Below are 285,306 nucleotides of genomic sequence, written 5' to 3'. Positions count from 1 at the left end.
CGATGTTGGAGGTGGCTTATGGTAGAGAAATGAACATTACATTATCTGGCAACAGCTCTGGTGGATATTCCTGCAGTCAGCATTCCAATTGCACGCTCCCTCAAAAGTTGAGACATCTGTGGCATTGTGTTGTGCCAAAATTGCACATTTTAGAGTGGCCTTTTATTGTCCACAGCACAAGGTGTGCCTGGTTTAATGATCATGCTGTTTAATATGCTTCTTGATATGCCACACCTTTCAGGTGGATGGATTATTTTGACAAAGGAGAAATTCTCACTAACAGGGATGTAAAATAATGTGTGTTTAAAATTTGAGCGAAATAAGCTTTTTGTGCGCATGGAACATTTCAGGGATCTTTTGTTTCAGCTCACGAAACATGGGATCAACACTTTACATGTTGAGTTTATATTTTTGTTCCGTGTAGTTTCTTCTGACACCATGTATGGAGCATCTTCAGAGTTCCCTACAAATGGATGTATCGGTGCCTTTCAGGCATTTCAGAGTGTTGATTGAGGACCTCTGCTGAGGAATATGATTGTTTTTCAAGTGGGTTTTTACTTCGGTAATCCCTTCTTATTTTCTGGTGTATTTCCTGTGTAATTTGTTGTGTAATTGTAAGATGCAGGGCTCCCTTGCAAAAGAGATCCATTCAAATGAAAATAAATACATGCAATTCTCACCTGTGGTGTGTGATTCTAAGTTCTGGACAATTCAAGAGAATTATGCCAGTGCCCAACCAAGGTCCCATTGTTTGTGTCCATCTCATCTGTGTGGACTGTGGAGTGAGCTTGTTCCCCAACCACAGGTATAGGACCTCACATGGACAGAGAGTAATTCCATTGTCTGTGGCGTTCCCTTCCACTGCACGTGCAGATGCCGTTTCCAGGCTCCTGGGTGGTCTTATGGCATTGAATAACACTCATAATGCAAAACACAGACATATTGCAGTAATTATTGGTTCATTGAGTACAACTCAAAACAACAATTTAACAAATGGGTTATGACATGTGCAATTCAACAGAGGCCCCAGTAAACACAGGGTAAGGTTCAGTTCACTCAATACAAAAAGTGAATTGCAATTCCCAATGTGAAAAATTGGAACTGGAATTTCAGTTTACTTATTGGATAAACTATGGGAGGAAATACACACTGCACAAACATTAAGAACACCTACTCTTTCCATAAGACTGACCATGTAAACTCTGATCCCTTATTGACGTTACTTGTTAAATCAACTTCAATCAGTGTAGATGAAGAGAAGTCTTAAAAATCCTTCTTAACCTTTGAAAACAACAGAGACATGGATTGTGTGTCATTCTGAGGGTGAATGGGCAAGACAAAAAATGTAAGTACGTTAGAACACGCTCGACAGTTTCCCGTGTATATCAAGAATGGTCTACCACCCAAAGGACATCCAGCCAACTCACATATTCAAGCTTTATGAGGCGTAAATGATACAGGATAGTAGTTCAAGACAAAAGTCCTGTATTCCATTTTCATAGCATACTGTATTGTTCCCCATACATTAGTGTAGGAAGGAGCATTTGAAGAATCACATCCCAATGTGCTTTTAAGGTGATCGCATATTTAATTATCATCAGGATACAGATGAATGAGGATGACAAAACAAAGAACCTGACTCCAAGACATTCTTCACATTACATTAGAGGTTGAGGCATTATTTCATTACTCAGAAAAAAAAATTGATCTGACATAACATATCACTTGAATTTACATTCAGACTAGTTTTAGCCCCAGAACAAGATCAATGGGTAAAATAAACAGTACATGACTAATTACAGGATAAATGAACAGTTTTTTTTAAGTATAAACATTAAGTTGAAAATCAAAAGATAATACATTATATGCATTTAATCTAGCGTTTTCTTTAATCACTCGAAATCAACTTTTCACATTAGAAAACTGTATCAAAAACAAGTTACTGTTTTACAGAACATTTCATATCCAAAAACTAAACATCCCCTTTAGAAGAGGGATAGGCCTTCCCTTTACATTAAAAATATATATAAAAAAATCACAATGACCATATGAAAAAGGAACCACTCACTCCATGGTTTTAAGGCATATGAATGCTTGTTTACATCAAGCATAAATGACAGGCAAACCGAGGGACGGCCTGACACCCGGGTCCTTCCAACTCCTTATGAGCCGTGGTAGAGGAGGATGATGCTGAACAGGGAATGGTTATACTGCTGATGGTAGTACTGCTGCTCTGCCTTCACCGACGTCTGGTGTTCCACCTGGCTGCCTGAGTTACCAGTAGCAACCATGTGCTCCGCTGTATCCCCGTAGACGTGGTGGTGTACGATGTCGGCGGGGGCGATGGTAGAGCCGCTCGACCGGGTCCCCTCACACCCTAAACCTGCTGCTAGAGGGTCACCTGCCATTGGAAATGGGACACCTGGTCAAATAATTTCAATGCTGGTTTTGCCAGTGCGGGGCCAAATCTTCCTGCTCACAGATGAGCAAAGATTTAATAATTGATTTTGCACAACTATTACTGATGGAGATGAACATTTCAGAAACGGAAAACCTGACTACAGATTGCCAAATAGGTTCCAGTAAACCTCACAATCTTGTGTTACATCACTGTACATCCTGGTTACATCGACACACAAACCCTGCTCGCGGCTGCACTAGGGATTTGTTCGTAGATTCATTCTGGAGCTATACGGTTCTGCCCGTTCGTAAATTCAGGGAGTTTTGCTCTCGGAGCGTTCAGAGCGAACAGTCTAAGATCTGGCAGATGAGTAGGGTTGACCCGAGCGTTCTGACTTAACATCTTTAGTTCCAAGCTAACTGGCTAACATCTCAAGCTTCCAAGCTAACTGGCTAATGTTGGCTAGCTACTTTCAGACACAAATGAGAGAACATCTCACTCCATTTTACTCGCACTAGCAGAGCTGGTTAGGCTGTTTCCATGTTATCCAGAGTGTTGGCGACTAACTGTGCTGCTGGCAACAACTTAATTGTGCTTTTTTGCAGACGTTTACTGACACCGGCCATAATCAACGGGTGTTGAGCGTTCGTAAATTCATAAATTATTCTGCACTCTGGCACACTCAGATGATAGTGCTCTGAAATCGGAGTAGATAGCCAGAGTGAATTTACGAACGCACCCCTAGTTCCACCCCCTTCCCGCTCCCATTGGAGCTGTCTATATGACAGCATAATCTTTAGAAATGAGACGGCACAATTGAGGGCCTGCACAGCCTTCTCAATATCACTAGAGGGCACCAAACTACTCAGATATTCAGGTGAACTATAGAAAATATGAAATAATATTGCTTCTGTGTTTTCAGACGATTGTAGATAATTTTGTGTGTGCATGAGAAAGTAACAAATTAAGAGAAAAATCATAGCCCCACCATCATAATTTTATTCAAAATAATTACCTTTTAATGAGTTTAAACCGTACAAAACTACTCCACACTGAGTGTCAGCTCTAATTTGCATCAATCTATGCCATCTACTCATTAACATTTGTGATTCTGTACAGACTGAATAGTACTGCTGAGCGGATTGCTCGACCGAAAAATTGTCATGAAGCAGATGTATGCAGGGAGGGATTTAAAGTTTGTGACCAATAGATTTATGAAGGTTCCTGTTTTTCCTTCTTAAAAAAATGCCTTGGGCAAGAGTAGCTTTGCCTTGCTTTATAAAAATTGTAGCACTACTAATCACGCTCATTTGTCATAGATCAACGTCTACATTTTGTCATTACTGCAGTTAGCAAAGCAATACAACAAAACACAAGCAAAATAAAGCTGCAAAAACTTAGAAAAACAGTCAAAATAAACTCACAATTTTCAACACCAGACACAATAGATAGGCTATACAGAAAAGCGTACAAAGTCCTTTCCTAGAAAAGTAGAATGAGAGAAGATGAGGGCACTAGGAGGGGTTAATCCAACCAAAGTCTCCAGTCTGCTAGCTAATAGGACAGGGTCAGGCCATATAGCACACCTTGGAAATACCTAAAAGCTCACATAATACAGAAAAGTTGCACAGTAAAGATTAACGTAAAGATATGCTTTGGCATAACAAGGGAGTTCTTGTATAAAAAAAATAGCTATGAGACAGAGTCACCACCAGAAATGTCCAAAAAGGTAGATTTTCTCAGGGGGAATAAAAGAAAAAGCAGATAAAACAAAATATGCTTTCCCTTATTTTTACTTTAAGGGCAGGAACATTCTCTAGTAGTCTCTTCATTCTGACATGATGGACAAATTATGTCTTTATCCCCTTATTGGCCAAAGTGGTGCAACAACATTACTACCACTAAATGCAGTACTGGATGTCTTAACTCAGTGGCCACCAAACGATGTTTAACACGCACTTATAAAACGGGACCTGTGGAATGCACATGGAATTTTTACTTTGGCGCACTAGAGTCGGTTATATAATTTGTATCACTTTACTTAGTCTGTGAAAACCATTAAAACAGGAAAGTCTGATTAAATTTAGCCGGAGTCACTGTGCTATAGAAACAAACAGAGCATGGCTTTGTGTCCTTGGTAGCACCTTTATAATGCAGAAACCCGCCTGTTTGTAGCGCAAACCGTTAAAAACTAAAATACATATTTAACCAGTGCTACATTTTGTTATTTCTGGTGCAGATTCGGGGACGCCCTTAAACCGGTAGAGGCCTTCACGGGTCAAAAAAGATGGATCCATTCTAAAATGGACCTGGGGTTTCCCATCCGGACCCGATATGCATAAATAAAATACAACTATATAGAGAGACCTGTTCTGAACAGAACCGAGGACAACTAGACCCGTTCGGTATAGACCTGATCGATACAGACCCGGTCCTGAAGCAACAGACAAGTACATTTTTAAGCTACTTTATTAACCGGAGCTGATAAAGCCCAAGGGAAGAGGTAGAGAGTAATGACGCTATAGCAGGGGCCATGCTGTGTGGTAGGCTACTGTGTGCGTGAATGAGCGACACAGGAACAGTGGCGGGAGAGACCGCAACCAACCAATCCGACTTGAGCTATAGTAGACTAATCGCTGCCATAGCTAGGTTATTTATCATCATATATGATTAAGTACTGGTACCTATATTGACTGCATCAAACCGGGAGAAGCTAGTTAAGAGCGCAAGCTACATTATTTGATGCTGCATACGCTTTCCCGTTCTAGTTACAAACAACTCCCAGAGCTGTAGTGAAGGAAGTTGTCAAGGAAGTCAGTTTGTGTTTATACAGGACCTCCCGCCCTCACCTAGTCAACCAATCAGTCAACGCGGCGCTATACGGAGACCTCCGCATTTGAGTGGCGCACGGCGATGCGGTACAGAGCTCAATTTGGCCTGTGCGTGCCCCCCGAGGCTCCGCAATTGTGTCACACCATCCATATCGTGCCTTGACCACATTTTCGGACCAAGCATACATTGGCTCTTATGATTGGCCAACAACAAGCTACACGTACCACTTTCATGAAAAACAAAGAGCAGCAGCAAAATTTATACAACTTCTCTGTCTCTCTCTACTGCAGCATTCGTGTTCGAATTTATGTGGGTCCTAGCAAGTCAGTTAAAAATTACACATACCCAAGGCAATCATATCAGAGCCGACCCAGACCCTTGATATTATTAAGAATTCTCGATCCGGACACGCTTGCATCCCAGATCTGGTCTCGGGGATTCGTGTACAGCTGGATTCACGAAGACCTCTAGTACACACACACAATGACAATCATGAGTAAGGAACTATTTCAAACAAACCATATTTAATGTATAAAAAACGTGTCACAGAAAATATATTTGCTGTATGGATCAGATAAAATAAAGAGGTCATTACCACTAAATAAATTAATAGTGAAATGCTATCCCATCAAGGTGTGCCACGGTTAAAAAACAGTTGGGAACCACTGGTCTATCTTCGTAAAGGTCAGAATTCCGCCATTGCATATTCATGATGCGGAGGGAAACTTCAGTGCAGCCTCTAGGATTTGAACTAACCAAAGTCTAACCTTCTCCCTATTCTTCTCCGGAAACCAAGTGAGGCTGGTTTCAGTAAGTTGTTCCCAAGGTGTGGGCGTTTCTACATCAAAGGAATGTAGATTAGAATTTTACAACATTATTACAGTTACCATTGGGCAATGTAGGGTGTGGAGGGATAATTGTGCAAAACAGAAGTCACTCATCGTAAGGGGCTTTGCCAAAAACACAAGACTATTTAACAAGAATTGTGTGGATCATTCAAAGAACCTGGTATAACAACAAAACATAAAACTAATGTTTCTCTATCAATTAAGTATGGTAGCAAGGCAATGGATTTCTTAACATGTATGTAGAATACAATAAATTAACTATTTATGCCTTTATTTCTAGAACCCGGGAAATATATCATTATCATGCCAAGAACCCAACAATGGCACTAAAATTAATTCCATCAGTGAGAGAACATGGCCAGAGAGGGCCTGATGGACATTCTACCAAGATACAATGACTAGGAGGGTCAACACTCAACACATGCACTCTAAGGTCTCTACAGGTAGGCATAGGAGTTAGTGCAGCGACAGGGGATCTGCATGGAGGCCACAGTGAAGATCTCCAGCTCCTTAGGGGCCGGTGTGGACACCTCCACTCCCCCCTGGTCCACCAGGCCTGGCACCGGCGCAGACCCATTCATCCCAAATGCCAAGGGTCCTGGCCCACCTGAGCTCACTGCCGGTGGCGCTGACTCCATGCTCTCCATCAGGAACTCTCCGACGCCGCAGACCGACCCATTCAGCATCCCCAGCGGCAGGCCCATACCTAGTTAGAGCAGTGGATGTAGTGGATGAGCATGTTGGGCTACCATCTAGAATACAACTAAATAAGAATACAATGACATACAGGTCAGAATACTCCACAGTCCCAAAGAGGCCATTCCATCATGCACAGGCTGTCTGGGCAGAAGGGGAGACACTGGTATTTAGCATTCTAGAATAATCAACCTTACTCAGCAAGTCCAACGTCCAATTTTAGGCTTTATCATTTAGCAATAAAAATTTTAAAAAATCAGCCACTGCCCCATTTTCTGATTCCCTACAGCCTTTATCAACTTCCTGGCAACAGCTCAAAACTCTGCTACAGAGTCTAATAAAACAAGCAGATGCTTTTACATGTCAACATCAGAGGCCTGGCAAACAGCAAAGGGTAAGTCCCCACCCTTCTTCCTCATACTGCTCGTTCTAACGCTGCACAATTAAGTAAACAATGTATTCTACCAGGTTCTCATATGGGCTAGGCCAGTTTAATCATGGTTTTACAACAGGATTTTAGAATCGGAAAGGTTTTATGACACTCTTTGCTTTATTACGCATAATTAGGTGAGGAGAACATTCAGTCAGGAATAGGGCTGCAAATGGATGCTATACTACGGGAAACTTTCAAAAGTTTACCAACATTTTGGTAACGTAAAGTATTTTATTTTATCAGGTGACATCTAGTGACCTTTTTTGGGTACTTCAGATTACCACAGGTGTCCATCTCTGGCCAACAAACATATATCAAATAAGATGATTTTCAAACAAAAAGGGTATGACAAAGCTGTAATCATTATCCTAAATATAACCCATCAACTTAATGAATACCATTGGTGTTAAATGAGGGCTTCAGCATGATATATCCATAATATACACATCCAGTTAAACGTTTGGACACACCTCTGGTGTGGGTTTTTCAAGGGGTTTTCTTTATTTGTAATATTTTCTACATTGTAGAATAGAGAATACTTTAAAACTATGAAATAACACAAAATGGAATCATGTAGTAACCAAAAAAAGTGTTAAGCTTTGCACACTCTTGGCATTCTCTTAACCAGCTTCACGAGGAACCATTTTCCAAAAGTCTTGGAGTTCCCAAATATGCTGAGCACTTGTTGGCTGCTTTTCCTTCACTCTGCGGTCCAACTCATCCCAAACCATCTCAATTGGGTTAAGGTTGGGTGATAGTGGAAGCCAGGTCATCTGATGCAGCACTCCATCACTCTCCTTGGCAAAATAGCCCTTACACAGCCTGGTGGTGTGTTTTGGGTCATTGTCCTGTTGAAAAACAAATGATAGTCCCACTATGTGCAAACCAGATGGGATGGCGTATCGCTGCAGAATGCTCATGTAGCCATGCTGGTTAAGTGTGCCTTGAATTCTAAATAAATCCCAGACAGTGTCACCAGCAAAGCACCCCCACACCACCTCCATGCTGCACGGTGGGAACCACACATGCAGAGATAATTCGTTCACCTACTCTGCGTCTCACAAAGACACGGAAGTTGGAACAAAAAACATCAAATCTGGACTCCAGATCAAAACGACAGATTTCCACCCGTCTAATGACCATTGATCGTGTCTTCTTATTATTGGTGTCCTTCAGTAGTGGTTTCTTTGCAGCAATTCGACCATGAAAGCCTGATAACAAACCTCCAGATGAGCTTCAATGACATACAACACTCCTTCGTGGCCTCCAACTGCTCTTAAATGCAAGCAAAACTAAATGCATGCTCTTCAACCGATCGTTGCCCGCACCCGCCCGCCCGTCTAGCATCACTATTCTGGACGGTTCTGACTTAAAATATGTGGACAACTACAAATACTGAGGTGTCTGGTTATACTGTAAACTGTCCTTCCAGACTCACATTAAGCATCTCCAATCCAAAATTAAATCTAGAATCGGCTTCTAATTTCGCAACAAAGCATCCTTCACTCATGCTGCCAAACATACCCTCGTAAAACTAACTATCCTACCAATCCCTGACTTCGAAGATGTCATTTACAAAATAGTCTCCAACACTCTACTCAGCAAACTGGATGAAGTCCATCACAGTGCCATCCAATTGTATCACCAAAGCCCCATATACTACCCACCACTGCAACCTGTATGCTCTCGTTGGCTGGCCCTCGCTACATATTCGTCGCCAAACCCACTGGCTCCAGGTCATCTATAAGACTTTGCTAGGTAAAGCCCCGCCTTATCTCAGCTCACTGTTTACCATTGCAGCACCCACCTGTAGCACGCGCTCCAGCGGGTATATTTCACTGGTCACCCCCAAAGCCAACTCCTCCTTTGGCCGCCTTTCCTTGCAGTTCTCTGCTGCCAATGACTGGAATGAATTGCAAAAAAAAAAAAAAAAATCACTGAAGCTGGAGACATATCTCCCTCACTAACTTTAAGCATCAGCTGTCAGAGCAGGTTACCGATCTTTGCATCTGTACATAGCCCATCTGTAAATAGCCCACCCAACTACCTCATCCCCATATTGTTTTTTAATAAAAAAAAATTAATTTGCACCCCAGTATCTCTACTTGCACATTAATCTTCTGCACATCTATCACTCCAGTGTTAATGCTAAATTGTAATTATTTCGCCACTACGGCCTATTTACTGCCTTACCTCCCTAATCTTACTACATTTGCACACACTGTATATCAATTTTTCTATTGTGCTATTAACTGTACGTTTGTTTATCCCTTGTGTAACTCAGTTGTTTGTGTTGCACTGCTTTGCTCTATTTTGGCCAGGTCGCAGTTGTAAATGAGAACTTGTCCTTAACTGGCCTACCTGGTTTAATAAAGGTGAAATAAAAAATAAATAAAAACTGTACACAGTGTCCTCTGAACAGTTGGTGTTTGGTCTGTTACTTGAACTCTGTGAAACATTCATTTGGGCTGCAAATCAGAGGTGCCGTTAACTCTAATGAACTTATCTTCTGCAGCAGAGGTAACTCTGGGTCTTCCTTTCCATTTGGCGGTCCTCATGAGAGCTAGTTTCATCATAGCGATTGATGGTTTTTGCAACTGCACTTGAAGAAACTTTCAAAGTTCTTGAAATGTTACGGATTGACTGACCTTCATGTCTTAAAGTAATGATGAATTGTTGTTTCTCTTTGCTTATTTGAGCTGTTTTTAGCATTAATATGGACTTGGTCTCTTACCAAATAGGGCTATCTTCTGTTTACCACCCCTACCTTGTCACAACACAACTTATTGGCTCAAACGTGTCAAATAAATCAATTCCACAAATGAACTTTTAACAAGGCACACCTGTTAATTGAAATGTATTCCAGGTCACCTCATGAATCTGGTTGAGAGAATACCAAGAGTGTTCAAAGGGTGGCTACATTGAAGAATATCAAATATATTTTGATTTGTTTAAACCTTTTTTGGTTACTACATGATTCTATGTAATTTCATAGTGTTGATGTATTCACTATTATTATACAATGTAGAAAATAGTACAAATTAAGAAAAAACCTTGAATGAGTAGGTGTCCAAACTTTTGACTGGTACTGTATATTTTACACACTTATTTTACTATGTCAATAAGTCTTTGTTGTAAACATTTTGGCTCCAAACTGGTGGTGAAAAAAGTAAATCAGTAGTTTATAGAATAAAACAAAATGTTCATTTTACCCAAACACATACCTATAAATAGTAAAACCAGAGTAACTGATCATGTTGCAGTGGTCTCAATTTTTTCCAGAGTTGAACATGAATACATTTTTTTAAAAGTATAAATTAGCAAAATGACCAGATTGCAGAAGATGCCGGTAACTTTGGTAAATGGCCAGTTCTCTTTGCAACCATAGTCAGGAGATTAATCACCCTAAAACTCTTGCTCATTTAAAAAAAAAAAAAACACTGGAATACGTTAATAATCCCTCGCAAATTGAAGTTATTTTTTACAGAGTATTAAAACTGCAAAAATCTACCGTCAGTTCTGGCCTTCTTGATTTGATTGGCTTCCATGTTATCAAACGATCTCTTTCTATTGGGTGCCCCGTTAAGGAGGCTCCGCCCTAGGATGAGAGGGTGGGAGTGGCCTCCGTTCTGGGTGGTACCGTTCAGACAGAAGCCGTTAAGCTGGGTCTGGGTCAGGTTCTGCTGCAGGTTCTGCGCATTGGAGAGCATCTCAGCACATTCGCGGAACCCCTGGGCATGGGCCAGGTCAGCGGCGGACAGCCCACTAGCGTTCCTCATACTGCGCAATAAGAGAAGAGAGCATTAGAGAAACCTACGCCCGGCCATAGCCAGGGATCTCACACACACACACACACACATACATCCCTGACTGCCTCTATTACACTAACCTTGCACATCTACACTACCATTATCTCTTTGAGGGAGAGATGACAACTGATCCTTTTAGATATTTTTTCCCTGAAATTAAATGCATCTGGAAATAAAAATCTCACATTTTTTTTAAATGAAAATGTAGAGCTGTCCACTGCAAGAGAACATGATAAATAACTATCAATATGCACACATTTAAAAAATGTCTGAATCAGGAGACCAAAGTCATTCCCACATCCCAGAAATGTTGATACATTTCAAAGATGCAAAACATTGAGTGGAAGAAATGCACATCCTTGGAGATAACGGACAAGTTCGTTCTGATTGACGGTGACCTCAAAGAAATATATAATAGTCAAAAAGAGGAAAAGTTACACAAGGTGGTGTTCTGAAAACAGCACTTGATTTTCAGGTACAGAGGTTGAACAGGGTCAAAATCATGGTATCAAGTCATCAAGTCCACCTTGCAGAAAATGTATGTGTGTGTATGAGACGTAAATGAGACGTAAATATGAGTGAGTGGGTGTGTGTGTGTGAAGCTAACAAAGTGTCTCTAAAAAAAAAGCTGAATAATAGTTAAATTCTTGCTAAAGTGAGTAGAGACTGGCAACAGAGGATCAAAGTTCTGCTTATTTGGTCCAAAGGCAGTCCTCAAGACAGGCTTCAGGGTCCTCCAACTCTTTCATCGGTCACAGGGAAAGCTAGTTTTTTTTTCAGTACATCCATGTTCATGATTTGATGCAGATGGAAGAAGAGACAGAAAGAAGACAGGGATAAAAATGGAAAAGCATAAGAGAGAAGAAAAGAGATTCAGCAGAGTAACCTTCAAGGAACAGGGATGATGAAAGGTGTCCTTTCTTCCAGGAGAGAAAAGCAGAAATTAGACAATATGTTGGAGCTCTACAGTGGCACTCACTGTTTAAGAAGAGGGAGAAAAAAGATTGTCTGTTTTCAATGTCAAAGCAGCCTGCATCCAATCAGAAGGAACCAATAAAGGTTATGAAAACAACAACCCTTCATGTTGGTATCACAGCAGACACCAAAAAGACCTATGGTTGATTTGGTCTCAGATTCAGGCGTGTGCATAACAGATAGTCTGTTTAGTCATTTCCTGTTGCCACTATAAACCTGTAATAAACCTACAGTAGGACTTTATGAATGAGCGAACAGCAATGCAGTGAGCATAGTTGATCATGATTTCTGATCACGATTTCCATAATGCTTATAGATATGCTAGAAAAAAGACAAGGATGTCACTGGGTGGGTAACAATTCAGAGCATCAGTGTTTGAGCTGTTTTCTGTGTCTGGACTTCTAAAATCAGTTGGGTAAAAAGTAAAAAAAGTGAGCATCAAAGCAAATTAGTCTAAAAAGATAGGACTACTCTAACCTGGCTACTAAGCCAAAATTGGCCATCTAAAGCGATCAGACAGGGCCAAACCAGTGACCTGCTTCCAAGCAGGTCATAAATAAAAACAGACACCAGGTAGAGAATTGCCTGGTCACTGTTCCTGTCCTGGCATGTGCTGTAGCAGACCAAAAAGATTCCCTTGTAAGAATTGAGGTCTGCTCTGCTCTGCCATGGAAATGGTTCAATTCATTTCCAGGAAGTATCTAAAAAAATACTCTAAGCTAACAGAGGCCCAAAACTTGACTGTTTGGATGCTAATCGCCAAACATTTCTGCTGGCTAATGGGAGAACCATTCTGCACTTGTTGTTCCGAGGCTAAACACCATTGGATTCCATGGCAAAATAATTTCCCAAGCTGAACAACCAGGTCTTTGTAAGGGGAAGAGGGCATTCGAGGCAGGTCCCCCGTATTGATTGAACTTGTTTTGTTGTATTATTTAGAAATGAGAAACACTTGACCTTGTGGGCAGTCTCTGCCTCATATAGATTGCAATGATGCACTAGGCAAATAACCTGCTACTGCAGTGTTGCTGTAAGGGGTTGTAGGACGTTAAAGACGTGTAATATACATACTTTCCAGACGTTGAAGTTGGGTTCAATTTAGGTTCTGTATGAAAGATGAAAATATGTATTTTCCGTATGTTGAAATCAGGCAATTTTTTGGTTCTAAATTAAAGTTGAAAATATGTAATTTATAGATGTCTATGATTGTTTCAGATTTTGGACTTTACAAAAAAAATAAAAAATAAAAAAAGAGACGACCAAAAAGGCATTAGTGTTGGTCCGTGCTTACTGACATATAGCCTACAGTTTTGCCTGAGATTTAAGTTTATGAATGCCCATCTATCTGTGTGGTAAGCCCACCACTTGTAAAACACACAAAAAAAAGACATTTTGTCCAGACAGGAACAAAGAGAGACGTTGGCTCGTGCTTACTGGGGTGTAGCCTGCCATGACAGCCACAATGGAATTGTATGAATGCCCATCAAGTTGTAGGCCCACCATTAGTAAAACAGGCCATTGCATAGGCTTTATTAGTCATAAATGCGCTGACTAATCAATTTGGCAATTTAAGCTCTGAATATCAGATATCCAACTTTATCAGGAGTTAGTGAGCCTATTTGCAATGTGTTTACACTGCGGGAAATGCAGAAGTATTTAATTTTTTGCTATAACCAGCTTGTCAAACATTGACGGATACAAACTTGAAACTACTGATCATGTCAGTGGGGTGAAACTCCTGGACAACAGTTGTACAGCTGTTTTTAGGATTGTTTGTTAACATGATAACGCATATTTTATTTGATTGGGTGTCATTTAGGTTAGGCTATTTGATAGGAGAGACCTGCATGTAAAAACTGTCAGTCTCATTACATTGTCATACATTTTATCTACAGCCTGTAGGCTACAGAAAAGACCATCTAACATATTCTATATTTACTACACGATTTAATTAAGTCAAAAATTGCCGTAATGTTGGTGCAACACCGCAGCGAGGGGTCTCTAGATGAGCACCCTGAAGAGGCACGCTTCAAATATGAGTTTTAAATGTGAATAAAGTGAAAGGTGTAGCAACCCAGTGACATCCATGAAGAAACATATACTCTCCAGTTTAGATACTGCTGTTCACTCATTCATAAACTCAGTGCTTTGTCTTTCTTACGATCCCTAGAACTATCTTAATGTGTACAAAGTCAAAACAATAAATTAAATCAAAATGCACTGTAATTAACGTGCTTAAGATCACATTCCTCTGTTGAATAAAATTTTTAAAAATCACACATGATTAACTTGCATACATATCCCATTCCCCCCATTCTGACTCAGGTTGAAAAAACACAAATTAACGCTTCCAAGAGATCCCACCTTAAAGCAAAAGCTTAGTTTATATAGAATTTGTGAGCATGTACTGTAGACTGACGGGTCTCACTAAGAGGAGTAACAATCCTTCAGGGTGCCAGAGAATCTAATACAACCAGTGTAGGGAACATTATGTGCACAAAGAACATGACACCAAAGTATTCTGCTCTGGCTTCTGAAAAATGGCCTATTTTTGTATTAGTTATCAGGTAACATTTCAACCCAACACTAAGTGAATTTGTTGAAGGGACAAACAAGATATACTGTAGTTTATTATCAACAAAACGTAATTATACTATGCGTATGTCATGTGTATTATATGTCTAAGTAGATCAAAGGCCCCATTGCCAAAAACCCAAACTATCCATTTAAAGTAAAGGGATTTTTTTTTTTTAAGAGAAAAAAAGGATAGCTAGCAACTCCATCTCCTTGAACTAGACTAATTTATTATGGATCAAATTAGACTGACTGAGATCCTTTTAAAAAAGGTTGCTTCTCTTTTTCTTAGAACAAACTGCAAAAGTGTTCTTCATTACAAGAAAAACAATTGGTTAGAAAAGTAGAAAACATGGGCTTGAAGAAGGAATCCTGGAAATAACATCCCGAAAAGATTAATGAAAGTGACTTTTGGTTGAACATAATCACACAGAATGTTTGCTAATTGTATGTTAGCAGATGCTGAAGTAACTGATAGGCTGGAGTGGCGCCCAAAAGTATCAATGTGACAGGTTAGAAGCTATTTTTAAGCCACACAACCACAACACTAATATAGGCTTAACCCATCAGTTTACTGGTTTTAAAGAACTAGAGAACTTAGTCCAATAAGTTAAAAGGACTGAAAATGTAAAAATAATAGCTCAAATATAAGAATTATATAATATTATGAATTACCAGTAGAACCACATGTTCCCATTCACTTAAATAATAAACACTTGTAAAAATCCTAATTATGTTATTACAATCAATTATCTCCATAATAAAGTTAAAGATTTGGATGCAACACATTAGATATAAAGACACAGTAAGAATCAAAATATTATGGATTTGTTTTATGTGGTGCCTTGTTCCTTTGTACACATAGTGCCCCTCATTAGATCTTTCATAGGGCTACAGTTTAAATCAGATTTCTGGCCAGACTTGATGCCAGTGTGTTTATGGTTTAACTCCTCATTTGTCAGTATCATGCCATGTTGTTTGGAATGACAACAACAATGCGAGTTGGATATGGCAGAAACAGACTGGCATCCAGTCTAGCTTCTGGCACCAAACATATGAAAAACTTCCAACATAGGCAATGGAGCCATTGTGAACAACCATTCAAGTAAAGTGTGCTTGAATCATGAACCCTCAAAGTGAATACCAGCATTCCGAAGATTAGTTTATGAAATCCTGCTGGACGATATGCTTTTAACACTACATACATGACCTCTAGCTACTGAAATACAACTGTAGAGACAAACCGAAAATATATCAAATGTCTCTTGAAAATTTGTGTCAATGTAGCAATTCATTATTACACTTGAATGAGTCTGTAGATTACGTTACAATCTTAGCATAATGGCCCTTTGACTCAAGCAGAGTTATGGACAGATGATCCATCCAGACGAAGCGATAATGTCTAAAACGGACCTTTGGAGCCTCAATAAGTTCAGCTGGATCAGATGTTTCATTTTAAATTCACCATTATTAGAGTAGATAAAAATCTTACATGTGTAGTTTTAAGCGTATGAAAATCTATACTATGCATTTCATAACAGAACACATGCTTATTTGTATGTTAACGAGAAATATCTTAAAATATAGGGGGGAAAATAAATAAATCAGCCACAAGAGCATTAGTGAGGTAGGGCACTGATGTTGGGTGATTAGGCAGTCGGCGTAACAATTCATCCCAAAGGTGTTCGATGGGGTTGAGGTCAGGGCTCTGTGCAGGCCAGTCGACTTCTTCCACACAGATCTAGACAAACAATTTCTGTGTGGACCTCGTTGTGCACAAGGGCATTGCCATGCTGAAACAAGAAAGGGCCTTCGCCAAACTTTTGCCACAAAGTTAGAAGCAGAGAATCGTATGGTGTAGCGTTAAGATTTCCCTTCACTGGGGCCATAGCCTGAACCATGAAAAACAGCCCCAGACCACTATTCCTCCTCCACAAAACTTTACATTTGGCACTATGCCGTCTCATTCAGGCAGGTAGCGTTCTCCTGGCATCCGCCAAACCCAGAGTTGTCCGTTGGACTGACAGATTGTGAAGCGTGAGTTTCCACTGCTTCCACTGAGCTTCACACCACTCCTGCCGACTTTTGGCATTGCGCATGGTGATCTTAGGATGGTGTGCGGCTGCTCGGCCATAGAAACCCATTTCATAAGACTCCCGACTAACAGTTCTTCTGCTGACGTTGCTTCAAGAGGCAGTTTTGAACCTTGGTAATGAGTTGCAACCGAGGACAGACGATTTTTACACTCTGCGCGCTTCAGCAATCCCGTTCTGTGAGCTTGTGTGGCCTACCACTTCACGGCTGAGCCGTTGTTGCTCCTAGGTTTCCACTTCACAATAAAAGCACTTTCAGTTGACCGGGGCAGCTCAAGTAGGGCAGAAATTTGACAAACTGACTTGTTGGAAAGGCGCCACATTGAAAGTCACTGAGCTCTTCAGTAAGACCATTCTACTGCCAATGTTTGTCTATGGAAATTGCATGGCGGTGTGCTCAATTTCATACATCTGTTAGCAATGGGTGTGGCTGAAATAGACAAATCCACAAATTTGAAGGGGTGTCCACATGCAAATACTTTTGTACTATATAGTGTAAGGGTCTCCATAGAAAACCCTCTATTTTGGGAACACTGTTCTGAGAGTTCTGTTAAAGCCTGAATGTAGCATTTCCCTTCACAGGATCAGAGCGGCACTGGAGAAACTCTATTTTAGTTGCTCTAACTGCATTTGTCATCTTGGCTTTAAACCGTCAATGGACAAAAGGAAATCCCCCTTCCCCCTGTGAATTATATTTGGAGACAGGTCCCACAATAATGGTAACCTGGTTTCTGGGATGAGTCAAAAACATCCAGTGGCCAAATTGATTAATATACCAACATATGTCAGGACATTTGATTTTGTGCATTTTAGTGGTTTTTCTTAAACTCAGATCTCACATCACGGAATGTTGTAAATGTGCCTACTAACGATGAATGTCCAATTGAAACGTAAAAACATACTCAGTTAAGCTAAGTGGGTTTTTGATCCTGCAGCTCTTATGAAGTTTTCAGCTATGGTTCTTAGTCTCTGGCGTAACTCATCACATAGCTCAGCACGGGAGCCAATCGAATGACGCCAGAGCTGACATGAACAACAATAGACTGATTGCAGTCTTGCTCAGGGCAAATCCCTTAGATAAGGGAGGCCTTGCATTCCCCCCACTCTTCCTGCCCCTGAATTCTAGCCAACTACATTCTATCTCCCACACTCTCCCATTTGGTTCCTGTAGTTACAAAGTGATCCATTTAGATTTTTTGTTTAACTGCAAAGTTTGACATAGTTCAGGTCGAGAAGAGTGGTAAATGAACACCAACTTTATTTGAAACACAATGATATCTACAATCACATTCATGTCCTGTTATTGAGACCCGTCATATGTGTGTGAATGCTAAAGGGTGATACAGTACCTTGAATAATCAGCCTGTTGGATTCTAAATGGTCTATAATTAAGCAATAAGGCCCGAGGTGGTGTGGTATATGGCCAATATACCACAGCTAAAGGCTGTTCTTATGCACAACGCAACGAGGAGTGCTAGAACACAGCCCTTAGCCGTGGTAGATTGGCCATATATCACAAACCCCTGAGGTGCCTTATTGCTATTATGAACTGATATCAACATAATTAGAGGAGTAAGAATAAATGTTGTGTCATACCCATGGTATTCGGTCTGATATACCACGGCTTTCAGCCAATCAGCATTTAGGGCTTGAACCACCCAGTTTATAATACAGGATGACCATGTCCAAAACTGAGTAGTAAGTAAGGAAGCGTTAATTTCTCTTTTAAATGCCTGGTATGCTTTGCTTTTCAGTTGTGAACACACAACCACTGCCTTCTGTTGCTAGCCTATCACCTTCGAGAGAGATCCTAAAACTCATGCTGACCTGTAACTTTACATAGGACTAATTAAAAGATCACTAATCATAAAATGGGTCCTATGGTTAGTTTACAAATAAAATACAGGGACAGGTAATATTAAGCAAAGCATGCAGGTCTAAACATGTCTAAAGAAATCAAACTATTTAAAAGATATTCATAATCATAAATGTCCTAGCATTAAAACCAATCACCGCATGAAATACCTCAACAGTTTGCCAGTTTGTAGATAGGAAGCGATAGTGAGAACACTCAATGCCACAACAGTACGGCTATCCCAGGGAACGGGGCAGACTCTGCAGTGTCTATTCTCCCCCTTTTCTAGGATTACTTGAAAAAATCAAGTCATTTCGAATTCAATGGCTGCAAAACATTGAGATGTGGAGGTTTCTGAGTCTTATTTGTTGACAGTACAAAAAAGAAGAGATCATACGTTTTTCTATTAAGTATTTTTTCTCTCTTCTCATTGCCACTTTCATAAGAGAAAATGTGACAGAATATCAGATAATCAAAACAGATCTTACGGTATATCATAGAAATGGGTTAATATTGAAGGTGACATTCAAAAACAGAACAGGTTCTTTTATACAAGCAAAATATTTATAGCATTATAATGTTAGCATTATATACAGTTAAATAGTATGACCCTGGTGACTGCTCTACTCTGGACTATTCTCTATCCACTACACTACCCAGAGTGATTCTCTATTCACTAATCTACTGAGCTTACCCCCTAGAGTAGCTCATTGTAAAACCCTAAAAGTGCTAGAGGCTCATGACAAGAAATTCAAAAGGAGAATCCAAAAAGTGAAATGAAATAAAGTTTGATGTTTTAGGTTCAAAACGATCTACGCATGTTTCTAGATATTTAAGGTTTTGATTGAGAATTATGCTATTTTTTCCCCACGTCAAAATCAAAATGGATAACTATTTGATTGAGTTTTGATTGAGAATTATGCTATTTTTTCCCCACGTCAAAATCAAAATGGATAACTATTTGAATGAGTTTTGATTGAGAATTATGCTATTTTTTCCCCACGTCAAAATCAAAATGGATAACTATTTGATTGAGTTTTGATTGAGAATTATGCTATTTTTTCCCCACGTCAAAATCAAAATGGATAACTATTTGAATGAAACAAACACTAATTCATATTCATTGCCCTATTATGATGGTGACGTAAAACCATACATTTAGGGTTCTACACCTGTATTGTTAAGCCGTGCTTCTACACCTGCATTGCTTGCTGTTTGGGGTTTTAGGCTGGGTTTCTGTACAGCCCTTTGAGATATCAGCTGATGTAAGAAGGGCTTTATAAATAAATTTGATTTATATATTATATATATTATATTGGAATAAACCAGAACGTTTGGCTTGAAATTCCCTAACAAGGAAGATACCACTTGCTGCTCCATGCATGTATTGTTGAAGAATATCTGTGAATAGTGATACCAAGAGATTTGGTTAATGATCTGGAAAGATCATGTAAACGTTGATGGGAGAAAAAAATAACTGAACCAACAATAGAAGACAACCAAGCTTCTGTGAGTAAGTACGCCAGCTGAAATATTCATGGTTTGTGCAGGATGATTCATCATGATCAGGTCACAAGAAAAGAACCTGTCCAGAATAAATGGGCCAAGGTCCTTGTCAATGTACTGCCACTGACAAACAACAAGAAAATAGGTCATCGTCTTAATACGTTGAACTTGAGTCTTGAGATGCAGAAAACACTATGATAGACGGTTGAACTATCATTTTTTTTATTTGAAAATGATCCTCTTTCAGATAGGCTATTCGAGGTGGTTCAGGGACAAACCCACAAACAAGGACATGCTCCATGGCTTCAGAGATTTCACAAGAAAATGAAAATATTTCATTAAAATCACACATATTGGGTGATAAGATGACGCAGACAGATATGGCAGCTCTGCTTCTAGCTCCTAAGCACAATCATTTTGCTACACCTACAATAACATTTGCTAAAAATGTGTACAGTGGGGCAAAAAAGTATTTAGTCAGCCACCAATTGTGCAAGTTCTCCCACTTAAAAAGAGGAGGCCTGTAATTTTCATCATAGGTACACTTCAACTATGACAGACAAAATGGAAAAAGAAATTCTCCAGAAAATCACATTGTAGGATTTTTTATGAATTTATTTGCAAATTATGGTGGAAAATAAGTATTTGGTCACCTACAAACAAGCAAGATTTCTGGCTCTCACAGACCTGTAACTTCTTCTTTAAGAGGCTCCTCTGTCCTCCACTCGTTACCTGTATTAATGGCACCTGTTTGAACTTGTTATCAGTATAAAAGACACCTGTCCACAACCTCAAACAGTCACACTCCAAACTCCACTATGGCCAAGACCAAAGAGCTGTCAAAGGACACCAGAAACAAAATTGTAGACCTGCACCAGGCTGGGAAGACTGAATCTGCAATAGGTAAGCAGCTTGGTTTGAAGAAATCAACTGTGGGAGCAATTGTTAGGAAATGGAAGACATACAAGACCACTGATAATCTCCCTCGATATGGGGCTCCACGCAAGATCTCACCCCGTGGGGTCAAAATGATCACAAGAACGGTGAGCAAAAATCCCAGAACCACACGGGGGGACCTAGTGAATGACCTGCAGAGAGCTGGGACCAAAGTAACAAAGTCTACCATCAGTAACACACTACACCGCCAGGGACTCAAATCCTGCAGTGACAGACGTGTCCCCCTGCTTTAGCCAGTACATGTCCAGGCCCATCTGAAGTTTGCTAGAGAGCATTTGGATGATCCAGAAGAAAATTGGGAGAATGTCATAAGGTCAGATGAAACCAAAATATAACTTTTTGGTAAAAACTCAACTCGTCGTGTTTGGAGGACAAAGAATGCTGAGTTGCATCCAAAGAACACCATACCTACCGTGAAGCATGGGGGTGGAAACATCATGCTTTGGGGCTGTTTTTCTGCAAAGGGACCAGGACAACTGATCCGTGTAAAGGAAAGAATGAATGGGGCCATGTATCGTGAGATTGAGTGAAAACCTCCTTCCATCAGCAAGGGCATTGAAGATGAAACGTGGCTGGGTCTTTCAGCATGACAATGATCCCAAACACACCACCCGGGCAACGAAGGAGTGGCTTCGTAAGAAGCATTTCAAGGTCCTGGAGTGGCCTAGTCAGTCTCCAGATCTCAACCCCATAGAAAATCTTTGGAGGGAGTTGAAAGTCCGTGTTGCCCAGCAACAGCCCCAAAACATCACTGCTCTAGAGGAGATCTGCATGGAGGAATGGGCCAAAATACCAGCAACAGTGTGTGAAAACCTTGTGAAGACTTACAGAAAACATTTGACCTCTGTCATTGCCAACAAAGGGTATATAACAAAGTATTGAGAACTTTTGTTATTGACCAAATACTTATTTTCCACCATAATTTGCAAATAAATTCATAAGAAAATCCTACAAATGTGATTTTCTGGATTTCTTTTCTCATTTTGTCTGTCATAGTTGAAGTGTACCTATGATGAAAATTACAGGCCTCTCCCATCTTTTTAAGTAGGAGAACTTGCGCAATTGGTGGCTGACTAAATACTTTTTTGCCCCACTGTATGTGACCAATGAAATTATATTTTATTTGATTTATATCAAGGTTATGGTCAACATACTTTGCTCTTTTTTCAGGTGAAGTCATTCTAGCTGCTCTTCATGTTGTGGAGGTTTGAGAAGCCTAATTTGCTTAGCCTCTGAAGAAAATCATGTAGCACATTAATGCAGCGGTACTGGTCAGTTAAATGGTAAAGGTCAGTCTGGGAGGGAGCAATGGGCAGCAGACAGGAGCTCAGATGTCCAAGGAGAAGGTCATTCTAAGTTTAGGTCACAGCGACGACCAGTAGTGACATAAAGCGGGAGGGAAAGAGTACTGGGGCAAAGTGACGAAGCAGAAAAAACCCAGCGCCACAGTCATGATGGCGACTTCTGTGATTGGTAAAGGTTGAAATGTCCTCTTCAGAAGTGAGAAAGAGCTCTGTTTATGACAGTGAGAGATATGATACTAGAACTGTGAATGATGTGTGCAGCAGCAGACACAGGGGGATGAGTTTGACCAAGGAATATCAGATCAAATCAGTTTGATTAAGAACAAAAGCAAGTTTTAGAGTATTTTAGTAATTTTGAAATAAATAGTGTTAGCACAATGACTGGAAGTCTATGGGATCTGGTAGCATTCTGGAGATGCTGTGGCTCAACGATTGTGAATGTCACAGTGAAGGGAAAGAGGATGGGCTGTTCATGTATAGACAAGGGAACATTCTCAGAATGGAATCATCCTTGTGGAACTGTGCCATGTAACACAGTGAGAGTGCCTCGCTAATGGTGGTGGTTGGTACGGGAGGCATCCATTACTAGAGCATCAAAGAATGTGTGTGCGCGCGCGTTTGTCTGACAGTCACACCAGACAGCAGCTTAGACAAAGTATTTTGAGAGTAGGATAACAGGTTTAAAATGGTTGGGTGCATTTAATAGTTCAATATTCTCCCTATTCTACAGAAAATTATTTTAAAAGGTAAACTTATAGTTGGTAACAGTGGGAAATTGCAATATTGCGGCATATGATTCATACAAATATTAATCTGCCTGGCACAGACATAACTTCCAGAATTCAAAGGAAGCAGCTGCGGAAACCTGGCACAAATGGCACCAGTCTGTATTGGAATGTCTGTGTGCAACTAAGAGCTATGTTTACAGTAGCTAGAGCTGGCTGGTCAACTACAGGCCCAGTAACAACCTTATGTTTGTAGAAGCTATTTAAAAGCTGAATGCATTTATGTAGCACTGTCATTTATATACCAGTAAGTAAACATCTGAACATAAAAAAATAAAAATAAGAGATTTAGTAATGTTATATTTCATAAAACCAATATGCACATTTTGTTAAGCCTTCTTTGCATACAACTGGCTGATGCTTCAATTACTATTAGGCTAGATTTACTCAAACTACAGCTGCCTTTAGCAGCATAGAAAACCCCAGTCAAATGTGTTTCCATTGCAGTTTTATCAGCTCCCTCTGGGTACTGAGAGCAGATAGGGAAGCAACCACTAAGCACAGGAGAAAATGGCTCTATTCAAAATAGTTTTTCGAAAGCAAAAAATAAAAGCTGGTTTCATATAGATTAGCCTATATTTTACAACTTGTTTGCTATTGGTCAAAACCTTTGGCCTTTTGAAGCACCATAGGGCAATAGAAGATTGCAGGGAACAAAAAAATGAAGACAACTAACAATAATACTTTTAAAGGCTTTAAATCATTTTAATTTCACCTATAATTTCTTAATACGTCACTGTTTAGAGGGCAATGTTTTTGAATTTGAGAATGTATAGTAAAGAAAAATGAAAATCTGTTGCCATGAGCCTCCTGTCTAGTTTGCCTTTTTCTTCCATACTCTAGAATAGTGGACCATCAGAATCAAACATGAGCTACAGCTGTCAAAGGAAACAACATTGTGACAAACAGTAACTCAAACAGCTGCACAATAGCATTTCTAGGACCTTTAGGGAAAAACAAACAGCTTTCAAAATTGTTCAGAGGCTAGCGACCATATGCACATTTCATCATAATGAATAGAATGAAAATAATCTAGAAGTGATTTTTTTCTCCCCACTGAAATTGTCACCAGTGATTATAAATGCCATAGACCACCAACCCAACCCAATACAAAGCGTTTTCCATTTTTTTACCTGGGTTAACAATATTACCATAACAATATAGTCTAAATCTGTTCTACAATGCTTGTTGGAATTTGGGTTTGTATGACTATAATTTATACTACGTTTGGTTAGGTCGCAACTCTACATGATGAGAATTGAGAATCCTAAAAATTGTCATAGCGCCTGCCAGAAATTAAAATACAATTCACCTCAATGAAGTATGGCATAACTCACGGTGTCAGCTGAAATAAGGAGTAGAGTACCCTATAGTCACCTGAAGATTACATTTCACTAGCTCAGGGATGTAGAACTCAAATTCTCAAGTGCTACAGTGTCATGCTGGTTTTTGTTTCTCCCTGGCAATAAAAGTAGTTTCTTCCTGATCAGAAAGGTTTTTGTAAAAGTTATATAGTAAACCCAGGTAGTGGTAGAAGTTAAAATATAAACATGGCATATAAACTCACTGGTGTTTCTGGTTTAAGGTGTGTGCGTTGGGGTTTTAACGGACAGATGAAAAAGGTATAGGCTACAGGTTGTCCCACAGATGACACGAAGAGGGTACTGTAACTAAAACACCTATTTCTGCCTTAAATGTTGAACTGTCCTTCAGGGTGAATCTTTCCAACACTTGCTAAGAATTTTGGGGAGCAAAAACATTCCCTTGAGTGAATCGGACTATGCGTGTTTGTGAGCAATTTGTCCTTGAGACAGATAAAAGGTATAATCAATTTAAACAGACAATGATTATCATTTAGTAACTAATTTAAAATATGCTGTGAAATAATTTAATCCCTGTTAAATTGAGGCAGTCTCTGCGGTCTGCTGTCAACAATGTGTCTTGCCTATGCTAACAGATGTGTATTTGTCAAAGTTTCAATACTGCTCTTGTAGAAGTTAATGGTTCTAGTATTTCTGTCGACCTAAACACGATGGCACTTGGTCATACAATGAGGAGCACCCTAAAACTGTTGGTAAAGCACTATTTGCAGGGCATGGTGGTGGCCTTGACTAAATGTATGCTCTAACATTCAGTACGTACAGTGCATTCAGACCCCTTGACTACTTCCACATTGTTACATTTAAGCCTTATTCTGAAATTGATTAAATAATTTTTTCCCCCTTATCAATCTACACACAATTTCTCATAATGACAAAGCAAAAACAACTTTAGGGAAAAAAAACGAAAATATTTAGACTCTTTACTCAGTACTTTGTTCAAACACCTTTGGCAGTGATTACAGCCTTGAGTCTTCTTGGGTATGACGCTACAAGCTTGGCACACCCGTCTTTGGGGAGGTTATTCCACTCTCCTTTGCAGATCCTCTCAAGCTCCGTGAGGTTGGATGGGGAGCATCGCTGCACAGCTATTTTCAGGTCTATCCAGAGATGTTTGATCGGGTTCAAGTCCGGGCTCTGGCTGGGCCACTCAAGCACATTCAGAGACTTGTTCTGAAGCCACTCCTGCATTATCTTGGCTGTGTGCTTAGGGTCATTGTCCTGTTGGAAAGTGAACCTTCGCCCCAGTCTGAGTTCCTGAGTGCTTTGGAGCAGGTTTTAATCAAAGATCGCTCTGTACTTTGCTCCGTTCATCTTTCCCTCGATCCTGACCAGTCTCCCAGTCCCTGACGCTGAAAAACATCCCCACAGAATGATGCTACCACCACCAAGCTTCACTGTCAGGATGGTGCCAGATTTCCTCCAGACGTGACGCTTGGCATTCAGGGCAAAGAGTTCTATTGTGTTTCTCATGGTCAGAGTCCTTCAGGTGCCTTTTGAACAAACTCCAAGCGGGCTGTTCCTTTTACTGAGGAGTGGCTTCCGTCTAGCCACTCTACCATAAAGGCCTGATTGGTGAAGTCCTGCAGAGATGGTTGTCCTTCTGGAAGGTTCTCCCATCTCCACAGAGGAAATCTGGAGCTCTGGCAGAGTGACCATCGGGTTCTTGGTCACCTCCCTGACCAAGGCCCTTCTCCCCCAATTGCTCAGTTTTGCTGGGCGGCCAGCTCTAGGAAGAGTCTTGGTGGTCGCAAACATCTTCCATTTAAGAATGATGGAGGCTTTTGCACTGACATGCCCTGTTAACTGTGGGACCTTATATAGACAGGTGTGTGCCTTTCCAAATCCTGTTCAATCAATTGAATTTACCAGAGGTGGACTCCAATCAAGTTGTAGAAACATCAAGGACGACCAATGGAAACCGGATGCACCTGAGCTCAATTGAGTCTCATAGCAAAAGGTCTGAAAACTTAGGTAAATAAGGTATTGTTTTTTTATTTGTAATAAATTAGCAAATTTCTAAAAAATGTTTTTTTTTGCTTTGTCATTATGGGGTATTATTTAGAAAAAGAATGTAACGTAAAAAAATGTGGAAAAAGTGAAGGGGTCTGAATACTTTCCGAATGCACCCAGAACTTCATTGAGCATCTGACCAATTACGCAAGACATTAGTTCTGGGTTAACTGAGATTAGGCAGCGTCTAACCCACAGAAGAGCAAATGTAGGCCTATATTAAAAATCCATCAGTGTTATACCATGCCTTCTAAAATAATCTCTCTCCTCTTTGAGACTGTTCATTTTACATCTGTCATTTGTGGGAAACTGCAGACATAGCCTCTAAAACTTTTGATTGGGCACTTTTGTTTCAGATCACAATATGAACCCATTTACTTGCAAGGAGATAAAGTAGCTGGCACGGAAAGCGTTTTTAGAAGCACATCCACATTATGGCAAGCAGAACTTCATCTGTATCTATTTTAATCATGTCAAACACAGACCTTTCAAGCCCTGCTAGTTGTGGGATTATGCAAGTATTGAGTCATAGTCCAATTCCTCTTAGGTATATCAAATGCACTCAATCAAAACACAAAACAGGACTGGCAGGTTGTATGTTTCTGTATTTGTCCATTTATTAGTCTCTCTGGAAAACATACTGAGGGGGTGAGAGATTAAGAACGGAGGGTGTTAACGATAATTATTTAATGGTTCTTTCTGGAGTTATGCTAACCTAACATATGGCTAAACTAAAAACACAGGACTTGGGTGAGGTGTGTAGTTCACGTCAGGTAAACGACTTATCAGCTTTCTGGAACTTTGGGCACCTGCGCTGAATGGCTGGAGTAGTTTATCTGTGTGTGGTCTGTTATCACCAAACAAGCCTTTTTCAAACGGCAACTTTGTTCGGATCATAGGAGCTGCTGCACAACATATTCTCTATTTCTATTAAGAAAGGTTGCACATTTCTCTTGGATTGTGCATTTAATGTTTCAACCAATCTGCTGACAAGAACAAATGGGGGTAATTAACACTACAGTGTTCATACTTTGTCAGTGTGTCCCTCTCCATATTTCTCGCTCACCATTTACCTGCATGCACTGCACCAGCCCTTTATAGTGATGGGAGACCAGGCTGGCTACATCCTGATATGATAAACAAATTCTCAACTAGATGTTTTTTTATTTATGACAAATGGTCAGAAAGGGACTGGACAGGTGAAACCAGTTTGTTATGTGGCGTTTCTGCCACATTGCCTAAAAGTTTAACCGATCCAATCCTTTCACATGGTTTGGTTCAACGAGGACAGAAACTCAATAAGGGGTTTTGGGACATCATTTGATGTGTTTTCAGTGTCATCTCCAAGCAAGTAAAAAAGATTTTAAAAACACATTTTACCTCCATTTTGTTCAAATCTACCAGGAATTGTCCGTTTCTCCTCTTCAGGTTCGTAATGAGGAAATGTGCATTTGGTCAGGCGCTACAGCTATAAGAAAAACACTTACCAAAGCAAACGTGAACAAAGAGACAGTAATGCTATATTAATTCTACAAATAATAATCTACAGTTTAAACATATCAAAATAATTTGCAGATGGTAAAGCTTATCAACCTGGGTCACATTTGCAGGAAATCTCCACCAAAAACAATAGAGGTATCACAAATATTTTTCTCTGAAAAGACACCGCTCCATGATCAGACTGACTAGTGCAGGAGGGAGAGATTCTCACACACCAGTTTATAGACTAAGGTATTCATCCCTGGCCCGGAAGAGCTACTGCGTATGTAGGCTTTTGTTCCAGCCCTGAACACACACATTCAGTTCAGGTAATCATCGTCCAAACAGAAGACCATGATTAATTGAGTCAGGTGTGTACAGGTCTGGAACAAAAGCCTGCACCTTCCCGTACCTCTCCAGGAATAGAGTTAGAATCCCTTGGAGTAGGGAGTGTTTTGACGTCAGATGGCCCAAATTGAGGAACAGCAGCGGATTGCGGAGCAACATGTTGGGATTCAGCATGAATTTATCAGGAATTGTATTATTGTTCTCCATTTATCTGGAAACATGCATCCTTCCAAAGACATGTTGTTCTGCTTTCCTTGTCTGGTTGCTACAGTAACAGGACTCACACGGAGGAGGAAATCTCAGCAACACATTACTTTTCATAGGCGTAATTTCAGGGTAACTACTAACTAAGGGTATAACTCCTGTAATTACCTTGTAACAAAGTCTAAGTACAGGCAGCTATATTTCTTACCTTTATTAATCTAGTTTTGAAACAAAAAAAATAAGTTCTAAACACAGCATATCTGCACATTAATAACTTGTTACAGGGTAAGAACATGTTATTCCACTGGTAGTCCCTGTGCAGTTATTCTACTTCATTATCTATCCAGAGAACCTAAGAACCATTCCCGAAAAATCCACACCAATTTTCACAGTTTGAACATGGAGCACAGTGTCAACTGTCCTAAAAAAAAAAGCACAGCTTGTTTGGGTTTTGATGGAGTCCTCCTGTAAATGTGTAGGTATAGGAGATTTTGGGTGTTACAGTGAGGGGAAGACAGAGCACACAGGGGGTGCAGTAGCACGACTTACTCAGCTTTCGCCCCCTGAATCAGGAGAGCGTTGACACAGTCCAAACTGCCTGCACGGGCAGCCTTATGGATGGGTGTCTCACCCACATAGTCCTGAGAAAGAGGTTATAGAGAAAGAGAAGGAAAGAAATACATTACACACTGTATTTACACAAACTGAAGCAGTTGCTCACATTGGTTTCTTGTGCTGCAATAATATGCAGCAGGTTAGCCTCCCCCCTCTCATTTCCCTTAGAGCAGTGTCTGGTGAGGTCTGCCAGACACCAGGGTAAAGTTCTCCAGAGGCAGAGTGAACTCTTCACCCCAGCTGCACGGCGGGCCACACGGATGTAGAGTATCACGCATGAGAGAAAGAGAGAAGGCAGTAGAGAGAGAGGGAGAGAGATGTAGAAGGCTGTGGCAAGAGCGAGCATTGTTTTTATAAATAGATCCCTCCTCCATGAGAGAGAAAGTGAGGGAGGAGCTGAAAGAGTGGTAGAGAGAGAGAGAGATTGAGTGTTTTTCCAACATATCCCTCCTCCATACATAACCGCTGTTCTTCACATCCAGAGAATGTAGGCCATTTGACATGCTGTAGTGGTGACCCACCCTGCACCTCATCCCTGGGTGTCTCTATTCATTCCCATACAAGGGAGGGGTTAAAAGAGGGTGATGGGTTTAATGAAGGGGAAACTGTATGGCTATTTTTGAAATGGGTGTTGAATGTTTTAATGTAAGCTGTATTAAAGCTCTATTAGAAACAACAGTAACATTCTGCAGCAAGCCAAGAGTAGAGGTAGGAGTTATGCCATCATGACCTACTATTCAGATGTCTCTGAGTGGTGCAGTGAAGCGTCAGATGGTCAGTGAAAATGTGTGCACACAAGACAGGAGCGTAAACCAAATAACATGTCAGAAGAACAAACACCAATGACATCAAGTCTAAATAAAAACAATAGTCTATTCATATGTAGATAAGCGTACATGTGCACTCACACACACCGACTAGTGGTTTTCTGTCAGTCATTAATAGAACAGCGCGGAGATAAAAGCAGGCTAGCTGGGGCTCGTAACAAACACTGGGTTGAGGAGGTTTTATAGATGTAATAACCATGGCCACAAAACAGAATGGATATCTTTCCTCTTAAAATATACAGTACCAGTCAAAAATTGACACCAACTCCTTCAAGGATTTTTCTTTACTTTTACTTATTTCTACATTGTAGAATAATAGTGAAGACATCAAAACTATGAAATAATACATACGGAATCACGTAGCAACCAAAATAAAATGTATATTTGAGATAGAGGCAAACCCTTTGTCTTGATGACAGCTTGGCACACCCTTGGCATTCTCTCACCCAGCTTCATGGGGTAGTCACCTGCAATACACTTCAACTAACAGGTGTAACCTTGTTAAACATGACATGTGGAATTTCTTTCCTTCTTAATGCGTTTGAGCCAAACAGTTTGTTGTGACATGGGTGGTATACAGAAGATTTGATTAAAGACCAAGTCCATATTATGGCAAGAACAGCTGACATAAGCAAAGAGAAACGACAGTCCATCATTACTTTAAGACATGAAGGTCAGTCAATCCGGAACATTTCTAGAATTTCGAAAATGTCTTCAAGTGCAGTCGCAAAAAACAATCAAGTGCTATGATGGAACTGGCTCTCATAAGGACCGCCACAGAAAATACCCAGTTACCTCTGCTGCAGAGGATAAGTTCCTTAGTTCAGAAATTGCAGCCCAAACAAATGCCTCAGAGTTCAAGTAACAGACAGTCTCCTCTTGAGATGTGAGTCAGGCCTTCCTGGTTGAATTGCTGCAAAGAAACCACTACTGAAGGACACCAATAATAAGAAGAGACTTGCTTGGGCCAAAGAAACCCGAGCAATGGACATTCGACCGGTGGAAATCTGTCCTTTAGTCTGATGTGTCCAAATTTTAGATTTTTGGATTCCAACCGCCGTGTCTTTGTGAGATGCAGAGTAGGTGAACGGATGATCTCTGCATGTGTGGTTCCCACCGTGAAGCATGGAGGAGATGCTTTGCTGGTGACACTGTCTGTGATTTATTTAGAATTCAAGGCACACTTAACCAGCATGGCTATCACAGCATTCTGCAGCGATAAGCCATCCCATCTGGTTTGCACTTAGTGGACTATCATTTTTTCCCCAACAGGACAATGACGCAACATACCTCTAGGCTGTGTAAGGGCTATTTGACCAAGAAGGAGAGTGATGGAGTGCTGCATCAGATGACCTGGCATCCACAATCACCCAACCTCAACCCAATTGAGATGGTTTGGGATGAGCATTGGGGTTGGGACCCACAGAGTGAAGGAAAAACATATGTGGGTACTCATTTAAGACTGTTGGGAAAGCATTCCAGGTGAAGCTGGTTGAGAGAATGCCAAGAGTGTGCAAAGCTGTCATCAAGGCAAAGTGTGGCTACTTTGAAGAATGTCAAATATATTTGGATGTGTTTAACATTTTTATGCTTACTACATGATTCCATGTGTTATTTCATAGTTTTGATGTCTTCACTATTATTCTACAATGTAGAAAATAGTAAAAAATAAAGAAAAACCCTTGAATGAGTAGGTGTGTCCAAACTTTTGACTTGTAATGTACGTTCAATCTAAATGTGTAACTGGTACCAATTCAAATGGGTCAAGGGTCAGGTGGCCCAAAGACAGGATGATCCCTTTGATTGGATCAGTCTGAGCTCAGCCCCTCTCACAAACACTGGCTGCTGTCATTTTTACTAAGTCTGTTCCCCTTTTCCTACTGTGTGTGTGTGTTTTGGTAAGTGTATGCATCCATGTGCACTGTACCTGTCTGTTGATGTCGGCGCCAGCTTGCAGCAGCCACAGCAGGCATTCTGGGTGGCCCCCAAACGCAGCGATGTGAGTGGGTGTCTGAGCAAACCTTGTGGTCACCGCGTTGACCCCACAGCCCACCTGCACCAGACGCATCACACACTCCAACTGAGAAGAGACAGAAATATATAGTTGTACACACACACACACACACACACACACACAGTTGAAGTCGGAAGTTTACATACACCTTAGCCAAATACATTTAAACTCAGTTTTTCACAATTCCTGACATTTAATCCTAGTACAAATTCCCGGTCTTAGGTCAGTTAGGATCACCACTTTATTTTAAGAATGTGAAATGTCAGAATAATAGTAGAGATAATTATTTAATTCAGCTTTTATTTCTTTCATCACATTCCCAGTGGGTCAGAAGTTTACATACACTCAATTAGTATTTGGTAGCATTGCCTTTAAATTGTTTAACTTGGGTCAAATGGTTCAGGTAGCCTTCCACAAGCTTCCCACAATACGTTGGGTGAATTTTGGCCTGTTCCTCCTGACAGAGCTGGTGTAACTGAGTCAGGTTTGTAGGCCTCCTTGCTCGCACAAGCTTTTTCCAATTCTGCCCACAAATATTCTATAGGATTGAGGTCAGGGCTTTGTGATGGCCACTCCAATACCCTGACTGTTGTCCTTAAGCCATTTTGCCACAACTTTGGAAGTATGCTTGGGGTCATTGTCCATTTGGAAAACCCATTTGTGACCAAGCTTTAACTTCCTGACGGATGTCTTGAGATAGTGCTTCAATATATTCAGATAATTTTCCCTCCTCATGATGCCATCTATTTTGTGAAGTGCATCCGTCCCTCCTGCAGCAAAGCACCCCATAACATGATGCTGCCAACCCGTGCTTCACACTTTGGATGGTGTTCTTTGGCTTGCAAGCCTCCCCCTTTTTCCTCCAAACATAACGATGGTCATTATGGCCAAACAGTTCTAATTTTGTTTCATCATACCAGAGGACATTTCTCCAAAAAGCACGATCTACATCCCCATGTGCAGTTGCAAACCATAGTCTGGCTTTTTTAATGGCGGTTTTGGAGCAGTGGCTTCTTTCTTGCTGAGCAGCCTTTCAGGTTGTCAATATAGGACTCGTTTTACTGTGGATGTAGATACATTTGTACCTGTTTCCTCCAGCATCTTCACAAGGTCCTTTGCTGTTGTTCTGAGATTGATTTGCACTTCTCTCACCAAAGTACATTATTCTATAGGAGACAGCACGCGTCTCCTTCCTGAGTGATATGGCGGCTGCGTGGTCCCATGGTGTTTATACTTGCGTACTATTGTTTGTACAGATGAACGTGGTACCTTCATGAGTTCAGAAATTGCTCCCAAGGATGAACCAGACTTGTAAAGGTCTAAAAAAAATAAAAAATGGATGTCTTGGCTGATTTTTTGATTTTCCCATGATGTCAAGCAAAGAGGCACTGAGTTTGAAGGTAGGCCTTGAAATACATCCACAGGTACACCTCCAATTGAGTCAAATGATGTCAATGAGCCTATCAGAAGTTTCTAAAGCCATGACATCATTTTCTAGAATTTTCCAGGCTGTTTAAAGGCACAGTCAACTTAGTGTATGTAAACTTCTGACCCACTGGAATTGTGATACAGTGAATTAGAAGTGAAATAAATCGGTTGGTAAACAATTGTTGGAAAAATGACTTGTGTCATGCACAAAGTAGATGTCCTAACCGACTTGCCAAAACTATAGTTTGTTAACAGGAAATTTGTGGAGTGGTTGAAAAACTAGTTTTAATGACTCCAACATAAGTGTATGTACATTTCCAATGCAGTGTGTCAAAGCCCCCTGCTGTGTCTGTCCTGCTATGAGGAAATCCACAGGCATCAAGCAAAACAGTATAGTGAAGAAATACAAAAGAAAAGGCCTACAGTATCAGTATTTCCTGCAATCAAATACCTCCCTGTGGTTATTTTACAACCGGTACACATCACACTAGGCTGGGGTGGTATCCAGATTGTCATACCGACCTTCAGCCATACATGGATATTTGGTAATACCACCACTGAACACAAGGGACGCTATTTTCAAACACCACTGAGCCTTTTTAATACGAAGGTTAGCAATGCTAACAAGTGCATGCAAGGCTCTTGATCCACGAGGCGATTTTCTGCTGTTACTGGCAAGCGAAGCTTGATTTTCAAAGACGCTAACCACTTAGCTAAATAGCTAACTAGCTACTAATTTAGCACACCAAATGCACAACTGCAGAGAATTTAGAACATTTTAGACAGTTAACTTAATAGTTATAAGAAATCTTAGCTGGCAAACATTTAGTTGTGAATTCCATTCTGTAACTAGATCACCTGGCTCGTGCTGCACAATGAGTCACAAGGCTCCGGTCTCTCATTGTTGTGTGCTTGTAAACAAACACCACGTGAACGGGTACTACCGGTAAGCTTCATAATGAAAAATTATGTGACCGGTGAAATGAAGAAGGCAATCTTCTTTATCTCCGAACATATTGCACAAGTTGGCTGCAGGTATTTACTTAAAAAGTAGCTTCAACATTCAAATGTATATCAAAATGTAAAAAATTGTTAACGGTATTGAAAAACAATTTGTAGTTATTTCCAAATACTCCGGTATATGGTATACCGCCAAAGCCTAAATCAGACCCAGTTAACCACCACCAGGGCAATATAATAATGCATCAATCCAAATAACTATACTATATTTACATTTGTGTAATGCATCTTATCCAGAGTGACTTACAGTACTGAGTACAAACATTTTTGTACTGGTCCCTCGTGGGAATCGAACCCACAACCCTAGTGTTGCAAGCACCATGCTCTACCAACAGCCTCATGGGACCTACCACCTCACTTGGTGTTAAACCAACCTATAAAAGGGTATTTTTAATGGTTTTATTTTTTTTATTCAAACTATTTGACATGTCAAATGCTGATTTCTGCAAGAGTGAGGTGTGATTTAAAGTGCCAATCCAGTCTTCTTTTCACCTCATTTAACACCTGATTTACTCACATCGCAATAGGTGGTGCAGGTAATTCATGGAGCAATTGGGGGGGATTTCCTTACCCCTATGCAAATACAGTCTGACCCTCCGTGGGAGTGGCTTGATCAAACATCTCTTTTTTGCAGCAATAGTAACAGTGCTGTAGCAGGACATTTATTAGACAAGGATGTAACCTGGAAGTTGGCCATGCTCCATTTTGTTTGTATATTGTGTTTGTGCAAGTTAGTTTTTTATGATCAACACAAGTAAGAAAACTATGCTTCTCACAACCACAAACTGCCTTGTGTTCAGTCATCGAGTCAGGCAGAACATGCCTCAGAGCAGGGTTTTACAAATAGCCCAACAGTAACAGGATACAGTAACAGTGTGAATACTAACTCAGTAGCACAGAGGAGAGTCAACAGCTAGCATACTGTCACTAACCAGGCAGGGACAGGGAAATAGAGAGGGCAGAATGTGTTGTTCTCAGTGTGTGCTGAAAATAGATTGACAATTTATACAGTGTAGCTATTGTACTTTCACTTCTCTCAAATCGATCAGCATCCAGTCAGTGATGAGGCTGATTTGTGCAGCAATAAGGCACTGCGTCCCAGTGCCAGAGGCGTCACTACAGACACCCTGGTTCGAATCCAGGCTGTATCACAACCGGCAGTGATTTGGAGTCCCATAGGGCGGCGCACAATTGGCCTAGAGTTGTCCGGGTTTGGGCGGTATTTTAAATAAGAATTTGTGCTTTAACTGACTTAGTTAAATAAATAAAAAACATGGATTTATAATGTTCCTCTTAGTTAAACAATCAGGTAGGCTGGACTGGGGCTCACCCCGTCCTTCGGTTGACTTGTTTACAATGTTTACGTATACACTTACACATGGGAAGGAGTCCTGTGTGCTTACAAACCGCCTTTTGACGCGTTACAGGTTATTGGTTTTCCAACGCAACCAATCGAGCCCGCCACACTGTAACCGGTGCACATATCAAAGAAACCACACTTACCGAGTTAAACTTACACACAGGTGTTCGGAGCATGCTAGATAGCTAATTAGTACAGGTGGTCGGTCACCTCTTGGCTTCCATCTGTTTTCCGTAAACAAGCGCTGTAACGTGGAGATATGCCCGTGTGGGAACACGTTATCAAGGTGTGTATCAAATTGTTATTTCTGGCTGATATGAATGATACGGTCCTTATGCTTCCAACCCCGTACCGCAAGAGACACATGTTAATGTTCAGACCGAACCGTGTCAGGGAGGGACCTTAACAAAACTCCCCCTGAAGACGCCTTCGTCCAATGACTTGTGTAATCTAATGGAACTAAAGAGTAATGATCAAGGGCTAGCTAGCGTTACCTAGATATTTATAATTCAGTCAGTCCGTCTTAAAATGGCAGCTGGAAACCTCGGCCAAAGATGGTTAGAAACTCTGTGCCTCGGCCTTTTCATTTCTTGGTAATAAAAAAAATCCCATTACCTTTCCAAAATGAGCAGCCCAATGTATGGGTGTCCAGCCATAGAAAGAGTCCTCCACGGCTAAATCCGCCGGGTTTGAGGTGCACTGAAGAAGCGAGCACAACGCACCGATATCTCCATCCCTGCACGCCCGGTGGAGTGGGAAGCGAACGTTCAGAACCTCTTCACTTGAAAATCCCGACTGAATGCCCACCGACATTATCAAACTAATATAAAATACTATTTTAGCAAGGTACCGGTAAACGCAGTCGCCTGTTTCCAAATGTAATTATTGTGGTAATGCTTCTTTGAGTGCCTTTTCAGTAAGGCACCGTCACCCTGCTTGCTTGCAACATTGAGCACACAGAGACAGTGATGAGGCTCGAGTTTCTTGTCCAATGCACCGAGAATAAAACTTGAAGCGACTTGCAAATTCAGGAATGGAGTTTTGTACGCATGACTCGGCACTAAATTCACACCTTATTATCTGATACATGTAATAGAAATACGGCCAATCTCTGCCTGTATCCTAGGCTATTATACCTGCAAAACGTCATGCATGGCTCTTTGCAATTAGATTGCACAAAAACATCTGCCTAAATAACTTTTTATTTCAACAATGAAACATAAGATTGGGTTACATACTGTAGTCTACGATTCACAAAATAAGCTCAGATAGTCTACTATTCAGTATGAACATTTTTTAAACAATGGATTGTAAGTAGCCTATATTCAGCTAAGGTAGGTCAAAACATCCACATATACCAGTTGGGCTATTTTGACTGTGATTTCTGTATGTGCATGGCTTATGCATAAATACGTGTAGCACTTCCTGCTAAGGAAAACTTTTATCCTACTTACTATTACTGTGCGAGGGGATAAGCAGTTTTCCTCTTGTCATGTCAGTCATTGCATACATTAGAGAGCTATTTATAACTTCTCAGAAATGTCCAGATCAACTAGCCCATGTCAGCAAACGTTATTTAGCTAGTTTTTTAGCCCATTGATTTTGTTGTAACGCTTGAGTCACTCAAATATAATGAAACATTGGGGGTCACCAGTTTACAAGGACACACGGGTGTCTAATCACGGCCAGATGTTTTCTTTTTTTAATCTTTATTAAACTAGGCAAGTTAAGAACAAATTATTATTTACAATGAAGGCCAAACCCTAACCCGAACGACCCTTGACCAATTGTGCGCCACCCACTCTAGCAGTGCCTTAGACCGCTGCGCCATTCGGGAGCCCACATGAACACATAAGACATGGCAAAATGTCTAGAATTGCAGGAAATTTGCTTTAAAATGGTGAAAAAAAGTATCCATCCTATGGCAAAATGTATTGAATTGCAGAAAATAAGCGTTAAACATGCTAAATGTTATCTCTACCAACGAGGTGTGTGAACAGTTACAAACAGACTTCTGCCCATAGAAGTAGACCTGGCGCGCGCGCAGAAGGGCGGGGCGCGGGATGTTCGCCAATGCTGGAATAGTGGCCTGAGTGAAAACGTTTGGGAACTCCTGGCCTACTACCAAAAATACTGGTGATTAACTATACCCTATTCTATTCAATTCAAGGGGCTTTATTGGCATGGGAAACATATGTTAACATTTCCGAAAGGAAGTATAGTATATGTGCTCATACTCAGTATTGTTGTGGATGAAGTAATGAGATACTGTCTCTCCTCCATATCTGGGGGTTGTATCCCACCCTGTGGTCGATGGTCTAATTGCAACATGTTTCACAGAGCGCAGAACACAAGCACAGTAAAACACACTCTTGTGATATCCGACAGACGTTTTAGATATTAAAAAGTCAATGTATAGGTAGGTGATTTCTATCGTGTTGCATGATTAATAGTTTTTCCACTGTTCTGTCCGCAACTGCGTTCATAAACGCCATGAAACCCTGAATTTCAAACACAGATTCAACCACAAAGATCGGGGAGGTTTTCCAAAGCAAGCTACACTGTGATTAGGGAGGATAGCCCTATTTCGCCTGCCCCCCGCAATTCTGGAAATATATTTCTCAAAACTATGGATCCGTTCTGCGCATGTATTATTTTACGCACACATTTTATTCTACGTAGCTTTTGCTGCTCACGCCACCTCCCTTCACTCACGTCCATCCTTTTCTGAATAATGATGATGTAGCCTATGTCTCTGCCTCATAACTGAACAAAAACTTCGCACAGATGTAGGCTAATCTTTGTAGTTGTTTTGGGCTTTGTTGGTATGCTTTCTAATGTTTGGCTATGTGTAAAATGGAATACACCTTTTTCAATTCAAAGAGTGCTGACCTTCTCTCTACTGATGATTTGAAGTCAATAGGCTACACCAGCTAACCATCTAAAAAATAATACTTTAATGATTCCTTACACAGGTGGTGTGTGTATACTCTAAAAGTTCAACAAAGGTTCTTCTAAAATCCTCAATGTTCTTTGAAGAACTTTAGGGTTCTTGGCACTGAAAATGACCCCCAAAAAGTTATTCCAAGTACACCATAGGAGGTAGGGTTCATAGAGAAACCTGCTTAGTTGGTGTGGGTTCTTGCAGGAACCTAACTGCCCCACTGAAACATGTGGGTTTGGATTTGAAAGGACAGCAGGTGAAGAACACATTTAAATTAATATCAATCAACAGAGGTAAGAGTATGTCAGCTATAAGAATATGTTGCAGGCTAGCTATTTTGGGTGCAGATGACTGAACTTTTCACTGTTGTGTCTGTGCAGGTATACAGACAAGGAGGCGTGCAAAGGTACGTCAATTGGTATGTTATGCAGATCACATTTACCATCCTCAAACCTTACATCTTCAACGAATATCCCATAGGCCTCTACATTATGGACAAGGTATGTGTATGAAAACAATTATCAATTTAAAAAAAAAATTGTTTTATTCACCTTCACCACAAAAACAAATGTATGAATACTGTTGTGTGCATGTTTTCTTCATCTGTATTTTTGGGGGGATTCAGACTTCACCCTCCCTACACCTCTGATTAATATAACAGGAAACCTGTTCAATCACCATGCACTGCAAAATCATTCTGGCTATGGATACGGAGAACATCAACACATTAACATCAACACACCAGAGGATAAACCCATTGTTCTTGGGGCTCTGCTGGGAGTTTACCTCATATTTTGATTTTTATATTCTGCTTTGACACTAAAACCATAATAAACACTGAAAACTAAAAGTGTGTTATTGTTTACCCCAAAAGGTTATGAGGATCCATTAAAAGGGGTTCTTCAAAGGACTTATAGGGGTTCCCCCACATTTTCAATTTGAAGAACCCCTAAAGGATACTCCAGGAATCTTTTATTTTTAGAGTGTATACCTGCAACTGAATTGTAATAGCTATCTACCCTGTTTCAGTCAGAGGTTGCCGTCAAGTCCCCTCACACGCCCGTCCGCAGGGTCAGGAGGGAAGACAGCCAGTATTAGAGAACCCATGCATGGGATACCAGAGAGGATGTACAATGTTATCTTTTGCCTATTTCTGCCAGCAGGAGGTGCCATTGTATAATTATAGAGTAAACAGTTTATACAGTAAACAGTTTGATCAAAGATTTGTATTACTAAATTAAGATTGAACACAGCCTGTCGTTTCCAATGGGAACAAATTAGTCATTGTGGGCAGAACAAGCAATGAGGTGGGCAGAGCCAAGCACGAGCTAGCGAGATACTATTGGCCCGTTCTGACATGCATCTGCATATTTACGTTAGAGACCGCCTACTGTGTGACGTGCGCAATAACTAAATTTGCCTTTGCACTCCTTCTAAACAACACAATTTAAAACAACTTTGCCAAAGGGTAAAAATCCATCACCGTCCATCTTCAACCACTGCCGGCCGCTATCATCCTAACCAACTTGCCCTCTAAATACACCGCTGCTGTTTTCAACCAAGATCTCAGCGATCACTGCCTCATTGCCTGCATCCGTAATGGGTCAGCGGTCAAACGACCTCCACTCATCACTATCAAATGCTCCCTGAAACACTTCAGCGAGCAGGCCTTTCTAATCGACCTGGCCCGGGTATCCTGGAAGGATATCAACCTCATCCTCATCAGGATGCCTGGTTATTTTTTTTAAATGCCTTCCTCACCATCTCAAATAAGCATGCCCCATTCAAGAAATTTAGAACCAGGAACAGATATAGACCTTGGTTCTCTCCACACCTGACTGCCCTTAACCAACACAAAAACATCCTGTGGGGTTCTGCATTAGCATCGAACAGCCCCCGTGAAATGCAACTATTTAGGGAAGTTAGAAACCAATATACACAGGCAGTTAGAAAAGCCAAGGCTAGCTTTTTCAAGCAGAAATTTGCTTCCTGCGACACAAACTCAAAAAAGTTCTGGGACATTGTAAAGTCCATGGAGAATAAGAGCACCGACTCCCAGCTGCCCACTGCACTGAGGATAGGAAACTGTCACCACCGATAAGTCCACTATAATTGAGAATTTCAATGTAAAAATTCTACCGGCTGGCCATGCTTTCCAACTGGCCACCCCTACCCTGGTCAACAGCAACTCGCCCAAGCCTTCCCCATTTCTCCTTCTCCCAAATCCAGTCTGCTGATGTTCTGAAAGAGTTGCAAAATCTGGACCCCCACAAATCAGCCGGGCTAGACAATCTGGACCCGCTCTTTCTAAAATTATCTGCCGAAAATGTTGCAACCCCTATTACTAACCTGTTCAACCTCTTTCGTGTCGTCTGAGATTCCCAAAGATTGGAAAGCAGCTGCGGTCACCCCCCTCTTCAAAGGGGGACACACGCTTGACCCAAACTGCTGCAGACCTATATATATCCCTGCCTTTCTAAGGTCTTCGAAAGCCAAGTTAACAAACAGATCACCAACCATTTCGAATCCCACCGTACCTTCTCCGCTATGCAATCTGGTCATGGGTGCACCTCAGCCACGCTCAAGGTTCTAAACGATATCTTATAACCGCCATCGAAAAGAAACAATACTATTCAGCCGTATTCATTGACCTGGCCAAGACTTTCGACTGTCAATCACCACATTCTCATCGGCAGACTCAACAACCTTGGTTTCTCAAATGATTGCCTCGCTTGGTTCACCAACTAATTCTCCGACAGAGTTCAGTGTGTCAAATCGGAGGACCTGTTGTCCAGGCCTCTGGCAGTCTCTATGGGGGTGCCACAGGGTTCAATTCTTGGGCCTACTCTCTTCTCTGTATATCAATGATGTCGCTCTTGCTGCTGGTGAGTCTCTGATCCACCTTTATGCAGCCAACATCACTCTGTATACTTCTGGCCCTTCTTTGGACACTGTGTTAACAACCCTCCAGATGAGCTTCAATGCCATACAACTCTCCTTACATGGCCTCCAACTGCTCTTAAATACAAGTAATACTAAATGCATTCTCTTCAACCGATCGCTGCCCACACCTGCCCACTCGTCCAGCATCACTACTCTGGACGGTTCTGACTTAGAATATGTGGACAACTACAAATACCTAGGTGTCTGGTTAGACTGTAAACTCTCCTTCCAGACTCACATAAAACATCTCCAATCGAAAGTTAAATCTAGAATTGTCTTCCTATTTCGCAACAAAGCATCCTTCACTCATGCTGCCGAACATACCCTCGTAAAACTGACCATCTTACCAATCCTCGACTTTGGCGATGTCATTTACAAAATAGCCTCCAACACCCTACTCAACAAATTGGATGCAGTCTATCACAGTGCCATCTATTTTGTCACCAAAGCCCCATATACTACCCACCACTGCGACCTGTATGCTCTCGTTGGCTGGCCCTCGCTTCATACTTGTCACCAAACCCACTGGCTCCAGGTCATCTACAAGACCCTGCTAGGTAAAGTCCCGCCTTATCTCTCCTCGCTGGTCACCATAGCTGCATCCACGCGTTCCAGCAGGTATATCTCACTTGTCATCCTCAAAGCCAATTCCTCCTTTGGCCGCCTCTTCTTCCAGTTCTCTGCTGCCAATGACTGGAACGAACTACAAAAATCTCTGAAACTGGAAACACATCTCCCTCACTAGCTTTAAGCACCAGCTGTCAGAGCAGCTCACAGATCACTGCACCTGCACATAGCCCATCTATAAATAGCCCAAACAACTACCTCTTCCCCTACTGTATTTATTTATTTATTTAGCTCCTTTGCACCCCAGTATTTCTACTTTGCACACTCATCTACTGTCAAATCTACCATTCCAGTGTTTTAATTGCTATATTGTAATTACTTTGCCACCATGGCCTATTTATTGCCTTTACCTCCCTTATCTCACCTCATTTGCTCACATTGTATATAGACTTATTTTTCTACTGTATTTTTGTTTGTTTACTCCATGTGTAACTCTGTGTTGTTATATGTGTCGAACTGCTTTGCTTTATCTTGGCCAGGTCGCAGTTGTAAATGAGAACTTGTTTTCAACTTGCCTACCTGGTTAAATAAAGGTGAAATAAAAAATAAATACAAAACTGCCGGCCGCTGAGCTTCCTCTCATTACCATATTTGGATGTTTCACATTTATACATCCGGTGAAATATCTGGTCTCATTGTTCTATCTGTGGTGTTGTCACATTTTATGCTTTAATTCATATGGAATTCAGGATTTGGGTCGTTGTCAATCAAGTATTTGACCCAGCTCTGCTTTGTAGTGTTGCAAATGCTCATAAAGCTGTAAACTAAGGACGCCCTTGGCAGGTAGTGCTAGAGTTAGAATCTTGGCAAGGGGATCTGGGGGGAGTAGTCAGTCAGCAGAGAGACCATCAGACCCTGGAGAGATAGAAAGCATGAGGCACAGATAAATAAGGGAAATGTTAGAATGTCTCCTTGAGAATAAGAACCTGGACACACCTACTCATTCCAGGGTTCTTCTCAATTTTTTACTATTTTCTACATTGTAGAATATTAGTGAAGATATCATCACAATGAATTAACACATATGGAATCATGTATTAACCAAAAAAGTGTTAAACAAATCCAAAAATATTTGATATGAGATTCTTCAAAGTATCCACCCCTAGCCTTTGACAACTTTGCACACGCTTGGCATTCTCTCAACCAGCTTCATGAAGTAGTCACCTGGAATGCATTTCAATTAACAGGTGTGCCTTGTTAAAAGTTACATTTGTGGAATTTCTTTCCTTAATGCATTTGAGCCAATTAGTTGTGTTGTGACAAGGTAGGGGGGTATACAGAATATATCCCTATTTGGAAAAAGACCAAGTCCATATTATGGCAAGAACAGCTCAAATAAGCAAAGAGAAACGACAGTCCGTTACTTTAAGACATGGTCAGTCAATTCGGAACATTTCAAGAACTTTGAAAGTTTCTTCAAGTGCAGTCGCAAAAACCATCAATTGCTATGATGAAACTGGCTCTCATGAGGACCGCCACAGGAAAGGAAGACCCAGACTACATGCTCTCTGCTGCAGAGGAGAAGTTCATTAGAGTTAACTGCACCACAGATTGCAGCCCAAATGAATGCTTCACAGAGTTCAAGTAAAAGACATATCTCAACATCAACTGTTCAGAGAAGACTGTGTGAATCAGGCTGTCATGGTCGAATTGCTGCAAAGAAACCACTACTAAAGAAACACCAATAAGAAGAAGAGTCTTGCTTGGGCCAAGAAGCACAAGCAATGGACATTAAACTGGTGGAAATCTGTCCTCTGGTCTGATGTGTTCAAATTTGAGATTTTTGGTTCCAACCGCCGTGTCTTTGTGTGACGCAGAGTAGGTGAACTAATTATCTCTGCATGTGTGGTTCCCACTGTGCAGCATGGAGGACGTGGCGTGACGGTGCTTTGCTGGTGACACTGTCTGATTTATTTAGAATTTAAGTCACACTTAACCAGCATTGCTACCACAGCATTTTGCAGCGATACGCTATCCCATCTGGTTTGGGTTTAGTGGGACTATCATTTGTTTTTCAACCTGACAACGACCCAAAACACACCTCCAGGCTGTGTAAGGGTTTTTTGACCAAGAAGGAGAGTGGTGGAGTGCTGCATCAGATGACCTCAACTCAATTGAGATGGTTTGGGATGAGTTGGACCGCAGAGTGAAGGAAAAGCAGCCAACAAGTGCTCAGCATATGTGGGAACTCCTTCAAGACTGTTGGAAAAGCATTCAAGGTGAAGCTGGTTGAGAGAATGCCAAGAGTGTGCAAAGCTGTCATCAAGGCAGCGTATTTGTTTATTTAAGCAATATGATATGGAATGGAGTTCCATGCAATAATGGCTCTATAAAATACTGTATGCTTTCTTGAATTTGTTCTGAATTTAGGGACTGTGAAAAGACCCCTGGAGGCATGTCTGGTGGGGTAAGTGTGTGTGTCAGAGCTGTGTGTAAGTTGACTATGCAAACAATTTGGGATTTTCAACACAATGTTTCTTATATATCAGCCCTCTGATTACAATGAAGAGCAAGACATGCCGCTCTGTTCTGGGCCAGATGCAGCTTAACTTGGTCTTTCCTTGCAGCACTGGACCACACGACTGGACAATAATCAAGATTAGACAAAACTAGAGTCTGCAAGCAGAGCATCTCTTTATTACGGACAGACCTCTCCCCATCTTTACAACCATTGAATATACAGTGGGGAGAACAACTATTTGATACACTGCCGATTTTGCAGGTTTTCCTACTTACAAAGCATGTAGAGGTCTGTAATTTGTATCATAGGTACACTTCAACTGTGAGAGACGGAATCTAAAAAAAAATCCCCAAAATCACATTGTATGATTTTTAAGTAATTAATTTGCATTTTATTGCATGACATAATTATTTGATCCATCAGAAAAGCAGAACTTAATATTTGGTACAGAAACCTTTGTTTGCAATTACAGAGATCATACGTTTCCTGTAGTTCTTGACCAGGTTTGCACACACTGCAGCAGGGATTTTGGCCCACTCCTCCATACAGACCTTCTCCAGATCCTTCAGGTTTCGGGGCTGTCGCTGGGCAATACGGACTTTCAGCTCCCTCCAAAGATGTTCTATTGGGTCAGGTCTGGAGACTGGCTAGGCCACTCCAGGACCTTGAGATGGACCTTCTTCTTACGGAGCAACTCCCTGGCTGTGTGTTTTGGGTCGTTGTCATGCTGGAAGACCCAGCCACGACCTATCTTCAATGCTCTTACTGAGGGAAGGAGGTTGTTGGGGCAAGACCTTGCGATACATGGCCCCATCCATCCTCCCCTCAATACGGTGCAGTCGTCCTGTCCCCTTTGCAGAAAAGCATCCCCAAAGAATGATGTTTCCACCTCCATGCTTAACGGTTGGGATGGTGTTCTTGGGGTTGTACTCATCCTTCTTCTTCCTCCAAACACGGAGAGTGGAGTTTAGACCAAAGAGCTCTATTTTTGTCTCATCAGACCACATAACCTTCTCCCATTCCTACTCTGGATCATCCAGATGGTCATTGGCAAACTTCAGACGGGCCTGGACATGCACTGGCTTGAGCAGGGGGACCTTGCGTGCGCTGCAGGATTTTAATCCATGACTGCGTAGTGTGTTACTAACGCTTTTCTTTGAGACTGTGGTCCCAGCTCTCTTCAGGTCATTGACCAGGTCCTGCCGTGTAGGTCTGGGCTGATCCCTCACCCTCCTTATTATCAATTTCTTTCAAACATCAGTAAATTGTGTCAGTGCAGTACACGTTGTGTGTCGTTCTCAATAAGCATGCTAAACGTCTTAATTTGTTTACAGAGAAATAGCATTATATTTGGTCTAACAATTTTTTACACAACAGTTTGCTAAGAGGTGGCAGCAGACTTATAGGTCTGCTGTTAGAACCAGTAAAAGGCTGGTTTACCACTCTTGGGTAGCGGAATTACTTTGGCTTCCCTCCAGACCTAAGGACAAAGACTCTCCTCTAGGCTCAGATTTAAGATATGACAGATAGGGGTGGCTATAGAGTCAGCTACCCCCCTTAGTAGCTTTCCATCTAAGTTGTCAATGCCAGGAGGTTTGTCATTATTGATCAATAACTATTTTTCCACCACTCCCACACTAACTTTACAAAATTCAAACTTGCAATGTTCTTCTTTCATTGTTATTTTTTTATGCTTGAATACGATGGCTCACTGTTCGCTGTTGGCATTTCCTGCCTAAGTTTTCCCACTTTGCCAAAGAAGGAATCATTAAATGGTTTTGTGATGAATAAGCCATCTGATTCGATGAAAGATGGTGTTGAATATGTCTTTCTGCCCATAATTTCCTTTAAAGTACTCAAGTTTTTTCCTATCATTCTTTATATCATTGATCTTGGCTTCATATCAGTTTCTTCTTCTTTTTGATGAGTTTAGTCACATAATGTCTCACATAATGTCTCAATAAGTCAGATGTGTAGCCAGACTTATTAGCCACTCCTTTTGCCCCATCTCATTCAACCAAACTGTTGTTCAATTCCTCAATCAATCCATGGACCCTTAAAAGTTCTAACAGTCAGTTTCTTAACAGGTGCATGTTCATCAATAATTGGAAGATGCAATGTCATAAGTGCAGCGTCTGGATGCTCCTCATTAATCACATCAGACCAACAAATATTTGTAACATCATCCACATAAAAATCACAGCAAAATCTTTTGTATGATCTCTTACACGCTATTTTAGGCCCAGCTGTTGGAACTTTGGCATTCCTGGATATATCCACTATATTGTGATCACTACGTCCGATGGGTATGGATACAGCTTTAGAACGAAGTTCTACAGTATTAGTAAAAATATAAAATCAAATTTTATTTGTCACATACACATGGTTAGCAGATGTTAATGCGAGTGTAGCTAAATGCTTGTGCTTCTAGTTCCGACAATGCAGTAATAACCAACGAGTAATCTAACCTAACAATTTCACAACAGCTACCTTATACACACGCAGTCGTGGGTGAACAGGGAGTACAGGAGAGGGCTCAGAACGCACCCTTGTGGGGCCCCAGTGTTGAGGATCAGCGGGGTGGAGATGTTGTTACCTACCCTCACCACCTTGGGGGCGGCCCGTCAGGAAGTCCAGTACCCAGTTGCACAGGGCGGGGTCGAGACCCAGGGTCTCGAGCTTGAGGACGAGTTTGGAGGGTACTATTGTGTCAAATGCTGAGCTGTAGTCGATGAACAGCATTCTCACATAGGTATTCCTCTTGTCCAGATGGGTTAGGTCAGTGTGCAGTGTGGTTACGATTGCGTCGTCTGTGGACCTATTGGGGCATTTTTTTGAATGGGGCATGCTTATTTAGGATTGCGAGGAAAGCACTTTTAAAGAACAACCAGGCATCCTCTACTGACGGGATATGGTCCATATGCTTCCAGGATACCCGGGCCAGGTCGATTAGAAAGGCCTGCTCGCAGAAGTGTTTTAGGGAGCGTTTGACAGTGATGAGGGGTGGTCGTTTGACCGCGGACCCATTACGGACACAGGCAATGAGACAGTGATCGCTGAGATCCTGGTTGAAAACAGCAGAGGTGTATTTAGAGTGCAAGTTGATCAGGATGATATCTATGATGGTGCCCATGCTTACGAATTTAGGATTGTACCTGGTAGGTTCCTTGAAATTTGTGTGAGATTGAGGGCATCTAGCTAAGATTGTAGGACGGCCGGGGTGTTAAGCATGTCCCGGTTTAGGTCACAAAACAGTACGAACTCTGAAGATAGATGAGGGGCAAACAATTCACATATGGTGTCCAGGGCACAGCTGGGGGCTGAGGGGGTCTATAACAAGTGGCAACGTTGAGAGACTCATTTCTGGAAAGGTGGATTTTTAAAAGTAGAATCTCAAATTGTTGGCACAGATCTGGATAGTATGACAGAACTCTGCAGGCTATCTCTGCAGTAGATTGCAACTCCGCCCCCTTTGGCAGTTCTATCTTGTCGGAAAATGTTGTAGTTGGGGATGGAAACTTCATAATTTTTGGTGGCCTTCTTAAGCCAGGATTCAGACACGGCTAGGACATCAGGGTTGGCGGAGTGTGCTAAAGCAGTGAATAAAACAAACTTAGGGACGAGGCTTCTGATGTTAACATGCGTGAAACCAAGGCTTTTACGGTTACAGAAGTCAACAAATGAGAGCGCCTTGGGAATGGGTGTGGTGCTGGGGGCTACAGGGCCTGGGTTAACCTCTACATTACCAGAGGAACAGAGGAGGAGTAGGACGGCTAAAGGCTATAATAACTGGTCGTCTACTGTAGTGCGTTGGGGACAAAGAATAAAAGGAGAAGATTTCTAGGCGTGGTAGAATAGACTCAGAGCATAATGTACAGACAAGGGTATGGTAGGATGTGAGTATAGTGGAAGAAAACCTAGGCATTGGGTGACGAGGGCTGTCGCGTCTCTTGAGGCACCAGTTCAGCCAGGTGAGGTCTCCGCATGTGTAGAGGGTGTGACAAAATAGCTATCGAAGGCATTTAGGGCGGGGCTTGGGGCTCTACAGTGAAATAAAACAATAATAACCAACCTAAACAGCAGTAGACAAGGCATATTGACATTAGGAAGTGGCATGTGTAGCCGAGTGATCATAGGGTCCAATGAGCAGCAATAGGTGAGTCGGAGCAGTTCGGTAGGTGCTACTACGCTACGCGAGCTGGAGCTAGCGGGCCATGGCCAGCAGATGGGTCTTCGGCGACGTCACAATGGAAAAGCCTGTTGAAACCACCTCGGATGATTACGTCGGCAGACCAGTCGTGATGGATCGGCGGGGCTCCGTGTCGCCAATAAAGGGTACAGGCCAATTGGCATAAGAGGTATTGTAGCCTAGGAATTAGCTGGTAGACCTCTTTGGCTAGCTGGAAAATGGGCCTAGCTCGAGGCTAGCTCAAGGCTAACTGCTGTTTGCTTCGGGACAGAGACAGGAGTAGCCACTCGGATTGCAGCTAGCTAGCTGCGATGATCCGGTGTAATGGTCCAGAGCTTACGCTAGGAATCCGGAGATGTGGTAGAGAAAAAAGCAGTCCGATATGCTCTGGGTTGATATCGCAGGCTGTGCAGACTGGCAGGTATTGACCGAACTGAGGCTGGCTGGTGTCCGAGTTAACTGTGAAGACCGCTAGCAGTGGCTAACTGACTAATGGGCCTAGCTCAAAAGCAAACAGATAGTAACAGATCCATACCATGTTGGGTGAGGCGGGTTGCAGGAGAGTATATTCAGTCCGTAGATGGAAAGTGGGATTAAAATATATACCAAATATATACGGGAGGAAAACTATTATTTACACGGGACAAGACAAAACACACGTCCGACTGCTACGCCATCTTGGGAAAAAATGAGCATGTGTAGGGCTGTGACTTCAATCAAATCAAATGTATTTATAAAGCCCTTCTTACATGTCATAAAGTGCTGTACAGAAACCCAGCCTGAAACCCCAAACAGCAAGCAATGCAGGTGTAGAAGCACAGTGGCTAGGACAAACTAGCCAAAGACTTGAATGGAATATGACTGAAGGAGTGGGATATTTATTTTTCATGTGTCTCTTTTTTAAATTTTGTATATCGTTTTTTCCCCTTTCCAACTATCGATATTTGTTCCATAGTTTACCATCCGTACAGTAGGTGGCGGCATGCATCTCTAACGATTATTTGCGGACCGCCATAATACCATAGAAGAAGAAGGTTATTTCGGTCGAGGAACGTCACCTGCGTCTGTCTGTAAGGTGTTCCGAAGCCAGGGAAGGGATGACCGGCGAGACGGAGGCTGATATACCTGGTAAGAAAACCTGTCAAGTGTCTGTATCTCGCTTTTTTAAGCATATGGCTGTTATTTAGATAGTGTAGCACCAGTAATGTGTGGTGGTGAGCATTCGCTAACCTGTTGCTATTTCTGGCTTGCTGCGACTTAACGTTTAAATAGGTAGCTGACAACCGCTTGGCATTAGGATTTACCTACTCCTGTAACGTTAGCCTAGTGAAATCAGGGTCATTTTAGTACAACCAGACCTTGTAGGCTATATTAGACCTGTTATATTCCTAAACCCCAATGAAATGTCATAGTCTCTCTCCTGTCTGAAGGTAGTTTTTTTTTTTTTTTTTTACCGTAACAGAAACGGGAGCAGTCTTCACCTTTGGGAAGAGCAAGTTTGCTGATAATATGCCCAGTAAATTCTGGCTGAAGAATGACCATCCAGAGGAAATCTCATGTGGGGGGGATCACACTGCTGTCATAACAGGTACTACTCAGTTTGTAGCCAACTCTCTCCCATGGGAGTGGGTGACTTGGAGATGCTGTATAAAACCATAAATTATCTGTCTGTTGTTTATAAAATGACTAAGTTATTATAAATAGTTATTAACAGTTTATTGATGCTATATTGAACCTGTAATTAGTTATTGCGATGAAAAAAGGTTTTATACTTCAAGACGTGTAGTATTTAGGCATTCAAATAAAAATAATGTTTTTACAAAAAATGCATAAAAACAGTGTAATTAAGAGTTTTTTTAATAGCAGTTTATGAAATATAAGTGTAATGCCTTTTCTCCTACCTGTAGGCCATGGCAGGCTGTTCATGTTTGGAAGTAATACCTGGGGTCAGCTAGGACTTGGGTCAGAGATCAATGTCAACATCAACAAGCCCACCGCTGTGAAAGGTCAGTCAGTCCATCATGTACTAGGATTATGTTTGACTCATGTTTTGTCGAAGTTTTGCTACGTTTTGTAATGTTAAAACCTATGTTTTTTCCTTTAGCGTTGAAGTCTGAAAAAGTTAAGTTTGCATCATGTGGGAGAGACCACACAATAGTGTGCACATGTAAGAGAACCATGTTATTTTACTCTGCATTACTTGAGAGGATGTTATGAATGAATATCTGCTGTTATCATTACTTATGAGTCTTTCCCCCATGATTGTCAGGGAGTGGGCGTGTTTATGGTGCTGGCAGTAACCAGGAGGGGCAGCTTGGTTTGGGACACTGTGACGACACAAACACCTTCCACCTGCTTCATCCTTTCTCCGACCATGCACCCATCAAAATGCTTGCTGCTGGCTGCAACACCTCAGCTGCCCTAACAGGTAAGGATGATGACAGATGGGTTGTTTACTGGCATCATCAGTGTAGAGCAGTCCTATCTGTCTATCTGTCTATCTGTCTATCTGTCTATCTGTCTGTCTGTCTGTCTGTCTGTCTGTCTGTCTGTCTGTCTGTCTGTCTGTCTGTCTGTCTATCTGATCTTTCACATGCCGTCTGTGTGCTGTATTGTTAAGAGGACGGCAGGCTGTTCATGTGGGGTGATAACTCTGTGGGCCAGATCGGTCTGGGCACAGAGAGCTACACCTCAGAGCCCAGAGATGTGATGGTGGGACAGCCAGTGGCCTGGGTGTCTTGTGGATACCACCACTCAGCGTTTGTCACAGGTACACTCACACGTGCATGGTTATTTTATATTGGGATCTTAACCTTATGCATACCACATCCTGTTGTTATATAATAACGCGGCTGGGTTATTGTTGTTGGTTTGGGCTTGTTCCAGTGGATGGGGACCTCTACACGTTTGGGGAGAGTGGGAGCGGAAGACTGGGGGTATTCCCAGACCAGCTAGCCAATCACAGAGTCCCTCAACGTGTGGAAAGCATCCAGGACCCGGTCATCCAAGTGTCCTGTGGAGGGGAGCACACAGTGGCACTCACAAGTAAATACCTCTGTGAAAGACTATTACTATTAACCTTTACACATGTGAGTTCCAAATATCTCTAACGGTCGCCCCAGTGTGAGATGTTTTAATGCGCGTGATGTCAGAATGCATCACTGTTCCAAAATATGATTGTTACGCAATAGGACAGTTAACCCGTGCTGCCCTCAAACCAAGGCAGACTGCCTGCTAATCTATAGGCTACGAATTGAGGTCTGTTCCGTCTCCTCGTTAATTCACATAAGAATTAGCCCATTTCACTGTTGCTGACAATTTATGTTTTAGGCTTTACTGAGCCGGACAAACTTCTCTCTTCGACAAGAGCCCAAGCACTTCCCCAGTGTTTCCCCCAAGTAGGCATCTCTAGTCAGAACAGGCCCTGCACAAACTTTTTCCCCCTGGCAAATTTTCTGACTGGCGGCCGCGTTGTATTCATTGTTGTTTTCCTTACAAATAATAACTTTGGACATGTGTGCATTCCTATCCAAGTAAGTGCCTTATTTTCTGTATATTGTGTTGTCATTTCTACTGTAACATATTGTATGTATGTATGGAGCAAAATATATTTACTGTATTCCGATTCTTGCATAGATTGTAATGGACACAAATGATGTGTGTAAAATACTTTTTTGAAGGTTGTACTGATTATGATGAGCTAATGCTAAGCTATTTTCCAGCTATTTGTGGTGCCATGTTTGTTGACACCATACAATGCATTCTGATTGTCACATAAAGATGTCAGACAAATATGCTATAAAAAACAAGGTGAAGGGATAGTTCACTCGACTGACTTATGGTGCTTTGAAGACAACTGAGAACTGAAAAATACGAGGTCAAATCATGATGTCAGTGATCTTTAGGTCGGAAAGAGGCCCGAGTTCCTGAGTTGGAATTCTGAGGTGGATGACCGTTCAAAAATATTTTTCCCAGTCGGAGCTCTTTTTTTCCCGAGTTCCCAGTTGTCTTGAACGAAATGAAGGCGGAAGTCAGAGATATCTAGTTGTTTGAACATCAGATTGTAACTATGGTATATCAGGGTTGCCAACTTAGACCTTTCCAGGGGTTTTATTTTTATTTAACGTATAAACTTCTCCTGTGTTTGCCCCCCATTTATTGATAAATCCCCCCATCGTAGTAATATTTCCTGCATGATATGCCCCCACGATACCTTCCCCCATTTCTTCCGCCCATAGACTTAAACTCCCCACAAATGAAATGAACCCCCGCAACAAACGGTTTCATCCCTGTTTAGCTTTCACACTATGGTTAGGCTAGGCAGTAGGCTTGTATTTGGGGTAATGATCTGTGAGGTGATAACATTTTATTTGCTTTGTGATTTGTCAAAAATGGTAAATTCATGTGCTCTGGTTATTGTATACACTGTAAAAAGTACATCAAAGATTTGTAATATGCTGAAAGTTCATATTTTTCACGCATTGGGCGCAGCCATCTTCGACTTTGACTTTGACTTCAAGCATAAACAAACCTGGCTGCCAGCATAAAGAATTTAGCTGCTGTTAGTTTAGCTCACACGCATCTATTTTCTAAACAATATTACATTTCTCCCTTCTGCTCACCAGATATGTGGTATATTGTAAACAAGTTTAGTTGTTAGGTCGCTAACTTATGTTAATTTTTTTGTCAGCACAACCTGTTATTTAGACTGGTTTATGGAATGAGTTTGGATGTGTTCTGTGTGATGTTTGGATGATGAAGTTTGCATTTATCTTTTACAATAAAAGACGAAATTGAGGAATTAAGTTGTGAAGACCTTTTATTTATCATCAGTACAAAAACATTGTTTAGATGCTTTTCAGACAACAATGCTGTTTAGACACGTTTGTTGCATCATACGTTCTGTTGCCACTGTTCCAATCACATATTTGCGAAGGTACTCTGCAGGGACCACTCAACAATGATCACAAATATGTGATCGTACGTGTCAAAGGGTTAATACTAACTAAAGATACAGTACTGTTAATGAAATAAAATAGTCTGTCTACTGTTCCTAGCTGGTAACTGTCTCATCTTCTTCTACACCTCTTTCTCTTCCTCTCCATGTTCCAGAGGACAATGTGTACGCATTTGGGCGGGGGCAGCATGGGCAGCTAGGCCATGGGACCTTCCTGTTCGAGGTACCTTTGCCAAAAGCACTGGACCACTTCCGGAATGGCAGAGTCAGTCACGTAACCTGTGGAGAGAACCACACTGCAGTGATCACAGGCAATCTTCCATACTATTCTACTAGTATACACTGTTGAATGGATGTTATTCAGAAATTTGAAGCCTGAGCATTTTTCCATTGAGACCTCATTTCTCTCACTCCAGACAGTGGGATTCTATACACCTTTGGGGACGGTCGCCAGGGTAAACTAGGACTGGGGGAAGAGAACTTCACCAACCAGTTCAGACCAACACTGTGCCCACGCTTCCTCAAATACAGTGTCCAGTCAGTAAGTCAAGTAGTGTCTGTGTCTGTGTCTATGTTCGTGCACCTGCTAATACTGTGTATGTGTGTTCAGGTGGCATGTGGCGGCTCTCACATGCTGGTGCTGGCTATGCCCAGACTCCCAGAGGTTGAGGAAGTGGTGATAGAGGAGGATGATGTTACAGAGAGCATTCTGGAGTCTCTGGAGACCTACACCGAGCTGCTCCTGATGGACCCCTCCTTCCTGATGCCCAACTCACAAACCACACCTCCTCTCTGGACCCTGTCTGCTAGGGCCCGCCGCAGGGAGAGGGTGAGTACTGCCAAAACATCTGACAGTTCCAGAAAGGAGATCTGAAGTGTTGATTACAAAGGGTGACGAGTTGTGGTGTTTTGGTTGCCTTCACTGGCGACCAGTGTTGCATCACATTGCTGCACCTCAGTAATGGTCATGTGTAGTAGCCGACTTTATATGAACCAGTCTAAGTAACTACTCTTTAATACTATTATTATGGTCTGAGGGAGCAATTTAGCCCTTATGAAGCCATTATTTAGTAGATGTATCTACTTTTCTGTGTTGTGTGTTTCAGGAGAGTTCTCCAGAGCAGTTTGGCCAGATGTTCCGTAACCTTCCGCCTCTGATGTCAGGCTTCCTCAACACCTCCCTGCCCCTGTCCAGAAATATCCGCATCTCCAGAACACCATCTGAAGACCTCTGCACCTCCTCACTGTCCTCCAATCCCTCCTCAAACGACCCCCCCAGCCCCTCACTCTCCCTTAAATCCAGATCCAAAACCCCATTAACACCGTCACCCAAGTTCATATTCCCAGACCCTCCTAGCCCTTCACTCTCCTCCAAGTTCTCCCCTAAGAAGAGGCTCAGCCCATCAAAATCCCCCAAATATGCATCTAAAGAACACCTCACCCCCCCACAGTCCTTTAAATCCACACATAAACTCATCCCCACCTCCTCAGTGTCCCCTAAACCCTCCTCTGTAAAGCCCACAGATGACAAACAATCCTCCAAAATGCTGTCTGAGGGTCCCACCACACCACAGACAGGTAGCTGAATCCTACAATGCTGTCTTTCCTTTTCACCACAGTACAGTGCCTTCGGAAAGTATTCAGACCACTTGAATACTTTTGTCTTAGAATTAATTTATTTTTTATCCATTCTAGAATAAGGCTTTAACGTAATGTGTAAAAAGTGGTCTGAATAAGGCACTGTATACAGGCATAACTGCTTCCCATATTCTATGACCTATCCAGACCTGGGTTCAAATACATGGATTTCAGTATCTGGTATTTCAAATACTTTTTCTGTGTATTTGTGTATTTTCAACTACACAGCCCAAAACAATCATTCATAAAACTTAAATTAATCGCAGTCTCAAATAGCCACCTATCCCTTTTAATAGCCAGGCAACTGCACACATTTCAGCAAATAACGCCTAATTCAAATAAATACAGGGCCTATGTGAATTTTTTATGAGGTAACCATGAATTACCATGACATTTACAAGGTTTAATATTTGAATTTGGTAAATAAAATAATTCAGTGATGACTTGAAAAAATTGTCAATCATCCGATTTTTATCGCCAGTAAGAAACTGCTAGCCAATGGCTACTAACAGCTGAGAGCTGCAACTAACTGGCAGGCACAAAAACCATCAACATTCTAGGGAGAACAGACCCCCAGAAATTGGCCGATCACATTCTAGTGGAGAAAGTAAAAACTGCCAAAAATGCACAGTCAAGAGGAGAATAATTATTCTGTCAATTAAACGTTTTTATTTTTCGAATAGAGGCATACTAAGACAAAACGTGACACAACGTGTAAATGATAACACATTAGTGCAGGAAATGAAGACATTTATTAAAATGCTGGAAGTGCATGCTGGAATTCAACAATTAACAATGCAAATGAGCAAACGTTGTGTTAATTATGGAAGTAGACGCCTGGCTCAAACAGAAGCCTTTCTCTAATAAACAGCTGTTGTGATCAGTGATTCAAGCAAATAAATGTCTGGGCTATTAATTGAAGTTTTACAGACTTTTATTTGTAAAAACCAAATAGTCTGCCAAATTGTATTTAACAGTATGTTCAAGTACTTATTTCAAATAGTATTTTCAAATACCTGGGTTAAAAGTATTTGAGTGTATTTGAGTCAGTGTATTTTAGTTTTCAAATACTTTCCAAGTGTATTTCCAAATGCATTATAATATTTTTTTAATAAAATACCAGTCAAAAGTTTGCGCTCAACAGTGCATCCCACTTGTAAAGCCATCCGAAACGGTGAATCCCACTTGTAAAGCCATCTTTAAGACTAAACTTTGGCTAGCCTATCCTTCCTCCTAGACTTTAATTGTTGCTTTTATATATTTGATTCTTGCCTTTATTTATTTATACATACACACACACACACACACACACACACACTACCATTTAAAACTTTGGGGTCACCTTGTTTTCCATGAAATATAGTCAAGACGTTGACAAGGTTATAAATAATGATTTTTAATTTAAATAATAATTGTGTCCTTTGCTTTCGTCAAATAATCCTCCATTTGCAGAAATTACAGCCTTGCAGATCTTTGGCATTCTAGTTGTCCATTTTTTTGAGGTAATCTGAAGAGATTTCACCCCATGCTTCCTGAAGCACCTCCCACAAATTGGATTGACTTGATGGGTATTTCTTACGTACCATACGGTCAAGTTGCTCCCACAACAGCTCAATAGGGTTGCGATCCAGTGACTGTGCTGGCTACTCCATTACAGACAGAATACCAGCTGACTGCTTCTTTCCTAAATAGTTATTGCATAGTTTGGAGCTGTGCTTTGGGTCATTGTCCTGTTGTAGGTGGAAATTGGCTTCAATTAAGCTCCGTCCACAGGGTATGACTTGGTGTTGCAAAATGTAGTGATAGTCTTCCTTCTTCAAGATCCCTTTTACCCTGTACAAATCTCCCACTTTACTGCCACCAAAGTACCCCCTGCTTGACAGATGGCGTCAAGCACTCCTCCACATATTTTACTTTTTTCTGCGTCTCACAAATGTTTTTCTTTGTGATCCGACACCTCAAACTTAGATTGGTCTGTCCATAACACTTTTTTACAATCTTTTTCTGTCCAGTGTCTGTGTTATTTTGCCCATCTGAATCTTTTCTTTATATTGGACATTCTGAGATAGGGCTTTTTCTTTGCAAATCGGCCTAGAAGGCCAGCATCCCGGAGTCGCCTCTTCGCTGTTTACGTTGAGACTGGTGTTTTGCGCGTACTATTTAATGAAGCTGCCAGTTAAGGACTTGTGAGGTGCCTGTTTCTCAAACTAGACAGTCTAATGTACTTGTCCTCTTGCTCAGTTGTGCACCGGGGCCTCCCACTCCTCTTTCTATTCTGGTTAGGGCCAGTTTGCGCTGTTCTGTGAAGGGAGTAGCACACAGCATTGTACGCTGTTTCTTGGCAATTTCTCGCATGGAATAGCCTTAATTACTCAGAACAAGAATAGACTGACGAGTTTCAGAAGAAAGTCTTTGTTTCTGGCCTTTTTGAGCCTGTAATCAAACCCACAAATGCTGATGCTCCAGATACGCAACTAGATATGCAACAGATACGCAAAAAACAAGGACATTTCTTAGTGACCCCAAACCTTTTAACGGTAGTGTATATATATATATATATATATATATATATATATATATATATATATATATATATATATATATATATATATACAGTTGAAGTCAGAAGTTTACATACACTTAGGTTAGAGTCATTAAAATTAGTTTTTCAACCACTCCACACATTTCTTGTTAACAAACTATAGTTTTGGCATGTCGGTTAGGACATCTACTTTGTGCATGACACAAGTACTTTTTCCAACAATTGTTTACAGACAGATTATTACACTTATTCACTGTATCACAATTTCAGTGGGTCAGAAGTTTACATACACTAAGTAGACTGTGCCTTTAAACAGCATGACAAAATGATGTCATGGCTTTAGAAGCTTCTAATGGGCTAACTGACATAATTTGAGTCAATTGGAGGTGTACCTGTGGATGTATTTCAAGGCTTACCTTCAAACTCAATGCCTCGTTGCTCGACATCATGGGAAAATCATAAGAAATCAGCCAAGACCTCAGAAAAATATTGTAGTCCTCCACAAGTCTGGTTCATCCTTGGGAGCTATTTCCAAACGCCTGAAGGTACCACGTTCATCTGTACAAACAATATTACACAAGTATAAACACCATGGGACCACGCAGCCATCATACCGCTCAGGAAGGAGATGCATTCTGTCTCCTAGAGATGAACGTACTTTGGTGTGAAAAGTGCAAATCAATCCCAGAACAACAGCAAAGGACCTTGTGAAACTGCTGGAGGAAACAGGTACAAAAGTATCTATATCCACAGTAAAATGAGTCCAATATCGACATAACCTGAAAGGTCGCTCAGCAAGGAAGAAGCCACTGCTCCAAAACCGCCATTAAAAAGCCAGACTACAGTTTGCAACTGCACATGGGGATGTAGATTGTACTTTTTGGAGAAATGTCCTCTGGTCTGATGAAACAAAAATAGAACTGTTTGGCCATACTGACCATCGTTATGTTTGGAGGAAAAAATGGGGGGACTTGCAAGCCGAAGAACGCCATCCCAACCGTGAAGCACGGGGTGGCAGCATCATGTTGTGGGGGTGCAAGGCTGCAGGAGGGACTGATGCAATTCACAAAATGGATGGCTTTATTAGCAAGGAAAATTACATGGATATATTGAAGCAACATCTCAAGACATCAGTCAGGAACTTAAAGCTTGGTTGGAAATGGGTCTTCCAAATGGACAAGCATGTCAACTGTGTGTGTATATATATATATATATATATATATATATAAGAAAACCCTTGAATGAGTAGGTGTGCCCAAATGTTTGACTGGTACTTTATATGTAAGTTTGGACACACCTACTTTGGACTGGTACATATATATTATATGTGTATGTATGTATACAGTCCCAGTCAAAAGTTTGGACACACCTATTCATTCAAGGGTTTTTCTTTATTTTTACTATTTTGTACATTGTAGATTAATAGTGAAGACATCAAATGTGAAATAACACATATGGAATCATCTAGTAACCAAAAAAGTGTTAAACAAATCCAAATCTGTTTTACATTTTAGATTCTTCAAAGTAGCCACTTTGCCTTGATGACAGCTTTGCACACTCTTGGCTTTCTGTCAAACAAGTTCATGAGGAATGCTTTTCCAACTGTTTTGAAGGAGTTGCCACATTACCTGAGCACTTGTTGGCTGATTTTCCTTCACTCTGCGGTCCAACTCATCCCAAACCATCTCAATTGGGTTGAGGTCAGGTGATTGTGGAGGCCAGGTCATCTGATGCAGCACTCCATTACTCTCCTTCTTGGTCAAATGGCCCTAACCCAGCCTGGAGGTATGTTTTTGGGTCATTGTCCTGTTGAAAAACAAATGATAGTCCCACTAAGCGCAAACCAGATGGGATGGCGTATCGCTGCAGAATGCTGTGGTGCCATGCTGGTTAAGTGTTCCTTGAATTCTAAATAAATCATAGACAGTGTCACCAGCGAAACACCCCAACAATATCACACCTCCTCCTCCTCCATGCTGCACGGTGGGAACCACACATGCAGAGATCCTAGCATTCACATACTCTGCGTCTCACAAAGACACGGTGGTGGGAACCAAAAATTTGGACTCATCACACCAAAGGACAGATTTCTACCAGTCTAATGTCCATTGCTCGTGTTTCTTGGCCCAAGCAAGTCTCTTCTTATTATTGGTGTCCTTTAGTAGTGAATTCTTTGCAGCAATTTGACCACGAGGACCGGATTCACGCAGTCTCCTCTGAACAGTTTTTGTTTAGTGTTTGTGTCTTTTACTTGAACTTTGTGAAGCATTTATTTGGGCTGCAATCTGAGATGCCGTTAACTCTAATGAACTTACCTCTGTAGCAGAGGTAACTCTGGATCTTCCTTTCCTGTGGCGGTCCTCATGAGAGCCAGTTTCATCATAGCGCTTGATGGTTTTTGCGACTGCACTTGAAGAAACTTTCAAAGTTCTTGACATTTTCCGGATTGACTGACCTTCATGTCTTAAGATCGGTGTCCCTAAACCGGAACGGTTGTTGTTAATATGCGCTAATGTGACTAGAATGACATTGTAAATAGCAGCCAACTTTCCAGGACATATACAGTAGACATGTCTTATGTGGGCAGAAAGCTTATATTCTTGTTAATCTAACTGCACTGTCCAATTTACAGTCGCTATTAGAGTGAAAAAGACCATGCTATTGTTTAAGGAGAGTACTCAACAACAAAACACTTATCATGGCAACTGGTTTGATATATTCACCTCTGAAGGTAAATAATGTACTTACATTCAGTAATCTTGCTCTGATTTGTCATCCTGTCTTAATGTAATGATGGACTGTCGTTTCTCTTTGCGTATTTGAGCTGTTCTTGCCATAAAATGGACTTGGTCTTTTAACAAATAGCGATATCTTCTGTATACTACCCCTACCTTGTCACAACACAACTGATTGGATCAAACACATTGAGATGGAATGAAATTCCACAAATTAACGTTTAACAAGGCACACCTGTTAATTGAAATTCATTCCAGGTGACTACCTCCTGAATGCCAAGAGTGTGCAACGCTGTCATCAAGGCAAAGGGTGGCTACTTTGAAGAATCTCAAATATATTTTGATTTGTTTAACACTTTTTTGTTACTACATGATTCCATCTGTGTTATTTGATAGTTTTGATGTATTCACTATTATTCTACAATGTAGAACATAGTAAAAAATAAAGAAAAACCATTGAGTAGGTGTGTCTAAACTTTTGACTGGTACTGTATATCTGAATTCTTACATTGAATGTATGTGAAAGTAATTGAGATTTTTGAAATAGTATTTTAACCCAAGTCTGGACCTATCCCAGTGCAGCCATGTTCTCAGTATCTGTATTTACAGAGAGGACCAAGGACACTGTGATAGAAGCAACTGACAACCGGATGCTCATTGAGAATTTGGAGAAGAACATGGATGAAGAGGACAATAAAGACATGTTGCCAGACCTGGTGAGTACATTGGTTTTATTATAGAATATTACAATTTGTAGCATGTGTTATGTGTAGGTAGGTATGCTGTCTTGCTTTCTTCTGAGGTACAGTATGTGGGCTCCATGTCTTTGGCCTGGGATCATAATGATCTCTGTTCCCCTCTACGTTTGTCTGGGTTTTCTGTTCTCCTTTACTTTGGTCTGTGGCCTGGGTGCTCCAAGGCAGGAAACAGTGTTTGCAGGCAGTCTTTGAGTATTCCAGGAAAATGTGCATAGCTCAGCGTGTGTGTGTGTGTGTGTGTGTGTGTGTGTGTGTGTGTGTGTGTGTGTGTGTGTGTGTGTGTGTGTGTGTGTGTGTGTGTGTGTGTGTGTGTGTGTGTGTGTGTGTGTGTGTGTGTGTGTGTGTGTGTGTGTGTGTGAGATAGGGGGGGCATTTTCCATTTGGTGGAACACAGGGGGGAAACCCAAAACCATTCATTTTAATTGTACTTGTTTTGGGATCTCTCCATCTGTTTCTGTATCTGTCTTACGCTCATTTGCTTTTCCAAGAAAACATGTCATAAGTCTCCTCAAGGCAGCTTCAGTGCTACAGATGGCTCCTGCCAATAAACAAATGTGTTTGAGCTTAACCCATGTCCCTGCCACCATCTCTCCCATCACCATACACACACAGAACAAGTATACACATGCACACACACATACAGCACCTCCTTGTGTGTAGCTAATCCATAGTGTTGACTTGGCTGGGATGACGACACACTTCACGTCCATGTTTCCATGACTCCTGCTGAGGGAGACTGTGAGGGAGTCTCCTGTGTTCAGATGAGAAGCGTATTTAGCTACACATAGCCAAACACTGCCACAGAAGCTGGATGCTTTTAGTGATACAAGCACAATGTTTTTACCAACAATATCTTCATCACAGTCTTCATCAGACCATGCTTGTTGCAGCACACAATGACATCCAGCACTGTGAACAACAGACGTGGAGGAGAGAGAGCAGCTAGAGAAACACATGATATTGGGAAGACCAGGCTTTTCTTTTCGTTGTGCTTCCTCTCCCATGCATCTGAGGTCATTCTTTACACAGAGCCATTACAGTGTCTTGCGTGCTATGAGCCTGAGTGTATACTGTACAGGTTTTATCTAGTCCATGAGAGCCTCTGAGGTGTAGTATATGAGAAGTTATGAGATGGATGAGTTTGGCACACATTGATGAAGGTGCATATGTTAATGAATTGTATGGAAAATCTTCTAATAAAGGTTGCCTTGGCAATGAGCACCCTCTCATTATCTTAGATTATCATTTATTTCCAGCAGAGATGGGGAAAAAATAGAGGGATTGAATCGCCATGCGTCTTAGTTCTTCCTACCGGCCTCTAGTTATGTGGTTTGTAGGCTCATGCTTGCCTGCAGGAAAGCTGATTACACACACTTTGTTTACATTCCTGATGGAAAGAAGATTATAGCTTTTGTGTTGTAACCCTTTATAGTGGTTTCATTGTAAGAACTTCTATGTAAGTATTGCCGTATCTCTATATAGTTCAATGAGATGTTGAGTTTGGTTGTGAGACTTGTGTCCCGTTCTCTTTGAGGCAGGCATTACCATCAGGAGGAGATTTTGGCGATGAGACTGGGACTACATCTGCAGAACAGAAGGATAAGGTATGTTATTGTATTTACTGGAAGGGAGAGGAAATAGTCTTTCTCCTTTTGTCCTTTACTACACTCTACCTTTAGCTACTTTATTCTGCTTTACACTTTACTGTCTCCTCTTTATGTTTCAAATCCTTCTCTCTTTTTCTCTACTCTTTGAATATTCTCTCTTTTTGCAAAACCTTATCCTGTTTTCATCTAATTCTTCCTTTGCTCTCTTACTTTTATTTCTCTTTACAACTTTCTCTGTCTTTCTCTTTCTGTCTCCTTCACTCTTTCTCTATCGCTCCAGGAACATAAAAAGGGTCGGGCTCTGAGGAGAGCTGTTAAGGAGGCAGAAATGGAGGTTGAACAAGCCCGGGCCAACAGGAAGCCGCAGCTACTTTCTCATAAGGCCCTTCCCACCGAGCTTCTGAGAGGCTCCAGCTTGAGTTCATTAAAGGCAGAGGGCACGCCCCCAAAGAGCCCCAAATGCTTAATGAACCCTCAGACCCCAGCCAGCGGCAAGGAAAACATTGTCTTGACAGGAGAAAATTCTGGCATCAAAGTGAACACCAGTAAACTGACAGGTAGTAATCTGCAAAGCACAGGTAAAGCAGGGTCTAAACCAATTTCACCAGCAAAGAAACAAAGCAAGTTATCCGTATCGAAACCTAGCACTCCTACACACAGCCAGATCCAGATATCTGTGTCTAAACCCAGCGCTCCAAAACATGGTCAAAACAAACTGTCTGAATCTAAACCCAGCACTCCAAAACATGGTCAAAACAAACCTTCTGAATCTAAACCCAGCACTCCAAAACATGGTCAAAACAAACTGTCTGAATCTAAACCCAGCACTCCAAAACATGGTCAAAACAAACTGTCTGAATCTAAACCCAGCACTCCAAAACATGGTCAAAACAAACTGTCTGAATCTAAACCCAGCACTCCAAAACATGGTCAAAACAAACTGTCTGAATCTAAACCCAGCACTCCAAAACATGGTCAAAACAAACTGTCTGAATCTAAACCCAGCACTCCAAAACATGATCAAAACAAGCTGTCTGAGATGAATAAAGGTACAGAGATGAAAGGTAAAGGCCCTGTAAAAGTTCAAGGTAAAGAGGCTTTCAAAGACAAGAAATCTAAAATTACAGCAGAAGATACTAAAACAATTGAAGTTCAAAATAAACCACTTCAAGAGATCGTGTCCCCTCCAGTCAAAGTTAAAGGTAAACCTGTGGAAAAGGAAACAACTCCAATTAACGCTACTGCTGAAACCATTCCTTTGAAAGTAAAGAGCATTCCCAAGAAGATTGTAGATGATAACAAACCATCTGAATGTAAAGGCACTCCAATAAAAGCAAAAAAGAAGGCAAAAGAGGTGAATGAAGAGAAGATGGAAGAGTCTATTACTTTCAACGAGTCAGGGACAACAGTGGGGAACAAAATGGCAGTTAAAGATAAAGGCAAAGAAAAAGAAAGTGCACCCACCAAAACAAAAAATGTGCCCAAACCAAAAGATGTTGAAGCGAAACTAACTGAGTTAGAGGGAGCCCCAGTGAAACTGAAAAGCAAGCCAACAGAGGTTTCCAGCCAAGCAGTCTTAGTAGAACCTACCTCAAAGGCCAAATCACCAGTCACATCACTCTCATTATCAGATGCACTACCTCAAAATGCTGGAGATAAGAAGTCAACAAAGTCACTTGTTGTCTGTCAGGTCAGGGATAGAGTGGAGGTCCCAGGGGAAGATGCCTTTGATGAATCCCAGGAGGGGAAGCCTAGCTGGGGAGGATTTCTCAGCGATGCAGCCTCTCTCCTTCCAGATGTGGGGATGGCGGGGACAGCCATGGGGGTCCTGAGTGAGGCGGTGACCAGCGTGAGGGGGATTCAGTCGGAGAGTGACACAGACACTTCTATCCCTCCTCGGCGGTCCAGCCGGGTAGAGAGGTTCACCAAACAGAGCGCCATCACCCAGCCTTCCTCCACATCACCCTCTTCTTCAACATCAGATCCAAGCACAGCTGAGCAAAGCAAGAGGACTGACACCCGCATCGGCACCCTCAGGAATTCTGATCGGGAAGTGGGGAGCAGGATTTTTGAGAAGGACCCAGAAACCACAGAGGCTGCTAGCGAGAGGTCAGGAGGTCAGGCCAAGGTCGATTATGATGAGAACTCTAGTAGTCAAAGTTCGGGAGCTGAGGATGATGAAGATAAAGAGTCCACAAAGAGACATGGAGATGGGACAGAAATGGAGAGCACCAAACAAGAGGAAAAAGAGGATTACAGAAGTGTTAAGGGTCTGGAAGATAACAGTGAAGACAGTGATACTGTGGCCAGCGGAGAGGGAGAGGAGGGTAGAGAAGAAAAGAGTGAAGACAGCGAGGGCGCGGAAGAAGAAAAGAGTGAAGAGAGCGAGGGCGCAGAGGCAGAAGAAAAGAGTGAAGACAGCGAGGGCGCGGAAGAAGAAAAGAGTGAAGACAGCGAGGGCGCAGAGGCAGAAGAAAAGAATGAAGACAGCGAGGGCGCGGAAGAAGAAAAGAGTGAAGAGAGTGAGGGCGCGGAAGAAGAAAAGAATGAAGAGAGCGAGGGCGCGGAAGAAGAAAAGAGTGAAGAGGATGCGGAGGCGGAAGAAGAAGAAACGAGTGATAGTGTGGGGACAGGAGGGGGGGAGGAGGAAGACGAGAGGTGTGAGAGTGAGGGGACAGGAGGGGGGGAGGAGGAAGACGAGAGGTGTGAGAGTGAGGGGACAGGAGAGTGGGAACAGGGAGAGAAGAGTGATAGTGATGTGACTATAAAGGGGGAGGAGGAAGAAGAGAAAATTGATGAGGGCACAGTACAGGGGGAGGAGAAAGAAGAGAAGAGTGATAGTGAGGGGACAAGTGATGGGGAGGAGAGCAAAGAGAGTGATTCTGAGGCAAGCCTAGAGGAGGAGGGAGACGAGACGAGTGCACAGAGTGAGGGGGAAGGAGAAGAGGGCGAAAGTGGTTCTGGGACAAGTAGAGAGGAGGAGATGAGTGAAGAAGAGTCCAGTGATGAAGAGAGTGGGGATAAAGAGGAAGAGGAGGAGAGCAATTCGAGTGAGTATGAAAATGAGGAGAGTGGTGATGAATCCAGAAGTGAGGCTGAGAGCAAGAGTGAGGTATCAGCAGAAGAGAAAGAAGATAAACAAGCAGAAAGTAAAGCCACTGAGTCAGCAGAGGAGGAAGGAGAGAACCAAGAAGAGGAAGAGAGTGGAGCAGAGGAGGAAGGAGAGAACCAAGAAGACGAAGAGAGTGGAGCAGAGGAGGTAGGAGAGAACCAAGAAGAGGAAGAGAGTGGAGCAGAGGAGGAAGGAGAGAACCAAGAAGATGAAGAGAGTGGAGCAGAGGAGGAAGGAGAGAACCAAGAAGACGTAGGGAGTGGAGCAGAGGAGGAAGGAGAGAACCAAGAAGATGAAGGGAGTGGAGCAGAGGAGGAAGGAGAGAACCAAGAAGATGAAGAGAGTGGAGCAGAGGAGGAAGGAGAGAACCAAGAAGACGTAGGGAGTGGAGCAGAGGAGGAAGGAGAGAACCAAGAAGATGAAGAGAGTGGAGCAGAGGAGGAAGGAGAGAACCAAGAAGATGAAGAGAGTGGAGCAGAGGAGGAAGGAGAGAACCAAGAAGACGTAGGGAGTGGAGCAGAGGAGGAAGGAGAGAACCAAGAAGATGAAGAGAGTGGAGCAGAGGAGGAAGGAGAGAACCAAGAAGAGGAAGAGAGTGGAGCAGAGGAGGAAGGACAGAACCAAGAAGAGGAAGAGAGTGGAGCAGAGGAGGAAGGAGAGAACCAAGAAGAGGAAGAAAGTGGAGCAGAGGAGGAGGGAGAGGAGAAGGAAAGTAGTGAAAGTAAAGAAAATGAGGAGGAGGCAGGCGTAAGTGAGGAGGAGGGGGAGGAAGATGAAGAAAGTGGAGAAGGTGAGGATGATGCAGGAGAGGGGGAAGCAGTTGAGGGTGAGGATGAAAAGGAAGGTGAAAAGGATGAGAACAACGAAGTTGAAGAGGGTGAGGAGGGACGAGAAGATGATGAGAAAGAAGCCAGGGGAGAGGAAGAGGTTGAAGGTGGAAAAGGTGAGGAGGAGGAGGAAGAAGAAGAAGAAGAAGAAGAAGAAGAAGAGGGAGACAAAGAAGCAGAAGGAGAAAAGGAAGGAGAGGAAGAGGGAGAGGAGGAGGAAGAAGAAAGACAGCAAGGAGAGGGGGAGGATGAAGGAAAGGAAGAGGGTGAAGAAGAAGAGGAAATTAAGAATAGAGAAGATCAAGGAGAAGGAAAGGATGAGGATATGAAAGAAAGAGAAGAGAATAATGAGAAGAAAGGAGAGGATGAGAGTGAAAAGGGGGATGGTGAAAAACAGGAAGAGGAGAAAGAGGAAAGAAGAGTGCATGAAGAGAGAGATGAGGAAGCAAATAAACAAAAAGAGGAAAGGGAGTGGCAAGAGGAGGAAGATGAGGAAGTGAAGGGAAAAAACGGGGAGGGGGAGGAGAAGGGGGGAGGTAAAAAAGAAGGGAAAGAAAATAAGACAAGTGATTTGGAGGTAGAACAAGAGGAGGAAGAAGAGGGCGCATGTGAACAGAAAGGGGAGATGGATGAGGAGGAAACGGGAGAGGAGGAAGGGGAAGGAGAAGAAGAGGAAGAGGAGAAAGATAGTAAAGGAGAGGAAGAGGAGGAAGAGGGAGAGGAAGAAGAAGAGGGAGAGGGGGAGGAAGAAGAAGAGAGAAAATCACAGAAAGGGATAAAGAAAGGGTCACAGAGCGTACCACCTAAAGCAGCTCCCCCCAGCAGGAAAGGGAAGGAAGAGCCCCCAATGGAGAAACCCAAACCACCGGCCCGCACCAAGCTGAGGACCACAGGGGGAAAACAGGCCAATGGAACCCAAGAATCCCAACAGTTCTGGAACAATGTCTTACCCCAGTACCTGGAGCTGAAGTGAAATATACTGGACATCAATGGTTCCCAATTTTATTTGGGTCAGAACCCATAACCTGACTGTTAATAACAGCTGGAATGGGTCTGGACCTCAGAAAACTAAGCCAGGTGCTCAATATACAGCACGACCCTACGTAAACTCCTTGAATTTAATCAATATCTGCATACAATTTACACAATATGCCCACTGTACTGTAAGGTACTGAACTGAGTGTACTCATGCACTATACTGTACTGAATTGTAATATACAGTGCCTTGCGAAAGTATTCGGCCCCCTTGAACTTTGCGACCTTTTGCCACATTTCAGGCTTCAAACATAAAGATATAAAACTGTATTTTTTTGTGAAGAATCAACAACAAGTGGGACACAATCATGAAGTGACATTTATTGGATATTCTGATTTATTGGATCTCTGAATGATCCAATGTTGACCTAAATGACTAATGATGATAAATACAATCCACCTGTGTGTAATCAAGTCTCCGTATAAATGCACCTGCACTGTGATAGTCTCAGAGGTCCGTTAAAAGCGCAGAGAGCATCATGAAGAACAAGGAACACACCAGGCAGGTCCGAGATACTGTTGTGAAGAAGTTTAAAGGCGGATTTGGATACAAAAAGATTTCCCAAGCTTTAAACATCCCAAGGAGCACTGTGCAAGTGATAATATTGAAATGGAAGGAGTATCAGACCACTGCAAATCTACCAAGACCTGGCCGTCCCTCTAAACTTTCAGCTCATACAAGGAGAAGACTGATCAGAGATGCAGCCAAGAGGCCCATGATCACTCTGGATGAACTGCAGAGATCTACAGCTGAGGTGGGAGACTCTGTCCATAGGACAACAATCAGTCGTATATTGCACAAATCTGGCCTTTATGGAAGAGTGGCAAGAAGAAAGCCCTTTCTTAAAGATATCCATAAAAAGTGTTGTTTAAAGTTTGCCACAAGCCACCTGGGAGACACACCAAACATGTGGAAGAAGGTGCTCTGGTCAGATGAAACCAAAATTGAACTTTTTGGCAACAATGCAAAACGTTATGTTTGGCGTAAAAGCAACACAGCTGAACACACCATCCCCACTGTCAAACATGGTGGTGGCAGCATCATGGTTTGGGCCTGCTTTTCTTCAGCAGGGACAGGGAAGATGGTTAAAATTGATGAGAAGATGGATGGAGCCAAATACAGGACCATTCTGGAAGAAAACCTGATGGAGTCTGCAAAAGACCTGAGACTGGGACGGAGATTTGTCTTCCAACAAGACAATGATCCAAAACATAAAGCAAAATCTACAATGGAATGGTTCAAAAATAAACATATCCAGGTGTTAGAATGGCCAAGTCAAAGTCCAGACCTGAATCCAATCGAGAATCTGTGGAAAGAACTGAAAACTGCTGTTCACAAATGCTCTCCATCCAACCTCACTGAGCTCGAGCTGTTTTGCAAGGAGGAATGGGAAAAAAATGTCAGTCTCTCGATGTGCAAAACTGATAGAGACATACCCCAAGCGACTTACAGCTGTAATCGCAGCAAAAGGTGGCGCTACAAAGTATTAACTTAAGGGGGCTGAATAATTTTGCACGCCAAATTTTTCAGTTTTTGATTTGTTAAAAAAGTTTGAAATATCCAATAAATGTCGTTCCACTTCATGATTGTGTCCCACTTGTTGTTGATTCTTCACAAAAAAATACAGTTTTATATCTTTATGTTTGAAGCCTGACATGTGGCAAAAGGTTGCAAAGTTCAAGGGGGCCGAATACTTTCGCAAGGCACTGTACAGATATTTGTATTAAATAAAGAGAAATTGAGAATTTCACAGGACTGTCAGGAGCAAAGACTGTTTTTCTAGTAGATATAGTAAACATAGTTAAAGATGATTGTTCTGTCTCTATACCTAGGCGATAGGGTATCATTAACCCCTAGAGTTCAGTATACTGTAATTATAGATGAATGTACTATGACTGTCTGGAAGGGCACTTGGAGCCAGCAGAAGACATGGGATCCACTTCTAGAATCTAAAACATCCATTTCTGCAGTACATGTAGGAGAAACAAACACGTGCACAGTCACGCGCACACACATGCAGTTTTTTGTGTTTCAGCCTAGTTCAGTCTGGTTTGGTGTTATTGTTATTATAGTTCCTGAGAGGCTACTGCACAGAAGCTCTGTTTGACTCACACTACCCTCTCCTGTTTCCTGTGAAGACAAGGAGCACCTTAACACCTTCATGTGGAGACTCGCTCCTAAAGAGACCAGAGAGGAGAACTGGCAGGCAGGCAGCCAAAGGTGTGTGTGTGTGTGTGTGTGTGTGTGTGTGTGGTGGAGAGTCTTTCATCAGCTGTATACTTTCTCTCACCACTCATGTGCGAGTGTCTGTGTGAGATCTCTTTCTGTGTGTGTGGACGTGAATGGACATGTTTAACTATACTTGTGGGGACCAGAAGAATAGTAAACAAACCACATTTGACTAACTGGGGACATTTGACTAATTTTGTTAGTCCCCACGAGGTCAAATTCTATTTCTAGGGGGTTTAGGGTTAAGGTTAGAATTAGTGTTAGGATTAGATTTAGGGTTAGGATCTAGGGTTAGTTTGGGGGGTTAGGAGCTAGTGTTAGGGTAAGAGTATAGGTTAGGAAAATAGGATTGTGAATGGGACTGAATTGTGTGTGTGTGTGTGTGTGTGTGTGTGTGTGTGTGTGTGTGTGTGTGTGTGTGTGTGTGTGTGTGTGTGTGTGTGTGTGTGTGTCCAGCAATGATGTATCACTTTGGTGTTTGAGATGCCTTTATTTGGTTGTGCTTTTAGATTTTTTTCTTGGGGAATGTATTTCCCCAGCAGCCTTGGCAAGTGGCAACTAGACCTAAATGCGTAAGCTATTGTATGAAAACAAAGTCCCTTTGTTGCAGGTTAAAATGTCTACTATAATTTGTTAGAGTTGTTTGCAGTGTTTAGTTCAGTGTTGCTGCACTTAGCTGTGACGCGCGCGCCGTGGCTCAGGCCAGATTCGATTAGGATCCTGGTGGAGTATCCTCTCGTGTTTCTGGAGCAGGAGGCGGGTCTTTGGAAAGTTGGAATGCCTTGGAAGTTTTCCTGTACTTTACAAAGATGTTGAATATGGACACCTGGCTGGTAGTGTCCCTGTTCGTGTTTGTCCAGCTCTTCTTCAGTTTAGCGTATGAAGGTAAGGAATTGCAAATATTTATCCATCCCGCGGATCAGAGGGATTTAGTTAACCCACTAGTGTCCAAAATGACACCGTCCATTTTAATTTACATTTCTCAAATGTAACGTTTTTAGATATTTGCATAACATAGTTAGTGGTTGTTGCAATTTGTTCTGTTATTACGTATTCATTATCGGTTAGCCTATATCCCACCGCTACTTTTTGAGAGACACATTTTATGTTTACGTGGAGGGGGGTGAGGCTAGGGTAAAAGGGGGAATGCAGTGCGCATCTGGGGGACGTCTCCCGCAGAATTCATGAGAGACACTAAAGCCAGCATTATGTACATGGTGCCTGCTATAGCTTGTAAAAAAAAAACATTTATTAATTAAGTCCTTTGTTCAAGTTATTTTGCCATGCAAAGTAAGGACGCTATCCCACTGGGCACAGACGTCAATTCAACGCAGCTATTCCACGTTGGTTCAACGTAATGTCGTGGAAACAACATTGATTCAACCAGTGTGTCCAGTGGGTAATGAGTTTGACAGTTGTACATTCGTTTAACAAGGGGATATGTACGTTGAACGTGCCAAAATGTAACTAATCTTTACCTAGCTAATGGTCTATGATTTCAGTCAACAGAGTGGCGAATCACATCGAAGTTGTCAATAGCCTAGATAATTCCACGTCCCCAGTAAATATTTCCCGACTACAGTCCACCCCAGTGTGACCGGCATTGGAGCTCCGTGCTCTGCAATCAGAGCCCATAGCTCCGGGATGTCGGAGCCGTCACCGGCCACAAGCCACACAAGGGCTCCTGTGTTCGGACTAACTGCACATTTGCTCGGGCTGCCTCCTCCCATTTCCTAGCTTTCCTAGACCCACAGATCTGTGGAGTCAGTGTCTGTCCAGTGCTGGGTGGTTTTGTTTAATAAGATTGTAGGGTCTCTTTGGAGGGTGACAGGAGGACTGTACCAGTTGAATGGAACCGTCAACAGGCCATACCATTGATTTAAAGGTAGACAGACACCATGATGGGATAGAGAGACCATTATAGTTGTTTTATTTTTTGCTGGTCGATTGATTTGATTCCATGTGGTGTTCTCTCATCTTAGCTTGGTTACACAATAATTTCACACAAAGTCACACACACATATATGCAAGCACTTACACACACACACACACTGAGAGAGAGTTTTCCAGATGGCTGGGTGCCAACAGGGCAGGGACAGTATCCTGCAGAGGAACATTCACTGAAGAGTAATGAGAAGCTGAAATAAGTTCAAGACGAGATGGGACTGTATAATAGTTTGGATGCATGGGTGTATACGTGTGCGTTTATCATGGAGTGTATGTGCATGTGTATGTCTGTATCAAGGTTAGAGATGTAATGTGTGAGAGAGATTGTGTGGGTGTGTGTGCTTGAGGGTGTGTGAGGGTGTTGATTTGGAGATGTATGTGTCTTGTCCAGTGGCGGCGCGGCTCACCACTTCTGTCTGAGAAACAGGCTGAAACATGTGCATACGCTACTGGAGTTAGATTTACACTGACAGGGTAAACACAGCTTGTCAAACTGATGCTTATAGCTGGAGGTCACTGGTGAGTCTGTGTGCTTGTGAGTGTGTGTGTGTGTGTGTGTTTATGGGGGTTGATTTAACAGGGGTCTTTGTATTTATTTGCGGGTTGTTAGACTTTATGTGGCGTAATTTATGTGTGTGTGTGTGTGTGTGTGTGTGTGTTTTAAAGGGGGTTGAGAAGGGTGGATGGTTTGGGTTTTAAGTAGCCTTAGTAACCTTTCTTTGCTTTGGTGTTATAGAATGCATTGAGGTGTCTACTGAGAGACAGGCTGAGTGTTGTTACTTTACATGCATTGAGGTGTCTACTGAGAGACAGGCTGAGTGTTGTTACTTTACATGCATTGAGGTGTCTACTGAGAGACAGGCTGAGTGTTGATGCTACCTCCAGGGCATATGAAGATGGGTGGTAACTGGCAAGGGAAGGGTTTGATGGTTGTTTCTCTCCGGAACTCGGTATGTTTCTGTCTCGGCTGCTGTCTCAAAAAACAAGATGGTTGCCGCTGTCTCCTTTGTCCCGTCTCATTACTATTTTCTCTGTCAGCACAAGCAGACACTCACACAGACACACGTACACACTCAGTGACGCCTTCTCCTTTATTGCTCGCTCAGCATGCATTTCTACTTACAGTGAAACCCAGTCATAATGACTCTATGAATCATTCATATTCTACGAATGGACTGCTGTGCTGTTGGTCTATGGTAGGTGAGTGACCTTGTATGTATAGTTAATTGTCAGAAAGCTCAAACATGCCGTCTTGCCACTGGAGTAGCAGTAATAATGGTTCTTCTCATTTTCCATGGTGAGAGAGAAAGAGAGCATGACGGTAAGCGAGTCAGGGATTGATGCGTTAAGAAAGGTGTTGTGAGCATGTGATGTTGGAGAGAACACGAGTTAAAGTGGTTGGTTGAGGAAGAAATCTATTAAAGGGAAGTTGTGCACAGAGGCAGTGCGAAAAATATGGTCAAATCACTTCACTGTCTTTAGTCTGTGTGTTTCTAATGCCCAGATTAAATAACAGATGCCTGTACTGCCTGTTCAGTTCTCCTCCTGGCATGTTTCTACATTAACCCTGTCATGGATTCCTATTACGCACAGCTCAGCTGAATAAAGCTGACTGGAACCTCAGTTTGTGTTCCCTCTGGCCCTGTTGTTCTCATTGAGCTTGGCAGGAGAGCCTCTCTCTCGCTCTCTCTGTTTTATCAACACCGTGTTCTCTCTGACGTCTTCCCACCCTCTGAGGAGTCATTTTCACTGTGAGAGAGAGGAGAAAAGAAGAGAGAGGCTGTTAGGGATTCTGTCTGATTCCAAACCTCAGTGCACTGACAGAAAGACTGTTGGGACCGGGACCATGTTTATGTGGATGAATGACAACTTGTAGGTTTTCTCTTTCTTTGTTATTGAAAACTCTGGATCTGGCCTTCATTCACACACTGATGTTAAGCAAATAAGAAATAACTTTATACTGCCAAGTTGAGTGTCAACTTCTCAGCATATCAGCTTTTATTCAAGGCTGGCTCAATTTGATGATGTGGATGAGATCGTTTCAAGTTAATCATAGTGTTATTTTATCCCTGGCTGTTCTGGAGACCGCTTTGAGTGGAAAAGGAACAGTACTGCGGTATTCTAAGATCCCTCTAAGATCCCTTAGGAAAGGAGAGAGACAAGTCTATAATAATGTGTTATGCCCTCTGCTGCAGATTGCTGGATGGGATGTGAGTGTCAGTCTAACTGGCTGCCTTTGTCTCTAAGGATGTGTATGTGGAGAAGATGGACTAGCTCTGCATCTGGGAAATATCCCCTGCTATAGGCTATGAGGCTCTCTGCTGGTATGGTGTATGTCAGTAGAGCCCCCTAGGATTCAATTTATTACAGAATAACAAAACCAAAAAATCAGAGCAGAACTTTAGTTGTTGTAGCAGGATAGTAATCTGTAGAACAGTCTCGATAGAGAGAGAAAGGAAGGCCTACGTGTGTGTGTGTGTGTGTTAGATTTACTCTGTTGTCTGTTGTCTATTATGGCTCCATAACAAAGCCCAGTAGAGATGTGTGGTAAGTTCTCCATGTGCACTCTGGTGTTGGGCCATATAGCGGTAGTACTCTGTAGTCATATATAACCTCACTGTAGGCAGTGAATTGACTGCAAGCTTGTTATAGAACTGATCTGAAGCGGCAGCACACACCTGTGATTAGTTTCCCAGATATGTCTGTTTCCCTCTGATAGACTTCCTTGGCTGTGTGCCCGTGAGTTTTCCCCTCAGTCAGCCAAATCAGATTCAGGGTCTGTATAAGGATGTGCTCAGTAGCAGTGTGATCTGACTGCTAAAACCGCAGTGCACGTTAGGCATTTGGCTGACGTGTATGTACGCCCGCCGGGCTGGGAGCGTGTAGCTGTAGCAGGAGTGAAAGACTTCTCTGTCTGTTTTGTCCCTCATGGATCCTGAACAGAGAACACATTCACACTGGGTTGGAGTCCACAACATCCTCCTCTGGTAGCGATTGGGCCTATCTGAGCTCGCTCCTCACTCCTCTCCCATTTCACACCCCTTTCCTTCCCTCACCCATTCTCTCTCCCGCTCCCTTCACTATAATCCTCACCTTTTTCTCTCTCCCTCATGTCACTCCTTTATCTTGTATTGTGAATTGAAAGGTTATGTATCATTTTGAAGCAGAAGGCTCTAGATCATGCAGTAATTTTGCTGTGACAGCGAAGCATTGTCTGCCAGACAAGCAACGTCCCAATACTCATATCTGCTTTCCTTTTGACAACTGATATCAAATATATTGACAGATGAAAGCAATAAGCCAGATTTCTATTGGAAGGGACATTCTTTTTCTAGCTCTCTCACATAGAGGTCGACCGATTAATCGGAATGGCCGATTAATTAGGACCGATTTCAAGTTTTCATAACAATCGGAAATCGTTATTTTTGGCCCCCCGATTTGGCCGAATTCTTCTTTTTTTTGTACACCTTTTTAACTAGGAAAGTCAGTTAAGAACACATTCTTATTTTCAATGACGGCCTAGGAACGGTAGGTTGACTGCCTTGTTCAGGGGATTCAATCTTGCAACCTTACAGTTAACTAGTCCAACGCTCTAACCACCTGCTTTACATTGCACTCCACAAGGAGCCTGCCTGTTACGCGAATGCAGTAAGAAGCTAAGGTAAGTTGCTAGCTAGCATTAAACTTATCTTATAAAAAACAATCAATCAATCATAATCACTAGTTAACTACACATGGTTGATGATATTACTAGTTTATCTACCGTGTCCTGCGTTGTATATAATCGATGCGGTGCGGGAAAAGGACTGCCGTTGCTCCAACGTGTACCTAACCATAAAAATCAATGCCTTTCTTAAAATCAATACACAGAAGTATATATTTTTAAACCTGCATATTTAGCTAAAAGAAATCCAGGTTAGCAGGCAATATTAACCAGGTGAAATTGTCACTTTTTTTGCGTTCATTGCACGCAGAGTCAGGGTATATGCGATAATAATAAACGTTTTGTTTTCGAAATGATAGTTTCCGGATTCGACCATATTAATGACCAAAGGCTCGTATTTCTGTGTTATTATGTTAAGATTAAGTCAATGATTTGATATTTGAAAGAGCAGTCTGACTGAGCAATGGTAGGCAGCAGCAGGCTCGTAAGCATTCATTCAAACAGCACTTTCGTGATTTTGCCAGCAGCTCTTAGTAATGCTTCAAGCATTGCGCTGTTTATGACTTCAAGTTTATCAACTCCCGAGATTAGGCTGGTGTAACCGATGTGAAATGGCTAGCTAGTTAGCGCGCTAATAGCGTTTCAAACGTCACTCGCTTTGAGACTTGGAGTAGTTGTTCCCCTTGTTCTGCAAGGGTTGCGGATTTTGTGCAGCAAAGAGAAATGCTGCTTCAAATGGTGGCTGTTGTCGATGTGTTCCTGGTTCGAGCCCAGGTAGGAGCGAGGAGAGGGACGGAAACTATACTGTTACACTGGCAATACTAAAGTGCCTATAAGAACATCCAATAGTCAAAGTTATATGGAATACAAATGGTAAAGAGAGAAATAGTCCTATAAATATAATATTAACTACAACCTAAAACCTCTTACCTTGGAATATTGAAGTCTCATGTTAAATCTTCTTAGGGCTGCAATCCCGTTAACGGGATCGACATGACAACAGCCAGTGAAAGTGCAGGGTGCCAAATTCAAAACAACAGAAATCTCATAATTACAATTCCTCAAACATGCATGCATCTTATACCATTTTAAAGGTAATCTTGTTGTGAATCCCACCACAGTGTCCGATTTCAAATATGCTTTACAGCAAAAGCAACACAAACGATAATGTTAGGTCACCTCATAGCCACAGAAAAACACAGCCATTTTTCCAGCAAAAGATTTTCCAGCCAGTCACAAGAACCACAAATAGAGATTAATCACTTTGATCATCTTCATAAAATGACACTCATAGGACTTCATGTTACACAATACATGTATGTTTTGTTTGATAAAGTTCATATTTATCAAAATATGAGTTTACATTGGCGCGTTACATTCACTAGTTCCAAAAACATCCAGTGATTTTGCATACCCACATCATTCAACAGAAATACTCATAATAAATGTAGATGATAATACAAATTATACACATGGAATTATAGATATACCTCTCCTTAATGCAACCGCTGTGTCAGATTTCAAAAAAACTTTACGGAAAAAGAAACCCATGCAATAATCAGCGACGGTGCTCAGAAGTAAACGTCATAATAGCCGCAATGATGGCGTCAATATAAACAAGAAATTATATGATAAATATTCCCTTACCTTTGATGATCTACATCAGAAAGCACTCCAGGAATCCCAGGTCCACAATAAATGTTTGTTTTGTTCGATAATGTCCTTTATTTATGTCCAAATACCTTCTTTTGTTAGCGTGTTTGGTATACATAACCAAACGCTCATTCTTGTCAGCGTTACATCGGACAAAAACTTCAAAAAGTTATATTACAGGTCGAAGAAACATTTCAAACTAAGTACAGAATCAATCTTTAGGATGTTTTTAACATATAGCTTCAATAAAGTTCCAACCGGAGCATTCCTTCACGTCTTCATGAGCAATGGAACGCAAGTGAATACCATGAGAAATAAGCGTGATCAGAAAATGGCTGACTGCCAGACATCTGATAGATTCTGCTCTCATTCACTCCCACAACACCGTAGAAGTCTCATTCAAATTTCTATTGATGGTTGACATCTAGAATAACACCTGGAACCCCTAGGCAGTGCAACATCATTAATATCTCAAGGGGATTTCATTGGGGACTCTGGTGAATACATACAAAGCTCAGATTTCTCACTTCCTGTTTTGATTTCTCCTCAGGATTTTGCTTGTCATATGAGTTCTGTTATACTCACAGACATCTTTCAAACTGTGTTTTCTATCCAATACTAATAATAATATGCATATATTAGCAACGCAGACCGTTTACTTTGGGCAACTTATTCATCCAAGCTACTCAATACTGCCCCCCAGCCATAAGAAGTTAATGCAACCGCTGTGTCAGATTTCAAAAAAGCTTTACGGAAAGAGCAAACCATGCAAAAATCTGAGAATGGCGCTCAGAAATTATTATTTTTTATCCGCCATGTTGGAGTCAACAGAAATCAGAAATTACATTATAAATATTCCCTTACCTTTGATGATGTTCATCAGAATGCACTCCCAGAATCCTAGTTCCACAATTAATGTTTGATTTGTTCGATAATGTCCATTATTTATGTCCAAGTAGCTACTTTTGTTAGGGCATTTAGTACTCAAATCCAAACGCTCGTGCAGGTCCAGCCAAACGTCGGACGAAAAGTTCAAAAAGTTATATTACAGGTTGTAGAAACATTTCAATCTAAGTATAGAATCAATCATTAGGATGTTTTTATCATAAATCTTCAATAACGTTCCAACCAGAGAATTCCATTGTCTGTAGAAAAGCCATGGAACTCAGGTCGCTCTCATGTGAAATGCGCTGACCAGGACCAGGCTCTCTGCCAGACCACTGACTCAAAGAGCTCTCATTCAAGCTTCTAAAGACGATTGACATCTAGTCATCCCTAGGAAGTGCAACATGAACCATACCCCACTGTGTATTCGATAGGGCTGTTCAAAAACTACAAACCTCAGATTTCCCACTTCCTGTTTGGATATATTCTCAGGTTTTTGCCTGCCATATGAGTTCTGTTATACTCACAGACACCATTCAAACAGTTTTAGAAACTTCAGAGTGTTTTCTATCCACATGTACTAATAATATGCATATATTTGCAACTGGGACTGAGGAGCAGGCCGTTTACTCTGGGCACCTCTGGACACCTTATTCATCCAAGCTACTCAATACTGCCCCTGCAGCCATAAGAAGTATAAAAAGGAACCACCAGCTTTCATATGTTCTCATGTTCTGAGCAAGGAACTTAAACATTAGCTTTTTTTACATGGCACATATTGCACTTTTACTTTCTTCTCCAACACTTTGTTTTTGCATTATTTCAACCAAATTGAACATGTTTCATTATTTATTTGAGGCTAAATTGATTTTTATATATGTATTATATTAAGTTAAAATAAGTGTTCATTCAGTATTGTTGTAATTGTCATTATTACAAATAAATAAATAAAAAATTGTCCGATTTAATCGGCTTATTTTGGTCATCCAAATTATCGGTATCAGCGTTTGAAAAATCATAATCGGTCGACCTCTACTCTCATAGTGACCAAGAAGGAGAGAAGGAAAGGAAACCAATATTGGAGCACTAGTCACATATCACAGTAAGTATGTTGGTGACCTCACAACAAGACCCTGAGTCACATTTCAGCAAGAACAAGCAGGAGAAAACATTTTGGTATGGAGAAAAGGTTTAGGTAGTTCCTCCTCCGTTCCAAAACGTTTCCTTCAGTTTCATACTTACTGAATGTGACCCCAGTGTGAGGTTGCCATTGCACCACTGGTTTTAGAACAAGGTTGCAGTAAAAGTGATTTATTGTGCCAAAACCAGCTGGGGAGAAAGGCTCCCTTGGGGTTCTTCTTCTCTGCATGTGTTAAAGAGATTTCTCTCATTCCTCTTTGGAGGAATAGTTTAGCAACGTTTTCCAACAGTGATAATCTTGATTTAATAATGACCTCTTGCAAAACACTAGTAAAATCCAACCCAAATCTTTTGTTGAAGGATTAGGCCCACATCATGTTTTGAAACGTTGATAAACCCTTTCAATCAAATGTATTTATAAAGCCCTTTTTACATCAGCAGATGTCACAAAGTGCTATACAGAAACCAATGCAGCCCTACTCTTATCTTGAATGCAGCCTTGCTCTCTCCCTGCCTTGGTCACTAGCTGCTTTCTTCTCCCTCTTACTTTCTCAGGGTCGGGATACTATGGCTATGGAGATGATGAAGATGCATATGCTCGTAGAAACGGAGGTGAATGCTTTGACCAAGCTCTGCTGCCACACGCACGCACGCTTTTTACACACTCTGGCACTCGCTTTCAACACGCAGGAAAGTTTAGGGTTGAAATAAGCCTTTTAAACTCAAAGCATTGACTTCACTTTTTATCAACATTGAAAACATTTATTTTATTTGAAAAGCCAATCAAAGTTAGCTGTGTGTCTTTCACTTCAATGTGATGTACATAACTGTTATTTTCTTCTCCACAAGATAGCGATATGCTTCATCCCATGTTTTACAAACCTACACAATTATGTCAAACTAACTTTCAACTTTTCTTTGAGGTCAGTTAGACATGGAATTTTACCCTCTGGGCCAAACCAAACTCCTGGACTATTTCTCTTCTGTAGAGACTCAAATATAGTATTGTGTTATTTTACTCAATGACAGTGGAGACTGGAGTTACAGCCAACACACACACACAAACTGTCCAGCTCCTGTCCAGCTGGTGTAAGTTTGTGTGTGTGTGTGCGTGCGTGCGTGTTTGCGTGCGTGCGTGCTTACAAGAAAGTGTGTGTTCTGAGCCAGTGGGGAAAAGACTGCAGATTTTATTTCCCTGGAATACAAACCTGCTGGCCCCTCAAACTTGGCATTCCCAAAAGGAATCTTTAGGTAAGCTTTTGAGGGATGGATAGAGCCATCCAACTGGTCGAGGAAAGTTGGAGGCAACTTCAGTGTTCTTCTGACAAATCTTTATCCCTCATGCTGTAAATCAGCTCTAGATCATCATCCACTTCAGCCTCCATTCTGAAGGTTATATTTATTAATAGTTCTATTGATGGGGTTTAGTAGCTCTAATCAACAGTATGATTGAGTGATCCCGTTTAAATCCACTCTCAACCTCTATCTTTTCTTTACTCAAGCAAGTACTTCTTATTGTCAGTATGGATTATGGTAAGTGACAAAGCCATTGTATCATTCTACCTGTGATAAGATGATGGATGGGTTTACACCAGCACTCCAGATTTCATCTCTTTAGTCTGCTGTAAACACTGTGTCCTGTGGTAAATCAGTATGGATTATGTATGTTGCTATGGGAAACTCACTGCCTGACTTACACTCACAGCCTCTCTTCATTTTAGCAGTAAGGTGAGAAAACACATGGATGTCCAAAACACTGGTAAATAACCCCCGGCCCCCAATAGTTAATTTACATTGCGGCACAAACAGACAATGTCTATCTCTATCCTGTATAGGAAGATGTCTGTCCAGCATCTGAACCAGAAGGACATTTATTTCAATCTTTTATGTGAATGCTATAACTCTCCCTCTTATTCCCCACTCAACCCCATTTTTAGGGACCCCTTGGTGCGCGCCCATCAAGGTGAAGCATGGCGACGTGAGTTGTCGGAGTCCTGGGGGGCAGTATTATAAGAACGTGATGGGATCGCGCTGTAAGATCCGCTGTAAGAGGGGTTACGAGATGCAGCAGGGACACCCAGAGGTGGTGTGTATGGCCAGCAAACACTGGTCAGGAAACTACGCCTGCAGGGGTGAGACCACCACACACACACACACACAAACTCGCACACCTGGCCTACTGGCGAGACTCAAAATCACTGGACACCTTTACACCAAACATACAGTACCAGTCTGTACCAGTCAAGTTTGGACACACCTACTCATTCAAGGGTTTTTCTTTTTCTTTATTTGTAAATTTTTTTACATTATAGAAATAACACACGTTATAACCAATCATGTAGTAACCAAACAAGTGTTTTACAAATCTTTTACAAAATCTGGACCCCTACAAATAAACTGGGCTAGACAATCTGGACCCTCTCTTTCTGGACCCTCTCTTTCTGCGGCAATTGTTGCAACCCCTTTTACTAGCCTGTTCAACCTTTCTTCCCTTCTTTAAAGGGGGAGACACTCTAGACCCAAACTCTTATAGACCTATATCCATCCTGCCCTGCCTTGCTAAAGTCTTCGAAAGCCAAGTTAACAAACAGATCACCAACCGTTTTGAATCACACCGTACCTTCTCCGCTATGCAATCTGATTTTCGAGCCTCCTTCACTCATGCTGTCAAACATACCCTCGTAAAACTGACTATCCTACCAATCCTTGACTATGGCGATGTCATTTACAAAATAGCCTCCAACACTCTACTCATCAAATTAGATGTAGTCTATCACAGTGCCATCCGTTTTGTCACCAAAGCCCCATATACTACCCACCACTGCGACCTCTATGTTCTCGTTGACTGTCCCTCGCTTCATGTTTGTCGCCAAACCCACTGGCTCCTTGTCATCTATAAGTCTTTGCTATGTAAAGCCCCGTCTTATCTCAGCTCACTGTTCACCATTGCAACACCCACCTGTAGCTCGCGCTCCAGCAGGTATATTTCACTGGTCATCCCCAAAGCCAACTCCTTATTTGGCCGCCTTTCCTTCCAGTTCTCTGCTGCCAATGACTGGAACGAATTGCAAAAATCACTGAAGCTGGAGACACTCCCTCACTAACTTTAAGCATCAGCTGTCAGAGCAGCTTACCGATCACTGCACCTGCACACAGCCCATCTGTAAATAGCCCACCCAACTACCTCCTCCCCATATTGTTATTTATTTTTGCTCTTTTGCACACCAGCATCTACTTGCGCATCATCATCTGCACATCTATCACTCCAGTGTTAATGCTAAATTGTAATTATTTCGCCACTATGGCCTATTTATTGCCTTACCTCCCTAATCTTACTACATTTGCACACACTGTATATATATATATTTCTATTGTGTTATTGACTGTATGTTTGTTTATCCCATGTGTAACTCTATGTAGTTGTTTTTGTCGCACTGCTTTATCTTGGCCAGGTCGCAGTTGTAAATGAGAACTTGTTCTCAACTGGCCTACCTGGTTAAATACAGGTGAAATAAAATTTTAAAAATCCCAAACCATCTTAATTGGGTTGAGGTCGGGTGATTGTGGAGGCCAGGTCATCTGATGCAGCACCATCACTCTCCTTTTTGGTTAAATAGCCCTTCCACAGTCTGGAGGTGTGTTTTTGGGCCATTGTCCTGTTGAAAAACAAATGATAGTCCCACAAAGCGCAAACCAGATGGGATGGTGTATTGCTGCAGAGTGCTGTGGTAGCCATGCTGGTTCATTGTGCCTTGAATTCTAAATAAATCACTGACAGCGTCATCAGCAAAGCATTCCCACAACATCCCACCTCCTCCTCCATGCTTCACGGTGGGAACCACACATGCGGAGATCAAGCGTTCACCTACTCTGCATCTCACAAAGACATGGCACTCAAATTTGGATTCATCAGACCAAATGACAGATTCCTACAGGTTTAATGTCAATTGCTTGTGTTTCTTGGCCCAAGCAAGTCTCTTCTTTTTATTGCCGTCCTTTAGTAGTGGTTTCTTGCAGCAATTCAACCTTGAAGGCTTGAACAGTTGATGTTGAGATGTCTGTTACTTGAACTCTGTGAAGCATTTATTTGGGCTGCAATTTCTGAGGCTGGTAACTTTAATGAACTTATCCACTGCAGCAGAGGTAACTCTGGGTCTTCCTTTCCTGTGGCGGTTCTCATGAGAGCCAGTTTCATCATAGCGCTTGATGGTTTTAGCGACTGCATTTGAAGAAACTTTCAAAGTTCTTGATGTGTTCGGTATTGACTGACTTCATGTCTTAAGATCGGTGTCCCTAAACTGGAACGGTTGTTGTTAATATGCGCTAATGTGACTAGAATGACATTGTAAGTAACAGCCAACTTTCCAGGACATACAGTAGACATGTCTTATATGCGCAGAAAGCTTAACTTCTTGTTAATCTAACTGCACTGTCCAATTTACAGTAGCTATTACAGTGAAAAAAGACCACGTTATTGTCTGAGGAGAGTGCAAAACAACAACATGCTTTTATCAAGGCAACTGGTTTGATACATTCACCTCAGAAGGTAAATAATGTACTTACATTCAGTAATCTTGCTCTGATTTGTCATCCTGAGGGTCCCAGAGATAAAAGGTAGCATAGTTTTGTTTGATCAAATCCATTTTTATATTCAAATGTAAGAACTGGGTTCTACAGTTTGAACCCCTGCCGTCTCTGGCCCCACACCCACCCTGCCCGGCAATCTAGTTGCGAAAGTTGAAAAAGAGGCTGTGATACTTGCTTATTTAAGCTGTTCTTGCCATAATTTGTGTAAGACTAAGTCCATATTAACTTTTAACAAGGCACACCTGTTAATTTAAATGAATTCCAGGTGACTACCTCATGAAGCTGGTTGAGAGAATGCCAAGAGTGTGCAAAGTTGTCATCAAGGCAAAGAGTGGCTACTTTGAAGAATCTCAAGTATAAAATATATTTTTGATTTTGTTTAACACTTTTTTTGGTTACTACATGATTCCATATGTGTTATTTTATAGTTACGATGTCTTCACTGTTATTCTACAATGTAGAAATGTAGTACAAATAAAGAAAAACCCGTAAAAGAGTAGATGTGTCCAAACTTTTGACTGGTACTGTATGTAACCACTGAAGATACACACAACCAATAGTATCATTGTCAGATTCATCAGCTACCTGCTAATCATACACCCTCTTTGTGAAAATACATGTACATTTTTGGACTTGATTTGTGTTTCCCTGTCAGAGATCCGGTGTCCTAAGCTACAGATGCCTGCTAATGGTGGCTATAAGTGTTCAGATGGATCCTACTTTAACTCCCGCTGTGAGTTCTTCTGCTCCCTTGGATACACTCTGAAGGGGTCCAAGACTGTCACCTGCCAGTACCACAAGACCTGGACCTCAGGGGAGAGTGCCTGCATAGGTGAGTCAGAGAGTGCTTGTGTGGATGTGTGTGCGTGCGTGCGTGTGTGCATTTACCGATGTACAGTATGTGTATGGCGTTTGTGTGTGTGGTGTTTGTCTGTAGCTGTCAAATCAAATTGATTTTTTCAACAGTGAAATGCTTACAAGCCCTTAACCAACAATGCAGTTTTTTTTAAGTGTTTAGAAAATATTTACTAAATAAACTGAAGTAATCCATAAATAAATAAAAAGTAAAAAATAAGAAAATAGAAAAATAGCAATAATGAAAGAGCAACAATAAAATAACTGTAACAAGGCTATATACAGGGGGTACCGGTCCATGTGTGGGGGCACTGGTTAGTCGAGGTAATTGACGTAATATGTACAGTCGTGGCCAAAAGTTTAGAGAATGACACAAATATTAATTTTCACAGTCTGCTGCCTCAGTTTGTGTGATGGCAATTTGCATATACTCCAGAATGTTATGAAGAGTGATCAGATGAATTGCAATTAATTGCAAAGTCCCTCTTTGCCATGTAAATGAACTGAATCCCCCAAAAACATTTCCACTGCATTTCAGCCCTGCCACAAAAGGACCAGCTGACATCATGTCAGTGATTCTCTCGTTAACACAGGTGTGAGTGTTGACGAGGACAAGGCTGGAGATCACTCTGTCATGCTGATTGAGTTCGAATAACTTTTTTTTATTTTTTTATTTTACCTTTATTTAACCAGGCAAGTCAGTTAAGAACAAATTCTTATTTTCAATGACGGCCTGGGAACAGTGGGTTAACTGCCTGTTCAGGGGCAGAACGACAGATTTGTACCTTGTCAGCTCGGGGGTTTGAACTCACAACCTTCCGGTTACTAGTCCAACGCTCTAACCACTAGGCTACCCTGCCCTAACAGACTGGAAGCTTCAAAAGGAGGGTGGTGCTTGGAATCATTGTTCTTCCTCTGTCAACCATGGTTACCTGCAAGGAAACACATGCCATCATCATTGCTTTGCACGAAAAGAGCTTCACAGGCAAGGATATTGCTGCCAGTAAGATTGCACCATAATCAACCATTTATCGGATCATCAACAACTTCAAGGAGAGCGGTTCAATTGTTGTGAAGAAGGCTTCAGGGCCCCAAGAAAGTCCAGCAAGCACCAGGACCGTCTCCTAAAGTTGATTCAGCTGCGGGATCGGGGCACCACTAGCACACAGCTTGCTCAGGAATGGCAGCAGGCAGGTGTGAGTTCATCTGCACGCACAGTGAGGTGAAGACTTTTTGGAGGATGGCCTGGTGTCAAGAAGGGCAGCAAAGAAGCCACTTCTCTCCAGGAAAAACATCAGGGACAGACTGATATTCTGCAAAAGGTACAGGGATTGGACTGCTGTGGACTGGGGTAAAGTCATTTTCTCTGATGGATCCCCTTTCCGATTGTTTGGGGCATCCGGCAAAAAGGTTGTCTGGAGAAGACAAGGTGAGCGCTACCATCAGTCCTGTGTCATGCCGACAGTAAAGCATCCGGAGACCATTCATGTGTGGGGTTGCTTCTCAGCCAAGGGAGTGGACTCAATCACAATTTTACCTAAGAACACAGCCATGAATAAAGAATGGTGCCAACACATCTTCCGAGAGGAACTTCTCCCAACCATCCAGGAACAGTTTGGTGATGAACAATGCCTTTTCCAGCATGATGGAGCACCTTGCCATAAGGCAAAAGTGATAACCTAAGTGGCCATAAGGCAAGGTGGTCCATCAGTGATGGACCTAAGTGGCTTGGGGAACAAAACATCGATATTTTGGGTCCATGGCCAGGAAACTCCCCAGACCGTAATCCCATTGAGAATGTGTGGTCAATCCTCAAGAGGCGGGTGGACTAACAAAAACCTACAAATTCTGACAAACTCCAAGCATTGATTATGCAAGAATGGGCTGCCATCAGTCAGGATGTGGCCCAGAAGTTAATTGACAGCATACCAGGGTGGATTGCAGAGGTCTTGAAAAAGAAGGGTCAACACTGCAAGTATTGACTCTTTGCATCAACTTCATGTAATTGTCAATAAAAGCCTTTGACACTTATGAAATGCTTGTAATTATACTTCAGTATTCCATAGTAACATCTGACAAAAATATCTAAAGACACTGAAGCAGCAAACTTTGTGGAAATTAATATTTAGTGTCATTCTCAACTTTTGGCCACGTCTGTACATGTAGGTAAAAATGGGGGTTCACTGCAAATAGTCCAGGTAGCCATTTGCTTAGTTGTTCAGCAGTCTTATGGCTTGGGGGTAGAAGCTGTTAAGAAGCCTTTTGGACCTAGACTTGGTGCTCTGGTACTGCGGTAGCAGAGAGAAAGGTCTATTACTAGGGTGGCTGGAGTCTTTGGCAATTTTTAGGGCCTTCCTCTTACTGGTATATTTTTGTTTTATTTTTATTTAACCTTTACTTAACTAGGCAAGTCAGTTAAGAACAAATTCTTATTTACAATGACAGCCTAGGAACAGCGGTGTAACTGCCTTGTTCATGGGCAGAACGACATATTTTTTACCTTGTTCTTATTCGATCTAGCAACCTTACGTTTATTGGCCCAATGCTCTAACCACTAGGCTTCCTGCCATCCAGTATAGAGGTCCTGGATGGTAGGAAGCTTGGACCCACTGGTGTACTGGGCTGTACGCACTACCCTCTGTAGTGCCTTGCGGTCGGAGGCTGAGCAGTTGCCATACCAGGAGGTGATGCAACCAGGATGCTCTCAATGGTGCAGCTGTATAACTTTTTGAGGATCTGAGGACCCATGACAAATATTTTCAGTCTCCTGAGAGGGAATAGGCATTTTCGTGCCCTCTTCACGACTGTCATGGTGTGCTTGGACCATGACAATTCGTTGGTGATGTGGACACCAAGGAACTTGAAGCTCCCAACCTGTTCAATGACCTTGACTAACCGGTGCCCCCGCACATTGACTCTGTACCGCTACCCCCCGTATATAGCCTCGCTATTGTTATTTTAATGCTGCTCTATAATTAATTGTTATTTGAATTTTTTACTAAAGACTTATTTTTCTTAACTGCTTTGTTGGTTAACAGCTTGTAAGTTATCATTTCACTGTAAGGTCTACTACACCTGTTGTATTCGGCGCATGTGACAAATACAATTATATTTGATTTGTAAGCAGGAATCAGGAGGATAGAGTTATGGTCAGATTTTCCAAATGGAGGGTGAGCTTTGTATGCATCTCTGTGTGGAGTAAAGGTGGTCTAGAGTTTATTCCCTCTGGTTGCACATGTAACATGCTGAAGAAATGAGGTAAAATGGATTTAAGTTTCCCTACATTAAAGTTCCCGGCCACTGAGAGTGCCGCCTCTGGATGAGCATTTTCTTGTTTGATATGGCCTTATACGGGTCGTTGAGTGCGGTCTTAGTGCCAGCAACGATTTGTGGTGGTAAATAGACAGCTACAAAAAATATAGATAAACTCTCTTGGTAAATAGTGTTGTCTACGTGTTATCATGAGATACTCTACCTCAGGTGAGCAAAACCTTGAGACTTCATTAATATTAGATTTTGTGCACCAGCTGTTATTGACAAATAGACAGACCGCCACCACTTGTCTTACCAAAGGCAGCTGTTCTATCTTGCCGATGCATGGAAAACCCAGCCAGCTGTATGTTATCAATGTCGTCTTTCAGCCACGACTCGGCGAAACAGCACTCCATCACAGCAGCTTCTCTAGTCTAAAATCACCCCAATTACACAGACAGGACATAACATAACACAACATAACATGACAGAACAGAACAGGGAAAATCACATTCTGTTTCTCTCTTCCTGTTTCTCTTCCCTCCACATCTGCTGACCTTTTTAACCACTCTTTCCCCCATCTCCTCTCTCCTTCTCTGGTAGATGTGGATGCCCCAGTAATAAAGTGTCCTAACCTGAAGGACAAGATGGCAGAGCCTGGCAAGCTCACTGCCAGGGTTACCTGGGACACACCGGAGGGCAAGGACACGGCCGATGGCATCCTCACTGAGTCAGTCTGACCCCTGATCCTTAACCCCTAACTCCACTGAACCTTCATTTATAACATCTAGTGGCAGTTAGGCTTGGGCTGTATACCGTGTATTAGAGGTCGACCGATTATGATTTTTCAACACCGGTGCCGATTATTGGATGACCAAAAATGCCGATACCGAATAATCATCCTAGATCTGAATGAATGAAATATTCTTATTAAATACTTTTTTCTTTACATAGTTGAATGTGCTGACAACAAAATCACACAAAAATTATCAATGGAAATTACATTTATCAACCCATGGAGGTCTGGATTTGGAGTCACACTCAAAATGAAGGTGGAAAACCACACTACAGGCTGATCCAACTTTGATGTAATGTCCTTAAAACAAGTCAAAATGAGGCTCAGTAGTGTGTGTGGCCTCCATGTGCCTGTATGATCTCTCTACAACGCCTGGGCATGCTCCTGATGAGGTGGCGGATGGTCTCCTGAGGGATCTCCTCCCAGACCTGGACTAAAGCATCCGCCAACTCCTGGACAGTCTGGTGGTGCAACGTGGCGTTGGTGGATGGAGCGAAACATGATGTCCCAGATGTGCTCAATTGGATTCAGGTCTGGGGAATGGGCGGGCCAGTCCATAGCATCAATGCCTTCCTCTTGCAGGAACTGCTGACACACTCCAACCACATGAGGTCTAGCATTGTCTTGCATTAGGAGGAACCCAGGGCCAACCGCACCAGCATATGGTCTCACAAGGGGTCTGAGGATCTCATCTCAGTACCTAATGGCAGTCAGGCTACCTCTAGAGAGCACATGGAGGGCTGTGCGGCCCCCCAAAGAAATGCCACCCCACACCATGACTGACCCACCGCCAAACCGGTCATGCTGGAGGATGTTGCAGGCAGCAGAACGTTCTCCACAGCGTCTCCAGACTCTGTCACGTCTGTCACATGTGCTCAGTGTGAACCTGCTTTCATCTGTGAAGAGCACAGTGCGCCAGTGGCGAATTTGCCAATCTTGGTGTTCTCTGGCAAATGCCAAACATCCTGCATGGTGTTGGGCTGTAAGCACAACCCCCACCTGTGGACGTCGGGCCCTCATACCACCCTCATGGAATCTGTTTCTGACCGTTTGAGCAGACACATGCACATTTGTGGCCTGCTGGAGGTCATTTTGCAGGGTTCTGGCAATGGTCCTCCTGCTCCTCCTTGCACAAAGGCGGAGGTAGCGGTCCTGCTGCTGGGTTGTTGGCCTCCTCCACGTCTCCTGATGTACTGGCCTTTCTCCTGGTAGCGCCTCCATGCTCTGGACACTGCGCTGACAGACACGGTGTCCAGTCCGGAGCCTCCAGCGATGGTGTCCAGTCCGGAGCCTCCAGCGACGGTGTCCAGTCCGGAGCCTCCAGCGACGGTGTCCAGTCCGGAGCCTCCAGCGACGGTGTCCAGTCCGGAGCCTCCAGCGACGGTGTCCAGTCCGGAGCCTCCAGCGACGGTTTCCAGTCGGGAGCCTCCAGCGACGGTTTCCAGTCCGGAGCCTCCAGCGACGGTTTCTAGTCCGGAGCCTCCAGCGACGGTCCCCAGTCCGGAGCTTCCAGCGACGGTCCCCAGTCCGGAGCTTCCAGCGACGGTCCCCAGTCTGGGGCCTCCGGATGGCCTCCAGCGACGGTCCCCAGTCCGGGGCCTGCGGCGAGGGTCCCCAGTCCGGGGCCTCCGGATGGCCTCTAGCGACGGTCCCCAGTCCGGGGCCTGCGGCGAGGGTCCCCGCACCAGAGGCGCCACAAAAGTGCGTGGAGCCAGAGGTGGAGCGGGGTCTACACACCGAACCGAAGCCGCCGCCGCCAAGGGTAGATGCCCACCTGAACCCTCCCCTATAGGTTCAGGTTTGCGGCCGGGTGTCCACACCTTTGGTGTGGGGGGGGTACTGTCACTCCCTGACCTTGGAGAGACGTTTTATTTCTCTACTTGGTGAGGTCAGGGTGTGATGTGGGGTGGGCATTCTATGTTTTGTATTTCTTTGTGTTTGGCCGAGTGTGGTTCCCAATCAGAGGCAGCTGTCTATCATTGTCTCTGATTGGGAATCATACTTAGGTAGACTTTTTCCCACCTATGTTGTGGGATCTTGTTTTTGTACAGCTCTTGTAGCCTACGGAACGGTACGTTCATTTTGTTTTCACTTTGTTATTTTGGTGCTGGTTCTCATTGAAATAAATATGATGACGACAAATTACGCTGAGCCCTGGTCTCCTTCAAGCAAAGCACAGTCCGTGTAAAATGTACATGCCATGTAAGAAAGCTAACGTTTAAGTTCCTTGCTCAGACCATGAAAACATATGAAAGCTGGTGGTTCATTTTAACATGAGTCTTCAATATTCCCAGTTAAGACGTTTTAGGTTGTAGTTATTATAGGAATTATAGGATTATTTCTCTCTATACCATTTGTTTTTCAAATACCTTTGACTATTGGATGTTCTTATAGGCACTATAATATTGCCAGCCTAATCTCGGGAGTTGATAGGCTTGAAGTCATAAACAGCGCTATGCTTCAAGCTTTGTGAAGAGCTGCTGGCAAACGCAGGAAAGTGCTGTTTGAATGAATGCTTACGAGCCTTCTGCTGCCTACCACCGCTCAGTCAGACTGCTCCATCAAATCATAGACTTAATTATAATATAATAAACACACAGAAATATGAGCCTTAGGTCATTAATATGGTCAAATCCGGAAACGATCATTTCGAAAACAAAACGTTTATCACTGAAATACGGAACTGTTCCGTATTTTATCGAACGGGTGGCAACCCTAAGTCTAAATATTGCTGTTACATTGTACAACCTTCAATGTTATGTCATAATTATGTAAAATTCTGGCAAATTAATTACGGTCTTTGTTAGGAAGAAATGGTCTTCACACAGTTCGCAACGAGCCAGGCGGCCCAAACTGCTGCATATACCCTGACTCTGCTTACACTGAACGCAAGAGAAGTGACACAATTTCCCTAGTTAATATTGCCCGCTAAAATGATTATTTTTAACTAAATATGCAGGTTTTAAAAAATATACTTGTGTATTGATTTTAAGAAAGTCATTGATGTTTATGGTTAGGTACATTGGTGCTACGATTTTGCTTTTTTCGCAAATGCACTTTTGTTAAATCGGCACCCGTTTGGAAAAGTAGATCCCAAGTACTCACAAGTTACAATAGGTACCCTAGTTAGCGAGCTCGGTGAAACTTTAATACATCTTTATATTGTCCACATTGTGTAACATTACCACGGTTTATATTGAACAATTTCCGAGCCACGGACAACATACTTTGCTTGCCGAATGTCAGGCAAAAGAGAACAATAAGGGGGTATGGAAATACAGATAACCCTCGATGGGCCAAACCAAAATATGCAAAACTTTTACAATCACGTGTATGTACAATATAGATATGAAAAAACATTTGTACACCAACAACTAACATTAGCTATGCAGCTGTAATTAAGTTTAAAAAACACACTGAATTATTATTATTATCCCCTCTTGACCTGGCCTATTTTGAATTGGTCCTTGTGTGCAACTTGGTGCATAATCTAGGGGAACAACATGACACTGCTACACTAGCTAGAAACTTACCTTGGCTCCTTGCTGCACTTGCGTAACAGGTGACCAGCCTGCCGTACAGTCTCCTCGTGGATTGCAATGTAATCGGCCATAAACGGCGTACCAAAATGCAGATTACCGATTTGTTATGAAAACGTGAAATTGGCCCAAATTAATCAACCATGCAGATTAATCGGTCGACCTCTACCATGTGTATACCGGGATATTTGGAAATGGCCGCAGGATGTTTTTTCAATATCGTTTAAACTATTTATTTGAAGGTTTTGTATACATTTGAATATTTGTAGTTACTTTTTAAGTAAATACCTGCAGTCAGCTAGTGCAATATGATAGGCAATAAAGAAGATTGCGTTCTTTATTTTACCTGTCACATATTTTTTCTTACCGGTAGTCCTCCTTCACGTGGTGTTTGTTTACAAGCACACAACAACAAGAGACTTGTGAGTCACTCACTGTTGTGCAGCACACATCTAGTTACAGTATGGAATTCACAACAAAATGTTTGCCAGCTAGATATTTTATAGCTATTAATTTAACTGTCTAAAATGTGCTAAATGTTCTGCAGTTGTGTATTTGGTTTGCTAATTTAGTAGCTAGTTCGCTATCTAGCAAAGTGGTTAGCTTGGCTTAGTAACAGTAGAGAATCGCCTCCTGGATCAAGAGCCTTGCTGTCTAGTATTTGTTTTGTGCCTGCAGCAAACTGTTAAGTAGCTTTTTGAGTTACTTGTATAGCTTTATGAGCTGGGACGTTTGTCCTGGAAATAATTTAGATCAGAGGCTGTATAAAATATTTGCAAAGAACTTGTTAGCATTTAGTTTGCATTCTCTATGAGATTTTACATGTACTTGTTAGCATTGCTAACCTTAGGATTACAGAGGCTGTGGATTTAGAAAACAGCTCCCCTTGTGTTCAGTGCCGGCATTACCGAATATCACGGTATAGCACAAGGTTGGTATGAAGGTATTACCATCTGGATACCGCCCAAGTCTAGTGGCAGTAGCAGTAATAGTAGTAGTCATGGTAGCCTTAGTAGTACGGTAAGTCTTTAGTTAAGCTTCAGTACTATTGACACAGTGTAGTATTTGACTGAGGTTGTGTTTACAGTGTGATCCTGAAAGGGAAGCCTCCTGGACACTTCCCCGAGGGGCTCCATAAGATGTCCTACACCGTCTATGACCGCGCCGGGAACAAAGGCAGTTGCCGCTTCTCTGTCAGAGTACGAGGTGATCCCCCAACATTTTTACAGTGTTTCTAGTCAGACAGCAATGTTCTGACAACATTCGAAGGAACAAACACAGAACACTTACACATTTATGCCTGTTAGGCTGCTTTTACACAATCAGACAATTTTTATATTCCACTAATTGGTCTTTTGACCTATCACGTCAGATCTTTTCACATCAGATCTTTTTTAGAGCTGAAATGATTGGTCAAAATACAAAATTAACAAAAACAGTATCAGAATTGGGATGCATGAACACAGCCTTAGAGTGTGTGCCTGAATCTATTTTGTGCCACCAGTGCGTCGCTGCAGCCCCATCACCCCTCCAGAAAATGGCTATATGAAGTGTGACAGTGATGGAGATAACTACGGAGCCACCTGTGATTTCAAATGTACAGGAGGGTATGAACTCCAGGGCAGTGCTGCCAGGGTGTGCCAGTATGGACTCACCTGGTCAGGCACGGAAACCAACTGTGCAGGTACATATCTGTGCACACACACACACACACACACACACACACACACACGTATGTATACACACACACATACACACATATTGTTCACATCACATAAGCACACCTCACAGACACACATACAGTACTTTACACTTCACATAAACCAATAGGGCTGGGATTTGCTAAGGACCTCCCGATACAATATCATCACGATACTTAGGTGTCGATACGATATGTATTGCGATTATCACGAATCTATATGTATTGCGATTCAATACTGTGTTTATATTGCGAATCGATGTTCCAAACATATTGCTCACCATCTGTCTGCTGCAGAGGGACAAGAGAGAGCCATGAGAAAGTGAGTTTTGATCAGACATGGAAATAAAAGTTCTGAAAAACAAATTGGCTCCCTATTTAAAAAGAAGAATGAGAACATGCAGGCACATCAAACCAGCACAATAATGATATTGTGATATTTTCAAAATGATACGATATATCGTCAAAAATAATATCCCGATATGTAACTATTGATTTTTCCCCCATCACTATAAACCACACACACATACAGTTGAAGTCGGAAGTTTACATACACCTTAGTCAAATACATTAAAACTCAGTTTTTCACAATTCCTGACATTTAATCCTAGTAAAAAGTCCCTGTCTTAGTTCAGTTAGGATCACCACTTTATCTTAAGAATGTGAAATGTCAGAATAATAGTAGAGAGAATGATTTATTTCAGCTTTCATTTATTTCATCACATTCCCAGTGGGTCAGAAGTTTACATACACTCAGTTAGTATTTGGTATCATTGCCTTTAAATTGTTTAACTTGGGTCAAATGTTTCAGGTAGCCTTCCACAAGCTTCCCACAATAAGTCAGGTGAATTTTGGCCCATTCCTCCTGACAGAGCTGGTGTAACTGAATCAGGTTTGTAGGCCTCGTTGCTCGTACATGCTTTTTCAGTTCTGTCTACAAATGTTCAATAGGATTGAGGTCAGGGCCTTGTGATGGCCACTCCAATACCTTGACTTGGTTGTCCTTAAGCCATTTTGCCACAACTTTGGAAGTATGCTTGTGGTCATTGTCCATTTGGAAGACCCATTTGCGACCAAGCTTTAACTTCCTGACTGATGCCTTGAGATGTTGCTTCAATATATCCAAATAATTTTCCCATCCTCATGATGCCATCTATTTTGTGAAGTGCACCAGTCCCTCCTGCAGCACAGCACCCCCACAACATGATGCTGCCACCTCCGTGCTTCACTGTTGGGATGGTGTTCTTCGGCTTGCAAGCCTCCCCCTTTTTTTTCTCCAAACATAACTAATGGTCATTATGGCCAAACAGTTCTATTTTTGTTTCATCAGACCAGAGGACATTTGTCCAAAAAGTACGATCTTTGTCCCCATGTGCAGTTGCAAACTGTAGTCTGGCTTTTTTATTGCAGTTTCGGAGCAGTGGCTTCTTCCTTGCTGATCGGCCTTTCAGGTTATGTCGATATAGGACTCGTTTTACTGTGGATATAGATACTTTTGTTCCTGCTTCCTCCAGCATCTTCACAAGGTCCTTTGCAGTTGTTCTGGGATTGATTTGCACTTTTCGCACACCAAAGTACGTTCATCTCTAGGAGACAGAACGTGTCTCCTTCCTGAGCGGTATGATGGCTGCGTGGTCCCATGATGTTTATACTTGCGTACTATTGTTTGTACAGATGAACGTGGTACCTTCAGGCATTTGGAAATTGCTCCCAAGGATGAACCAGAATTGTGGAGGTCTTGGCTGATTTCTTTAGATTTTACTATGATGTTATGCAAAGAGGCACTGAGTTTGAAGGTAGACCTTGAAATACATCCACAGGTACACCTCAAATTGACTCAAATTATGTAAATTAGCCTAATAGAAGCTTCTAAAGCCATGACATATTTTTCTGGAAATTTCCAAGCTGGTTAAAGGCAAAGTCAACTTAGTGTATGTAAACTTCTGACCCACTGGAATTGTGATACAGTGAATTATAAGTGAAATAATCTGTCTGTAAACAATTGTTGGAAAAATTACTTGTCATGCACAAAGTAGATGTCCTAACTGACTTGCCAAAACTATAGTTTGTTAACAAGACATTTGTGGAGTGGTTGAAAAACTAGTTTTATTGACTCCAACATAAGTGTATGTAAACGTTTGACTTCAACTGTACATTACACATCCACCATGCTGTGTGTTTAGCAGCATTGAAGTTGTGATCAGGGGTGCTGAGGGGTTCGCTGGAGGTGAAAACAGGGATGTCTCCCTCGGCCAGGGTGGGCTGTCGATCGATCACAGAGATCCAGCAGATCAATACCGCCTGCTCTGACATCGACCAGCACTGTCTGTGACACATACTTAAGTGGATTATTGTCTAATAGAAGAGACAGTATTATACTGCTATCATATTTTAAAATACAGTGACACTCCATATAGCACTTCTGATATATGCTGTGGAAGGAACAAGTCATAGCAAACTTTATAGCAACAAGACCAGTAAAGACAAGTAAAACAGAGCAATGAAATTAACATTTTGAGTTTTTTTGGGCAATTGCAAATCAAGTTACATTATTTGCTTTCATAGAATGTGATGATGTGATATGTTGCAATGATGTAGTGTTTTATTATGTCATAACATGTTTTGTCACAGCTATGAACATCAACGTGGGGGTGCGTACAGCCTCAGGTCTGCTGGACCAGTTCTATGAGAAACGACGCCTCCTCATCATTTCTGCTCCCACAGCTGCCAATCATTACTACAGGTTCCAAATGACTAATCTACAGGTGAGGGAGTAGGAGGGAAGGATGGAGGGAGGGAGAGGGAGGGGAGAAAGGCAGAGCGTGAGGAAAGAGAGAGACCGAGTGGTGGAGTAGGTCAAGTTGTCTGTGGTTCTGCTGATGGGGTGTGTAGTTTCTGGTAAACAGAGAAAATGTCACCGCGCAGCATAAACAATGCCGGTGTGCTCTGTAAATTCAGGCTATTCTGGGTTTGGATGATTTTCTGCCTGTCAAAAGATATTAAAAGGGAGCAGCCTTTAAAAAGCTTGACCTTTAAAGTGTCAGGAAAGAGGTGACTCTTGTCATACGCGGTGAGTCATTACAACCTCGCCTTTAAAGGTCCAATGCAGCCAATTTCATCTCGTTATCAAATCCTTTATGGGAAACAATTAAGTACCTTACTGTGATTGTTTTCAATTAAAATGGTCTAAAAGAGCAATTTCTAAAGCAAGAATAGTACGAGGACTGTCTGGGAGTGGTCTGAGTGGGGAAGGTAAAACTAGCTGTTAGCGAGAGGTTTGGAACTCTCTCTCTTATTGGTCTATTAACTAATTTACCGCCTGGTGATGTCACCAAAACTCAATCTCACTCAAGTAGGCTGAAATTTCAGGCAGTCTTTTCAAACACCTCTTACACTACAAGGGCATTTTCACAATTTCACAGTATTATTCCAACTTCATAGTGTGGAAATATATATAAAAAAACAGAATGTTTTTTCATGTTTTTTACTGCACTGGGCCTTTAACAGGCCAGGTGATGGATTCTGTGAACTTTGTTGACATTACTTGAATTTGTATGTGAGTGCATTTTCATGTTCTGTGCTTGTGTGTACAATGCTATTTGTGTGTTTTTGGTGTGGTTATAATGTAAATGTGTGTGTATTCCAGCATGCCCAGTGTGGTCTGGATCTCAGGCATGTGACGGTGATTGAGCTGGTCGGGATTTACCCGGCACAGATCGGCCGTATCAGCCACAGACTCATCCCCCCAGGGCTGGCTCTACAACTCCGGTACACACACACATACACACACCGTCATCATCATTCATAACAAACCTATAACTCATTCTTCAGACCTACCATTGTGTGTTCAGCCTTGACCTAATGGAAGTGTTGATGTATATTGCCTAGGTTACTGCTCCAGATCTCCCATAATAACTTCAACATGGTGATGATTGACAAGCAGGGGATGGACAAGGAGCGCTACACATATCCCATCACCTCAGCCCAGATCTTCACCACCATTGACACCTGGCAGGGACGCATGGATGAGATGGTGCTGCAGCAGGAGGCAGGCCACACCTGCCAGTAGTACAACGCCTCAACAACACCCCTCACTAACACCCCCACCCCAACACCATCTCCCCAAAAAAGCCCACCATTCCCAATTGTACTCCTCAACGCACCCTATTTCCTTCACCCTATGGACAGTCCTTCTCACCCCCTCAATATCCCTCCAAGTCAATAATTAAACCCTACCGTTGCTTAATATTACTTCCTGAACCCAACTCCCATCCTCCAGTTCCCCATAGCAGACCACAGCTAGTTAACGTATCCATCAATAAGTCATTGAACCCTCTATTTCCCACCAATGTGATGTCTTTCAGTTGAAGTGCCATTCTAATTGTAAGAAGACAGGGGGTTCAATAGTCACTACTAAGTATGAATCATTAGTATCGGAATGTCTGATTGGAGTTTGGAGCTGTGGAGCATTGGGACCAGGCTAATTAGAATGGAAATATAACTCACTTTCATCACTGCATCCTACAGCAGTTAGAGGTCCTGGGCAGAGTGGGTCATCACAATCATATTGATTCTTGTACTCGTCAGTCTTGTTTTTTGTTTGTTTTTTAAAGCTTGGACACATTTTACTATTATTATGATGTTTTGTATAATAACTATTTTCTTTTTTTTTAAGATATGAAACTGGAAAAATCCTTTAGCTGTTTTATATTTATGTTTCTCAATTCTGGTAGCAGTGTTTTAATTAGGACATTAATAATAAGCACTCGGGAATGTGTGTGTGTGTGTGATGTGACAGCCAGTGATGCTGGTCCATCAGTACACTGCTGTTCGTTCCCTTTGATTTCACACAACCATGATTAAATAGCCCTCTTAAAAAGAGTGACCTCGTCCTTCTGTTGTTACAGTTAGAACCAGAACTATGTTTTACGACAGTCTAGTTTAACGCTCAGGAGAGATGGCTGCTGTGTGAATGCCAACACACACACGTGCACACACACACACACTGACCCGGTCAGACACGCTCAGAAAGTCTGTTCTAAACATAGAGATCTGATCTGTGTGGTTTATTACTTCAAAATATTCTGATAACACATTGCAATCAAAAGAAGAGATGGATTCAGTCACATTCTAAAGTCAAATCAATCTAGTTTTGAAATGAGAGGACATTAAAACAGAGACCGTAACATGCTGTTAGACACGTCTTGTGTTTCTTCAGTAGCAGCAGGGTATTGCGCACAACTCATCTATACAGTAAATGCCATTTTAATAGTATCATTATTATTATGCACTTTTCAATGGTTGTTGAGCATAACAGAAACTTAGACAATGGCGAATGTGCAGACTTGTCATTCCACAGAAAGAATGGCACCACACTAGGATATGACTGTATACAGAGACATAGTCTGCGGTCAAATGGTACCCCATTCCATTTCCATTTATTTTCATTTAGCAGACGCTCTTATCCAGAGTAACTTACAGGAGCAATTAGGGTTAAGTGCCTTGCTCAAGGGGACATCGACAGATTTTTCACCTCAGCGATTCGAACCAGCGACCTTTGATTACTGGCCCATTCTCTTTATAGTGCTCTACAAGTGCACTTTAAAGGGAAAAGGTTACCATTTGGGACGCATGCCAAGACACCGGAACCCTTTACGGGGGGATACTAGAAGTGTTATTACTCATCCAGGGAGGTTACAAGGACCGAGGGGTCACAGTGGCCTGAGTTACAGGGACAGACACTCTGACAGATGTGCTTTATTCAATGAGTCACAGACAGAGGGTGGACTGGACACTGACTCATCGTGGAACATGCAATCCTCCTCCCATCTCCTCAAGGCTCCTGGGGCAAAACATTTCCAGTGTTGCAGATAGAACTGCCCTGACTCTCTATTCCACATTTGACACAATACATTTTGATCAGCAATTTGGTGCTGATAGATCTCTGGTTAGATTTCCGCCTTCATCTGTTTCCACACAAGTTAGGTCCAAAAACGTCTGTTGATGAAGTGAGTATTGTTTGTGCTGTTCTACTCTTAAAATGTGCTTTATCAAGACAACAGTAAAACTATTGGTGCGTTCAAGATCAGTTACAATGCAATTGTGCAACAATTTGAAACAGGTGATTATCAGTTCAGAATGTTGCATAATACAATTATTGCATGAAACATCTCAGTCTTGAACATACCCTAATTGTCATTGTACAGTATTCTATTGGAATGTTTAAATCTCCTCAGCAATGCAACAAACCCAAAGTGCCTTTGGAGTAGTTACCTTATGAGAGTAGGTAGAGGCTATCCTGAACCACTGATACAGGGTCAGATATGTTAACTTCCCACTAATGGTTATAGTTAGGAGCAGGTCAAGACAATCTGATCCTACATCTGGGAATAAGGACAACTTCTAACTCGTGGTCTCATCACAGGGAGAGGAGAGTGTTGTAAATAAACTACAGAGACAAGGACAGGTTCCCCCACACACCCATAATGTATGTGCATAGTGGAAACCAGGAGTCAGATCAGATCATACAATGGCACGTGCTTGTTCATTATGTTACATATATGTCAATGTACAGCGGTATTAGTAGTTGTTGTAGCAGTGCTTGGTCTTGGCTGGATGCTTTGGAGGGCAGGGTGTGTGTGTGTAAGGCATGACTGGTTGTCCACTTAACCAGGTAGAGGGCCACGAACCCCAGTGCAGGATCAGGGTGGCTCAGTGGTTTGGGTTCAAAGTTCAGGAAGTGGGGTGATGTCATCAGCTCTTTATTGCGGGGATAGAGCAAGGCCATGGAGCACTCTCAACCTCTGTCCCTCTCTTTTGTTCATTTTATTTCCCTCTTTCTTAACTTCCACTTTTTCTCCCCTCTCTGATACCTTTCTGTTTCCCCTCTGTCTTTCCAACTGCCTCTCTCCTTTTTCTCCCTCCCGCCATGTCATGTGTTGTGCTTGCACATGCTGGACCTCAGCATCAGTGTGCACTCCTGGGGGACCTCTGGGTTGTCAATCATGCGTTGCCATAGCCGCTGTTCCTCTCCGTATGAGTCCATCCAGTCCACCTGGTTCCCATAGCTCTGGTCTGGAGGGAGACAATAGGTCATCACTATCTGTTCCATACACTCCATATCCCTACAGCATTATGCTGACTGAATATGCTACAAATCACCCTAAACCTCTGAGAGGAGAAAGAGAAAATAATTGAAAAGACAGACAGACCTGTCCCTCCGTTGAGTCGGACTCCCCCCAGGAAGACGTTGCTGGCCAGAGCCTCCTTGTCCCAGACGGTGAGCTCCAGACACACATTGTTCAGGTCTCCGGCCTGTAGGCCACAGTAGGTAAAGGTGTGGTTCCACTGGGGGTTGACCGTGCGACGCAACACCGCCGTCTTGTGCTTGGTGGACTTACTGTTGTCAGGGAGCAGGTACCTGGACAGATGGGGAGACAGGAAACAAGAAATACAAAACTGTCAGAGGAATATTTAACTAGGCAAGTCAGATAAGAACAAATTCTTATTTACAATGACGGCCTACCCCGGCCAAACCTGGACGACGCTGGGCCAATTGTGCGGCGCCCTATGGGACTCCCAATCACAGCTGGTTGCGTTACAGCCTGGAATTTAACCAGGGTCTGTAGTGTACCTCTAGTGCTGAGATGCAGTGCCTTAGACTGCTGCGCCACTCGAGACCCATTGAATAGGAAGAAGGTAGATAGTAGGTCCTAGAAATGTAGGCTGATTGAAATAAATGGGTCTCCACATGAAACTAAATGGGTGCACCCGTCTCACCCTTTCACAAAGGGGTCCGAGGTGCCTCCAGACTTGACAGCGGTCAGGTTCTTGGCCTCCTTGACCAGCAGCTCCACCATTCCTCCTTTGGGCAGCTTGATGCTGGTCTTCTTTCCTTTCAGAAAGCCTTTCTTCACTGAGAGGAGGAGAGGACGAAAGGGTTCCGTTTAGCAACATCTTTAGTCAATTAGTTGAATCAGGTGTGTTAGTGCTGGGCTGGGGGCAGATAAAACAGAGGGGGTAATTGTGGAGTACCTTGGACCTGGTCCAGGGGTAGCATGAGGTTCTTCTCTGCAGGGATGTACTTAAGAACGACGGTTAGCTCCCCTTTATACTGGAGCGTGGAGTCCATTCTACTGTCCAGCTGCACATAGAACAAACATACTGTACTTACAGCATTTATGACTTACATACAGTATAAATCCACACATCTAAACACAGGATACCTTGGGTTGCAGAGAGTACCACTCCTCCATGTTAGTGTCAAACTCCCAGGAGTCAAAGGTCAGCTCCACCTCCCCAAGGAAGCTGTTGTGACCGAAGCGGTCGTGGTGCCACACAGACAGCTGCAATGTCCGCGTCTCCAACTGGGAGTGGCTGATCACATACTACACAGCACAGCACAGGTGAGAGAGACGGATGGAGAGTAGGACTGAGTACCAAAACTAATTTCCTGCCGATGCTCATACAGGAATACAACACGCACACCAGGGCCTTGATGTAGGCTGAAACACTAGGTATGGTGGTGCAGGTTAATGAAAGCTTCATTTCTTTAAATATGAACACCTGCTGCCTGTCACTAGTATTGACACACACTCTTTCTTCAGGCAACGATACACATTCTCATGACCACAAAAACAAACTCATTACATTTTACTGTCTCCCAAGACATACACATTTTCATACGTGCACACAAACACTTCCTTACCCTAAGGTTCTCATTGAACACAGGGTTGATTGTGTTGGTCTTGATGCTGGTCTTCCTCTTGCTCTGGCGAGACTTGTCTGGGAGAAGGTAAGCCTTCACATAGCTGCCAATGGAAGATACAGTCATTCAGCCACACTCCAGAGGAGGACATGCATGCAGGGATCCATATGATCACCCCAGGGCTTCACTAGGGTTACTCTATCATACCATGACTGTCACAGTCATTGTGGGTCATGGTGAGTTCACACTTCAGTCATGGATTGGTTCAAGTTGAGCTGATGGTCAGTGACTGTGATAATGTAGTGTTTGTGTAAGCATACACTCTTTAGAATAAGGTTTCCAAAAGGGTTCTGTGGCTGTCCCCATAGGATAACCTTTTTTGGTACCATGTAAGACTCTTTTTGGCTCTATTTGGTTCTATGTAGAACCATCTGTGGAAAGGAATCTACATGGAACCCAAAAGGGTTCTACTAGGAACCAAAAGGGTTCTACCTGGAACCAAAAAGGGTTCTTTAAAGGGTTCTCCTGTCGGGACAGCCAAAGAACCCTTTTTTGGTTCTAGATAGCACCTTTTCTTCTTAGAGTGTAGGTTCTTCAGTGTGTGTGTGCCCTTACGCGTCTGTGCGTTGCTTCCTCTCATCCCCAGTGGCCAGGTTGCGACACTCCTTCACCAGGACATTGAGAGCGCCTGTCTTATAGCTGTAGCTGATGTTCAACAGCAGCTCCCCACTCACATTGGCGTTGCCATAGTCACCGGTCTCACTGTACATACTCATCATACTGTTCAGACTGCTCTGTGAGGGGAAGAGGAGGGGAGAGGGGGCAAGAGAAGGGGAGAAAGGGTAGATAGAATAGAGAAGATGGGTAGTGAGAGAGCAAGTGAGGGGTACGAGACAGCAAAATTAGTACAATAGTGTAATAGAAGGGGGAAATGGGAGAGGAAAAGAACAGAATGGAGAAAAGAGAAGTAGAGGATTGGGGTAGAGAATCAGAACAGATGAGGGTGAGAGAAGAGGACAGTCAGAGCAGGGGGGAACTTTAAAAAGAAGTAGAGGGAAAAGGAGGAGAGAGTAAGACAGATGTAGGCCTAGATAGCCTTTAGTCTTTCTGAAGGTAAAAATGCAGAATGGACAGATTGCGTCATTTGATGTGAGATGTATCTGGCAGGTGAATGTAATATCCTAATGATGATCTAATTCATGTCATAGAAGGAGCCCGTATGAGTGGCAGCGATTGGAGCAGAGCGGCACAGCTTGGTGGAAATATATTCACAATAAGTGGGACGCACACATGCAAGCATGCACACACAAGGAGGCAAGGACTCACAGTCTCTGCGTCCGAGTCGCCAGGGAGACTGAGGTAGCCCCATTTCCTCTCTGATCCAGGAGTAGAAGACTAGCAGCCAGAAGAAGAATAGACCCAGAGCCAGCAGTGGGACGAGGAGACGGAGAGAGGAGGGAAGAGAGGTGATACATGTGAAAGTGTAAATAGGACAGAGACAAGAGGAAAGACCCTAAGTACAAGAGCAGAAACTCCAGACACCCCATCACCAGATGCTGTGACAAAACAGAATCTAGCAGGGTTGCCATGGTGTTTATCAGATGAAGTAGGAACTGATTTGATCTCCTCCGGGGATAACATGAATAAACAGGGATGGACAAAGCAGGCTGACAACACCAGTAAATATCAAAGGCAACTACAGGTGCTTGGCCCAAAGGAACAGGTCCAGGTAGAGCAGTGGATACAATGAGAAGCAGCCTTTCTGGGCCTCAGTTATGGTTTATTTATTTAACTAGGCAAGTCAGTTAAGAACATATTCTTATTCACAATGACAGCCTACCCCGGACAATACTGTGCCAATTGTGCACGGCCCTATGGGACTCCCAATCACAGCCAGAAGTGATGCAGCCTGGATTTGAACCAGGGACTACAGTGACACCACTTGCACTGAGATGCAGTGCCTTAGACCGCAGCGCCATTTCGGGCACATTATAGAAATAATTGTTGCTGTAGATATCTATTTTGTGTGTGTATGTGTGTGTGTTTCCCTCATCCACCCCGATCTATCCCTAGTACAGCCATCAAACATTGTGTTCTATTCATACATTTTCGAGTAGGGAGATTCACAGAAGCCAGTCACCATTCATCTGAATAATCTCCTTAATCATGGCTCTCCACCTCTGCTGTTATTGAGAGCAGATCCCACTGCCAGAATTAATGCTGTTAACCATGTCTGGGGTGAAATCATAAATGTCAGACAGGCAGGGGATGCGTGTCTCTTGTTAACATAGCAATGTCTCAGAATAACACTGAGGGGGTTTCAGTGGCGTAAATACGTAGATAAGCCAGCAATGACAGTACATAGATAATTGGTTAGTGTAACCTAGTGTTGATTTTTCAGTGTAACATTTATTGTGTTGATTCAGGTGTTAAATGAACTCTGTTATTGTTACATTAACACGTATTGGTGTAAAAGAACCCCAGTGTTGGTGTTAATAAGCAGTGTTAAACCAAATCTGGTTTACTTCAAATATCATCCAGTTTCATGAAAAACATTTTGATTGTGCATGACCTTCAACACTGAAAAGTGTGGACCTGTATAGACACTGGACCAGTGTTAAAAGTGACACTCTCTGTGTTGATCTAACACTGAAGAATTTGCTGTGTATGTCCTTATACTTTAAGTGATGTATATTAAGCCGGTATTGAAAAGAATCAACCAATCGTGTCCTTTATTATCTCGGTGGCAAAATGTGTTATGAGAAAATAAATGTAAATATTGTGAAGCCAGGCATACATACACTACCGGTCCAAAGTTTTAGAACATCTACTCGTTCAAGGGTTTTTATTTTTACGATTTTATACATTGTAGATTAATAATGAAGACATCAAAACTATGAAATAACACATGGAATCATGTAGTGACCAAGCAAGTGTTAAACAAATCAAAATATATTTTCTATTTGAGATTCTTCAAATAGCCACCCTTTGCCTTGATGAGAGCTTTGCAAACTCTTGGCATTCTCTCAAACAGCTTCACCTGGAATGCTTTTCCAACAGTCTTGAAGGAGCACTTGTTGGCTCTATTTCCTTCACTCTGCGGTCCGACTCATCCCAAATCATCTCAATTTGGTTGAGGTCAGGGGATTGTGGAGGCCAGGTCATCTGATGCAGCACTCAATCACTCTTCTTCTTGGTCAAATAGCCCTTACACATCCTGGAGGTGTGTTGGGTCATTGTCCTGATGAAAAACAAATAATAGTCCCACTAAGCCCAAACCAGATGGGATGGTGTATTGCTGAGATAGCCATGCTGGTTGTAACCTTTATTTACCTAGGCAAGTCAGTTAAGAACAAATTCTTATTTACAATGACAGCCTACTGGGGAACAGTGGGTTAACTGCATTGTTCAGGGGCAGAACGACAGATTTGTACCTTGCCAACACTCTAATCAATGGGCTACCTTGAATTCTAAATCAATCACAGCAAAGCACCCCCCACATCATAACACCTCCTCCTCCATGCTTTACAGTGGGAAATACACATGCGGAGATCAACCGTTCAACTATTCTGCGTCTCACAAAGACACATCGGTTGGAACCAAAAATCTCACATTTGGACTCCAGATCAGAGGACAGATTTCCACGAGTCTAATGTCCATTACTCGTGTTTCTTGGCCCAAGCAAGTCTCTTCTTCTCATAGGTGTCTTTTAGTAGTGGTTTCTTTGCAGCAAGTCGACCATGAAGACCTGATTCACACAGTCTCCTCTGAACAGTTGATGTTGAAATGTGTCTGTTACTTGAACTCTGAAGCATTTACTTGGGCTGCAATTTCTGAGGCTGGTAACTAATGAACTTATCCTCTGCAGCAGAGGTAACTCTGGGTCTTCCTTTCCTGTGGTGGTCCTCATGAGAGACAGTTTCATCATAGTGCTTGATGGTTTTTGCGACTGCACTTGAAGAAAATTTCAAAGTTCTTGAAATGTTCCATATTGACTGACCTTCATGTCTTAAAGTAATGATGGACTGTCGTTTCTCTTTGCTTATTTGAGCTGTTCTTGCCATAATATGGACTTGGTCTTTTACGGAATGGGGTGATCTTCTGTATACCCCTTTACCTTGTCACAACACAAGTGATTGGTTAAAATGCATTAAGAAGGAAATAAATTCCACAAATTAACTTTTAAGAAGGCACACCTGTTAATTGAAATACATCATACAAGCTGGTTGAGAGAATGCTAAGAGTGTGCAAAGCTGTCAAATCAAATCAAATTTTATTTGTCACATACACATGGTTAGCAGATGTTAATGCGAGTGTAGCGAAATGCTTGTGCTTCTAGTTCCGACAATGCAGTAATAACCAACAAGTAATCTAGCTAACAATTCCAAAACTACTACCTTATAGACACAAGTGTAAGGGGATAAAGAATATGTACATAAAGATATATGAATGAGTGATGGTACAGAGCGGCATAGGCAAGATACAGTAGATGGTATTGAGTACAGTATATACATATGAGATGAGTATGTAAACAAAGTGGCATAGTTAAAGTGGCTAGTGATACATGTATTACATAAAGATGCAGTAGATGATATAGAGTACAGTATATACGTATACATATGAGATGAGTAATGTAGGGTATGTAAACATTATATTAGGTAGCATTGTTTAAAGTGGCTAGTGATATATTTTACATAATTTCCCATCAATTCCCATTATTAAAGTGGCTGGAGTTGAGTCAGTGTCAGTGTGTTGGCAGCAGCCACTCAATGTTAGTGGTGGCTGTTTAACAGTCTGATGGCCTTGAGATAGAAGCTGTTTTTCAGTCTCTCGGTCCCAGCTTTGATGCACCTGTACTGACCTCGCCTTCTGGATGATAGCGGGGTGAACAGGCAGTGGCTCGGGTGGTTGTTGTTGTCCTTGATGATCTTTATCATCATCAAGGCAAAGGGTGGCTATTTGAGGAATGACTCTCAAATTTGATTTGGTTAACACTTTTTTTGGTTACTACATGATTCCACATGTGTTATTTCATAGTTTTGTATTCACTATTATTGTACAATGTAGAAAAGAGTCAAAATAAAGAAAAACCCTTGAATGAGTAGGTGTTCTAAAACGTTCGGCCGGTAGTGTACATATGCTATATATACAGTATATAACAAAAAACCTGTGAGTTCAGACTAATGGGCCTGGCTCCAACAAGTGCTGTGTCTTTATGTGAGCTCTGCTGTGAAGTGTGTTTGTGACACTGCTCTGCTGTTCCTCAGCCCACTGGCCCTTTGACACTGTTCACACTCATCCCTCTTCTTGGGCCCTTTCTGTGTGTGTGTGTGTGTGTGTGTGTGTGTGTGTGTGTGTGTGTGTGTGTGTGTGTGTGTGCCAGAGAAGGACAGAGTAATTGTTTTGAGTGTTGTGTGTTAATGATACCGCAGGGTATTACCGTGGACATAGCGTTGCTCACGCGTCGGCTGGTGGCCTTGCTGTGTGCCGACATCAGAGTATCGATGTCCTCGTCTTTCTCAGCATTATTCAACTCCTGTGGAACACATAAACTATCAGAGGAGACATCAGCCCATTAAATCTCCATGTACATTCTCAGTAAGGAGGCCACACAGTGTCAACCTATCGTATCAGTCTGTTTCCAGTGGCAACTTTAAATTCAATCAGACAGGTCAGGACAGAGTATGTTAATTAGATGACCCACTCATCGCACATGCTGTCTTTGAGATCTTTGCAAGTGTCCGTGCACGTGTGTGAGTGTGTGTACTCACACGTGTAAACAGATCAGACTGTTTATTCAAATGCACACTTACAGTAAATACAGAGGAGTAGTGACCCTAAGCCAGTGGTTAAAATCTTTACCTGCTTCACCACACAGCCTTCAGCCCTGCTCCCCAGCCCTGCTACTGAGCAGGTGTTGATGTGAGCCTACACTCACTAATTAACTCCTAATTGGGATCCTTATTGAAGCTCATATCTCATTCATACAGTTGTGTTAATCAGACCAGACTTGATATGGATAGGATGTATAGATTAGAGCAGGGTTTCCCAAACCCCCCTAGGTGCACGTTTTGGTTTTTGCACTAGCAAAATAACAAACTCATCGTCAAGATTTGATTATTGTAATCAGCTGTGTAGCACTAGGGCAAAACCCAAAATGTGCACCCAGGGGGGAGGGGGGGGGGCAAGACCGAGTTTGGGAGACCCTGGATTAGAGGACGTCCACTGTACTGTGCTGTGCACTTTCTGTATGGAGCAAATTCTCCAGTGTTAAATCAACACTGTGAGGGTTAAATTTTGTGTTTTTCAGTGTTTTTTCAGTGTTTATACGGGTCCACACCTTTGAGTGTTAAATTACCACTGTGCTTAGTGCTGACACTGTTACACTTTGTCAGTGTTAGGGAATTAACACTTTCAGTGTTATGCGATAGCACCTCATATAGTATTTTAACACTAGGAAGTGTGTACAGTTTGCACCAATGGTGTTATTGCATAACACTGAATATGTTAATTCCCTAACACTGACAAATTATAACAGCGTCAGCAATAAGCACAGTGTTAATTTAACCCTCAAACGTGTGGGCATGTATAGACACTGACCCAGTGTTACATTTAACACTGTCAGAGTCAAAAATAAAATATTCCCAGTTTAGAGCGTTCTTGATTAATTCTTACTTTTTTTCCCCTATGTTTACTGAAACCGGTCATATTCAGCGAGTGTTGCGCTTTCCTAAATTCATCAGTTATTCTGCACTCTGGCACACAGACGAGAGTGCTCTGAAATCAGAGTAGACAGCCAGAGTGAATTTGCGAACGCAAGAGATATGCTAACTGGACCAAAGTCGTTCAAGTTCTTGCTAGCTAACCAAAAACAACTTTATAAGAGATTTTATTAAAATAGGTTACATTTGACTCAACATTCTGGCGGAACAGACTGATGCACTTCAGTGCATGATTAACATAATTCACCAATACATTTCTTGGTAGTTAAAAAAATATTGCTTCTAGGTGGTAAATAACAGCTGGCCTGGGACATTGTTTTCTGCCTCCATTCAGGATGCACTGTTTCAGTTTCAATGATTCAATATTTTGGACAAAAACGGACGAATGTAACTAAGGCTGGCAATGTCAACACAATCAAACTAGCAAGGGCAATGATCACAAATCAGCCATAACACGGCTCATAGGCTAGCGTATCTATTTATGTATCAAGCTAAAAACACGGAGCCTAATTTGAGCTAGATAGCTAGCTAGCTGCTAGGAGGATGTCATGTCATTGGAGAAGTGGGTGAAGGACTGACTTTTCCCCCTCATATTGTTTTTCGGTGGCTATATACAGCTTGAGATGCAGGTCTCATTTGGTTAGCTTGAATGACTTTTGTCCAGTTAGCATATCTCTTGCATTCACAAATTCACTCTGGCAAAATAACAGATTCATTTAGGAACGTGCAACACCTGCTGAATATGACCGGATTCAATAAATGTAGGTAAAGAAAGTAATAGTTCATCACGAACGCTTTAGATAACATGTAACAGCCTAACCAGCTCTGATAGGGGGACTCTAAAATGGTCAGAGTGAGGTGTTCTCTCATTTGTGTCTGGAAGCACACTGCATGGCTAAAAGTATGTGACAATTGCTCGTCGAACATCTCATTCCAAAATCTTGCTTCCATTCAGCCACAGGAGCATTAGTGAGGTTGGGCACTGATGTTGGGCGATTAGGCCTGGCTCGCAGTCAGCGTTCCAATTCATCCCAAAGGTGTTCGATGGGGTTGAGGTCAGGGCTCTGTGCAGGCCAGTCATGTTCTTCCACACCAATCTTGACAATCCATTTCTGTATGGACCTCACTTTGTGCACGGCGGCATTGTCATGTTGAAACAGGAAAGGGCCGTCCCCAAACTGTTGGCACAAAGTTGGAAGCACAGAATCGTCTAGAATGTCATTGTATGATGTAGCATTAATATTTCTCTTCACTGGAAATAAGGGGCCTAGCCCGAACCATGAAAAACAGCCCGGGCAGGTAGCATTCGGGCAGGTAGTGTTCTCCTGGTAGTGTTCTCCAAACCCAGATTTGTCCATCGGAGTGCCAGATGGTGAAGAGTGATTCATCACTCCAGAGAACCTCTTTCCACTGCTCCAGAGTTCAATGGCAGCGAGCTTTACACCACTCCAGCCGACGCTTGGCATTGCGCAAGGTGATCTTAGGCTTGTGTGTGGCTGCTCGGCCTTGGAAACCCATTTCATGAAGCTCCCAACAAACAGTTATTGTGCTGTCATTGCTTCCAGAAGCAGTTTGGAACTCAGTAGTGAGTGTTGCAACCGAGGACAGACAATTTTTACGCACTACGCGCTGCAGCACTCTGCGGTCCCGTTCTCCGAGCTTGTGTGGCTTAGCACTTCACGCGTTGTTGCTGCTAGACATTTCCACTTCACACTAACAGCACTTACAGTTCACCAGGGCAGCTCTAGCAGGGCAAAAATTTGACTAACTGACTTGTTGGAAAGGTGGCATCCTATGACGGTGCCACCTTGAAAGTCACAGCTCTTCAGTAAGGCCATTCTACTGCCAATGTTTGTCTATGGAGATGCATGGCTATGTGCTCGATTTTATACACCTGTCATCAACGGGTGTGTCTGACATAGCCGAGTCCACTAATTTGAAGTGGAGTCCACATACTTTTGTATATATAGTGTACCACGGCTGTCAGCCAATCAGCATTCAGGGCTTGAACCACCCAGTTTATAATCCTCATTATACAACGGGTGGGTCTAATCCTGGATGTTGATTGGTTAAAACCGCATTCCAGCCAGTATCTATTCCACAAGTTACCACAGGCTAAATCTATTATATTGAAATGGCTATTTACTCTTTTCCATCTTATGTATATATATATATATATATACAGTGGGGCAAAAAGTATTTAGTCAGCCACCAATTGTGCAGGTTCTCCCACTTAAAAAGATGAGAGAGGCCTGTAATTTTCATCATAGGTACACTTCAACTGTGACAGACAAAATGAGAAAAGAAATCACATTGTAGGATTTTTAATGAATTTATTTGCAAATTATGGTGGAAAATAAGTATTTGGTCAATAACAAAACTTTATCGCAATACTTTGTTATATACTCTTTGTTGGAAATGACAGAGGTCAAGCGTTTTCTGTAAGTCTTCACAAGGTTTTCACACACACTTGCTGGTATTTTGGCCCATTCCTCCATGCAGATCTCCTCTAGAGCAGTGATGTTTTGGGGCTGTTGCTGGGCAACACGGACTTTCAACTCCCTCCAAAGATTTTCTATGGGGTTGAGATCTGGAGACTGGCTAGTCCACTCCAGGACCTTGAAATGCTTCTTACGAAGCCACTCCTTCGTTGCCCGGGTGGTGTGTTTGTGATCATTGTCATGCTGAAAGACCCAGCCACGTTTCATCTTCAATGCCCTTGCTGATGGAAGGAGGTTTTCACTTAAAATCTCACGATACATGGCCCCATTCATTCTTTCCTTTACACGGATCAGTCGTCCTGGTCCCTTTGCAGAAAAACAGCCCCAAAGCATGATGTTTCCACCCCCATGCTTCACAGTAGGTATGGTGTTCTTTGGATGCAACTCTGCATTCTTTGTCCTCCAAACACGACGAGTTGTTTTTACCAAAAAGTTATATTTTGGTTTCATCTGACCATATGACATTCTCCCAATCTTCTTCTGGATCATCCAAATGCTGTCTGTCTGTCTGTCTGTCTGTCTGTCTGTCTGTCTGTCTGTCTGTCTGTACGTACGTACGTACCGGTTCATTGAGCCCAGGGACAGAGTGGCTCCTCAGACTGAGGGCCTCATCACTGGCAGAACCAGGAACAGACAGGTCCACCTCAGAACGACTACGATCTAGAGAAAGAGAGAGATGAGAGGAGGGAGTGACAAGGTATTACCTTCCCACAGCCACACATAGAAACAGTTCTCCTCAGTACTGTCACAGCCATGCTTAATGACACTAATTGGAGTTGTTATGAAATGCTAATATGTGACAGAGCGCCATATGCTGCTACAACAGCCGGCTGTTACTGGATGAGATGAGAAAGGTGTCTGAGTAGAGAAAGGGGGAAATAGAGAAAGGGAGGAGAGAGGAAACGTAGAGAGGGAGACAATGAGAAACAAGAAAAGGAGAGTGTGTGTGAGCGTAAAAGAGCAATCGAGAGAGAAAAAGAGGAAGAGAGGAGTGAGAGAGTGAGAGAAAGAGGAAGAGAGGAGTGCGAGAGAGAGAGAGAGAGAGAGAGAGAGAAAGAGAGAGAGAGAGAGAGAGTGAGAGCAACATAAAAGTGCTTACAACCCTCCCTGACGATCGAAGGACTTGGCTCCAAAGCTCCCAATCTAATAGAACACCTCCTAACCTTCTGAAACACCTCCATAAAAACTATGATATTAAAGGCTTCATCTTCATCTTCTTTATGCTCCCCTATCAGATTAAATCTCAGGAAACAAGTAATTTAATTTGTTATTTGGGGTTTGTGAAACAGAGAGATTCCTGTCTCTCTCTATAGGTGTTCACATACACACATGGTGGAGGACTGTGTTGTCATGATGATACCTGAAGACACGGAGGCCCTGGAGACAGCGATGGTGGGGGTGGCGGTACCAGGCTCCATCCTGCCATGCCTGGTGACGGTTTCGGCCATCTTGTCAAAGACGCTGTCGCTGGAGTGGAAACTAGCCACGCTCTCTGCTCCGTCCGGCTACACACACATATACAGACACACACACAGAGGTGTGTTAAAAATCACATATTCTATGAGCGTGTTTGTGTTTATTTAACCTATATTTAACTAGGCAAGTCAGTTAAGAACCAATTCTTATTTATAATGACGGTCTACCCTGGCCAAACCCTAACCCGGAAGACACTGGGCCAATTGTGCTCCGCCCTATGGGACTCCCAATCATGGCCGGTTGTGATACAGCCTGGAATCAAACCAGGGTCTGTAGTGATGCCTCTAGCAGTGAGATGCAGTGCCTTAGACCGCTGCACCACTCGGGAGCCTATGAGAGCATGAAACTGTGTTATTGTGTGTATTTGTTGGGTTGCTGACCCTGACCCTCCTGGTCTTGCTGCTGGGTGTAGGGGACCTGTCCCTCTCCAGGGTTTGGGAGCGCAGGCTGTTGGGTACAGTAGGGAACCCTAAGGTCTCCAGAGCCACAGCACTGCCCCTGAGGAAAACACAGAATACAAACCATCACATTACACATCATACACACTGGAATAACACACATGAGATTCTGATGATTCGGGTTAGGTTTTGATCAGGGTGTGAACATGAAGCAAAGGTTTGGGTTTGGGTTATGGCTGGGGCTGTGGCCGTGGCGGACACAACATTTTGTTAGCCGGTGATTGTCAAGCAAATAACTTTTGGTCTCATGGTAATTGTCTGTTAATTAACATAAACATATTTAGCATCTCCTGGCTTCCATACATAGCCTACAAGCCACTGATGCAGACCTTTGGAACATCTATTTAAAAAGTCTAATAAATCCATGTAATATAGTCTACACCTTCACAATAAATCCATGATTTATTTTAGACAGGTCTAAAGCAGCATGATATGAAGGAAATGTAGTCCATTTCAGAAGAACAGAATAGCATACTGAGTTGTCCTTATGTTAGGTCCTGATCTGGCTATGCCAAATGGCTGTGGGCTACACTAGTTCATTTAGCAGACAAGATTTGCTTAGAATTCTGTGGCATTATTTTATATTATTTTATAGTATGAAGAATACAATTAAACAAAGCTGAATAAAATAGAAGGTATATTTTCTCTAAATAATATGAGGAATGTGCACATTCTGTGTTGAGCAATTAAGAAATAGGTACTCCTTATATGCTTAATTTAAAGGTAATGTAACTTTAGTTGTTCTACAAACTTGGGCTATATGTTTTGATTTTTAGTACATTGTAAGGCTGCATGATGTGACTAATGATGATTTGAAAAAAGTAGCTTGAAAGGCATGAGTTCTGCTTAGTTTTTTTGCACAGGCTGTCATTCACAATTTGAGAAGCAGTTGATTATGCCTGAAATTTACCAACGGCATCCCCTTTGTGTGGCCGTAATAAACCCTAAAAAAATCCATGCCTTTGGCAGCCAACCTCCCTGAGTGCTGTGTGATCCAAAGCACCGCTCACTCACAGGCTACAAGTGAAGACAGACACATCAGGGACGCAACTGCGCGCGCCAATATCCAATTCCGAGGTGCATATTGAAGAACTGACCACATTCACTTTGTCAGTAATCAAGATGAGTAGGCCTAATGAACAGCAAGAGCACTAGCCTATGTCAATCTACTATCCCCCATAGTACAACAGTTGACCTATTCTATTCTGTGCGAGAAATAAATATTCCAAACATAGTCTGGGACAATTGTGGGATGCGATCGATCCCAAATGAATACAACCACTAGCATCAAAAAATATTTTACACAATCAAGCTGACGCAACAGATTAGAACATAGCTTAAAATGTTGCTAAACTATTCGGTTATTTCTTCAAGTTATACACGCACCAATGAGCGCACGGCATTAGGCAATAAGCGTGAATGTTCCATTAGCGGGAAAACACCGTTATCAAAAGTGATCGCAAATACAATGTCAAGATCGTCGTCAGGGAAATGACCGGACCAAGGTGCAGCGTGGTGAGCGTACATTTCTTTTCCTTTATTAAGAATGCCACCAACAACCAAACAAGAACCACGACCATGCCACTTCCTCGGGCTATACAGGCCAGTAACAAAGACAACTACCCACAACTAAGGTGGCAAAACAGGCTGCCTAAGTATGATTCCCAATCAGAGACAACGATAGACATCTGCCTCTGATTGGGCACCACACTCGGCCAAACACACAGAAATACAAAACATAGAATGCCCACCCCACATCACACCCTGACCTAACCAAATAGAGAAATAAAACGTCTCTCTAAGGTCAGGGCGTGACATACGATTATGCATGCAATGTTTTTATTGTGAAAGTGCATTTAGGTGAACATTTTCTTCCCCAAACTTGAAACTCACACGCTGATTATATATGCCAGTTAGGCGCTACACCCCTTGTAAAGCAGATTAATGTGTCCCCGTGATAAACAAATTCTATTGACAGAAATCTGATTTTTGAGGTAAGAATAATTATTTTAACAAAATGTATTTTAGTGATGGCTTTGTAGTTCCATTCACCAAACTTATATCATGTTTATAATCAGTCTGTGTAGAGATATTTGATGCAAGTTAGCAATGCTAAAGTTTTAACATTTAGCTCAAATGGAAGCTAGCTAATGGCTGCAAGGGTCAGGGTTAGTTGTAACAACTTGTGAAAAAATGTTACAACTAACCCTGACTAAAACTGGATGTTTTGGTAAATGTTTTATTTTACTTTCAGCATGCCTAGATCATGGAAAAGTAAGACAGACAGGGGAGTACCTCTCCACACTTTGAAAAGAGCATCAAGTGATGTAACAGAGCAGGGGAAATCAATCCGATTGGTTGCAAAGTTGTATGGCATGTGTCATGTGACGCTGTGCAGATTCTGCAGAGAGAAATAGTAGCTGCTGGAGAAGGGGTTGAGCGAACTTGTAGGCTTCTGTAGTGGAGACAAAACATTTTTCTACCCTTCCCAAAAGAATGGCAAGAAGCAAGCCAAAACAAACCACACTGAACAACAACACATTTTTGACTGCCTTCATGACATGTGAACACTGGTGTGGAGGTAATACTTACTGCCTTTATTGTCCCCATGGGGAAATTTTGTTGCAGTGTGGAGGTAATACTTACTGCCTTTATTGTCCCCATGGGGAAATTTTGTTGCAGTGTGGAGGTAATACTTACTGCCTTTATTGTCCCCATGGGGAAATTTTGTTGCAGTGTCATGTACACATTTAAAGTGGCATTTAAATACAAAACAAAATTGACAATACAACTTTCATACCAATAAAAGAAATAAAACATTTTTTAAAGACTAGCCTGCTGGCCTTACGGAGTCAATAGGAATATTAGCCCGAGCTATTTAGGAGGGATACCACATCTGGCACGAATGATTGTCTCATTCTGTTTTTCCTGCTGAGGGGTGCCCTATACCTGCGCCCAGAGGGGAGCAGTTCAAATTCCAGGTACAGGGGGTTGCTTGGCTCTAAAATGATTTTGTGAGCCTTGCAGAGGGCCCTGAGATCTCATCCAGACCTGTCCGTTTGACTCCAAGTACCTTGCTTGCTGTGGTGATAATCCTCACCATATTTCTCTGGCTGACAGTGGCATTGCCAAACCAACAAACAATACAAAAAGTTAAAATACTCTCAATGAAAGATTTGTAAAACAGAGTCAGTATAGTACAATTAACATTAAAAGATCCCAGCTTTTTGAGAAAGTACAGTCTCTGTTGACTCTTTTCTTTAGATCAGGTCTGTGCATTTACTCCTCTGAAGCTTATTGTCCAAGAGGACACCCATACATGTTTATTCCTCTACAATTTCTATATTCTGACCTATGATAGATGTTGCAGAGGTAGGTGTACGCTTCCTGAAGTCTATGCACATCTCTTTGGTCTTAGCTACAATGCTGTTAGTCACGGCAATAGCCCTAGTTATGGCTAGGGTTACTGCTGTAAGTACAATGTATTGGGGTTAGAGTTAGGGAAGGGGTAAGGGTTAAGATTAGAGCTAGGGTTATTGATATAATTACAATGTAATGTAGTTTACGAAAGACCAATCAGGATGGCGGGTCTGAATGCTCGTTTAACTTCATCCAGTCAGCATAACAATTCACTTTGTTTACTATTTTACGGGCATTAGTGGGAGTGAAGACAAACGTATCGTCATCAGCATAACAATTCACTTTGTTTACTATTTTACGGGCATAGTGGGAGTGAAGACAAACGTATCATCATCAGCATAACAATTCACTTTGTTTACTATTTTACGGGCATAGTGGGAGTGAAGACAAACGTATCGTCATCAGCATAACAATTCACTTTGTTTACTATTTTACGGGCATAGTGGGAGTGAAGACAAACGTATCGTCATCAGCATAAAGTATTTCATTCTCCGCTTTCCTATTAGCCCTGTTCGAAATGCCAATCACCTATTTACCTAATAACCTATAAGCACGACAAAATATTGCTCATTCCTCACACTTGCTGTTTAACCTATGGGCTCCCTCTGGCAATTATCACATTCCTCTCTCTCAACCAATGGGAGAAGGCTGCAATTAGGGGCCTTTTCTGATAAAGGCGTTCCTTGATATCAAGCTACACCCATTGATGCTCGCCATTGGTCTGTGGCCTTTCTTTTGCATTGGGGACAACAGCTGTTGCATTGTAGCTAAGCCTAACCCTTTTCTTAACCTCAGTCTCCTAACCTGCGACGCAAATTCACCTAACCTGCTACGTTAATTATCCTAACCTGCTATGTAAACAATTTATGTGTCGAAAAACCATCAGTCTTATAACACCGAAACTGACCATTGACGGGTATCAATGGCCATTTCCTGATATCAGGGAACACCCACATCAAGAAACACCCCGAACTGCGTTCTGAAATTACACCATATTCACCAATGGGCGTAAATCTTTGGATTTATTCATGTCAACTACCTGCCATCACATTATCTGGCACAGAGGATCTTCCCACGGAGACGAGGCCATTCCCGAAACGATTTAATAAATTGTCATATTGCATTCCATCTTTGTTGTCCATTCAGTTAAGCCTGTGCTCAATTGAATTACCATTCAGGGTTAGTACTTTCAATTTAACCAGTGGTCATCAATCATCTAGTCACACCCAATCTCTACAGCTTTAGTTATTGCCTAAAACAGGTGTGCTGCTTTTACCTATCCTGTGACTTCAATTGAGCGTAAATGAAGAAGATGCTGACAATGGAGATGTGCCCAGTGTGCCGGTGTATGTGACAATAAAACCTTTTAAAACATTTTTTAATTGTATGGGTTTGGTGGTTTAGTCTCACCTGTGGGAGTGAGGTGTGGAGCGGGTTGTGGAGCGTGGTGCAGACCGGGCGCTGCGTACGCTGCATGGGTCTGTGTTGGGAACAGGAGGGGACACACTACCACCGTCCGCCTCGTTTTCTGGCTTCAGGCTGGGACGGCTGCCCCTCTTTTCCATCCGCATCCTGGGATTCAACACACAGCTGTTCATTTTACACATCAGCCTGTGGTGTGTGTGATACATCAGTGTGTGTGTGTGTGCACGCGTGTGTGTCGCAGGGTTGGGTACACTCTTAGAAAAAAGGGTTCTTAAGCTGTCCCCATAGGATAACTCTTTTTGGTTTCAGATTTAACATGGAACGAAAAAGGATTCTTCCAAAGGGTTTTTTATTTTTAGCTTTTTATTTCACCTTTATTTAACCAGGTAGGCTAGTTGACCAAGTTCTCATTTGCAACTGCGACTTGGCCAAGATAAAGCATAGCAATTCGACACACACAATAACAGAGTTACACATGAAATAAACATAACACAGTCAATAATACAGTAGAACAAAAGTCTATATCCAGTGAGTGCAAATGAGGTAAGATAAGGGAGTTAGGCAATAAATAGGCCATGGTGGCGACGTAATTACAATATAGCAATTAAAACACTGGAATGGTAATGTGCAAGTAGAGATACTGGGGTGCAAAGGAGCAAGATAAATAAATAAATACACTATGGGGATGAGGTAGGTAGATAGATGGGCTGTTTACAAATGGGCTGTTTACAGGTGCAGTGATCTGTGAGCTACTCTGACAGCTGGTGCTTAAAGCTAGTGAGGGAGATATGAGTCTCCAGCTTCAGAGATTTTTTTTTTTCGCTTTGTTGCGATAAAGGAAGCCAAGTCTAGATTTAATTTTGGATTGGAGATACTTAATGTCTGGAAGGAGAGTCTGGAAGGAGAGTTTACAGTCTAACCAGACACCTAGGTATTTGTAGTTGTCCACATACTGTATTCTAAGTCGGAGCCGTCCAGAGTAGTGATGCTGGACGGGCGAGCTGAATGCGGTCAGTGATCGGTTGAATAGCATACATTTCGTTTTACTTGCATTTAAGAGCATTTGGAGGCCACAGAAGGAGAGTTGTATGGCATTGAAGCTCGTCTGGAGTTTAGTTAACACAGTGTCCAAAGAGGGGCCAGAATGGTGTCGTCTGCATAGAGTTGGATCAGAGAATCACATTGCAAGAGCAACATCATTGATGTATACAGAGAAGAGTCGGCCCGAGGATTGAACCCTGTGGCACCCCCATAGAGACTGCCAGAGGTCCGGACAACAGGCCCTCCGATTTGACTCACTGAACTCTATCAGAGAAGTAGTTGGTGAACCAGGCGAGGCAATCATTTGAGAAACCAAGGCTGTCGAGTTTGCCAATAAGAATGTGGTGATTGACAGAGTCGAAAGCATTGGCCAGGTCGATGAATACGGCTGCACAGTAATGTCTCTTATCGTTTGCGGTTACGATGTCATTTAGGACCTTGAGCGTGGCTGAGGTGCACCCATGACCAGCTCTGAAACTAGATTGCATAGCGGAGAAGGTACAGTGGGATTCGAAATGGTCGGTAATCAGATTACACAAATTACGTAATCATTACGTAATCAGATTAGACAAATTAAGTAGCTGTAATCACCCCAGATGCTGATTACATTTTGGATTACTTAATCAAATATCAATATGATAATGTGATAAATATTTGTCTCCTTGAGAATATTTGTCTCATTGTTGAGTGGCCAGTGGGCCAGGTGTGTCCTGGAAGCCTACTAACCCAACCAGTCAGAATGCAATGGGAAACGCATTCTCTGATGTTGGACCATTCTCCACCTGCCTGTGTCGTGAACTAGTCATCGTATTAAATCTGTGCAGTGATCTTCTCCTGTGTCATTGGCAATTTAATCAATCTGTCATTTGCAACTTGAATTAATCCAGCTCAACCGTGTGTGTGTGTGTGTGTGTGTGTGTGTGTGTGTGTGTGTGTGTGTGTGTGTGTGTGTGTGTGTGTGTGTGTTTGTGTGTGTGTGTGTGTGTGTGTTTCTCACCCTTTCCCTTTCCTCTTGGCACCATCCACCAGGTTCCATACGGCGCTTCTTCCTGATTTGGACGTGTCAGGCCTCTCAGGTGTGTGGATTGTGTCGCCTGGCGCAGGAGACTTCCTGTGGGGGCTTCCAGCAGGGCTGCTCATGATAGACTGTTTGACAACGTCACTGCTGAGCACCGCACTCTGGTCAAACCGCTTGGACCGCTCCTCCAGGAACCACTCCCCGGTCACTACCTTCAGCTCTCTGTCAACCAGAGACACCATCAGACAAGAACCACTGACCCCTGTACAATAAACTAACCTCCCAACTTTAACCCTGGCTTTAACCGTCTCTAAAGGTGATGTCAAAACGCCCTGAAAAGGATGTCACAGAGCAAATGCAGAGTGATTAAAAACAAATAGGAGGCATCTGTCGCTCATTAAAAAAAACTCACACACTCACACAAAGCCATAACTGTTACTCATGCTAAACCATGGCCTGATGCCTTTGCCCAGACTCACGAGACTTTGGAGCAGATGGAGCACTTCCACTGCTTTCCTTTAGGGGGCATTACTCGGCAGTCGCTGCAGACACGCTGTAGGCACTCCTCACAGAGCTCCCCACGGTCGAAGATCAGGCCCAGGCCCTTCAGGCAGCGGGCACATTGACGCTCCCCAACCTCCTGGGGGCAGTGTGAACCCTTACGCCTGATCTCCACCAGCTCATTCTTCAGCTTCCTACAACAGGGAGAAACAGAGGAAGAACACTTAAGTTTGTCATTGTCACTAATGATTATGACCATGATTGTAGTAGTTGTGATGTTGTGGTCGTATTGTGATTGTAGCGGTAAAGAATAATCATCAGTGGCGACCCGTCATTCAGGACACGTGAGCCCCACCTGTTTTAGCTGGAAAAAAATACAAAAAATAATTTATATAATTTTTTGTTGTTACCTGTTTTGCATTAATACGTGTCACATATAATTTACATTAGAAATGCCCATCCAAAAAGGCTCAAGGTCATTGGCCACAGATAAAATGAAGTCAAATCATGTAATATCTACCGTAGCTTTGATTGGACTGGTCATGTCAACATCATACTTTCAAAATCTTAGCTAGTAAGCTAGACATCTTTAGGTAGGCCCTAACAGTTTGTTGTCACCGTTTGTCCCCGTTATAGTGCAATTAATGTATTGTTTAATGTTGTGTTGTGTAGTGGCTTTGCTGGCATGCATCAAAAAATAAATAACTGAGTAAGGCCACATCAAGACTTACATGCTAAAATTGCTACTGATCAACATCTTCATCAAGGAAGGTGTAGTAGATGTATTGTTGTAGTGTAGTGTATCCTATAATGATGATAATGATGACTTATTCTACCCTCACCGTATCCTCTTTTCCTCTCTCTTCCTCAGTTTCTCGTCCTTCTGCAGGACACTGAGGATCATCTCTCTCTCATGCTCCAGCAGGAACGAGAGGTTCAGCTCCTCAGCACTCTTCTCCATTGGTCCGTCACTCTATAAACCAGCCAATCAGAGAAGCCGAGGCGATGCAGGAAGAGTGGTCACATGCAGGGCGTTCCGAGTGCAGCTACATGACCTCGCTGAGTGTTCCGTTAAGATTCCGTTAACGTTTTGTTAGCATTCTCATGGTTTCTATGTGTGAAGCAAGACGTTCTCCACGTTCCCCAAGGTTTCTCTGTGTTCTTCTCCTTATCTTGTTTCTCTCTAGCGTCTAATACAAACCTCGAATCACACAGCAGTTACTCTATCCCCAGAGACTTGTCCACAGCCATTCTGATCCTGTGCAAAACACAACACAGCACAAACTGTTGTTAGGGAATATCTCTGAAGTGAGAGACTGTGGCTGACCCTTGATGTTAAGAGTCTGGTCTCACTTCCTATTGAGCTCATAGTTCATCTGCTGGTCTATTCACATTGCCACAGTGTTGAAGCTCTTATGAACAGACAGTTGATGTTGATTGTCAGCAGGATTACCATAATAACTTCTACAGTCTGACAGCCCCTGACCATCCCCGCATCACCCAGTCAGTCCATGCCTCACACCTCGGGCTTATCACACCATCACCTTAATACAGCAATCACGCTATACCAGTTAACCTTATCAAATCACCTGCCAAATAAGTCTAATAGTGGCTTATACTCATTTAAGACGGCCCTAATGGCTACACACATGCATTCAAGCCCCCATGCATGCACACACACACACACACACACACGCACAAAGTGTTAATTTGCGTGCACCTGTCTTCTCCACTGATAATAAGTCCACTGGGTACTTGGCGTTCAGCGACGGTGCAAATGTCAGCCCATCCCCCTGTTGCAGTGCACCATGGGAATGCTAACTGGCTCATTACTGCATGCCACTGTCAACACTGAGTCCTGCTGTTATTTCAAAGACACACACACACACACACACACACACACACACACACACACACACACACACACACAGAGGATGGTCTTCTTTGATTGGTTCTAAAAGCAAAAGTATTCAGATGTTTTTGGCTATACAGCAGCTGTGCTATCTGTGTTGAGTCTGTAGTTGAGAAGAAACTGATTGCCTTTCCCAATTCGTTTCAGCAACATTCATCATACGTTTGTTGTCTAATCTATATGCACCCTCTATCCTGCTGGGGGGAGATAGATACGGAAAGGAATACGGTATAATGATTTTGTTTCAAATGTTACGTTCGTTTGATCGTTCTCTGAATTACAACGGAGAATAATTGTGACTGAAGTGTCATAGGTTTATCCTCTAATGATTCAGCTTTTCAAGGGCAGATGTTCTGTTTTTAAGTGGCTGACAGAGAGAGATGGAGAAGGTGATTGAGGAATAAAATAATACAGGACAGACGGGTCAGAGAAGAGGAGGAAGGACTGAGGGTGAAAAAGAGGGTGAAATTGATGTAGATAGAAGTGGAGGAATTAATCAGGGGGCAGACAGACTGAAAGGAGGGTGGGAGAGGGGAAAGATGGAGGAGAGATAACATGGGGAATAAAAAGGAATTAATCAGGGGGCAGACAGACTGAAAGGAGGGTGGGAGAGGGGAAAGATGGAGGAGAGACAGAGTGAGAGAATGGAAGACAACAAACAAGAGAGAGAGAAGTTGCAAAACGTAGAATGTCTTCTGTCTCTGCGAACTAGAGGGGTGTGAACAATTTGCGTCATGAACAGTTCTTGTGCCCATAGAAATAGACGTGGCGCAAGCGCAGGATGTTCCCCAATGCTGGAAGGGGCATCTGAGGGAAAAAGTTTAGGAACCCCTGCAATAAAGAACATTTCTTAATATGAAATGTTCTTTTGTAGATCCTTTTAATGAACCATAGAGTTTTTTTTATTCTGGTCAGCCGTATTATATTGTTCAAATTCTATAGGTGTTACTATTGCATCAATTAAAACGTTTAATCAAGTGAGCTACCTCTGGAACAGCTGGGGATTCCCAAGAAGAGTATTGCAAACCACTGAGTGATTTAGTCAACCATTCTCAATTAACACAAAGTCTTTCACAAGACACTGTCACTGGCCATAGATTTATGCGGGGGTGCGGACAATGACCTCGGGGTGTTTTGCGGGCCTGCCTGCTCTGCCCGGAGAAGAAGGGGGGGAGCAGATGGGCTGAGAATGGAGAGGAGAAAAAACAAGGAAATCAAGATAGCAGTGGCAGCTGTACAAATAACTAATCCAAAGGGTTTGCCTTCTCAAACACAGCAGAAAGCTAACACAATATGATGCCCCATCACCTTATTACAGTTTTTTTCGATTGCTAAACGACAGTGGACACAACTGGAGTCACATGTGCAAAACTCTAACTACAGTCTGCACAGCAGCTGTTCATGTGGACCAAACTCTAGTTCGTTTTTCATTGCTTGAACACAGTTTTCAAAACTCTACACACTTATCCCATGACTTTAACCACAACCTGCACAACACTGTGGATTTACAGCACTTTGTTCAAATGCTAACACACTGCTGTCAAAACTGTGAACCACACATTCAAAACGGAATAGATTTCAGCCTTGTGCCTTTCAAACACTGCTGATTGCAATTTCAGCTGAAAGGCTAAGCAGGTGTCTTGTTTTAGACTTGTTAGTGAACACACACACATATTACAGTATATATAGGTAGAGCTCAGAAAGACTTATTTTGGAAATGGAACAAGGAAGATGGGTTTGTGGAGGGAGAAGGGTGGCAGGGAGAGGGCGGATGCGTAGAGGAAGACAAAGAAGTTATTTCAGATGAAATAAGGGCTACACTTATAGACCATGTCGTGAACCATGGTCTCTCATTGAGAGAGGCAGGGTTGACCAATCTGCAAAGATCCACAGTGGCATCTGTAATGCGAATTTTCCACCATGCAAACAGGTGAGAGTTACATCCTTACAGTAAATGAAAACCTTACAGGAATCTATTTTGTATTGCAATTATAGAATATTTACACAGATATATATTACAGTAAGTTTGACTGTAAAGTATATTTTTACAACAGGACCCAAAGGCTGCCCCCAACAGGGGGAAGAGGAAAAATATTTTCAGATGCGCAGGAAAATGCCATTGTTGACATGGTTGTTGTCAACAATGCAATAAAACTGCGGGAGATTCAAGATAGAGTGCTGGCTGATAATGATATATTTGAAAATGTTAATTCTGTCAGCACAACAACTATTGCTTGAGTCCTAAAGAAACACCAAGTTACAATGAAACAGTTATACACTGTACCGTTCGAGAGAAACAGTGAACGGGTAAAAGAGCAAAGATACCAATATGTCCAGGTAAGACGTCTAAGACGTACACAGCTATACAAAATATTTACAGTAAAAAAAAACACTAGCATTTCTACAGTAAAACTGTGCACTTACTGTTTTTCAGAAAGTAATGGAGGTGGAAGCACTGGAAAGACCACATTCATTTGTATTTATCGATGAAGCTGGATTTAACCTTGCCAAAACACGGCGCAGAGGAAGGAATGTTATAGGTCAAAGGGCCACTGTGGAGGTTCCAGGCCAAAGGGGGGGAAATATCACCATGTGTGCTGCAATGGCCAATGATGGTTTGCTTCTCAACACACCACTCATTGGCCCATACAACACAGAAAGGCTTATAGCTTTCCTATAACAACTCTATGCTCAGCTAGTGCCAGCAGAACAGGGGGAGCCAGTAAGAAAACCCCAAGTTTTTGTCATAGTTTGCGATAACGTTGCTTTTCACCACTCTGCAGCTGTCACAGATTGGTTTGCAGCACATCACAGATTTATGGTTTTGTACCTGCCTGCATATTCACCCTTCCTCAACCCAATAGAGGAGTTTTTCTCTACCTGGAGGTGGAAAGTGTTTGGTCACCACCCACATGACCAAATGTCTCTTTTGGAAGCCATGCGTGCCGGATGTGAGGACACGAGTCCAGAGGACTGCCAGGGATGGATAAGGCACTCCAGAAGGTTCTTCCCCAGGTGCATGGCAAGAGAAAACATTAGATGTGATGTTGAAGAAAACCTGTGGCCTGATGCTAGAGAGAGGCAGGATTAGCCCCTCAATTATTTGTTTGAATTACAGTATGTACTTTTAGTTTCTACCTTTTTTTTCTCATTACTGTAATTCCGTAAATTACTACAGACTATTGAAGCAAACTGCTAATTTTCATTTACCTTAAAGAATTGTTATGTTCTAAAAATTTTAATAAATCATGTGAAAGAATGTCACTCTTTTCTTTGAAGAAAATATTTATTTGTATGAAGTCACTGAAATTGTTCAAACTGTAAAGATGAAAAGTTTGTATTTTCTGTATTGGTGTTTGATGCTAGTGTTTTTACTCTCAGTGTGTTCTGAGTGACAGTGTGTGTTATCTCAGTGAGGGTTGTGCATAGTGTTTGGCTGCACTGAGCGTGTTTTGAGCCATGTGTTAAGAGTTGTGTTGCTTGGAATGAGTTTTGCAGGTGATGTGAACTGTTTAGCTCAGGTGACTGTTGGTAGTGCAGACTGTAGTTAGAGTTTTGCACATGTGACTCCAGTTGTGCCCACTGTCGTTTAGCAATCGAAAAAAACTGTAATTCAGCCACTTAGATAGCAAGTTAAACTTAGAATTCTGCGTCTTTCTCGCAAAGAAATATTAAACACAGAAATAGCTTGCAGCGTTTTGTAAACGCAGATCTAATATGCTTCTTATTGTAATTTCTGCTTGGCATCAGACAAATGTTGTGCTTCAGTTGCACTTCTAAACCCGGATTGACAATTCACGAACAGGCATTCTGGAATTCTCCAGCAGGTATATATCTCTGGTCACCCCCAAAACCAATTCCTCCTTTGGCCGCCTCTCCTTCCAGTTCTCTGCTGCAAATGACTGGAACGAACTACAAAAATCTCTGAAAATGGAAACACTTATCTCCCTCACTAGCTTTAAGCACCAGCTGTCAGAGCAGCTCACAGATTACTGCACCTGTACATAGCCCATTTATAATTTAGCCCAAACAACTACCTCTTTCCCTACTGTATTTATTGTATTTATTTATTTTGCTCGTTTGCACCCCATTTTATTTCTACTTTGCACATTCTTCCACTACAAATCTACCATTCCAGTGTTTTACTTGCTATATTGTATTTACTTTGCCACCATGGCCTTTTTTTTGCCTTTACCTCCCTTATCTCACCTCATTTGCTCACATTGTATATAGACTTGTTTCTACTGTATTATTAACTGTATGTTTGTTTTACTCCATGTCTAACTCTGTGTTGTTGTATGTGTCGAACTGCTTTGCTTTATCTTAGCCAGGTCGCAATTGTAAATGAGAACATGTTCTCAACTTGCCTACCTGGTTAAATAAAGGTGAAATAAATAAATACAAATAAAATTCTATCAGCAGACAGCGCTCTGACTGATGTCTAGCTACTTTTCTCCGGTACTTTTCTCAGGTGTAGCCAGCCTATTTTTCTCTGGTAAAATGTAAGATTCAATTAAGTAAAACCCAAATGCGAACCCTTTCCATACACAGCTGGACTCACCTGCTCCCGCTTTCTCCTGTTGTGCTGTTTACAAACAAACACGGGACTGGCTTAACTGTTCTGGGTAACTACATAAGCTTCATAATGTGAAATAATGAGACGGGTGAAATAAAGACCGCAATCTGCTTTATCTCCTAACGTATGTTGACTGCAGGTATTCACTTCAAAAACAGCAACAAATGTTTAAATATACTGAAAAACTTCAAAGAAATTCTTTCAACGGTACTGACGGTTTTGAAAAACCATCACGTGGCTATTTCCAAATACCTTGGCATATGGTATATACCGTATAGGTATACCGCCAAAGCCTACATTGAACCGTCACCCTTCCCAAAGCACCCTTGAGGAACCCACATATTTTTGTGTGCAATGAAGACGCACAGCCACCTCCAGCAGATGTGTCTCAGCCCAGACACCGAGGTGCTTGTGATCAGCATATCAAGTGGCACTGCGCTGCACCTCCACAACAACTGATAGATGAATCAATAGTCTGACACTAAATGGCTGTTTGCTTGAGCGACAGACACTGAACATCAACGAGGTTTACCTTTGGTGTGAGTCGATCTAAGAATCCAACAGTACAATGAACTGAAGCATTTCTCCTGGATTCTAAAAACACACACACTTCACAGTGTACACCATGAGTTAGCATATCATGCTTCACTTGTGGGGAATTCTTTGAGTTACCCAGAAATGTTTTCCGCCAAGATTAGATCTGCAATGTCTTGTGTATTTAAACATGTGTGTGCAATGTATTCCAACTTTGTGAGATGAAGGGTGTGTATGGATGAGTGAGAGTGTGTGTGTGTGTGTATGTTTGTGTGTATGTATGTGTGTGTATGTGCACCAGTGTGTGTGCAGTCTGTGCACCCTCTTATACGGCAGGACTTATGGCACAAGCCAAGCAAATATAGTTAAGCAATAAGGCCCGAGGGTGTGTGGTATATGGCCAATGTACCGCTGCTAAGGGCTGTTCTTAAGCACAATGCAACGTGGAGTGCCTGGATACAGCCCTTAACCGTGGTACATTGGCCATATACCACAAACTCCCGAGGTGCCTTATTTCTAACGTAATTAAAGCAGTAAAAATAAATGTTTTGTCATACACAGGGTATACGGTCTGATATACAGTACACTACCAAAAGTATCTGGACACCTGCTCGTCAAACATCTCATTCCAAAATCATGGGCATTAATATTGAGTTGGTTCCCCCTTTGATGCTGTAACAGCTTCCACTCTTCTGGTAAGGCTTTCCACTAGATGTTGGAACATTGCTGCGGAGACTTGCTTCCAATCAGCCACAAGAGCATTAGTGAGGTCGGGCACTGATGTTGGGCGATTAGGCCTGGCTCACAGTCAGCGTTTCAATTCATCCCAAAGGTGTTCGATGGGGTTGAGGTCAGGACTCTGTGCAGGCCAGTCAAGTTCTTCCACACCGATCTCAACAACCATTTCTGTATGGACCTCGCTTTGTGCACGGGGGCATTGTCATGCTGAAACAGGAAAGGGCCTTCCCCAAACTGTTGCCACAAAGTTGGAAGCACAGAATTGTCTAGAATGTCATTGTATGCTGTAGCGTTAAGATTTCCCTTCAATGGAACTGGCGCAGGAGAAGAAGGCAGACGTTTTACGTGTCCCCAACTGATTGTGTTTTTTGGTTCGTTTATTTGCGTTGTTTGTAACTTATTTTATACTTGTTTTGTACATAATGTTGCCGCTACCATCTATTATGGCCTTAAATAACTTCTGGACATCAGGACTGCAATTACTCACCACGGACTGGCAGAATCCTTTTTCTTCTTTTAATGAGTCTGATGAGCCCGATGCGAATGATATACTGCTTTCTCGGTAACAGGCCAAGATCCCTGTGATTTGCGTGAAGAGGAGACGGAGAAAAAGGGTCCAGAGGGCAGGCTGCCTTCTGAGGATTCGTAGGCGATCGAATAAACCCCCACTTCCTTACATTCTGCTTGCAAACATGTCATCTTTGGAGAATAAAATGTATGACCTACACGCAAGATTAAACTACCAACGGGACATTCAAAACTAGAATATCTTATGCTTCACGGAGTCGTGGCTGAATGACGATACCATCAACATACAGCTTATTGGTTATTTGGTGTACCGGCAGGATAGAACAGCGGCGTCTGTTAAGACGAGGTGTGGCGGACTATGTATTTTTGTAAATAACAGCTGGTGCACGATCTAAGGAAGTCTCAAGCTATTGTTCGCCTGAGGAAGAGTATCTCATGATAAGCTGTAGACCACACTATCTACCTAGAGAGATTTCATCTGTATTTTTTGTAGCTGTTTACATACCACCACAGTCAGAGCCTGGCACTAAAGACAGCATTGAATTAGCTGTATTCGCCATAAGCAAACAAGAAAACGCTTACCAAGAGGCGGCACTTCTAATAGCCGGGGACTTTAATGCAGGGAACCTTAAAAACGTTTTACCAAATTTCTATCCGCATGTTAAATGTGCAACCAGAGGGGGAAAAAAACCTAGACCACCTTTACTCCACACAGAGACGCATACAAAGCTCTCCCTCACCCTCCATTCGGCAAATCTGACCATAATTCTATCCTCCTGATTCCTGCTTACAAGCAAAAATTAAAGCAGGAAGCTCCCGTGACTAGATCAATAAAAAAGTGGTCAGATGAAGCAGGACTGTTTTGCTAGCAGAGACTGGAATATGTTCCGGAATTCCTCCGATGGCATTGAGGAGTACACCACGTCAGTCATTGGCTTCATCAATAAGTGCATCGATGACGTCGCCTCCACAGTGACTGTATGTACATACCCCAACCAGAAGCCATGGATTACAGGCAACATCCACACTGAGCAAAAGGCTAGAGCTGCCACTTTCATGGAGAGGGACTCTAACCCAGAAGCTTATAAGAAATCCCGCTATGCCCTCCGAGAAACCATCAAACAGGCAAAGCATCAATACAGGACTAAGATTGAATCGTACTACACCAGCTCTGACGCTCATCAGAAGTGGCACGGCTTGCAAACCATTACAGACTGCAAAGGGAAGCACAGCCGAGAGCTGCCCAGTGACACAAGCGTACCAAACGAGCTAAACTACTTCTATGCTCGCTTCGAGGCATATAACACAAACATGTCTTCAATGACATTTTCAAACTCTCCCTGTCCGAGTATGTAATTCCAACATGTTTTAAGCAGACCACCATAGTGCCTGTGCCCAAGAACACTAAGGTAACCTGCCTAAATAACTACTGACCCTGTTCAAGGGCATTATCACTTAATTACACGCCTGCTCTGTATGAGTTTATGCTCAGACTTCACAACACACACACTGTCATGTATGTACATGTGATCATCTGTACTTGCACTTGACCCATGATATCAGATACACGTTCTTTTACCCCATCACTGCCTCATATTATACACACAGATGAACATGAGTACGCGCACACGTACACCCACTGATAAACATGATTACACACACACACACACTGATACACACACAAACATGCACTCACACAAACATACATTATGTCATCTATAGTAAGACACTCCAGACTACTTCACAACCTGGCAGCCATAGAAATCTATAGCGTATAAAATGTGACTCCAGTAAGAAGCCTAGAAGAACAACGATGTCTGTTGACTCAATACATTAATTAATTTGATTTGACCTTGTGCTATTAATTCTGTTATTGTGTCACACGACTGTGTCTACAGTACCTGTCTCTTTACGTTGCACCCCTAAATGTCACAAAAGCAGGTGTTGTGTTGTGTGGGAGTGGGAGCCCTCCTTCAGCACACTGCTAAACCGTAAACACACTAATAGCAAATACAACATCCAGGAATGTCCAAAATTCAGCCTCTAACATGAGGTACCGCACTCTGCACTAACATGCTGACTACACCGCTCGAGTTGCAAAATAAATTTAAACACACGTTATTCAATTATTACGACAACGAGCGTCTGCGTTGCCAAGTGCTAAAATAGGAGTCAGTTCTAATTGTGACGCTGATAACGGTGCAAGTCCTGCCTCTCCCATCTTCTCATGTTTATAGAAGTAGATACCCACGTGCCATCTCCTCATTGGTTATACCCACGTGGACGATTGAAAGGCAACTGAATTCGTTGGTTGTTGTGGTAATACAATGAAAGTTTAGATGACAATCGCCATTTAAAGTCCAAAGAAGAAAAAGCCTGGAAGGAGGAGAGATGACAAGAAATTATTTGGTTGACCGTTTTATGTGTGGATTAATTGTTGGAGTAGAGGACCTTGTGCATTTCAGGTAAAATAACAATTCAACTTTATATCCCAGGACAAATTAGATAGCAACTGCTAGCTAGCTAGCTAAATTGACATAAATGTTTAATGCTTTTCGACCTGTCCCCGAATTAATATAATTGGCTCAGAGTTTGTTTTGATATTTTAACCTGCTTGTCATGATCGCGTTTGGTGTGGGGGGACAAAATCAAGTTGTGCACGATGGCGCACCGGTTTGGATACGGTGTGCTGAACTCTTCATACTCATCCATTTTATAACACTTGATACTCGTAATCGGATTTACTTGTGATCGTAAAACCCCAAAGTGTGCTTTAAATGCCGATAAAGCCTATACCTCAAGTGCCTTTTACTGCGCTATCACTCAGAGTGACTTATGTTCCTTCACACACTGTTCAAAGGTAAACGATCCCGACAAATGAAGATGCACATGATTTACTTACTTAGTCCTATTCATTTGTCAACGAAATAGGCTGATACTACTGCCTGTATTTATTCCAGACACAGATTTAGATGAAGGTAGGCTAATTCGCTTGCCCCATGCTGTTTCATGTTTGAGAGGAGCATAACTTCTCTCCCGACACTTATGCGATAACATTTGCACAATTAAAATAAACAATCTACATTTGTCCTTTTATTTTCTAATGATCTGTCGCTCGGTAAACATGCCTGGACGAGAACAAATAATAATAGCAAGCGAGCGTGGGCTTGGATCACGAAATAACGACAGACGTCATCAGCAATTATATATGGACAGACAAAGTAACCTACTAAACAGCACCAAGTAGACAGACAAAAACAACCATATGGCCTCAGCAAAGTCGCCCGGAAATAACTAAATTTAACAACAATGACTAGTTACGGATTCTGATTTATACACAATAGTTGGAGAAGGGGAGACTTCTGCCCTGATACGAGTGAGTGAAACAACTCCGCTCGTGTCTGTTTGGGGAAATGAGAGCAGAGGGAGTGCGGTTTGTTCTAATCCAATCATTGCAGCAGGCTCAACCGCTACCCCGACCGTTTCTTTACTGACACAATAACTAAACAATAGTTGTTAGAGCACACAGCGCTTCACACTGTTTGAGTGCAAGAGAGATGTGTGCTGGCAGCTGAAAATTACTTTTTTCTTATCGCGGAGAACTACAAAAAATATGTGTCGTAATTGTATTCTGAAAATTCACCATATCCGTTACAATACTCATTTTGTCCGAGTACTCGGCACACCCCTAATCTGCTCTCAACCGATAAAGCCAGAGCTATGGCAAGTGCTTTTAAATCTGACACGAGTCCGCAGTGCTGTTGCTTTTGCAACTCTTCTATTATCTTTCTCCTTTCTACTTCAACTTTATCGTGATTCTGTTTCTCAAACTTCTGTCTCCAACACAGCAAATTCACCAGTGTTAAATCAACACTGAGAGTGTTACATTTAACACTGGTCCAGTGTCTATATGGGTCCACACTTTTCAGCATTAAATTAACAAAGTGTAAAGCCTTATTTGCACATTTCCCAGAATAACCATTACTGTATTTGTTAGTGGCAGAGAAATATGTGATTAGACCATTTTTATTATTTAATATAATACAACATATTTTTTAAGGCCTTATTTTGAGGTGTGCTGAAACTCATGCTTTACAGGCAAATTCAGACATATACTGTATGTCACATTATGCTGGCTTGCTAAGTGACGCGTAATTCCTATTGGAATCCAGACAGAGTGGGGCTATCCAACACTTTGAATGTTCATTCACCCACGACATGCATTCCGAATGATTGCTGGGTTGGGAAGGGTAAGATATGATACTACGTAAAGCGTCTAAACTTGAACAACCATTTCAGTAAAGGGAGCAATAAATACAAGTAACAGATTAGGTTAGTTATAAAAAATGTTATTTATATTTGAGTAGCATCATTTTAATTAATAAATTAACGTACATGCATAGATACATAGATATTGAAACAAACAATTCTAAAAAGCAACCTGCGCTAAACACGCTAGGAATTGTGATGATGAGCGTGGTTTTGGTTTAATACTAGTTATTAACACCAACACAGGGATTATTTTACACCAACAAGTGTTAATTTAACACCTGAATCAACACTAGAAATGTTATACTGAAAAATCAACACTAGGTAACAGGCCAATTTGCTGTGAATGGTTAACTAATTGATTCATGTCATTGATTTTTCCACTAATCTATTGTTCCAGGTCTAAATCAGTTCCTTACAAGAGGGGAAGGATAGAAACCAGCAGAGCAATGCTGCAGACCTGTAGGCCCAGATCTGAATACTCTGGGTCAAGACATAAAATAAATACTGAGATTTCTTGGTTTAGCGTGGGAGTAGCAGTGGAGGGAGTTTCCTACCCTTTTCTGCATTATGCGGTACAAGGCTACAGTTCATGGTCTGACTAATGGTTTATCAATAGCGTCCTTTCCACTGTGGGTAGGCAGAAAGGAATGAGTCACCAGAACATGTGTGACTTCTTGAATGGGGATCTATGCTAACAGAATTCAGAATATAGAAGCGAAGTATCCAGTGTCTCTTGTTTCATCATGTGGGACTACATTTACGTCAGAGAGGGAAAGGACTGTGCCGATATCTGGGTGACTAGCAGGTGATACCTGCTGATGAATTGGATTTATGTAGCTGTTTTCGAAGGGCTCAGTCATTTACAGGCGGGTCACCTCCTCCACTCCCAATGTGTAGCATCTGCCTAGGTGACGCAAGGCAGCCTTGTTAGCGTCAGACTACTCACCCACTACATACGTATCATCTATCAGCAGGGCCCATCTCTGGGCCCATCGCAGTGTGATTTTGAGCCAAGGGTATGGAGTTATTTTTGGTTCCATTATGTGGTTTAAAACTACATTCACTATCTGAGAGAATGGACTGTGGACACCTGGGAGACATTTTGTTTCACTGCAGCAGGTGCAAGTGCAGAAAGCTGCATCCATCTACCTATTACACACCACAGGAGTGTCAGAGTGACCATGCTCCAGTTGACAAGAAGCAGAAGAACCAGATTATATTTGGTGTAAAGTAGAGTAAAAACAATCCAACTATCAATGTGAACAGGAGATAACTTAGACATCCAGTACATTATGACACACATACACGAGCACACACACAATTAAAAACAAAATAAAAACTATGAAAACTTATTAAGATTGATTGTGTCTATATCCCATCAAATGTAATACACTTTTTAAAGAGCATTTCAACCCTTCCCCCTACCCCAGTTCTCTCTCTCCCCTTCCTACTTTTATTTTCCCTGCTTTTAGCCTTTGGGCATAGGCAGGGGAGGACTGGCCATCTGACATTTCGGGCAAATGCCAGATGGACTGTTCCAGTTTTAGCCTAGTGGACCTGTCTTACTTGTTAAAAAAAAAAAACTAAATTATAATTATCTGGCTAAAAATGTCGGTCTCAAGGAATAAAATAGGCCTGTGTGGGGGCCTCGAGGGAAAAAAATGGGCCGTTGTTTAAGAAATGCCCGAGCGGATTTCTGATCCCAGTCCGTCCCTGGGCACAGGGCTGTTGTGTAGAGAGCTCTGGTATTAGGATCAGTGTTACAGTGATACAGACAACAATAGCACACTATCCTCTATGTGCGTGTGTTTGTGTGATAGTACTGTGTATGTGTGCCAGTGTATGCATGTGTGCCCATAGTGTTAGTTTGTATGTGTCACTACTAACGTGTACGTACTGCTTTTGTGTGTGTGCGCACCTATGTGTTTGTGCATACGTGTGCATGTGCGTGTGTACTGTAAGTGTGGGCGTGTGTACTGTAAGTGTGTGCATGTGCGCAATGCGCATTTGTGCTTGTGTGTGTACCCTAAATGTGGGTATGTGGGTCACCCTGCGTCGTCTTCCCATGGATCCCATGGAAAACATAGCAGATCCCACCAAGGCATCAGCGTCTCAGCCTCATTATTTCAGCACAAATTTATCAGACTTTAGAGACTTTCTTTGGCCTTAAATCAGTGGGTTTTTCGTTCTAAATAAAATATATTTCAGCTCACAGATTTTTCCCCATTCATCAGCAGATCCAGCTTCAGAGAAGCAGATCTCTCTTACCAGATAATTTCATTGTGTTGACACACAGATGTATAATGTAATGCTCAAGGGTTTAAGGGTTTGTGAAGAGCTGCTTGAGGGTCATGGTGGTCTGTCTGTCTCATTAATATTTATCACACAGGAAAGCATTCTCTCCTTAATGCATAACTCAGTCCTTGAACAAGATTCTGCTTTTTCTTACTGTTCATGTTTTTGGTTTAATTCTGGCTATTAATACCAACGCTGGGGTTATTTTACACCATTACACCAAGCAACTCTAGGTAACACATGCCAATTTGCTGTATATTGTTATTAGCGTAGCCTATGTTCTAAATGTATAACTGGTCTAACTCTATTTTCATGGTAGTGTGTAAGAAATCATTTTCTGACTGTATGGCTGTACAGTCATGGCCAAAAGTTGAGAATGACACAAATATACATTTTCACAAAGTCTGCTGCCTCAGTTTGTATGATGGCAATTTGCATATACTCCAGAATGTTATGAAGAGTGATCAGATGAATTGAAATCAATTGCAAAGTCCCTCTTTACCATGCAAATGAACTGAATCCACAAAAAAACATTTCTACTGCATTTCAGCCCTGCCACAAAAGGACCAGCTGACATCATGTCAGTGATTCTCTCGCTAACACAGGTGTGAGTGTTGGCGAGGACAAGGCTGGAGATCACTCTGTCATGCTGATTGAGTTCGAATAACAGACTGGAAGCTTCAAAAGGAGGGTGGTGCTTGGAATCATTGTTCTTCCTCTGTCAACCATGGTTACCTGCAAGGAAACACGTGCCGTCATCATTGCTTCGGGGCGCCAAGAAGGTCCAGCAAGTGCCCGGACCATCTCCTAAAGTTGATTCAGCTGCGGGATCAGGGCACCACCAGCACAGAGCTTGCTCAGGAATGGCAGCAGGCAGGTGTGAGTTCATCTGCACGACAGCAAAGAAGCCACTTCTCTCCAGGAAAAACATCAGGGACAGACTGATATTCTGCAAAAGGTACAGGGATGGACTGCTGAGGACTGGGGTAAAGTAATTTTCTCTGATGGATCCCCTTTCCGATTGTTTGAGGCATCCGGCAAAAAGGTTGTCTGGAGAAGACAAGGTGAGCGCTACCATCAGTCCTGTGTCATGCCGACAGTAAAGCATCCGGAGACCATTCATGTGTGGGGTTGCTTCTCAGGCAAGAGAGTGGACTCAATCACAATTTTACCTAAGAACACAGCCATGAATAAAGAATGGTGCCAACACATCTTCCGAGAGGAACTTCTCCCAACCATCCAGGAACAGTTTGGTGTTGAACAATGCCTTTTCCAGCATGATGGAGCACCTTGCCATAAGGCAAAAGTGATAACCCAAGTGGCTCGGGGAACAAAACATTGATAGTTTGGGTCCATGGCCAGGAACCTCCCCAGACCTTAATCCCATTGAGAACTTGTGGTCAATCCTCAAGAGGCGGGTGGACTAAAAAAAAAACACAAATTCTGACAAACTCCAAGCATTGATTATACAGGAATGGGCTGCCATCAGTCAGGATGTGGCCCAGAAGTTTATTGACAGCATGCCAGGGCGGATTGCAGAGGTCTTGAAAAAGAAGGGTCAACACTGCAAATATTGACTCTTTGCATCAACTTCATGTAATTGTCAATAAAAGCCTTTGACACGTATGAAATGCTTGTAATTATACTTCAGTATTCCATAGTAACATCTGACAAAAATATCTAAAGACACTGAAGCAGCAAACTTTGAAAATTAATATTTGTATCATTCTCAAAACATTTGGCCATGACTGTAATGTGTTGAAGGTCTGAGCTATATGGCCAAAACATTATGTCAAACCCCAAAATAATGCTGTTATTTGACCGTTTCTGAATTCTAAACGTCTTAAAATGGCAAGTTTTATGAGTTGTGGATGACCCTAGGATTGCAAAAAATGAATTTAAGTAGTTTTAATGGTCTTTCTCCATTTTGATTGTTTTATACTCAACCAAAATAGGGCAAAACTGACAGTAAAGTAGTGAAATTGTAGAAGTTTTGATTTATTGAGCACTGCATCAAAATATCGTAATAGATGGTATTGTAAAGTGATGCATACCTCTATACTTTAATATACAATATGTCATCCATTTTACTGAGTTGTGTATTAAAATAATGTACTGCTCCGCTCCATTGCATTCTCTGCTGTTAATAAATTAATATACTATACATTCTCTGTGTGTGTGGTGAGAGTTTCCAGGCTGTGTCTCTCGCTGCAGTGGTTTCCTCCTAAATATTTAATGCCACTCTGACATGGACACAGATCGATGGTGAATGTCAGAGCATCTCAATCCAGTGGCAACACCAGGAGAGCACTAAACACTCCACTTAACCAACGTCACTACACTACTCATAAATCAGCATTCTGTACGGATGGAGTATACTTCAACAGTGGATGATATTACAGACCATTACACTCAGAGAGATTGTGGAATCAGGCGCAGTATTGGTTACGGTATGATTTAATTGTGCATCTTAACAATTTCCAACTCAACTATTTCTGGTCTAAGGATGAGGAGTGATGTCGAATATTCTAATTCTGTCAAAGTGCCAGAAAGCACACAATTTCAGTTCAGAGTAGTGAAAAAAATCACATTTCGAAGCCTGAAAAGGTGAACGTGTGTATATAGTTGTGACTATATACTACAGATATAATACTGTGGATAACGGTCACAGCCGTCGAAAGAAGTGGACCAAAGTGCAGCGTGGTGAGCGTACAGTTTCCTTTTATTTAAAATGTAACAAACGAAGAACAAATGTGAAGCTTACAGGGCTAATGTGCCACTAACAAAAGTCAACTACCCACACTGAAAGGAGGGAAAAAAAAAGGGCTACCTAAGTATCATTCCCAATCAGAGACAACGACAGACAGCTGTCCCTGATTGAGAACCATACGAGGCCAAAACATAGAAATAAAGAAACATAGAAAACAAAACATAGATTGCCCACATCACACCCTGACCTAACCAAATAGAGAAATAAAACGTCTCTCTAAGGTCAGGGTGTGACAATAACACTGCAGTGATCTACATCTTTGGGTCATTGCACACTGACACAGATTAAAAGAGACCTTGAATGAGTACCACACCACATCTCCCCTCTCTAACCACAGTGACTCAATGTACAGAACACAGGGGCTGGATTTAGTTATTGGAACAGAACACATAAAGCTCAGAAAGTTATTTGAGATGGGAGGCTGTGACACGGTGTCAACATGACTGAAATGGGCCTCTATGGGCAAGCCAGCCAGTCAGTGTGTTTTATGAATGGGTTACCACCATAAAAAGGCTGCTGTATGTGAAACTGACGGACATCGGATACTGTGTTGTAAACTCAGCAAAAAAAGAAACATCCACTCACTGCATTTATTTTCAGCAAACTTAACATGTGTAAATACTTGTATGAACATAACAAGATTCAACAACTGAGACATAAACGGAACAAGTTCCACAGATATGAGTAACAGAAATGGAATAATGTGTCCCTGAACAAAGGGGGGGTCAAAATCAAAAGTAACAGTCAGTATCTGGTGTGGCCACCAGCTGCATTAAGTACTGCCTTGCATCTCTTGCTCATGGACTGCACCAGATTTGCCAGTTCTTGCTGTGAGATGTTACCCCACTCTTCCAGCAAGGCATCTGCCAGTTCCCAGACATTTCTGGGGGGAATGGCCCTAGCCCTCACCCTCCGATCCAACAGGTTTCAGACGTGCTCAATGGGATTGAGATCAGGGCTCTTCGCTAGCCATGGCAGAGTACTGACATTCCTGTCTTGCAGGAAATCACGCACAGAACGAGCAGTATGGCTGGTGGCATTGTCATGCTGGAGGGTCATATCAGGATGAGCCTGCAGGAAGGGTACCACATGAGGGAGGAGGATGTCTGCCCTGTAATGCACAGCGTTGAGATTGCCTGCAATGACAACAAGCTCAGTCCGATGAAGCTGTGACACACCACCCCAGACCATGACGGACCCTCACCTCCAAATCGACTCTGCTCCAGAGTACAGGCGTCAGTGTAACGCTCATTCCTTCGGCAATAAACGCAAATCCGACCATCTCCCCCGGTGAGATAAACCGCGACTCGTCAGTGAAGAGCACTTTTTGCCAACCCTGTCTGGTCCAGCAACAGTGGGTTTGTGCCCATAGGCAACGTTGTTGCCGGTGATGTCTGGTGAGGACCTGCCTTACAACGGGCCTACAAGCCCTCAGTCCAGCCTCTCTCAGCTGATTGCGGACAGTCTGAGCACTGATGGAGGAATTGTGCGTTCCTGGTGTAACTCGGGCAGTTGTTGTTGCCATCCTGTACCTGTCCCGCAGGTGTGATGTTCGGATGTACCGATCCTGTGCAGGTGTTGCTACACGTGGTCTGCTACTACGAGGACGATCAGCAGTCCGTCCTTTCTCCCTGTAGCGCTGTCTTAGGCATCTCACAGTACGGACATTGCAGTTTACAATGAAGAGCTGTGAACTTATTTTGGATTTTTACGTCCTGAAAAGGGAAAAAAAATGTTTTTGCACACACGCACTTAATATTAACTTTATCTGAAATTTTTGGGTAAATGCACTGAATCTAATTTCTGCTGTCTATCTAACGGCATATAATCCACTTCCTGTAGATAGGATGTCAGTCTCTCTGCACAGCGAGGTGCAATCGATGGCCAGACAGCCTCTTTCCAGTCAGCCAGAGATAAGACCTTGCATGCTGAAGGGAAATTGGGAATGTTTGCGAGAAGACCGTCAACCTCTCTGCTAGTCCAACAATCAAGCTCCAAAATCAAAACAGACAAGATCTACTCCAACACACTGTGGAAAACTTTTCATATAAACTGTGAAAAGACCATTTTTATTTTTCCAATTGTATTTTTGTGTTGATCTTAATGATATTTGATTTGATCTGCTTAGTTTTGCTTTGATGTATTGATTTGATTGTTTATTTGTTTAAAAAAAAAGTTATTACTTTTTATTGAAATATTAGTTTGGATTGAATTATGTACAACCTAATAAAATTACCTAAAAACTCAGTGGTGTTAGGAACCTCCTGGTTTACAGGCCACATCAGGCCTGCAAATCACATTTATTCGCAATCTGTATTCAGCACGACTGTCAGGATTAGAAACATGGATAAATATCCATATCCATCAATATCCATATCCATCAATCTCACTCACTCCTTTGGTTAGACATGCATGCCAATACCTGTTGAGAAATACTGCTAATTATTATTTCATGGCAATCACAATCCAATTAAGCTTGACAATCACTGAAGATGTCTGAGAAAAATAGCCATGGTGCATGTGCTGTCCTAAGACAGAAGATGTGTGGGAAACCAATTATAAAAGACACAACATTCTAATTCAATTAGTAGAAAAATATTTTCAGTCATCATGTGACCTTCAGACATTCCAAAAACACACATTACACTTTTGCAGCTCATTTCATTTTGTGATGAAATAACTGCAAGTGGAGTAGGATAAAGTTTCCCCCTAGACACTGATCTCAGACCAGTCTTGAGTTTCCCTCCCTAATATTAAACATTATGATTGGGGAGAGTACACTGACTCTACATCTGCATGCTGGGACAGGTTCTACCCATCTCATTTATAGAGGGCACACCTACCCATAATTCCCAGCACTCTGTATACTGTCTGCAGCTCCAATTCATTAGACACACGCTGGGACAGGGGGCAGAATAAAGAGTTCCACAACACAAGCACATACTGTACACATACACACACTGGTCTGGATAGGGTTACTTGCACAACAAATATGTTATACGTATATAATAAAGCACACACAACAGCCGTAACGATACAACATCACTACCCTGCAGCAGTATCGCTACAACCCATCATACTGAGTCTGAGTAATCACCAAACCATGCCCAAGGCTGCTGCAACTTCCTGCGGGGCTCAATGGAGCAGAAAATGAGAAATAGATTCAACCATCTGAGCCTTTGTCTCTATAGACTTACCTCCCCCCTCCTTTCCACTTCTACCTGTTCTCTCAATTCCTCATCACGCCACTCCTCCTTTCCCCCTTTCCCTCTCAAACCTGTCCTTTCAATTCCTCATCACTCCACTCCTCCTTTCCCCTTTTCCCTCTCAAACCTGTCCTTTCAATTCCTCATCACTCCACTCCTCCTTTCCCCCTTTCCCTCTCAAACCTGCCCTTTCAATTCCTCATCACTCCACTCCTCCTTTCCCCCTTTCCCTCTCATCACCCCTGCTTCATCCCCCTGTTCCTCCTCTCCTGTTATCTGCTCTCCTCCTGCCCCTGAAGGAATGCATCTCCACGTCCATGCTGTTAATGACCTGCGTGTGTCTTTTGTCCTCTAAATGAGATATGCCACCATGCACAGGCCAAGATTAGCATGGAAACACAAAGCCCATCCACAGAGATGACAGTCCCCTTCAATAAAACACACCCACAGAGAGAGAGGGAGGAGGAAGTGAGGGATGGAGAGAGAGACGTGAGAGAAAAGAATGAAGGAATTACAAGAGTGGAGGAGGGAGGAGAGATCACCTTTGACCTTAAACGTTGATAGTATTGTTGTACGTGTCATATTCGGTGACATTGTGAATGCCAGGGAGAGATTGGTTAGGAATCCTTGAGAAGAAGCTTTCGCAATGATGACACAGAAATAAACCAAGCCATGCTGAGCGGAGGCAGGGGAACAAAACACAAAGAGATGATATCATTATCAAACAATGATTGCGTTTTCACTGCCGCTGTCATATCTATCATGACAGGTTGTTATACTCAATGAGTCATCATGATGGTTGAGTCACAATCAAAGAGAGATTGTGGTTTGAAGGGTTTATTCTACGCCTAAGACACTGTCATGACTGTCCACGAGAATCCAAATAGGTCAGATCAGGTTTGCAATGAATAACTTCAATCAGACCCCCTCTCACCCTAGAGGGGGAAGGAAAGAACTAGTGGGGGTTAACAACTCACGCCCTGTTGTAAATCAAGGGAGAAGAGTCAGGCCTGCGCTCTCAAGATTCACCAAAAGGAAAGTGCTTTGTTTCAACATACTTTTTCCTGCTGAAACTAACACGTTCAAAAGGGAATACTGGAACAATATTTCTAACATAGAACATGGGGAACGGTCAGAGGTGATCTATAGAACACTGTCGTTTTGTTTGTTATTTTGTGATGTCATAAAAATTGTTATACAGGAAATACTGTAACTTGGAAAGTATACCCACTACATACAGTGGCAAGAAAAAGTATGTGAACCTGGATTTTATCTGTATTTCTGCATATATTGGTCATATATTTTGATCTGATCTTCATCTAAGTCACAACAACAGACAAACACAGTCTGCTTAAACTAATAACACACAAATTCATGGATTTTTCATCTAAACATTCCCAGTGTATCTCTAAAAGCCTTGATGTTCATCAGTCCACGATAAGACAAATTGTCTATAAATGGAGAAAGTTCAGCAGTTGTTACTGTCCTTGGGAGTGGCCGTCCTGCAAAGATGACTGCAAGAGCACAGCACAGAATGCTCAATGAGGTTAAGAAGAATCCTAGAATGTCAGCTAAAGACTTACAGAAATCTCTGGAACATGCTAACATCTCTGTTGACGAGTCTCTGATCTCTGTTGGCGAGACACGTAAAACACTAAACAAGATAGGTGTTTACGGGAGGACACCACGGAAGCCACTGCTGTCCAAAATAAACATTGCTGCATGTCTGAAGTTCGCAAAACAGCATGCTGCATGTCTGAAGTTCGCAAAACAGCATCTGGATGTTCCACAGCGCTAGTGGCAAAATACTCTGAGGACAGATGAAACTAAAGCTGAGTTGTTTGGAAGGAACACACAACACTATGTGTGGAGAACAAAAGGCACAGCACACCAACATCAAAACCTTATCCTAACTGTAAAGTATGGTGAAGAGAGCATCATGGTTAGAAGCTGCTTTGCTGCCTCAGGGCCTGGACAGCTTGCTATCATCGACGGAAAAATGAATTCCCAAGTTTATCAAGACATTTTGCAGGAGAACATAAGGCTATCTGTCTGCCAATTGAAGCTCAACAGAAGTTGGGTGATGCAACAGGGCACAACAACCCAAAACAAAGAGGTAAATCAACAACAGAATGGCTTGAACAGAAGAAAATACGCCTTCTGGAGTGGCCCAGTCATAGTCCTGACCTCAACGTGATTGAGATGGTGTGGCATGACCTCAAGAGAGCGGTCCACACCAGACATCCCAAGAATATTGCTGAACTGTAAAGAGGAATGGTCCAAAATTCCTCCTGGCTGTTGTGCAGGTCAGATCTGCAACTACAGAAAACATTTGGTTGGGGTTATTGCTGCCAAAGGAGGGTCAATCAGTTATTAAATCCAAGGGTTCACATACTTTTCCCACCCTGCACTATGAATCTTTACACAATGTGTTTAATAAAGACATGAAAACATATAATTGTTTGTGTGTTATTAGTTTAAGCATATTGTGTTTATCTATTGTTGTGACTTAGATGAAGATCAGGTCAAATTGTATGCCCAATTTATGCAGAAATCCAGGTAATTCCAAGGGGTTCTCATACTTTTCCATACTCATACTGCATTCTACATGTAACATGAAAAATGATGAAAGTGTTTTTGTTAAGAGAGGGATGTGATTTGAGAAGTTATTTGAGATAATTGTTTTACCTAACTTTGCACAGTGAGTAGCCACCACCCGGAGTGAGGTCAGGGAGCATGCCAGCCTGCCGGAACTGCCCCTTTCGAGCAAACTAAATAAATTATGAGTTAAGAAAAAAACATCAGACCAGAAAAGCGTGAAGCTGTAGCTGTACGTTTAAAGTGGTTTGAACTTTGAATCTCAACATGAGGTGGAGACGATAAACTCACCTCCCGGACAATCACTGGTAATGCTGATTAGCTGTCCACAGTAAAGTATCTTTGAAAGCGAATTTAAGTAGGACCATCCTGTGTTACTCTCCTCAAACCACCGATATGGCTGGCTAGCCTATCTTCAAAAAAGCCTCTTCAAGAGTGAATGGAAGGAAAGTCAACTCTGTAGTTCTGTTCAGGACTCCACGACAAGTCACCCGGATACCGGACAACAGACTTCTTGGAACCATTTCGGACAATCAGAGCCTTACAAGCGTGTCGCAAAAAGGCCCAACCTTCTTTCCAAGGCTGCTCTGTTCACCAAGAGATTCCTCCGAACCCAGGCATTTCACGTAACTACATAAATTATTTCTTCCTCAAAGCGGGCAGCTGTTCGTGTGCAAAGTATATGGTTACTGTAGGTGAGAGTAGTTTCTGAATGTACTAATGTTAAGTGTATCTGTCCCTCTCTCCCCCTCTCTTCTTTAACAAGCATCCATGTTGTTGTCATTCCGCTAGGGACCTGTTTTCAGTGTATTACCTCTCTAGTCAATAACCGGTGCAGAGTGTGTATGTTTATCCTGTGTTCCCATTTAATTAGCTAGTAAATAAATAATTAAACCAATTTGTGTAGTACTGAATCATAAGTAAGGCTCGGGTTTTTGCAGATACAAGGAAGTTACGACTGTTCAGAATGATGATATGATACGAGGTTATGATTAATAAGTTTACAGTTTATAGATGTGATAGGTTTTAGAGTTTAATTTGGGAGATGGTAACTCTTTAAATAACCTCTCCCGTGGTGCCCCAGATCCTAATGAGTTAATTGTTACATGATAAAGTTAATCGGGTAATAATTAAACAGTTTGTTATTCATCGGATTAACTGTCTTCAGATTAATGTTAATCTTCTCTAGGGTAGGGGGCAGCATTTGGAATTTGGGATGAAAAGCGTGCCCAAATTAAATTGCCTTATACTCAGGCCCAGAAGATAGGATATGCATATAATTGGTAGATTTGGATAGAAAACACTCTAAAGTTTCCAAAACTGTTAAAATAGTGTCTGAGTATAATATATATTTTGGCAGGTGAAAACCTGAGAAAAATCCATTCAGGAAGTAGGAGTTCTTTTTTTTTTTTTTTTTTCTATTCAATGCCATTACCGTATCCATTGACTTAGGACTCAAATTGCAGTTCCTATGCTTTCCACTAGATGTCAACAGTCTTTAGAAATTGATTCAGGCTTGTATTCTGAAAAATGAGGGAGTAAGAGTAGTCTGAATGAGTGGACCCTGCCGTGTCACAGAGCTTTTTCATGCGCGCGACCGAAAGAGTGCCTTTCTTGTTTACCTTTTATATTGACGACGTTATTGTCCGGTTGAAATATTTTCGATTATTTAGGCTAAAAACAACCTGAGGATTGAATATAAACATTGTTTGACATGTTTCTATGAACTTTACGGATACAATTTGGATTTTTTTGTCTGCCTGTTGTGACTGCGTTTGAGCCTGTGGATTACTGAAGAAAACGCCAACCAAACGGAAGTTTTTGGATATAAAGAGAGACTTTATCAAACAAAAGGAACATTTATTGAATAAATGAATGTCTTCTCAGTGCAATCATATGAAGATCAAAGGTAAGTGATTAATTTTATCTCTATTTCTGACTTGTGTAACTCTTCTACTTGGCTGGTTACTGTTTGTAATGATTTGTCTGCTGGGCGATGTTCTCAAATAATCGTAAGGTATGCATTCGAAAGGAGAATGTTCTTAGTTAAGGCTGTATTGTTTCAATCTTTCCCCTCGGAGTCATGACAAGGAGTGATGAGGTCACTGTGACTGGAAATGGCTTTCTGGATCCGCTGGGTTCCGGAAATCTGTCATCTGTAGTCCAGAGGTGAGCGTAAATATTTATCGGTTTATCAAATTAAATCAAATGTTATTGGTCACATACACATATTTAGCAGATGTTATTGTGGGTGTAGTGAAATGCTTGTGTTCCTAGCTCCAACAGTGCAGTAGTATCTAACAATTCACACAAATCTAAAAGTAAAATAATGCAATTAAGAAATATATAAATATTTGATTGAGCAATGTACGAGTGGCATTGACTGAAATACAGTAGAATAGAATAGTATATAATAGTATACAGTATACATATGAGATGAGTAATTCAAAATATGTCAACATTATTAAAGTGACTAGTGTTCCATTATTAAACTGGCCAGTGATTCCAAGTATATAGGGCAGCAGCCTCTAAGGTGCAGGGTTGCGTAATCAGGTCTGATGGGATTGAGATAGAAGCTATTATTCAGTCTCTTGGTCACAGCTTTGATGCACCTGTACTGACTTCGCCTTCTGGATGATAGCGGGTGAACAGGCTGTGGCTCGGGTGGTTGATCTCCTTGATTATCTTTTTGACCTTCCTGTGACATCGAGTGGTGTAGGTGTCCTAGAGGGCAGGTAGTTTGCCCCCTGTGATGCGTTGGGCAGACCGCACCACCCTCTGGAGAGCCCTGCGGTTGCGTGCGGTGCAGTTGCCGTACCAGGCGGTGGTACAGCTGGACGGGATGCTCTCAATAGTGCATCTGTAAAAGTCTGTGAGGGTTTTAGGGGCCAAGCCACATTTCTTCAGCCTCCTGAGGTTGGGCGTTCTTCACCACACTGTCTGTGTGGGTGGACTATTTCAGATCGTCAGTGATGTGTATGCCGAGGAAATTGAAGCTTTCCATTTTCTTCACTAAGGTCCCGTCGATGTGGATAGGAGCATGCTCCCTCTGCTGTTTCCTGAAGTCCATTGAATGATGGACTTCAGTTGAAGTCATCAACCTTCACAACCAACAAACGGAGGAGAATAAGTACGTGCTTGCCAGAATTATAGCATGCATTAAATTGTGTGGCAATTGTGAGACAGCACTGAGGTGAAATAACGAGTCGGCTGACTCCTTGAACCCAGGCGTTTTCAGTGCTATTTTTGGGACCATGCATGGAGATTACAGACTACAAAAGCATTATGACAACCAACCAAGTTTTAAGGGTACATCGAGCACGATCCAAAACAAACTTTTGGATTGTATGTATGAAGTGTACAGAGAAGCTATACTGTAGTTAAGGAGGTGTCTGAGACTCCTTTTGCGTCTGTATAGGCAGACGAGACCACTGACGTCTCCTGCAAATCATAGATGGTAATAGTGCTGCACTACATGTTACCAGACAACAGTGTGTGTGAGAGGTTTTTGGAGTTCGTAGAGGTGAAGGACAAAACTGGTGTTGGCCACTCCAACACTATCAAACAAGTCCTAGCGCCACTGGATGTCAAGGAGAAGCTGGTTACACAAACCTACAACGGGGCAGCGGTGATGAGTGGTAATGTACGTGGTGTCCAAACGCTACTGAAGGAGACTTACCCAAACGCGCAATTGGTGCACTGTTACGTACACCAACAGAATCTAACACCAGAAACTTTGTACTGGGAGAGTGAGCATGCTTGAAGTGTTTTTTGCAGGCCTATCCTCATTTTCCACCTTTTTCACAGGCTCACCCAAAAGACTCTCCGCTATTGCGGAATCAACGAACAGACGGGTCCCCAAGCCACCGGGTACATGATGGAACTTCAAAAGCAGAACCGTCAATGCTGTGTTGGAGGACCGTAAGATACTGGCCCAGTGCATGGAAGACATCCGCACTCAGCCTGGATGGGATGAGATCACCATCAGCGAGGCATATGGCCTGTCCATGAAACTCAAGGATCCCACATTTCTGAATCTGCTCGAGTTCTTTTCCTAGGTCAATCCAAAGGTGGATGTTTTGTACAACATAATGCAGAAACGAACCATTGATGCAGTAGGAATCGCCGGAGCAATCAACAACTTCAAGGTGAACATTCCAAACATTTGCAAGCAAACTATTGCACTGGCCAATGGACATGTTGATGCCACTGAACAAAGAGAGAGATGAAGGAAGCATGCGACACAATCGCTGCTCATGTGCAAGAAAGGTTTTCTAAAAGTGACCACTTATTGCAGCAAAGTTGGTGGACAGCTCATTTTCCCCCCAGTATGTACATTCCTTTCTGATCGCAGCACTCCAGTGTGCTACCAAGCTATGGCCTGTGGGCAACCAGGAGAAGCTGAAAACGAAGCTGTCCACTCTCTACCTGTATCCTTAGCTGGACACTAGAAAGACCGCACATTCTTTATTGAAATCACTCTTTTTTGCATAATCAACTTATCCACAGCTCTGACACACACACTTATCCCACCAGACATGCCACCAGGGTTATTTTCATTGTCCCCAAATCTAAAACAAATGTACAGTATTATATAGAGCCCTTATTGCATGGAACTTCCTTCCATCTTATACTGCTCAAATAAACAGCATACCTGGTTTCAAAAAACAGATAAAGCAACACCTCACGGCACAACGCCTCTCCCTTATTTGACCTAGATTGTTTGTGTGTATGCATTGATATGTAGGCTACGTGTATGTAGATAAAAATGTATGTAGTTCTGTCCTTGAGCTGTTCTTGTCTAATGATGTTCTGTATTATGTAATTCTGTATTATTATGTTTCATGTTTTGTGTGGACCCCAGGAAGAGTAGCTGCTGCTTTTGCAACAGCTAATGGGTATCCTAATAAAATACCAAATACCAAATACAGTGCCTTGCGAAAGTATTCGGCCCCCTTGAACTTTGCGACCTTTTGCCACATTTCAGGCTTCAAACATAAAGACATAAAACTGTATTTTTTTGTGAAGAATCAGCAACAAGTGGGACACAATCATGAAGTGGAACGACATTTATTGGATATTTCAAACTTTTTTAACAAATCAAAAACTGAAAAATTGGGCGTGCAAAATTATTCAGCCCCTTTACTTTCAGTGCAGCAAACTCTCTCCAGAAGTTCAGTGAGGATCTCTGAATGATCCAATGTTGACCTAAATGACTAATGATGATAAATATAATCCACCTGTGTGTAATTAAGTCTCTGTATAAATGCACCTGCACTGTGATAGTCTCAGTGGTCCGTTAAAAGCACAGAGAGCATCATGAAGAACAAGGAACACACCAGGCAGGTCCGAGATACTGTTGTGAAGAAGTTTAAAGCCGGATTTGGATACAAAAAGATTTCCCAAGCTTTAAACATCCCAAGGAGCACTGTGCAAGCGATAATATTGAAATGGAAGGAGTATCAGACCACTGCAAATCTACCAAGACCTGGCCGTCCCTCTAAACTTTCAGCTCATACAAGGAGAAGACTGATCAGAGATGCAGCCAAGAGGCCCATGATCACTCTGGATGAACTGCAGAGATCTACAGCTGAGGTGGGAGACTCTGTCCATAGGACAACAATCAGTCGTATATTGCACAAATCTGGCCTTTATGGAAGAGTGGCAAGAAGAAAGCCCTTTCTTAAAGATATCCATAAAAAGTGTCGTTTAAAGTTTGCCACAAGCCACCTGGGAGACACACCAAACATGTGGAAGAAGGTGCTCTGGTCAGATGAAACCAAAATTGAACTTTTTGGCAACAATGCAAAACGTTATGTTTGGCGTAAAAGCAACACAGCTGAACACACCATCCCCACTGTCAAACATGCAGCATGCAGCATGGCAGTATCATGGTTTGGGCCTGCTTTTCTTCAGCAGGGACAGGGAAGATGGTTCAAATTGATGGGAAGATGGATGGAGCCAAATACAGGACCATTCTGGAAGAAAACCTGATGGAGTCTGCAAAAGACCTGAGACTGGGACGGAGATTTATCTTCCAACAAGACAATGATCCAAAACATAAAGCAAAATCTACAATGGAATGGTTCAAAAATAAACATATCCAGGTGTTAGAATGGCCAAGTCAAAGTCCAGACCTGAATCCAATCGAGAATCTGTGGAAAGAACTGAAAACTGCTGTTCACAAATGCTCTCCATCCAACCTCACTGAGCTCGAGCTGTTTTGCAAGGAGGAATGGGAAAAAATGTCAGTCTCTCGATGTGCAAAACTGATAGAGACATACCCCAAGCGACTTACAGCTGTAATCGCAGCAAAAGGTGGCGCTACAAAGTATTAACTTAAGGGGGCTGAATAATTTTGCACGCCCAATTTTTCAGTTTTTGATTTATTAAAAAAGTTTGAAATATCCAATAAATGTCGTTCCACTTCATGATTGTGTCCCACTTGTTGTTGATTCTTCACAAAAAAATACAGTTTTATATCTTTATGTTTGAAGCCTGAAATGTGGCAAAAGGTCGCAAAGTTCAAGGGGGCCGAATACTTTCGCAAGGCACTGTACCTGCAGGAGGCCTTGTCTGAGACGGTCTCTCTTCTCAAAATAATTATCACCACTCCAATGACAACCCGCCAAGTCAGAGAGACTTTTCCACCCTTAAAAGGATAAAAACCTTCACAAGCAATTCCATGGGCCAGAAAAGGTTAAATGCATTGGCCTTCATCCAGAGAATGCCAGACTTGGATGACAAAGTAATTGAGAAGTTTGCCCACAAGGACCACCCTGTCAAGTTACTGTTCAAGTGAGCACAGCACAACAATGGTGAGTCCATAAATATGTCTAGTATTATGCTGCGTAAGTGATGTAATATGTCAGGGAGATATGTATACTGTAGCTAAGAAAGTAATACTAAGTGTATGTTGTGTGGTAAGCAGTTATTAGCCTATGTGTCTCACCCTAAGAATGTGGTCCCTTTCCCTCTTAGAACTTATCCTACTGTTCTCAGTTGGTGGTGCGCATGTAGCCTATAGCCTGTTTTAGAGAAATGTCATCATCAAATATTATAACAGCTTTCATTGCCTGCTTACCTGCCCCCATTGCAAGAGCTTTCATCATCTGCACATGTGGTCTATAGCCTGTTTTCGAGAAATGTAATGATCGAATATTGTAAGTGCTTTCATTGTCTGCTTATGTGTCCCCATTATTTACCCTACGGTTCAGACTTGGTGTACAGGGAGAATACTGTAAGAACGGCCCATGTTCTGAATTATGTCGCTGTCAATTTCAAAAGTGCTGAACAAATAGGCGGCATATAGGCTACATCTGTCTCAGCTCGCTCATGTCTTAATCAAAATTACAGCTTGCCTCTTAACCGCTTATCGTCATATATGCCACAGTTTGTACATCTGCATTGTTATATTGCTTATACAGGTCTATTTCATCAGTATCTTACTAATAATTTTAGGAAATGTCAGAATGATGCATTTAATTGTTTTTCTTACTTTGTGTGTTGTAATTAGCTAGGCTGCTTTTCTCCACGAGGAGGGTGATAAGTTACAGACCCAACAACATTATATTGTAGTATCCCCTCCTCGTAACCATGTTTGCCAGTGACAGTCTCTTCCCATTCAAATATTTTTGTTCAACAAAAAGTTCAGTAATAGACCCATCTAATTCCAGTTCATATTTCGAGGGTTGTGGGTCAGTGTGTGTGTATATTGTCTATAAAAGCGGATCCTCGTGATTGTATTGACCTTTTTTAGATCAAATAGGCCGAATAAAATACTTTGAACAGTAGTCTAACCTCTAAGTCTCGGTCTCTCTCTCTCTGTGGTGACTTAAAGAAGAGTAAAGGCCTCAACATCTTGCTGAATTTATCTGAACTAACATCTGATTTTCTGTCGCTGTCCATTTCGAAATGCTGAACGAATAGGCCTACCTCCTCGCAACTCGTACAGAGCTAATTGTTAATTATATAAGAACAAACATTGTGAATTTACTGAACATAAATGTACTAATGTTTGTGTATGGTTCAAAAGTCACAACTCATGTCGACATTCATTATTATTGAAGGAGAATGAGTTCTTCTCCAGTTACACAAATCAACAAGGAGTCAATAGAGACCATATTAATTTAAGCAAGTCAGCCACAAGCTCCACTCTCGGGACAGCTTTATGTAGACCCTAAACGGCACCGTTTGTCACAGATATAGTGCATTTAATGTATTGTTTAGAGTTGTGTAGTGGCTTCGCTGGCATACATGTAAAAACAAATGCTTGTTTGCCCCATCAAGATTGGCATGCTAAAATCACGACTGATTAGTTGACCATTTGGTTGACCTCATTTGAATTGATTGCTTATTGTTTGAATGTTTTATTATTTAGAATTGTTTATTAATGATTGCATTTTAATTTACTTGACACATTGCCTTTAAATAATTTTTGGAACCAAATAAAATTACCTATAATATTAAGATGATTTATTATAATAAGGTACCTCCACATTATTATTGCCCAACAATGGGTTTTACATACACATTTAGGAATCTCCTATCTATCAGCGTCATTGACACTACATACATTTTCATGTTAGTCATTAAGACATGATAAGTATGCAACAGAACAAATGAACAGGAATGACATTTACTCTCAGTCTGGAAAGGGTTCCCAAGGGCTCCACTGAACCAGTCAGAGCCATATTGTCCAAATGGCGAAAGTTTGGTACAGAAGTGACTCTTCCCAGGAGTGGCCATCCTACCAAAATCTCTCCAAGAGCTAGGCATAAAATCGTCCAGGAAGTCATAAATAACTCTAGAAAAAACATTGCTCACGAAAAATAATATGTATGCTCATCTCAAGTTTGAGATGTTGTAGCAGGATCTGAAATTAGCAGTTTATGCTCGAAAACCCACAAATGTCACTGAGTTGAAGTAGTTCTGCATGGAGGTGCTGTGAGAGACTAATTGATAACTACAGGAAGTGTTTGGTGGCAGTTATTGCAGCTAAAGGTGGCATAACCAGTTGTTGTCTAAGGGGGTGATTACATTTTCACACAGGGGCATTGGGTGTTGCATTTCTTTCCTTAATAAATATGTACACATTTGTTGTGTTATTTGTTCACTCAGCGTCCCTTTAATAAAATACTTGTTTTTGGTCGAAGATATAACATCCAGTGTCAATAATGTGCAAAAGTGAACTAAATCTAACGGGGTAAATACTCTTTCACAACACTGTACAGCACATAGAGTACCAGTACCATATCAATGTGCAGAGGTATGACATATTTGAGGTAGATATGTACATGAAGGCAGGGTAAAGTGACTAGGGATCAGGACAGATAATATATAATAAGAATGAAATAAAGAACAGAGTAGCAGCAGCAAATTAGGAAAAGTGTGTGTAATGTGTCTGTGTGTGTGATTGTGATTGTGTTGTGTCGGTCTGCGTGTGTGTTAAGTGTGTGTGGGCGTATGTAGTGAATGTGTGTGGGTTTTGGTGTGGGAGTGTCAATGTAGTGTGTGTGACTGAGTTTGTGTATATGGTTTGTATGTACAGTCTAGTGACTGTGCGTAGGGTGAGTGCAAGATAAAGTCAGTGCAGATCGTTTGGGTACCATTAATTGTACTATTTAGCAGTCTTATGGCTTAGGGGTAGAAGCTATCTCGGAGCCTGTTGGTCCGAGAGCCGATATTCCGGTACCGTTTGCCAGACAGTAGCAGAGTGAACAATCTATGGCTTGGTTGGGTGGAGTCTTTGGCCATTTTTCTGAACTTCATCTGACAACCCCCTGATGTAGAGGTCCTGGATGGCTGGGAGCTCGGCCCAGTGATGTACTGGCCTGTCCGCATCACCCTCTGTTGTGCTTGTGTTGGAGTCGTGCGAGGCTAAGCAGATGGGGGTGAACAGGGAGTACAGGAGTGGACTAAGCACACAACCCTGAGTGGCCCTCATGTTAAGGGTCAGCATGGCAGAGGTTTTGTTGCCTACACTCACAGATGTTTTCGAAAGACCACTTTAGCGTGTGGAAATGTTGTATCATCACCTTCCGCTGTAAAAGAAAAACATGGAAATTAAAAACAAAAAAATATGTTTAAAGTGATAAGTAGGCATTGGTCTGAAGCAGGAAAAGGAAATTCATAAGTACCACAATGCCTACTCCACCCATGATCTAACAAGGTTTTCTAGCAAACAGCTTTGAGTAGCTATGAGTAGCTATGTTGTTCTTTTTTACTTCAAACAATATGTGTGCAGGTTGCTTAGGATTAAAACCTTCTTCAACAGCCTAATTCATACTCTTCTGAGGAATAATGGACTTCACAGAGTCCTGCTATTTAAATAATATATATACAGTACCAGTCAAAAGTTGACACAGCTCCTCATTCAAGGGTTTTTCTTTTTCTACATTGTAGAATAATAGTGAATACATCAAAACTACGACATAACACATATGGAATCATATAGTAACCACAAAAAAATTGTTAAATAAATCAAAATATATTTTATATTTGAGATGCTTTTCCAAAAGTCTTTGAAGGAGTTCACTCATATGCTGAGCACTTGTTTTCTGCTTTTCCTTCACTCTGCGGTCCAACTCATCCCAAACCATCTCAATTGGGTTGAGGTCGGGTGATTGTGGAGGCCAGGTCATCTGATGCAGCACTCCATCACTCTCCTTCTTGGTCAAATAGCCCTTACACAGCCTGGAGGTGTGTTGGGACATTGTCCTGTTTAAAAACAAATGATATCCCATCTGGTTCGGGCTTATGGGACTGGCGTATCGCTGCAGAATGCTGTGGTAGCCATGCTGTTTTTGCTTTGTCATTATGGGGTATTGTTTGTAGGTGAATGAGGAAATTGTTTTATTTAATACATTTTAGAATAAGGCTGTAATGTAACAAAATGTGTAAAAAAGTGAAGGGGTCTGAATACTTTCTGAATGCACTGTATATTACACTTCAAATTAGTGGATTCAGCTATTTCAGCCACAAAATCGAGACAGGTGTATAAAATCGAGCACACAGCCATGCAATCTCCATAGACCTCAGTGATTTTCAACGTGACACCTTCATAGCATGCCACATTTCCAACAAGTCAGTTCGTCAAATTTCTGCCATGCTAGAGTGTCCCCGGTGAACTGTAAGTGCTGTTATTGTGAAGTGGAAATGTCTAGGAGCCACAACAGCTCAGCCACAAAGTTGTAGGCCACACAAGCTCACAGAAGGAGACCGCCGATTGCTGAAGCGCATAGCACGTAAAAATGCTCTGTCCTCGGTTGCAAAACTCACTACCGAGTTTAATACTCTGACTACACCGCTCGCGTCGCAAAATAAATATAGGAATCTATGTTATTCAATTATTGCACCCACACTGGTCATGCGCGCCAAAGAGCGTCTGTGTTGCCAAGGGCTAAAATAGAAGTCATTCCTATTTCAAATCAAATCAAATCAAATTTTATTTGTCACATACACATGGTTAGCAGATGTTAATGCGAGTGTAGCGAAATGCTTGTGCTTCTAGTTCCGACAATGCAGTAATAACCAACAAGTAATCTAGCTAACAATTCCAAAACTACTACCTTATAGACAAAAGTGTAAGGGGATAAAGAATATGTACATAAAGATATATGAATGAGTGATGGTACAGAGCGGCATAGGCAAGATACAGTAGATGGTATTGGGTGCAGTTTATACATATGAGATGAGTATGTAAACAAAGTGGCATAGTTAAAGTGGCTAGTGATACATGTATTACATAAAGATGCAGTAGATGATATAGAGTACAGTATATACATATACATATGAGATTAATAATGTAGGGTATGTAAACATTATATTAGGTAGCATTGTTTAAAGTGGCTAGTGATATATTTTACATCATTTCCCATCAATTCCCATTATTAAAGTGGCTGGAGTTGAGTCAGTGTGTTGGCAGCAGCCACTCAATGTTAGTGGTGGCTGTTTAACAGTCTGATGGCCTTGAGATAGAAGCTGTTTTTCAGTCTCTCGGTCCCAGCTTTGATGCACCTGTACTGACCTCGCCTTCTGGATGATAGCGGGGTGAACAGGCAGTGGCTCGGGTGGTTGTTGTCCTTGATGATCTTTATGGCCTTCCTGTGACATCGGGTGGTGTATGTGTCCTGGAGGGTAGGTAGTTTTCCCCCGGTGATGCGTTGTGCTACCCTCTGGAGAGCCTTACGGTTGTGGGCGGAGCAGTTGCCGTACCAGGCGGTGATACAGCCCGACAGGATGCTCTCGATTGTGCATCTGTAGAAGTTTGTGAGTGCTTTTGGTGACAAGCCGAATTTCTTCAGCCTCCTGAGGTTGAAGAGGCGCTGCTGCGCCTTCTTCATGATGTTGTCTGTGTGGGTGGACCAATTCAGTTTGTCTGTGATGTGTACGCCGAGAAACTTAAAACTTACTACCCTCTCCACTACTGTTCCATCGATGTGGATAGGGGGGTGTTCCCTCTGCTGTTTCCTGAAGTCCACAATCATCTCCTTAGTTTTGTTGACGTTGAGTGTGAGGTTATTTTCCTGACACCACACTCCGAGGGCCCTCACCTCCTCCCTGTAGGCCGTCTCGTCGTTGTTGGTAATCAAGCCTACCACTGTTGTGTCGTCCGCAAACTTGATGATTGAGTTGGAGGCGTGTGTGGCCACGCAGTCGTGGGTGAACAGGGAGTACAGGAGAGGGCTCAGAACGCACCCTTGTGGGGCCCCAGTGTTGAGGATCAGCGGGGTGGAAATGTTGTTGCCTACACTCACCACCTAGGGGCGGCCCGTCAGGAAGTCCAGTACCCAGTTGCACAGGGCGGGGTCGAGACCCAGGGTCTCGAGCTTGATGACGAGCTTGGGGGGCACTATGGTGTTAAATGCCGAACTGTAGTCGATGAACAGCATTCACATAGGTATTCCTCTTGTCCAGATGGGTTAGGGCAGTGTGCAGTGTGGTTGAGATTGCATCGTCTGTGGACCTATTTGGGCGGTAAGCAAATTGGAGTGGGTCTAGGGTGTCAGGTAGGGTGGAGGTGATATGGTCCTTGACTAGTCTCTCAAAGCACTTCATGATGACGGAAGTGAGTGCTACGGGGCGGTAGTCGTTTAGCTCAGTTACCTTAGCTTTCTTGGGAACAGGAACAATGGTGGCCCTCTTGAAGCATGTGGGAACAACAGACTGGGATAGGGATTGATTGAATATGTCCGTAAACACACCAGCCAGCTGGTCTGCGCATGCTCTGAGGGCGCGGCTGGGGATGCCATCTGGGCCTGCAGCCTTGCAGCCTCACATATTTCTGACGCAGATCACGCTGCAAGTCCTGCCTCTCCCATCTCTTCATTGGTTTATAGAAGCAGGTACCCACGTGCCATCTCCTCATTGGTTATACCCACGTGGGTGATTGAAAGACTAACTGTTTTGCCAGTTGTCGTGGTAATACTATGAATGTGTAGATACCAATCACCATATAAGTTCAAAGATGAAAAAGCCTGGAAGGAGGAGAGAACTAGAAACTATTCGGTTGACCGTTTTATGTGTGGATTAATTATGTGTGGACCTTGTGCATTTCAGGTAAAATAACAACTCAATGTTTATATCCTAGGACAAATTAGCTAGCAACAGCAAGCTAGCTAAATAGGACAAATTAGATAGCAAGTGCAAGCTAACTAGCTAAATTGCCATACATGTTTAATGCTTTTCGACCTGTCCCCAAATTAATGTCATTGGTTCAGAGTGTGTTTTGATATTTTAACTTGCGTGTCGTGATCGCGTTTAGTGTCGGGGGACAAAATACATTTATACACGAGGGCAGCCGGTTTGGATTCCGTGTAACTGCCTCTGGAAGCAACGTCAGCACAAGAAATGTTCGTCGGGAGCTTCATGAAATGGGTTTCCATAGCCGAGCAGCCGCACACAAGCCTAAGATCATGTGCAATGCCAAGCGTCGGCTGGAGTGGTCTAAAGCTCGAAGCCATTGGACTCTGGAGTGATGAATCACGCTTCACCATCTGGCAATCTGGGTTTGGCAGATGCCAGGAGAACGCTACCTGCTTGAATGCATAGGGCCAACTGTAAAGTTTGGTGGAGGAAGAATTATGGTCTGGGGCTGTTTGTCATCGTTAAGGCTAGGCCCCTTAGTTCCAGTGAAGGGAAATCTTAACGTTCCAGCATTCTAGATGATTCTGTGCTTACATTCTTACATGTGCTTACGATTCTGTGCTTCTGTGCTTTGTGGCAACAGTTTGGGGAAGGCCCTTTCCTGAACTAGACTGGCCTGCACAGAGCCCTGACCTCAACCCCAATTGGAACGCCGACAGCGAGCAAGGCCTAATCGCCCAACATCAGTGCCCAACCTCCTAATGCTCTTGTGGCTGAATGGAAGCAAGTCCCTGCAGAAATGTTCCAACACCTAGTAGAAAGCCTTCCCAGAAGAGTGGAGGCTGTTATAGCAGCAAAGGGGGGACCAACTCCATATTCATGTCCATGATTTTGGAATGAGATGTTAGACAAGCATGTGTCCACATACTTTTGGCCATGTAGTGCCTATACATATATATAGCATTAAGCTCTATGTATTTTTAGATATAGGCCTATTGTAAATGTGGTATTGTAGCGTAATCATCTTTTCTGCAAAAATAAATACAAATACCCACAACTTTAAGCTACAAACTCATTTGACAGAGGTAATGAACTGCCCATTGTTCAGCACAGCAATTAATAAAACAGGACCATGTTTGCAAAACAAGTGTTTCTGAGCTTATGTCAATATTACACAGGTAAGCTAACGGTTACAGAAATCAGAATTTTACACAGGTTCTATATGAGTGACTGTGTCCAACAACACACCTGTTGTTATGTTGGGCACTTACTGAACAAAGAAATATGTTATGAAATGTATTTTTTTCTGAATTACATTTATTGCTAAAATAAAGGTTTAAGAAAATACAGGCAGGCATCACTTTACTACAAGACAAAACAGCTCAATCAAGGACGATGGTCTTGTAAGTATAAAAGCAGAAAGTATTCACACCCCTTGACCTTTTCCACATTTTGTTGTGTTAAATTGAGACTGAGATGTTTTGTCACTGGCCTACACACAATACTCCATAATGTCAAAGTGGAATTATGTTTTTTTATTTTTTACAAATTAATTAAAAAAATTCAAGCTGAAATGTCTTGTCAATAAGTTTAACCACTTTGTTATGGCAAGCCTACATAAGTTCAGGAGTAACTGTGCTTTCAAGTCACATAATAAATTGCATGGACTCTGTGTGCAATAATAGTGTTTAACATAATTTTTGAATGACTACCTCATCTCTGTACACCACACATACAATTATCTGTAAGCCGAGCAGTGAATTTCTAAAACAGATTCAACCACAAAGACCAGAGAGGTTTTCCAATGCCTCACAAAGAAGCCACCTATTTGTAGATGGGTAAAAAATAAAGCAGACATTGAACATTTTGAGCATTGTAAAGTTATTAATTAGACTTTGGATGATGTATCAATACACCCAGTCACTACAAAGATATACAGTGGGGGGAACAAATATTTGATACACTGCCGATTTTGCAGGTTTTCCCTACTTACAAAGCATGTAGAGGTCTATCATTTTTATCATAGGTACACTTCAACTGTGAGAGACGGAATCTAAAACAAAAATCCAGAAAATCACATTGTATGATTTTTAAGTAATTCATTTGCATACCAAAAGGCAGCGGCGTAGCGGCGAGACATACACACTTAATAGGGGGATTGGGGATCAAAGCCAGTGAGTGGGAGGGAGGGAAACCCAGCACAACACAACTACATAGCACATCACAGGCACAGCTCTATGCAGCATTTCACCACCAACTTGGTGTAGTAAGTGCAACATAACATTACTCCAGTCCACAGCTCCGAACAGCCTGTGCTGCAGTTCCACACTCTAAAAAACAACCCAATTTGGGTAAATATTGTACAGAACACATGTTGGGTTATTTTGACCCAGCCAGTTCTTTAAGTTGGGTTGTTGATGCTTGGTTATTGAGCTATGATACACCAGGTCAGATCGGGAGGATGGAGGCGTAGCTTAGTAGGGGCGTGGCTTTCAAATAGTTATTTTTTGGCCACCCATGAGAGAATTGTCATTCAGGTTAGCACTGACTCTTTTGTAGCTTTAATAAAGTTTCTACAAGTGTATGAGTTTTTACATTTGATTTATTTAACCTTTATTTGACTAGGTAGGTCAGTCAAGAACAAAGTCTTATTTACAATGACGGCCTAGGAACGGTTCCTTAAAAACATATCCCAATGTTGGGATAGTTACCACTTCGTTATCATAGTATTGTTATACATTTTATATAAGCCACACCCCTAATAGGCCACACATTTAGATTACCCAAACTTGGGTTAATTTAACCATCAGTTTAGTTTTTATTCAGTTTTATGCTGGGTTGACCCTGCAGGCATGGCATATTGGTAGCGTGGCTTTGAGATAGGTATTTTTGCCCACCCGTGAGAGTAAATGTAATTCCTGTTCAACTGCACTTGAACAATATAACTTTATGCAGGGTTGTATTGTGTAGGCCTTTGCATTTGTAATTCAAAACTTACTCACACAGCATGCCATCACTATTGTATTGATTAAATCCAGTCAATCATTTTGCATTGATAAGGTCTAGGTAGCCTAGCTACTCCAAGTTTGAATATAAACCAAATTTGAATACATTCACATTGTCTCCTGACACAAATAAATAATAATAATAATAAATAGGCCTATTTTAGGCTATAAATAAATGACTTTAGCCTGCAGCTGTGTTTGTTATCAGTAGTCTACAGTTGATCAGACTGAAGCACAGATTTATTGTGCATGAGGCAAATCAGAGGCAAATCAGTCTAAACAAATGTACTTTGTCCCTATTTTCGATGCTTGTGTGTCAATATTTTTTATCAAACCAAATGAAAAGTGTTGGGCCATATGCCAGCTTGCCACACATTTGCCGGTGACCCTGTTGTGTTGATGTCTGCAACATGGATAAATCAAAATCACCACATAATGCTACAAATGAAGAAACATATCCTATCCTGTTCTACTATCTTGAAACTTTGAACTTGAAACTCAATCATACTTTGGTCTGATTTCATCCAAATATCATCCAATCTAATCAAAAACGTGATGTTGACTGTTCATTACTATCATGCCCTAACCACAGAGAGCTTTTTATTCTCTATGTTGGTTAGGTCGGGGTGTGACATCTAGGTGATTATATTTCTATGTTGGCCTGGTATGGTTCCCAATCAGAGGCAGCTGTTTATCGTTGTCTCTGATTGGAGATCATATTTAGGCAGCCATTTCCCCTTTGTGGGATCTTGACTATGTATAGTTGCCTGTGAGCACTATAGCAGCCAGGAGTGGAGAACATCCTGGACGTGGGAAGAGATTATGGCAGGAGACAGAAGCCTGCCATGGAAGCAGGCGGAAGCAGCGAGGGAGCAACAACAATGACACCGGGGTTCGCGGCCACGACGGAAGCCTAAGAGGCAGCCTCAAAACGAGAGGCAGCCTTTTTTGGGGGAGGAGGCACACGGAGTGGTCGGCGACGCTGAGGGGTGAGTCAGAGACCGAGGAGGAATATTGGGACAGATTGAGCGAGGAGTGGGTGGCGAAAGTTGAGGGGAGTAAACCAGAGACTGTCAGTGAGTTGAGGGAGAATGTGGAGGAGAAAGAAATGAGAGAGTTATTGAATTGGTGGACGATGCACAACATTTGCCCTAAGGAGCGTGTTATCGATTTAAAGCCACCTGAGTCAGCTCTCTGTACTCATCCTGAGAAGTGTGTTAAAGTTCCGGTTCAAGTAATGCCGGTTATATTCACCAGGTCTCCAGTACGCATCCACAGTCCAGTATGTCCTGTGCCTCCTCCCCAAACTCGCCCTGAGGTGCGTGTCACTAGCCCGGTGCCACCTGTACCGGCCCCACGCATCAGGCCTCCACAGTCCAGCGCTTCCGACGACAGTTCCCAGTCCGGAGCTTCCGGCGATGGTCCGGAGCCTCCTGAGACGGTCGGCGGTCCGGAGCCTTCCGAGACGGCCCGGCTCATCCGGCGACGATCTGCGGTCCGGAGCTTCTGGCGACGATCCCCGCACCAGAGCCGCCATTGAGGATGACGTATCCACGAGCGGAGTGAGTACTTCGCCCCGCACCGGAGTTTCCCCCAACGGTAGATGCCCACCCGGACCCTCCCCTATTGAGTCAGGTTTTGCGGTCGGAGTCCGCACCTTATCGTTGTCTCTGATTGGGGATCATATTTAGGCAGCCATTTCCCCTTTGTGCTTTGTGGGATCTTGACTATGTATAGTTGCCTGTGAGCACTATAGCAGCTTCACGTTTGGTTTTGCATTTATTGTTTTCTTTGAGTTTCACTTCAAAATAAAGAGGATGGAACCATACCACGCTGCATCTTGGTCCACTTATTACGAACCAACGTGACAATTACCTTTAAGACAATCTAGTATTCATTAATATGCAATTGCCTGCAGCCAACCTGCTTCCTTTAATCACTTGTGATTACAGTAAAATACTATAGAAACAATTTTCTTAGATTTTAATAGTCACTTTTACTGTATTGTACTGTTTCATTGCTCTGGTATCAAGTTACCTTTAATAGTTCAGTATTGTATTGACACTATTCAGAAATAGGCAAAGATATCTTGTTATAATTTTAAAAAATTGGAAGACCAATGTATCCTTAACTACAACAACATTTTCAGTAAAGGTAACAAACGTTTTACTTGCTATGACTGTGATATGTCATTTGTTTAATCAACCTTGTAAGTTGCTAAGGACAAATGTGCCCACTAAATGACCAATATGTAAATGTGAAAAAAATGAAGTTGCAAAGAACACTGGGTGATATGTCACCATATAATGCTGCTATCTCAAAATGTCTCAATGTTGACATACATTTCTTCAAAATGTTGACTTACTTATCTCAAAATGTTGCCTTACTTATCTCAAAATGTTGACTTACTTATCTCAATGTTTTGATAGGTTTTAAAAACATTTTGGTGGCAGGAATGTGCTTCAATAAGCCTGTAACTTTGAAGCAGCATTAGTTTAAGACGTGCTAAGTGAATATGAAACATTTTGATGAGTTCAGTTCATGCTATTGCATTAAATCCAACATATGTCTCTGTGGCCATAGTCTACTAATTACTAAGTTAGTACATGCAAAATGTGTAAATTGTTTCACAGTATCCTAATAATAGCCCATTGAAATAATATTTTTTAGAATTAGCCTATATTTCACAGCTCTGTCTAGACAACAAAAACGGTCAGATAAATTGAACATCTTCGAACCAGTTTCTAGTGTTACATGCACGGAGAGCACAAAAAATGCCTTTTGCTGCATTGCACCTGTACAAACAAACGCTGCTAACTTTACATGCAGCTGTATGGTAGTTGAGACCTCACCTGAACAGAAACGTTTTATTTTATAATTACTCTACTGAATTATTTGTCCATAATACAATTATTTAGAAGGTTATGCAACAATACAAAATAAATGTTTAAAATCTATCGCAATTTTGCAAAAACAGCATGTAGCCTATGAGTTTTAAGAATTAGCTTATGATGATGGTTATTCGCTATGGAAATGGCTTACTGGTCTCTTGTCGCTTGTTACCTCCTCGTCGGGAATCTCCCTTTCAGAATCATTATGGGACATTCACCGCAGTTCATGTTTCACACAGATAGAACCACCAACATAAAATTACAATGGTTTCTCTTAAGATTGTAACAGAAAAGCCATCATACCTGAAAGCAACACTCCAGAAAGTGGTGGCTTGGTGACTCCTGAGAGTGGATGCTATGGGGGAGCTTGTGCAGTTAGTCCATCTCTTTGCGCGTCTCTCTGATCACAGCTGTAGTGTCAACTGCTCTGCTCCGCATAGCAGCCCAGTGCTCTCGTGTGTAAGGGGGCGTGGTCACATTTTCGGGAAAACAGCTGGGGCAGCTACTCTGCAGTCTATCTACGAACCCGATTTAGTAGGCTATTATTTATCCAGTGGCAATATACCGTGATACTGAAGATAGGCTAATAATTTCCTATTGACTCAATAAGTCATGCTGCAGTGGCAAAGAAGCAGTTTAGATGTCTTCCTGTGCGTCTCTCTCTTTCTGTGTTTCTCTGTTTTTTTCTTTGTGTGTGTTGTCCTTGAGTCCTAGAGTCAAATTGTGGTACCATACCCCAGATCTAACCTTAGCTGCTACGAGGATAAAATGACAGAATTACATAACACTGAATTACAAAACAATATCTGATCGTTTATTAGTGGTTATGATCAGTCCACTTCTTACACTTACTACCATACAATTCCTAATACCTCCCTCCGCAAGGAGGCAGGAAATAATCTACTGCTCTCATTTGCAGTCGTGGGTGTATCTTGCCTCGCTGAGTCTGTCACAGATGAGACAGACATTTCACCAGATGTATAAATGTGAAGCATCCGCTTGACGTTCCCCCTCGCAACCAAATTTGGTAGTGAGAAACCCAGTGCCGGCAATGGGGAGAGGATGGAATGAGATGGATTTTGGCCGAGATTCTGCACATTTTCTCATCGATTAAACATTTGATCTTAATACGGTTCTGTTCCCAAAACTACAATATGTTATGAACAGAGTGGACTAAGTTTTGTACACTTTGCCAAAGTTGTAAAAAAATCGCGTTGTTAGGAAGGAGTGCAAAGGCGAATTGAGTTATTGCACCACTTCAGAGTATGCGTTCCTTTATGCGAATATGCAGATATGTGCAAGAACAGGCCAATAGGATATCGCTAGCTCGCCCACCTCCTTGCTTGTTTTGCCAACTATGACTCATTTATTCACGTTGGGTGTGGTTTAGCTATAAAACAATTCAATTATCTCTGCCTTTGATCATCTCCGTCTCGTTGACAGCTAAACAGGAATAACAGCAGGGTCGGCGAAAAGGCCTTGTTTAAATAAGACATTCTTGCTTTTAAATCAAATGGTGGAGTACAATTCCGGAGAGGAGGTAGATTTAGCATTTAGCTATACATATCAGACTTCAAAGCATTTAGCCCAGTTAGCTAGCTAACATTTGCATGTACTGCATAGATGCTGTTTCGAAAACGTCACAAGCCAGTACTTGAGGGGGTTCGTTTATTTGGCACGGATTACCCCAGTGGGAGGAGTTTGATTCGGGAGAAAAGTGATTGTGTTGGTTTAGGAACCGGACTGCTTCACCGGCGTGAGCCAGGTGCCCAGCTCTGACCGACCACGAAATCGGCTCAAAACAAAAGTGTAATTAAGCACGGAGTGATTAATAGGAATCAGATTTTTTTCACATGCACACGTGATTGCTTTGGATAAAAACGCTGCCTTCCCAATGTAACCTATTTAAAAAATTAAATGAAAAAAACATGCTGTGTTTTTCTGGATGATGCACCATGCTGCCTTGTTGACAACATGACAGAGCGGGGCCGATTAATGTTTGATTTGAGATTTCGTCTGATGACTTGTGCATTTGCCCGGTTCAACGCGGGCCAGTGTAATATAGACCCTCCATTAGTATTTGAAAAGTCAAATGAAACTGACAAGATAATATAGACCTTCTTGTAAACATTTGTCAGGTAAATGTCATATCAATACATGTAGTTGTGTGGGGGATTTATCAGTTTAGCAGCTAGCCAATTTACTGGGTATGATCAAATCAACTGGGCTGAGCATCTGTCAAAAACAGCATAGCTAGCGAGCTTACAGTATTATGCAGTCGAAGTAACCCAGTGTATGAATGTAATGTTTCAGCTACTTCGAAATCTTCCAGAAATCACAATGCTCTTTCATACTTTAACAGGCTGCAATACCCATAATCTCAGTGCAAATTATTCTAAAGATCCTATGAACAGACTAATAGTTAGATAATGAATTATTGGTGCAGCAGCCCCCTTCTCCTCCCTGGGTTTGCCTGAAAGCAGCCTTTGATGTCCAGCCTCCACAGCACTAGTGTTGACATGACCTCTAAGATCTCAAAGTGGGGTGTTTGTCTATGTACCCTAGTTCGTTGTGAGAACAGCCGGGAAAATCTAGGTCCACACCAGCTCCTTTTGTTTTGTATGATTCCAAGCACACAACTGTGTGAATGAATGCCGAACACTCAACAACTTTTGTTTGACTTTACATTATAACTAAGTAATACCCTCTATTTTGTTCATGTTTTTCATAATGAGCCTTTTTTATATATATTTGGAAGGTGTCTTACAACGCAGAGGAGGCCAGTGTCTCTGTTAAAGAGGTAGGTAAGAGGATCTTGGAAACATGTTTTTCAACAGCCTTATTTGTTGGCTGGTAAAGATGGTCAAAACCACTGATTATCCCCTTCATAGTTGCTTGATTGTGTCGTTTCTCGTTGCAATCTCATCTCCTATGATATTATTGCTCTTACTGACTGTCTGTGTATCGAAGGTATCATTGGAGAAATAGGCTACAACCAGAACAAAGTGAACCAATGGACTGCCAGCATCGTGGAGCACTCTCTCACCCAGTTGGTCAAACAAGGGGAGACCATTCAAGTTCATAGGTGTGATGTTAAGATATTTTAACACAACTGAGCTATGGTATTACAAGAGTCAGTCACAAATTGGTCACGTCGAAGTAGCGAGAAAACATAGACACACGAAAAGTTGAAGTTGTTAGTATACCTTAAACCTCATTCTATCTTCTCCACCCTTAACAGGCTGGACGATGGGCCCTTTGTGACCGGGAGCAAGGCTCTGTGCATGACAGAATGCTTACAGCAGGAAATTCATCATCAACATGGTCTTGTGTTCCAGTGAACTGTGTCATCATGCAGAAGACTGGTGCTGGTCTCCACACGGCCAACTCTTGCTACTGGGACACTGCTACTGATGGTGAGATAAAGGAAAACACCACACTGAACTACTCTACTACTAACTGTACAAACCATTGAACAGTCATTTGCTTTATTGTGCTAATGAACAGTGTATCACCCTTTGGTTAAATCAGGAGGGTGTAACATGTAGAACTTTAAGATAGAAGTATATTGAATTTTACTGCCGTGATTTTCTGTGATATTCTGAGAACAGGGAATATTTCCCACTCTGTACATTGAGTTTCTATCTGTATATGTTTTTTGAACATTGCACTGCACTCAAGAAGCCGCGTGTGTGGAACTATATTTTACGAGTCTAAATTAGTTCTGATGTTGTGTTCCCTTTGATTGGTTGAGATCTTGTAGGTTGACCTGATTGGTTTTTGTGGTGTCCTCCCACAGGAAGCAGCACAGTCAGGTGGGAGAACCGCACCATGTACTGTGTGGTGTGTGTTTTCGCTGTGGCCGTGACCTGTTAACTTGGGACCCTCAATTTCCCTTCCCAAAACCCCCTCTCGAACACGGCCAGGCATGCACCAGGACTACCAAGCCTTGAAGATCCTATGCTGATTACCTATGAACAGAAATGTCTGTTGTACAAAAACACTTCTTAACCCCACAATTACAAACTGACCACCTACAATGGGAACCATAGGATGGGAATTCAGTGTTCTTGCTATATGTGGTGAATGTATAGTGTTGTTTAGTGTTGTCTGTGTGTAAATGTAAATACAGACCAATAGTTAGAGAGATATGCTCAGTATGGATTTAAGAAATGGCACTACCCATACTGGTAAATGTTCTTCTTTGAACAATCACATAATATCTTCAACTAGGCTATACATGTGTAATAATAGTATTAACTAAATCAATAAATCACAATTATAGTTACAACTGTAAACAACAGGCTTATCAATAGTGTGCCATCATTGTACCACAATCTAAAATGTTTTCCCTGAGGCTCATAGCAGAGGGACCAGGTTCAGTACATTCCTAACAGAGTTCAGAGAGAGACAGATTGGAGGTTCCATTGAGCATTGTAGTTTTATGAAGGTCTATGTTTAATTTAAGAATATGTTAAGACATAATAATTAAACATACTCCATTTATATTTATTTTCCATTTATATTTATTCTAAAACTATTTCTTGTAGATTTCTGAAATTGTAGCATTGTTTTTGTATTTATCAGGATCCACATTAGCTCTCCCCAATTAGCCCATTAGCTCTCCCCAATTAGCCCATTAGCCCATTAGCTCTCCCTGTTGGTCTAGTGGTTAGGATTTGGAGCTCTCACTACCGCAGCCCGGGTTCGATTCCGGGTCAGGGAATGCAGAGGTCTAATGCACTGCATCACAGTGCTAGAGGCGTCACTACAGACCCGGGTTTGATCCCAGGCTGTATCACAACTGGCCGTGATCAGGAGTCCCATAGGTTGGCGCACAATTGGCCCAGCGTCGTCTGGGTTAGGGGAGGGTTTGGCCATTGTAAATAAATAAGAATTTGTTCTTAACGGACTTGCATAGTGAAATAAAAAAGCTGCCAAGGCAGCAACTACTCTTCCTGGGTTCCAAACACATTAAGGCACATACACACACACATCACATATAAAACAAAAGATAAAACATTACAACATGTAACATTACTACACCACTACATATCTACAATAGAAAATGTATAATACCACCATACAACAATATTACAATGTGCGTGTGTGGAGAGTGTATGTGGTAGCGCTTGTGCGTATGAGTGTGTGTCTCTTCACTGTCTTCAGCTGTACTTTAATCTGTTTTTAAATCTGATTCTACTGCTTGTATCAGTTACCTGATGTGGAATAGAGTTTCATGTAGTCATGGCTCTATGTAGTACTGTGCGCCTCCCATAGTCTGTTCTGGACTTGTGGATTGCGAAGAGACCTCTGGTGGCATGTCTTGTGAGGTATACATGGGTGTCCGAGCTGTGTGCTAGTAGTTTAAACAGACAGCTCTGTACATTCAGCTTGTTAAAACTTCTTACAAAAACAAGTAGTGATTAATGAAAATGTCTGCACTCACTACTGTAAGTCGCTCTGGATAAGAGCGTCTGCTAAATGACTCAAATGAAAATGTATGTCAAATTCTCCTCTATTTTTAGCCATGAGATATTGACATGCTTATTATTAATGTTAGCTCTACGTGTACATTTAAGAGCTAGCCGCGCTGCCCTGTTCTCAGCCAGTTGTAATTTTCCCAAGTCCCTCTTTGTGTCACCTGACCGCACTACTGAACAGTAGTCCAGCTGCGACAAAACTAGGGCCTGTAGGACCTGCCTTGTTGATAGTGTTGTTAAGAAGAACTGCGCTTTATTATGGGCAGATTTCTCCCCATCTTAGCTACTGTTGTATCAATATGTTTTGACCATGACTTGCTCAATTTACATATTATTCATTACAAGATTTAGTTGTTTAGAGAAATGATTTGTCACAAATACAATGCTTTTAGTTTTTTTTTTTTACATTTAGGACTCATTTATTCCTTGCCACCCATTCTGAAAATAACTGTAGCTCTTTGTTAAGTGTCCTTGCAGTAGATGTAGGCTTTTTGTTTCAATTACTCATTATACTGTAAATATGACTTGTGAGCTGTGACTGACATCTTTGTCCATTGACATTTCAGTCATTAAATGCATTATTTAACTAACATCATCATTTTCTGGTGTTTATTTGAGACGTCTCACCTGTAAAGCAGGTTGACAGAATAGCTAGTGAGGTTTAGGATGGGGTGAATCTGCTAGTTTCCTACCTTGTACATAGGGGGATTGTGAGGTAGTAGTGGCGTTAGACAATTTGTGACAACGAAAGGTTATCCTATTTGCTGCATTGTTTGTTGTTCTAATCTAGGGCAAAGCCTTGTACAAGATGGCATTTTAAAAGAAGATCAGGTGGAATTAGATTGTATACAGACACAAGCTACATCATTGGTCTATGTAATTACAGATGTTTAAAGCGAATAGTGAAACTTGTAAGACTTTAATGCCTTTAAACATACACACACACCTCAACTATTAAAACTCATATGACAAGCGTGTCTCAAAGAGTTTATTACTTTTATATTTAGGCAAATGTTGAGTGTGAAAAGAGGCCAAAGTCAACACATGAGAATATATCTGTCCAAGTCTGATGAAGCAAGGCTATCCATAGCCTGAGAGTGAGTGACAGTTTATGGCTGGTGAAACTAGACATTTACATCAGAGAAGTTCTGAAAATGACTACCTTGGATGAATTTGTCCCTCTTTTTAGCATCCTTTTGTCCCTCACCTGAGTTAATTATTGATTGAAGCGGTTTCCATTCTATTCTATTCACCAACCAAGACTTAGTAGATCAATTACTTCAAGGTGAGAAGGACAAATAGTTTTTTAAAGAATTTTCTCCCAGCCTAACAAACTAGAGGAATATTCTTGGCTGGATTTCATTTCGAAAACTTCCTACCTCTCCTCTGTCCTAATCTGAAAATACTTGATAGGAAAAAGTCAAATGGTGAACATTTGAAAGGAAAGGGAGTTTGTAATCGTGTTGGAAACGAAGGGATAAAGAAAACCCGGAATCCTTCATCTCTCCTACAACACTGAATGCTCTCAAGGATTCATAGTCACATCTGCTTACATCAGGTTCACAGTCAAGGCTACAACATCTTTCTGTCATATTTTTTTGATTAATGGATGAAATTTACAGTCAGTTTCTATATTGTGCCACTAGAGGTCAGTATAATTCCATGGTCTGATTATGTTATAACACACAAAACACAATTACTCGATAAATCACATATAAATATACAAGTAATTCACATATTGTTTGAATTCCATCTTTAAAATACCACTTTTAATAATCATTTTCTCTGTGAGATTGATTCACAACACTGTGTTATTTACATTTGATTATTTTTATTACAAACATTCTGTTTGGCTTCAAAGACTGTTTGTATTTTTAATACAAAATATATGGAGCATTCATGTGACACTAAATTCTGTCAAGCCCTGTGCAACAGCATTGCAAAAGAAGAGCTAGTGTAAAAGAAACATACAACATTCCAAAACAATACATTTAAGGTTCAAGCTAAGGAAAGACTCTTCTCACCATTCCAAATATTTAATACTTTTCAAATAGATATTGTGCAAGTCTGTGCTTAGATTAACATATATAATAAATCACCAGAATTGAAGTGGCCAAAGAGACTCGGGGACACAATAGCACAACACACATCCAATCAAAGTATCTCACTGTGGCAACATAAACAACAACAGCTGCTGCTGACTGCTGCGCTTAGTTACAAAGCTGAACCAAAGTGACAGAAATCTTTCATAAACATGCAAAGGTGTGAGACAGAGTCTGTCGGTGGTCGTGGTCATGCGGTGGGTTCAGTACATACAGTTGTGTTTAGTAAGAGATATGATCTGTTTATTTCACCTTTATTTAACCAGGTAGGCCAGTTGAGAAAAAGTTCTCATTTACAACTGCGACCTGGCCAAGGTAAAACAAAGCAGTGCGACACAAGCAACACAGAGTCACACATGGAATAAACAAACGTACAGTCAATAACACAATAGAAAAAATAATCTATATACAGTGTGTGCAAATGAAGTAAGATTAGAGAGGTAAGGCAATAAATAGGCCGTAGTGGCGAAGTAATTACAATTTAGCAATTAAACACTGGAGTGATAGATGTGCAGAAGATGAATGTGCAAGTAGAGATACTGGGGTGCAAAGGAGAAAAAATAAAACAAACAATATGGGGGATGAGGTAGTTGGATGGGCTATTTACAGATGGGCTATGTACAGGTGCAGTGATCTGTGAGCTGCTCTGACAGTTGATGCTTAAATTTAGTGAGGGAGATATGAGTCTCCAGCTTCAGTGATTTTTGCAATTCATTCCAGTCATTGGCAGCAGAGAACTGGAAGGAAAGGTGGCCAAAGAAAGAATATGCTTTGGGGGTGACCAGTGAAATATACCTGCTGGAGTGCTTGCTATGGTAACCAGTGAGCTGAGAGAATGCGGGACTTAACCTAGCAAATACTTATAGATGACCTGGAGCAAGTGGGTTTGGCGATGAATATGAAGCGAGGGCCAGCCAACGAGAGCATACAGGTCGCATGTGTTACGGTGCGTGAATGAGGACCCAAAAGCGAATTAACTTAAACAGAGCTTCTTTAATTACCAAACATAGGTAGGCTCAGACGGACCGGCAGATTCCGACAGGACAAGACAAGGTTACAGCAAACATGACGACAGTCTGGTTCAGGCATGAAACACAACAAACAAGAATCCGACAAGGACAGGAACAAAAACAGAGAGAGATATAGGGACCTAATCAGAGGGAAAAAGGGAACAGGTGGGAAACGGGGTGAATGGGTAGTTAGGAGGAGACAAGGAACAGCTGGGGGAAAGCGGGGGAGAAAAGGTAACCTAAGACGACCAGCAGAGGGAGACAGGGTGAAAGGAAAGGACAGAGACAAGACACAACATGACAGTACATGACAGTACCCCCCCACTCACCGAGCGCCTCCTGGCGCACTCGAGGAGGAAACCTGGCGGCAACGGAGGAAATCCTCGATCAGCGCACGGTCCAGCACGTCCCGAGAGGGAACCCAACTCCTCTCCTCAGGACCGTACCCCTCCCAATCTACGAGGTACTGGTGACCACGGCCCCGAGGACGCATGTCCAAAATTCTACGGACCCTGTAGATGGGTGCGCCCTCGACAAGGATTGGGGGGGGGGGGGGAAGACGAGCGGGGGCGCGAAGGACGGGCTTGATGCAGGAGACATGGAAGACCGGGTGGACGCGACGAAGGTATCGCGGAAGAAGAAGTCGAACTGCGACAGGATTAATGACCCGAGAAATACGGAACGGACCAATGAACCGCGGGGTCAACTTGCGAGAAGCCGTCTTAAGGGGAAGGTTCTGAGTGGAGAGCCAAACTCTCTGACCGCGACAATATCTAGGACTCTTAGTTCTACGCTTATTAGCAGCCCTCACAGTCTGCGTCCTATAACGGCAAAGTGCAGACCTGACCCTCTTCCAGGTGCGCTCGCAACGTTGGACAAAAGCCTGAGCGGAGGGGACGCTGGACTCGGCGAACTGAGATGAGAACAGCGGAGGCTGGTACCCGAGGCTACTCTGAAAAGGAGATAGCCCGGTCGCAGACGAAGGAAGCGAGTTGTGGGCGTATTCTGCCCAGGGGAGCTGTTCTGACCAAGACGCAGGGTTACGAAAAGAAAGACTGCGTAAGATGCGACCAATAGTCTGATTGGCCCGTTCTGCTTGACCGTTAGACTGGGGGTGAAAGCCGGAAGAGAGACTGACGGAAGCCCCAATCAAACGGCAAAACTCCCTCCAAAATTGAGACGTGAATTGCGGACCTCTGTCCGAAACGACGTCTGACGGAAGGCCATGAATTCTGAAAACATTCTCGATGATGATTTGTGCCGTCTCTTTAGCAGAAGGAAGCTTAGCAAGGGGAATGAAATGAGCCGCCTTAGAGAACCTATCGACAACCGTAAGAATAACAGTCTTCCCCGCTGACGAAGGCAGTCCGGTGACAAAATCTAAGGCGATGTGAGACCACGGTCGAGAGGGAATAGGAAGCGGCCTGAGACGGCCGGCAGGAGGGGAGTTACCGGACTTAGTCTGCGCGCAGACCGAACAAGCAGCCACGAAACGACGCGTGTCATGCTCCCGGGTGGGCCACCAAAAACGCTGGCGAATGGAAGCAAGCGTACCCCGAACGCCAGGGTGGCCGGCTAACTTGGCAGAGTGAGCCCACTGAAGAACGGCCAGACGAGTAGGAACGGGAACGAAAAGAAGGTTCCTAGGACAAGCGCGCGGCGACGGAGTGTGAGTGAGCGCTTGTTTTACCTGCCTCTCAATTCCCCAGACAGTCAACCCGACAACACGCCCCTCAGGGAGAATCCCCTCGGGGTCAGTGGAGGCTACTGAAGAACTGAAGAGACGAGACAAAGCATCAGGCTTGGTGTTCTTAGAGCCCGGACGATAAGAAATCACGAACTCGAAACGAGCGAAAAACAGCGCCCAACGCGCCTGACGCGCATTAAGTCGTTTGGCAGAACGGATGTACTCAAGGTTCCTATGGTCAGTCCAAACGACAAAAGGAACGGTCGCCCCCTCCAACCACTGTCGCCATTCGCCTAGGGCTAACCGGATGGCGAGCAGTTCGCGGTTTCCCACATCATAGTTACGTTCCGACGGGGACAGGCGATGAGAAAAATACGCGCATGGGTGGACCTTGTCGTCAGAGAGGGAGCGCTGAGAAAGAATGGCTCCCACGCCCACCTCTGACGCGTCAACCTCGACAACGAACTGTCTAGAGACGTCAGGTGTAACAAGGATAGGAGCGGATGTAAAACGATTCTTGAGGAGATCAAAAGCTCCCTGGGCGGAAACGGACCACTTAAAGCACGTCTTGACAGAAGTAAGGGCTGTGAGAGAAGCTGCCACCTGACCGAAATTACGGATGAAACGACGATAGAAGTTCGCGAAGCCGAGAAAGCGCTGCAGCTCGACGCGTGACTTAGGGGCGGGCCAATCAATGACAGCTTGGACCTTAGCGGGATCCATCTTAATGCCTTCAGCGGAAATAACAGAACCGAGAAATGTGACGGAGGAGGCATGAAAAGTGCACTTCTCAGCCTTCACAAAAAGACAATTCTCTAAAAGGCGCTGGAGGACACGTCGAACGTGCTGAAGATGAATCTGGAGTGACGGTGAAAAAATCAGGATATCGTCAAGGTAAACGAAAACAAAGATGTTCAGCATGTCTCTCAGGACATCATTGACTAATGCCTGAAAGACAGCTGGAGCGTTAGCGAGGCCGAAAGGAAGAACCCGGTATTCAAAGTGCCCTAACGGAGTGTTAAACGCCGTCTTCCACTCGTCCCCCTCCCTGATGCGCACGAGATGGTAAGCGTTACGAAGGTCCAACTTAGTGAAAAACCTGGCTCCCTGCAGGATCTCGAAGGCTGAGGACATAAGAGGAAGCGGATAACGATTCTTAACTGTTATGTCATTCAGCCCTCGATAATCTATGCAGGGGCGCAGAGACCCGTCCTTCTTCTTGACAAAAAAAAAACCCCGCTCCGGCGGGAGAGGAGGAGGGGACTATGGTACCTGCGTCAAGAGCTACAGACAAATAATCCTCGAGAGCCTTACGTTCGGGAGCCGACAGAGAGTATAGTCTACCCCGGGGGGGAGTGGTTCCCGGAAGGAGATCAATACTACAATCATACGACCGGTGTGGAGGAAGAGAGATGGCCCTGGACGGACTGAACACCGTGCGCAGATCGTGATATTCCTCCGGCACCCCTGTCAAATCACCAGGCTCCTCCTGTGAAGAAGAGACAGAGGAAACAGGAGGGATAGCAGACATTAAACATTTCACATGACAAGAAACGTTCCAGGAGAGGATAGAATTACTAGACCAATTAATGGAAGGATTATGACAAACTAGCCAGGGATGGCCCAAAACAACAGGTGTAAAAGGTGAACGAAAAATTAAAAAAGAAATGGTTTCGCTATGATTACCAGAAACAGTGAGGGTTAAAGGTAGCGTCTCACGCTGAATCCTGGGGAGAGGACTACCATCCAGGGCGAACAAGGCCGTGGACTCCCTTAACTGTCTGAGAGGAATGTCATGTTCCCGAGCCCAGGTCTCGTCCATAAAACAGCCCTCCGCCCCAGAGTCTATTAAGGCACTGCAGGAAGCTGACGAACCGGTCCAGCGTAGATGGACCGACAAGGTAGTGCAGGATCTTGAAGGAGAGACAGGAGTAGTAGCGCTCACCAGTAGCCCTCCGCTTACTGACGAGCTCTGGCCTTTTACTGGACATGAAGTGACAAAATGACCAGCGGAACCGCAATAGAGACAGAGGCGGTTGGTGATTCTCCGTTCCCTCTCCTTAGTCGAGATGCGGATACCTCCCAGCTGCATGGGCTCAGCACCCGAGCCGGCAGAGGAAGATGGTAGTGATGCGGAGAGGGGGGCGACGGAGAGCGCGAGCTCCTTTCCACGAGCTCGGTGACGAAGATCAACCCGTCGCTCAATGCGAATAGCGAGTTCAATCAAGGAATCCACGCTGGAAGGAACCTCCCGGGAGAGAATCTCATCCTTTACCTCTGCGCGGAGACCCTCCAGAAGACGAGCGAGCAAGGCCGGCTCGTTCCAGCCACTGGAGACAGCAAGAGTGCGAAACTCAATAGAGTAGTCTGTTATGGATCGATTGCCTTGACATAGGGAAGACAGGGCCCTGGAAGCCTCCTCCCCAAAAACAGATCGATCAAAAACCCGTATCATCTCCTCCTTAAAGTCCTGATACTGGTTAGTACACTCAGCCCTTGCCTCCCAGATTGCCGTGCCCCACTCACGAGCCCGTCCAATAAGGAGAGATATGACGTAGGCGACACGAGCGGTGCTCCTGGAGTAAGTGTTGGGCTGGAGAGAAAACACAATATCACACTGGGTGAGGAACGAGCGGCATTCAGTGGGCTCCCCAGAGTAACACGGCGGGTTATTGATTCTGGGCTCCGGAGATTTGAAAGCCCTGGAAGTGGCCGGTGGATCGAGGCGGAGATGGTGAACCTGTTCTGTGAGGTTGGAGACTTGGGTGGCCAGGGTCTCAACGGCATGTCGAGCAGCAGACACTTCCTGCTCGTGTCTGCCTAGCATCGCTCCCTGGATCCCGACGGCTGAGTGGAGAGGATCCGAAGTCGCTGGGTCCATTCTTGGTCGGATTCTTCTGTTACGGTGCGTGAATGAGGACCCAAAAGCGAATTAACTTAAACAGAGCTTCTTTAATTACCAAACATAGGTAGGCTCAGACGGACCGGCAGATTCCGACAGGACAAGACAAGGTTACAGCAAACATGACGACAGTCTGGTTCAGGCATGAAACACAACAAACAAGAATCCGACAAGGACAGGAACAAAAACAGAGAGAGATATAGGGACCTAATCAGAGGGAAAAAGGGAACAGGTGGGAAACGGGGTGAATGGGTAGTTAGGAGGAGACAAGGAACAGCTGGGGGAAAGCGGGGGAGAAAAGGTAACCTAAGACGACCAGCAGAGGGAGACAGGGTGAAAGGAAAGGACAGAGACAAGACACAACATGACAGTACATGACAGCATGGTGGGTAGTATATGGGGCTTTGGTGACCAAACGGATGGCACTGTGATAGACTGCATCCAATTTGCTGAGTAGAGTGTTGGAGGCTATTTTGTAAATTACATCGCTGAAGTCAAGGATCGGTAGGATAGTCAGTTTTACAAGGGTATGTTTGGCAGCATGAGTGAAGGATGCTATGTTGCGAAATAGAAAGCCGATTCTAGATTTAATTTTGGATTGGAGATGCTTAATGCGAGTCTGGAAGCAGAGTTTACAGTCTAGCCAGACACCTAGGTATTTGTAGTTTTCCACATATTCTAAGTCAGAACCGTCCAGAGTAGTGATGCTGGACAGGCGGGCAGGTGCAGGCAGCGATCGGTTGAAGAGCATGCATTTAGTTTTACTTGCATTTAAGAGCAGTTGGAGGCCACAGAAGGAGAGTTGTATGGCATTGAAGCTCGTCTGGAGGTTAGTTAACACAATGTCTAAAGAAGGGCCAGAAGTATACAGAATGGTGTAGTCTGCGTAGTGGTGGAACAGAGAATCACCAGCAGCAAGAGCGACATCATTGATGTATACAGAGAAAAGAGTCGGCCCAAGAATTTAACCCTGTGGCATCCCCATAGAGACTGCCAGAGGTCCGGACAACAGGCCCTCAGATTTGACACACTGAACTCTGTCTGAGAAGTAGTTGGTGAACCAGGCGAGGCAGTCATTTGAGAAACCAAGGCTGTTGAGTCTGCCGATAAGAATGTGGTGATTGACAAAGTCGAAAGCCTTGGCCAGGTCGATGAATAAGGCTGCACAGTATTGTATTTTACTGATGATGGTTATGATATCGTTTAGGACCTTGCGCGTAGCTGAGGTGCACCCATGACCAGCTCAGAAAACAGATTGCATAGTTGAGAAGGTACGGTGGGATTCTAAATGGTCAGTGATCTGTTTGTTAACTTGGTTTTCGAAGACTTTAGAAAAGGCAGGGCAGGATGGATATAGGTCTATTACAGTTTGGATCTAGATTGTCTCCACCTTTGAAGAAGGGATGACCGCGGTAGCGTTCCAATCTTTGGGGATCTCAGACGATACGAAAGAGAGGTTGAGCAGGCTCGTAATAGGGGTTGCAACAGTTGCGGCAGAATTTTAGAAAGAGAGGGTCCACATTGTCTAGCCCAGCTGATTTGTAGGGGTCTAGATTTTGCAACTCTTTCAGAACATCAGCTATCTGGATTTGGGTGAAGGAGAAATGGGGAAGGTTGGGCAAGTAGCTGTGGGGGGTGCAGGGCTGTTGACCCGGGGTAGTGGTAGCCAGGTGGAAAGCATGGCCAGCCGTAGAAAAATGCTTATTGAAATGATCAATTATCGTGGATTTATCGGTGGTGACAGTGTTTCCTAGCCTCAGTGCAGTGGGCAGCTGGGAGGAGATGCTCTTCTTTTCCATGAACTTTTCGGAGTTTGTGCTAAAGGATGCAAATTTCTGTTTGAAAAGCTAGCCTTAGCTTTCCTAACTGCCTGTGTATATTGGTTCCTAACTTCCCTGAAAAGTTGCATATCGCGGGGGCTATTCGATGTTAATGCAGTACGCCACAGGATGTTTTTGTGCTGGTCAAGGGCAGTCAGGTCTGGAGTGAACCAAGGGCTATATCTGTTCCTGGTTCAAAATGTTTTGAATGGGGCATGCTTATTTAAGATGGCGAGGAAAGCACTTTTAAAGAATAACCAGGCATCCTCTACTGACGGAATGAGGTCAATATCCTTCCAGGATCCCTTGGCCAGGTCGATTAGAAAGGCCTGCTCGCTGAATTGTTTTAGGGAGCATTTGACAGTGATGAGGGGTGGTCATTTGACCGCAGACCCATTACGGACGCAGGCAATGAGGCAGTGATCGCTGAGATCCTGGTTGACCACAGCAGAGGTGTATTTAGAGGGAAGGTTGGTCAGGATGATATCTATGAGGGTGCCTGTGTTTACAGATTTGTGGTTGTACCTGGTAGTTTCATTGATAATTTGTGTGAGATTGAGGGCATCATAGATTGTAGGACGGACGGGGTGTTAAGCATGTCCCAGTTTAGGTCACCTAACAGTACGAGCTCTGAAGATAGATGGGGGGAAATCAATTCACATATGGTGTCCAGGGCACAGCTGGGGGCAGAAGGTGGTCTATAACAAGCGGAAACAGTGAGAGACTTGTTTCTGGAAAGGTGGATTTTTAGAATTAGAAGCTTGAATTGTTTGGGCACAGACCTGGATAGTATGACAGAGCTCTGCAGGCTGTCTCTGCAGTATATTGCAACTCCGCCCTCTTTGGCAGTTCTATCTTGTCGGAAAATTTTATAGTTAGGGATGGAAATTTCAGGATTTTTGGTGGCCTTCCTAAGCCAGGATTCAGACACGGCTAGGACATCCGGGTTGGCAGAGTTTGCTAAAGCAGTGAGTAAAACAAACTTAGGGAGGAGGCTTCTAATGTTAACATGCATGAAACCAAGGCTTTTACGGTTACAGAAGTCAACAAATGAGAGCGATTGGGGAATGGGAGTGGAGCTAGGCACTGCAGGCCCTGGATTAACCTCTACATCACCAGAGGAACAGAGGAGGAACAGAGGAGGAGTAGGATAAGGGTACGGCTAAAGGCTATAAGAACTGGCCGCCTAGGGCGTTTGGAACAGAGAATAAAAGGAACAGGTTTCTGGGCGTGGAAGAATAGATTCAAGGCATACTGTACTAACAAGGGTATGGTAGGATGTGAATACAGTGGAGGTAAACCTAGGCATTGAGTGACGATGAGAGAGGTTTTGTCTCTAGAGACATCATTTAGACCAGGTGAGGTCACCGCATGTGTGGGAGGTGGAACAAAAGGGCTAGCTAAGGCATATTAAGCAGGGCTTGAGTCTCTACAGTAAAATAAGACAACCACTAACCAAAACAGCAATGGACAAGACATATTGACATTAGGGAGAGGCATGAATAGCCGAGTGATCATAGGGACCAGTGGGAGGCTAGGCGAGCTGGAGACACGGCGATTCAGACAGCTAGCTGGCCGGGGCTAGCAGAGGGGCCTTAGGGCGGGACGTCGCAACGGAAGAAGTCTGTTGTAGCCCCCTTGGACGGTTACGTCGGCAGACCAGTTGTGTTGGATTGGCAGGGCTCCATGTAGGCAGTAAAAGATGAGTCTCTTTACATATACACTAGTGCTGGCTTATAGATCAGTCACCAGGGCTGTAAATCAATAAAATATCTTTGGTAGCAAAACAATTTGGAACACAACATAAAATCTAGGATCACCAGAAAGCAGATTTGTATATTTATTGTTATAAAGCCTATATTGGGCCTATATGAATTCAAGCTACTTCTGAAGCACATATTGTGCCCTTGAAACTAATAACTCTTTAAAGCTGCAAATGGCTTAAGGACAACAAAGTCAAGGTATTGGAGTGGCCATCACAAAGCCCTGACCTCAATCCTATAGAACATTTGTGGGCAGAACTGAAAAAGCGTGTGCAAGCAAGGAGGCCTACAAACCTGATTCAGTTACACCAGCTCTGTCAGGAGGAATGGGCCAAAATTTACCCAACGTATTGTGGGAAGCTTGTGGAAGGCTACACGAAACGTTTGACCCAAGTTAAACAATTTAAAGGCAATGCTACCAAATACTAATTGAGTGTATGTAAACTTCTGACCCACTGGGAATGTGATGAAAGGAATAAAGGCTAAAATAAATTATTCTCTCTACTATTATTCTGACATTTCACATTCTTAAAATAAAGTGGTGATCCTAACTGACCTAAGACAGGGAATTTTTACTAGGATTAAATGGCAGGAATTGTGAAAAACAGAGTTTAAATGTACTTGGCTATGGTGTATGTAAACTTTTATTTTACTTCACTACATTACTAAAGAAAACAATGTACATTTTACTCCTTACATTTTCCCTGACACCCAACAGTATTTGTTACATTTCGAATGCTTAGCAGGACAAGAAATGGTCCAATTCACACATGTATCAAGAGAACATCCCTGGTCATCTCTACTGCATCTGATCTGGCGGACTCACTTAATAACACAACTGCTTCATTTGTAAATTATGTCTGAGTGTTGTGGTGTGCCCCTGGCTATCCATAAATAAAAAAACAAGAAAATTGTGCCATCTGGTTTGCTTAATATTAGGAATGTGAAATTATTTATATTTGTACTTTTACTTTTGATACTTAAGTATATTTTAGCAAATACATTTACTTTTGGTACTTCAGTATATTTAAAACCAAATACTTTAGACTTTTACTCAGGTAGTATTTTACTGGGTGACTTTTACTTTACGAGTCATTTTCTACTAAGGTATCTTTACTTTTACTCCAGTATGACCATTGGGTACTTTTTCCACCACTAAACCTATTGATGTTACATTTAATGGAATATGAATGACTGTCATCCAATATGCTGTAATAGAAATAAAGCCATGCTCATAAAAAAAAAATCGTCTTCCCTACAGCAACTGTGACTTCCACCAAATGGGGCAGGGAGTGAATGACGCATGCCATCAGTGATGCCATCATTTATAACACCCCCCCCCCCCCCCCCCCCCCCCCCCCCTCACATTGACTCTGAATCAATGTACAATGAGGGGTGACGAGAGAAGCCTCAACATTGGCTAGCAGTGTGTCAAACGGCATCATAAAAATAAGCTTTTTATGATGGTTATTAGGCTATGCATAATTGGTTTTGGTAACAATACAATTATGAGCCACACCATTTAATTTAACAGGAAGCCATTGCAAGGGCTACTTTAAGAATATTTTTTTACAAACTTTCAAGAAAGACACCAACTATGTCTTTGGAGGACTCCTTAATTTTAAACCCCGATAACATATTGATGTTTAACTTGTCGCGGGCATCCGGTATCGAGACAGGGGTCCAGGAGCCCTACATTTGGCTGCCCGGTATCGTTATCGCCACCGTCTACGGACTTCTAATCATTATTGGAATTATCGGTAACGTCACGCTCATGAGAACGTTTATCGCCGTTAAATCCATGCGGACGGTGCCCAACCTATTAATGTCCAGCCTCGCGCTCGGTGACCTTCTGCTGCTTGTCACGTGCGCTCCGGTGGACGCAAGTCGGTACCTCGCTGAAGAGTGGCTCTTCGGCCGGGTGGGATGCAAACTCATCCCTTTCATCCAACTCACCTCCGTCGGGGTTTCTGTTTTCACACTCACTGCGCTCTCTGTAGATAGGTAAGGGTTGTATCATTGATTGTGTTGTTTTCTCGATCACTCTGATGGGAAGCGAATTATTATTATTATTTTTTTACCTATACATACATACATTTGTAAGTAAAAAAGTAACCTTTATTTAACTAGACAAGTACAGTTGAGAACAAAGTCTTATTTACAATGATGGCCTACCAGGGAACAGTGGGTTAACTGCCTTGTTCAGGGGCAGAATGACAGATTTAGTTTCTTGTCAGCTGGGGGATTCGATCCAGCTACCTTTAGGTTACTGCCCCAACGCTCTGACTATACTCAAACTAAACTTTGGCATGGTAGCATGAGCAGGCAGGTGTGTAATGATTACAGTACATGTTCAACCTGGTTGCAGATTATTTTCACCGCAGAAAATAACCCCACATAATATAAAAATGGATCCAGTTTAAGCATGAGAAATTCATTCTGTGTTATTGAAGTCCAACAGTTTCCTTTTCTATTTATTTCAATTCACTCCTGAAAAGTATGTTTTCCTAGCTGTTTCTGATGACAACAAACAATGTGTGTATGTGTTTTTTTAACCAGGCAAGTCAGTTAAGTACAAATTCTTATTTACAATGACTGCCTACACCAGGCAAACCCGAACAACTCTGGGCCAATTGTGCATTGCCCAATGCAACTCCCAATCACGGCCAGTTGTGATACAGCCTGGAATCGAACCAGAGTGTCTGTAGTGACACCTCTAGCAGTGAGATGCGGTGCCACTCAGGAGTCCAAGATGTGGCACCATTTGCGGCATTGATTGCACTAATAAATATATCATGACAGAAATGGTCCTTAAATTGACACTTTTGGCTCTTAGCAAGTGTCTTGTCAGGCCACACAGAACATCAGAATTGCCATCAGGAGATAAAGAAAACAGTTTTTGCCTTTGGTGAAGACAGTACACTAAATGGGTTTGACTGTTGAGCTGCCTGCAATACTGTGCTCTGTTCTATTATATTCCACTATTATCATCTCCTCTGTCTCTGTTCTGCAGGGTTCTTTCTCCATCAGAGTTACATATTACAGGTAGACTCAGAGAAACTATGTCACTAAGAGCAGCATGGCAGATATTGCGATGAGCGAGATGACAGACTTCACTCCCACACAGTCACACATATGCTGCGTTCAGGACATGTCGGAAACTCTGACATTTCCGATTTGCTAACCTAGGTAGAAGAGTCGGGTCCCGAGTTTCTGACTAGGGAGGTTTCAGAATCAAACAATAGGAAGATATACGCAACTAACTTCGGTTCATTTGAACTTGGAGGTCCCGAGTTTCCGACATGAATAAACGCAGCAACAGTAGCTGCAGATGTGCATGGGTTATCGTCACGCTGTTAGAGCGTTATTGGTACCGGACCAAAACAGCTGAGACGTTAATAAGCCTCGCACTTCAACGCTCTTAGTTGTTGCGGAAATTGACCCACTATGTTGTTAACTTTGTGCACCTACGTCATATCGCTGAGTCTATTGGAACCTTGAAAAGAGTTAAGAGGGTTATACGAAGGGTATTAGTCAGAGCTAAGAGAGAGAGAGCGTGAATGTGCCTTTAGTGAAGTGCCGACAGATCAGACTGGCCTACAGTATATAGGTTAAATAGCCACCAGAGAAGTCAATTCTGTTTCTTAATTTCTTATTGAACACAGATCCAGACAACCCACTAATACATTACACATTAAAACATATCTGTCACTGCAGTTCCCTGCCATGCTCACTCTTTTAAAAACACAATTTCAGGGAAATATCAATAATGTAACCAATCTGGGCAGATAGCTATTACTTTTACATTCGTCACACACCACCTGTTATTAAAGTTGAATAATTATTATCAGAGCTTTGATGTGCCATATAATCAATGGACTTTGATTCAGGGAATATATGTTTTCTTAGGAGAGTTGTTCGTTTCTGTTCACGACTGACCAAATTTCATACATTTCTAGCAGTCTTTGATGTTCCTGAAGTACCCTTATGTATGTTGTGTCCCTATTCTCTCATTATAGATATGATCAAACTCCATTAACCAACACCTGCTGCTTTCATTGAATTCTCTCGCTTTTTTCATCCTGATCCATTTGAGCCACTTGTTTCTTTAATGATAAAGGATCCTTAAAAAAGTCTGCTAAATGATGTAGCATCAGTGAATTTGAATGTTCTTCTCATCCCAGGTACAAGGCCATTGTCAAACCCATGGACATTCAGAGGTCCACAGCTAAGATCTCCTTCCGAGCAGCAGCCATCTGGCTGTTCTCCATGACCCTGGCCATTCCTGAGGCAATCTTCTCCGATCTTCACACCTTTAACATCGGCCAGACCAATGACACCTTTGTGACATGTGCCCCCTACCCCAACGCCGGGGAACTGCACCCTAAGATCCACTCCATTGCCTTCTTCCTCATCTTCTACATCATTCCACTCATCATTATCTCTGTGTACTACTGCCTCATCGCATGCAGCCTGATCCGGAGCGCCTCAGACATACCCGTGGAGGCACACTTACATATCCAGAAACAGGTTTGTGAATGTGTGTCTGGACACTGGACGGTTTCATTTAATGAAACATGGGGAATAGGTCAATTAAATATGTCTGTATTTCAGTGCTTCGGAATTCAAACTGAATGATGTTCTCTCTACCATCCCCACAGATTGAGTCTAGGAAACGTCTGGCTAAGACAGTGCTGGTGTTTGTGGTTCTGTTCGCTGTGTGCTGGCTCCCAAGTCACGTGATCTACCTGTACCGCTCCTACCACTACGGCCAGGTGGATACGTCCCTGGGTCACTTCATTGCCAGTGTGTGTGCCCGCGTCCTGGCCTTCATCAACTCCTGCATTAACCCTTTCGCCCTCTACCTGCTCAGCAACAGCTTCCACAAGCAGTTCGACAAGCAGCTCCGCTGCTGCCGCCGCCCACGAATCAGGTGTAACGCTCAGGGCACGAGGCGGACCAACATGCGACTGACTTCGGTCAAGAGCACCAATCACTCACTGGATAACTTCAGCCATGGGGCTCATGTTTGTCAGGAAGGCTGTGTGTAGCGACAATGCTCCAGACTTGTAAATGTCCCATTCCAACACTGACACACTGCTAGCAACATCATTTATGACTGTAACCCATATAGTGGGACTGTGTTTTATATCCCAGTGTTGATATTGAAGCATCATACATCATTCTAATTCTATGGTTGATATGTTGGTCTATATGCATCCAATGATCCATGATTGATACAAATCCGTGTTTTATTTTAAATTTAGAATGTATAATCTAAACAGCTGCCACGTATGTAAACCAATGTGGCAGAACTGGACTCTGTCCTCTGGAGATGCAGTTCTATTCTGGTTACTCATTTGAACCAAATTGATCCATGACAACCCAACCAGGTGTAAATGATGAGTTGGTAATGACGAGTGAGAGAAACAGACACCTACAGTATGAATGTACAGTGCCACCTACAGTGCCAACTGCCAATGTGTACACACTTCGACCCCTAAAGGACAGTTCTGTAGGGATAACTCCAGCTGATGTAAAAGACCAACAACTTTGGTGATTTGATAGATACTGTAGCCGACATTGAAGGATCAATTTCCTCAAGAACAGTTGCCCAGGAGTAGTCACCGCTGCCTCAAAGGCTTGGAAATGTTCTATCTACATACCCATATACATCTCAACACATAGACATATCAGCATTGGTGGAAGAGGAGATGTAAATATCTGTATACAGTTTATTGTACACATCAGAGTACAGTATCTGTTTGGGTCGAATGTTAAAATGGCCAAATACACTATTTACCATTCATTTCTATTGTGCACAACATAATCCGAAACACAAGAAAAACAAACTGCAAATGAGTGTAACAAGTTTGTAGTCACAAGCTTGATGTAGTTCATTGTGTGCTAGGAATATTGGACCAAAGACTAAATGTAATACACTATAAGTGCATTTGCCCAAATACTTATGATACCCTCTAATGGGGGGACTAGAAACACAAAGTGCTTTCATTTCTAAACAGTAAAACAGATATGCATGAAAGTACCCTCAAATAAAAGATGACATTCTGTACTGTCGCCTCATATAAAATATTTGATCTAAAATCAAAAATGCTGGAGTATAGAGCCAAATTAAAAGTTTCAGCTTCACTGTCCAAATAAATATGTAGGGGAGTATGTGTCCAAGAATAGTTCTATGTTGTCCAAAGTGATACATATGTTTCTCAGTGTTTGATAAACATAAAAAGTAATTCTCTATGGATTAATGGAACATTATGTTGTTGTTTGAGCATTTTCCGTCCTCTCAAATGGCCTAAATTGTTCCTTTATAGAACATGTTTATGTGCTGTCTCGTTCAATGAAAACGTTTTTATTGTGTTACAATTAAGTGGCTATATTTTTTTGCTGTAAAATTGTTTTTCAATGTATATTATGATGTTTATTGTTGATTAAAGGATTACAAGATGGTGGTGTGCGGTGTTTCAATGTGCTGCACCGCTGTCTTGTCCTCTTCCTCGGCACCTAGCATGTCCCTCCAGTGAACATGCAGTATTCACCATTCTAACCACTGGCTTTGTTCTGCATGCAGGACATCCTCCCTTAGGACTGGATTCAGGGCCATGCACAGACCTTTGGTGGGGCAGGTGCTTAAAGTGAAATAAGGGTTTTAACATTGTACTTCATTTTCTGACAAAACACTCACTGATCACACGTTAGGCTAAGCAAGCTAGAACCAAAGACGAAAGGAGTTAGTTAAGTACGGTATATTTGCTATAATGACTGCTGGGGTGGGCTATATCATCTGATCATCGCTAATGTAGGCTATATGAATCAGCTAGTTAGCTAGACTATGCTGTCAAAACAAGCTAACTAGTCTTTACTTTATTTAAATTGGTTCTGCTACAGACAAACAGTCAAACTGCATTTGCCCCTGCCCCTGTCCCTGACCGTGAGACAAGACTAGCAAGCAACTCCAAAGTAACCTACTATTGGCTGTATTAATTTCAAACTCACTGCTCAGCGCCGGTGGGTAACTTGTGCGTGCGAGGAGGACAAGCACAGCTGCAGCAACGCGCTGCAGTGCTTGTGGTGGCAAAATATTCATGAGTTTATGAGAAATTATCTAGTTTGATGGGCAATTCGTTTTTTTCTCTCTTTTCTCGTAACATTAAAAAAACACCCTTTTCTCATTGGAGGGCAAAGGGGCAGGTGCTCCAGCATACCTAGTGCTCTATCGGTGCATGTGCCTGACTGGACTGGAATAATACATTGAACAAGGGGCCACTGAAACATGGTTACAAGAGCAGAACACAATGTACAAAACCCCTTTAAGGCCAATCAATGAAGCTCTTGTTTAATTTGAATCAATTACCTTAGATGGCAGACACTAGCAATCACTGTCAGGTGCGTGAATGAGGACCCAAAAGCGAATTAACAAACAGAGTTTCTTTAATGATGAACACACGTGGGCTCAGATGGACAGGCAGATTCCGACAGGACAGGACAAGGTTGCAGCAAACACGATGATAGTCTGGTTCAGGCATGAGACACACAAACAAGAATCCGACAAGGACAGGAACAAAAACAGAGAGAGATATAGAGGACTAATCAGAGGGAAAAAGGGAACAGGTGGGAAAAGGGGTGACGAGGTAGTTAGGAGGAGACAAGGAACAGCTGGGGGAAAAGAGGGGGAGAAAAGGTAACCTAAAACGACCAGCAGGGGGAGACAGGGTGAAGAGAAAGGACAGAAACAAGACACAACATGACAATACATGACAGTACCCCCCCACTCACCGAGCGCCTCCTGGCGCACTCGAGGAGGAAACCTGGCGGCAACGGAGGAAATCCTCGATCAGCGCACGGTCCAGCACGTCCCGAGAGGGAACCCAACTCCTCTCCTCAGGACCGTACCCCTCCCAATCTACTAGGTACTGATGACCACGGCCCCGAGGACGCATGTCCAAAATCCTACGGACCCTGTAGATGGGTGCGCCCTCGACAAGGATGGGGGGGGGGGGGGGGGGAGACGAGCGGGGGCGCGAAGAACGGGCTTGATACAGGAGACATGGAAGACCGGGTGGACGCGACGAAGGTATCGCGGAAGAAGAAGTCGAACTGCGACAGGATTAATGACCTGAGAAATACGGAACGGACCAATGAACCGCGGGGTCAACTTGCGAGAAGCCGTCTTAAGGGGAAGGTTCTGAGTGGAGAGCCAAACTCTCTGACCGCGACAATATCTAGGACTCTTAGTTCTACGCTTATTAGCAGCCCTCACAGTCTGCGTCCTATAACGGCAAAGTGCAGACCTGACCCTCTTCCAGGTGCGCTCGCAACGTTGGACAAAAGCCTGAGCGGAGGGGACGCTGGACTCGACGAACTGAGATGAGAACAGCGGAGGCTGGTACCCGAGGCTACTCTGAAAAGGAGATAGCCCGGTCGCAGACGAAGGAAGCGAGTTGTGGGCGTATTCTGCCCAGGGGAGCTGTTCTGACCAAGACGCAGGGTTGCGAAAAGAAAGACTGCGTAAGATGCGACCAATAGTCTGATTGGCCCGTTCTGCTTGACCGTTAGACTGGGGGTGAAAGCCGGAAGAGAGACTGACGGAAGCCCCAATCAAACGGCAAAACTCCCTCCAAAATTGAGACGTGAATTGCGGACCTCTGTCCGAAACGACGTCTGACGGAAGGCCATGAATTCTGAAAACATTCTCGATGATGATTTGTGCCGTCTCTTTAGCAGAAGGAAGCTTAGCAAGGGGAATAAAATGAGCCGCCTTAGAGAACCTGTCGACAACCGTAAGAATAACAGTCTTCCCCGCTGACGAAGGCAGTCCGGTGACAAAATCTAAGGCGATGTGAGACCACGGTCGAGAGGGAATGGGAAGCGGCCTGAGACGGCCGGCAGGAGGGGAGTTACCGGACTTAGTCTGCGCGCAGACCGAACAAGCAGCCACGAAGCGACGCGTGTCATGCTCCCGGGTGGGCCACCAAAAACGCTGGCGAATGGAAGCAAGCGTACCCCGAACGCCAGGGTGGCCGGCTAACTTGGCAGAGTGAGCCCACTGAAGAACGGCCAGACGAGTAGGAACGGGAACGAAAAGAAGGTTCCTAGGACAAGCGCGCGGCGACGGAGTTTGAGTGAGTGCTTGCTTTACCTGCCTCTCAATTCCCCAGACAGTCAACCCGACAACACGCCCCTCAGGGAGAATCCCCTCGGGGTCAGTGGAGGCTACTGAAGAACTGAAGAGACGAGATAAAGCATCAGGCTTGGTGTTCTTAGAGCCCGGACGATAAGAAATCACGAACTCGAAACGAGCGAAAAACAGCGCCCAGTGCGCCTGACGCGCATTAAGTCGTTTGGCAGAACGGATGTACTCAAGGTTCCTATGGTCAGTCCAAACGACAAAAGGAACGGTCGCCCCCTCCAACCACTGTCGCCATTCGCCTAGGGCTAAGCGGATGGCGAGCAGTTCGCGGTTTCCCACATCATAGTTACGTTCCGACGGCGACAGGCGATGAGAAAAATACGCGCAAGGGTGGACCTTGTCGTCAGAGAGGGAGCGCTGAGAAAGAATGGCTCCCACGCCCACCTCTGACGCGTCAACCTCGACAACGAACTGTCTAGTGACATCAGGTGTAACAAGGATAGGTGCGGATGTAAAACGATTCTTGAGGAGATCAAAAGCTCCCTGGGCGGAAACGGACCACTTAAAGCACGTCTTGACAGAAGTAAGGGCTGTGAGAGGGGCTGCCACCTGACCGAAATTACGGATGAAACGACGATAGAAGTTCGCGAAGCCGAGAAAGCGCTGCAGCTCGACGCGTGACCTAGGGACGGGCCAATCAATGACAGCTTGGACCTTAGCGGGATCCATCTTAATGCCTTCAGCGGAAATAACAGAACCGAGAAATGTGACGGAGGAGGCATGAAAAGAGCACTTCTCAGCCTTCACAAAAAGACAATTCTCTAAAAGGCGCTGGAGGACACATCGAACGTGCTGAACATGAATCTGGAGTGACGGTGAAAAAATCAGGATATCGTCAAGGTAAACGAAAACAAAGATGTTCAGCATGTCTCTCAGGACATCATTGACTAATGCCTGAAAGACAGCTGGAGCGTTAGCGAGGCCGAAAGGAAGAACCCGGTATTCAAAGTGCCCTAACGGAGTGTTAAACGCCGTCTTCCACTCGTCCCCCTCCCTGATGCGCACGAGATGGTAAGCGTTACGAAGGTCCAACTTAGTGAAAAACCTGGCTCCCTGCAGGATCTCGAAGGCTGAAGACATAAGAGGAAGCGGATAACGATTCTTCACTGTTATGTCATTCAGCCCTCGATAATCTATGCAGGGGCGCAGGGACCCGTCCTTCTTCTTAACAAAAAAAAACCCCGCTCCGGCGGGAGAGGAGGAGGGGACTATGGTACCGGCGGCAAGAGCTACAGACAAATAATCTTCGAGAGCCTTACGTTCGGGAGCCGACAGAGAGTATAGTCTACCCCGGGGGGGAGTGGTTCCCGGAAGGAGATCAATACTACAATCATACGACCGGTGTGGAGGAAGAGAGATGGCCCTGGACCGACTGAACACCGTGCGCAGATCGTGATATTCCTCCGGCACCCCTGTCAAATCACCAGGCTCCTCCTGTGAAGAAGAGACAGAGGAAACAGGAGGGATAGCAGACATTAAACATTTCACATGACAAGAAACGTTCCAGGAGAGGATAGAATTACTAGACCAATTAATGGAAGGATTATGACAAACTAGCCAGGGATGGCCCAAAACAACAGGTGTAAAAGGTGAACGAAAAATTAAAAAAGAAATGGTTTCGCTATGATTACCAGAAACAGTGAGGGTTAAAGGTAGCGTCTCACGCTGAATCCTGGGGAGAGGACTACCATCCAGGGCGAACAAGGCCGTGGACTCCCTTAACTGTCTGAGAGGAATGTCATGTTCCCGAGCCCAGGTCTCGTCCATAAAACAGCCCTCCGCCCCAGAGTCTATTAAGGCACTGCAGGAAGCTGACGAACCGGTCCAGCGTAGATGGACCGACAAGGTAGTGCAGGATCTTGAAGGAGAGACAGGAGTAGTAGCGCTCACCAGTAGCCCTCCGCTTACTGATGAGCTCTGGCTTTTACTGGACATGAAGTGACAAAATGACCAGCAGAACCGCAATAGAGACAGAGGCGGTTGGTGATTCTCCGTTCCCTCTCCTTAGTCGAGATGCGGATACCTCCCAGCTGCATAGGCTCAGCACCCGAGCCGGCAGAGGAAGATGGTAGTGATGCGGAGAGGGGGGCAACGGAGAACGCGAGCTCCTTTCCACGAGCTCGGTGACGAAGATCAACCCGTCGCTCAATGCGAATAGCGAGTTCAATCAAGGAATCCACGCTGGAAGGAACCTCCCGGGAGAGAATCTCATCCTTTACCTCTGCGCGGAGACCCTCCAGAAAACGAGCGAGCAAAGCCGGCTCGTTCCAGCCACTGGAGGCAGCAAGAGTGCGAAACTCAATAGAGTAGTCTGTTATGGATCGATTACCTTGACATAGGGAAGACAGGACCCTGGAAGCCTCCTCCCCAAAAACAGATCGATCAAAAACCCGTATCATCTCCTCCTTAAAGTCCTGATACTGGTTAGTACACTCAGCCCTTGCCTCCCAGATTGCCGTGCCCCACTCACGAGCCCGTCCAATAAGGAGAGATATGACGTAGGCGACACGAGCAGTGCTTCTGGAGTAAGTGTTGGGCTGGAGAGAAAACACAATATCACACTGGGTGAGGAACGAGCGGCATTCAGTGGGCTCCCCAGAGTAACACGGCGGGTTATTGATTCTGGGCTCCGGAGATTCGAAAGCCCTGGAAGTGGCCGGTGGATCGAGGCGGAGATGGTGAACCTGTTCTGTGAGGTTGGAGACTTGGGTGGCCAGGGTCTCAACGGCATGTCGAGCAGCAGACAATTCCTGCTCGTGTCTGCCTAGCATCGCTCCCTGGATCTCGACGGCTGAGTGGAGAGGATCCGAAGTCGCTGGGTCCATTCTTGGTTGGATTCTTCTGTCAGGTGCGTGAATGAGGACCCAAAAGCGAATTAACAAACAGAGTTTCTTTAATGATGAACACACGTGGGCTCAGATGGACAGGCAGATTCCGACAGGACAGGACAAGGTTGCAGCAAACACGATGATAGTCTGGTTCAGGCATGAGACACACAAACAAGAATCCGACAAGGACAGGAACAAAAACAGAGAGAGATATAGAGGACTAATCAGAGGGAAAAAGGGAACAGGTGGGAAAAGGGGTGACGAGGTAGTTAGGAGGAGACAAGGAACAGCTGGGGGAAAAGAGGGGGAGAAAAGGTAACCTAAAACGACCAGCAGGGGGAGACAGGGTGAAGAGAAAGGACAGAAACAAGACACAACATGACAATACATGACAATCACACAGTTCTTCTGGTGTATATGCAGGCATGGTGCTTAGACGTGCATAGCCTATTATCATTTTACATCGATCGTTTCAATAGTAGCTGTGTGTTCTTTAGTATTGTGTGCCTTCCAATGGTTGTTTTCACTTTTCGTGCAGCGTAACCTTCTGTCTTTAAGGCTGGACACAGCCCTATGTAGGTCTATTCATTCGCCATTTAAATTCCCTATTTTCCATTCTTTTTTTCTCAAATTCCAATGTGGTGATAGAGTGAAGATGTGATTCCATCAACTCTTACTAATTATTTTCTGTTATTCAGCACTTTGATTGTCAAATCGATTTAAACTTGCTCTGTTGTACTTTCATTTTCACAACTCTCAGAACATTTCATAAAACATTGTCAGGCAAATCAATACATCATGTAGCTAAAGCCTAAATTGTGATTTACAGCACATTCGGAAAGTATTCAGACTCCTTGACTTTTTCCACATTTTGTTACGTTTCAGCCTTATTCTAAAATGAATTCAATGTTTTTTTTTACCCCATCAATTGGGGCACTGTTGACAGCGATTACAGCCTTGAGTCTTCTTTGATATGCTGGCTGGGCCACTCAAGGACATTCAGAGACTTGTCCCAAAGCCACTCCTGCATTGTCTTGGCTGTCTACTTAGGGTTGTTGTACTGTTGGAAGGTGAACCTTTGCCCCAGTCTGAGGTCCTGAGCGCTCTGGAGCAGGTTTTCATCAACGATCTCTCTGTACTTTGCTCCGTTCAACTTTCCCTCAACCCTGACTAATCTCCCAGTCCCTGCCACTGAAAAACATCCCCACAGCATGATGCTGCCACCACCGCGCTTCACCGTAGGGATGGTGCCAGGTTCAATCCAGACGTGACGCTTGGCATTCAAGACAAAGAGATCAATCTTGGTTTCATCAGGCCAGAGAATCTTGTTTCTCATGGTCTGAGAGTCCTTTAGGTGCCTATTGGCAAACTCCAAGCGGGCTGTCATGTGCCTTTTACTGAGGAGTGGCTTCCGTCTGGCCACTCTACCATAAAGGACTGACTGGTGGAGTGCTGCAGAGATGGTTGTCCTTCTGGAAGTTCCTCCCATCTCCACAGAGGAACTCTGGAGCTCTGTCAGAGTGACCATTGGGTTCTTGGTCACCTCCCTGACCAAGGGCCTTCTCGCCCGATTGCTCAGTTTGGCCAAACTTCTTCCATTTAAGAATGATTGAGGCCAATGTGTTCTTGGGGACCTTCAATGCTGCAGAAATCTTTTGGTACCCTTTCCCGGATCTGTGCTTCGACACAATCCTGTCTCGGAGCTCTACGGATAATTCCTTTGACCTCATGGCTTGGTTTTTGCTCTGACATACGTTGTCAACTGTAGGACCTTATGTAGACAGGTGTGTGCCTTTCCAAATCATGTCAAATCAATTGAATTTACCCCAGGTGGACTCCAATCAAGTTGTAGAAACACTTCAAGGACGATCAATGGAAACAGGATGCACCTGAGCTCAATTTTTTTTAAATTCGCTTTATCATTATTGTGTGTAGATTAATGTGGGGAAAAATGAATGTAATAAATTTTAGTTTAAGGCTGTAACATAACAAAATGTGGAAAAAGGGAAAGGATCTGAATACTTTCCGAATGCACTGTATATGTTCAGTTCATCCAAGGCAGTTGGACCTGCTGGGAGGTGTTCAGTTGATGTCCTGTGATCTGGTATGTCACTCTTCTGCAGTGGAGGCTGCTGAGGAGAGTACAGCTCATAAATATGAATGGAATGGCATCAAACACATGGAAACCATGTGCATGATGTATTTGATACCATTACTGTTATTGCACTCCAGCCATTACCATTCTCCAACTAAGGTGCCACCAGCCTCCTGTACACTCCTTTAGGGAAACACTCAGAAACCCCCACGGAGCAAATAACAGTGTTTACTAGTTCATGGAAATCTATTTAGTAGTTTTACATTGGCTGGAGTCAAACTGAACTAACTGCAAGTAGAAGTATGAGACACACAGTACAAAACAACAACGAACAAACTTTCTTAGAGTGGAAGACTCAGAGTGCACCAGAGTGATTCCGTACTGTGAATGATACTTGACTTTAGATCAACTCTGTACTGTAGATATATGAAATGAAATTTTATTAGTCACATGCACAGAATACAACAGTTGGAAAAACTGAATTACTGTGAAATGCTTACTTTACAAGCCCCTATTAACCAACAATGCAGAGTAAGAAAATATTTGCTTTAAAAAAAAAAACACAATAATAACGAGGCTATATACAGGGGGTACCGGTGCCGAGTCAATGTGCGGGGGTACGGGTTAGTTGAGGTAATTGAGGTCATATGTACGTGTAGGTAGGGGTAAAGTTACTGTGCATAGATAATAAACAGTTAGTAACAGCAGCTTAAAAAAGTGGGTCAAAGAAAATAGTCCGGGTGGCCATTTGAATAACTGTTCAGGAGTATTATGGCTTCTGGGTAAAAGCTGTTAAGGAGCCTTTTGGACCTAGACTTTGTGTACCGGTACCGCTTGCCCTGCGGCTGCAGAGAGAACAGTCTATGACTTGGGTGGCTGGAGTCTTTGACAATTTCTAGGGCCTTCCTCTGACACCGCCTGGTATAGAGGTCCTGGATGGCAGGAAGCTTGGCCCCAGTGATGTACTGGGCCGAACGCACTAGCCTCCTCCTGAGGGGGAATTATATCATAGGTCATTCTCTCTTGCATGCTGTCAAGTCCTTTTGCAATGCTCACTTCATTAGATTGTTATTTGTAAAAGTACATTTGTTAATAAATGTGCATGAATGTCCTGCTCTGCATGACTGAAAATCCAGAATTTTCAGATGTCCTAAAGATACTAGAGAACAGTATCAAGAGAACCATATGATACTACAGAACAGATTGACACCAAATTGAAGCTGCCTCTACCCAGAAACCCAAGTTACATCAGCAGGCCAATATCCACCATGCAGGGTGTATCTCTTTCATCCAACACCTGCTTCTGGACACTGTTACAAAGGCACAGTAGCGCTTGGCAGCACACTGGCTCTTCAACAAAAACTCCTCCATCCCGTAACTGCTGCAGGATATTTAGAGTAGCACCCTAATCACTTTGGGAAGAAAAGAACGGTCAGTGTTCCAACGCAAAAACCAGACCACGAGCAGAACTGCCAAAATCAACTGCCTATTTTTGTTATGTGAATGGAAAACCAGAGTTTAGCTACTTGCTCTTTTCTCTACACTCTTAGAAAAAAAGGCATCCAAAACAGTTCTTTGCAGAGGGGTCTTTTTGGAAGACAAGGTGTAAGGGATTTCCTCCTCTTCGTCTGAGGAGGAGTAGCAAGGATCGGACCAATACGCAGCGTGCTAAGTGTCCATGTTACTTTAATAATCACTGAACACGACAAAATACATAAATAACAAAGTGAATGAAAACGAAAACCGAAACAGTCCTGAATGGTTACACAAACAACAAAACAGGAAACAATCACCCATGAAACACAGGTGGGAAAAGGCTACCTAAGTATGATTCTCAATCAGAGACAACTAACGACACCTCCTCTGATTGAGAACCATGCCAGGCCAAACACAAAACACAACATAGAAAAACGGACATAGACAACCCACCCAACTCACGCCCTGAACATACTAAAACAAAGACATAACAAAAAAAGGAAGGGAAAGGGTTCTTTGTTGATTCTTTGGGTGCATCAAGGATTCCTTGGAAGGCAAGAAGGGTTCTACATAGAACCTTTCTGAATCTGAACAAAACATCTTATTGTATTTTTTCTCTCCTTTTAAAAAAATAGTGCCTGAGCATTAGTGTTTACCTCAGAGTTAAAACTTCAACCCTCCAGTGTTTAAAAGGATAGGTGTGAGACTGTTTTAAAATGTAACCAACAGTTGAAGTCGGAAGTTTACATACACCATAGCCAAATAAATTTAAACTCAGTTTTTCACAATTCCTGACATTTAATCAGATAAAAAAATCTCTGTCTTAGGTCAGTTAGGATCACCACTTTATCTTAAGAACGTGAAATGTCAGAATAATAGTAGAGAGAACAATGTATTTCGGCCTTTATTTCTTTCATTACATTCCCAGTGGGTCAGAAGTTTACATACACTCAATTAACATTTGGTAGCATTGCCATTAAATTGATTAACTTGGGTCAAACGTTTTTGGGTAGCCTTCCACAAGCATCCCACAATAAATTGGGTGAATTTTGGTCCATTCCTCCTGACAGAGCTGGTGTAACTGAGTCAGGTGTGTAGGCTTCCTTGCTCACACACGCTTTTTTTTTTTTCTGCCCCAAAAAATTATACAGGATTGAGGTCAGGGCTTTGTCATGGCCACTCCAATACCTTGACGTTGTTGTCCTTAAGCCATTTAGCCACAACTTTGGAAATATGCTTGGGGTCATTGTCCATTTGGAAGACCCGTTTGCGACCAAGCTTTAACTTCCTGACTGATGTCTTGAGATGTTGCTTCAATATATCAACATAATTTTCCTTCCCTCATGATGCCATCAATTTTGTGAAGTGCACCAGTCCCTCTTGCAGCAAAGCACCCCCACAACATGATGCTGCCACCCCGCAGCATCTTTGCGATCTTTGTCCCCATGTGCAGTTGCAAACCGTAGTCTGGCTTTTTTTATGGCGGTTCTGGAGCAGTGGCTTCTTCCTTGCTGAGCGGCCTTTCAGTTTATGTCGATATAGAACTCGTTTTACTGTGGATAAATACTTTTGTACTTGTTTCCTCCAGCATCTTCACAAGGTCCTTTGCTGTTGTTCTGGGATTGATTTGCACTTTTCGCACCAAAGTACATTCATCTCTAGGAGACAGAACGCGTCTCCTTCCTGAGTGGTATGATGGCTGTGTGGTCCCATAGTGTTTATACTTGCGTACTATTGTTTGTACAGATTAACATGGTACCTTCAGGCGTTTGGAAATTGCTCCCAAGGATGAACCAGGTCTACATTTTTTTCTGCGGTCTTGGCTGATATCTTTTGATTTTCCCATGATGTCAAGCAAAGAGCCACTGAGTTTGAAGGTGGGCCTTGAAATACATCCACAGGTACACCTCCAATTGACTCAAATTATGTCAATTAGCCTATCAGAAGCTTCTAAAGCTATGACATAGTTTTTACAGCTAATGCCGGTTTGCCTGAGGCTGATGCCGTGCAGGTGATTGTGCACATGCACATACACACACTCTCATTCAAATACATACATAGCGGACACACACATATGTAAATAGTGCCAGATATGCACTCAAACATATACAGTTGGCCTTGCTGTTATGATTTTAGTTGTCCTTGATGTCCTTTGTTTTTTTTTTGCATTGTTGTTTTCTGTTTTCTTTTGTCTTTTTCTTTTTTCTCATCAGTTAATTTTCTTGGTTGTTGGTGCATTATCCTTCTTAGGGGTGGGGAATGGAATTAATTTTCTTTTTTATTATTTACTTTTTCTTTTTCTTTTGGGCGGTGACTGTGGGAGGGGTCTCAGATGGTTGAGTGACAGCTATGGGGAACTGTGGGGGGGATCTTGGAGGGTTCACTTCCCCGTTTTTGGGGGGGAGGGCCTTGTGGGAGATCTGTTGACGTGCCTTTGAGCAGGGTGTTGTCCCTGGATGCTTCTGTATGTCGCTCTGAATGGGAGTCTGTTGGATGACAGGTGTTGTGTAGTTGTTGAGCGGCTTCGCTGCAAGTATATTGTATGTTTTGAATATTCAATAAAAAAAAATATAAATTAATTTATTCTTTTCACGCCAGTTGGCTGTTCCTGAACCAAAACTCCAGTACTTTCCCTTCAAAGCTTGTTCTCCATCTTCATTTTAAATAGGTAGCCAATTTGTTTTCAGCGCTTTTATTTCCATGATGGATTAAAATTGGTTTTCTCATGGCTCTCGTTTGTCCCTCTGCAGCATATGGTAAGCAACCAACTTTAAATGTAGTTATCCTAACAATTATATTATAGAGATTTTAGTAGGGAACATTATGCTCCCATCTTGCTCATGTGCGAGCTTTCTCGAAAGTTTCAAAACTGGCAATGCATTTAAGTAATAAAATTTTTAGCAAAATGCAAACTGACAGCCGCAGCCAACCATAGGACTGGCAGCCATTGCTAGTGTGCCCATGAATTTACCGGTCAAATTGCCAGGGTTCGAGTTGCCAAATCCCTTCAATAGATTATCCTAAAATTGCATCCCTCACAACCTGTATGTACGATAATAGCATTTGCATTTTTATTAAATCTGTTCGGCCCCTCCGTCTCCTCCATGCCTCATACCCTCAGATCTCATCAGCAACGTCCATCACCTCGCTGATGAGGAGGCCAGAGTGAGAATTTGAAATTTATTGGAACTTTTGCATTTTAATAGTTTAAAATGCATTCTACATGTTTTTTAAAATCCTGTTTTAATATGTTTGCACTGGAAATACCTTTTTTTTTTGTATGTGACAAATGAAAAAAAAGGAACCTCAAACTTTGCTATTTTCTTTAGCACTTAGAACTACCCACCAAAAAAGGACCAAGCAGCGTGGTCACCAGGAGCAGCGTAGAATGGACTCATGGACATGGGAGGACATTCTGGACGGGAAGGGTTCCTACACATGGGAGGATATCCTGGCTGGAAGGGATCGCCTCCCATGGAAACAGGTGGAGGCAGCCAGGAGAGCGGAGGCAGCAGGTAAAGGGAGCCAGCGCTTTGAGGGAACACGGCTGGCAAGGAAGCCTGAGAGGCAGCTCCAAAAAATTATTGTGGGGGGTGGCACACGGGGAGTGTGGCTAAGTCAGGTAGAAGACCTGAGCCAACTCCCCGTGCTTACCGTGGGCTGGCATTGTGTTATGCCGTGAGGCGCAGGGTGTCCCAGTGCGCAGGCATAGCCTGGTGCGCTACATCGCAGCTCCTCGTATCGGCCGGGCTAGAGTGGGCATCGAGCCAGGAATAATGAAGCCGGCTCAGCGCATCTGGTCTCTAGTGAGTCTCCTCGGCCCTGTTTATATGGCACCAGCCCTACGCACGGTGTCCCCGGTACGCCAGCACAGGCCTGTGTGGTCTGTTACACCCCGCCGCACTTGCCGGGCTACAGGGAGTATCCAGCCAGGACAGGTTGTGCAGGCTCGGTGATGGTGCCTCCTCCACGCACCAGGCCTCCTGTGGCAGCCCCACGCACCAGGCTGTCTCTCCGTCTCCTCCCTCCAGGTGCTCCCGCCTGTCCAGCGCTTCCAGTACTGGGTACTGTCACATCCTGACCTTAGTTCCTCTTTCATGTCTCTGTTTTAGTTTGGTCAGGGCGTGAGTTGGGGTGGGCATTCTATGATTTGTAGTCTAGGTTTTGTATTTCTATGTGTTTGGCCTGGTATGGTTCCCAATCAGAGGCAGCTGGCAATCGTTGTCTCTGATTGAGAACCATACTTAGGTAGCCTGTTCCCACCTGTGTTTGTGGGTAGTTGTTTTCTGTCTTTGTGTGTCTGCACCAGACAGAACTGTTTCATTTGTTCCGCTTTGTTGTTTTTTTGTTCTAGTGTTCAGTTTCTTTATTAAATCTACCATGAACACGTACCACGCTGCACTTTGGTCCTCTTCACCTTCTTCCACCTATGGCAACCGTTACAAGCACAGGCTGAGCTGGTTTAACAATCACTTTATAATCAAAGAATAACATGAATCATCTCATTTTGAGAAGAACACAAAGACTCATTAAGGAATTATAGGTATAATGTAAGGTTGAAGCAAACTGTTGCCCATTACAGGATTCATTTTCTCAGCAGTCCTCTTGAGAAATCAGCATATTTGATTTGCACATTGTAGTCCACTCCCTATTCCCATAGGTGAATTGTCATTCAGACTCTGTATTCAGACTCTGTATTCAATGGTCACTTTGTCTTCATAGCATAGAGCGCAGTATATTTCAAAAGACCAGTCAGTGAATCATAGAGAAGATACCAATTGAAGTCTCAATAAGCCAACATTCATTCCATCTCTTTCATTCCTTTGAGTGCCAGAATGCGGTGCTCTATCAAAGTTAAGGGGAACAACAGTATGCAAAATAAATGTGTAAAATTGAAGAGATTTTAAGAAAAAAGTGGAAAGGTTATTGGAAAGTATGGAATACTCAACAATGTAGCAGTCAAGGCTGTACTTTGAATGGCTGGCATTTAGGAGAGCTCATTCACCTGCTATGTATACACAAGACACTGACTGGACACTTACGTTTAGGTGTTCATCATTTAATGAGAAATGTGAAATGTCATTGTGTCATCTTAGTCAATGTGTGTGTGATGAATATTCACCATTCACCATTATTCCATTATTTCAGCTCAATTGTTGCCCACTGGGTACAAACTGTTTAAATCTACATTGTTCAACGTAATTTGTCAACGTATTGTGATGTGGAATCTTCGTGAAAAATAAATTGGATTTGAAAAAAGTCAGCAACTGTTTTGTTTTGGGGGTAAAATTTATATCGCAGGATTATGTCATCATGGTAACCAATTTCCGACATAGACAATTTTAAAACATTCGCATGGGAAAAAAAGCACCAGGAATGGACGGCTTGCAATTTGTACTTTTTTTTTACCCCTTTTTCTCCCCAATTTCATGATATCCAATTGGTAGTTACAGTCATGTCCCATCGCTGCAACTCCTGTACGGACGAGGGAGAGGCGAAGGTCGAGAGTCATGCGTCCTCTGGAACACAACCCAACCAAGCCTCACTGATTCTTTTTTTCTTCTTTTTTTTCTTAAAATTTTACCCCCTTTTCTCCCCAATTTCGTGGTATCCAATTGTTAGTAGTTACTATCTTGTCTCATCGCTACAACTCCCGTACGGGCTCGGGAGAGACGAAGGTCGAAAGCCATGCGTCCTCCGAAACACAACCCAACCAAGTGCTTCTTAACACAGCACGCATTCAACCCGGAAGCCAGCCACACCAATGTGTCGGAGGAAACACCGTGCAGCTGGCGACCTGGTTAGCGTGCACTGCACCCGGCCCGCCACAGGAGTCGCTAGTGTGCGATGAGACAAGGATATCCCTACAGGCCAAACCCTCCCTAACCCGGTCGACACTAGGCCAATTGAGCCGCACTGCTTCTTGACACACAGCTCGCTTAACCTGGAAGGCAGCCGCACCAATGTGTCAGAGGAAACACAGCACAACTGCCGATCGAAGTCAGCTTGAAGGCACCCGGCCCGCCACAAGGAGTCGCTAGAGTGCAATGGAACAAGGACATCCTGGCCGGTGAAGCCCTGCCATAACCCTGACGATGTTGGGCCAATTGTGCGCCGCCTCATGGCTCTCCCAGTCATGGCCGGCTGTGACATAGCCTGGGATCGAACCCGGGTCTGTAGTGCCACCTCAAGTACTGCAATGCAGTATGTACCGCTTTCTGATCAAATTCTATTTAACATTTTAGGACAAAGTAGCGCCCATATTTACACAAATGACAACACACGTCACTCAATTCAATGCTTCCTAGTTCCATGTATCAACAGTTTTTTCAGTCCTATTAAAATCAGGAAAGTCTGGAGAGTCTCCTGCTGATTACAAACCCATACATTTGATAAATTGTGACAATAAAATAATAACAAAGCTCATAAGCAATAGAATGGCAAAGTCTTCCCAGACTTGATACATGTCAACCAAACAGGGTTTATTAAAAATACACACTTACAAAGACAACATGTTTCAGTTTAATACAACATCCTAAAAAAACAGATATAGATTTATCAATAATGGCTGTTGATGCCAAAAATGCTTTAGACTGTCGTGAATGGCCTTTTCTATTCAAAACTTCGGAAGATTTCAACTTTCAAGCTGAAATAATACATTTCATATAAATATTATATAAATGTCCTAAAGCAAAAATAGAGACAAATAATACATTATCTGATGAAACTGCTTTAGAAAGGGGTACAAAACAGTGATATCCTCACTCCGCCCTTCTGTTTGCACTGGCAACTAAACCACTTGCAGAAAGAATTAGACAGGACCCAAACGTATCAGTATTGGTAAACATGAATATAAACTCAACCTATTTGCAGAGGATCTCCTGATATACCTGACCGACATTGAAAACTCAATGCTTCCCTTGCTAAAAATATTTTCAGAATACTCTAAAATCTCAGTACATATACAGGACCAGTCAAACGTTTGGACACCTACTCATTCAAGGGTTTTTCTTTATTTGTATTATTTTCTACATTGTATAATAATAGTGAAGACATCAAAACTATGAAATAACATATATGGAACCATGTAGTAACCAAAAAAGTGTTAAACAAATCAAAATAGATTTTAGATTCTTCAAAGTAGCCACCCTTTGCCTTGAAGACAGCTTTGCAAACTCTTGGCATTCTCTCAACCAGCTTCACCTGGAATGCCTTTACAACAGTCTTGAAGGAGTTCCCACATATGCTGAGCACGTGTTGGCTGCTTTTCCTTCACACTGCGGTCCAACTCATCCCAAACCATCTCAGTTGGGTTGAGGTGGGGTGTTGGTGGAGTCCAGGTCATTTGATGCAGCACTCCATCATTCTCATTCTTGGTCAAATAGCCCTTACACAGCCTGGAGGAGTGTTGCGTCTTTGTCCTGTTGAAAAACAAATGATAGTCCCACTAAGCACAAACTAGATGGGATAGCGTAGCGCTGCAGAATGCTGTGGTAGCCATGCTGATTAAGTGTGCCTTGAATTCAAAATTAATCACAACAGTGTCACCAGCAAAGCACCCCCACATCATCACACCTCCTCCACCATGCTTCACGGTGGGAACCACACATGCAGAGATCATCCGGTCAACTACTCTGCGTCTCACAAAGACATGGCGGTTGAAACCAAAAATCTCACATTTTTACTCATTAGACCAAAGGACAGATTTCCACCGGTCTAATGTCCATTGCTCGTGTTTCTTGGCCCAATCAAGTCTCTTCTTCTTAGTGGGACTATCATTTGTCATTTGGTAGTGGTTTCTTTGCAGCAATTTGACCATGAAGGCCTGATTCACGTCGTCTCCTCTGAACAGTTGATGTTGCAATGTGTCTCTTACTTGAACTCTGTGAAGCATTTATTTGGGCTGCAATCTGAGGTCCAGTTAACTCTAATGAACATATCCTCTGCAACAGAGGCATAGCGCATAGTGCTTGATTGTTTTTTGTGACTGCAAAAGTTCTTGAAATGTTACGGATTGACTGACCTTCATGTCTTAAAGTAATGATGGACAGTCATTTCTCTTTGCGTATTTGAGCTGTTCTTGCAATAATATGGACTTTGTCTTTTACCATATAGGGCTATCTTCTGTATACCACCCCTACCTTGTCACAACACAACTGATTGGTTCAAACGCATTAAGAAGGAAAGAAATTCCATAAACTAACTTTTAACAAGGCACACCTGTTCCTTAAAATACAGGTGACTACCTCATGAATCTGGTCGAGAGAATGCCAAGGGTGTGCCAAGCTGTCATCAAGGCACAGGGTGGATACTGTGAAGAATCTCAAATATAAAATATATTTTAATTTGTTCAACACTTTTTTGGTTACTACATGATTCCATATGTGTCATTCCATAGTTTTGATGTCTTGTCTATTATTCTACAATGTAGAAAATAGGACAAATAAAGAAAAAACATTGAGTAAGTGTGTCCAAACTTATGACTGGTACTGTATATATTTTTAGACCTGTATTTTATATCAAAGACAATATAATGAACAAATATTATCTTGTATTGCAGTTCACAGCAGCACCTACAGATGTGTTGACTTGACAACTGCATCAGAGTTTTGAATGACCCTCGCCCCCTTTTGCTCCATGCTGGCTGAAGGACTAGCTAGCCAGTAACTAGCTAACACCAGACACAGATGAAAGGGGAAACATCTAAGTATCTTGGCCATAGATGAATAGGGTAAACTTTTAAATATATTTGCTACAATCAAATTTTGGCACCAGTAGAGTAGCTATCTAGCTATATAAACCATGCCCCTCTGCAAACACGCCTTCTCCGATGTTGGTTACAAGGCGATAATTATATAAATTAGGTAAGAGAATATCATGTTACCAAAGGTGTATTAAAATGATAGTTAAGGTGATGTCACCTTGTCCACTTAATAATGTATCCTTAATAATGTATCCAAGTGTTTAAAATGGAGGAAGGGAACAGTAACTTTATGTTCAACCTTTATCAATTTAGAAGAAGCAACAGTCATTTTTCATACTTTGGTCTTCAAATATCATCCAATTTCATGAAAAAACTGATTTTGACTGATGAAGACTTTTAACGATTTTCCGAGCCTTCCTTTCACACCGCCTGATATAGAGGTCCTGGATGGCAGGGAGCTTGGCCCCCGTGATTTAGTGTGCTGTCCACACCATCCTCTGTTGTCCACTTGATCGAGGGCGGTAATGTTGCCATAGCAAGCAGTGATGGAGCCAGACAAGATGCTCTCAGTGGTGCAGTTGTAGACCTTTTTAATGATTTGAAAGCCCATGCCAAACATTTTCAACCTCCTGGGGGGGAAGAGGCACGGAGTGTGTACCATTTTATGTCCTTAGTGATTTGGACACAGAAAAACTTGCATCACTCGACCCGCTCCACTGCAGCCCCGTCAGTTCCTTGGCCTTACTGATGTTGAGGGAGAGGTTGTTGTCCCGGCACCACATTGCCAGGTCATCCTCCCTGTAGACATTCTCATCAAAATAACTAGGGCTTTACAACTTGGAGACATGTTGGGATTAAGTGGGTTAAACTCTTCCTTGAAGTGACACAGAGTTGGCAGAGGGACATTTCAAAATGAGGAATTTTGGTACTTAAGCAATCCTTTATTTATATTTAAAAAATCTGATTTATTGAATTCTCCATGTGATCTATATTAAAGGGCACTTCCTTTAATATAACAGGCTTTTAAAATTCAGTATTGATGGACAATTTCTAATTAAAATGTCAAAGGCTCTTTTTTCGTGGAGCAACCCAGGAAACCATTGGCGACTGTTGAGATGCACTCACAGTGCCTTGCCTTTTGAGTAAATTGTAGAGGTAGTCATTATGGCATGAAGCCTTAGAGTACCACTACTGTTTTAAAAACATGTCTATCTTGATTTCACAATTCAAAACAATCACAATCACTTTTTTGTCTTTTAATAATTATAAGCATTTTTTAACACAGGCAGGATTAACACCTAACAAACACTTTGTACTTTAAAACAAACTTTTAACATAGGCCAGGCCCTGTTTCTACCTCATATCGTAGCGGTAATGCCTTGCATTACGCCTAGGAAGAAAACACGTCAATATGCTCAACTTATCCCAAGGCAAACATTTTGACTATACTAGCCTACACAGCTACAAGGGTGCACTTTCATTGTAGGTTTAGGATCTCATATTGAAGCTTCTAGAGACCCTAACTGACGTACAGAACTAACTTTAAATGATCTACTTTGGTTTAGATACAAACATCATGAAACCTCTAACACAATCAATTAATTTGACTTGGTGAAAATCCTTCTTTTTTTTTTTTACATAACCAGTTTACCACTTTTTCCATGTGGTTTCTCCATTAAATGATGAACTCTTCCTAAATATTTTGTAAAATTATTAATTTTGTGTATGGTTTCATAGAAACAAGGGTGGCTCAACTTGCGCCTTTGGCTCAGCTTACTCCACTCCCCCCTATAGCCTATTTGCCCGACTTTTTTTTATTTTTTGCGTTGGGGCTTTCGAGTGGATTTTCGACATAATACAGGGCCAAAACTAATAAAGCACACACAAACCTGTAATTCTAATAATTACCACTATTACAGACTCCCTGAATGTCATTATTGCTGTATTGTATTGCACTTTCAAAAGCTGTATATAGACAGGATACATACTTATTACATTATCAATACAATCATTGTTGTTATGGTTACTGTTGCATTCAGTGATGCCTAATGTGATGATGAACTATTGATGACCTCTGTTTCAGGACGGTAGGCTGAAGGACTCTCCCTCTAATGAGACTTAATGAGACCTGATTGGCCATCAGGCATTTGATGATATGACCTTTTCCTTTTCAATCTAAACTGGCATAAGAGGAGCACAGGAGAGGAAACACCCTGCAGCCACACCAGGTATGTACACACACTTCTCCTCTGCTCCTCTCCACCCCCACTCTCCTCGCATCCCATCTCATCTTTTATGCCTCTTCCATTTGATTTCGCCTAATTACATTCTGTCATAAAAGAGCACATGTTCAACTTCATAAAAACATGTTTTCCCATCGCAAGAGGTTAAATCAAAAAATATACTATAGTAAGTGCCTATTAAGTGTCAAATAAAGTAACAGGGTTGAAGATTTCTTCTTGTGACACGAGGAATGGAAGTTTGTTGTGTGCAACAGGGAGTTGCAATTGAATGCAAAAATTGTTTATACATTTCTAGCCTGTCTATCTATACCCGACACACTCAGTTTTACACCACAAAACACCAGAACATTGCCAAAAACAGTAGAACAAGCTCGCCTGCTTTTACTCTATCATTTGGCTAATCGATGTTCAATGTTTATTTTGAAATACATATTTCAAATGGAATAGTTTCACCAAAATGAGAGTTCAGTTCATGTAACAGGGTTGACCTTAAAATGAGGGACAGAAGTAAATTAATCACTAATCAAATGAAATAAATAATAATCTTCAAGAAATGACTTTGTCAAAGCAACAAAATAACTAGGGCTTTACAACTTGGAGACATGTTGGGATTAAGTGGGTTAAACTCTTCCTTGAAGTGACACAGAGTTGGCAGAGGGACATTTCAAAATGAGGAATTTTGGTACTTAAGCAATCCTTTATTTATATTAAAAAAATCTGATTTATTGAATTCTCCATGTGATCTATATTAAAGGGCACTTCCTTTAATATAACAGGCTTTTAAAATTCAGTATTGATGGACAATTTCTAATTAAAATGTCAAAGGCTCTTTTTTCGTGGAGCAACCCAGGAAACCATTGGCGACTGTTGAGATGCACTCACAGTGCCTTGCCTTTTGAGTAAATTGTAGAGTTACCACCCATGACTGTATTGGTTAGTGACAGAGACATGGTTGTTGCATTCATCAAATGTCTGTCCTATAGACTTCACCCGGTGAGATACTAAGTTAATATGTTATTATTATAATACCATACCGTACATAATCCATAAGTCCTTATTTTGAGGGCCGATTTTTACCCTAATAAATGGGCCTGGAATTCATACACATCACTTTGAACTAGTGATGGGGAAACAAGGCTTCCTGAAGCATTGAGGTTTTCCAGCCAATTGTGTCGAAAATAGGTTCATTACTTGAGGCTTTGATTAACACAGTGGACACTGGTGTCACCTGCTGGTGAATATAATTTAAAGCAGCCAAATTATTATAGATGACGTGCGCAGCGTAGACTTTTTGTCTTCTACCAAACTAATATCAAACCAATCAGGTGATTGTTCGATGAAACAAAGCTTCAGACGTTATTGATCACATGCTTCTGATGAAGTGATACAGGCATCGGCACACTGCTTTGAAGTACACTGCTTAGCGATTTAAAAGCATGCCTCAGAGCTCTGGTATCAAACAGAACATCACTACTTTGAACCAAAAACTACAATCAGCATTAGTATATTTCCCAGCATGCTACATTGCAGGTTGTTTTTTAGAATTGCTTATTTCAATATCTATGTTTGTGCATGTCCACTGATTGATAGATTAATTAATTAATGAATCTTACACTAGTAAAATATCAATTACAAACATTTTCTAAATTAATCTAATATGTTACTTGGACTTATTGCACCCTTTACTAAAGTGGTTGTTCCAGTGTAGATGCTTTAGGTTGTCTTATAGCCTAGTCATACCAACCCTGGCAAGCCTACAGTTTGCGGGTGATAAAAAAAATCCCCAAATTGGCAGGATTCCAATAGGAATTAATTCCACATCATCTTGCAAGCCAGTGTAACAGTATAGCTTCCGTCCCTCTCCTCGCCCCAACCTGGGCTCGAAACAGGGACCCTCTGCACACAGACAACACAGTCACTCACAAAGCATCGTTACCCATCGTGCCACAAAAGCCACGGTCCTTGCAGAGCAAAGGGAACAACTACTTCTAGGTCTCAGAGCGAGTGACGTCATCGACTGAAACACTATTAGCGCGCACCATAGCTAACTAGCTAGCCATTTCATATCGGCCACACCAGCATAATGTGATATTCAGGCCTGATGTGGTCTGTAAACCATGAGTTTCATGCCATTGTATTATACTTTCAGAATTTATTTTGGGGAGGGAGGGGTGGGGGTTGTTCCTAAAAGCAGAGCTACAACTTTCACTGAAATTGCATTTTTCTCCCTCCCAGTTTTATCATTGGAATGTGATAGAAAACGAGGCAACAGTGTGCTTTAGGACCGTGCGGAAGCCTCCAAACAGTCAGGTAGGCTGTTTGGAGTGTTTATCCGACTGGATAAAACATTTAAATACTAAATATGCCCCCCCTGCACCCCTGCCTAAAAGGATACAAACACTTGTCACTGTGGTGGTACCCTTAGGTCATCCTTTATACCATTAGTTATAAGGGAAAAACCCCAGTTCATACCTCAGGTCACATCAAGACTGCAAGTAGGGTGTTAATTTAACACTGTTCTGGTGTCTATATGGGAACACAGACTTAACTCTTTCACGGTTTAGTGTAAAGCCTTAATCAAATGTTTCCAAGAGTGCCTTTCCTTTTGAGTAAATTACACAGTTACCACCCATTCATGTTTTTGAGACATGGTTGTTCCTTTCATTCACTTTAAATTAAATGGACTTCACCAAGTGAGATCTTCAGCAAAACATTTTTCAAAATATGTGCCAATCTTGTCATACTCTGTTTTCGGATTTAGTGGTGATCAGAAAACCCTGAAGTGTGCTTTAAAAGCCGATAAAGCCTATACCTCAAACATGTATTGTTATGTTCTTTCACTCATTCACACACATTGTTCAAAGGTAAACAACCCGACAGATGAAAATGCACATGATTTACTTACTTAGTCCTATTCAATTATCAACTAAATAGACTAATAAATAGCCTAATGCATGGCTGGCTACTACTGTCTGCATTTATTCCAGACACAGATTTAGATGAAGCTAGGATAATCAGTGGCATGTATTCATGGTTGCCAAGGGAACACACATAACGACAGACAAAGTAGCCTAATAAACAACGCTAAGTAGACAGACCAAAACAACAATATGGCTTCAGCAAAATCGACAGGAAATAACTAATTTGAACAACAATGACTAGCTACGGATTCTGATTAATACACAATGTTTGGAGATGGAGAACTCCAAACGTTGTGTATGAATCAGAATCCGTAGCTGGTCATTGTTGTTCAATCTAGTCATTTCCCGTGAGTGAGTGCAACAGAGGTGCGCGTGTCTGAAAAGAGAGTTGCTGTGGAGGGAGAGCCGCTTGTTCTAATCCAATCGTTGCAGCAGGCTCAACCGATACCCCGCTCATTCTTTACAGACAGAAGACTAGCCACTAGTTGTTTAGAGCACACAGTGCTTCACACTGTTTGAGTGAAAGCAAGATGCTGTCAGCACGCAGCTGAAAATAATTTTGTTCAGTTAACAGATAATTACAAAGAATACTTGAGTCATAATCATATTGAGAAAATATCCAGTTACTATACTATTTTTTCCCGAGTACTGGGCACACCCCTAGTGTAAACTTGAGACATCTGTGGAATTATGTTGTGTGACAAAACTGCACATTTTAGAGTGTCTTTTTCTTGTCCCAAGCATAAGATGCACCTGTGTAATGATCATGCTGATTAATCAGCTTCTTGATGTGCCTCACCTGTCAGGTGGATGGATTATCTTGGCAAAGGAGAAATGCTCACTAACAGGGACTTAAACAAATTGGTGCATACAATTTGAGAAAAATAAGGTTTTGGTGCGTATGGAACATTTCTGGGGTCTTTTATTTCAGCTCATGAAACATCGGACCAATACTTTACATGTTGCGTTTATATTTTTGTTCAGTATAGTTGCCTGAAACTGTGTAAACTATAGTCGATTAAATTTAGTATTTAAAAAAATCTAATTTTCAAATTAACTACTAAAATATAACTAGACAACTTGCCTTTTGTCCAAGAGATCCAGCAGGGGAATGGACCAGGGTCAGATACAGTATGTGATGGGGCTCCCTCTGCCGGTAATATTACTCAATTACATAAACACAAATCCACTACAACATAAGGGGTTTATGACAAAACAAAACAATTTTGATGAATAAAATGATTTAGTTAGAAAAATACAGCAACCTCATAAAAGATAAAGGCTACAAAACAGTCAACCCAGTATCTATAAACCCAAGATTTACAAAACCATCTGACATTCATTCATTGTTCAGTCACCAACTCACTGCTCAAAACATTGAAAAGTTGAAAAGTCAATTACAATAGCTATGTCATGAGATAACACAGTAAGATGAAATGTTTTGTAAATGTTCCAGTGTTACTGTTAAAGCAGGAAAGCCTGGAATCTGGTAGAGGCCTGGTAGAGGCCTGGTGTTCTGTGCAGACAAGTTCGTCCCAAACTCTTCCGAATGCAGAACTGACACAGCTGAGAGAGAGTGCACGGACCTGGGTAGAAAGACATGAGGCGGAAAGGAGGAGAGAGGAGTTAGAACGAAAAAGAGGATGGGAAGAAGGAGATAGGTTAGACATGGAAAATATATTGATAGCCTTCCATCAGTACATAAATGTTCATACTGGAAGAAGTTTGGGTAGACTCATGCATGTATTTGTGTGTGAATGTGCATATTCTTACCCCTTTTCTGTATTGTAGTTCTGACTACTTTGCCAGCTCCACAGGAGTCTTCCCATCTGAATTCCTACAACTCCCATCAAACCTGTAGTCCATCAGTAGTTCCACCTCTGACTCCTCCCCCTTGTATTGCTGTGTTTAACAATGTGTCCTGACCACACCCACCTTGGTCATCAACACCTGATTGCAGCGGTCTCACAGTAGGTGGCCTGAGCCAGACAGGCAGCATACAGAGGGGTTCCCACACCAGGCAGTTCCTGGTCTATGTGAGCCCCATGAGACAGCAACACCTCCAGACACAACTGAATACAATGTTTACCATTACACCATCATTCTGCATGAAAGGACCATTCTGATTCTGCATAATAAATGCATGCGCAAAAACACATATGTAGAATACAACCACATACACAGTACCACTCAGGGCTCCTGAGTGGCGCAGCAGTCTAAGGCACTGCATCTCACTGCTAAAAGGTGTCACTACAGTCCCTGGTTTGAATCCAGGCTGCATCACATCCGGCTGTGCTTGGGAGTCCCATAGGGCGGCGCCCAGCGTCATCCGGGTTTGGATGGGGTAGGCCGTCATTGTAAATAACAATTTGTTCTTAATTTGTTCTTAACTAACACCTAACCTGTACCCCCGCACATTGACTCGGTACTGGTACCACCTGTACATAGCCTCGTTATTGTTACTTTTTATTTTACTTTAGTTTATTTAGTAAATATTTTCTAACTCTATTTCTTGAACTACATTGTTTGTTAAGGGATTGTAAGTAAGCATTCCTATAGGTTGTATTCGGTGCATGTGACAAATACAATTTTATTTTATTTGAATGTATTTTAACAAAGCAGCAGAAGAAAATGAGAAAATCATACCAGCAATGAGTGAGTTGCACGGCAGTCCCCCGTAGATGTGGAAGGGGTCACTCCAAGGCCGACTGCAAAGGGCAATCGCAGTCTGAACAGCACCCATGGTCAAACAACAGCAGCCTCCTCCACAGTGACTGAAACATGGTATTAGCCTGTCTGAGTGGGATCCACAAACCTGTCTGGCTGCTGGCTTTCCCAGAACTCTTATCAGGCCCCAAGCTACCTCCTCCTCCGATGAGTATCACCTCCACAACCCCCCTGTCCATGGGATAGGGGTGACTGTTGCATGACAATAGAGGTAAGCATAGGTAAGGCGATGGACTGATGCACACACACAAACAGAAAATTCAGTTTTTTTCATAGCGCAAAAAACACCAACATGTTTTCATCAAACCATGGTTCAGATTTCACAAACAGTCTGGATGTAAACTACATACATACTGTACAGTCAGACTACATGCTGCGCACAGGGCGCTGCGGGCGCTAGGGGGCTCCAAATGGTTGTTGTTGGGGGAACTCACAATAAAAAAAATCCTGGGCCTCCTGAGTGGTGCAGTGGTCTAAGGCACTGCGTCGCAGTGATTAACGTGTCACTACAGACCCAGGTTTGATTCCTGCCGACTGGGAGACCCATGAGGCGGTGTACAATTGTCCCAGCGTTGTCCCGGGTTAGGGGAGGGTTTGGCCTGCCGGGATTTCCTTGTCCCATTGCGCTCTAGCGGCTCCTTGTGGCGGGCCGGGCACCTGCAAGCTGATTTCAGTTTCCGGCTGGACGGTATTTCCTCCAACACATTGTTGCGGGACTGGCTTCCACGTTAAGCAAGCAGTGTGTCAAGAAGGAGTGTGGCTTGGCAGGGTTGTGTTTCGGAGGACGCATGGCTCTCAATCTTGTTCTCTCCCAAGTCCATAGAGGAGTGGCAGCGATTGGACAAGACTGTAACTCCCAATTGGGGGAAAGTAAAGAAAAATGTTTTATATATACAGTACCAGTCAAAAGTTTGGACACACCTACTCATTCATGGGTTTTTCTTTATTTTTAATAGACCAGAATAATAGTGAAGACATTAAAACTATGAAATAACACATATGGAATCATGTAGTAACCAAAAAAGTGTTAAACAAGTACAAATATATTTAACATTTGAGATTCTTCATTCTCCACCCTTTGCCTTGATGACAGCTTTGCACACTCTTGGCATTATCTCAACCAGCTTCATGGGGTAGTTACTTGGAATCCATTTCAATTAACAGTTGTGCCTTGTTAAAAGTTCTTTTGTGGAATTTCTTTCCTTCTTAATGCGTTTTTGAGCCAATCAGTTGTGTTGTGACAAGGTAGGGTTGGTATACAGAAGCTAGCCCTACAGTGCCTTGCGAAAGTATTCGGCCCCCTTGAACTTTGCGACCTTTTGCCACATTTCAGGCTTCAAACATAAAGATATAACACTTTATTTTTTTTGTGAAGAATCAACAACAAGTGGGACACAATCATGAAGTGGAATGACATTTATTGGATATTTCAAACTTTTTTAACAAATCAAAAACTGAAAAATTATTCAGCCCTTTACTTTCAGTGCAGCAAACTCTCTCCAGAAGTTCAGTGAGGATCTCTGAATGATCCAATGTTGACCTAAATGACTAATGATGATAAATACAATCCACCTGTGTGTAATCAAGTCTCCGTATAAATGCACCTGCACTGTGATAGTCTCAGAGGTCCGTTAAAAGCGCAGAGAGCATCATGAAGAACAAGGAACACACCAGGCAGGTCCGAGATACTGTTGTGAAGAAGTTTAAAGCCGGATTTGGATACAAAAAGATTTCCCAAGCTTTAAACATCCCAAGGAGCACTGTGCAAGCGATAATATTGAAATGGAAGGAGTATCAGACCACTGCAAATCTACCAAGACCTGGCCTGATCAGACTGATCAGAGATGCAGCCAAGAGGCCCATGATCACTCTGGATGAACTGCAGAGATCTACAGCTGAGATGGGAGACTCTGTCCATAGGACAACAATCAGTCGTATATTGCACAAATCTGGCCTTTATGGAAGAGTGGCAAGAAGAAAGCCATTTCTTAAAGATATCCATAAAGTGTTGTTTAAAGTTTGCCACAAGCCACCTGGGAGACACACCAAACATGTGGAAGAAGGTGCTCTGGTCAGATGAAACCAAAATTGAACTTTTTGGCAACAATGCAAAACGTTATGTTTGGCGTAAAAGCAACACAGCTGAACACACCATCCCCACTGTCAAACATGGTGGTGGCAGCATCATGGTTTGGGCCTGCTTTTCTTCAGCAGGGACAGGGAAGATGGTTAAAATTGATGGGAAGATGGATGGAGCCAAATACAGGACCATTCTAGAAGAAAACCTGATGGAGTCTGCAAAAGACCTGAGACTGGGACGGAGATTTGTCTTCCAACAAGACAATGATCCAAAACATAAAGCAAAATCTACAATGGAATGGTTCAAAAATAAACATATCCAGGTGTTAGAATGGCCAAGTCAAAGTCCAGACCTGAATCCAATTGAGAATCTGTGGAAAGAACTGAAAACTGCTGTTCACAAATGCTCTCCATCCAACCTCACTGAGCTCGAGCTGTTTTGCAAGGCGGAATGGGAAAAAATGTCAGTCTCTCGATGTGCAAAACTGATAGAGACATACCCCAAGCGACTTACAGCTGTAATCGCAGCAAAAGGTGGCGCTACAAAGTATTAAATTAAGGGGGCTGAATAATTTTGCACGCCCAATTTTTCAGTTTTTGATTTGTTAAAAAAGTTTGAAATATCCAATAAATGTCGTTCCACTTCATGATTGTGTCCCACTTGTTGTTGATTCTTCACAGAAAATACAGTTTTATATCTTTATGTTTGAAGCCTGAAATGTGGCAAAAGGTTGCAAAGTTCAAGGGGGCCGAATACTTTCGCAAGGCACTGTATATGCTAAAAGACCAAGTCCATCTTATGGCAAGAACAGCTAAAATAAGCAAAGAGAAACAAGTCCATCATTACTTTAAGAATGAAGGTCAGTCGATCTTGAACATTTCAAGAGCTTTGAAAATTTCTTCAAATGCAGTCGCAAAAACCATCAAGCACTATGATTACATTGGCTCTCATGAAGACCACCGCAGGAAAGGAAGACCCAGTGTTACCTCTGCTGCAGAGGATAAGAAAATCAGCAATTAACTGCACCTCTAATTGCAGCCCAAATAAATGCTTCAGAGTTCAAGTAACAGACACATCTCAACATCAACTGTTCAGAGGAGACTGAGTGAATCAGGCCTTCATGGTCGAATTGCTGCAAAGAAACCACTACTAAAGGACACCAATAATACGAAGAGACTTGCTTGGGCCAAGAAACACAAGCAATGGACATTAGGTGGAAATCTGTCCTTTGGTCTGATGACTCCAAATTGGAGATTTTTGGTTGCAAGCACCGTGTCTTTGTGTGATGCAGAGTAGGTGAACGGACCGTGAAGCATGGAGGAGGAGGTGTGATGGTGCTTTGCTGGTGACACTGTCTGTGATTTATTTAGAATTCAAGGCACACTGAACCAGTATGGCTACCACGGCATTCTGCAGCGATACGCTATCCCATCTGGTTTGCGCTTAGTGCGACTATCATTTGTTTTTCAAAAGGACAATGACTCAAAACATACCTGTGTAAAGGCTATTTGACCAAGAAGGAGAGTGATGGAGTGCTGCATCAGATGACCTGGCCTCCACAATCCCCCGACCTCAACCCAATTGATTTGGTTTGGGATGACTTGGACTGCAGTGTGAAGAAAAAGCAGCCAACAAGTGCTCATCAGCATATGTGGGAATTCCTTCAAGACTGTTGGAAAAGCATTCAAAACAAATCAAAAATCAAATCACATTTTATTGGTCACATACACGTGATTAGCAGATGTTATTGCGGATGTAGCGAAATGCTTGTGCTTCTAGCCCCGACAGTGCAGTAATATCTAAAAAGTAATATCTAACAAATTACACAACATATACCCAATACACACAAATCTAAGTAGGAATGAATTAATGCTGTATACATATGGACGAGCGATGTCAGAGCGGAACAGACTAAGATACAGTAGAATAGTATAGAAAAACAGTATATACATGAGTAATGCAAGATATGTAAGCATAATTAAGTGAATGAGATACCAAAGAATAGTATAGAAAACAGTATATACACATGAGATGAGTACATTCAAAAGTTTATGGAAACGTAGGGCTGTGCTTGCTATGGGAGTGTCCAGCACCTCTGGAACCTCTCTGCATACAGTACTCTCTCTCCTACATCTCTTTTAAACATTCGGGGCTCATGAATACCCTGAACCTACACTGGAAGACTACTGTCAAATCAAAGGTTTATTATATGTTAACATTTCATATTTGCATCATTTATTATTGGCTAGCTATCACTAAAGCGGGTAGCTTGGTTTGTTAGCCATTGCCAGCTAACGTAGCCTGCTAACTAACATTGGCTAGCTAGCTAACCCATTTAGTCAGCTAGCTACAACATGGAAGGGAAAGTGAAGCCAAATGACAATTTTTTTCTTCTCAATTTGACAGAATAAAATATAGACAACCTTGTTGTTTGTTTAACTTAATCACCAAACAGCAACAAAGCAGACAGTACCTAGGGTTCAGTCCTCTTTTTCTCTGATACTGTTTTTAACTGTTTGAATGTATGTATGTCTGTGCGTGTCTGAGAGGTTTGTTGTATTCTGTTTGTATGTCCTTCCTTCCCCCTGCTCTGTTCTCGTCACTTTGTAGATGAAATTGGCCCTTCATTTCAGTGATGTAAATGCACACCTGGGGGAGGAGAGATGGGGATAGGGAGGGGGAATGGGGAGAGGAAATTAGCCTTTACGGTTTGTTAGGGCCCTGCACTGTTTTGATGCTAAGCACAAGCTTTTGTACATCCTGTTTGAGAGGTGTGTGTATGTGTATGGAATGGAATGGGGTCAATCTGCGTGGTCAGATGGTAACAACGGCACACCACACACTGAGAGCAGAGGTGGATATGCAAAGATGGACCCTTTTAGTTTATGGATTCACAAAGATCAAGAAGAGGACACGTTTTTTTCTCTCCCGAAAACCAATGATTCGAAAACGCAATGGTTGGAGAATTGGTTTTGCTTTCCTGTTTTTTTTGTAGATGCATACAAAAAGTTTTGAATCTTTGAGTTTGTTTATTTGGAAGACGATGATTAATAAATAACCATGTATAAAAAATATTCCATCACACTGTTCACTATGTTCACTTCACTTGCTTTGTGATTTGGTTATATATTAAATTCCTCTACCCCACATGTCGAACTCATTCCACAAAGGGTTGAGTTTCCGCTGGTTTTTGCTCCACCCTTGTACTTGGTGGATGAATTAAGGTCACTAATTAGTAATGAATTTCAGGGATCCCGAGTGGCGCAGCGGTCTAAGGCACTGCATCTCAGTGCTAGAGGTGTCACTACAGACCCTGGTTTGATTCCAGGCTGTATCACAACCGGGCGTGATTGGGAGTCCCATAGGGCGTTGTCCAGGTTAGGGTTTGGCCAGTGACAATAATCGATGTGCATTACCCAGTCTACGCCCCTAATGATGTGTGAATGGTGGCCTATCCTTAGACTTGAAAATAAAGGAATTACCAGCCACATCTCCTCCCCTTTCAGCTATGCGTTTTGTCTGGTCAGCTGTTTACAGTGAAAACTGTGTTGTTTTTGTTCCTATTTACAGTGGGGCAAAAAAAGTATTTAGTCAGCCACCAATTGTGCAAGTTCTCCCACTTAAAAAGATGAGAGAGGCCTGTAATGTTCATCATAGGTACACTTCAACTATGACAGACAAAATGAGATTTTTTATAAATGTATTTGTTTGCTAGACTGTTCTCTCCACTACCGCACGGCAAGCAGTACCGGAGCGCTAAGTCCAAAGGGCTTCTGAACAGCTTCTACCCCCAAGCCATAAGACTGCTGAACAACTAAGCAAATGGCTACCTGGACTATTTGCATTGACCCCCCCCCTCACTATTTATTATCTATGCAGTCACTTTACCCCTACCTACATGTACATATTACCTCGACTAACCTGAACCCCACACATTGTATCGGTACCGGTACCCCCTGTACATAGCCTAGTTGTTATTTTATTGTGTTACTTTTTTTAAACTTTAATTTATTTAGTAAATATAATACTCTTATTTTCTTAAAACTGCATTGTTGGTTAAGGGCTTGTAAGTAAGCATTTCACGGTAAGGTCTACACCGGTTGTATTCGGCGCATGTGACAAATAAAATTTGATTTGATTTGATTCTGCCACTCAGAAGGATTTTAAAAAATAATAAAGAAATAACATTACAAAAGATACATAACTACAAAGTATTGATCCTTTTGATCATATCAAGTTTAAGAAATAATACATTAAATATATAGAGGAAAACAAAACAAAAAAATAATTTAAAAAAACAAACAATCCTATTGAAAACACACGGGTTCCTCCTGAAACATCCTGCAACGGGTGGTCAGTCTCCACAGGCCATAAGGTAAGTGCGGTCAGATATCAAGTAAAAAAATGTTTTAAAAACTTGTATTTTCAGGAGTTATATAACAATTGAGGATAAGGATTTGTGCCTGCTTGGAGTTGTGATCAGAGCTTGGTCTTGTGACCACTTGACTACTCCTTTGTCAAGACGGCACTTTTAGAGCGAGTTCCTTTCCTATCGCTCAAGCCCCGCCTCCACAACCCCTGAGGGCCCGTGGCGTCCATGGCAATATCTATGAGGCGGTCTGGGAGGAGCCAGCGGAGGAGGAGCAGGAAGAGGAAGTCGAGAACAGCAAAGAGGGCAAAGATGGAGCCTGCCACGGGGCCACAGTGGGCCCTCAGTCTGAGCAGCCGTCTGTCCAGAGGAAGAACCTCCTTCCCAGCGACGCAATCATACACCTGACAGAACATAGAGCATAGACACAGTGTTAGTATCAATTAATTAGACCTCATCAGTATCTCAGTCGGAGTCAATGAAAGGTATTATGAAAGTGTATCACAGTGTAGATTTATGAAACATAATAATATAGAGAGTATGTAAGCATGAATGAGCCTACCTTCTCTGTTCTCTCTGCGACGTTCCTCCAGGTGTACAGGGTGCGGACGTGGGCGTGGATGGTGGCGGGGGAGGCAACGCAGCCCGATAGTTGCCTAGCGATGACACTCTCCAGGCCGGCACACAGAGAATGCACGGTTGGCTCGCACAGGGTGATCAGATGCTCAGGCAGAACCTCTGGGATCCCTCCAACACGCGTACTTACCACCTACACGCACACACACAAAATTATCAGATCTCAAACTCCCTCACATTACAAGCATACTATACATCTAAACACCCACACATGTACAAAGTTCACCTCGTTGCCCCATTCATCTTAATGGACAAACACCCACTCAATCCACCACTGCTTTTCATTAGACAATCCCTGACTTACACCCAACCAGTTCCAGGTATCAACCACTTTATCTCACAGTGCACCAGCTAACATATACTATACCTGGCCTGTGTTGTGATAAGGGTTGAACCCACCTGTAGTCCACAGCTGGCTCCCTCCACTATGGCCATGCAGAAGGCCTCAGTCAGGGAGGTGTTGAGGAAGATATGTCCCTGGACCAACACCCCACGCACATCCTTATGCTCCAGGGCCCCCAGGAGATGCACCCTTGGGAGAGAGAGAAGCAAATCAGACACATGCAGTACATATAAACACATACAACCACATACACACACCACTGTATAATTGTACCTGTCGTGTAGTTGGTATTTCTCTCTCACTTCCTCCAACACGATTCTCTTTGGTCCCTCTCCACCAATCAAGAAATGTACATCTGGATGTTTCAGACAGAGCTCTGGGATGATCCTTCCCAGAAGATCTATTCCTTAAAAAAGGGAAAGAGCAGGAAATGACACTTCACACTCCTACAATCATACCTACAGGAACTGTATGTAATAATAAATGACGTAGATCAAGTTTTTGCTACATTTATCATTATATACAGTATAGTCTCACCCCACCCTACCTTTGCGGTAGACGAGACGGCTGATCACAACGATGGTGATCCTGTCGTCATGCCGTTGGGAGGGGTCGGGGGTGAAGTCTCTGGGGTCGACGGCATTGGGGATGACAGAAACAATCTCGGGGTCGAGCCCTGCCCTGAGCACTGTGTTCTCCTTACTGGTGTATGACACGCACACAATGTGATTGGTATCGCACAGAGACACAGCCAGCAGCTTATTGGTCAGCACCGAGCTTACGTCAGCAAAACCGAAGAGGGAGTGGTCAGTGAACACCTGTAAACAGAAAACAACCTTTAGTTATTTATACTAGATGGACACATAAAAAGCTATTTCAGGAATGTGATATGTTACCGCCTTGCCCATGGTTACCCACCGTGTTGAGGCCCATGGTTACCCACCGTGTTGAGGCCCATGGTTACCCACCGTGTTGAGGCCCATGGTTACCCACCGTGTGGAGGCCCATGGTTACCCACCGTGTGGAGGCCCATGGTTACCCACCGTGTTGAGGCCCATGGTTACCCACCGTGTTGAGGCCCATGGTTACCCACCGTGTTGAGGCCCATGGTTACCCACCGTGTTGAGGCCCATGGTTACCCACCGTGTTGAGGCCCATGGTTACCCACCGTGTTGAGGCCCATGGTTACCCACCGTGTTGAGGCCCATGGTTACCCACCGTGTTGAGGCCCATGGTTACCCACTGTGTTGAGGCCCATGGTTACCCACCGTGTTGAGGCCCATGGTTACCCACCGTGTTGAGGCCCATGGTTACCCACCGTGTTGAGGCCCATGGTTACCCACCGTGTTGAGGCCCATGGTCTTGGCGTGGAACAGTGCATCGTGTCCCATAGCGGAGAAGGAGCTGTGGGCGTGCACCACGGTGATGCGTTCCCTGACGAACACACAGCGCAGAAGTGGCAGGCTGTGGAAGCAGGTGGTGACGGTGGACTGGTTGTACATCACCTGCAGGGGCAGGTAGTAGACCTTGAGTCCATTGGTCAGGTAGCGGACCCCCTTCCTGCAGCCGTAGGTGTGGGTGGCGATCACCACCTTGTGGCCCTTCTCGATCAGACACTGGGATAGCTGGTAGATGTGGCTCTCCACCCCTCCCATATTGGGGTAGAAGAAGTCTGACACCATGCAAATGTTGTGTTTCCTGGTTGGGGCCTGGGGAGCTACTGTGAGCCCGTCATGGTGTCTGTTTGCTGGGGGAGCATGGGCAGCCGCCCCCCTCCTTCGCTGGCCCATGGTGGTGGAGTGCTGTGGTTGTGTGCGTCACTCATACAGGCGTTTCACATGTAGAGCAACCATGCACCTGTGTAAATAATGAAAAATATATAAATTACAATGGCTAGCTACAACACAATCTGCTCAGACTAGCCTAGGACTCAATCTAATTACTATATCATACACTTTGGTAATGAAGCTTATCGAAAGATGATCTTATGAATAAGCGGTTGCAAGCTAGCTAGTCGAGATATCATCTGGCCGCATACACTGAGTGTACAAAACGTTAGGAACACCTTCCTAATATTGAGTTTCACCCCCTTTTGCCCTCAGAACAAACTCAATTTGTTGAAGCATTGACTCTCGGTGTCGAAAGCGTTCCACAGAGATGCTGGACTATGTTGACTCCAATGCTTCCCACAGTTGAGTCAAGCTTGCTGGATGTCCTTCAGGTGGTGGACCATTCTTAGGGGCGGCAGCCTAGTGCTTAGAGAGTTGGACTAGTAACCGGAAGGTTGCAAGTTCAAACCCCCGAGCTGACAAGGTACAAATCTGTCGCTCTGCCCCTGAACAGGCAGTTAACCGTAGGTTAACTCAAGAACTGCAATGGCACCTACTACAGTTCAAAGGAACTCAAATCTTTTCTTTTTTTTAAACCCCTTTTTCTCTCCAATTTCGTGGTATCCAGTCTTGTCTCATCGCTACAACTCCCGTAGGGACTCGGGAGAGGCGAAGGACGAGAACTATGCGTCCTCCGAAACACAACCCAACCTAGCCGCACCGCTTCTTGACACAACGCACATCCAACCTGGAAGCCAGCCGCACCAATGTGTCGGAGGAAACACCGTACACCTGGCGACCTAGTCAGCGTGCACTGCGCCCGGCCCGCCACAGGAGTCGCTAGTGTGCGATGAGACAAGGATATCCCTGCTGGCCAAACCCTCCCTAACCCGGACGACGCTGGGCCAATTGTGCACCGCCCCATGGGCCTCGCGGCCAGCTGCGACAGGGCCTGGGCTCTGGTGGCACAGCTAGCACTGAGATGCAGTGCCTGAGACCACTGTGCCACCCGGGAGGCCCATAACTCACATTTTTGTCTAACCTATTCACCGTCTGAATGGCACACACACAATCCATGTCTCAATTATCTCAAGGCTTAAAAATCATTATTTAACCTGTCAATCTACAAGGATTGAAGTGGATTTAACAGGTGACATCAATAGAGGATCATAGCTTTCACCTGGTCAGTCTATGTCATGGAAAGAGTAGGTGTTCCTAACAGTGGTGGTAAAATCACTGGGGAAGCCAGAAAAGAAGGCCATATTACAACCTGTGTAGTGACAATTGCGTTGTTTGCTCTTATAACCTGTTAATTCATATGCCTTGCGACCGTGATATTTAGGCCTAAAGGCTGAAACAATTAGACACAGTGGTAAAATAAATTCAAAGACACCTTTGTTTTATCACAAAATCGGATAGCATCCTCTGTCCCGTTTTGTACACAAATCATGAACTCAGCAAAAAAAAATAAATGTCCCCTTTTCAGGACCCTGTCTTTCAAAGATACTTCATAAAAATCTAAATAACTCCAGATGTTCATTGTAAAGGGTTTAAACTCTGTTTCCCAAGCTTGTTCAATGAACCATAAACAATTAATGAACATGCACCTGTGGAACGGTCGTTAAGACACTAACAGCTTACAGACGGTAGGCAATTATGGTCACAGTTATGAAAACTTTGGACACTAAAGAGGCCTTTCTCTGAAAGACACCAAAAGAAAGATGCCCAGGATCCCTGCTCATCTGCGTGAACGTGCCTTAGGCAATGCTGCAAGGAGGCATGAGGACTACAGATGTGGCCAGGGCAATAAATTGCAATGTCCATACTGTGAGACGCCTAAGACAGCGCTACAGGGAGACAGGACGGACAGCTGATCATCCTTGCAGTGGCGGACCACGTGTAACAACACCTGCACAGGATTGGTACATCCGAACATCACACCTGCGGGACAGGTACAGGATGGCAACAACAACTGCCCGAGTTACACCAGGAACGCACAATCCCCCCATCGGTGCTCAGACTGTCCGCAATAGGCTGAGAGAGGCTGGACTGAGGGCTTGTAGGCCTGTTGTAAGGCAGGTCCTCACCAAACATCAGCGGCAACAACGTCACCTATGGGCACCAACCCACCGTTGCTGGACCAGACAGGACTGGCAAAAAGTGATCTTCACTGACGAGTCTCGGTTTTGTGCGCATGGGGTGATGGTTGGATTCGTGTTTATCGTTCAAGGAATGAGCGTTACACTGAGGCCTGTACTCTGGAGCGGGATTGACTTGGAGGTGGAGGGTCCGTCATGGTCTGGGGTGGTGTGTCACAGCATCATCGGACTGAGCTTGTTGTCATTGCAAGCAATCTCAGCGCTGTGCGTTACAGGGAAGACATCCTTCTCCCTCATGGTGGTACCCTTCCTGCAGGCTCATCCTTACATGACCCTCCAGCATGACAATGCCACCAGCCATACTGCTCGTTCTGTGCGTGATTTCCTGCAAGACAGGAATGTCAGTACTCTGCCATGGCTAGCGGAGAGCCCTGCTCTCAATCCCATTGAGCACGTCTGAAACCTGTTGGATCGGAGGGTGAGGGCTAGGGCCATTCACCCCAGAAATGTCCGGGAACTTGCAGGTACCTTTGTGGAAGAGTGGGGTAACATCTCACAGCAAGAACCGGCAAATCTGGTGCAGTCCATGAGGAGGAGATGCACTGCAGTACTTAATGCAGCTGGTGGCCACACCAGATACTGACTGTTACTTTTGATTTTGACTCCCCCTTTGTTCAGGGACACATTATTCCATTTCTGTTAGTCACATGTCTGTGGAACTTGTTCAGTTTATGTCAGTTGTTGAATCTTGTTATGTTCATACAAATATTTACACATGTTAAGTTTGCGGAAAATAAACGCAGTTGACAGTGAGAGTAAGTTTTTTTTCCTGAGTTTATTACATGTAACATGACCAACAGCATGGTCAAGCAAGTTAATGTTTCCGGATTTTACGGACCACTAAAGAACTATTGATTTAGAACCACAGTGAGTTACCGCAAGTCGCAAAGAAAACAGCAGCTGCCTCCACCATTCCATCACCTCTGCTTAGTCTAATACAGTAACAACTAAAAGATACCATTTTTTTTTATTGCAATCAACGTAAGCAAAATAAAATGTGGCTGTCCATGGTTCTGTCTGCATGAGTATGCGTGAACGCAAGTAGAAAATATGTTGACTCACCCTACTTGTAGAGAAACGCCAATGCCATCCTCCTTTCTTTCATGTTGATGAAACAGTCTATCACTCAGCCATACAGTACACGTGTTTATTTTTTGTTGTCCTAGGCTACCTGGCTAAAATGCTTACTTGCAAGCCTAATTCCATTCATGGAGAACTTTAGCTGGTTAACATTAGCCTGTTACATGCTGAATGTCCATCCTCTCAGGCTAGGGCACAACAATGCATGAATTAATGGTTTAATCAGAATCGTCATTATAATCATTGTCTAGTATGGAGAATTAAGTAAAACCACAAGACCAACTCCCTATCTCCATCCATGGATAATTTAGTTAAGGGCCAATTTTAGCAAGCAATCTAGCCACCAAAGGGCTACAACACAACGGGATGCAACAATTCAAGTTGTTCTGTCAATGATGAATGATCTCATTGCGATTTGATGTGAGGGATGCCAAAATCCAAGCTGGCTTTCCTTGACACTTTTTTGGGGTGAGCCAGGACCATTCACAGTTGAACTGGCTCAGTTTAGCTTAATTAACGCTGATAAAAAAATATATAAAAAATTGACGATCAAGGGAGGCCAAATGCTCGCTGGCTTCCGTTGCATTCCAATCAAGTATGGGCAGCAACAATGTCATACTCGAGTGAGAGTTTAGACCAGACAGCATCAGATAGATGGCATACACGTAGGGAGACAGATGTTCGCTGTTTAGTTTGCTCGGATGCTTTTTTTTCCGGTGAGATACATTCAGCCTCTGCGAATTGAAGGACAATTATGAAACACAGAGAGACGAAATATATATTGTTATATGCATTTTTTTCTCCAATTTAGCCTGGCTTCCCTTGGCATCTATGAATACATCCATGGTTCCTAATCTTTGTACAGTGTAGATAACCCATTCGTTTGTAGCTTGGAGGTAACGTTAACTAGCTGCTGTAACTTTTTAGTTGGCTAGTTAACGTTAGAAATTAAGCTAGGTAAGCTAGTATGTTTGCTATGATGCTGCAAAGGACTTTGAGGGTTCAGACTTGAGACTATGACCTTACCTTCAGAGCAAAGAGAAATGTATTTTTGTTTTATATAAATCAACAATTTTGTCTCAGTTCATCGTTATTCAACCATATTCCGTCAATCAAAACAACACACACTTCCTGCTCCGCGTCATCATGTCAAAGATAGAACAACAAGACAGATATTTCACTGGATGTATAAATGTGAAGCAACCGGTTGGCGTTTCCACTCACAAGCAAATATGGTAGTGAGAGGTGCCTACTGGCGCGTAGTGGGAGAAGAGGGAACGAGATGGATTTTGGCCGACACGGCAAATTTTTTAATCGATGAAACATTTGATCTCAATACACTTGTTATGAAGTGTTATTCTTTGAAATTTTAAATTTCGCTGTTTGGGAGTGCAAATCCGAATTGAGTTACTGCACAAGGGAATTCATAGTAGGCGTTCCCTAACGAAATATGGAGACGTCTACTACAACGCGCCAATAGGTTATCGCTAACGCGTGCATGGCCCTGCCCACCTCCTTGCTTGTTCTGTTCACTATGATAATTCGTTCCCATTGGAAACGACAAGATGTGGTCTATCTTGATTTCGTTATAAAATCTTTGATCATGTCTTCATCTTCTTCTTCTTCTTATTATTATTATTAGTCTTCTTCGTTGGATTTATTGGCGAGCTACATGCAAAAATGTTTGTCGCCTCTAACTGGACGGGGATTAAATAAATAATTGATATTGATAAAATAAATGTTTATTCCACTACGGGGAAAATAAAATTAAAATTAAAACACAAACTACGAAAGAATTTACCCCCCCTCCCCAAAAAACAACAATTTGTATATATAGGGTGGGACTGCACGAGTCAATAATCCATGTAGCTCCTCGGATGTTAAAAGGAAAGGTTCACCCATTTTGAATGTTATATGTTTTTGTGGTGTCCTATCGCTTCCCTGGGTCATTTAATGTTTTCCTGTGTATCTGAGCTATTGGGGCTCTAGCAGGCAGAACTATGGCTGGTATGACAATGCACTGCGATAAAGTCACTCTCACTAACCTATAAATTAATAAGAATATGACTTTTATATTGAAAGACTCTATCATACATGCCAGATTTTAATATTCCTACCTCGAGAAATGTGTCATTTAACATCTAGCACATTTGTCCTATGTGCCTGCCTCTTTACGCCTCGTTCACACCGACAGCATTTTGGTACACCAGAAGTGCATTTCCAATGGAATGCTGCATTTGCCTTGCAGTACTGCATTGCAGAGGCAGAGTTCTCCTTCCTTCCATTGACCAAACGATTCATCCTACGAATGTCGACCACTCCAGGAATTTTCTTTAGCATGTTAATGTCAACATTCTCAGACACTCCAGAACTTACTCCTTTGACAGGCACCCACCCTGCTCCGTAGGTCAATACATGACATAGCATAATCATTAACTCAATTTTGAGGCCCAGAAAATTATCCTTCTGATCAGCATAAACACACAAAATCAACACAAGCCCAGCCCTTGTGATTTTCACTGACTGTACTTTACTCAAGGCTTTCTTTACCATTTTGGATACTTCCCACGGATCCACCAAATCGGGACCCAATTCTCCCAGAAAACGAACTCCTACCAGATTCAACCGGGTAATACCTTCACTAAAAGTTAACTTTCCTACATTAGTTTAACATACTTATTTCCACCATTATCAGATTCAAGCTCCATCTCGCATGACCTTCACATAGAGATAGATAGAGGACTCATCTTTGTACTGTATCTGTGCCATTTTAGCATCAGACTGGAATATGTTACGGGGGTTTTCCGATGGCATTGAGGAGTACACAACATCAGTCACTGACTTAATCAATAAGTGCATCAATGACGTCGTCACCACAGTGACTGTACGTACATACCCCAACCAGAAGCCATGGATTAAAGGGTAGAGCTACCACTTTCAAGGAGCTTGACTCTAACCCGGAAGCTTATAATAAATCACGCTATGCCCTCCGACGAACCATCAAACAGGAAAAGCGTCAATACAGGACAAAGATCGAATCGTACTACAATGGCTTCAAACCTCAACAGATGTGGCAGGGCTTGCAAACTATTACAGACTACAAAGGGAAGCACAGCCGCGAGCTGCCAGTTGACACGAGTAGAGGTCGACCGATTAATCAGAATGACCGATTAATTAGGGCCGATTTCAAGTTTTCATAACAATCGTAATCGGCATTTTTGGACACCAATCATGGCCGATTACATTGTACTTCACGAGGAGACTGCGTGGCAGGCTGACTACCTGTTATGCGAGTGCAGCAAGGAGCCAAGGTAAGGTGCTAGCTAGCATTAAACGTATCTTGTAAAAAACAATCTTAACATAATCACTAGTTAACTACACATAGTTCATGATATTACTAGTTTATCTAGCTTGTCCTGCGCTGCATATAATCGATGTGGTGCCTGTTAATTTATCATTGAATCATAACCTACTTCGCCAAACGGGTGATTTAACAAGCGCATTCGCGAAAAATCACTGTCGTTGCACCAATGTGTACCTAACCATAAACATTAATGCCTTTCTTAAAATCAATACACAAGTATATATTTTTAAACCTGCATATATAGTTAATATTGCCTGCAAACATTAATTTATTTTAACTAGGGAAATTGTGTCACTTCTCTTGCGTTCTGTGCAACAGAGTCAGGGTATGTGCAGCAGTTTGGGCCGCCTGGCTCATTGCGAACTGTGAAGACTATTTCTTCCTAACAAAGACAGCCAACTTGCCAAACGGGGATGATGTAACAAAAGCGGATTTGAGAAAAAAGCATAATCGTTGCACGAATGTACCTAACCATAAACATCAATGCCTTTCTTAAAATTAATACACAGAAGTATAGTATTTCTGTGTGTTATTATGTTATAATTAAGTCTAGGATTTGATATTTGATAGAGGCAGTCTGACTGAGCGGTGGTAGGCAGCAGCAGGCTTGTAAGCATTCATTCAAACAGCACTTTCGTGCGTTTGCCAGCAGCTCTTTGCTGTGCTTCAAGCATTGAGCCGTTTATGACTTCAAGCCTATCAACTCCCGAGATTAGGCTAGTGTAACCGATGTGAAATGGCTAGCTAGTTAGCGGGGTGCGCGCTAATAGCGTTTCAAAGTCACTCGCTCTGAGACTTGGAGTAGTTGTTCCCCTTGCTTTGCTTTTGTGGAGCGATGGGTAACGATGCTTTGAGGGTGGCTGTTGTCGATGTGGTAGGGGCGAGGAGAGAGACGTAAGCTATACTGTTACACTGGCAATACTATAGTGCCTATAAGAACATCCAAAAGTCAAAGGTATATGAAATACAAATTGTATAGAGAGAATTCCTATAATTCCTATAATAACCTCAACCTAAAACTTCTTACCTGGGAATATTGAAGACTCATGTTAAAAGGAACCACCAGCTTTCATATGTTCTCATGTCCTGAGCAAGGAACTTAAACATTAGCTTTTTTACATGGTACATATTGCACTTTTACTTTCTCCTCCAACACTTTGTTTTTGCATTATTTAAACCAAATTGAATATGTTTCATTATTTATTTGAGGCTAAATTGATTTGATTGATGTATTATATTAAGTTAAAATAAATGTGTTCATTCAGTATTTTTGTACTTGTCATTATTACAAATAAATACATTTAAAAAAAATGTAAATCAGCCGATTAATCGACATCGGCTTTTTTGGTCCTCCAATAATCGATATCGGCGTTGAAAAATCATAGTCGGTCGACCTCTAGACACGAGCCTAACAGACTAGCTAAATTACTTCTACGCTCGCTTCGAGGCAAGTAACGTGGAAACATGCATGAGAGCATCAACTGTTCAGGACGACTGTGTGATCACGCTCTCCATAGCCGATGTGAGTAAGACCTTTAAAACAGGTCAACATTCATAAGGCCGCGGGGCCAGACGGATTACCAGGACGTGTACTCCGAGCATATGCTGACCAACTGGCAAGTGTCTTCACTGACATTTTCAACATCTCCCTGTCTGAGTCTGTAATATCAACATGTTTCAAGCAGACCACCATAGTCCATGTGCCCAAGAACACCAAGGTAACCTGCTTAAATGACTACAGACCCATAGCACTCAGGTCTGTAGCCATTAAGTGCTTTGAACGGCTGGTCATGGCTCACATCAACACCATTATCCCAGAAACCCTGGACTCACTCCTATTTGTATACCGCCCCAACAGATCCACAGATGATACATTCTCTATTGCACTCCACACGGGCCTTTCACACCTGGACAAAAGGAACACCTATGTGAGAATACAATATTCATTGACTACAGCTCAGCGTTCAACACCATAGTGCCCTGAAAACTCATCACTAAGCTAAGGACCTTGGGACTAAACACCGTTCAACTGACGACTGAAGTCAGCCTGCAAGCGCCGGGCCCGCCCAAGGAGTCGCTAGAGCACGATGAGCCAAGTAAATTTCCAAGCCATTTCTTAAAGATATCCATAAAAAGTGTTGTTTAAAGTTTGCCACAAGCCACCTGGGAGACACACCAAACATGTGGAAGAAGGTGCTCTGGTCAGATGAAACCAAAATGTAACTTTTTGGCAACAATGCAAAACGTTATGTTTGGCGTAAAAGCAACACAGCTGAACACACCATACCCACTGTCAAATATGGTGGTGGCAGCATCATGGTTTGGGCCTGCTTTTCTTCAGCAGGGACAGGGAAGATGGTTAAAATTGATGGGAAGATGGATGGAGCCAAATACAGGACCATTCTGGAAGAAAACCTGATGGAGTCTGCAAAAGACCTGAGACTGGGACGGAGATTTGTCTTCCAACAAGACAATGATCCAAAACATAAAGCAAAATCTACAATGGAATGGTTCAAAAATAAACATATCCAGGTGTTAGAATGGCCAAGTCAAAGTCCAGACCTGAATCCAATCGAGAATCTGTGGAAAGAACTGACAACTGCTGTTCACAAATGCTCTCCATCCAACCTCACTGAGCTCGAGCTGTTTTGCAAGGAGGAATGGGAAAAAAAAATCAGTCTCTCGATGTGCAAAACTGATAGACATACCCCAAGCGACTTACAGCTGTAATCGCAGCAAAAGGTGGCGCTACAAAGTATTAACTTAACGGGGCTGAATAATTTGGCACGCCCAATTTTTCAGTTTTTGATTTGTTAAAAAAGTTTGAAATATCCAATAAATGTCGTTCCACTTCATGATTGTGTCCCACTTGTTGTTGATTCTTCACAAAAAAATACAGTTTTATATCTTTATGTTTGAAGCCTGAAATGTGGCAAAAGGTCGCAAAGTTCAAGGGAGCCGAATACTTACGCAAGGCACTGTATATTTTGCCTTCAGTCAAAAGCCTTCATGACACCAAATCCCTTACCCACAAGTTTCCTTGCCATAGAACTACTATGATTGATAGCAGAACTACTGAAAATCCTTACTCTTTGTCACTGATGCATATTATATGGGATCAGAGAGGATTATTTCTGGTGAAACTTTGAATTGATCTAGGTTGATGAGTGATAGTATTGACAGTTTAGGGCCAGTTTCCAACAATTATCATTTCATGTTTTTAACGGAATACACTTTTGATGTGTGAGACAAAGTTGTGACACACCCTGAGCAGATCAGATCTCTGCATGTTCAAACCAAATCCTCCCATGCTTGACAAGTAATGTAATGAAAACAACAAATATCCTATCTGTACCCAACATTATTGACAGGGAAGGCTCAAACACTGAGCATACCAAACATGAGGAACACCTTCCTATTATTCAGTTGCATCGCCGCAGCAGAGTTGCAGTACTTGGCACAAACCATTACACCTGTCACTTACTACCATCCCCCATTCACAGTGTGATTTATTTGATGCTGTAGATCAGGGATGGGCAACTGGTGGCCTGGGGGACGACACCAAAAATAACTTTCTCTGTGTGTAGTACCAGTCAAGAGTTTGGAAACACCTACTCATTCAAGGGATTGTCTTTGTTTTTTCTATTTTCTACATTGTGGAATAATGGTGAAGACATCAAAACTATGAAATAACGCATGTGGAATCATGTATAAACCAAAAAAGTGTTAAACAAATGAAAATATATTTGATACTTTAGATTCTTCAAAGTAGCCACCCTTTCTTTGCCTTGATGATAGCTTTGCACACTCTTGGCATTCTTTCAACTAGCTTCAGCTGGAATGCATTTCCAACAGTCTTTAAGGAGTTCCCACATATAATGAGCACTTGTTGGCTGCTTTTCCTTCACTCTGTGGTCCAACTCATCCCAAACCATCTCAATTGGGTTGAGGTTGGGTAATTGTGGAGGCCAGGTCATCTTAAGCACAAACCAGATGGGATGGCGTATTACCACAGAATGCTGTGTTAGCCATGCTGGTTAGTTGTGCCTTGAATTCTAAATAAATTACAGACAGTGTCACCAGCAAAGCACCCCCACACCATCATACCTCCTCCATGCTACACGGTGGGAACCACACATGCAGAGATCTTCCGTTCACCTACTCTGTGTCTCACAAAGACACGTCGGTTGGAACCAAAAATCTTTCATTTGGACTCATCAGACGAAAGGACGGATTTCCACTCGTATAATGTCTGTTGCTCGTGTTTCTTGGCCCAATAAAGTATCTTATTCTTATTGGTGTCCTTTAGTAGTGGTTTCTTTGCAGCAATTCGACCATGAAGGCCTGATTCACGTAGTCTCCTCTGAACAGTTGATGTTGAGATGTGAACTCTCTGCAGAATTTATTTGGGCTGAAATGTATGAGTCTGGTAATTAATAAACTTATTTGACAGGATTTGGAAAGGCACACACAGTGCATGTCAGAGCAAAAACCAAGCCATGAGGTCAAAGGAATTGTCTGTAGAGCTCCTAGACAGGATGGTGTCGAAGCACAGATCTGGAAAAGGGTAACAAAACATTTCTGCGGCTTTGAAGGTCACCAAGAACACAGTGTCCTCCATCAATCTTAAATGGAAGAAATTTGGAACCACCAACACTCTTCCTAGAGCTGGCTGCCCAGCCAATCTGGGGGAGAAGGGTCTTGGTCTGGGAGGTGACCAAGAACCAGATGGTCACTCTGACAGAGCTCCAGAGTTCCTCTGTGGAGATGGGAGTACCTTCCAGAATGACAACCATCTCTGCAGCACTCCACCAATCAGGCCTTTATGGTAGTGGCCAGACAGAAGCCACTCCTCAGTAAAAGGCACATGACAGCCCACTTGGAGTAAAAGACTCAGACCATGAGAAACAAGATTCTCTGGTCTGATGAAACCAAGATTGAACTCTTTGGCCTGAAAGCCAAGAGTCATGTCTGGAGAAAATCTGACACCATCCCTATGGTGAAGCATGGTGGTGGTAGCATCATGCTGTGGGGATGTTTTTCAGTGACAGGGACTGGGAGACTAGTCAGAGAGCTCAGGACCTCAGACTGGGGCGAAGGTTCACTTTCCAACAGGACAACAACTCTAAGCACACAGCCAAGACAACGCAGGAGTGGCTTCGGGACAAGTCTCTGAATGTCCTTGAGTGGCCCAGCCAGAGCCCAGACTTGAACCCGATTGAACAACTCTGGAGAGGCCTGAAAATAGCTGTGCAGCGATGCTATCCATCCAACCTGACAGAGCTTGAGATGAGGGAAGAATGGGAGAAACTCCCCAAATACAGGTGTGTCAAGCTTGAAGCATCATACCCAATAAGACTTGAGGCTGTAATCACTGCCAAAGGTGCTTCAACAAAGTACTGAGTAAAAGGTCTGAATATTTCCATTTTTTATTTGTGTCACGAACCGGCTCAAAGCCCGTAACAAAAGGGAGACAACGTGGAGATAAGGCGTAACAAAATATATACTTATTAACTAAAGCAACTAAGGAAAATATACAATGGTGTGTGTAATCAGTAGTGTAAGTGAGTGTTTTGCATGCATGAATGTGAAAATGCAGGGTGTTGAAAAGATGCTAAAGTAAACAACTCAAAAACCACCAAGAACCACAACACAATCTACAAAGGTGTCTGCATGGAGAGAGTCTCCTCCATGAATGTGGAAGAGGTCTATTTATCCTGGGAGACACCGGGCCCAGGTGTTTCCCATGAAGCTGACGACCCTCTCAACTCCGCCCACCGGCATCCTAATAAGGAAACAAGAACAAAGACAGAATACGGCAGACAGAGTGGGAGGGTCGTCACATTCCCCCCCATAAAACCGGGGACCAACAAGGACCCCGGAACAACATACCAGCCTCTGCGTCCCAAATTGACACAGCCTCTGCGTCCCAAATTGACACAGCCTCTGCGTCCCAAATTGATGAGGGGTTATCTGTTCACACCTCCACATGCACCAACCAACCTCCTCCTCCCCAGACCTCAGCAACCTTTGCACATAGGAAGCAATATTTAAGAGGAAAGAAGAACACAAGACCAGGAGGGAACAGACAGGAAAGATAGAACATGACAACCCCAACCAATGGTCAGTCACGTAAACATTCAGGAACATGGCACACGAGAGAGAGCATCAGCAATCACGTCTTCAGTCCCCCGGATGAGCCGCACATCGAGATGGAATGATTGTAAAAATAAACACCATCACATTATCCTCTGGTTTGGACACATCATGGACCTCAAAAAAGTGAGGGGGTTATGGTTGGTGTAGACCACAATAGGTATTACCCCCGACCCGACATACACTTCGAAGTGTTGTAGCGCCCAAATGAGTGCTAGTGCTTCCTTTTCAATAACCGAATAGTTCAACTGATAATCATTAAACTTTTTGGAAAAGAAACTAACAGGCCTCTCAACCCCAGACACATCTGCTTGCAGCAAAACTGCACCTGCCCCCACATGACTAGCATCCACCTGCAAGGTAAATGACAAATCCATGCGAGGAGCAGCCAGCACCGGAGTTGAGGAAAGCAACCTCTTTGCATCTTCAAAAGCGTGTTGACAACGAGTAGACCAAACGTAAACAGCCTTAGCTTTCAGCATATCGGTCAAGGGAGCGACCACAGTAGAGAAGTTACTACAAAAACTACGGTAATAACCAATCATGCCCAAGAAACGCATCAGTTCCTTTTTAGTAGTTGGTGGTGGAAAAACATCAATAGCCACCACTTTAGCCCGAACAGGACGCACTTCACCCTGTCCAACCACTTTTCCAAGGTATGTAACGGTTGCCTGAGCAAACTCACATTTAGCCAGATTGATTGTGAGGCGACCCGCAGCCAGATGTTCGAACAAGGCTTGAATACGGGACAGATGTTCTTCCCAAGTATCTGCATATATCACTACATCGTCCAAATAAACAGCGCACCCGGTCAAACCGGCGACAACCCTGTTCATAAGTCGCTGAAAAGTCGCAGGTACATTACGCAGACCGAAACTCATAACCGAATACGAATACAGACCAAAGGGTGTAATAAAGGCAGAGATTTCACGTGCCCTAGTCGTCGGTGGCACCTGCCAATAGCCTTTTAACAGGTAAAATTTGCTCACAAACTTAGCTGCACTTGATCAACACAGTCCTCCATCCGAGGAAGAGGAAATGAATCTGGCTTTGTGACACTGTTTACCTTACGGTAGCCGTACAGATTTGGTTTGTACCATCCGGTTTACTGACCAAGATACAGGGAGAAGCCCAACTGGAGAAAGAAGGCGCTGCTATCTTACTCTCCAGCATGTACTTGACCTCAGCATCCAGACAACGTAGTTTCTCTGAAGAAACTCTATAGAACCGCTGACGAATGGGGTCAGCATCTCCAATGTCAATATCATGTTCTATTAAGTTTGTACGTGTAGGTGTATCAGAAAACAAACCTGGAAATCTCTGAAGCAGACCAACCATCTCTTTCCGCCCATCAACAGGTAGGTGAGTGAGAAGACTGTCTAAGATATCCAGTGTTTCTGAATTTTTCAATCTACCCTGCAATATACAATCGTCAGGACCAGGAACATCTTCCTCCTCATGAACAGATCTAGCACGACAAGAACCCAAGGAAACAACGGTATCAGCCAAAAGAACAGGTTTTAGCGTCCTCTGTAGAATCCCACTGTTCAGTCTCAGAGGAACGTGCATAATAGTTTTTTTATTTTTTAATTTTTTTTTTACCCATTTTTCTCCCCAATTTCGTGGTATCCAATTGTTGTAGTAGCTACTATCTTGTCTCATCGCTACAACTCCCGTACGGGCTCGGGAGAGACGAAGGTTGAATGTCATGCGTCTTCCGATACACAACCCAACCAGCCGCACTGCTTAATAACACAGCACGCATCCAACCCGGAAGCCAGCCACACCAATGTGTCGGAGGCTACACCGTGCACCCGGCAACCTTGGTTAGCGCGCACTGCGCCTGGCCCGCCACAGGAGTCGCTGGTGCGCGATGAGACAAGGACACCCCTACCGACCAATCCCTCCCTAACCCGGACGACGCTAGGCCAATTGTGCGTCGCCCCACGGACCTCCCGATCGCGGCCTGTTACGACAGAGCCTGGGCGCGAACCCAGTACAGCGCCCTTAACCACTGCGGAGGCCGCATAATAGGGTTTTAACAGATTTACATGGCACAGCTGGTGTGCTTTCCTCCGTTCTGGAGTGGCCACTAGATAATTTTGCTCAGTGTACTGGCACACCACTGTATATGGACCTTGAAACTTGGCTTGAAAAGGAGAACCAACAATTGGCAGCAGAGCAAGAACCTGGTCACCCGGACTAAATTGACGAGGCTCAGCTCGGCGATCAAATATGCCCTTCATCCTCTCCTGTGAAGATGATAACTTCTCTTTAGCCATTTCACCAGCGGCGTACAGCCGTCGCCGGAAATCACACACATACGATAACAGGGACTGAGGAGGCTCGGGAGACTTCCAGTCATCCTGGAGAACAGATAAAAGTCCACGCACCCTATGTCCAAACACAAGGTCATTTGGACTGAAAGCCGTGCTCTCCTGTGAAACCTCCCTAGCGGCTAACAGTAACCAAGGCAACCCCTCCTCCCAATCCTTATCCATCTCAGTACAATAAGCTCTCAACAAAGACTTAAGTATTTGATGGAAACGTTCCAGTGCTCCTTGACTTTGCGCGTGATAGGCGCCACGGCTCATAGAACGTGCCACTGCACACGCAGAGAACACCTCTGGGAAACTCTGTACACTCTCATCAGGAATCCCAACAATTGACGGCTTAGTGGAAACCACTAGAGATGGAAACATGACAGGCCATACACGCTCACCAGCCAAGTTATTCCCAAGGATAACGTCGATACCCTCAATAGGCAACGAAGGACGCACCCCCACAACAACTTCACCAGCCCACAATCCAACATCAGTTTATGCAATGGAACTGACAGTGTTCAAACCTATTCCCCTAATTAGAACACAATTCCCCGAATCAGTCTTAGCAGAAAAAGGTAACACAAACTCCAACACAAATGATTCAGAGGCACCTGTGTCTCTCAGGATCTTCACTGGCACTAGGTCTTTACTTCCTAACATAGACACAAAACCTTCCGTAATGAAAGGTAAATAGTCTGGATCAATATGGACTTTCACCTTCTCCTGGGCCTGAGGAAATGAGTCATGAGTGAACTGATGTGGAACAGGTGCAGCTAACGCGGTAGGCTTAGATTTAGCGTAAGCACCCTTTGAACACCAGCGATTAAACTGTAAAGATAATTGACGTGCAAACTCAACATGAGTCTGCTTATCATTCCTTTTTAAAGTTCTAAATCGTTGGCGGTAAGCCTCAGGGACCAATTCATAAATCTGTAACACAGCTGTTTTAACTTTATCATAATTGGCACTGTCGTGTACACTAAGAGCTGAATATGCTTCCTGCGCTTTACCAGTCAGCACACACTGCAACATTAAAGTGCGGTCAGAATCAGGCCAACTCCTAGCGTCAGCAACACGCTCAAACAACGAAAAGAATGTCTCTGGGTCCCTTTCATTAAACTGAGGCAATAACCGTAAGTTCCCAACAATATCAAATGTCTCTGGGGCACGACCAAAAGAGGAACTACCCCTAGGTAAATCTGGGTCACCTTTCCAAAACAAACTCTCCCCTGAGATCTTTCCTTCCCTAACCAACTCTATACGTTCTTGTTGCAACTTGATTTTAGCACGCTCCATATCTTGTTTAAATGCCAATTCCTTTTCATACTTTACACGATCCTGCTCTAGCTTCTCACGATCATGCTCTAGCTGTAACACTTTCTGCTGTTCAAAAAGAAGGCTACTAGGACTAACCGATGGAATGGCCATTGTAACAATATGGGGAGACGACAAATTCTCAGCAGAGGCTGGCCCAGTGGTAACTTCAAGAATACCACTCTCCATCAGATTGGCTTTCAATATCAACCTAATAGAATTCTTTAGACGTTTATCACTAATCTCAACCTTGTAGTGTTCAGCAACCTTTAACAGCTGTTCTTTAGTACCTAAATCTAACAATTCCTCAGATGGAAAGCGAATGAACTCATCTATATAAGAAGCCATAGTCACAAAAAAAAAAATTCTCGCTCTTCCCCTCTGCTGAGCACACCAGACCACAACCCGAGAATTGACAATCACCCTGAGCACCACAGAAGAGAGATGAGATACAGAGCTTCCCCAAAACCTACAATAACTCAACCCTAGTCTTCGTGCGGATTTGCGGTGGGTATTTACGCACTGTAGCCCGCTGGCAAGGAAATAGAACTCCCCAGCATGCTGGCAAATTCCAACAAGCCACGGATGTGCCCCCGAGACAACTGCTCAGTCCACAGACACCACACAAAAATAACAAACATTAACCATGCCCAACATATTCCAAAATTGAAACACGTCGCTAAGCCTATCAGGGGAAAAAGGCTATAGCTCCGGATAGCAAGTTCCACTACCCTACCCAAATCTCCCACCAAGGTACACAGCTGATCACTCACCTCAGACTGATGTCCCAACAGAAAGTAGAACAAACGTTTCCAGGCTAGGCAGGGCCTGGAAACTAACCATTATACTCTCTCCAACGCAGCACACAACCCAAACAACAAAGGCAACCAATACTGGGCCTATCAAACTCAAACAAAATATGCAAACCAAACACGTACCTCCACGGTCTCCCAACCCAACAGTTCAAAGATCCCGGACGAGCCCCCACTTGTCACGAACCGGCTCAAAGCCCGTAACAAAAGGGAGACAACGTGGAGATAAGCCGTAACAAAATATATATTTATTAACTAAAGCAACTAAGGAAAATATACAATGGTGTGTGTAATCAGTAGTGTAAGTGAGTGTTTTGCATGCATGAATGTGAAAATGCAGGGTGTTGAAAAGATGCTAAAGTAAACAACTCAAAAACCACCAAGAACCACAACACAATCTACAAAGGTGTCTGCATGGAGAGAGTCTCCTCCATGAATGTGGAAGAGGTCTATTTATCCTGGGAGACACCGGGCCCAGGTGTTTCCCATGAAGCTGACGACCCTCTCAACTCCGCCCACCGGCATCCTAATAAGGAAAAAAGAACAAAGACAGAATATGGCAGACAGAGTGGGAGGGTCGTCACATTTGTAATAAATTTGCACCATTTTATTTAATCCATTTTAGAATAAGGCTGTAACGTAATAAAATGTGGAAAAAGTCAAGGGGTCTGAATACTTTCTGATTGCACTGCGTGTGTGTGTGCGTGTGTGCGCGCGTGTGTGTGTGTGTGTGTGTGTGTGTGTGTGTGTGGAACTATTTAGGAACTCAGTCAGGTTCTCGACTTACTGTTGAAAGTTAGAATAATAGAATGCACAAGGTGCCATTTCTAAATTTGCTAGTGCATCAGAAGTATTTCAATTAGCTCATATCATTAAAACAATTTTGCTGTCGAGCGGCCAGTTATCTAAACTTGTAGTAAGAATTGTCGAATAAGCGGTTGCAAATCCCATGACCAGACCACAGAGCCACTTCGGCCCCTCATGATGAGTTCAGTTTTTTTGTGGCCCCCACCCCCTTCCCATCCTGGCAACAGCCAAAGAGTAAATACAGGACTAAGAATGAATCGTTCTACACCGACTCCGACGCTCGTCGGATGTGGCAGGGCTTGCAAACTACTACAGTCTACAAAGGGAAGCTCAGCCGCGAGCTGCCCAGCGACACAAGCTTACCAGATGAGCTAAATTACTTCTATGCACACTTCGAGGCAAGGAACACCAAAGCATGCATAAGAGCACCAGCTGTTCTGGACGACTGTGTGATCACGCTCACTGTAGCCGATGTGAGTAAGACCTTTTTAAACAGGTCAACATACACAAGGCCACAGGGCCAGACGGATTACCAGGACGTGCACTCCGAGAAGGCAGTGTCAAATCAAAATAAAATAAAATGTATTTATATAGCCCTTCTTACATCAGCTGATGCCACAAAGTGCTGTACAGAAACCCAGCCTAAAACCCCAAACAGCAAGCAATGCAGGTGTAGAAGCACGGTGGCTAGGAAAAACTACCTAGAAAGGCCAAAACCTAGGAAGAAACCTAGAGACCAGGCTATGAGGGGTGGCCAGTCCTCTTTTGGCTGTGCTGGGTGGAGATTATAACAGAACATGGCCAAGATGTTCAAATGTTCATAAATGACCAACATGGTCAAATAATAATAATGACAGTAGTTGTCGAGGGTGCAACAGGTCAGCACCTCAGGAGTAAATGTCAGTTGGCTTTTCATAGACGATCATTGAGAGTATCTCTACCCCTCCTGCTGTCTCTAGAGAGTTGAAAACAGAATGTCTGGGACAGGTAGCACGTCCGGTGAACAGGTCAGGGTTCCATAGCCGCAGGCAGAACAGATGAAACTGGAGCAGCAGCACGGCCAGGTGGACTGGGGACAGCAAGGAGTCATCATGCCAGGTAGTCCTGAGGCATGGTCCTAGGGCTTTGGTCCTCTGAGAGAAATAAATAAATAAAGAGAAAGAGAGCATTAGAGAGAGCATACTTAAATTCACACAGGACACCGGATAAGACAGGAGAAATACTCCAGATATAACAGACTAACCCTAGCCCCCCGACACATAAACTACTGAAGCATACATACTGGAGGCTGAGACAGGAAGGGTCAGGAGACACTGTGGCCCCATCCGATGATACCCCTGGACAGGGCCACACAGGCAGGATATAACCCCACCCACTTTGCCAAAGCACAGCCCCCACACCACTAGAGGGATATCTTCAACCACCAACTTACCATCCTGAGACAAGGCCGAGTATAGCCCACAAAGATCTCCGCCACGGCACAACCCAAGGGGGGGGGGGCAACCCAGACAGGAAGACCACGTCAGTGACTCAACCCACTCCAGTGACGCACCCCTCCTAGGGACAGCATGAAATATCACCAGTAAGCCAGTAAGCCCCTGTAATATGGTTAGAAGCAGAGAATCCCAGTGGAGAGAGGGGAACCGGCCAGGCAGAGACAGCAATGGCGATTCGTTGCTCCAGTGCCTTTCCGTTCACCTTCAAGCTCCTGGGCCAGACTACACTCAATCATAGGACCTACTGAAGAGATGACTTTTCAATAAAGACTTAAAGGTTGAGACCGAGTCTGCGTCTCTCACATGGGTAGGTAGACGATTCCATAAAAATGGAGCTCTATAGCAGAAAGCCCTGCTTCCAGCTGTGTGCTTAGAAATTATAGGGACAATTAGGAGGCCTGCGTCTTGTGACCATAGCGTACGTGTAGGTATGTACGGCAGGACCAAATCGGAAAGATAGGTATGAGCAAGCCCATGTAATGCTTTGTAGGTTAGCAGTAAAACCTTGAAATCAGCCCTTGCCTTAACAGGAAGCCAGTGTAGGGAGGCTAGCACTGGAGTAATATGATCACATTTTTGGGTTCTAGTCAGGATTCAAGCAGCCGTATTTAGCACTACCTGAAGTTTATTTAGTGCTTTATCCGGGTAACCAGAAAGTAGAGCATTGCAGTAGTCTAACTTAGAAGTGACAAAAGCATGGAATAATTTTTCCGCATTATTTTTGGACAGAAAATTGCAGATTTTTGCAATGTTACGTAGATGGAAAAAAACTGTCCTTGAAACAGTCTTGATATGTTCATCAAAAGAGAGATCAGGGTCCAGAGTAACACCGAGGTCCTTCACAGTTTTATTTGAGACGACTGTACAACCATCAAGATTAATTGTCAGATTCAACAGAAAATCTCTTTGTTTCTTGGGACCTAGAACAAGCATCTCTGTTTTGTCCGAGTTTAATAGTAGAAAGTTTGCGGCCATCCACTTCCTTATGGCCGAAACACAGGCTTCCAGCGAGGGAATTTACAGTTGATTTGTCAGAGGACAAACCATCCACAGAGACAAACTGATATCTTTCTGACAGATAAGATCTAAACCAGGCCAAAACTTGTCCGTGTAGACCAATTTGGGTTTCCAATCTCTCCAAAAGAATGTGGTGATCGATGGTATCAAAAGCAGCACTAAGGGCTAGGAGCACGAGGACAGTTGCAGAGCCTCGGTCTGACGCCATTAAAAGGTCATTTAGCACCTTCACAAGTGCAGCCTCAGTGCTATAATGGGGTCTAAAACCAGACTGAAGCATTTCATATACATTGTTTGTCTTCAGGAAGGCAATGAGTTGCTGCGCAACAGCCTTTTGTAAAAATCTTTAAAGGAATGGGAGATTCGATATAGGATGGTAGTTTTTTATATTTTCTGGGTCAAGGTTTGTTTTTTTCAAGAGAGGCTTTATTACTGCCCCTTTTAGTGAGTTTGGTACACCCCGTGGATAGAGAGCCGTTTATTATTTTCAACATAGGAGGGTCAAGCACAGGAAGCAGCTCTTTCAGTAGTTTAGTTGGAATAGGGTCCAGTATGCAGCTTGAAGGTTTAGAGGCCATGATTATTATAATCATTGTGTCAAGAGATATAGTACTAAAACACTTGAGCGTCTCTCTTGATCCTAGGTCCTGGCAGAGTTGTGCAGACTCAGGACAACTGAGCTTTGGAGGAATACGCAGATTTAAAGAGGAGTCCGTAATTTGCTTTCTAATGATCATGATCTTTTCCTCAAAGAAGTTCATGAATTTATTACTGCTGAAGTGAAAACTATCCTCTCTTGGGGAATGCTGCTTTTTAGTTAGCTTTAAGACAGTATCAAAAATACATTTTGGACTGTTCTTATTTTCCTCAATTAAGTGTTCAACTGGCAAGTGTCTTCACTGACATTTTCAACCTGTCCCTGGCCGAGTCTGTAATCCCTACATGTTTGAAGCAGACCACCATAGTCCCTGTGCCCAAGAACACCAAGGTAGCCTGCCTAAATGACCACTGACCAGTAGCACTCGCGTCTGTAGTTATGAAGTGCTTTGAAAGGCTGGACATGGCTCACAACGACATCATCATCCCAAAATCCCTAGACCCACTCCAATTTGCATACCGCCTCAACAGATCCACAGATAACGCAATCTCTATTGCACTCAACAATGCCCTTTCCCACCTGGACAAAAGGAGCACCTACGTGAGAATGCTGTTCATTGACTACAGCTCAGTGTTCAACACCATAATGCCCTCAAAGCTCATCACTAAGCTAAGGACCCTGGAACTTAACACCTCCCTCTGCAACTGGATCCTGGACTTCCTGACGGGGCGCCCACAGGTGGTAAGGGTAGGCAACAACACATCTGCCATGCTTGTCCTCAACACAGGGGCTACTCAGGGGTGCATGCTCAGTCCCCTCCTGTACTCCCTGTTCACCCATGACTGCGTGGCCAAGTACGACTTCAACACCATCATTAAGTTTGCAGACAACACAGCGGTGGTAGGCCTGATCACCGACAACGATGAGACAGCCTATAGGGAGGAGGCCAAAGACCTGGAAGTGTGGTGCCAGAACAACAACCTCTCCCTCAACATGATCAAGACAAAGGAGATGATCGTAGACTACAGGAAAAGGAGGGCAGAGCACGTCCCCATTCTAATCGAGAGCAGGTTGAGAGCTTCAAGTTCCTTGGTGTCCACATCACCAACAAACTATCATGGTCCAAACACACCAAGACAGTTGTGAAGAGTGCACGACAACGCCTATTCCCCCTCACGAGACTTAAAAGATTTGGCATGGGTCCTCAGATCCTCAAAAAGTTCTACAGCTGTACCATCGAGAGTATCCTGACTGGTTGCATCACCGCCTGGTATGGCAACTGCTCTGCTTCCGACCGCAAGACGCTACAGAGGGTAGTGCGTATGGCCCAGTACATCAAGGGGACAAGATTCCTGCCATCCAGGACCTCTATACCAGGCGGTGTCAAAGGAAGGACCTAAAATGGCCAAAGACTCCAGCCACACTAGTCATATACTATTCATACACTAAACTCGCCCTTAACCCGGACGATGCTGGACCAATTGTGCGCCGCCTCATGGGTCTCCCGGTCACGGCCGGCTGCAATACAGCCCGGGATCGAACCCAGATATGTAGCCTTTAGACCGCTGCGCCACTCAGGAGGCCCAAATGGCTTCTTAACAGCTTCTACCCCCAAGCCATAAGCTGCTGAACAGCTAATCAAATTCCTACCTGGACTATTTGCATTGTCCCCCCCTTTTTTTACCCTGCTGCTACTTGATGTTTTATCTATGCATAGTCATTTTACCCCTACCTACATGTACATTTTACCTCGAGTAACCTGTACCCCCGCACATTGACTCTGCACATTGACTCGGTACCAGTACCCCCTGTATGTAACCTCATTATTGTTATTTTATTATTGCTCTTTTATTTTTTACTTTAGTTTATTTAGTAAATATTTTTCTTAAAACTGCATTGTTGGTTAAGGGCCTGTAAGTAAGTATTTCACGGTACAACACCTGTTGTATTCGGCACATAATTTGATTTGATCCCTACTGGAGATAAGAGGGACCTTGTGGTTATATAGCCCTTCGTACATCAGCTGATATCTCACAGTGCTGTACAGAAACCCAGCCTAAAACCCCAAACAGCAAGCAATGCAGGTGTAGAAGCACGGTGGCTAGGAAAAACTCCCTAGAAAGGCCAAAACCTAGGAAGAAACCTAGAGAGGAACCAGGCTATGTGGGGTGGCCAGTCCTCTTCTGGCTGTGCCGGGTGGAGATTATAACAGAACATGGCCAAGATGTTCAAATGTTCATAAATGACCAACATGGTCAAATAATACTAATCACAGGCAGAACAGTTGAAACTGGAGCAGCAGCACGGCCAGGTGGACTGGGGACAGCAAGGAGTCATCATGTCAGGTGGTCCTGAGGCATGGTCCTAGGGCTCAGGTCCTCCGAGAGAGAGAAAGAAAGAGAGAAAGAGAGAATTAGAGAGGACATACTTAAATTCACACACAGAAGTACTCCAGATATAACAAACTGACCCTAGCCCCCCGACACATAAACTACTGCAGCATACATACTGGAGGCTGAGACAGGAGGGGTCAGGAGACACTGTGGCCCCATCCGAGGACACCCCCGGACAGGGCCAAACAGGAAGGATATAACTCCACCCACTTTGCCAAAGCACAGCCCCCACACCACTAGAGGGATATCTTCAACGACCAACTTACCATCATGAGACAAGGCCGAGTATAGCCCACAAAGATCTCCGCCACGGCACAACCCAAGGGGGGGGCGCCAACCCAGACAGGAAGATCACATCAGTGACTCAACCCACTCAAGTGACGCACCCCTCCTAGGGACGGTATGAAAGAGCCCTAGTAAGCCAGTGACTCAGCCCCTGTAATAGGGTTAGAGGCAGAGAATCCCAGTGGAAAGAGGGGAACCGGCCAGGCAGAGACAGCAAGGGCGGTTCGTTGCTCTAGAGCCTTTCCGTTCACCTTCCCACTCCTGGGCCAGACTACACTCAATCATATGACCCACTGAAGAGATGAGTCTTCAGTAAAGACTTAAAGGTTGAGACAGAGTTTGCATCTCTCACATGGGTAGGCAGACCATTCCATAAAAATGGAGCTCTATAGCAGAAAGCCCTGCCTCAGCTGTTTGCTTAGAAATTCTAGGGACAATTAGGAGGCCTGCGTCTTGTGACCGTAGCGTACGTGTAGGTATGTACGGCAGGACCAAATCAGAGATAGGTAGGAGCAAGCCCATGTAATGCTTTGTAGGTTAGCAGTAAAACCTTGAAATCAGCCCTTGCCTTGACAGAAAGCCAGTGTAGGGAGGCTTTCACTGGAGTAATATGATAAAATGTTTGGGTTCTAGTCAGGATTCTAGCAGCCGTATTTAGCACTAACTGAAGTTTATTTAGTGCTTTATTCGGGTAGACGGAAAGTAGAGCATTGCAGTAGTCTAACCTAGAAGTGACAAAAGCATGGATTAATTTTTGCATCATTAATTTTTGCATCATCATAATTTCTGCATCATTTTTGGACAGAAAGTTTGCAGATTTTTGCAATGTTACGTAGATGGAAAAAAGCTGTCCTTGAAACAGTCTTGATATGTTCTTCAAAAGAGAGATCAGGGTCCAAAGTAACGCCGAGGTCCTTCACAGTTTTATTTGAGATGACTGTACAACCATTAAGATTAATTGTCAGATTCAACAGAAGATCTCTTTGTTTCTTGGGACCTAGAACAAGCATCTCTGTTTTGTTCGAGTTTAAAAGTAGAAAGTTTGCCAGCCATCCACTTCCTTATGTCTGAAACACATTCTTCTAGCGAGGGCAATTTTGGGGCTTCACCATGTTTCATTGAAATGTAATGTCAACTCCTGGTGCTTCATCGTTTTGGTCATCAGCAGCAGGGATGTAATTTCTGTCTTTTCAGATCTTCTTTTAGGCCCTGTGTCACACTAAAGAGGAGGAATGCCTCTTCGTTTTCAGAACCTTCAACCTTCATACATTGTTGTTATGCTACTTTACTTTGCCATTGGATTAGCGTTATTTGCCAATGCGGGTATTGAGTGTCTGTAGGCCTATGCAACAGCCCTAATTTAGACAGACACAATCCATCATTGGTGGTGTCATTGAAAAATCACCCACCGGGCAAAAACTGGTTGAATCAACGCTGTATCCACCGTCATTTCAACAAAGAAATTCTATGAGATGACGTTGAATCATGGAAAATGGATTGGATTGGAAAAAAGTCATCAACGTTAAGGAATTTAGTATTTCTTTCACCCAACTTTGAACCTAAATGACGTGGTGACATGCTATGTTTATTTCACATTGAATTCACGTTAGTTGACAACTCAACCAAATGAAAATCAAAACTAGATGTTGAACTGACGTCTGTGCCCAGTAGGCAGTGATTCCCAACTTGTTCTTCATGTGAATTAAATGCATAAGTCAAATAACTTTTACTTTGTTACATACTTTTATTATGCCTCTGTAGAGACATTTTCTCTATGATCTTTTTTTATGGCCCTTGTATATCGAACTACTCAATGTATGCTGAAGTTGTCCTCAGGATTGCACAAACAGGCTTGTCTGGGCAGAGAGAGTGAATTTTATGTTCTAATGACAGTTCCCTCAACAATACTGGACACGCAGGGATTTTTCCCATGTCCCACGTCACTGTTCCAACAGATGATCAAACTATACAAACCAGGAAGTGGCTAACACTCTCACATCCACCTTTTCAAATTTGACTCTTGGATAGTATCTTAAACATAGACCATAGTCTCTCAAGAGATGCATTTGATCATGAAACTGCCAGGACATATACAAATACATCTGCCAAGGATGTATAGATTTTAAGTTATTATTAGTGGAATATTTAGATTTAAAGCACATAGTAGATGTACAGTATGATGATCCAGTTAATACAATCTATGGCCTTTAGCCCATAGAAACGCTTTGAATAACGCATTTATAAATGGCAAAAAAAGACAGTCAAAAAATAAATCACAAGGAATAAGGTTTTGAAGTGTCTGACCTATATCTAGGAGATAAAAGAAATCTCAGGACATATTTTTGTTTTTTTGGACATATATTTAACTCCTTATTTTTGTTAGCACAAAACTACCGCCACACTTGCATTAATTTGTATGGGTTACATTCAGACGAGTCCCGTGACACTTGTGGAATTCATAGAGCAAAACAGATGATTTATTATGTTACTTAGATTGGGTGCGTCAATAGACTTAAGGGGACGCCTTTGATTACTATAACACACAGATAACCTATTATCAGTATGGGTGTGCCCGGCGCTCTGTGTACAATATATAGCTACATTGTTTAATATCTATCAATCAGACACACATGCCCATTAAAATAATAGTAGGCTATAGATACAACTATATCTATAAAACTTGTGACTAAAATGTATAGAGAGCTCCTTCTTTTGCAGCTTTTAGTCCATAGTATTGCTTAACTTGAAACCTTTATCTTTGTGAACAAGAATACAATATACCCATTTACTCTAGTTGAAACCATGCCCAAAAAAGCTCAGCAAGGTTGATTTGGGACGATGATTAGGCTGAGCTACCCACGGCATGACTGCATACGGATGGAATGCCACAAAAAAGTATATATCTAGTGGAAAATATGTATTAACTGTATCAACTCTTGCAAAGAGTAAATCGTTAAGGCCGTCATTGTAAATAAGAATGTTCTGAACAGACTTGCCTAGTTAACCTTCATTTAACTAAGATAAAAAATAAAAATATAATCATTGTGACAGAGGTCATCTTAGATAGAGGGATGATTAGAATGTATCATTGAACAAGCATTTGTCATTTAATATAATTTATTATGGAATTTAATATAGTGTTCCCTTCCTTAGAGTCTAAGACAATGGGGGGGGGGGGGGGGGCTCTGCACGCCTATGTAGATATTCCACCCCAAAATTTTAAAAAATCTGCCGTTTCCAGCTACATGTCATTTACAACATTAACAATGTCTACACTGTATTTCTGATCAATTTGATGTTGTTTTAAATTGACAAAATATTGCTTTTCTTTCAAAAACAAGGACATTTCTGAATGACCTCAAACCTTTGAACGGTAGTGTCTGTGTATATATTTATACACACTGCTCAAAAAAATAAAGCGAACACTTAAACAACACAATGTAATCCCAAGTCAATCACATGTCTGTGAAATCAAACTGTCCACTTAGGAAGCAACACTGATTGACAATACATTTCACCTGCTGTTGTGCAAATGGAATAGACAACAGGTGGAAATTATAGGCAATTAGCAAGACACTCCCAATAAAGGAGTGGTTCTGCAGGTGGTGACCACAGACCACTTCTCAGTTCCTATGCTTCCTGGCTGATGTTTTGGTCACTTTTGAATGCTGGCGGTGCTTTCACTCTAGTGGTAGCATGAGACGGAGTCTACAACCCACCAAGTGGCTCAGGTAGTGCAGCTCATCCAGGATGGCACATCAATGCGAGCTGTGGCAAGAAGGTTTGCTGTGTCTGTCAGCGTAGTGTCCAGAGCATGGAGGCGCTACCAGGAGACAGCCCAGTATATCAGGAGACGTGGAGGAGGCCGTAGGAGGGCAACAACCCAGCAGCAGGACCGCCAACTCCGCCTTTGTGCAAGGAGGAGCATTGCCAGAGCCCTGCAAAATGACCTCCAGCAGGCCACAAATGTGAATGTGTCTGCTCAAACGGTCAGAAACAGACTCCATGAGGGTGGTATGAGGGCCTGACATCCACAGGTGGGGGTTGTGCTTACAGCCCAACACCGTGCAGGACGTTTGGCATTTGCCAGAGAACACCAAGATTGGCAAATTCGCCACTGGCACCCTGTGCTCTTCACAGATGAAAGCAGGTTCACACTGAGCACATGTAACAGACGTGACAGAGTCTGGAGACGCTGTGGAGAACGTTCTGCTGCCTGCAACAAGCTCCAGCATGACAGGTTTGGCGGTGGGTCAGTCATGGTGTGGGGTGGCATTTCTTTGGGGGGCCGCACAGCCCTCCATGTGCTCGCCAGAGGTAGCCTGACTGCCATTAGGTACCGAGATGAGATCCTCAGACCCCTTGTGAGACCATATGCTGGTGCGGTTGGCCCTGGGTTCCTCCTAATGCAAGACAATGCTAGACCTCATGTGGCTGGAGTGTGTCAGCAGTTCCTGCAAGAGGAAGGCATTGATGCTATGGACTGGCCCGCCCGTTCCCCAGACCTGAATCCAATTGAGCACATCTGGGACATCATGTCTCACTCCATCCACCAACGCCACGTTGCACCACAGACTGTCCAGGAGTTGTCCAACTCTGTCCAACTCATCAGGAGCATGCCCAGGCATTGTAGGGAGGTCATACAGGCACGTGGAGGCCACACACACTACTGAGCCTCATTTTGACTTGTTTTAAGGACATTACATCAAAGTTGGATCAGCCTGTAGTGTGGTTTTCCACTTTAATTTTGAGTGTGACTCCAAATCCAGACCTCCATGGGTTGATAAATTTGATTTCCATTGATAATTTTTGTGTGATTTTGTTGTCAGCACATTCAACTATGTAAAGAAAAAAGTATTTAATAAGAATATTTCATTCATTCAGATCTAGGATGTGTTATTTTAGTGTTCCCTTTATTTTTTGGGGCAGTATATATATATAAAAATAAAACACAATACCAGTCAAAAGTTTGGACACACTTACTCATTCAAGGATTTTTTTATTATTTTTACTATTTTCTACATTGTAGAATAGTAGCGAAGACATCAAAACTATGAAATAACACATATGGAATCATGTAGTAACCAAAAAAAGTGTTAAATCTAAATATATTTGAGATTCTTCAAAGTAGCCACCCTTTTCCTTGATGACAGCTTTGCACGCTCTTGGCATTCAGGAGGTAGTCACCTGGAATGCATTTCAATTAACAGGTGTGCCTTGTTAAACGTTATTTTGTGGAATTTCTTTCCTTCTTAATGTGTTTGAGCCAATCAGTTGTGTTGTGACAAGGAAGGGGTGGTATACAGAAGATAGGCCTATTTGGTAAAAGACCACGTCCATATTATGACAAGAACAGCTCAAATAAGCAAAGAGAAACGTCAGTCCATTATTACTTTAAGACATGAAGTTCAGTCAATCTGGAAAATTTCAATAACTTTGAGTTTCTTCAAGTGTAGTCGCAAAAACAATCCAGCTCTATGATGAAACTGGCTCTCATGAGGACCGCCACAGGAATGGAAAACCCCAAGTTATCTCTGCTGCAGAGGATACGTTCATTAGAATTACCAGCCTCAGAAATCGCAGCCCAAGAGTTCAAGTAACAGACACATTTCAACATCAACTGTTCAGAGGAGACTGGGTGATTCAGGCCTTCATGGTCAAATTGCTGCAAAGAAAACACTACCAAATGACACCAATAAGAAGAATAAACTTTCTTGGCTCAAGAAACATGAGCAATGGACATTAGACCAGTGGAAATTTGTCCTTTGGTCTGGAGTCCAAATTTCTGGGGTCCAACCGCCATGTCTTTGTGAGACGTGGTGCGAGTGAACAGATGATCTGTGCAGGTGTATTTCCCACTGTAAAGCATGGAGGTGGTGTGGGGTGATTTGCTGGTGACACTGTGATTTATTTAGAATTCAAGGCACACTTAACCAGCATGGCTACCGCAGCATTCTGCAGCGTTACACCATCCCATCTGGTTTGGGCTTAGTGGGACTATCATTAGTTTTTCAACAGGACAATGAACCAACACACCTCCAGGCTGTGTAAGGGCTATTTGACCAAGGAGAGTGATGGAGAGCTGCATCAGATGACCTGGCCTCCATAATCCCCCAACCTCAACCTGCTGGCTTGCCTCCCCACCACAGAAAGCACTGAGCTGGGCTGAAACACCTGCATTTGGGAGCTGCCTTACTCAAGAAAACAAAAAAAGAGACCATGTTTGTATGCGGCTTTATTAACTCAATGATACATATCTTTTTTTACATTGTTTGCAAACTGATGTGACCCGTATTAATGCAAGCCCCCCAAAAAATGTTTTTTCTAAAAATGTGGGTCTCAAAAGCCCCACCTGCCCTGAATGACGGGTCGGCACTGGCCACTGTTATCATACAGTTTGGTGTAGTCACTTAGCTGTTGTTGTCAGAACAGAATAATTAATGCCGTGGTCTTCCAACATGACCGCCAGGAGGCATCGTTTACATGAAAACTAATAATTTTGTCTAACATAAAACCAAATGGTTTGAATCCTCAGCATGATTCAAATGGTTCAGCAAAGTAGTCACTTCCTACTGCAGCTTCCTTTGAATGTGACCAGTGACATTATAAGGGGTTTTAATAGGACAGTAGGGGCTCCCCCATACCAGTTTGGCATTTACAGAGGGAAATCTTGTTTAGACCAGACAGATCTACATTAGACCAACACCAGGAACATGCAGTATACAGCGACAGATCATGGGCATTTTTACAGTATTCTCTTTGTACATCAAGTCAGAACCGTAGAATAAATAATGGGGCCAAATAAGCAGACAATGAATGCTCTTATAATATTCTATGATTACATTTCTCTAAAACAGGCTATAGACTACATGTGCACCACCAAGTCAGAACAGTAGGCGAAAGAGGGAAAAAGGGACCAAATTATTAACGTGAGGCACATGGGGTACTAACAGCTTACTACACACCACACATAGTATTACATAGCTACAGTATAACTCCCTGGCATATTACATCATTTATGCATCAGTATAAAGTATCACCTGGTTGTGCTCACTTCCTTACAAACCACTCATTGTTGAATTTGCAATTTCCAACTTGTTGTGTAATGTTTACGTCCAATGGCCGACGAGCATATATCTGGAACAGAGGAGTGATGATTGCTGATAATGGGCCTCTGTACACCTATGTAGATATTCCATAAAAAATCTGCCTTTTCCAGCTACAATAGCCATTTACAACATTAACAATGTCTATACTGTATTTCTTTAAAAACAAGGATATTTATAAGTGACCCCAAACGTTTGAACAAAAGTGTTTTTATTTTATTTTTTATATTGTTTGCAAACTGATATGTGACCCGTATTAATGCCAAAATAACATGCAAAACAGGCAAGCCCCGCCAAAAATGTTTTTTCTAAAAATGTGGGTCTCAAAAGCCCCACCTGCCCTGAATGACGGGTCGGCACTGGCCACTGTTATCATACAGTTTGGTGTAGTCACTTGGCTGTTGTTGTCAGAACAGAATAATTAATGCCGTGGTCTTCCAACATGACCGCCAGGAGGCATCGTACGTCAAGCCCTCTATAGGCTATGCAAAGCCTTGGTCGGGTCCATTCGAGTCCACTCAGGTCTATCATCTGTGCTTACTGTACATAGACCTGACACCTGATAACAATCAAACAGGACACGACCCAGACCAGAACAAAAATATTTCATTTCAGACCCGGTCTCAAGTCAGGTCTGGAGTATTCAGGTGGACCTGTGAAGACCTTTAAACTGGAGTAACCAGATAATTTGCTTGACATTTGTAAATTGAATAATCCTTGACATTAGTCATCCCATGACATGGTCTCTAAGTTCACAGCAAGCTACATAACAATAAGCAATTAACATGTCCAATTCTTCACAATTCTAAGTAAAACAACGTCATTGACTATTTACATGAAAACTAATCATTTGGTCTAACATAAAACCAAATGGTTTGAATCCTCAGCATGATTCAAATGGTTCAGCAAAGTAGTCACTTCCTACTGCAGCTTCCTTATAATGTGACCAGTGACATTATAAGGGGTTTTAAAAGCACAGTAGGGGCTCCCCCATTCCAGTTTGACATTAAACACAGGGGTATCTTGTTTAGAGCAGACATATCTACATTAGACCAACACCAGGAACATGCAGTATACAAAATGCATAAAGACAACGATGGCTGTTCAGTCATGTAACAGCTGTTACTCTTCTTAGAAATATGAAAGCACCTGTACTTTAAGAAGTGAGTAAACTCTACAATTGCAATACACAGGCTCCCTTTTTGGGGGGGGGCTTCATTCACTGAGTCTAGCTCACATTCGGTCCATTGACCACAGTCATTTCTCCTATCATGCTGTTCTTCTCTTCTCTTTTAGTTCCTAAACCTTGTCTCCATGGCCACATTTTGTACTCTGCTCTCGTCATCATATTCGTAACTCAGGGTTCAGTTCAGTGTCATCGAACTAGGGAAAACCATGATTAACCACTTTCAGGTGCCGTTTGCCTCTTTGCATAAAACCCAAAGAATAGTTCAGACATGACGGCACAACACATTGCTCAATGTTGCTCCAAGTTCTACATTGAACACAGGCCTTATTTTAACTTTCAGTTCCTCTTATCATCATCCCTCCATTTTGTTGTCTGCCAGTTGAAGAGAGATTGTTGCATCAGAGGGGGGAGACTCTTCACACATTCAGGCAGAGTCATCTTCATACACATTAAACGACTGGGTCACGCCTCTTTCCTGCCTCTCTGTGTCTCTCTGGGAAAAACAAAAAACATTTCTCACACACAAAGTCTGAAATGCTCGTTCAATTCACAACTCTATTCAATCACTATTTAAGAACTATTTTATTAGTATGTTTTATTTCTAACTCAAACACAATGGATTAACTTTTGGACTTTGCTCTCTGGTTTGTTACCAGACACTGTTACCAAACAGCATTAAACACTGGCCAGAAATCCTGGCAAATAATGAGGGGAAAGGCTCACCGTTGACCTTTCATGTCGGCGACATCTAGTTAGTAAGAACACCAGCAGGACTCCCACAATAAAAATCACAATCAGGCTGACAGCCACAACTGCTGCAACCTGTACTTTATAATGTATGCTACCTTCCATGGGCACTGGAAAGGAGAGAGGAAACAGAAAACATATGAATAGGGAATATAAACTATGACACGCTCCAGAAACATGTTTTAGATAAGAGAAGGTGAAGCCAAAAAGCTGTCAGAGGAAGAATTTGAAAAGTCAGACCTCTTGGTGTAACTTGACCTGTGGTGAAAAGGCTTTCCAACAAAAACAAACACTTCCTCCCAACGTGCCACAGCAGTGTAACTTTCTTTGTTGACTTACTCGTCAACACATCACTGTGGATTCCAGCTCCTTCATTTTTTATCCAAACATTGGGTTCAGTCAGAGGAAACACTGTTCTCTACTCATTGGTAATGCTAATAGAGATAATACTGTTGTTTCTCTGTAGTTTCACACAGCAGAGTTAAGGTTTTTCCCTGTTGTGTTTTTATGCCTGGGCTTTCCCTAGCTTTCCCCCACCCTCAAGCACCCACTCCTAGATTTTCATTCTCATGTATTCCCATGCAGATGTTTTAGGACTTTATGTACAAGCTGAGACCCAAATCAAAATTATTCAATGTATTCACCCTGGTGGTGAAAATCCAGACCCTGACTACCATGATATACTGCTACTGGTTAGTAGATCTACTGGTATCACTCGTCTCATGTACTCACTATGATTTTGATTGCAGCTGGAGTTGGAGTTGAGGTTGGAGGCCAAGGCTGTGTTCTCCACCACACATTGCAGTGTTTCACCCTCACTCAGCTCGATGGTCAGGTTGCTGGTCAGGCTGTAGAGTCCTGTAATGTTGTCCAGGTGGGTCACATCCCTCCTGGAGGGGTTCACCAGAGGATGTCCTTCCAGCTCCCAGTGAATCTGGCCCTCTGGATAGCCCCCAGAGGCTTTACACTGGTACACCCTCGACCCCTCTCCCCCTCCGGAACTCACCGAAGCCTGGTCTGAGACGAGGTCCATACAGACACTGTAGCTCGCTGAAGAGGAGAGAGGAGATAATCAACTACAGCGTGCCTGAAATTGAGTAATTTTTTAAGTAGAAAAGAAAGGGAAGTAAACAATGAAATCATCCGATGACTGAATGAACAAACAAACCAAATGACTTACCAGCCACATGTAGAATTACTTGTTCGTAGACAAAAGCGTCGGCTGTAAAGGAGCATTTGTATGTCCCGTGGTCTGCCACAGTGATGCCTGAGAGGAGCAGCGAACAGTTGTCCTTCTCTTCATTTAGAAAGAGACTGGCCCTGTTTTCATATCTCGTCCCTATGGTTGTGTGGTTATTACTTCCATCATGACGGAGCACGATGGTATGCTCTTCTAGCTGCCAGATAATTGTCTTTCTCACATTTCTATTTACGCAGGGGCAATGCAGGAGGACCTTCTGTGTCACAATTCCTTTCACACCTGAGAGGGCTAGAAGACAAAAAAAGGCATTTTTGAATAGTTTCAATTCCTCAAGGTTAATTTCCAATAGTTTTTGCCAAGTTGTACTTGTCTGTAACAAGATAAGAAAAGGTTGGAAAATGGCAACAGTGGTTTAGGAAAACTCCCCATGGTACCGAGGAATATAGGAAAAGAGCCAGACTCTTAAACAGCAATGGGCAACTTTGATGGGGGTGGGGGCCGCCAAACAATCTGAACTCATCATAAGGGGCTAACAGGTCTGCATCTATACCAACACATGCAGTCAGAGATGGCCCTAGCCTTTTGGGGGCCTGTCATGCCAAATAGTCCCCCCCGGCATCACAATGTCATTTGATGAGTTCTAGCTTATGTTACTAGAACTTGCAAAATTCTGACTGGATTACGTAATGAACCAAGGCATCCGTTGCTATGCTGGATGCTTGGCTCTATTTTACCTCGTAGCGGTCACCAAGGAAGTAGGACGCAGCCTGTACCTCAGAATTGCTTTCCAAGGACGGTGTTTTTAATGATGACAACCTGCTGCTTCAGAAGACCGAAAAGGCTGGACAGACAACACTCTTTCTTTACCATATATTTGTCTTTATATAAAGAAAATATGAAGAAATATGAAGAAATAATTTAAGCCGTTTTTTGATTGGCGTTGCTAGCTACTGTATTACTTACCTCAGCCTGCCTAGTCAGACAGTTTAATTTAGTTAACTGTAACTGTTATTGTAGCTTTTTGTTTTTATGTAGCTTGCACTTCAATGGCATCCCTTGAGGAGATTTTCTTTTATCTTTCCAACCAGGTGAAGTACTATGAAGGCACCACTGATCGACAAGAGGCGACACATTCAGAGAAATTCACAATTCAGGGTAACGTTAAGCTTAGGGCTAGGCCCCTTTTTTCTCCACTTCCTGTCTGAATGACGTGCCCAAAGTAAACTGCCTGTAGCTCAGGCCCCGAAGCCAGGATATGCATACAATTGGTACCATTGGAAATAAAACACTTTGGAGTTTGTAGAATTTTGTAAAAATAATATAGGAGAATATAACACAATAGATATGGTAGGAGAAAATCCAAAGAAAAATCAACTGGAATATTTTTTTTGAGAGAGAAGAGAGAGAAGAGACCTCTTAGATACGCAAGAGAAATATCATATTGAAAATTAGCTCCCTGGATGCTAAACAAATGACTTCCACAGGGTGTCAGCAGTCTATGTACAAAGGTTTGTAACTTCAAAAACGAATAAGAAATATCAGTTTTAGTAGAGGGACACAATCTTGGAAATTTGTGTTTGAGTGCGCCATGAAGACATTACCACCTGCTAAAATCGGTTTCCTATTGAACATACTTCTTTCCAAAATAAATATTATAGTTCGATTACATTTTAGGGTATCTGAGGAGTAAATAGAAATGTATTTTAACTTGTTGAAACAAAGGGTAAGATTTTCGGATTCTTTTCTCTGCATGTTGAACGAGTGGATTACTCAAATCGATGGCACCAACTAAACAGACTTTTTGGGATATAAAGAACAATTTTATCTAACAAAACGACACTACATGTTATAGCTGGGACCCTTAGATGACAAATCAGAGGAAGATTTTCAAAAAGTGAATATTTAATCGTTATTTATTAATGTATGAAACCTGTGCCGGTGGAAAAATAGTTTGTGGGGCGCCGTCCTCAAAAAAAGATAATTGCATGGCATGTTTTAGCTGTAATAGCTACTGCAAATCGGACAGATTAACAAGACTAAGCTTTGCGTCGATATAAGACACATGTACATAAATGTTTAAAATCCATCATTTTTATGATTATTTATTTGAATTTCACACCCTCTAGTTTCACCGGAAGTTGTCCCGGTAGAGGGACACCGATCCTTAAGAAGTTGAATTAACTGGACCGATTTAACTATGTACAACCACTTTTCAACAACCATTTTGCATCTAGCTAGTTGGTCATCTACATTTGACTAGATATACATATAGTAGTTCAAGTCTGTCATGTTGAGGTATCTAGCGATAAGTGAAACCTAATCAAATGGAGAGGTGTAAGCAATTAACGTAATTCCAAATGCCCTTAACTAGGTGTCATCGCTAAAAGGACAGAGCAAGAGGGAGAGAGGAAGAAAGTGAGAAAGGATGAAAGTGAGAGAGAGGTTGGAAGAGAGTGGAAAACAGACAGAGAGAGAGAGATGTAGAGAGAAAGACAGCAGAGTGCAAATGTAATTAGACTTTAGTATTTCAACAACTCTTCTCTTCCAACTTGTTAGGCAATCATATGTACCTACAGGGAAGAATGGCCAGCCACACTGAGGGTGATTTTTACTAAGGAGAAGGAGGCCGTGCTGACCGAGATGCATGCTGGCCATTTTAAATCAAATCGCATTAGTCACATGCGCCGAATACAACAGGTCACCTTACAGTGAAATGCTGAATACAACAGGTCACCTTACAGTGAAATGCTTACTTTCGGAGTGAAGTGCATGATTGCCAAAATCAACCTACGCTTCTTCTGACAGGGAAATGTCAAGGAGGTGCACAGCTGGGCAAGTGAAATAACCTTTTGTTTATCAATCACATTCTATTATATCTGAAATTATGATTTCAATGAATGTCATATCAGAGAGCACAAAATGTTTCAATTTGTCACTTTTTGCTTAAAAAGGTCAGTATCTGTGTAGTCTGCCAGAAGTTTGAGAGGGTGAAGACTGTGGCGCTGGAGTTGCAGCCCATCAAAGTTGTTTCACCATGTCATATGATCGGTAAGTGTCCCAATTCAAATCTCGCCCTGATAAATTGTTTTGTAATGGTTGCTTTATTTGACCAAAGCAGAGTTCAATATTATAGAACGTGTGTGTGTGTGTGTGTGTGTCAGTATCCTTACAAATATGAACATCTGCATACTGTATGACACAGATACGGATAAGATAAAAGCAACCTTCTCCAACACTTTAAATGTTAGGGGTGGGCCTCATCGGACTCTTCGCCAAATCCAGGAATGGCAACAGCTGGTGTCTGACGGCAACCGATCACTTTACCAAGTGGGTGGAGGCAATACCCATTAAGGTCGGTAAAGGACGAGACATCCGGGCTAATTACTTGGTTTGGAAGAAGGACGAAAGGAAGGCGAGACCAAGGGAACCTCGCTGCTCTTTCGCTCCTAGCTGGGGTCACCATCTGCTAAGGTGAATATAAAAAATCTCATAACTATTTGCATTTGCACACAAAATAACCTGAAGCTAGTTTTAGTTTCCTTAACACTGATATTTTTATCTGTCTTCCTAGGGTTACCTCGGTGGAAGCCAACAATCTTCTCCAGTTGGACGGTCGACCACTGAAAGTACTGACGCTTTTATGCTTTGGTTGACATTTCAAAAAGCAAGAAATGGTAGTTATACTGAGCTTATAACAATTTACCTCTCCAAATTACTTTAAAACCATTGATTGTCAGAGCCCCCCAGGAGGTATCCCATCTACCAGAACCAGCGAGTTCGGATCAGTCTGATTCTCTGAGTCGGGGGACCAGTATGAGGTAGGCTTTACCTTCCAAAAGTGTTTGAAAAGTATATACCCTGAAGAAGGCACAGTGATGCCAAAACGTTGGTAAATACCCAATAAATTACTTGAAGTTTATATATGGAGTGTGTGACGCTCTTTATTTTGATAGTGAAAAGTACATACCTCCCATTTATAAAACTGGACTAATCCCATAAAATGTTCTTCCAGTAAAGTGTAACCTGTGTGTTTGCATCTCTGTCCTTTCCCCTGTTCCCTTTAACTCAGCTCATGTTCTCTAGGACCTAGGGTCCCAGGGAACAGTTTTCTTGCTCTATCAATATGGGAGATACACAGATTAACTGAAAAAACACTAGCACTGCAAACACTCAGAACTAAGGGAGCAGCAGTGCCTGGACTTTGCAGTCTCCCTCTTCAAGTCCCCCTTCTGAGACTGGCTGCATGTTGAGAACAAGTGACAGGCTGAACCTCTCACCTGCACAGCAACCACCTCCTCTATATTCCACACACCAGAATTCAGTATTTTAGTCTATGATGGCCATGTGAGTGTACTAAAAATCGGCGAAAATACACAACTGTACCAAAAAATATCAAAGTTTATGTATTAAAATCTTAAATATTGCCAGGTTGGTTTTCACAGCTGTTTCACAGGGTGTTCATTATTATAAGTTTCCTTTGAAGGTATTTATTTGTTCCACATTATTCATTGTTGTATCCTAGGACCTACAATAGATACATATATTCAACCACAAGGGTGTACTAACAAAAATGAATCATAAGAGGACTACTGCAGTCTTTTTCTTTATGCGGATGACTCTACACTTCTGGTGTCTCACAAGTAAAACTGTTGGAGAGCATACTTAGCACAGAGCTTACTAACATTAGCAAACGGTTTAGAGATAAGCTATCTCTGGGAAAATTCAGGGAAAACTGAAGCAATTATTTTTGGATCCAGACCTAAATTGTGTAGGTCGTCTGAAATCAGAGTGGAGTTAGGGGGTGAGGTGCTGACTACTAAAACCTCTGTTAGCTACTTGGGATGTATCCTTGATGGAAGCTTGGGAGGTGTGAGCATGGCCAATAAGGTGCTAGGACTAATGCCAGGACTAAGTTTTTGTCTAGAAAGTCCAAGCTGCTTGATAAGGACTCCATGAAAGTGCTAGCTACTGCCCTCATTCAATGCCATTTTGACTATGCAAGTACTTCATGGTTTGGGGGCTTATCTAAACTTATGAAGGGGAAGCTCCAGATAGCCCAGAATAACCTGATCAGGGTAGTATTGAAGGTGAGTCCACGTACTCACATAGGCAGGAACTGCTTTCAGGAACTAAACTGTGTCCCAGATTAGACTAGGTTTGGTTTACAGGAGTATTTATGGTCCTGCGCCGAGGTATTTAAGTGTTTACTTTCCTCGTGTTAGGGATGCACACACAATCACAGCACCAGATCAGGTGTTGCTGATGTGTGCTTATACAGGTTCAGGAGTAATGCTGGGAAAAGGTACTTTCTTGTATACTGGAGCCTCAGAATGGAATGAGTTGCCTCTGCCTATCAATACAACGTCCTCTTTGGACAGCTTTAAAAAATAAAGTTAAAATGTGTTTGGTGTCCTCTGTGCCCATATGAATAACCCCTATAATGTAACTGGAATGATGAGATAGATGTTCTTCTTTTATGTTTTATTATTTCACTGCCATACTGTGTTCGGTCTTGTCTAGCCATCTTGTCTCAAGAGGACCACAATGGAAATAAGTCCCAGACTTTATTGTGTGTTATCCTCTATGATTTTATTCATGTGCATGTATGGCTTTTAAGTTTTATATGTGCTTTTTTTTTTAAATGGTCGAATTAATAAACTAAACTAAAATGATATTATTTCAGTGTAGACAAGGGAAGGGCAGGTTGAAATAAAAACATGACAGCCAGACAATCAGTGTATGTCAGTGTATGAATCAAACGTCAGTGTATGAATCAAACGGATTTGCATTTTAATGGAGTGGATATTGCTGACTTTGTGATCTGTAAGGTAAGTAACTTTAATGTGTCAAGCAGATGGCACATTTTCTTTGCCATTTCTGAAACTTAGCAACGTTTAAGACATGGATTTCAAGTTGTAATGTTAACAAGGTACCCAAAAGTAGTTTGAAGTAATGTTTTCATTTTATTAGCTAAACAAAACTTGTTTAAACAGCGAATGTTTTTAGGAAATCAGCCAGGTTTACATAGTTATAAGAACATAATTTAGGCTGGAATGATATCCAAAATTCCAAATCATTAGGTCATCACACCTTTGATATAGCAACGGACACTAATAGTTTAATCGAATCCCATTGTGACACAGAGGGAGACACTTTTTGGCCGGGGTCATGATTGTTCTTGCGTGCAGAACATTTTACCGGCCCCCTTTGCATGGGGTGTAGCAAAAATGTTGCCGTTTTACAGCAAGTTTGTTGCATTTCCTGCTGCGCCACCAGTTCTGTGAACATAACCTAATGGTGATGGTCAAGAATACATTTTTGCACTTTGCCTAGCATTCTAGTAAAAACAAAGTAAATATATACAACAACGTGAAGGGGTCATTTCGACAATTGACAGTATGCTGCTGTATTCTGATTTCAATTGCTGTAAAATATTGTACTGTGACCACAAATGTGATTTTAACTCGTAACCTCTTGGTCGCTAGCAACCTGAAATGTGCAATCTACAGTGCAGCTACACCACCAGATATGTGAGTGTGAAAGAGATATGGCCACACACTTGTTGGCAAGAATGCATTTCTGAACTTTGTTAAAATTAGCTAAATATGGTCAAATTATCAACACCAGCGTAACATCAAAACTAGCAGTGCTCAAGGACACTTGGCGTAGAGCAGGGCTCTCGAACCCTGTTCCTGCAGAGCTACCATCCTGATTCTAATAATTAGCTGGTTGATGAACTAAATCATGTCAGTTATAATTCGGGTTGGAGTGAACACCTACAGGAGGGTAGGTCTCCAGGAACAGGTTTGAAGAGCCCTTACGTAGAGTATACAACCCCCTTGTTTAAGAATGCATTGGTTCATACTAATTGCTTGGAACATACACAGAAAAAAAATATAAACGCAACACGTAAAGTGTTGGTCCCATGTTTCATGAGCTAAAATAAGACATTTGTCATAGGCACAAGAAGTATATTTCTACATCCCTGTTAGTGAGCATTTTTCATTTGCCAAGATAATCCATCCACTTGACAGGTGTGTCATTTCAAGAAGCTGATTAAACTGCATGATCATTACACAGGTGCACCTTGTGCTGGGGGCAATAAAAGGTCACTCTAAAATGTGCAGTTTTGTTACACAACCCAATGCCACAGATGTCTCAAGTTGAGGGAGCATGCAATTGGCATGCTAACAGCAGGAATATCCACCTGAGCTGTTGCCAGAGAATTTAATGTTAATTTCTCTACCATATGCCACCTCCAAAGTTATTTTAGAAAATTTTGCAGTACGTCCAACCGGCCTCACAACCGCAGACCACGTGTATGGTGTTGTGTGGGCGAGCGGTTTGCCGATGTCAATGTTGTGAACAGAGTGCCCCGTAGTGGCGGTGGGGTTATGGTGTGGGCAGGCATAAGCTATGGACAATGAAAACATTTGCATTTTATCGATGGCAATTTGAACGCACAGAGATATCATGATGAGATCCTAAGGCCCATTGTCATGCCATTCATCTGCCGCCATCACCTCATTTTTCAGCAAGATAATGCATAGCCCCATATTGCAAGGATCTGTACACAACTCATGGAAGCTGAAAATGTCCAAGTTCTTCCATGGCCTGCCTACTCACCAGACATGTCACCCATTGAGCATGTTTGGGATGCTCTGTATAGACGTGTACAACACCGTGTTCCAGTTCTCGCAAATATCCAGCAACTTCGCACAGCCATTGAAAAGGAGTGGAACAACATTCCACAGACCACAATCAACAGCCTGATCAACTCTATGCGAAGGAGATATGTCGTGCTGCATGAGGCAAATGGTGGTCACACCAGATACTGACTGGTTTTCTGATCCATGCCCCTACCTTTTTTGAATGGCATCTGTGACCAACAGATGCATATCTGTATTCCCAGTCATGTGCAATCCATAGATAAGGGCATAATGATCTTATTTCAATGGACTATAATTGAAATGAACTGTAAGTCAGTCAAATCTTGGAAATTGTTGCATGTTCGTTCAGTATATATTAACACACCAAAAATAAGGGCATAGTTAGGGTACACTACAGTGTTGTTACCTGGGGTACAAAAAGGTCAAAAGATACATTTCACAGGTACACATATGAACTTGCATCGTACAGTTTGGTACCTTGTGGGACATTTTTCTACCCAATATTTTGAATATAAGGTACGATCATCACTGTACTTTGATAGGAGTGGGCAATGTACTGGTGGGGCTCATAAGCATATTTGGGGCGTGGTCAAATATATGTGTATTTGTGCCAACTGTGTTAAGAAAAATGTGTTCTCCAAGTACATAACCCAATTTAATTATATTATTCTCAGCCTGAAACCCAGAATTTGTGGGAAACTGGTTGAAATGAAATCAGGCGGAGGCCCAGCTACAATAGTCAAATTGTCACGTTCTGACCGTAGTTCCTTTGTGATGTCTTTGTTTTAGTATGGTCAGGGCGTGAGTTGGGTGGGCGGTCTATGTTCTTTTATCTATGATTTGGTATTTCTGTGTTTGGCCTGGTATGGTTCTCAATCAGAGGCAGCTGTCAATCGTTGTCTCTGTTTGAGAACCATATTTAGGCAGCCTGTTTTCACCCTTGAGTTGTGGGTGATTATATTTTCGGTTTAGTGTGTTTTGCACCTGACGGAGCTGTTTCGGTTGTGCTTTTTGTTTCTTTGTTTGATGTTGTTCAGTTGAAATAAATAACATGAACAAGTACCACGCTGCGCTTTGGTCCTCACCTTCTTCCACCGACGACCGTTACACAAATGTTTATTCACGGGAACGTTCTAAAGTCAAGAATACAAAACAATTAATTGTATACTGACTTCTCATGCCCACACACACACAAACATAAGCACTAGAGGTCGACCAATTAATCGGAATGGCCGATTAATTAGGGCCGATTTCAAGTTTTCATAACAATCGGAAATCGGTGTTTTTGGGTGCCGATTTCCAGAGTCAGGGTATATGCAACAGTTTGGGCTGCCTGGCTCATTGCGAACTAATTTGCCAGAATTGTATGTAATTATGACATACATTGAAGGTTGTGCAATGTAACAAGAATATTTAGAGACTTAGGGATGCCACCCGTTAGATAAAATACCGAACGGTTCTGTATTTCCCTAAAATAATAAACGTTTTGTTTTCGAAATGATAGTTTCCGGATTCGATCATATTATTGACCAAAGGCTCGTATTTCTGTGTGTTATTATGTTATAATTAAGTCTGATTTGATAAAGCAGTCTGACTGAGCAGCAGCAGGCCCATAATCATTCATTCAAACAGCACTTTCGTGCGTTTTGCCAGCAGCTCTTCGCAAGCACAGCGCTGTTTATGACTTCAAGCCTATCAGCCTTAACCAATGTGAAATGGCTAGCTAGTTAGCTGGGTGTGCGCTAATACTGTTTCAAACGTCACTCGCTTTTAGATTTGGAGTAGTTATTCCCCTTGTGCTGCAAGGGCCGCGGCTTTTGTGGAGCGATGGGTAACGATGCTTTGAGGGTGGCTGTTGTCGATGTGTTCCTGGTTCGAGCCCAGGTAGGGGCGAGGAGGGGGACGGAAGCTATACTGTTACACTGGCAATACTATAGTGCCTATAAGAACATCCAATAGGCAAAGGTATATGAAATACAAATGGTATAGAGAGAAATAGTCCTATAAATACTATATTAACTACAACCTAAAACCTCTTACCTTGGAATATTGAAGTCTCACATTAAAAGGAACCACCAACTTTCATATGTTCTCATGTTCTGAGCAAGGATCTTAAACGTTAGCTTTTTTACATGGCACATATTTTACATGGCACATATTATTTTCTTCTCCAGCACTTTGTTTTTGCATTATTTAAACCAAATTGAACATGTTTCATTATTTATTTGAGGCTAAATTGATTTTATTGATGTTTAATATTAAGTTAAAATAAGTGTTAATTCAGTATTGTTGTAATTGTCATTATTACAACAACAAAAAATACAACAAAAAAATAATAACAATAAAAAAATAAATAAATAAATTAAAATCGGCAGATTAATCGGTATCAGCATTTTTTGGTCCTCCAATAATCGGTATCAGTGTTGAAAAATCATAATCAGTCGACCTCTAATACGCACACACATACACATGTCCTGCTACGCACACACTGTCTGTCTCACTACCCAGCCGACAGAGATAGTGACCTTGTCCTTGAGACGTACTCCCCGTTCTCTCCCAAATCTCTAGTCAGGTCGGCACCAAGCTCAGACAGTCTGTGTTTAAAATACCATAAAGACATATTGTTTTACCCTAATTCTGACTAGGACTACACATTTATTGATTATGATTTTATACATTCTAATCAATTCCATACAATGATGTTTCAGGGCAGAATATTCTAATCATTCAATTAACAAACAATTCTCACCTATCAACTGTCAGTGGAAGTCTTATAGCAGTTTACAGTAAGTGTTATGCCAACGCAAGTAGAGCACCTCGTTTGACACCTCCCAAGTCCATGGCCCACCCCAGACCCCCCTCAGCATCCAGAACCAGCACCGGACTAGCTGCCTGAGGAGGAGATGACGGAATGCAGGCCTTGAGGCGAGTTGAGTAATGCAGAGGCGAGCCTTACTCCCACTACCCTTGGCCTGTAGCCCTCTTCCCCTGCCTTTATTTATTTATTTTTGCCCTCCTCAGGCCACCACCGACCAGACCAGGACCAGCCAATTGCCAACCACCTGGAGCATATCAGGCTGCATTGCCACCAGAACCGGAGACACCAACCTACACCTGGCGCGAGCAGACCACAGGGGAGTGCCTCCATTGACCTATGGGCTCCCAGGTGTCCGCTTGCTCTGAGGTTTGTCCTTCCTCCTCCTGCAGGACAATAGCAGACCAACAACCAGACCAGACAACACCCAGACCAGAACCAACTGCCCAGCCATTATCTGCAGAATCTGTAAAGGGGACCATCCCACCTCAGACTGCACTTCCACACGACCCTGCAACCTGTGCGGGAAAGGGGGGCACTTCTTCATAACCTACACCAATTCCTAGGCCGGCAGAGCAATGGCCAATGCCACCAACCCCACTAGCCCAAATCCCTCCCCCTCCACCAGACAACAACAACGAAGACTCAGAACCAGACCCATACCTTAACACAGGCACCGACCAACCCACCACCCAAGATGTCTCACAAACGGCCCCCACCTGTCACCAGGCCAATGGACATACCCTCCCCATCATCTCTCTCCCTCACCATCTCTCTCCCCCTTCCTCCCACTACACCTATCCCTCTCACAGAACCAGACCAGAACCAGGAACCATTCATCACCACACCAGAAGAGGCGCAGAGGAAAGACCAAAGATCTAGACCTAAGCCTGGAGCGGGCAGGCCACAGGGGAGTACCATCACTGACTTCCGGGTCCTGGGCTTCCAAGTGTATCGGCTCACTCCTCAGTTTGTTCCCCCTCCCATCTGCAGATCCAACACCAGTCCCAGTTCCAGCACCAGAACAGGCACGGAGGAGGGACCAAAGATATAACTTTCACTCAGAGCAGGAAGACCACAGAGGAGTGCCACCATTGATCTCATGGTCTTCCTTGTGGGTCTGTCCTCTCCTTAGGTTGTCCTTCCTCCCCTCTGCAGATCCAGCACCAACCAGGTTTCCAATACCAGACTAGGTGCAGAGGAGTGGAATCTAGTATATCCAAGCCTTCTAATTCATTTTTGGTTGGAGAAAGGGTTTTGGCTCGATGTTGTTATCTGGGAGATCCATTTGAAGTCTGAAAATTGAAACTACGGAAATTGTGGATGAGTTGGATAAGGTGGCTTCGGTGAGAGTAATGAGAGGTGGGTTTATTTCGTTTTTTTGTGTATCTATGAAACAGAAGGAAGGTGCTCTGCGCCTCATGAAGATATCGGATTGGAATGTGTTGGATGTTTGAAGCAGGGTGTTATTGTGGGTGTTATTGTGCACACAGACTGACCCACATGGTGGATGTAGTGAAGAAGTCCATTCCATCAATTCTATAGTTCTTTGATGAAGAGTCTCTCCCTTCTCACGTGTATACCAAATGTGCATACAATATTTCATTTATAGCTAGTCACCATGTAATTGTAATACTCAATTTCCTACCAGACCATCATGTCAGTGAGTGTGATGGATTAGCTACAGTAAGTTACTGTGAATTGTATTATATCCCACTTGTAACTAGTTGCTAGTAAAAACTAGAAAATGAAAGATGCACTATGCAGACACTGCGCCTCCATTTCATGGTTTCTAAAATTCTGATAGGTGAACTAATTTCAATTTGTGACAAAAAAAGCAAGTATAGCGTAGATAATCATTGTACCATCTATTATGGGAAGAACAGCTCAAATAATCAAAAAGATGAATCAAATCAAATGTATTTGTCACATGTATACACATGTATGTTAATGCGAGGGTAGCAAAATGATTGTGCTTCTAGTTCCGACAATGCAGTAATAACCAACGAGTAATCTAACCTAACAATTCCAAAACTACTACCTAATACACACAAGTGTAAAGGGATAAAGAATATGTACATAAAGATATATGAATGAGTGATGGTACAGAGTGGCATAGGCAAGATGCAGTAGATGTACAGTTTATACATATACATATGAGATGAGTAATGTAGGGTATGTAAACATAGTGGCATAGTTTCAAGTGGCTAGTGATACATGTATTACATAAAGATGCAGTAGATGATATAGAGTACAGTATATATACATATGAGATGAGTAATGTAGGGTATGTAAACATTATATTTAGTAGCATTGTTTAAAGTGGCTAGTGATATATTTTACATCAATTTCCATCAATTCCCATTATTAAAGTGGCTGGAGTTGAGTCAGTGTGTTGTTAGCAGCCACTCAATGTTAGTGGTGGCTGTTTAACAGTCTGATGGCCTTGAGATAGAAGCTGTTTTTCAGTCTCTCGGTCCCTGCTTTGATGCGCCTGTACTGACCTCGCCTTCTGGATGATAGCGGGGTCAACAGGCAGTGGCTCGGGTGGTTGTTCTGCATGATGATCTTTATGGCCTTCCTGTGACATCGGTGGTGTAGGTGTCCTGGAGGGCAGGTAGTTTGCCCCCGGTGATGCGTTGTGCAGACCTCACTACCCTCTGGAGAGCCTTACGGTTGTGGGCGGAGCAGTTGCCGTACCAGGCGGTGATACAGCCTGACAGGATGCTCTCGATTGTGCATCTGTGGAAGTTTGTGAGTGCTTTTGGTGTCAAGCTGAATTTGTTCAGCCTCCTGAGGTTGAAGAGGCACTGCTTTGCCTTCTTCACGACGCGGTCTGTGTAGGTGGACCAATTCAGTTTGTCCATGATGTGTACGCCGAGGAACTTAAAACTTACTACCCTCTCCACTACTGTCCCATCGATGTGGATAGGGGGGTGCTCCCTCTGCTGTTTCCTGAAGTCCACAATCATCTCCTTTGTTTTGTTGACGTTGAGTGTGAGGTTATTTTCCTGACACCACACTCCGAGGGCCCTCACCTCCTCCCTGTAGGCCGTCTCGTCGTTGTTGGTAATCAAGCCTACCACTGTAGTGTCGTCCGCAAACTTGATGATTGAGTTGGAGGCGTGCATGGCCACGCAGTCGTGGGTGAACAGGGAGTACAGGAGAGGGCTCAGAACACACCTTGTGGGGCCCCAGTGTTGAGAATCAGTGGGGTGGAGATGTTGTTACCTACCCTCACCACCTAGTGGTGGCCAGTCAGGAAGTCCAGTACCCAGTTGCACAGGGCGGGGTCGAGACCCAGAGTCTCGAGCTTGATGACGAGTTTGGAGGGTACTATGGTGTTAAATGCTGAGCTGTAGTCGATGAACAGCATTCTCACATAGGTATTCCTCTTGTCCAGATGGGTTAGGGCAGTGTGCAGTGTGGTTGTGATTGCGTCGTCTGTGGACATATTTGGGCGGTAAGCAAATTGGAGTGGGTCTAGGGTGTCAGGTAGGGTGGAGGTGATATGGTCCTTGACTAGTCTCTCAAAGCACTTCATGATGACGGAAGTGAGTGCTACGGGGCGGTAGTCGTTTAGCTCAGTTACCTTAGCTTTCTTGGGAACAGGGACAATGGTGGCCCTCTTGAAGCATGTGGGAACAGCAGACTGGGATAAGGATTGATTGAATATGTCCGTAAACACACCAGCCAGCTGGTCTGCGCATGCTCTGAGGACGCGGCTGGGAATGCCGTCTGGAACTGCAGCCTTGAGAGGGTTGGCACGTTTAAATGTTTTAATCACGTCGGCTGCAGTGAAGGAGAGCCCGCAGGTTTTGGTTGCGGGCCGTGTCAGTGGCACTGTAATGTCCTCAAAGCGGGCAAAAAAAGTTATTTAGTCTGTCTGGGAGCTAGACATCCTGGTCCGTGACGGGGTTGGTTTTCTTTTTGTAATCCGTGATTGACCATAGACCCTGCCACATACCTCGTGTCTGAGCTGTTGAATTGCGACTCTACTTTGTCTCTATACTGACGCTTAGCTTGTTTGATTGCCTTGCGGAGGGAATAGCTACACTGTTTGTATTCAGTCATGTTTCCGGTCACCTTGCCCTGGTTAAAAGCAATGGTTTCAGTTTCACGCGAATGCTGCCATCAATCTACAGTTTCTGGTTTGGGAATGTTTTAATCGTTGCTATGGGAACGACATTGTCAATGCACTTTCTAATGAACTCGCTCACCGAATCAGCGTATTCATCAATGTTGTTGTTGGAAGCAATGCGGAACATATCCCAATCCATGTGATCGAAGCAGTCTTGAAGCGTGTAATCAGATTGGTTGGAACAGCGTTGAACCGACCTGAGCGCGGGAGCTTCTTGTTTTAGTTTCTGTCTGTAGGCAGGGAGCAAAAAAATGGAGTCGTGGTCAGCTTTTCTGAAAGGAGAGCGGGGGAGGGCCTTATATGCATCGCGGAAGTTAGAATAGCTATGATCCAGGGTTTTACCAGCCCTGGTTGCGCAATCGATATGCTGATACAATTTAGGGAGTCTTGTTTTCAGATTAGCCTTGTTAAAATCCCCAGCTACAATGAATGCAGCCTCAGGATATGTGGTTTCCATTTTGAAAAGAGTCAAATAAATTTTGTTCAGGGCCATCGATGTGTCTGCTTGGGGGGGAATATATACGGCTGTGATTATAATCGAAGAGAATTCCCTTGGTAGATAATGTGGTCGACATTTGATTGTGAGGAATTCTAAGTCAGGTGAACAGAAGGACTTGAGTTCCTGTATGTTGTTATGATCACACCATGTCTCGTTAATCATAAGGCATACACCCCCCCCCGCCCCTCTTCTTACCAGAAAGATGGTTGTTTCTGTCGGCGCGATGCTTGAAGAAACCAGCTGGCTGCACCGACTCCGAGTGTCTCTCGAGTGAGCCATGTTTCCGTGAAGCAAATAACGTTACAGTCTCTGATGTCTCTCTGGAATGCTACTCTTACTTGGATTTCAGTTAACGACAGTCCATCATTACTTTAAGACATGAAGGTCAGTCAATCTGGAAAATTTCAAGAACTTTGAGAGTTTCTTCAAGTGTAGTCGCAAAAAAACATCAAGCGCTATGATGAAACTGTTTCTCATGAGGACCGCCACAAGAAAGGAAGACCAAGAGTTACCTCTGCTGCAGAGGATAAGTTCATTAGAGTTAACTGCACCTCAGATTGCAGCCCAAATAAATGCTTCAAAGTTCAAGTAACAGACATCTCAACATCAACTGTTCAGAGGAGACTGTGTGAATCAGGCCTTCATGGTCGATTTGCTGCTAAATAAAAAGACTACTAAAAAAAAAGAAAACCAATAAGAAGAAGAGACTTGCTTGGGCCAAGAAAAGCACAAGCAATAGACATTAGACCGGTGGAAATCTGTCCTTTGGTCTGATGAGTCCAAGCATGAGATTTTTGATCGCAGCAAACCGCTGTGTCTTTGTGAGACGCAGAGTAGGTGAATGGATGATCTCCACATGTGGTTCCCACAGTGAAGCATGGAGGAGGAGGTGTGATGGTGCTTTGCTGGTAACACGGTCAGTGATTCATTTAGAATTCAAGGCACAGCTAACCAGCATGGCTACCACAGTATTCTGCAGCGAAGTGAGAGTGATGGAGTGCTGCATCAGATGACCTGGCCTCCACAATCACTCAACCCAATTGAGATGGTTTGGGATGAGTTAGACCACAGAGTGAAGGAAAAGCAGCCAACAAGTGCTCAGCATATGTGGGAACTTATTCAAGACTGTTGGAAAAGCATTCCAGGTGAAGCTGGTTGAGAGAATGCCAAGAGTGTGCAAAGCTGTCATCAAGGCAAAGGGTGGCTACTTTGAAGAATCTGAAATATTCAAAAGGCACTCGCACGTCTGAGCAATCTTTTTTGCAGGTGCATGGTACAGTTGGACAAGATGAAGGAAAAAGGAAACCACACACTGCTCTTGATATTATCATCTGACGAAGGCTGTGAGGCCGACACGTAAGCTTATTAAAGATCAGTGATACTTTCAAGAGCAGTGCGCGGTTTCCTTTTCCATTCAAGAATCTAAAATCTAAGATATGTTTTGATTTGTTTTACACTTTTTTTTGGGATCTTTCATAGTTTTGATGTCTTCACAATTATTCTACAATGTAGAATACAAATAAATAAAAACCCTTGAATGAGTAGGTGTCCAAACTTTCGACTGGTACTGTATATACAGTTGAAGTCCGGAGTTAACATACACCTTAGCCAAATACATTTAAACTCAGTTTTTCACAATTCCTGACATTTAATCCTAGTAAAAATTCCCGGTCTTAGGTCAGTTAAGATCACCACTTTATTTTAAGAATGTGAAATGTCAGAACAATAGTAGAGAGAATTATTTATTTCAGCTTTTATTTCTTTCATCACATTCCCAGTGGGTCAGAGGTTTACATACCCTAATTTAGTATTTGGTAGCATTGCCTTTGAATTGTTTACCTTCGGTCAAAAGTTTTGGGTAGCCTTCCACAAGCTTCCCACAATAAGTTGGGTGAATTTTAGCCCATTCCTCCTGACAGAGCTGGTGTAATTGAGTCAGGTGTCTATGTCTCCTTGCTTGCACATGCTTTTTCAGTTCTGCCCACAAATTTTCTATAGGATTGAGGTCAGGGCTTTGTGGTGGCCACTCCAATACCTTGACTTTGTTGTCCTTAAGCCATTTTGCCACAGCTTTGGAAGCAAGCTTGGAGTCATTGTCCATTTGGAAGACCCATATGCGACCAAGCTTTAACTTCCTGACTCATGTAGTGAGATGTTGCTTCACTATATCCACATAATTTTCCTCCCTCATGATGCCATTTATTTTGTGAAGTGCACCAGTCCCTCCTGCAGAAAAGCACCCCCACAACATTATACTGCCAACCCTGTGCTTCAATGTTGGGATGGTGTTCTTTGGCTTGCAAGCCTCCCCGTTTCCTCCAAACATAATGATGGTCATTATTGTCAAACAGTTCTATTTTTGTTTCATCAGACCAGAGTACATTTCTCCAAAAAGTATGATCTTTGTCCCCATGTGCAGTAGCAAACCGCAGTCTGGCTTTTCTATGGCGGTTGTGGAGCAGTGGCTTCTATCTTACTGAGCAGCCTTTCAGGTTATGTTGATATAGGACTTGTTTTACTGTGGATATAGATACTTTTGTACCCGTTTCCTCCAGCATCTTCACAATGTCCTTTGCTGTTGTTCTGGGATTGATTTGCACTTTTCGCACCGAGGTACGTTCATCTCTAGCAGACAGAACGCATCTCCTTCCTGAGCGGTATGACAGCTGCATCATGCCATTGTGTTTATACTTGTGTACTATTGTTTGTACAGATGAACGCGGTATCTTCAGGCGTTTGGAAATTGCTCCCACGGATGAACCAGACTTGTGGAGGTCTACAATTATTTTTTCTGAGGTCTTGGCTGATTTCTTTTGATTTTCCCATGATGTCAAGCAAAGAGCCACTGAGTTTGAAGGTGGACCTTGAAATACATCCACAGGTACACCTCCAATTGACTCAAATGATGTCAATTACCCTATCAGAAGCTCTAAAGCCATGACATAATTTTCTGGAATTTTCCATGCTGTTTAAAGGCACAGTCAACTTAGTGTATGTAAACTTCTGACCCACTGGAATTGTGATACAGTGAATTATAAGTGAAATAATATGTCTGTAAACAATTGTTGGAAAAATTACTTATGTCATGCACAAAGTAGATGTCCTAACCGACTTGCCAAAACTATAGTTTGTTAACAAGAAATTTGTGGAGTGGTTGAAAAACGAGTTTTAATGACTCCAACCTAAGTATGTAAACTTCCGACTTCAACTGTATATATCGGGTAGAAAATGTTCAATTATACTAGATTATCTGCACATGTATCCTAACAGGTACCGACCAGTACCATGCAAGTTCCTATGTGTACCTCTGAAGGTCAGTACTTCACACTATAGGACCACAAGGTCATAGTCTGAGTAAAGCTACTATAAAGAATTAACTAAATTCATTCAGGAAATTATTTGTCATAACTATAGGGCCCAGATAACTTAATTTTAGGTCAGGGCCACAGAATAGAAGAGGGTATATATTTCAGTTAATCACAATTGATTGAAGTGTAATAAAGTATAATGCGTGCATGCGGAAAGAAATTACCAAAGGACCTTGACAACAAGGACAAATTTAAACCAAAAACAATGACCGTCACCTCTTTTATACCACTTCTTTTATATCTCAACAAAGACTGTTAATCAAGCAGAATCTTAACTATAGTTGTTGCCTCTGTCACACCCACACATATTCAGTTTGCCTTTCTATTCCTCCTCCTGTATGTGTGTCACACACAGTGTCTATACATTAACATCCCAGTTGTCCATCCAGGAGACTATTTCTGCCCCTTTCACCTAAACAACCCAACAGAGTCCCATCTATGCAAACACAGCCTCTAACCTCACGTGACCCCCCCCCCCCCCCCCCCCCCCCCCCCCCGTTAAGTCATAAAAAACAATATATAGCCATTGATTTCTGCCCAGGATAAGTTTAACCCAAGTGGATGTAGAAAGTGGGACTAAGGTTAAGTAAACGATAGAGGTCGATCGATTATGATTTTTCAACACCGATACCGATTATTGGAGGACCAAAAAAAGCCAATACCAATTAATCTGACTATTTTTTTTAAATGTATTTATTTGTAATAATGACAATTACAACAATACTGAATGAACAATTATTTTAACTTAATATAATCCATCAATTTAGCCTCAAATAAATAATGAAACATGTTCAATTTGGTTTAAATAATGCAAAAACAAAGTGTTGAAGAAAGTAAAAGTGCAATATGTGCCATGTAAAACAGCAAGTCCCATGCTCAGAACATGAGAACATACAAAAGCTGGTGGTTCCTTTTAACATGAGTCTTCAATAATACCAGGTAAGATTTAGGTTGAGGTTATTATAATAATTATAGGACTATTTCTCTCTATACCATTTGTATTTTATATCCCTTTGACTATTGGATGTTCTTATAGGCACTATAGTATTGCCAGTGTAACAGTATAGCTTCCGTCCCTCTCCTCGCCCCTACCTCGGCTCGAACCAGGAACACATCGACAACAGCCACCCTTGAAGCATCGTTACCCATCGCTCCACAAGAGCCGCGGAGCAAGGGGAACAACTACTCCAAGTCTCTGAGCGAGTGACGTTTCAAATGCTATTAGCGCGCACCCCGCTAACTAGCTAGCCATTTCACATCGGTTACACCAGCCTAATCTCGGGAGTTGATAGGCTTGAAGTCATAAACGGCTCAATGCTTGAAGCACAGCGAAGTGTTGCTGGCAAATGCACAAAAGTTCTGTTTGAATGAATGCATGCATACAAGCCTGCTGCTTCCTACCACCGCTCAGACTGCTCTATCAAATATCAAATCTTAGACTTAATTATAACATAACACACAGAAATACGAGCTGTAGGTCATTAATATGGTCAAATTCAGAAACTATCATTTCGAAAATAAAACGTTTAATTCTTTCAGTGAAATACGGAACTGTTCCGTTTTTATCTAACGGGTGGCATCCATAAATCTAAATATTGCTGTTACATTGCACAGCCTTCAATGTTGTCATAATTACGTAAAATTCTGGCAAATTAGTTCGCAACAACCAGGCAGCCCAAACTGTTGCATATACCCTGACTCTGCGTGCAATGAACGCAAGAGAAGTGACACAATTTCCCTATTTTAATATTGCCTGCTAACATGAATTTCTTTTAGCTAAATATGCAGGTTAAAAATATATACTTCTATGTATTGATTTTAAGAAAGGCATTGATGTTTATGGTTAGGTACATTCGTGCAACGATTATGCTTTTTTCGCAAATGCACTTTTGTTAAATCATCCCCCGTTTGGCAAGTTGGCTGTCTTTGTTAGGAAGAAATAGTCTTCACAGTTCGCAATTAGCCAGGCGGCCCAAACTGCTGCATATACCCTGACTCTGTTGCACAGAAAAAAATGTATACTTGTGTATTGATTTTAAGAAAGGTATTGATGTTTATGGTTAGGTAAACATTGGTGCAACGACAGCGATTTTTTTCGCGAATGAGCTTGTTAAATCACCCGTTTGCCGAAGTAGGCTATGATTCAATGATAAATTAACAGGCACTGCATCGATTATATGCAACGCAGGACAAGCTAGATAAACTAGTAATATCATCAACCATGTGTAGTTAACTAGTGATTATGTTAAGATTTTTTTATAAGATACGTTTAATGCTAGCTAGCACCTTACCGTGGCTCCTTGCTGCACTCGCATAACAGGTAGTCAGCCTGCCATGCAGTCTCGTCGTGAAGTGCAATGTAATCGGCAATGATTGGTGTCCAAAAATGTCAATTACCGATTGTTATGAAAACTTGAAATCGGCCCTAATTAATCGGCCATTCTGATTAATCGGTCGACCTCTAGTAAACAATGTGAGGAATGTTGTGTCAGTGGAATAACACACTCAGCCTGTTGTTCAATGCCACAGACAGATTGTAAGTGCCCATTTGTTATATCTAGCAGTGTCTGGCTAGCATTTAGCCTTGGACTGAAAAATGATTAGAGGTCATCATGGGAGCATGTGCACATGTTTTGCATTAATTTGGGACATACAATAGTTGGCGGTGCATGTGGTGTTGGGATAATCTTTGACATCTCATATTGAGAGATTAGAAATGATGATAGATTATTACTTTCAACACATACAAAGTAACAAACAGTTCTTCAAATTCAATAGCCCATAAGAGATTGTATTAAGTAAACAGAGCAATTTGAAAGTAGAGCAACACTCCCAGGTGAGCTATTTGAAGCGGAAGTAAATTGTTGCCAGATCTGTTGTCGATATAAAATGTAGAGCCAGTTATTAACACTTATTGTCTTTATGTAGGTCACAAAGGAACGGCTTCTAACAATGAACAACCAATATGTTGTGAAAAGGTAGAATTACTTAATCAAAGAAATATAGAAGGGCTAGTATTAGTGTATTTGATTTCATTACATTAAAATTATGCCAAAGCAACAAAAGACCATATTACAATAGCTCTATCAATCTACAAAACAGACCAGCCTGGATCGGAATTCAAATTTGACTTCATGAACATCATAGCTGTCCAACAACACTAAACACGGTATATCCTATATCACTGATAGTTATGCAACTATAGATAAGAGACAGCCAGACAGTTAGAAGTCAACCTATCGTCTACAGATATCTAAGGAATAGTTATGTTTTCCATGGGTTTGCCCAAATGCTACTGGCTTGCTGATTCCCCCATAGCTCTTCAACAGGGACAGTTTAGCACATTTTAGAGTTGATCTTGGACTCAACTCAAGTCTCTTACTGCCCTGAAACTGACAATGCAGCTATAAGAGACATTTTGACCTGAATAGAATTCATGGAATAATACATATTTGTTGGCTCAGATGAGGAGGATATCTAGTGACACATTAAAATCTGAATATTCCATGATGATATGGCAAGTTACTTCAACCCCATGCCAAATTATACTGACACTAACTCTCTCGCTCTCATAAAATGCTGGACATTGCACTCATCACGGTCACACACCCTATTCATCTGCCGAATTCTCACCTCCTAATAATGTGTTTCCTATCGCTCTCCACACACACATACGAGGAGTAGATAAACAGTCTTCATTGAGATATAGTGTGTGTGTGTGTACATGCTCATGTGTGTACGTGCATGTACATACGCGCATGTGTGTGTACGTGCATGTGTGTGTACGTGCATGTGTGTGTACATGCGCGTGTGTGGGGGAAAAAGGTCTAAAGGACTCTCAGAAAAAGGACACATAAATGAGGATGTGAAAACAGAAATAACGACCTTCACCTCAGAGCCATGTCGCACTTGAAATTCCAGAGAACGAGGATGTTACAACATTAAACAGTTTGTCCATAACTCTACAAGCAATTGTGATTTATTGCTGTCCACCACCCCTTCTAAACTTTGACTACGTCTATGCCGTCTACTGAGGCTGAGAAATATTTACCCGAGGCAGAGATGAAGACTGCTGCTAATCCCAGGACAGTCCACATGACAAAGTGTGTTCTGCAGGAGAAAATTTATAAATATGTCAGGGGGCTTGCTGATCAGAATGTGAAGGACCATAGCTAATTAAATCCCAGATTGCATTACAGGACATTTGGTGGGTTGATAATATTGACTGATAATGGATTGCTTAATTTTCACAATATTGATTGGAACATAAATGTATAAAGAAGACGTTGTCCAATCCAAGCAACGCAACCCCATTTGTTCAGTGGTCTGTCTAATCACATTCTTGACTGATGTCAGCTCACCGCCCACCAGTCTACAATCCATACACTGTAGTTAATAATGGTGCTTGCTACCTATTGCAACTTCTAATCCATTTGACATTTGCAATATATTTCAATAAATGTATTAACATTTATTTCATAGACTTCAAATTGTTTTATTTATGGGTACATCTATTTGAATTCAATCACTTTTTAACAGAATCCCTTTTTGATTTAAACAAAACTTTCCAGACACGTTTTCCCATGGAAGAAGTGGTCAGAAAGTGCCTTTTTGGAGAATGGTGGTCAAAGGGTACCCAGCATACCATGGGACGTCCATGTCTTCATCAATGGAAAATATACATAGTTGGAGTTTGATATCATTTAAAAGCTTATCAAATTGATTGACAACCATGTTTGTAATTTCTTGAAAAATATGTTGTTTTTTATTTAACGTTTACGCGTTTTTCGATAATTAACGTTAAACTCCTATGTGTTTTTCTTAAAATGTCGATGTTGTAGTTTTTACTTCATCTGAAGTTGTGTTGTGCCAGCTATCGGTTGAGACACAATCATAGCGTAATTTAATTTCTTCCCACACAGACGAAATGACATTCACTTTCATTTTCTGACTACGGATCACAAAGTATGTTTTATAAAATGATCATTATTAAATTTACCTGTATGTTTCCATTTCCTCCAGACGAGATCAAAGTTGTGTGTGTATCCCAGTTGAACGACACACGTGGAATGCATATAAGTCACGAGTGTCGGTTGTCGGTTATTTTTTATATATAGATTGACGTCAAGCTTCCGCAAAGAAAGATTGCGACAACAGCATTAAAGTAGCCTACATAATATTGACTTGCACCGTCACTGGTGGGAAAGCCAAATGTGTGTTCACAGGACAGTTAACGCTCGTGCGAGCCTGAGTTCAAGGCAATGGGATTATTGGGATTTCAAATCAAATTGTATTGGTCACATGCATGCGGATGTTGCAAAATGCTTGTTTGAATGAATTTGCTCGGGAAATGTAAGGTTATGAACCCTAGGCATAGGCCCTATCGACTGGTAAAACTGTGTAATAACCTACATCAGCTTCAATGACCACACAAACACCATTGTCTTCTTCTCATAATGAGCCTAATAAATTAGTACAGTAATTACCTGCACCTGCATAAATTAACTGTGGCATTACAGCACCTGCCACCAGAGAGGAGTAGATCTGCATTTTACCCAGATAGGTCATCAGTGCCTCAGCCAAGAACCAAATCTAGGGATTATGAACCAATTGCTTGAGACAGTGTAAAAATTCAATATTTGTATTTAAACTTAAAAGAATTGACAAATAAAATTTAATTAGACCTAATGAAATTGATATGATTGTGGTGCGCTCTCAGCCCCCTCCTGTACTCCCTGTTCACCCACGACTGCGTGGCCATGCACGCCTCCAACTCAATCATCAAGTTTGCAGACAACACAACAGTGGTAGGCTTGATTACCAAAAATGATGAGACAGCCTACAGAGAGGAGTTTATTTATTTATTTAACCAGGTAGACCAGTTGAGAACAAGATCTAATTTACAACTGCCACCTGGCCAAGACAAAGCAAAGTAGTGCGACAAAAACAACCTCACAGAGTTACATATGGGATAAATGAATCAAATCAAAGTTTATTTGTCACATGCGCCGAATAAAACAGGTGTAGACCATACAGTTGAAATGCTTACTTACAGGCACTAACCAATAGTGCAAAAAAGGTATTAGGTGAACAATAGGTAAGTAAAGTCAAGAAATAAAAACAGTAAAAAGACAGTGAAAAATAACAGTAGCGAGGCTATATACAGTAGCGAGGCTATAAAAGTAGTGAGGCTACATACAGACACCGGTTAGTCGGGCTGATTGAGGTAGTATGTACATCTAGATATGGTTAAAGTGGCTATGCAAATATGATGAACAGAGAGTAGCAGTAGCGTAAAAGTGGGGTTGGCGGGTGGTGGATGGCGGGACACAATGCAGATAGCCTGGTTAGCCAATGTGCGGGAGCACTGGTTGGTCAGACCAATTGAGGTAGTATGTACATGAATGTATAGTTAAAGTGACTATGCATATATGATAAACAGAGAGTAGCAGCAGTGTAAAATAGAGGTTGGGGGACACACACAATGCAAATAGTCCGGGTAGCCACAAACATACAGTCAATAACACAATAGAAAAAAATCTATGTACAGTGTTTGCAAATGTAGTAAGATCAGGGAGGTAAGGCAATAAATAGAGACAAAATAATTACAATTTAGCATTAACATTGCAGTGATAGATGTGCAGATGATGATGTGCCAGTATAGATACTGGGGTGCAAAAGGGCAAAAAAAAATGAATAACAATATGGGGATGAGGTAGTTGGGTCTACTATTTACAGATGGGCTGTGTACAAGTACAGTGATTGGTAAGCTGCTCTGACAGCTGATGCTTAAAGTTAGAGAGGGAGATATAAGTCTCCAGCTTCAGTGATTTTTGCAATTCGTTCCAGTCATTGGCACCAGAGAACTGGAAGGAAAGGCGGCCAAATAAGGTGTTGGCATTGGGGATGACCAGTGAAATAAACCTGCTGGAGCGCGAGCTACGGGTGGGTGTTGCTACGGTGACCAGTGAGCTGCGATAAGGTGGGGCTTTACATAGCAAAGACTTATAAATGACCTGGAGCCAGTGGGTTTGGTGATGAATATGTAGCGAGGACCAGCCAAGGAGAGCATACAGGTCGCAGTGGTGGGTAGTATATTGGGCTTTGGTGACAAAGCGGATGGCACTGTGATAGACTACATCCAATTTTCTGAGTAGAGTGTTGGAGGCTATTTTGTAAATTACATCGCTGAAGTCAAGGAACGGTAGGATAGTCAGTTTTACGAGGGTATGTTCAGCAGCATGAGTGAAGGAGGCTTTGATGCAAAATAGGAAGCTGATTCTATATTTAATTTTGGATTGGAGATGCTTAATGTGAGTCTGGAAGGAGAGTTCACAGTCTAGCCAGAAACCTAGGTATTTGTAGTTGTCCACATATTCTAAGTCAGAACCGTCCAGAGTAGTGATGCTAGTCGGGCGGGTGGGTTGAAGAGCATGCATTTAGTTTTACTAGCATTTAAAAGCAGTTGGAGGCCACGGAAGGAGTGTTGTATGCCATTGAAGCTCGTTTGGAGGTTTGTTAACACAGTGTCCAAAGAAGGGTCAGATGTATACAGAATGGTGTCGTCTGCATAGAGGTGAATGAGAGAATCACCAGCAGTAAGAGCTGCTGTATTTATTGGGTCATTATGCTAGTATTATGTATGTTTGTAATAGTGTGTTATATGTGAAAGTGTGTTTGTATTATAAATTGTATTTGAATGTTTAAGGACTCTTGGAAGATTAGTCCAAATGGGGACTAAAAGAGATACAAATCAAATCAAAAGCGACAACATTGTTATATACAGAGAAAAGAGTCGACCCGAGAATTGAACCCTGTGTCACCCCCATAGAGACTGCCAGAGGTCCGGACAACAGGCCTTCTGATTTGACACACTGAACTCTATCTGAGAAGTAGTTGATGAACCAGACGAGGCAGTCACTTGAGAAACTAAGGCTATTGAGTCTGCCGATAAGAATGTGGTGATTGACAGAGTCGAAAGTCTTGGCCAGGTCGATGAAGACGGCTGCACAGTATTGTCTTTTATCGTTATGATATCATTTAGGACCTTGAGAGTGGCTGAGGTGCACCCATGACCAGCTCGGAAACCAGATTGCATAGTAGAGAAGGTACGGTGGGATTCGAAATGGTCGGTGATTTGTTTGTTAACTTGGCTTTTGAAGATTTTAGAAAGGCAGGACAGGATGGATATAGGTCTATAGCAGTTTTGGTCTAGAGTGACTCCCCTTTGAAGAGGGGGATAACCGCGGCAGCTTTCCAATATTTGGGTCTCTCAGACGATACGAAAGAGAGGTGGAACAGGCTAGTAATAGGGGTTGCAACAATTTTGAGCGTGACGTGGGATGGAAACCTGCCGAGCCAACCGAGGCACGGAAACCTCTCGAGCCAGCCAGGGTGTGAAAGCCCGACGGGCTGGCTTAGGCACCCCTGGTTCTATCGGCGGCGGACTCCACCCCGACGTCACCAACAAAACAAAAACAAAAAAACTCCTGGGCCAGTTGGGCAAACAAGACCTGACGATCCGGCTGAGGCCCGACGTGGTATGGGCACCTTCCGAGCCAACCGGGGCAAGGAAACCTCTCGAGCTAGCTAGGGCGTGGAAGCCCGATGAGCTGGCTAGGCACCCCCAGTTCCATCGACGGCGACCCAGAGCCGACGTCACCACCAACCGGAACGCCAGTACTCCCCGATGCTTCATATGTTGGCTGATGCATTCTGGTACAATAATTGATGCTGGCGAGACAAAGCAGGTACGGGGAGTCAAACATTTAATAAATAACGGACATGGAACGAGACAGGAACACCGTCAGCACAAGGGTAACTAAGATAAAAACAATTAATGCATCAGCAGGGAACAGAGCAGGGGAACTGACAAATATACGGGAGGTAGTAAACAGGAGATGAGGGAGTCCATGTGAATCCAATACCGCTGATGTGCATGACGAGGGAAGGCAGGTGTGCGTAATTGATGATGGCAGGAGTGCGTGATGCAGGGCAGCCTGGCGCCGTCGAGCGCCAGGGGGGAAGAGCAGGAGCAGACATGACTTTTGTCTCCAAAACAAAAGAGATGATCGTCGACTTCAGAAAACAGCAAAGTGAGCACCGTGTTGTGCGGTCTGCACGACACATCACCGGGGGCAAACTATCTACCCTCCAGGACACCTACAACACCCGATGTCACAGGAAGGCAAAAAATATCCTTAAGGACAATAACCACGAGCCACTGCCTGTTCACCCTGCTTCCATCCAGAAGGCGAGGTCAGTACAGGTGCATCAAGCTGGGACCGAGAGATTGAAAAACAGCTTCTATCTCAAGGCCATCAGATTGTTAAAAAGCCATTACTAGCACAGAGAGGCTGCTGCCTACTTACAGACTTGATATCATTGGCCACTTTAATAAATGGAACACTAGTCACTTTAATAACGCCACTTTAAGAATGTTACATATCTCGCATTACTCATCTCATATGTATATACTGTATACTGTATCCTGCCCTGCTAGAGCTGCCCCGGTCAACTGTAAATGCTGTTATTGTGAAGTGGAAACCTCTCGGAGCAACAACGGCTCAGCCGCGAAGTGGTAGGCCACACAAGCTCACAGAAAGTGACCGCTGAGTCCTAATAAGTTCCAAATAGCCTTTGGAAGCACGGTCAGCACAATAACTGTTCGTCTGGAGCACACAAGCCTAAGATCACCATGCGCAATGCCAAGTGTTGGCTGCAGTGGTGTAAAGCTCTGTAGCAGGGGAAACGCATTCTCTGGAGTGATGAATCACGCGTGACCATCTGTGGCAGTCTGACAGACGAATCTGGGTTTGGCGGATGTCAGGAGAAACGCTACCTGCCTCAATGTATAGTACCAACTGTAAAGTTTGATGGAGGAAGAATAACAGTCTGGGGCTGTATTTCATGGTTTGGGCTAGGCGCCTTAGTTCCAGTGAAGGGAAATCTTAATGCTACAGCATACAATGACATTCTAGG

The 285,306-nt window shown here is 42.7% G+C and overlaps 7 protein-coding genes, 1 long non-coding RNA gene and 1 pseudogene across 22 annotated transcripts; 5 read left to right on the top strand and 4 right to left on the bottom strand.

Moving 5' to 3' along the window:
• Nucleotides 1-3,398: 3,398 nt before the first annotated feature.
• LOC110502017 (ankyrin repeat domain-containing protein 10) lies at nucleotides 3,399-36,744 on the bottom strand. Of its 2 annotated transcripts, none has more exons than XM_021579919.2 (5): nucleotides 36,371-36,744; nucleotides 31,861-32,013; nucleotides 29,041-29,132; nucleotides 10,722-10,990; nucleotides 3,399-6,787 (listed from the first exon to the last, which is right to left on the bottom strand). In XM_021579919.2, the coding sequence occupies exons 1-5, from the start codon at nucleotides 36,566-36,568 to the stop codon at nucleotides 6,519-6,521; spliced, it is 981 nt and encodes a 326-aa protein (XP_021435594.2). In that variant the 5' UTR covers nucleotides 36,569-36,744; the 3' UTR covers nucleotides 3,399-6,518. The 2 variants fall into 2 exon arrangements, with proteins under 2 accessions (XP_021435594.2, XP_021435595.2); XM_021579920.2 differs by lacking the exon at nucleotides 36,371-36,744 and adding an exon at nucleotides 35,899-36,028.
• On the top strand, nucleotides 35,914-39,549 carry LOC110502032. Its single transcript, XR_002470286.2, has 3 exons — nucleotides 35,914-36,041; nucleotides 39,080-39,199; nucleotides 39,361-39,549. It is a non-coding gene; the product is annotated as an uncharacterized LOC110502032 (long non-coding RNA).
• A 9,790-nt stretch (nucleotides 39,550-49,339) lies between these two features.
• On the top strand, nucleotides 49,340-68,383 carry LOC110502071 (calponin homology domain-containing protein DDB_G0272472). The gene is made up of 15 exons (XM_036959586.1): nucleotides 49,340-50,047; nucleotides 50,382-50,507; nucleotides 50,827-50,925; nucleotides 51,024-51,086; nucleotides 51,189-51,347; nucleotides 51,540-51,689; nucleotides 51,806-51,964; nucleotides 54,032-54,187; nucleotides 54,293-54,417; nucleotides 54,487-54,705; nucleotides 54,983-55,454; nucleotides 61,401-61,507; nucleotides 63,088-63,153; nucleotides 63,437-66,772; nucleotides 66,965-68,383. Exons 1-15 carry the CDS (start codon nucleotides 50,017-50,019, stop codon nucleotides 68,066-68,068), a joined length of 6,372 nt encoding a protein of 2,123 aa, XP_036815481.1. The 5' UTR covers nucleotides 49,340-50,016; the 3' UTR covers nucleotides 68,069-68,383.
• Nucleotides 68,384-71,062: 2,679 nt separating this feature from the next.
• LOC110502010 (sushi-repeat-containing protein SRPX) lies at nucleotides 71,063-99,258 on the top strand. 4 transcript variants are annotated; one of them, XM_021579903.2, is made up of 10 exons: nucleotides 71,063-71,245; nucleotides 80,205-80,261; nucleotides 81,587-81,781; nucleotides 84,892-85,068; nucleotides 88,947-89,073; nucleotides 93,766-93,884; nucleotides 94,183-94,362; nucleotides 97,009-97,142; nucleotides 98,024-98,145; nucleotides 98,266-99,258. In XM_021579903.2, the coding sequence occupies exons 1-10, from the start codon at nucleotides 71,170-71,172 to the stop codon at nucleotides 98,444-98,446; spliced, it is 1,368 nt and encodes a 455-aa protein (XP_021435578.1). In that variant the 5' UTR covers nucleotides 71,063-71,169; the 3' UTR covers nucleotides 98,447-99,258. The 4 variants fall into 4 exon arrangements, with proteins under 4 accessions (XP_021435578.1, XP_021435579.1, XP_021435581.1 ...); XM_021579906.2 differs by lacking the exon at nucleotides 71,063-71,245 and adding an exon at nucleotides 72,302-72,826; XM_021579904.2 differs by lacking the exon at nucleotides 80,205-80,261.
• Nucleotides 99,108-165,482, bottom strand: LOC110502003 (synaptotagmin-like protein 5). 3 transcript variants are annotated; one of them, XM_021579888.2, is made up of 18 exons: nucleotides 164,862-165,481; nucleotides 123,367-123,507; nucleotides 122,489-122,904; nucleotides 121,625-121,840; nucleotides 121,125-121,367; nucleotides 119,072-119,233; nucleotides 114,164-114,281; nucleotides 113,668-113,812; nucleotides 112,870-112,967; nucleotides 108,525-108,620; nucleotides 104,411-104,479; nucleotides 103,700-103,878; nucleotides 103,085-103,187; nucleotides 102,603-102,764; nucleotides 102,412-102,520; nucleotides 102,157-102,292; nucleotides 101,589-101,797; nucleotides 99,108-101,451 (listed from the first exon to the last, which is right to left on the bottom strand). In XM_021579888.2, the coding sequence occupies exons 3-18, from the start codon at nucleotides 122,605-122,607 to the stop codon at nucleotides 101,309-101,311; spliced, it is 2,307 nt and encodes a 768-aa protein (XP_021435563.2). In that variant the 5' UTR covers nucleotides 122,608-122,904; nucleotides 123,367-123,507; nucleotides 164,862-165,481; the 3' UTR covers nucleotides 99,108-101,308. The 3 variants fall into 3 exon arrangements, with proteins under 3 accessions (XP_021435563.2, XP_021435564.2, XP_021435562.2); XM_021579889.2 differs by lacking the exon at nucleotides 123,367-123,507 and having other exon boundaries at nucleotides 114,170-114,281; nucleotides 164,862-165,482; XM_021579887.2 differs by lacking the exon at nucleotides 123,367-123,507.
• On the top strand, nucleotides 163,086-169,070 carry LOC110502070 (annotated as a pseudogene).
• A 13,852-nt stretch (nucleotides 169,071-182,922) lies between these two features.
• Nucleotides 182,923-187,785, top strand: LOC110502014 (gastrin-releasing peptide receptor). The gene is made up of 3 exons (XM_021579917.2): nucleotides 182,923-183,329; nucleotides 185,510-185,855; nucleotides 185,987-187,785. Exons 1-3 carry the CDS (start codon nucleotides 182,923-182,925, stop codon nucleotides 186,374-186,376), a joined length of 1,143 nt encoding a protein of 380 aa, XP_021435592.2. The 3' UTR covers nucleotides 186,377-187,785.
• Nucleotides 187,786-219,661: 31,876 nt separating this feature from the next.
• On the bottom strand, nucleotides 219,662-240,412 carry LOC110502009 (phosphatidylinositol N-acetylglucosaminyltransferase subunit A). 7 transcript variants are annotated; one of them, XM_036959556.1, is made up of 8 exons: nucleotides 227,050-227,186; nucleotides 226,006-226,757; nucleotides 222,299-222,812; nucleotides 221,503-221,773; nucleotides 221,229-221,361; nucleotides 221,012-221,144; nucleotides 220,539-220,745; nucleotides 219,662-220,380 (listed from the first exon to the last, which is right to left on the bottom strand). In XM_036959556.1, the coding sequence occupies exons 3-8, from the start codon at nucleotides 222,743-222,745 to the stop codon at nucleotides 220,114-220,116; spliced, it is 1,458 nt and encodes a 485-aa protein (XP_036815451.1). In that variant the 5' UTR covers nucleotides 222,746-222,812; nucleotides 226,006-226,757; nucleotides 227,050-227,186; the 3' UTR covers nucleotides 219,662-220,113. The 7 variants fall into 7 exon arrangements, with proteins under 7 accessions (XP_036815451.1, XP_036815452.1, XP_036815453.1 ...); XM_036959557.1 differs by lacking the exons at nucleotides 226,006-226,757; nucleotides 227,050-227,186 and adding an exon at nucleotides 239,955-240,412; XM_036959558.1 differs by lacking the exons at nucleotides 226,006-226,757; nucleotides 227,050-227,186 and adding an exon at nucleotides 240,120-240,412.
• Nucleotides 240,413-252,805: 12,393 nt separating this feature from the next.
• Nucleotides 252,806-280,747, bottom strand: LOC110502020 (CD276 antigen). Of its 3 annotated transcripts, XR_005038960.1 has the most exons (7): nucleotides 280,325-280,747; nucleotides 279,377-279,435; nucleotides 265,588-265,635; nucleotides 256,812-257,120; nucleotides 256,364-256,681; nucleotides 255,608-255,741; nucleotides 252,806-255,377 (listed from the first exon to the last, which is right to left on the bottom strand). XR_005038960.1 is itself a non-coding variant. In XM_021579926.2 (6 exons), exons 1-6 carry the CDS (start codon nucleotides 280,336-280,338, stop codon nucleotides 255,309-255,311), a joined length of 903 nt encoding a protein of 300 aa, XP_021435601.2. In that variant the 5' UTR covers nucleotides 280,339-280,744; the 3' UTR covers nucleotides 252,806-255,308. The 3 variants fall into 3 exon arrangements, 2 of the variants coding, with proteins under 2 accessions (XP_021435601.2, XP_021435600.2); XM_021579926.2 differs by lacking the exon at nucleotides 265,588-265,635 and having other exon boundaries at nucleotides 280,325-280,744; XM_021579925.2 differs by lacking the exons at nucleotides 265,588-265,635; nucleotides 279,377-279,435 and having other exon boundaries at nucleotides 280,325-280,742.
• Between the last annotated feature and the right edge of the window lie 4,559 nt (nucleotides 280,748-285,306).

This window comes from Oncorhynchus mykiss, chromosome 22, assembly GCF_013265735.2.
Source record: "Oncorhynchus mykiss isolate Arlee chromosome 22, USDA_OmykA_1.1, whole genome shotgun sequence".
NCBI classification, from domain to species: Eukaryota; Metazoa; Chordata; class Actinopteri; order Salmoniformes; family Salmonidae; genus Oncorhynchus; species Oncorhynchus mykiss.
The sequence above is the reverse complement of the archived record's forward strand: the minus strand, read 5'-3'. Positions and strand labels throughout refer to the sequence as shown.

Excerpts from the sequence above, each read along its gene's own strand:
- LOC110502020 (XM_021579925.2), bottom strand. The coding sequence starts at position 280,400 with ATGCATTCCACGTGTGTCGTTCAACTGGGATACACACACAACTTTGAT. Across the intron at positions 257,121-280,324 it reads GAGGAAATGGAAACATACAG|CCCTCTCAGGTGTGAAAGGA; the intron begins GTAAATTTAATA and ends TTTGTCTTCTAG. Across the intron at positions 256,682-256,811 it reads AGTAATTCTACATGTGGCTG|CGAGCTACAGTGTCTGTATG; the intron begins GTAAGTCATTTG and ends TCTCCTCTTCAG.
- LOC110502009 (XM_036959557.1), bottom strand. The coding sequence starts at position 222,745 with ATGGGCCAGCGAAGGAGGGGGGCGGCTGCCCATGCTCCCCCAGCAAAC. Across the intron at positions 221,362-221,502 it reads CCGTCTCGTCTACCGCAAAG|GAATAGATCTTCTGGGAAGG; the intron begins GTAGGGTGGGGT and ends CCCTTTTTTAAG. Across the intron at positions 220,381-220,538 it reads TCGCAGAGAGAACAGAGAAG|GTGTATGATTGCGTCGCTGG; the intron begins GTAGGCTCATTC and ends ATGTTCTGTCAG.
- LOC110502010 (XM_021579903.2), top strand. The coding sequence starts at position 71,170 with ATGTTGAATATGGACACCTGGCTGGTAGTGTCCCTGTTCGTGTTTGTC. Across the intron at positions 85,069-88,946 it reads AGGGGAGAGTGCCTGCATAG|ATGTGGATGCCCCAGTAATA; the intron begins GTGAGTCAGAGA and ends CTTCTCTGGTAG. Across the intron at positions 97,143-98,023 it reads TCCAAATGACTAATCTACAG|CATGCCCAGTGTGGTCTGGA; the intron begins GTGAGGGAGTAG and ends TGTGTATTCCAG.
- LOC110502003 (XM_021579888.2), bottom strand. The coding sequence starts at position 122,607 with ATGGAGAAGAGTGCTGAGGAGCTGAACCTCTCGTTCCTGCTGGAGCAT. Across the intron at positions 121,841-122,488 it reads AGAGAGGAAAAGAGGATACG|GAAGCTGAAGAATGAGCTGG; the intron begins GTGAGGGTAGAA and ends TCCCTGTTGTAG. Across the intron at positions 108,621-112,869 it reads TCCCTGGGCTCAATGAACCG|GAGTTGAATAATGCTGAGAA; the intron begins GTACGTACGTAC and ends TGTGTTCCACAG.
- LOC110502071 (XM_036959586.1), top strand. The coding sequence starts at position 50,017 with ATGACCGGCGAGACGGAGGCTGATATACCTG. Across the intron at positions 50,508-50,826 it reads TCACACTGCTGTCATAACAG|GCCATGGCAGGCTGTTCATG; the intron begins GTACTACTCAGT and ends TCCTACCTGTAG. Across the intron at positions 61,508-63,087 it reads AAGACATGTTGCCAGACCTG|GCATTACCATCAGGAGGAGA; the intron begins GTGAGTACATTG and ends TCTTTGAGGCAG.
- LOC110502017 (XM_021579919.2), bottom strand. The coding sequence starts at position 36,568 with ATGTCGGTGGGCATTCAGTCGGGATTTTCAAGTGAAGAGGTTCTGAAC. Across the intron at positions 10,991-29,040 it reads ATTCAGGGGGCGAAAGCTGA|TATGAGGAACGCTAGTGGGC; the intron begins GTAAGTCGTGCT and ends CTTATTGCGCAG. Across the intron at positions 6,788-10,721 it reads CAAGAAGGCCAGAACTGACG|GTATGGGCCTGCCGCTGGGG; the intron begins GTAGATTTTTGC and ends TGCTCTAACTAG.
- LOC110502014 (XM_021579917.2), top strand. The coding sequence starts at position 182,923 with ATGTCTTTGGAGGACTCCTTAATTTTAAACCCCGATAACATATTGATG. Across the intron at positions 183,330-185,509 it reads ACTGCGCTCTCTGTAGATAG|GTACAAGGCCATTGTCAAAC; the intron begins GTAAGGGTTGTA and ends TTCTCATCCCAG. Across the intron at positions 185,856-185,986 it reads ACTTACATATCCAGAAACAG|ATTGAGTCTAGGAAACGTCT; the intron begins GTTTGTGAATGT and ends CCATCCCCACAG.